The sequence below is a fragment of the Halichoerus grypus genome, chromosome 13 (assembly GCF_964656455.1).
Source record: "Halichoerus grypus chromosome 13, mHalGry1.hap1.1, whole genome shotgun sequence".
NCBI lineage: Eukaryota > Metazoa > Chordata > Mammalia > Carnivora > Phocidae > Halichoerus > Halichoerus grypus.
In genome coordinates this window covers 79,091,679-79,311,523 of record NC_135724.1, presented here as the reverse complement: position 1 = coordinate 79,311,523, position 219,845 = coordinate 79,091,679, and the positions used below count along the sequence as shown (strand labels likewise).

Below are 219,845 nucleotides of genomic sequence, written 5' to 3'. Positions count from 1 at the left end.
GTGTGTCCCTGGAAAAACATATTATTGGATCTTCTCTCCCCTTCCTCCCCCCACCTTACCCAAAGCTGAGTCTCAATTTTGCTTGGTGAGTTTAACCCATTTATATCTGTTGTAATTGTTTCATATTTGGACCTACTTCTGCCATTTTATATTTTCCTCTCTCCATTTTATTTTGTTTTCATTTTTCTCCCTTTCTGCCTTTGATTGCATACACTGAATTTTCTTATTTTTTAAAAATGCATGCATTCCAGTTTTATTCTTCTGCTGGTTGAGGTAACTTAGACCAGTAGTTATGTTTAATTTTTCCTATCAATTTATTTAACTTATATCTACATCCTTTCCTAAGACAGGTAAAGAACGTGAGCATTTTCTCATTGTCTGGTCTCTCCTTTCTCTTCTATCCCCCCCGCCCCCCCAACATTCACTTCTGGTGTTTTGGTTCAGGGTTGTTTGAGACTTTTCCTCCCCTTTCCTCCCTCCCAGTCCCTGTGAACGACCAAGGTGTTTTCTCTTATTTCCATGCATCTCCACATTCTCCTGGACTTATTTATATTCTTACTGAAGGACTTTATCCAAGATTGATTCACTGAGGTCCTTCGTATAGAAACTGTTCTGAGAGCTCAGAATATCTTTGTCTTCTTCTGGTGTCACGCTTTAAAAGTCTGGCCCTATTTTTTTCTTTCTGTTATAAATTATCTGCTCTTTATCTCTAGAAGGCCTTCCATTGTTTTTCTTTTTATCTTTGAAGTTCTTAAGTTAAACCATAAAGTGCTTGGAGGTGGGAGGCAGGGCTTGAATACACGATCCTGAGATCAAGACCTGAGCTGAGATCAAGAGTCTGGATGCTTCACTGAGCCACCCGGGCACCCCTTGGAGGTGGGATTTTTATCATTTGGTTTGTATAGCTCTCAATGAGCCTTTGTTTTGATCTGTCTTTAATTTTGCAACATTCTTGGGTGTAACATCATGACTGAGCTAACTATGTACTCTACCATCCCTAGGGGCTTGGGGTATGATGTTGCAGATTATCAGATGTTAAGATATTTAACATGACTATTAGGACTATTACAGCTGGTGTCTGTTTTGGAATCCTAAGTTTTAGTCACCACCGCTAGTCATGTAGCATGAAGGTGCCTATGTGAGCATCTTCTAAGGACTCTGGGTTCCAAGACCTGAGTGGCTTTCCCTGGGCACCTCTCACCTCTCTGCCCTGCACTGAGGGCCCCTGAAAGACTCTGTTCCCAAGGGGACGGTCTGTGGGATGCTGAGGAATGACGGTTGACTGTCTGATGCAGGACTGTCAGTCACAAGCCCCCCCACCCCCTTACCTCCTAACTGCATCTGGCTGTCCCTGGAGGCTGCCACGGTGGGGAGATGACACGTTGGAGGGGCCCAGCTCTGCTCAGCCTTTCTCAGTGGAGGCATCAGGACCCCTCGACCTCTGGCTGCCTTGATCTGCTTGGCTAAGGCCTCATGCTCTCACAGGCCACAGAGTGACTGCAGGCAAGGGAAGCAGTAGGGACCCTGAAAACCTTCCCTCCCCGTGCCATACTCTCTGCCATACCCCATTCCCTTCGGGCTCTGTGGATGCTGTTGTGATTACGGTTTGCATATTAAAGGGGTTTTATATGAAATACGTTTGGTCTAAAAATAAGCACTTCATCTAAAAAAAAAAAATCTGGGGGTGCCTGGGTGGCTCAGTGGGTTGGTTAAGCATGTGCCTTAGGCTCAGGTCATGATTCCAGGGTCCTGGCATGGAGCCCCGCTTGGGTTCCCTGCTCAGTGGGGAGTCTGCTTCTCCCTCTCCTTTTGCCCCTCCCCTCCCCACTCTCGTGCTCTCTCTCTCTCTCTCTCAAATAAAATAAAATAAATCTATGCAACCCTTGCAGAGGGTCTGCTCTTGACCTCTCTGGGCTTTATCTATGCATATCTTTCTCCTGCTCTTTCTCTATTGTATCCTTTGCTTAAGAAACCTTAGCTATGAGGTAACTTGATATCGGGTCCGCCGAGTCCTTCTGGTGAATCACCAGAGTCGAGGATGGTCGCAGGACCCGTGACACATCTGCTGGGGCCCTTGTCTCCCCCCGGCTCTGGGCTGCTGTGGTTCTCTCCATCTGGTGTCAACCACCCTCGCTCCCGGGAATTTTCTTGCGATCTTCATTCACATGAGTTCCTTAATGCTGTATGCTTTCCTTTAACCTCGGTAGTGTTCAGAGTTTGGCTGAAGAGGGGCCAGCAGCCTACCCCAGTTCACCGTCTTGCGAGAAACCAGAGTCATCCGTTATTTTTTTAAAAATTGTTTATTGCTGATGTCGTTTTCGTTCTTTTATTTCTGTGTGTTTATCTGGTTATATTGAAGAGCTTTCTTGTCAGTTCTTTCAATAGATTGCTTACTCAGAAAAGCTCAGTCATCACTGCCAATGATCCTTTCTATACGATCTCCCTCATTTCTTTTTCTTTCTTTTTTTTTTTAAGATTTTATTTATTTATTTGTCAGAGAGAGAGAGTGAGAGAGCACACAAGCCGGGGGAGCGGCAGGCAGAGGGAGAAGCGGGCTCCTCACAGAGTAAGGAACCCGATGCGGGGCTCGATCCCAGGACCCTGGGATCATGACCTGAGCTGAAGGCAGACGCTTAACTGACTGAGCCACCCAGGCGCCCCCTCATTTCTTTTTCTTGTCATGTTGCATTGACACTGCATGGCCACCCCTGCTTCACTGCTTTGCTGTTAGGTATGACATCTCTTTGTTGTACATTTCTGGGGTATAACCTTTAGTGAGTGAAGAAAATTTCCATCTGTTTCTAGTTTATGAATAGGTTTTTCTTTTTAATGAAGAATGGGCTGCAAATTTTTTAAATGTGTTTTGAGGGGCATCTGGGGGCTCAGTTGGTTAAGCATCCAACTCTTGATTTTGGCTCCGGTTGTGATCTCAGGGTAGTGAGATTGAGCCCCAAGTCAGGCTCCTCGCTCAGTGGGGAGTCTGCTGGAGATTCTCTTTCTCTCCCTCTGCCCCACCCCACCGTGTGCATGCTCACTCTCTCTCTCTTTTTTTTTTTTTTTTTTTAAAGATTTTATTTATTTATTTGAGAGAGAGAGAATGAGAGAGAACACATGAGAGGGGGGAGGGTCAGAGGGAGAAGCAGACTCCCCGCCGAGCAGGGAGCCCGATGCGGGACTCGATCCAGGGACTCCAGGATCGTGACCTGAGCCGAAGGCAGTCGCTTAACCAACTGAGCCACCCAGGCGCCCTCACTCTCTCTCTCTTAAATAAATAAATCTTAAAAAAAAAAAGATACACCAAAAAAATAAATTTAAAAATGCGTTTTGAGTTTTGAAGGTGATGGTTTTTTTTCTAATCTACAAATGTGTGGAATTACATTAATACTTTTTCTCCTGTTTAGTATGAGTGTTATGGGATGAAATTTAATTGGTCATGGTTTATTATTTTAATTAATGCAAGCTTTAGTTTCTTAATATTAGCATTTTTGCATACGTATTATAAGTTAGTTAATATAAGTTAATATATATGTTATCTATTATAAGTAAGATTGATCTATAAAACTTTTTATTTTTTATTCTGCTCTGATGTCAGGGTTATGCCAAACTTGAAGAAGACTTAGGTTGTTTCCAACTTTTTATGTGCTCTGGAATCGTTTAATTAGCAATAAAAGTTTTCTTAGAACTCACAGTAAAACCATCTGGGCCCAATACCTTATTTTTCTATTTCAAAAAGAAGAGGTATAGCTAGGAGATTCCACAGTTTTCAGTGTACAGCTTTGTGAGTTTTCCTGCATGACTCTGCTCAAATAACCACCAGCCAGGGAAGGATCTAGAACATTCCCAGCACCCCAAAGTTTCCCTTGCGCCTCCTGATCAATGAGTGGCTCCCAAGGTAAACGGTAGTCTAATTTCTATCACCATAGATTAGTTTTGCATACATTTCAACTTCATATAATGCAGTGATACAGCATGAACTCTTTTGATGTCTAGCTCTTTCACTCAACATTATATCTGTGAGATTCATCCATGATAATTACGGTCAATAGTTCATTTTTAAAAAAACAGCTTTATATTCACTGTATGAATATGTGCCTTGATTTATTTACCCGTTCATTCTACTATTTGGTTGTTGGGTGGTTTCCAGTTTTTGTCTATTACAAATCAAGCTGATATGAACATTCTCGCCTGTGCCTTTGGGACATGAGCCCTCAGTTCTGTTGGATGTAAATGCAGGGGTGGAATTGTGCTGGTCATAGGATTTGTGTTTAGTGGCTACTGCCCACAATGAGGGGGAGTTCTAGTTGTTCCATACCCCCATTGGCACCTGTTATGAGATGCCTTTTTAAGGGCAGGGGACAGATTCTTTTTTCTTAGTTTTAAGACTTTATTTTTTCAGAGCAATTTTAGGTTCACAGCAAAATGGGGAGGAAGGTACAGAGATTTCCCATATACCCCTGCCCCCATACATGGAAAGCCTCCTCCGTTATCAACCCCCACCCCCAGAGCAGTACATTTGTTATAATCAATGAATCTACATTGACCTGTCCTTATTATTCAGAGTCCGGAGTTTACATTAGAGTTCACTCTTGGTTGTACATTTTGTGGGTTTGGATAAATGTGTAATGATAGGTATCCACCGTCATAGTATTATACAGAGTATTCACTCAAGACAGATGTTCAACTGCTTTTTAAATTTGTTTTAGACTTACTGGTCCATTCTGGTTTTTGTCTGCATTCTCTAGGATTAATTGTGTTAATTCATGTTTTCTTAGATAACAGACCATTTATGGGGGTGCCTGGGTGGCTCAGTCGGTTGAGCGTCTGCCTTTGGCTCAGGTTATGATCCCAGCTTCCTGGGATCAAGCCCTGCATCGGGCTCCTTGCTTTGCGGGAAGCCTCCTTCTCCCTCTCCCACTCCCCCTGCTTGTGTTCCTTCTCTCGCTGTGTCTCTCTCTGTCAAATAAATTTAAAAAAAAAGAAGAAGAAGAAGAAGAAGTGACACCACGATGGGATTAAATATGCAAGTTTTTTTTTTTGTTTGTTTGTTTTCCCCAAGGAAATACCTGTGTGAGAAAAAATGAGGGAGCCAGCCCAGGCTGGGAGAGCCACGAGACTGAGGTGTAATTACACCAAGTGGAGGAGAGCCGAAGAGAAGATTGGGTGGAAGCATCCTAGATTGCTGTGCATCTTAAGGAAGTTTCTGCAAAGCTGTCAGGGAATCCTGAAGCTAAAATTGACTGCCACAGGAGTCCTGGGTCCTCTGCCTCAGTATCCCTGTTGTTCTGTGTCCTGGACAGCAAAAACTGGAGGGTGGAGTTCAAAACTTAGCAGCTGGGGTTGTTGGTCATCTATGCTCCCTGATGTCGGAGGTCTGTGAGGCACATTTTCAGTTCTGCTTCTCTACATAGGTGTGGGGAGCAACGATTCTGTGGTTTCTGTGGGCCTTTCTTCCTCTGGGGAAATTCAGAAGGAGGAAGTCAGTGAGGTGAACTACAGCTCCCTTTGCTGCAGTTGACTTTGAGTTTGCAAATTATACTCATCCTCATTCTCCTCCACTGTCCATTCTACGTTCACCTTACCCCCAGCAATCACCTTGGCCTGTGTTGGTGGTTCTGCCTGGTGGAGTAGCCCAGACCTTCATCTCTGAACGGTCTGAGCACTCACTGGTAGTCAGACCCTTCTCAGCCTGGGGTTGCTGCACAGATCTGTTCATGGTTGGAATGGGGCAAGAGAATACCAGGAGGCGTCCAGGAGCATCACCTGGATTCCATACACATTGTTTCCTGTCCTCCTTGTGTGAAAACAGCCTCCTGCTGATCGGTGACCTCTGCCAGCACGGTGATCCTCTTTTTCTCCTGCTGTCTCCTGCAGACCTCCACCTGCCCAGCAGCGGCTGGAACTTGCAGTGCAACAGGATTCTCGCCGGTCACCCCTTTGGTGACCACGGCTTCCAACCCTGCAGAGCCCAGAGTTGTGGGATGGGAAGCACAAATTGGCAAGTGGGGCAACTCCTGCTCCCACACTTTGTTTCGAGAGCCATGTATCCTTCCTGTGCGGACTCAGACCTAGATACAAGTCTCTGATTTAATAAAAACACAGTGTCCTGATGGGTAGCACCTATCCTTTGAGAATGTTTCCTAAGCTGGCGTTTCAGCTGTGCTTTTAGGCCACTGGAGCTTTCTGTGAGTCTGCTTCTGGAATGTGACACCTTCCAGGGGCTCCCAGGATCGTGGTGGGCGCACTCCTGCACCTCCTTCCTGGCTGTGTGTCGTGCTCGCTGTGTGGGACTGCGGGCCTGGGCATCAGGCAAGCCGTACAGCCCTGGGTCCTGGTGCTGGCTGCAACTCTGTAGCCATCTGTCCCCATGAGATGAACCACTGGCCCTTCCAGGATGGAAAGAGATCAGTGTTGACTGGCTACCACGCGGTCTTCTCAAGGAATAATGCCATAATGCGAGCTCAATATTGGTCTCTGGCGCTGACCAGCTGACTTTCTGAGGCAGGAGCAGCTAGATCAGTCTTGTAAGTGGGAGTCCATGCTGTTGGGGGCGTATGTGGTCTCTGCCACCGTGGCCTTTACATTCATGTATCTATTGTGCCTGTTTTAGGGTGGCTGGTGGTGAACACTGGCTAATGTCGACTCACTGAGTCAGCTTGTCTGCTTGGTTGTTTAGTGCCTCTTCCTTGGTGGGTAGCTGGGGTGTTTGTGTGTGTATGTCTGAGTTTCAGAGGTTTCCATTTGGCTTCCCTATTATGACAGTCCTTCCTCCACACCCAGGGACCTAATATGGGCATCACTTCAATGGCCAAGTTAACCAATGCCAATTACAGGGCCAGGGACTGGAGCAATGACCTTTTGATGAATCTGCAGACCCACTGCACCGACTGGGAGGTAGACTTTAGCTAGGACTCTATCTGGGATCTGACCCTGTGAGCCCCCACTCTAAGGAGGGGGGACTGTGATGAAACATTGGGCCTCCGGACATCAGTGTCAACTCAGATCCTGTGTCCAGTGGTCCTTGAAATATCTGGTGAGTCCCTTTCCTCCCAGTGTATGGTCACCCAAGTAAATGACCATACTTCCTTTGGGGATGACTGAGGGGAATGCTCATGGATTGATTATATGCTTGCCATGATGTTACAGGATCTGTGGTGGATGGCTTGGGTGTCCTTCCTTCTAAGGACCTGGGTCCTTTTTCAGTCAGTGGGTCCCAGACTGGTCTCTTTGAAGAGATTACATGTGTGACTCAGGTCCCTGGAGTCACCTCAGCAGAAGCCAGAAATAGAGATGTGATTATGTAGGAAAGATCTGTGGATGCGTCCCTTGTTCACTGGTGTGAATCCTTGTGATATATGTGGGTGACCCGCAAAGTTCTTGGGAAGTTTGTACCACTGCAGTTAGGATCCAAGATCAGTTATGAATTAATCAAAAGGGAGTTGATCATGGGTGGGCCGTACCTAATCAGGTGAGCTTTAAAACAGAAACTTAAAGTTCATGGATGCTTTCTTGCTTGCTTTGAGGAAGCATGCAGACACATTGTGAGAGCAGGGCCTGCGTGAGGGCAGTATGTCTGGAACTGCTTGGCCCCTAGGAGCTGAGGGGAGCCCCAGTCGTCACCAGCAAGAAAGCAGGGACCTCAGTCGTATAACTGCCAGGAACTGAATTCTGCCAACAAGCATATGAGTTTGGGAGAGAGCCCTGAGTCTCAGATGAGATGCAGGCCTGGATTCCATCTTGATCGCAGCTCTGTGAGGCCCTGAGCAGAGGATCCAGCTCAGCTGTGCCCAGACTCCAGAACTGTGAGAACTGAGGGATAATAGATGGGCACTTTGTTTTGTTTTGTTTTTAGAGGTGGGTGGGGGGAGAGGCAGAGGGTGATGGAGAGAGAAACTTTTTTTTTTTTTTTAAGATTTATGTGTGAATGGGGGGAGGGGCAGAGGAAGAGAATCTTCAAGCAAACTCCCTCCCTCCTTGCCGAACGTGGAGCCTGATGCAGAACTTGATCTCATGACCCATGAGATCACCACCTGAGCTGAAACCAAGAGTTGGACGCTCAACCAACTACTGCTCTACCCAGGTGCTCCAGGAGAGAGAATCTTAAGCAGGCTCCTTGCTGGGCATGGAGACGGATATGGGGCTCGATTTTACGATCCTGAGATTTTGACCTGAGCTGAAATCAAGAGTCAGACACTTAACCGACTGAACCACCCAGGCACCCCTAAATGGGCACGTTGAACGCCACTGAGTCTGGGGTAGTTTTGTTCACCGCAGTAGAAAATGAGTCTCTCAGCTCCCTTAGCAGGGCCAGCATATCCACCATTGGGTTAGGCTAGGGTTTAACCCCATTTAGTGGCTTGGCAGCCAGGAGGGGTGAGGGCAGCTCCTGAGAGGGCACCTGTCGCCTTGTTGGCGAGAGGCTTCTGTAGCATCGGTCAGCTCAGCGGCAGTGCTGGCCTCCTGTGAGGGGCAGAACCTCTGCAAGCCCAGAGAGTCTGGGCTGCAGGGGGTAGAATCCTCATCGCTGGGGCCCCCATCCCGATGTCTCCAGGTTTTCCCCACCACGCTCCTCACCTTGGCAGAGCAGACCTGCTGTGGCTGAGCATTCGGTCTCTGGAGCTCTGACTCAGGCAGTCAGGTCTTTCACTTGTCACTCAACCTTGTCATTCAACCGTGAATGCCCTTCTGCTGCAGGTGGTAAGAGCCTCTTTAGAAAGAACCGTAAGTGCGGAGGTGTTAGCAAACGCTGGGGTGGTAATCACTGCAATATGTAAATGTATCAAATCAATGCGTTGTATACCTTAAACCGACACAGTGTCCTATGAGAAAAGAGAAAGAGCCTCTTTATACACTATTCTGGATCAAGGCCCTCTGGTGCTCATACTTGGCCATTAACTGTTAACAGCTTGCAGTTTCTCACTGTCTTCTACAGGGCATCCATACAATCAATAATAATAATATTAATAGCCAACTCTGCTGTTTTTGTAGACACTGTCCCCCACACTTGTGCTCTTGATATTTTTGAAACGCCTGCATCATCACATCTGCCGCAGCAACCCCTTCTCCCCAACCACGACATGCCTCGGGTCACCGCGGGCGAGATCTTTAGCAGTTGAGCCATCACTTGGGACAGGATCTGTCCGTGCCCCCTACCAGCCAGGACTGCGTCCTCTTCCCTTGCTGCTGCTGTTGACACAGCTCCAAATCCCCTGTCTTACTGCCTGTTTTCTTAGACCACTCCTAGTTTCACTTGTGTTTGGCTGAGTCCCCAGAGAGGCAGACGCCACCGTGGGACAAAACACATGAGAATTTATTAAGAGGAATGCCTCTGTGATGGAATATGCAGGGGGTGAGGGGGGCGGGAGTCGGAGAAGGCTGGGTGAGCCCCCTTCTCCCCGCATCGGACACCCCCTGGGTGGGCCATCGGGCCCCCTTCTCCCCGCATCAGACACCCCCTGGGTGAGCCATCAGACCCCCTTCTCCCCGCATCGGACACCCCCTGGGTGAGCCATCAGGCCCCCTTCTCCCCCCATCGGGGAGAAGTTTGGGTGGAAGCATCCTAGACTTTTGTGCAGTGTCAAGAAAGTTCAGCACAGCCTTCAGGGCATCTTCCAGGCAAACGGAGCCTTTGGAGGAGTCCCCTGTCTCTGAGGAATGGGTCTGCCTTAGAATCCCTGTGGCACTCAGTCACTGACCGGGAGCAACCTGTGGGAGGTGGCCTTGGTGCAAACGCCGGCTCAGATTTTAAAGAAGAGCTGCTGAGGCCCTCGGTCAGTTGTGTTCCCTGTACTTAGGGGTCTGACAGGTGCATTTTCATGGCCCCTCAACCTCCCCCTGCCGTTAATCTGAACCCACTACCCACAGTATCATTCTGGAACATTCCTTGACACTTAATTGTGTTAGATTCCTTGTTTCTTGGATCCTGGGTCTTTTTTGTTTTATTATCTAGTTTTGGTAGGCTATTTCCTCCAGTAGCTTCCTGAGAAAAGATGAATGGGAGGCAATTTTTTAAAGACCTGGCATATCTTAAATATTTTTTAAAGACTTTTATTTATTCACTAGAGAGAGCAAGAGAGCGAGCACATGAGTGGGGGGAGGAGCAGAGGGAGAGGGATAAGCAGATTCCCTGCCGAGCGGAGAGCTGGCCACGGAACTCGATCCCAGGACCCCGAGACCATGACCTGAGCCAAAGTCAGAGGCTTAACAGACTGAGCCACCCAGGTGCCCCACATATCTTAAATATTTTTATTCTGTCCTTTATTAAACCCTTGGTAGTTAGGCAGGGTTTAGAATTCTAGTTTGGAATTACGGTTCTTCAGAATGTTGAAGGCATTGTCTTTCAGCTTCCAGTGTTACCATTTAGAAGTCCAGAGCTGTTCTGTTCTTGAATCTGTGTAGGCGACCTGTGTTTTCTAAGAGTCTATAGCATCCTCTCCTTGTCTCCAGTGTTCTGAGATTTTAAGGCAATGTGCCTTGATGTGGGTCATTTTTCATCTAGTTAGCTGAGTGCTTGGCTGAGTGCTTGAATCTCAATCTGGAGATTCATGTTCTGAGCTTATTGGAAATATTATATTCTTCGATCATTTTATTCTCTCTTTTTTGTTTTCTTTCTGAAATTCCCATGAATCTGATGTTGGGAATCTCTTTTTGATTGGATCTCTAATTTTCTTTTATCCTTCTTTGTCTCTCTGCCCTATTTTTTTGGGGGGGGGTCTTCCATTTCATCTTTCCACTCTTATTTGTTTGACACATATGTATTGAGCACCTGGAGACACAGCAGTGAATGAGACAAAGCCCTTGCTGGGTTTTGTTTCTTTTCATATTCACTTCTGTGCAGTAGTCTGAGAAAGTGGTGTCTCTACTTTTCAGATTATGAGGTTGTATGAGGATTGCAATTTTCATCAATATTCCGTAAGAACTAAAAGGGTTATGATTTCTATGACAATAAATAGGTATTAATAAGATCTAATAAATGTTAATAATTTGATTCAGATTTGTTTTACTAGTGTTTATTATAGCACTTAGTACATTTGAGATCCTGTGCAAGCCATTGGAGGAAATAGGAAAAAAACAGAAATTCCTTTTCTTACAGTCCTTCTAGGATAATGGTGGTGGAAGGTAGGGGCGAGCAGACAATCAAAGAATAGCCTAGGGCGCCTGGGTGGCTCAGTTGGTTAAGCAACTGCCTTCGGCTCAGGTCATGATCCTGGAGTCCCGGGATCGAGTCCCGCATCGGGCTCCCTGCTCGGCAGGGAGTCTGCTTCTCCCTCTGACCCTCCTCCCTCTCATGCTCTCTGTCTCTCATTCTCTCTCTCTCAAATAAATAAATAAAATCTTTAAAAAAAAAAAAAAAAAAAAAAAGAATAGCCTAAATGGGATAAATACAACACAAGAAAGGAACAGAGTTCTAGGAGAGCATAACATAGAGGAATCCAAGCTAGAATGGTAGGTCACAGAAGGCTTCCCTGATAAGGTGACAGGTGCACTGAGATCTGAAGGATGAGCTGGCATTAATGAGACAGAGAGCCTGGAGTTGAACACCCAGGTCTAGGGAATGGCTTGTGCAAATGCCCTGTGGTGGGAGAGGAGCATGGTGTGAAAGGAGCCTAGAGAGGCAGGGAGGACCATGTGGCCCTGGCCCTATGGGTCACATTACAGATTTCTGCCTTACCTTGAGAGCAATAGGAAGTCCTTGGCCCACTTGACTCAGAGGGGTGGTATGAGAATATTTCCATTTCGGAAAGATCACTCTGGCTGTGGTGTACAAAGCAGGTGATGCGAGACAGAAGGGGAGGTTGGTCAGAGTGAGTTAGAAGGCTCCTGTAATAATCTAGGGGCAAGACGGGAGTATCTTGGACCAGGGTGGAGACAGAGGAGATGGAGAGAAATGGATGGGTCCCAGGGACATTTAGGAAGGTAAACGGACAGGAGGCAGTGAAGGATTGACTGGTCATGGGGGCAGAGGAACTTGTCCAGCTGGATGGATGGTGGTGTCTTTCATGCAGAAAAGGGGCACCACTGTTAGCAGCGATGTTGGGGAGAGCACGAGATCTGTCTCAGACATGATGAGCCTTTCTATACACATTCTTCAGTGACATTTTTATTTCTTTTTTTTTTTTTTAAGATTTTTTTTTTTAATTAATTTATTTGACAGAGAGATAGTGAGAGAGGGAACACAAGCAGGGGGAGTGGGAGAGGGAGAAGCAGGCCTCCTGCGGAGCAGGGAGCCCGATGTGGGGCTCGATCCCAGGACCCTGGGATCATGACCTGAGCCGAGGGCAGACGCTTAACGACTGAGCCACCCAGGCGCCCCATATTTCTATCAATTTCTTGTGTTGCATTTTTGCTTATATAGTTTGATATGTTTGGCAGTAAAAGTTCCTAACAGTGTCAGATTTTAAGATTTTTATTTTTGGGATGCCTGGGTGGCTCAGTCATTAAGCGTCTGCTTTTGGCTCAGGTCAGGATCCCAGGGTCCTGGGATCGAGCCCCACGTCAGGCTCCCTGCTCGGCGGGAGGCCTGCTTCTCCCTCTCCCACTCCCCCTGCTTGTGTTCCCTCTCTCACTGTGTCTCTCTGTCAAATAAATGAATAAAATCTTTAAAAAAATAAAATCTTAATTTTTAAATTTTTTATTGAAATAATAACTGAAAACATTGTCATGAAGCACTCAAAATTGTGGACAGTCCCTATTTATGGCCCCCCTTTGTTTCCCCCCTCTAAAAGGAACTTTGGCTCACAACTTGGGTTGGATAATGAAATACTCAGTGTGGATGAGGATCCTCACCATTATGAAATGTGTGCTTAATATTTTTTACCCAAATTCAGCATTGCTGGATCTGAATATCACGTCCTTTCTTCTCATGTGTATTTGCTTGGTTCATCTTTGTTTACATTTTGACTTTGGAACTTTTGAGTCATTTCTCAGTGGGTGGATTTATCTTTTTGGTCTGATAGGAATTTTTTCTTCTAACGAGTGACTTTATCCCATTTACGTTAGTACCAGATTCTTGATTTAGCTTTTACCTTTTTCACATTACCGCCTTTTTTATGCTTCCTTGTTGTTTTCTTTGCTTTTCATCTTTTGCTGCAATGTCTTTCCCTGAGTAATTTGGAAAATTGACATTTTTCGTTTTCCTAGTTGCTATCTTTAGCTTTAAATAATATATTTAGGTCTGTATTTCCAGTTTCTCATCTTCAGAAATGGGTCAGGATATTGACTTCTCCCAGGAAGAAGAAATAACCATGCATTTCTGCTTTCTTCTCTGCCCTTCACCTCACACATTTGTGGGTGCATCCCTGGGTTTTTGTCCCCGTGGATTATTACTGCATCATGTATCATTTGCTTGAAGAATGATGACAAGTGACAACCATTTTATGATCTTAATTCCCTTCTGTGGGAAAGAGGAAGAGGTGGGTCTGTCTTGCTCTTTTTCACCACGGGGAGTGGGACTGGACTGAGGTTTCTTCGCCCCAAGAGGAGGGTGTTTGTGATGGGGACGGCGTGTGCAGCCTAGTCCAGCCAAGAGCCTGGCCTGTGGCCTGAGTCTGTGGTTAATGGCAGGACTTTCCTGGGGACATGAACACCACCCTAGTGTACACTCGGTGACCCGCTGTTTCTTTCCTGCCTCCAGGCCATGCGCTGACAATTCCCGCTGCCTGGCAAAATTTTCTTTCAGTGAAGTATTTTTTTATTCCTTAATATAGGCACAAGTTTAAAAACCCAAACTCCTTCCCATCCCACTTCCCCACAGAGCAGCGGCTGTTACCCATCCTTATAACTTCTCAGGGACATCTGTGTGGATGATGAGATCCGTCCACTTGGCCTTCGTGTGAGCAGGCCCACGCTGTTCGGCATCTTGCTTTTTCCAGTTAACGACGTACCTTGAAGATCACCAGATCTTAGTACTTGAAGGTCTGCCTTGTGCTTTTTAATAGCTTCATGGTATTCGCTTTAAATCTCCTTTTTTGAGGATATTTTTGCCAGATCGTCTATTAGCCACAGGGATTACTGTGCAGAACATCGCTGGCTCATAGTAAACACTGTACGTGTTAGTTTTGATGATTGTTCTTCTTATTCTCAGAACAAACCTTGGTGGCAGACACTGGAATTTCTGGTGGATGCAATGCAGACCTTCTCCTCCTATTGTGTATGTTTTGTAACCTCTTTTTCATGTCTGTCTCTGTGTGCTGCCTTCTGGGTAATTTCCTCAGCCCTCTTTGGGTTTAGTAATTCAGTCTCCATAGTTCAGCCCATCCACTAAATTCTGTTGTTTTAGAATTTAGAAGCTTATTTTGGGGCGCCTGGGTGGCTCAGCTCTAAGTGTCTGACTCTTGATTTCGGTTCAGGTCATGATCTCAGGCTCTGCACTCAGTGTGGAATCTCCTTGAGAGTCTCTCTCTCCCTCTGCCCGTCCCCCCACCTGCATGCATGCAGTCTCTCTAAATAAGAATAAAATCTTTAGAAGCTTATTTTCATATCCCAAAGATTTTAAGGATAATTATTAGGACAAGCATATGCAGGATAAAAAAATGTGATGTCAGTTATACAGTTGATTAAAGCAGTGCTTGGAGGAATCATGAGCAAAGTTCATAACTGACACCCCAAAAGAGGGATTTCTGAATTGGCTTTTTTTCCTCACACTTCTATTTTCTGCTGATTTCTTTCAATTTAAGTATGATGTTTGTTTTATTTTTTTAGGTGCCTTTTATCCAACTGAGGAAGTTCCTTTCTATTGCTAGTTTCCTGAAAGTTTTTATGATGAATGGATATTGGATTTTGTTACATGCTTTTTCTGCATCTGTTTTTTTTTTTTTTTCTTTTTTAGTCTGTTGATATGAATGACATTGATTGATCTTTGAATCTTAAGCCAAACTTGCATTCATGGAATAAACCTGTCTTGGTCACTATATATTATCCTTTTTATATATTGTTGGATTCAATTTGCTAAAATTTTGTTGAGAATTTTTATCTCTGGGTTCATGAGGGATACTGGTCTGGAGTTTTCTTGCACTGTCTTTCTGGTTTAGATATCTAGGATAATGCTGCCCCCATAGAGGAAGTGTTTCCTTCTCTTCAATTTTCTGGAAGAATTTTGGAGAATTAGTAATATTTCTTTCTGAAATGTTTGGTAAAACTCACTATTGAAGACATCAGGACTGGAGTTTTGTTTGTGGAAAGGTTTTGAACTATAAATTCAATTTAGTAGATTCAGGGCTATTCATGTTATCTGTTACTTCTTCATTGAGTTCTGGTAGTTTGTCATCTTTCAAGAAATTTTTCCATTTCAATTAAATTCTCAAATTTATTGGCATAAAGTTCATAATATTTTATTAATATCCTTTTCATAGCTATAGACTCTGTGGGGATGTTCCCACTCTTATTCCGGATGTTGGTAATTTGTGACCTCCCCCCCATCGGTTTGGTTAAATGTTTATGAATTTTATTGATCTTCTCAAAGTATCAACTTTTGGCTTAATGGATTTTTCTCTATTACTTTTCTGTATTTTCTGATATTTCTCCTTTTATTATTTCCTCTTGTGCTTACTTTAGGTTTAATTTGGTTTTCCCATTCTAGTTTATTAAGGTAGAAGCTTAGGTAATGTATTGGAGACTTTTCTTCATTTCAAATATGAACATTTAATGCCATAAATTCCCTCTAAGCACTGCTTTGGCAGTATCCCACAAGTTTGACATGTAGTGTTTTCATTTTCTTTCCATTCTAAATGTTTTTTTTTCCCCTAAATTTTCCTGTGATTGCCCCCATCATAATAACCTCTTTTGATCCATGGGTTATTTAGAAGTAAGCTATTTAAGTTTCCAAATATTTGAGAATTTTTTAGATCTTTGTTAATGATTTTTAACTTAATTTTGTTGTGGTAGAGGACAGCGTTTGCATTATTTCACTCCTTTTTCGTTTATTAACTTATGGCTCAGAATATGGTCTATCTTGGTAAATGTTCTTTCTGCACTTGAGAGGAATATATATTCTATTGTTGGATGTAGTGTTCTATAAATGTTAATTAGGTCACAATGGTTGATTGTGTTGTTTAAATCTTCTATGTTCTCATTCTCTTTTTGTCTTAAAGATTTTATTTATTTGAGAGAGAGCGCGTGAAAGAGAACGAGCAGGGGGAGGGACAGAGGGAGAAGCAGACTCCCCGTTGAGCAGGGAGCCCTGACACGGGGCTTGATCCCAGGAACCCGGGATCATGACCTGAGCTGAAGGCAGACGCTTAACTGACTGAGCCACCCAGGCGCCCCCTCACTCATTTTCTATTTACTTGTTCTGTGAATTAGAGGGTTATTGAAATCTTAACTACAGTTGCAGATTCGACTACTTTTATTTCTATCAATTTTTGCTTCATGTATTTTGAAATTGTATTATTAGCTACATAAACAATTAGAAATATGTGCTTCTGATAACCACCTTATTATTATGGAATGATTTACGTTATTCTTGGTAAGTCTCCTTGTTCTGAAAACTATTTTGATATTAATATAGCTACTCCAGTTTTCTTATGATCTGTGTTAGCATGATATATATTTTCCATTCTTTTACTTTTTTTCAAGTTTTTATTTAAATTCTAGTTAGTTAACAAGCAGTGTAATATTGGTTTCAGGAGTAGAATTTAGTGATTCATCACTAACATGTAACACCCAGTGCTCATCATTAAAAGTGCCCTCTTTAATAACCATCACCCATTTAGCTCATCCCTCCACCCATCTCCCCTCCATCAGCCCTCAGTTTGTTCTCTGTAGTTAAGAGTCTCTTAGGGTTTGCCTCCCCCCTCCTCTCTTTTTCCCCCTTCCCCTATGTTCATCTCTTTTGCCATAGAGTGTAGAAAACAATCAACAAAACTAAAAGGCAGCCTGTGGAGTGGGAGAAGATATTTGCAAATGGCATGTCCAATAAAAGGTTACTATCCAAAATCCATAAAGAACTTACAAACTCAAAACCCAAAAAAACAAATAATCCAGTTAAGAAATGGGCAGAAGACACGAATAGACATTTTTCCTAAGAAGACATCCAGATGGCCAACAGAAACATGAAAAGATGCTCAACATCACTGATCATCAGGGAAATACAAATCAAAACTACAATGAGATGCCACCTCACACCTGTCAGGATGGCTAAAATTAACAACACAAAAAACAACAGCTATTGGCGAGGATGTGGAGAAAGGGGGACGCTTTTGCACTGTTGGTGGGAATGCAAACTGGTGCAGCAACTCTGCAAAATAGTATGGAGAGTCCTCAAAAAGTTAAAAATAGAGCTACCCTATGATCCAGCAATTGCCCTATCAGGTATTTACCCAAAGGATACAAAAATACTCATTTGAAGGGATAAATACATCCTGATGTTTGTACCAGCATTATCAACAATAGCCGAATTAAGGAAAGAGCTGATATGTCCATCGAGTGATGAATGCATAAAGATGTCTCATCTCTTTTTTGTTTCCTCGTTTATTTTAGATTATTTTTATGGTTCTATTTTATCTCATTCATTGGCTTATTTTCTTATTTTAGTGTTATTCTAAGATTTACAGTATACCTTCTTATCTCAGTTTATGTTCAAATATTATACTACCTAACATATAAGAATGTTAAAATAGTATATTTCCATTTCCCTTCCAACTTTTGTGTGGTTGCTGTCATATGTTTTACTTTTATATGTTATGAACCCCACAACATATCTTACTTCTTTTGCTCCAAACAGTCCATTATCTTTTTTTTTTTTTTTTAAGATTTATTTATTTATTTATTTGACAGAAAGAGAGATAGCGAGAGCAGGAACACAAGCAGGGGGAATGAGAGAAGGAGAAGCAGGCTTCTTGCCGAGCAGGGAGCCCAATGTGGGACTCGATCCCAGGACCCTGGGATCATGACCTGAGCAGAAGGCAGACGCTTAACGACTGAGCCACCCAGGTGCCCCAGTCCATTATCTTTTAATGAGACTGAAAATATGAGTCTTTTATATTTATCCACATATTTTCTGTTTCTAGTGCTCATCATTCTTTGGTGTAGATACAGTTTCCATCTGGTATTATTGTGCTGCCTGAAGAAATTCCTTTAACATTTCCTGCATTACTGGTCTGATAATGATGAATTCCTTTTGCTTTTGTATGCCTGAACTGAAAAAGTCTTTATTTTACTTTCAATTTAAAAAATGTTTTATTTGTATATGTAAAATGTACATAATATTTATCATAATTAGGGGCACCTAGGTGGCTCAGTTGGTTAAGCATCAGACTTTGGCTCAGGTCATGATCTCAGGGTCCTGGGATCGAGCCCCAGGTCTGGCTGCCTGCTCAGCAGGGAGTCTGCTTCTCCCTCTCCCTTCGTTCCCCTCCCCCCTGCTTGTGCTCTCTGTCAAATAATAAAATCTTTTTTAAAAATCTATCATAATAGGGTGCCTGGGTGGCTCAGTTGGTTAAGCGACTGCCTTCGGCTCAGGTCATGATCCTGGAGTCCCGGGATCGAGTCCCGCATCGGGCTCCCTGCTCAGCGGGGAGTCTGCTTCTCCCTCTGACCCTCTTCCCTCTCATGCTCTCTGTCTCTCATTCTCTCTCTCGGAAATAAATTTAAAAAAAATCTTAAAAATCTATCATAATTATTCATAAGTGTACAATTAGGTGGTATTAAATACATTCACAGTGTTGTATAACCATCACCACTAGCTATACCCAAAACTTTTTCATCACCTCCAACAAAAACTCTGTAGTCATTAAACAATAACTCTTCCTCTCCTTTCTCCAGCCTCTGATTAACCTCTATTCCGTCTCAGTGAGTCTGCCTATTTTAGGTACCTCATATAAAAGGATTCATACACCATTTCTCCTTTTGTGTCTGGCTTACTTCTTTTAGCATAATGTTTTCAAGTTCTATCCATAGATGTTATAGCATATATTAAAATTTCATTCCCTTTTCTAGCTAAATAATATTCCATTGTATGTATATACCACATTTTAGTTACCCGCATTTTAGTTTGATGGACACTTGGGTTGCTTTCACCTTTTGACTATTGTGAATAATGCTACTATGAACATGGATGTACAAATATCTGAGTCCAGGCCTTCAGTTCTTTTGGATTTATACCTAGGAGTGGTGTTGCTGGATCATATGGCAATTCTCTGTTAAACCTTCTGAGAAACTTCCAAACTGTTCTTTGGAAAAGTGGCTTTACCATTTTACACTCCCATCAGCGATGCACAAGCGCTCCATCCCATTTTCTCCACATCCTCACCAGCGCTTGTTTTCTCTCTCTCTCTATGTGTCTGTGTGATTTAATAAATAGCCATCCTAATGAGGGGATGTGAAGTGGTATCTCATTATAGTTTTGACGTGTGGTTTCTCTAATGACTAGTGAGATTGAGTATCATTTCATGTGTTTATTGGCTATTTGTACATCTTTGGAGAAATGTCAGTTCAAATCCTCTACTAAGGTTTTAGATTGGCTTGTCATTGAGTGGAAGAATTCTTCATATATTCTGGATATTAACCTCTTATCAGATACATGATTTGAAAATATTTTCTCCCATTCAGTAGGTTGTCTTCAATTTTTTGATAGTATCCTTTGATGCAGTCTTAATTTTGATGACATCTATCTTTTTTCATTCTATTTTTGCCTGATTTTGGTGTCATATCCATGAATTTGCTGCCAAGTCCAATGTCATGAAGATTTTCTTCAGTGTTTTCTTCTAAGAGTTTTATAGTTTCAGTTCTTAAGTTTAGGACTTTGATCCATTTTCAGCTAATTTTATAAATGGTGTAAGGCAAGGGTCCAGTTTCATTCTTTTGCATGTGGATATTTAAGTTTTCCCAGCATGATTTGTTGAAGACTGTCCTTTCCCCATTGAATGGTCTTGGTACCCTTGTTGAAAAACAATGTACTATATGTGTGAAGTTTTATTCTTGGACTCTCTATACTATTCCATTGGTCTATGTGTCTGTCCTGATGCCATTGTCATGCTGTTATAACTATTGTAGCTTTGTAGTAAATTTTCAAAGTTGGTTAGTGTGACTCCTCCAACTTTCTTTTTTTCAAGATTGTTTTGGTTATTTGGGCCTCCTTGCAATTCCATACGAATTTGATGATTGGCTTTTCCATTTCTGCAAAGACTACTGAAATTTTGATAGGGACTGCATTGAATCTGTAGATTGCTTTGGGTAGTGTTAACATTTAACAATATTAAGTATTCTTTTTTTTTTTTTTTAAGAGTGTGAGCAGGGGTGGGGGGAAGGGCAGAGAGAGAGAGAATCTTAAGCAGGCTTCATGCTCAGCGCAGAGCCTGACATGGGGATCGATCTCACAACCCTGAGATCATGACTGGAGCCCAAATCAAGAGCCACCCAGGTGCCCAAACAATATTAAGTATTGTTATCCATGAACACGGGATGTCTATTTATTTCTGTTTTTAATTTCTCTCAGCAATATTTTATAGTTTCAGTATACATCTTTCATCTCTTTGGTTAAATAACTATTTTATTCTTTTTAATGCTATTGTAAATGGAATGGCTTTCCTAATTTCCTTTGCAGATTGTTCATTGCTGGTGTATAGCAATACAACTGATTTTTAGGTGCTGACCTTATACCCTGCAACTTTGCTGTAATAGCTTTCTTGTGGATTGTTTGACATTTTCTTTATATAGGATCATGTCATCTGTGACTAGAGATAGTTTTATCTGTTCCTTTCTAATTTGGATACCTTTTATTTCTTGTCTCATAGGTCTGGCTAGAACTTCCAGTACAAAGTTGAATAACAGCATTGAAAGTGGGCATCCTTGTCTCACTCCTCATCCTAAAGCTTTCAAGCTTTGATCATTGCATATGAGGTTAACTGTGGGATTTTCATAAGTACCATTTATCATGTTGAGAAATTTTCTCCCTATTTCTAGTTTTCTGAGAGTTTTTATCATGAAAGGGTGTCGGATTGTCAAATGCCTTTTCTGCACTAATGGAGATGATCATGTGGGGGTTTTCCCCCCTTTCATTCTGGTAATGTGATGTATTACATTTATTTTCTTATGTTGAACCACTCTTGCATTCCTGGTATGAGTCCCATTTGGTCATGGTGAATAAGCCTTTTAATGTGCTGTTGGGTTTGATCTGTTAATATTTTGTTGAGAATTTTTGCATCTATATTCATAAGGAATATCGGTCTGCAAATTTCTTTTCTTGTGATGTCTTTAACTGGCTTTGGTATCAGAGTGATGCTGGCCTCATAGAATGAGATAGGAAGTGTTCCCTTCTTTTCAATTTCTGGAAAAATTTGAGGATTGGTGTTAATTCTTTGTTTAGTAGAATTCACTGGGGAAGCCAACTGGTCCAGACCTTTTGTTTGTTGGGAGCTTTATCATTACTTATTTAATCTCCTTACTTGTTAGAGTTCTGTTGAGATTTTCTATTTCTTGAGCCAGTTTTAAGTAATATGTGTATTTTAAGGAATTTGTCCATTTTTTTCCAGACTATATAGTTTGTTGGCATAGAGTTCTTCATAGTATTCACTTGTAATCCTTTTTATTTCTGTAAGGTCATTATTGAATGTCTTTACTTTTGTTTTCAATTTAATTATTTGTCTCTCTGTCAGTCTAAGGTTTTGTCACTTTTGCTCATCTTTTCAAAGAACCAACTTTTGGTTTTATTGATTTTCTGTTTTTCCATTTTCTACTTTGTCTCCTCTCTAATTTTTATTATTTTATTCATTAAGCTACCTTTGTGTTTAGCTTGCTCTTCTTTTTCTAGTTCCTTAAGGTGTAAGTTATTATTGATTTGAGATCGTTCTTCATTTTTTTTTAAGTAAGCTCCAGGCCCAGCATGGAGCCCAACATAGGGCTCAAACTCGTAACCTTGAGATCAAGACCTGAGCTGAGATCGAGTCGGATGCTTAACCGACTGAGCTACCCAGGCACCTCAAGATCTTTCTTCATTTTTAATGTAGGTAATTACAGTGATAAATTTCCCTTGAGTACTGCTTTTGTTGCTTCCCATAAGTTCTGTGTGTGTTTCATCTTCATTTTTGAAAGACATTCTCTTAAAATTGTGAGAAAATTTGGATTTCCTTGGAATTCTGGTTGGGGACTTATTTTCTTTCGTACTTTAAAGATGTTGCTCCCCTGTCTCCTGGCTTGAATTGTTTCTAATGAGAACTTTGCTGTCATTCTCACCTTTGTTCTGTATTTCCCTCCCCACCCCCTTGACCCCCACATGGCTACTTATATTTTTAAAAAATATTTATTTTAGAGAGCATGCTGGAGCAAGGGGGAGGAGCAGAGGGAGAGGGGGAGACAGAGAATCTCAAGCAGACTGCACTGAGTGTGTATCCCGACATGGGGCCCAATCTCATGACCCTGAGATCATGACCTGAGCATAAATCAAGAGTCGGACACTTAACTGACTGAGCTACCCAGGTGCCCCTACTTATAATTATTTTATTTATTTTCAGCAATTTGATTATGAACACGTTGGTATGGTTTTCTTCATGTTTATTTTACTTGGGGTTAATTGAACTTCTTGGATTTTGGGGTTTATAATTAAAAAAAAAACACCTGAGAATAACTTGGCCATTATTTATTTATTTATTTATTTTTTGAAGATTTTATTTATTTGACAGAGAGAGACACAGCAAGAGAGGGAACACAAGCAGGGGGAGTGGGAGAGGGAGAAGCAGGCTTCCCACCGAGCAGGGAGCCTGATGCGGGGCTCGATCCCAGGACCCTGGGATCATGACCTGAGCTGAAGGCAGACGCTTAACGACTGAGCCACCCAGGCGCCCCTGGCCATTATTTATTTTTACCATCTTTTTCTGTTTTCCATCTTTCTCCTGACAGTCTAACTACACACATGTTAAGCTACTTAATGTTGTCTTATAATTCACTGATGCTGTTTGTCCCCAGTCTTTTTTCCCGTTTTTTTTGTTGATAGTTTCTATTGCTGTATTCAAGGTCACTAATTTTTTCTTCTGCAGTGTCCAGTGTGCTGTTCATCACAACCAGTGTATTTTGTATCTCAGACACCGTAGTTTTCATTTTTGTAATTTTGGCTTAGGTCTTCTTTATATCTTCTGCTTTTTCTCTCAACCTGTTCATGGTTTCCTTTACTTTTTTGGATATATAGAATATAACCACTTTTTAAACATTCTTATCTACTAATTCTATCATCTAAATAATTCTTGGGTCTGTTCCTATTGATGGATTTTTCTCTCCTTTATGGGTCATATTTTCCTGCTCCTTCACATGCCTGGTAATTTTTATTGGATTCCGGACACTGTGTATTTTACACTGTTTGATGTTTTGTATCATTTGTATTCCTTTAAATATTCTTGAGCTTTGTCCTGTGACAGTTACTTGGAAATAGTTGGGATCTTTTCAAGGATTACTTTTATGCTTTATTAGATGGATCCAGAATGTCCTTTCATCTATGGCTAATTTGCCCCTACTATTGAGGCAAACCTTTCTAAGAACTCTAATTGATGCGTCATGTGTTAGGTCTTTTTATTCTGGTGTTGAGAGTATGAAATATTCCTGGCTATGTGTGAGCTCTGTGGATTGTTCTGCCTGCTCCTTTCTGCCAGTTCTTTCTTTGGCCTTGATAGTTTCTCATACATATGTACTAAAGTCAAAGGTGAACATTAGCAGATCTTCAGTGATCTCTTTCTCTCTGAAATTCTATTCTTTTACTCTATCCCACAATTCTAGGCATTCCAAGGGAATTCTGGGTTCCGTTTTGATATGTTCTCTCTGATCCATGGTTTGGAAACGCTCTACACATTGTAACTTGGGGCAGTTGTGGGGCTTACTTCATTAGTTTTCCTTCTCTCAAAGATCACTGTCCTGTGCTGCCTGTTGTCTGTCTGAGACCTGTTGCTTCATATATTTTGTATGGTTGTTTAAGGTGGGAGGGTTAATCTTCTTTTTATTGCTTTTGTCAGACATGGGTTATCAGTCCATTAATATTTTTTTAGTCCATTAATATTTAATGTAATTATTGATATGGTTGGATTTAGGTTGGTTGTTTTGCTATTTGTTTCCAATTTGTCCATCTGTATTTTGTTTCTTTCCCTGATTTATTTTAATCAAATAGTTTTTAGTATTCCATTTTAATTCCTCTTATTGACTTTTTTAGTTATACCTTTTGCATTTTATTATTTTTTAAGTATTTGCTTTAGGGATTACAATATACATGCTTAACTTTTCACAACCTACCTAGAGTTATTAATATTTTACCAGTTCTCAAAGATATAAAAATATTGCAACCATAGAGGTCCATTTACCCATCACCTGTATTTTATGTAGTAGTTGTTACAGGTATTAGATCTTCATATATCAGAAACCCCACTATACAATGTTGATTTTTCCACTCAGTTATAGGTATATTAATGAAATTTAGAGAAAAGTCTTCTATATTTAATCCATTGACAATTGTATTAGTTATCTATTGCTGCATAGCAAGTTACCTCATATCTTTAAACAATAATAAACACTTATTCCACAGGTTCTGTGAGGCAGGAATCAGAATTGGCTTAGCTGGGTGATTCTGGCTTGTAGTTTCTTATGAGATTACAGTCAAAATATTGACCAGGGCTGCAGTCATTTGAAGGGGTGCCTCAAGCTGGAAGATCTGCTTCTAAGTTCTTACATCACAGCATATTGATACCTGTTACTTGCCATATGGGCCTCTCCATAAAGCTGCTTGAGTGCTCTCATGACATGGCATCTGACTTCTCCCCTTGTGAATGTTCTGAGAAAGATGGAAGTGAAAGGTTTTTTTTTGTTTTGTGTTTTTATAAATTGAGATATAATTCTCATACTGTAAAATTCACACTTTTTAGAAAAAAAGATTTTATTTATTTGTCAGAGAGAGAGAACACAAGCAGGGGGAATGGCAGGCAGAGGGAGAAGCAGGCTGCCCGCTGAGCAAGGAGCCTGTTGCAGAACTTGATCCCAGGACCCTGGGATCATGACCCGAGCCGAAGGCAGACACTTAACTGACTGAGGCACCCAGGCATCCCTAAAATTCACACTTTTAAAGTGAATAGTTCAGTGGATTTCTAGTATATTCGTAAAGCTATGGAATTACCACTGTGGTTTAATTCCAGAATATTTTCATCACCCTAAAAGGAAACCCTGCACCTGTTAACTGTTATTCCCATTTCACTCTTCCCCTGGCAACCAGTAATCTCCTTTCTGTCCCTATGGATTTGCCTATTTTTGACATTTGATATAAATGAAACAATATTTTATGTGACCTTTTGTATCTGGTTTCTTCTATTTAGCGTAGTGTTTTCAAGGCTTATCCATGTTGTATTCTGTGTCAGCACTTCATTCCTTTTTATTACTAAATAACATTCCATTGTATGGATACTCATTTTGTTTATCCATTTGTCAATTGAACATTAGGGTCATCTCCCTTTTTTGGCTATTATGAATAGTGCTACTGTGAACATTTGTGTACAAGTTTTTGTGTGGCTATGTATTTTTTAAATTCTCTTGTGTATATATCCGCTAGTGGAATTGCTAGATCATATGGTAACTCCATGTTTTACTTTTTGTGGAGCTGCCAAACTGTTCTCCAAAACAGCTGCACCATTTTATAGTCCCACTAGCAATGTATGAGAGTTCCAGTTCTCCACATCCTTGCTAACTGTTGTTATTGTCTGTTTTTATTTTTTTTTATTGTCTTCCTAGTGGATGTGAAGTGGTATCTCATGACTGATTTGTATTTCCCTGATGATTAATGGTGTTGAGCACCTTTTCATGAACTTATTGGCCATTTATATATCTTCTTTGGAGAAATGTCTATTCAAATCTTTTGCCCACATAAGTATTTGGATTTTTCTTTTTTATGGTTGAGTTGTTCTCCAGATTGTAAGGGTTGTTTAAATGTTCTGGATACTAAACTTTTATCTGTGATTTACAATAATTTCTCCAATTCCTTGGGCTGTCTTTTTACAATATTGGTTGTGTCTTTAAAGCACGAATGTTGGGGCGCCTGGGTGGCTCAGTCGTTAAGCATCTGCCTTCGGCTCAGGTCATGATCTCAGGGTCCTGGAATCGAGCCCCGCATCGGCTCCCTGCTCCGCGGGAAGCCTGCTTCTCCCTCACCCACTCCCCCTGCTTGTGTTCCCTCTCTCGCTGTGTTCTGTCAAATAAATAAATCTTAAAAAAAAACACAAATGTTCTGGGGTACCTGGGTGGCTCAGTTGTTAAGCGTCTACCTTCGGCTCAGGTCATGATCCCAGGGTCCTGGGGTCGAGCCCCGCACTGGGCTCCCTGCTCTGTGGGAAGCCTGCTTCTCCCTCTCCCACTCCCCCTGCTTGTGTTTCCTCTCTCACTGTGTCTCTCTGTCAAATAAATAAAATCTTAAAAAAAAAAAAAAAGCACAAATGTTTTAAATATTGATGAAGTCCAATTACCTATATTTTCCTTGATTGTGTGTGTTTTAGGTGTTATTTCTCAAAAATTCATGCTTTATCCAAGGTCTTGAAGATTTATGTCTATGTTAGTGTCTTTAATGACCTCACTTTGGAAATCTTACACTATCGCTTCATATTCTGGTGGTCAAACAGACCAGTCCTGATGATGGGGGAGGGGACTATATAGGGGACATTAATAGCAGAGAGAAAGGATCACTGGAGACCATTGTGAAATTACTAGACTGGCTGACTTAATTCCTGTAAATCTGAATTCCCATCTGGTCTCATTTCCCTTGACCTGAAGAACTTCTTTTAGTAATTCCTGTAATGCAGGTCTGCTGCTGCTGACTCCTCCTTTTATCTGAAAATGTCAATATTTCACGTGCATTTTCAAAAATATTTCCTCTTGGGGGTGCCTGGGTGGCTCAGTCGGTTAAGCGACTGCCTTCAGCTCAGGTCATGATCCCAGGGTCCTGGGATCGAGCCCCGCATTGGGTTCCCTGCTCAGCAGGGAGCCTGCTTCTCCCTCTCCCACTCCCCCTCCTTGTGTTCCCTCTCTCGCTGTCTCTCTGTCAATTAAAGAAATAAATAAAATCTTAAAAAAAAAAAAGAATATTTCCTCTTGGTAATAGAATTCTGGGTTGACATGTTTTATTTTCATACGTTTAAAGAGATTATCCCATTGTCTTCTAGTCACTGTGACTTATGATGAGAAGCTTGCAGTATTTCATATAATTGAAATGTGTTTTTTTAATGTAATGTGTCATTTTTGTTCAAGATTTTCTATTTTTAGTTTCCAGCAACTTGACAATGAAGTCCTTGGGTGCAGCTTTCTTTGTTTTGTTTTGTTTTTGTTTTTTTGTCACATTGCTGTCTTATTTTTTTATTTTAATTAAATTTTTCTATTAACATATAATGTATTATTTGTTTCAGGGGTACAGGTCTATGATTCATCAGTCTTACACAATTCACAGAGCTCACCATAGTACATACCCTCCCCAGTGTCCATCAACCAGCCACCCCATCCCTCCCACCCCCCTCCACTCCAGCAACCCTCAGTTTGTTCTGTATGATTAAGAGTCTCTAATGGTTAGTCTCCTTCTCTGGTTTCATCTTGTTTCATTTTTCCCTCCCTTCCCCTATGATCCTGTCTTGTTTCTCAAATTCCTCATATCAGTGAGATCATATGATACTTGTCTTTCTCTGACTGACTTATTTCACTTAGCATAATACCCTCTAGTTCCATCCACGTCGTTGCCAATGGCAAGATTTCATTGTTGTTGTTGTTGTTGTTTTTTTTGATGGCTGCATAATATCCATTGTATATATATACCACATCTTCTTTATCCATTCATCTGTCGATGGACATCTAGGCTCTTTCCATAGTTTGGCTATTGTGGACATTGCTGCTATAAACATCGGGGTGCGTGTGCCCCTTCAGGTCACTACATTTGTATCCTTGGGGTAAATACCCAGTAGTGCAACTGCTGGGTCGTAGGGTAGCTCTATTTTCAACTTTTTGAGGAAACTCCATACTGTTTTCCAGAGTGGTGCACCAGCTTGCATTCCCACCAACAGTGTTAGGAGGGATCCTTACCAACATCTGTTGTCTCCTGAGTGGTTAATTTTAGCCATTCTGACTGGTGTGAGATAATATCTCATTGTGGTTTTGATTTGTATTTCCCTGATGCCAAGTGATGTTGAGCACTTTTTCATGTGTCTGTTGGTCATTTGGATGTCTTCTTTGGAGAAATGTCTACTCATGTCTTCTGCCCATTTCTTGACTGGATTATTTGTTCTTTGGGTGTTGAGTTTGGTAAGTTCTTTATAGATTTTGGATACTAGGCCTTTATCCGATATGTCATTTGCAAATATCTTCTCCCATTCTGTCAGTTGTCTTTTGGTTTTGTTGACTGTTTCCTTTGCTGTGCAAAAGCTTTTTATCTTGATTAAGTCCCAAAAGTTCATTTTTGCCCTTGCTTCCCTTGCCTTTGGCAATGTTTCTAGGAAGAAGTTGCTGCAGATGAGGTCAAAGAGGTTGCTGCCTGTGTTCTTCTCTAGGATTTTGATGGATTCCTGTCTCACATTTAGGTCTTTCATCCATTTTGAGTCTATTTGTGTGTGTGGTGTAAGGAAATGGTCCAGTTTCATTCTTCTGCATGTGGCTGTCCAATTTCCCCAACACCGTTTGTTGAAGAGACTGTCTTTTTTCCATTGAACATTCTTTCCTGCTTTGTCGAAGATTAGTTGACCAGAGTTGAGGGTCCATTTCTGCTGGGCTCTCTATTCTGTTCTATTGATCTATGTGTCTATTTTTGTGCCAGTACCATACTGTCTTGATGATTATAGCTTTGTAATAGAGCCTGAAGTCCGGAATTGTGATGCCACCAGCTTTGGTGTTCTTTTTCCAACATTCTTCTGGCTATTCAGGGTCTCTTCTGGTTCCATACAAATTTTAGGATTATTTGTTCCATTTCTTTGAAAAAAGTGGATGGTATTTTGATAGGGATTGCCTTAAATATGTAGATTGCTCTGGGCAGCATAGATATTTTCACAATATTTGTTCTTCCAATCCATGAGCATGGAACCTTTTCCCATTTCTTTGTGTCTTCCTCAATTTCTTTCATGAGTATTTAGTTTAGTTTTCTAGTACAGATTCTTTGCTTCCTTGGTTAGATTTATTCCTAGGTATCTTATGGTTTTGGGTGCAATTGTAAATGGGATCGACTTCTTAATTTCTCTTTCCTCTGTCTCATTGTTGGTGTATAGAAATGTAACTGAATTCTGTGCATTGATTTTATATCCTGGCACTTTACTGAATTCTTGTATGAGTTCTAGCAATTTTGGTGTGGAGTCTTTTGGGTTTTCCACATAGAGTATCATGTCATCTGCAAAGAGTGAGAGTTTGACTACTTCTTTGCCAATTCAGATGCCTTTTCTTTTTGTTGTCTGCTGAGGCTAGGACTTCTAGTACTATGTTGAATAGCAGTGGTGAGAGTGGACATCCCTGCCGTGTTTCCTGACCTTAGGGGAAAAGCTCTCAGTTTTTCCCCATTGAGAATGATATTCACTGTGCATTTTTCATAGATGGCTTTTATGATATTGAGGTATTTACCCTCTGTCCCTACACTGCAAAGAGTTTTAATCAAGAAAGGATGCTGTACTTTGTTAAATGCTTTTTCTGCATCTATTAAGAGGCTCATATGGTTCTTGTTCTTTCTTTTATTTATGTGGTGTATCACATTGATTTGTGGATGTTGAACCAACCTTGCAGCCCAGGAATAAATCCCACTTGGTTGTGGTGAATAATACTTTTAATGTACTATTGGATCCTATTGGTTAGTATTTTGGTGAGAATTTTTGCATCCATGTTCATCAGGAATATTGGTCTGTAATTCTCCTTTTTGGTGGGGGTTCTTATCTGGTTTTGGGATCAAGGTAATGCTGGCCTCATAGAGTTTGGAAGTTTTCCGTCCATTTCTATTTTTTGGAACAGCTTCAGAGGAATAGAGGTGTTTTTCCTCTCTGTTCTTTAGATTGGACGTCTATTGCTTTTTCAGAGTTAAGAAACTGGATCAGTCCAGGCCAAATTTGTTTATTCCTATTCATTTACTATAGTTGCTTTCACACTGCAGTGGCAGAAATGAGTAGTTGTAATGGACTTTTGGCCCTCAAAGCCACTAGTACTATGATCCTTTGCAGAAAATGTTTCCCAGCCCCTGCTTTTTTTCAAGCGTAATGATCCTTTAACATGTCACCTTCAATGTGCTGTTAATCCCACTTATTGAATTTACTTCAGGTATTATATTCTTCAGTTTTAGAATTTTATTTGGTTCATTACTTTTGCTCTGCTGACAATTCCTACGTGTGTATTCATTATAAGCTTATTTTCCCTTATATTCTTTGGCATCATTATAATAGTTGATTTAAAAATCTTGGATGTCAATTTTAACATCTGGGTCATCTCCAAGTCAGTTTCCATTAATTACCTTTTCTCTTTGGTATGGACCACATTTTCCTGTTTTTCATTATGTGTAATAATTTTGAATTATATCCTAGATATTGTGAATAATACATTTTAGAGATTCTGCTGAAGAATATTTTTGAAACAGGCACTTAACTTGGCTGAATTCAGACTTTAAAACTTTGATTACCCTGTGGTGGGCAGCAGTTGATATTTCTTTTTAGTTGTTTTAGCTGGCTGCTTGGAGTCTGCTAAGTGTGTATTCAGAGATTAAAGATTTAGGCAGAGTTTATACACAGAACATGGGGTGCTCTCTCTCTCATTTCTGGGATTTTTAATCTCCTTTCTGGATTTTTAAGGTGCTGGGGTCATTCTAAACTGTTTCCTTTGGTTATTGAAGCTGAGATTGCAGGTTTCAATCCAAGTTTTAACTACCCCATATGGCGGCAACTGGGGCCTGTCCTCAGGCAAAAAGCCATAAAAATGGGAACTCACTCAGTGACATTTCCTTCCAACTGTCAACTCCTGTCCAGTTTCTCTCGAGTTTGGTTGCTCTTCACTGCCTTAAGGTAGTTGTTTTCTTCATTTTGTTGAGAATTTATAGTTGTCATTTGTGGGAGGGTTGGATGAATAGAAGCTCTTCCACCATTAGCAGAAGTAGAACCTTCTTCACTGCTTTGTAAAAGACACTTTATATTTTAAAGTTATTTTTAGCAGGAGGATTGGTTTGAATTATAGCCCATCATTGCTGGAGATCAGAACAGCAACTGACAGTTGTTTTCATTTATTTTTATGGTTTGTTGTTTTGTTTTAAAGACAGCAATGGGGGATTCATAATTTTAACATTAAAATCTGGTTGCTTCAGATTCCTCAAAGAGATTTTTTTGTTTGGTCCTGGCCCCTCCTTCCTAGGGACTCCTGTGTACAAGACCATACTCTTATTAGTCAGTAGTAGTCCACACTGCCACAACATTCCTGGGAGGAAGGTCTCTGCATATGCCTCTGGACAGCAGCTGAGTCAGAATGGCCCAGGCAGCCCAAACTCCAACTCTTCCCTGCCTAATAGGGTTGGTGGTCCCTCACCTCCAGCAGGAGGCTGTTTGCACAGTCCTCTGGTTTATAGACACCCCTCTCCCCCTTTTGTTTAAGCCACACAAGTCACATCTACAACACCTGGGTGTGATTACCTTCTGATAAGCTGGGCAAGGAGGCAGGAAGATCTGAGGCAAACTGACCTTAAAACTTATTTTTCTGGTATATAAAATGAATAAAAAAAAATCTGCCTTGCCTGTATCATAAGGTAAAAATATGAGGTGATTACTATTTTGGCCCACAAACATGGACTATGCCCTGGATTTGGGAAGACCAGGGCAGAGGTGGTTGCAATAATCATCACTTGCTTTGGGCAGTGGTTAGATTTAAAATGTTTTGGGACTAGTCGGCCAGTCAGCCATCACAGAGTGTCTAATGACTCAGCTGTATTTTCGGAGGGTGGGGACTATCTGTAATTCTGAGTTGGAGAGGAAGTACAGGGGTTAAGGTCACAGGCCAGTGTTTACAGCTACCAGTTGGTGATCTTGGAGGCCTGGTGAGTTCCTCTGTAAAACTGGTGACAGTAATGGCCCTCACCTCAGGGGACTCTTGTGAGGTGGTCCTGATGACTGGTGTGTGGCCATCATTTGCCAAGGCTCTCCCCATCAAAATTCCCCGTGTTGGATTTAACTATGCGTCCTAGCCCTCTGAGCTCTCTCTGGATCATGGTTGTGTTTTCTCCTTGCTTCAGGTCCTCCTCCAATTTGCTAAGCCTGGCAGTCATGTCCTCAGCCACACTGTCAAGGGAAATATTGGGTGGGGTTGGAGACAAAGGCCAGGGCTGCTCCTCTCAGTTACTGCTGGGCCATTCCTTTTCTTATTTGGAGCAGGGTCGTTTAACAAGTTATTAATCTACTTCGTCAATGATACCTCAGCCCTGACTTCCCCATCTTGTCCCTGAGAATAATTTTCCAAATGCTTTGCTGAATCTACTCTTTTTATTTTTTTTTTAAGATTTTATTTATTTATTTGAGAGAGAGAGAGCGCATGAGAGGGGGGAGGGTCAGAGGGAGAAGCAGACTCCCTGCTGAGCAGGGAGCCCGATGCGGTACTCGATCCCGGGACTCCAGGATCATGACCTGAGCCGAAGGCAGTCGCCCAACCAACTGAGCCACCCAGGCGCCCTCTACTCTTTCTTTTTAAAGATTTTATTTATTTGACAGAGATACAGCAAGAGAGGGAACACAAGCAGGGGGAGTGGGAGAGGGAGAAGCAGGCTCCCCGCTGAGCAGGGAGCCCGATGCGGGGCTCGATCCCAAGACCCCAGGATCATGACCTGAGCCAAAGGCAGACGCTCAACGACGGAGCCACCTGGGTGCCCCCGCTCTTACTTTCTACTGACTCCTGTCCCTCTTCTATCTCGTGGACTGACTTCAGCCAAGTGGCTCAGAATGACACTGCTCTTTATTTTACAACAGACTGGGAAAGTTTGGCCCACTGAATCTTTTGTTCCAAGGCTGTTCAAGAAAAGCCTACAGATTTGGGAGCTAATACAAGCCCACAATGACTGATGGAGTGGTTAACTTTTCCCTCAAAACAAGTAGCAGGACTCTAAAGTACACGAAGTAAAAGAGGGCATAGGTAGCGTTTATTACGGAAAAAAAAAATACAAAAACAAAAACATCACCATTGGTCTGTTTGCAGAATCCGGTTAGAGGTTGATAGCCTTGGCCTTAGGCGGCCAAAATGTTAAGGACCTATTAGGCAGAACCTATCCCAACTGAGTTACTAGAATAAGTAAGTGGCCTCTTGTAAGTGCCTCCGTGTTCTGTGCTGAGGACACATCACGTTTCTGTTGGGAGCATTCTGCTCAGTCCAGGCTGCAAAAAATTAAGGCCTAAACTGACGTCATAGAGAATGGCTCAAGGAGGCCACTCCTTAAACTTAACCAGGGCCAGGCTCACCGCTGGGTCCTGCCCGGACATCCCAGAACGTGCAGATGTGGAAAACTGCTACACGTACTCACCCATCATCCCTGCTTTGTACCAAGTCCTTCAGTGCACACAGGAAAATGTCAAGACCCTGGACTGGCCTAGTTTTATGGTAAAGATCCTATTATCTACACAGAATCCACTCTGTTTTTGAAAACCCAGACTAGGATTCAAGTGCCAGCCCTCCCTTCACCCCTCAACAGTAGAAAGAGAACCAGTTTCCTCAGTGATGAACTGGAAGCATTTACAGAAGCTGTGGTCATTTCGATAATCAAAGCATGTCTACCTGTTTAAATCTGGTAATTTTAATTGCATTCTAACTCCACGAAGACTGGTAGATTGTGTGGAGTACATCAAAACTCAACAGACCAGAGAAGTGCCTAGTATTCATTTGGTTCTTTAAATAAGGCACCTTTATTCCCAAGGCTCAGAGGGGCTTTATCACTAACCGCAGGCCACATGTGGCTTTGTGAGGCTGACTGCTGACATGGGAGTCATTTTCCTACCTCTCACTATTGAGATCATCTTGGTATTGAAAGCCTTGGGGAATGTACATTTCTATCTTTAAGACGTCCCAGTTCTTTAGCTGCTCTACTAACTAAACCAGAACTCTTCTCCTCCTGTCTTTCCTTCCTCTGTTTTGGCAGTTGTTCAGGTCAAAAGCTGTGGCGTCACCTTTCAGTCCCCATCCTCTGCATGCAGGGTGGCAGCAGGTTCTTCCCAGCCCCTAGTCCCAGCCACCTAGCAGGGGGGCCTGCTGGCGGAACAGCTTCTTGAAGACCATGGTGACAGCCGGACCGGATGGCAGCAGGGAGACCCACTAGGTGACATCCAGTGGCACAGGCCCTGATTTGCACCTGTGGCTGTTGAAAGGAGCGGGGCAGCGGAGTGGGGGAAAGGTGTTTCTCCATTCCCCAGCCTTCTGGGTATGCCTGGGGCTCTGGCCAAACCTGCCAACAGCCTTGGGGAGGGTGACACTCTTTCTACCACTGTCAAGCTAGCAAAACCATGACTTATCCATACGATGCTTTGTCATCTCAGAGGCCAGGGGTGCTCCTTCCCACATGAGCAAGTCCTTAGCCTCTTTTGAAATTAGGTGTCTGCCCTCCCCAGGAAGCCTGTTAAAGCTGGGCCCAGCTGCCCCAGGATGTGCTACTATAAATCTGCAGAAACACCCCAAACAAACAAGCTACACCACCAATTGGAAGAGTGAGGAAATCCACGGTCTTCAGTGGAAAAGTTTCAACCACACAGGCTAAAAGTTAGGTGCAAGTGCTACGCATCTCAGAAAGTCCAGGCAGGCTGAGTGAACGGTCTCAGTAGAAGGTGGCTCGGTAACTTGCCTAGAGCAAGCGTGTTTGGCAAGGCAGAGGAACTGGCACGCAGAATCCCGAGGCCGGAATGCTGGCACACAGCCACCTTGCTGCCCCCTCTCCATCTCTTTGTCCTCTGGACACCCACTTCCTGTCTTTCATTCCTCACAAGGCAAAAGCCCACTGCTTGGCAGATCTCCCACGTCCCGGTCTCAAGCCTTGTTTCCTCTCCTAACTGGTTCCTGTTCCTCTGTCTTCTTGGGATCTAGTTCGAATCCCAGGACTCTGGGGGGGCTGGAGGAAGCTCATGGATTCCTCTATTTCAGGACCTCTCAGGAACACTGTTCACTTGCAAACCAGTGGCAAGTTACACAGTTCCTACTTGACAGGGGCTAGACTTCTTGGAACTTAAATGACTAGGCAGCATCCAAATCAGAGGAGCCATAAACTAAGCCTGAGTCGGCCGCATGAATTTTTAATAAATACCTAAGAGCTCTATAGCACACAAAAGTGATCACTACGAGAAAACACTGCATAAAGTGAGGATTTCCACAACTGAACTGCTGGCTCTTAGTAAGATTTCTAAACCATGCTACATAGAGATAATGTGCTCAGTGCTTCTTTCAGCTGTAGTTTATACATTTGGTCAGGAGCACCAGGCTTCTCGTGCACCATGGTGCAGGAAAAAGGAGCATTTATAGCCCTGCTTTCCACTTTGTTAGTCGGGTGGATCCAGTCCTACGAACGAGCATTCCCAGCTGTGCCTTTGCTATTTACAGGAAAAGCCCAGAGTCATGGACCAAAAGCTCTAAATTCCACTTGTCAAAGGTGGAATAAAATCACTTATGTCAAGGGGTTTTAAAAGGAGCCGGGAGGCCGTTAAGGAGCTGGGCCTTACGCACGTCCTTACTGGATGGAACCATAATTTTTGAACTGGGCTAAACTACAGATCCTCCCAAGGACTCTGCACGGATCTGCAACTTCCTACAGTAACAGACTTCTGCTTTGGGAGACAGCCTTAGCAACCAATTATGTTCAGCCAAGATTAGTCTTCTACCGCCACCAATGAGAATACTTTGTAAATATAGATGCTCTTAAAAAAAAAAAAAAAAAAACCCTGGTTTTTGCTTCCTAGTGGGACACTATTTGGATTGCTACCCAAATCTGTGTACCCCAAATTGCAACTCTTTGATTCCAAATAAGTAGTTGTGCTTAATTATTGCCTCCTGACAATTTCAGGTTGACACTCTCTCTCGAACTCAATGCTGTGTTGCTGAGTGACCTCGTGTATGGGCACCACGTTCCCCACACGTCCAGCGTGGTAAAGCACCCCTGCAATGGGCCACTAGAGTAGGGATCAGCTGTTTGGTTTTGTTCCCTGGAGCACCCAGTGCCTGACACAGCTTAAGATGAAACAACTCTGAAACTACCACCAATGGATGGGAAAGGGCTTTGAATTCCAAGGGAAATGAGGAGGAGGAAACAAATTATGGCTGACACCGCTGCAAGGAGGAATAGCCCAAGTACTGTTCTGGGAGAGGCTCCATACACATGAGGAGTTAAGAGTCCGAACCTGAAGAAGTGTTCATTCAGTCTTACAAACAGAAAGCAGTCTATAAATTGCACAGGAATAGAAATAATTTCTGGGTAAAAAACCTCTTACCTGGCTTATCCGTCCCAGAGGAGGGAAGAGGCCTGAGTTCTACGGCCAGATCTGCACGACTTATCATAGACACTCCCGGGCAAGGCTGCCACCTGTGTTAAAAGCCATTGTTCTTGAAGTGATTTCATTGTTGGAAATTGCCAAGGCAGTGTGAGTGAAGGGAGGAGGCTGTCCAGGCCAGTATGCACTGGAAGACCAGAAGTAGGATGGGCTGCTTTCCTTCTGAGCCTCTACTGTCTGCCCTGCTTCTATGGAGAAGGAGAATTGCAGGTGACATTCTTGATGAGTGTGCTTCATGTATATACAAAACGGCTACATTCCAAGGCTCTGACGTAAATGTTGGCCTTTACCAAACACAAATGTCTACATACAACACTGGGTCTGGTTAGCGGTAACGTTGAGAGCTGCTATGCAGGCACGAAAGATTCTATTTTTGACACTTTATTGACAAAACAGAACTCCCTTCCCTCCACCCTCACAGAGAACTAGTCTTTTGTTTCTCTTACCGGTAACATAACTTACCTGTTTAACCAAGGCTTGTGCTGGCATGCTGCAAAGGTAATTCAGATAGTAGCCTACCCCCTCCCAAACCCTCCAGTTCTGGTTTGAACTGTCCCTACACAAGGAATTGTGTTGCTATCTTATTCAGAAAAGCAGAAGCTGTAATAACAGTAATGGAACATACTAGGCTTTGGATATACTTTGTTGTCCTATCCTCATTAGCTCAAATTAGAATAAAGTTACTATGAGAGTTCCAGCATTCAGTCTCTTTAGAGGAGGAAGCGCCCCGGACCAGTGAGGAAGGAAGGCAGTCTGTGCTAGAACTTTGTCAACATTCCTTGCCTAATGCAAAGACTTCTTAGAAGACTGCAGAACTCAGAACATCTGAGAAACCAGAAAAAAAGATAAGATGAGGACATAAATCTGTATCAGGCAGGGGAAGGGAGAAGACTGTAAGGAAAGACCGAAATTGTGTGCTGTAAATGCAGCACCCCCCACACCCCCACTACTTCCAGAACCAGGGGAAACTCCAACGTGTCCTCTGTGGTTAATTTAAAACAAAAGGAGTATTTGTGGTTCCTCTGCCAAAGTTTTAAGGGCTTTGAGGACTAGCAGCTAGGGAGCCAAATTACATCCAGGAGACTCATGAGGGTATTTTCCCTCCTAAACCTGCACGGGAGCAAGGATGACAAAAAATTATCTTCCTTCTGTCTGGAATTTAGTTTTTTTATGAAAAGATTAGAAAAATCAAAATGACCAACTGCCACGATAATACCTCTAACCATTATTGGCACTTACCCTTAATTGGAGTCATTCTGGAAGAGTTCCCCAGCCCCTGCCCCTTTTAATTAGCCATTAGCATCCTGCAGGGCTAAGGACGAAGTACAGCTGATAGGCAGCGAGCAAACGAGTGTACCTTTGGTCTTCACCAAATCCAGAGGCTGTTTTGAGTTCTGTGGACAATGGAAGCTTCAGTTCTTTGACATCTCTAGGACTGAAATGAACCAGAGCCACAGGTGACCTTGTCTGGAGACAGACAGGGTCTTCCCATCCGTCTTCTGGAACAGGCAGAGCAGGTAGGAGGTGACAGGAGCTCTGTGTGGTACCAACAACCAAAAGTGAAGATGAGGTGACAAAGGCTAGAAAGGAGTCATTTATTAAAAAAAACAAAACCAACAAAACAACAAAAAACAAAAACAGCCCTCAGCAGAATTTGAAGACACAACAGAGGAACGCACCGTCCTGATCGCTTTATGACCCCATGACCACGCGACACGCACCGCCTATGAGCTCTGTCCACGGGGAAGCACAGCACACCGGTTCATTGCACAGGTCAAAGCAGAGGCAGGTCACCTGCTGAAGGGAGAGAGCGGGACATGTGGGCCCTTCTCCCACCTCTGCTGTCAAGTAGCCAGGCTTCTCTCAGCCTCTACAATGGGCCATTTTTTATCAGGCCGGGGCTGCTGAGACAAAAGCAAGCTGACATGATCACACTAGTTACTACCAGAACGCTGGCTCTCCAGCAAAGACCACAGCACATGGTCAAATGCTAAGGGGACAGAGCAGCTTGCCGTGCCTGGAATGTAGGGCCCAGCTCAGGGGGGCATCTGACATTTGTCCCCAATACCCAGTTGTCACCACAGGTAAACCAAGACTATAATCACAACAGCAAGGACAGGATCATGTTGCTTTTTCCTTTTTTTTTCTTCAAGGAGTGAGGGCATGGAGAATACAGCACACCAATGAAACAAAAGGCCAAAAAAAAAAAAAATACAAAAACAATAGAAAATAGAAAAATGTATTTACAAGTAGTACATTACTATGATCAGAAAGCACAAAGACACCTGCTGCTATATTACATGCATTGGTTCAAGAAGAAACTACTAAAAACCCTGCAAGGGAGAAGCCTGTAAAAACAAAACAAAAAAAAGGGCCAAAAAGTTTGAACTTTTCATCCCTAATTGGCTACACTGATCAAAACCAAACGCGAGCCCCCAAAAGTCCATGAGTATATCAGTACGAATACTATACTGGTTTTTAACTGCACGTTCAGTTGTGGAGGGGAGAGACAGCAGCATATCCATATACAAGGAAGCCGGAGTAAACTGCTCTACATGCTAAAAATTACAGCAAGTCCCTGTCTGCTACACAGCATGATCTTAGCAGGTTTTAATTCTTGTTTATTCATATATATTGATGTGTGCGTGTGTGTATGTATAAAAACCGTGCCCTTGTTCACTGCCAACACAACATCTGGGTGGACATGAACTCATTACAACAAATTCTTGTGTATGTTGTAAGAAGTCACTCAATGTCTGTGGATTTAATAAGTCACTTCACACCACAGAAAATATTTAATAAATCCAGAAAAAGGAAAGAATATAACGACAGAAGCTCTTCTGTCTCAGTTCTCTGAAACGGAGTCCCCCATAGGAAACTGGTCCCAAAGTTCTTGAGGGTTCACTGAAGAAACTTCGGTTTGCTAATATTTTTCATCCTTTTAGTGTTCAAAAGGTATAGAACGACTCCTCGCCGTGGTCAGTTTTAAACAGTCATATCTCCATCCCCCACAGGTAACAGTCTGGTGCAGGTTCATAAAAACGGGGGAGGAAGGAGCGCTGGGGAGGGCCTGTCACTTTAGGAGGGGATCCGCCTCTACAACGGCAGGAAGAGAAGAACCAAGCAGGGCTCCAGCACCTCGCTCCTGCAAACAAGCTCCCTGCAAATGCAAAATCCAGTCACACGTCAGTTCCTTATACAGGTACATCTCCAAGTACCAGGCCAGCTCTAAGAGGAAACAAAACCACGCGTTGACAGAAAAGGACTCAGATGGTCATTCTGGTCACTCTCTGGGATCCATCATACTTCCAGGAATCGGGAGCTGCTGGACTTGGAGTGGAATGGCTCAGACCACATTCGCCGAAGGTCACCCTGGGGAAGAAGGAACTTTACTAAGTTACGGATTTAAACATGAGCCACACACATCTATGAGTCCTTTCTGATTCTTGATCTCAGATCAGACGGCTTCTGTGGAGAATCAAAGAACATTCAAATTTTACTCACTGAAAAGTAACCCACCATTCCTTGAAGAACACACTAGAAGAGCTCTTAGGCCCCTCCAGCAAGAAGGGTGTGAGTTCTATCATTTATGACATGCTGAAGCCAAGTTAGTTTACCTCTCTGCTTCCTCCTCTATAAAACGGGGATAATACAAATCTTGTAAATCAGGTAATGCTCCAAGTCTAGCTGTAATCATACATTTCTTAAATATCTCCAATTTTTTTAAGATTTTATTATCTGACAGAGCACAAGCAGGGGGAGTGGCAGGCAGAGGGAGAAGGAGGCTCCCCGAAGAGCAGGGGGAACCCGATGTGGGACTCGATTCCAGGACCCTGGGATCATGACCTGAGCCGAAGGCAGTCGCTTAATCAACTGAGCCACCCAGGTGCCCAATATCTCCAAATTTTAATGCTGAGTATTAAAAAAGCTATTAGGTGACAATATGGTGCTGCTTTTAAGGGAAGTCTCTGTAGCTGGGCTCTAGGGATTTCAGTTAGTTCACCCATAACTGGGAGGCGTAGTAGTCTAACTCCCTAGCATTTTCTGCCAGTGGCTGCAACAGGTTGGAAGAAGTTGCTAATACCAGGTGAGCAAAGACCCACTGACCCACCATCAAGGTCAAGAGCTCCGGGGGCAGACCCACCTCCGCCAAGGAGAATACATACCCAAGTCCAGGGTCAATGCCAAATTACTGCTTTCACAGGTTTCTAACTGCTTCTCTCACCTTTAAATAGGCCATTGTGAGGAGTGGCAATAAGGTGAATGGCACCAAATAGAGAAGGGCGGGCTGGGCCGCTCGGTGAATGCGGGACGCCACGGTTGCAGTGAGCAGACCTATGAAGGGAGACACATTCGTGAGCAACACCAAGGTTTCAGCCCTCAGAGAGGACAGCCTGCTATCTGGCTGCTGCCTGCCAGGGTCTTGATCGGACAGCTCTCCTGTGACGCATGCCGTCCAGTGGGATGCCCAGTGAGAGGCCCAGCTTGTGATCTCTGCCCAGCGTGGAGCAGCACAGCTTTGAAAGTCTTACAATTCCAAGGACCGGTGAGCGGCCTAAGCCACCCTCGATGCTTAGGTTCCTCGTCCAAGCCCTCACTCTTCCGAGTGTGCCTGGTCCTCCTGTCTCATGTGGTAGGTAATGCCGGACTCAGAGGCAAACGAACTGGGGTCAAGTTCCGACTATGCTGCTTCTGCAAGCGGTGTCACCTGGGTCGGGGTGCTTCACCCCTCTGAGCCTCAGCCTCCTCTACTCTGCAACGGGGCTAACGCCACTCGCGCCACGGGTCTCTGAGCCTGAGTGCTGAAATGCACCACCATGCTGTAGCCACTGGAGATGCAGACAGGTTCCCGCTCCTCCTACAGTCCCATTACGTGGGCCTCTCCCTGTCTGTGTAGAAGTGAGCTGGCTAGAGAAAGACTGGCCCAGGGAGAGTCTGAGGTTAGAGGTGACAGACATGTTAGATCACTGTTAGAACACCCTCCCACAACGTTCTTCAGACATGCTGTTGGACAGGGAACTGGGCTGGCCAGTACACACAGCACCTGTCGTTCACGGGCCACTGTTGTTCTTTCTCTGTGGCTGTCTGCAACAGCAAACAGAGTTACTGCTCTCCTTCCATCTAGTGTCTGCAGCTGGAAGACCTGATTTAACTCCAGGGCTTGGAGGACAATCACAGAGGACATCACACATAGGCTCTCCGGCTCTCTCTTACCTACAAAGTATCCAATGAGGGTGCAGTGAAAGTAGGAGACCTTCTGCATGCGTCCGGAGATATTGGCGGGTCCTGAGGCACCGCAGGAATCACCGTTGGCTTGTTTTTTGTAGTTGTCATAACGAAGGACAAAGCACAACAGGAGTCCAGGCATCACGATGTCCCCAATGCCCAACATAGAGAAATGACTGCCAGTGGAGCTGGAATGTAGTGTCATAGGTCAGGGATGCCACCCTCAACAATCCCATTTCTCCTCCTCCTCTGCAGAGTCGTCTGTCAGCTTTTTAAGAAGTTGGACTTATCTGAATGGGAGATGGAAATCTCTAGAGGTGAAACAACACTAGTTTTTAAGAGTTTAGAGATTATAAGCCACAAGAGTACTGGCAACAGACGTATTCAACCAGGCCCCTCACTGATTCAGGACAGCACCCCTAAAGTGACTGCTAAAGTCATCTGTTTAAGTACTGCCACCTCCAGAAATGTCAGGCAATTCAGTATTTGTCACACATTCGCTGCTGTGACTTTAAACAAGCACCTGACTACTATCAGACACGGATATTAAAGTAACACCATTTTTTCCAAGATTGTATCATCAGCAATTGTGTAATTTTAGCATTAGGACATGTTTTTACAAATGTTTTAGAAGTAAAAAAGATCCAGATTCTCCTGTTAATTTCCTCCAGCCAACTCTAAAATATGGTAACAGTAGTAACATACCACTGTTTGATAACATTAATCAATAATAAAAAGCAGCACCTGTATCATTTAATGATAAATCTTTCCAAGTCAAATCAGTATTCTCCTCTTCATTTGTAAAGTGGAGAGGATGACTCACAACCCTCTTCCAGTCTAGGATAAGAATGTTGATGACAAAGGCTAATCAAGGTTCGAACACAGAGGCACAGGGAGACAGTGTGTTCACTGTCACAACATGAGGCCCGACATGCCGGTCCTACCTTGGGAAGACCAGTTTTCCAGGCAGGGACAGGCGAGGAACATCGCGCCCAACATTGGGCCCCAGGTGGAGCTTCCGGGATAGAACGTCAAGGGGATTGTCAGCCGGTTGCGTGGCCACCTTCACCATGACATTGCTATTGAAGATGTAGGCAGAGAAAAACACCTGCCAAATGCCGAATGGAGAGACGTCTTTAACAGAGGAAGCTGGAAACAACCTGATTTCAGCATCAGCCCTCCTTGTTCTTAAGAGCAAAGTCTCAGAATACTGCAACATAAAGCTTTTTTGGCTGCAAGCTTGGAGGAGAAAGAAAATCTTTGCTCCCAGGGCAGAGAATCTGGTCTGCCTGCTCTCTCCCTCACCCCGAGAGACACACATGTACTATCTGTTTAACACGTCTCAACAAACAAAGGCGCGGACAGATGCCTGCTCACCTTTAACGTGTACAGTTCAGGACTAGAGGGGGTGATCGTAGGCAGGAGGTACTCCAGCCAGCCAGCATTTGGATACTTACAGTTAAGAACTTTCAGGAATGAGTGCTCCAATTAAACACAAGAGAGAGTGGTGGCTTCAGGGAAACAGCCACTTACCCAAAAGACATCGTAGATTAGAAGCCCTGAGAGAAGCAGGCAGGACACCTTGAGGCTGGGCAGGCGGACAAAGGCGATCATGGCGACACAGAGACCCATGGCCAGGGCTGGGGAGGAGACCACAGACATTGGTCAGTGTGGACCAATGGGCTCATCCTCTTTCCACAAGCTATTCTGCTTACAAACCTAACAGTTTATAAGTCCCCTCAAAAATCAAGCAGCTCAGTTTAAGCCCCAGTTTAAGACATTTATACCCTACTTGCGCAAAGTGCCCACTTTAGACAATTTTGACCTGCTGGTCTTTGGGAACATCCCTTTTTTCATGTTCTTGGATAGTGCTCAACTATATAAGACCCAGATTCTGTTTTAAATGATAAAGCTCTCGGCCAAGCCCAGTTTGGGACTTCTTAGCTCTGTTTCTTGCCTCCCCCATCCCTGAGAATCCTTCCTCCTTGCTCCTGACTTTACATGGTCTGCCCACACCTGAGATCACATCCCCTTTTATTTACTATCCTGGCCTTATTTTTTTTTTCCTCGCACCTCTGAAAATCTGACATATGCGCTATATATGTGTATTTAAATTCTCTCTCCTCTCAACTAAAATGCCAGGTGCTTAAGGGCATGGTTCCCTGCTGCATCCCACGAGACTAGAACAGGTCAGGCAGATGGTCTCTCCCTGCCTTCAGCTCTCCTCCACTCTTCTGAAACACAGGTCTGATTAGACCACATAGCTGCTTCTACACTTCCCGTGGGTTCCCACAGTGGGATGAAGGTCAAACAACTTGGCTGGGCACTGACAGGGATGTAAGGGAGGGTGCTCTCTACTGTGCAAGTCCCCTGCCCTCAGCATGCAGTGGTGTGGCCCTGTTCTCTGGCCACCTAAATATGATCACACCTCTCAACACCACTATGTTCCTTCCTGTTCTCCACAAAAGGCCCTCTTCAGGGAAGTCTTTCCTGATCTAATCAGATTAAGTACCACCCCCCCCCCCCATGATGCCACAGAACTTGAATCTCTCTCAACTTGTTCATCCATTCTCTAACAGTGTGATTAATTTATATAAAAGTGAATTTATTCCCTAAACTTGGTGCTCCTGGTAGACAGAAACCATGGCTTATTCTTTCTGCCCCAGCACTTGACAGAGTAGACATTCAATAAATATTTGCTGAATGAAAAAATTATGTTCTACTTTAAATTTCAAATTATTCTAAGGAAAGTAAGCAAGTAAGGCCATATTACAGATGGATATCATTTTAATAGAATTGGTAGTAAATTGTCAATACATGTAGCTAAGTGGGCAAATACAGCAGTTTGGTGGACCCTGGACACATCAATTCAAGTAATATTTGGTGAGTTCCTACTGTGGGAATGGTGTTGCACAAACAAAAGAGGAGAAAAACCATTCCCATCCCTGCAAGACAGCACTAAAACTGGGAAGAAGAACAAACGATCTCAATTCCCCCTCTGTCATTATTGTTATCAAGTGGTCACTAATCTCCATGGTGTGCACATTATATGTTTTGGAGAGATGTGGTCAAACATAATTTCTGATTTTACAATAATCTAGGATGTGCTCATTTTACTAGGGTCTCCTTTTTTATAAATTTACAAAAACAACCAAGGCCCCTGATATAATCAACCCATACCCATTTTTCAATAATGAGATTTTCCATTATAATGATCTTCGGAAACAAAGAGGGCTGTGCAGTGAATCAATACACAGGACACTGGCGGGGATAAGCTCAGCTGGCCTTGAAGAACAACAGTGGTCAGTGGAGGGTGGGAAGCCCCGGGGGCAGACACAGGGGTGATGGTGGTAGGGGAGCAAGAAGTGATCTGTTCAGGAACTTAGAAGTGCGTATGTGGAGTGCAAAGTGCATCAAGGGAACAAAGGAAGAAATGAAGGCCTGAGATGGACAGACAAGGGACAGGCATATGGCCAGTGAAGGTCAGTGGACTGATGATACCTGAAAGAGGGGTATGGTTAAATGTATATGCCTCTGTGACACACGCAGGTGACTGGTCCATTCCAGAACTTTTCAATTGATCACACAGTTACTTAATCCTAAACTGGCAGGAGCCTTTCCAGCCATATGGTCTAAGCATCCACTTGTTGCTTTGCCACTCCTCTTATGCGAATCCTACCCCACGTGAGAGGAAACCACCCATGGACAAGACAGAACTGCTCAGTAACAGGATTTTCCATGACTCCAGACAATGCCATTTGATCTCTCATCTTCCAAACTAGAAACTCTGGGTCTGTTTTCAGTTTATCACAGTCTTTCATCATGTACACTCACGCTGCAGCCATTCTGGTGCCACCCTTTGTGGTCACAGTACACATGCCTCCCTACACCTCTAGTTTGCCTCCCTACACCTCTAGTTTGCCTCCCTACACCTCTAGTTTGGCGTGTGTCCCTTCCCACTCTGGCTCTCTCCCGCTTACTCTTCACTGCCACTGGAAACAGTCACTGCGCATTTCCTGCATATGGGACTAGGTTCCCTACTCTGTGACGGATCCAGTCTAATCACAAGTCCCACGGCCTTGGGCACAATTCACAGGACAGTGAGGCTTCAGAATCTGTTTTCCTTTGCTCCCATTCCTCAGCTACTCTTTCGTCTCCAGCTAAGCTGAGTGATACCCTCTTGCAGTCATGCCAACCAAGCAGCCCCACTGTGCTGTGAGTCCCACATGTGAAGAGGCAGAATGCATCTCCTGACTCTTTCAGACAGTAAGTATCCCTCCTACCCCCAAATGAATATTACCACAATCTGTCACATCCCTGAAACACAAGTATTCATCTAGTTTGCCTCTCTTTTTCTTCATGCTTTCATTTAAATAGCCCCTCAAAGTCTTACCTCCTCCTTAGGACTTTTCCAAGCCAAAATGAAGAGAAGCCGTCACTTTCCCTCATTCCATGCTGCTTGAGAAATTCAAGACTCTCCCAAATAGCTTTACTAACAATCTTAACTTTTGGTTAAATGTAAATTAACCAAAAGTGTTAAGAGAAGTAAATTATTAATCTTAGCCAGCTATCTAAAATTACTTTCAACGTATTATTGACAGAATCTGTGTGTCACTTTGCCTTCCATGACCAGTAGGGCCAGGGACAAAGACAATGACACTGAACTGAGCGAAAATGTTCTTGAAAAGGAACATGTAACCTATAGGATCTTAAGCAGTGCTTGGCACTGAAGGATCTGTAGACCTTTATCTTAGCCCTATGGGGACTAAATGCCAGAGTCTAGCATTTTAAAACAAGAAAACAATTACTAGATTTTTGGCACTGCACGTTTTCTAACCATAGATTAATAGCAAGTGTATTAAATGAGGGGCTGGACTAGACATCTGTTCAAGACTTCTAGTCCCTGAACTGGTTAGTGGATGTATACTGTGGACCTGGTTTAATGATCTTTGAACAGTAAATGTGTGTGCACAAGATTCATCAACTTTTAGCTAATGTACCACACCACCCATTGGTCACATTCTTTCAAGGCTTCCCAAATTTGAAAGGTTAATTTGCCAGATGAAGGTGAAAGTAGATTAAAAAAAACTCTAGGTTTATAGTTCAAGAACATGCTGAAGTCTCTTCTTACTATTAATGTTTTTTAGTATATAAGCTTGAAAATATACTTCATGCCTTGCCCTAAAACAACCACATTTATCACACTGTTTTCACTCTAAATTAACTTCAAAGAACAGGCTTTCATTAAGAAACATTCATTTAAAAAATTCTACTACCAAATTATCACTGCTTACGATGATTTTGATTCTGCAGAGAAGTCTACAAAGATAATTTCCATGTCAGAGAAGAACAAGTTTCAAAACATTAAAGACCATGGCTAGAAAGCTACATTTTCTTAACAGCAGAAAACAAGTCACACACACATCAAACACTAGAGTCTGAGAATTTAAAAAAGCTCAAAGGTTTCCCTTTTTGGGGGGCGGGGAAGGGGGAGAACTCTATTCTTGGTCACAAGGGCAGTTTAACCAGTGCAAACCAGTAGGGAGAAGAGACTCCTAGACAAGTAAATTTTGGGGACCAGCAATACTGACAGAAGGTGATATAAATGTCTACACGTTGGGGCTAAGTGGGGTTTGGGGAACCTCACTGACATAGAATTTTAGCTATCAGGTGAATTTCAGGATGGAAATGTATTTCTCATAGTGATCACTGGGAAAAGAAAGTTGTCTTGTAAGGGCAGCTCTCATTGACTCTACAGTCTAGAGGAAATCCTGTAGTGCAACGGACTCTGCAGTCTATCTTATCTCATTCTTCTGTTAGTGAATCTGGTAAGCCTGGCCCTGGCCCTGCCTGCAGAAGTACAATGAGCAAACTTCTGCTGACTTGTTCTAAAGTATGTGTCTCAGATGGCTGTGTCAATCAGTGTATTTTGAAAAGAATGTCACCTTCCAATGCCAACCTTTTCTTTTTTAGTTACATACTACGAGAAAATAGGTATTTTTCTGTTCTACGCAATGCTTGGGAAGAGTAGAGATGAGAGTATAAACAACACATCATTTGCTGCTTCGAAAAGTTACCTAATCTTTTTGGGTCAGCAGCTTGGTAAACTTAAAACGCGTAGCAAAACCTATAAATAGTATCCTGTGTGTCTGGACACATGAATAAAGAGTTCCCTGAAAGCAGAGCCACCGAAAGTAAGTGGGGTTATAAAGAACCTCAGAGGGGGCTGAGAGACTTCAAGTTTAATACCATCTGTCATCATCTGGACTTTGAGTCTGCCAGCTTTGGGACTAATCCGTCTGGTTAGGTGACGACTGTCTTATATTACTCTAGTCAAAAAAGTGGCACCTGAAGCTTTTGTCGTCTCATTTAACATAATATTTGTATAGGGAGATCATTTATGTGTAATATATATGGGAGTGGACTCTTCCATTTAAGGACATCAGCATAAACACTTTCTTTTAAGAGTATATAGCTAACAGTCCTCCAGTCATTTTAAACGGACTGAAATAATCTGGTTTAGATATTAACCAACCAGCATTTCTAAATAGTTTTTGTTCAGAAGTAGTAGAGGAGAAATATCTGTGCTGCTTGTTTCCTCATCAGGAAGCACTGGTTTAGGTGAGGTTAAAGGATATAATCATAAAAGCAGCTATGAGGCTGATTTGGACTAATATTTACTATCCCTACTCCAATCATTATCATGACTAAGACTCCTTAATTTTCTATAACACAGATTTAAAAAGAGATTAGGCTCTATTAAAGTCTTTCAAAATGATCTATATGCTTTTAGGTTAAGTCATTCTGAAGAAATCAAGAGTCAATCTCAGGAAAACTCAAATGTACACACCTGGTATTTATCAGTAATGCCTAGTATATAAAAATAGGCCTTCACTCTTCTACTGTAAGCTGGGCAAGCAACTTGTATGACTTTAGATGTAACTTCTTTTTCTCAAACTTATTCTTTTTTTTTTTAAAGATTTTTTTTTTTTTATTTGAGAGAGAGAGAATGAGAGAGAGCAAGCACATGAGAGGGGGAGGGTCAGAGGGAGAAGCAGACTCCCTGCCGAGCAGGGAGCCCGATGCGGGACTCGATCCAGGGACTCCAGGATCATGACCTGAGCCGAAGGCAGTCGCTTAACCAACTGAGCCACCCAGGCGCCCTCTCAAACTTATTCTTTATCAACCTCCACAAGCACTGAAGTATCAAACAGCAATCCGTAGGAATACTGAAAGCACTGATACTCGATTTGGGAAAATGAATAGTGCTGGTAACCACTTAAAAACACTGCATACTTCAGGATGCTTATACACATTCCAAAGCAAATGGTCACAGAAATGTTTTTTACAAGGCAATTTAAGAAGCTAAAACAAGTGACCAAACCTGTCAGAAATCAGCATATGTGAATACCGCACGGTCAGGCATTGGTGATTTTGACTCTGTCTTCCATTCCAACTCATTAAAGGTCTCTATATAAATCTAAGAGGTAATTTGATCCGCAACCTCAAGGAACTACTTTTGAGTTTCAATAGGTTGGTATATGGTAGGCACTCAAAAAAAGCAACGAACAACAACTATGACAATAAATATATACAAATTATGTGTTTATAAAATTATAAATATATAACCACTGGCAACCACTCACCTGTTCTCCATCGCTGTAATTCTTATTATTTTTTTAAAAGTATTTTTTGCTGAAGAAGTTTATCAGATACTTGTATGGTTTACAATTTGAAAAGTCCTTTCTCCGTAATTATCACCTTGGGTTAAAATAACGTGCCATTTTAATATAGCTTTACAGAGCTCTCAACCCACTTGAAAGCCTGTTCCCTCATAATATTCCATTTCACCATTTAACTTGGCACACATAAATTTCAAATCCCTGAACTAGTCAAAGTAAATTACGAGGGAAAAAAAAAAAATCCCTTGAAACAAAAGGATAAGTTTTTAGTTTCCTCAAGGTTTAAAATTACTTCCTTATCAAGGTTATATTACTGATCTGGATTGCACACACACATGTGCACACAATTTAAAATCCTTTTTGTCAAATTCTATCTGATTTGACCATGAGCAGAACATTGTGACACAAATGTTTGCTACTCCTGAATTGAGACACGGACAGGGAGCATCCTCTGGGTGGCTCTGTGCTTAGATGACACTGAGTGACAGTTCTACCATAGCTGAGTCATCCTCAGAGCTGCGAGGACACAGTGCCTTAGTAAACAGGAGCCTCCAAAGAGCCCTGTTTCCAAAGTCTTGATTAGCCTTGTGTTCACTTGGAATGGGTAATAGGAATAAGTGCAATCTATACCCATCATCTGATTTTCAAATTCCTCCCTTAAATATTCCTTAGATAATATTACAAATTGTATAAAATTGTCTTTTGTATTTTAACTTCCTTCTCTTCTGAAACACCAGAAGAAAGGAAAAAGTGAACAGACCTTGTAGGGCAGAGCAGTTAGACAAAGCTTCTTGAGATCAGGAAAGTGAACTGTGAAAGTGAAAGTAAGGACTGAATGAAAAAGGAGGTGGAGAGGCTTATGTGGTCTTTAAGAAAAGTTTTAAAATGTCTTAAGGGAGAGAAAAGAATAATGGGGGATTTTTGGAAATGTCCCTCCAAGATACTCTGATGAGAAGTACGAAATATACACAAGAGTTCTGTGACTGGGTAAGGGACTTCTCTGAACCTGTTTCCTCTTCTGTCAAGTGGGAACAACAGACGTATCTACTTCAAAGACTTTTCAGGATTAAATGAGATAATCCATGTAAACATCCAGGAAAGTGCCCAATGCATAGCACTCAATATATGTTAGCTCCTCCTGCCATTCTTAGTTCATCCTTATCATCATCATCAACAAGGAGAGATTCTCATGCGCTACAGGCAGGAGTGTAAACTGCTACCACCTTTCTGAAAGGCAGTACAGTAATAGAGAAAAAAAATTTTTTTTAATACAAAAATCCTCTGATCTAGGAATTTCATATCTAGGAACTCATCCACAGAAATAATCATATTAACTAATCTGACATGTGTATCCAGAGGTGGAACAAGAATGTTTACCTCAGGGTTATTTATAACAGAAGATTAAAAGCAATCTAAGGGTCCAGCGATAGTTAAGTAACATAAAATGGAATACTCTGGAATTATTAAGAAGGATATGCTATACCTTTATGTAATGATATAGACATGTATTTATATCATTACATAAAAAGTCTATCGTATATAACACATATATATTTATATATATTGCAGTATTATTCCATTTATGTAAGAAAGTATAGTCTCCACAAAAAAGTGTACATGAATGTTCATAGCAGCATTATTCATAATAGCCAAAAAAAGCGGAAACAACTGATGAATGGATAAATAAAAGTGGCATAGCTATGCAACTGAGTAGTACTGGCCAGAGAAAGAAATGAAGTACCGATTCAGGTTATAGCATGAGTGAACCTTGAAAACATCATGCTAAGTGAAAGAAGGCAGACATACAGGTCATATAATGTATGATTTTATGTGCAATGTTCAGGAGAGGCAGATCCATAGAGAGAGAAAGTAGGTTAGTGGATGCCTGGGGCTCCGGTGGGGGAATGCGGAGTGACTGCTGGGTATGGGGTTTTGGAGGGTGGGTGATAAAAATGCTCCAAAATTGACTGTAGCGATGGTTGCACAACTCTGAATATTTAAAAACCACTGAGGGGTGCCTGGGTGGCTCAGTCGGTTAAGCGGCTGCCTTCGGCTCAGGTCATGATCCTGGGGTCCTGGGATCGAGCCCCATGTCCGGCTCCCTGCTCCGTGGGAAGCCTGCTTCTCCCTCTCCCACTCCCCCAGCTTGTGTTCCCTCTCTTGCTGTGTCTCTGTCAAATAAATAAATAAAATCTTTAAAAAAAAAAAATAAATAAAAAAATAAAAACCACTGAATTGTACACTTATACACTTGTACATTATTCCTCAAAAAGCAGTTATTCAAAAATATCTTTAAAAAGTATCTTAAGAATGTGCATAAAAATAAAAAACTCAGCAATATGTAACACTGCCTAAGGACACCTAATATTCACAGTAATCAGAGGAAATATTACTAAAACACAGAAAGCAAAGGAAGGGAGGACAAATTTAACTGTATAAACTACATTAAAACTTCAACCTTTCACATGTTACTCACCATCCATGAGAAGCCAATGGCCAGTGAGAACCCAAATAAGGACGAGCATGACAGACAGAGAGAATGATAGTAATTCAGCAGCAGTGAAACGCCCACAGCAACCAAAGGAAATCCTGGAAAACACACATCATTTATTGGACTAATAGGCAATACATTATATTTCAATAACCAAACTCTACCTTGGTCCTTCATGATCAGAGCTCATAATGGCCAGATGAGAATAGCAGGCAATACCCACACACCCGGAATTTGAAAATACCCAAACCTCCTTGGAGTAAGCTACAGAAACTCAGAGGAATTAATTATACTTCTGCACCCATCTGATATTATACTTTTTATCCCAAATTATCAGCATGGATGTTTAGAAGTTAAAGTGACAACACCAATCTTTGGAGAATTAAGTACATTATAGGGGAAGTTCTGTTCTTACGAGGAAAACAAAATGAGGAAGTATTGACCTTCAATTCACTGGGCAATGATGAATACACATTTATAAAAAAAACGGGCAATAACTGTATTTCGTTATCACTAATTCCTGGGAAAATCAGCTGCCCCAAGTGCCTGGTTTCCTAAGTGCATACAGCATCTCTGTTAGCACAGCATTTTGTTTCCATGGAGCAATGGCCTTAGGAGTTAAGGTGTGAAAGGTGTGAACCTAAGAGGCTAGTATATATTCTAGGTCACCAAAGATGAAAGGCAAAGAATGTCTGAGTCAACCACTATTTTCACATCCCATTAACTCCCTAGGTAAAGGACAAAAGCATTGCTTCAAAGTAAAACTGCTCATCTTTCAGTAATCTAAGCAGGAAGCATATTTCAACAACTCAGACTTCCTAAGATTTGTTTACATTTCCTCTGCTATGAAAAGGTGCAAAAGGAAGTACCATCTCCCAGTCTTAAAGATCAAACATCTCCCCCCTTCCCAGTCTTCTGGCATTTGTGTGTTCTGGTCAATACCAGAAATTTAGACTCCTAACAATGCTATCAAGTATAAGATAAAAACACATATAAATTAATAATTTAGAGGAAAATCCCAAGTCCTTACTTATTCTGAGGTGAACAGGGTCTTGTTAAATACTGGCACATCGGGAGGAGGAGGAAAGCAAAAGCTATTGTTGCAAGAACTAAAGAAAGAAAACATATGGTTAAGTTTTGTTGTTTATTTTCAACAACCATAAGAAAAATGGCATGACTTATGGAGACACTGATTGCCCAGAAAACTTTTCTCAACAAGTAGATACAATTAATTAACTAGAGACAAAAAAATGTCTTCTGTTAGCACTGTACAGATAGTCTTGAGAAGAAAGAAGTACCTGATTTGAAGTAGGGGAAGCAGAAACATCTAGGGTTTCTCATTCTCTTCTATCTTTATACGAAAAGAGAAACAGTGGGCCAGGGGATGATCTGACATGTCCAGCATTTTGCTGATGTTTTATACACTTCCATCACCTCTTGGCTTAAAAACTGATCAGGGGGCTGACAGTCAAATTACTTTGATTAGTTATCAACTGTGTCTGTCTACAGAAACATCAGTGGGGGCTGCAAATGACCACTCTGCCACACTGGATCTTCTGATAACCTCCCAGACAAGGAGCCACAGTCAGACTGCTTCTACTCTGGTGTCATAAAGCCCGCACATTTTCAAACCCTTGGTCTTTTGTTCAGGCTGTGCTGGCAGTCCCAAACTGATGCTATGTGTATCCCGTGGTTCAAGGAGAAGTGTGGGGAGAAAAAAACAGACTTAAGAAAAATTTGCATGGCATGGTATATAAATCTTAAGTTTTGAATGATGATTAAGAAGAGGTGAAAAAAATTCCTTTTAGGTTAATGTTTAAGAATAGAGAAGAAACTCATTTACCTGCTGTACATATTGTAAAAACTACTTGAACTGAGTCAAAGAAGAAGAACATTACTAGGAGAGAGACAGATGCTCCAATTGGAAGGAACAGGGCCTGGGTAGAGTCAATAGTTTGGATACCTGAAAGAGAAAAAAGAACATATTAACGACTTAAGTAACAGGCGCTATGCCCATGTACTCCAGAGACTTTAACACTTCTAGGGGTTAGTATGTAAGATATAGATTATCTAGGTCCTCTGATTCTTTCCTTCCCACTGAGATTATGAACTCCTTGCTCTCCTCATGGTGCCTTCATTAGCTACCTCCTGGTGCTAACAATGGTTGACAGGGTGCCAAAAAAAAAAAAAAAAAACCACCCCAAAACAAACAAAAACAAAAAACGAAGAACATATACAGGTAGTAAAAATTCAGATTAGTTGGGACACCTGGGTGGCTCAGTCAGTTAAGCGTCTGCCTTCGGCTCAGGTCATGGTCCCAGGGTCCTGGGATTAAACCCTGCCTCAGGCTCTTGCTCAGTGGGAAGCCTGCTTCTCCCTCTCCCTCCCTCCCACCTGCTGCTCCCCCAGCTTGAGCTCTCTCTCTCTCTCAAATAAATAAATAAAATCTTAAAAAAAATTCAGATTAGTCAACTTGAGTACATTTGTAGTCTCATTTGCAGGTCTGGTAAAAGAGGTGGTTTAAATCCACTGACTAAAATCATTTCTCATCATCTACGGATTTACTCATGTTCACTCTTCCCCACTGTTGCTGAGGATCAACTCTGGGTGGAGTCGGGGAGTGGAGGGAATATGACATCTGAAAACCGAAAATCAGAAGAATTATTTTAAGGAATAGGAGATAAATGGGAGAAAACAATTACTTGGGATACAGTAGGATTTAGCACATTGGTTTTCAGTTCTTGGGTTTCCAATTAGAATCACCTGGAGAGCTGTAACAATTACAATGCCCAGGCCCAACCCCAGATTAATGAAACTGAAATCTCTGGGGGTTAGCAGGCCCAGCTAAAAACCCCCACAAAATTTTATTTTGCATACAGAGTTGAGAAGCATTAATAAAATATTTGGTAGAGAAGAGAAACATGGCAAAATCTGATAACCACTGAATTAAAAGAAAAAATTACTAATCTTGTGTGTGATCTACTTCCAAATTAACCCTGCTGAGATATAAAGTTCTTGAGAGGAATCAAAGAAAAAATATTCATATGAGCTATTATAACGAAATATCAGAAGTCTCTCTTCATTAAATTAAGGCTATGAATAAGATATAAGGTGACCAGAATGAATATAACTAGGCACAAAGGGTTGCAATCATCAACCAATGCTTAAAAACTGCTCTTTGGTATTGAAATTTTACCTGTCCCAAGAAAGCTATTTAGGTATTTTAGTTAAATAAAATATTAAATATTTCTACAAAACAAAATTACTTCTTACTGGCTAGGTGGATGAGTCAAATAATTCACCTATGAATAGGACATTTCTTTTTTTTCTAAAAATATTTTATTTATTTGACAGAGAGAGACAGCAAGAGCGGGAACACAAGGGAGAGAGAGAAGCAGGCTTCCCGTGGAGCAGGGAGCCCGATGCAGGGCTTGATCCCACGACCCTGGGATCATGACCTGAGCCGAACGCTTAGCAACTGAGCCACCCAGACGCCCCAAGGGAGGAGTGATCTATGTGTCAAGACAGAGATGCTCTTAGGAAGATGGCTGACCAGAACTGCAGTCAAACTTCTTCACTTGGCCCCTGGATCATTTGTGTATGGGGGGTGGGGGGGTATCTTACTTAAAGTGAAGTGTCTTATGGACATTTATGAGACAAAACTCCATGAAATCTCTAACTGAATTTCACCTAATTGTTTTATTTGAGTGCTCTACACCAGGTCAAAGAACTACTAGAGGAAACTATAGATTTCAGGTGCCTTTCACAACAGAAAATAATGGTTTCTCAAATGACTAATTGTTATATGAGGAGAAACAAATCTTAAAAAAAAATTATAAATTTTAAAATACACATCCACACCCCCGTCTTTTGTAAAACGAAACATCATATAGTCTACAGATTAATTATATTGGTTTAAAATATGAACCGAAAATTTAAACGGCTGGCTAGAACAAAGACTTTAGTGAGTCAGGTGTATGAGAAGTATTTGTTTAAAAAATCTAAATTTTAGAAGTTCAGTCTGCAATTAAAATGCAAAACCGAATACAAAGAGCCTTTCTAGAATATTAGATAGAATGCACAGATTTTTGTTTTTTAAAAGTACAGATTTAAACCAAGAGGTATGAGACACTGCTTCCATTAGTTTTATAGAAGAATGCCCAAGGGAGTTTACCAAACAGCAATGTCACAGGGGAAGTGAAGTTCCTTTAGTGGCTGACAATATGCTCCCTAAAAAAATGTACATAATTTTAATACTGTACTTCCTAAAGGTCTGGAGATAATGGTGCTGTAGGGGATGGAGCTAATTAATTAGAAATTTCAGCCAAATTTCAGTGACTTCAAAACAAAACAGAGCAAAGCAAAACAGTTGGCATTACCTTTAAAGCCAAAATTAACATAAGAAATAGGCATGGTTTTCTCTTCAAGGCGGACCCTAGAGACAAGGTACTTTAGGACAATAGCAAGAAGCTGCCAAGAGATGGAGGGCAGTCGCAAAAAAAAAAAAAGAAAAAGAAACAGGCATGGTGATGGAAAAAATTATGTACAGAGAAATTATTTTTAGCATTTAGTGAACAAGGCTACAGGCTAAATATAGGGTCATGAAATAGATACTGAACAATATACACCAGCATTATTATTGATAATCACTAAGAAAGTTACCGATTTTGCACCTCCATGAAAGAAGCATGCTGAAATTTTCACTATTTACTGAGCACCTATTACACAGTACGTAACATGAGGGCTTCAAAACTCTGTACAATCTTCACAGTTCAGATAAATTACATGGGAAGCCTGGTAAAGGACTTCAAGATGTCAGATATTGGGGGTAAGGGTGGGAGTTGTCCTTTTTTTAACCCACTTAATACTGATTAAATGAAGGACTGGTGTGCCAGGAGGAAAAATCTCTTTATAGAATTTTTTGGGGCAGATATAGGGATGAGACAGGATTTAGAGCCAGGTTCACGAAAATCAGAGAAGACCTAGAGGGCACTCCCTCTTCCCCACTTTCTTTCTAACCCTTTTTATTGTAAAACACAACAAGCGTACAGCAAAGTACATAAAACAAAAATGTAGAGTTCAGTCAATCAGTTAATACCACCCAGGTCAGGAAACAACCCTGCCAAGCCCAGAAGTCTTTCTTCTGCCCCTCCCAGTCCCTATTCTTTTCCCCAAAGGGAACTACTATCCTAGCTTTTATGATACTTTCTTCTTTTCTCTGTTTTATATGTTTTCTACTCAAGTGCACATCCTAATACTAATACTAATATTTATTTTGCCTATTTTTTGAGCTTATTTCATACACTGAATTACAGTAGCACATATTTTTGTGTGTTTGGCTTCTTTTAAAGCCCAACATTGTGAGCAGCATCCATGCTGTTTAGGTAACTGTCACTCATTTTTTGTCTTTTTCACAAATTCCTTGATTCTTATTTATTTTGGGAGTAGGCAACTGCAACCTTTATTTCTATTTTTTAAATTCTGCAACCTTTAAAAACAATTTCTACCTATTTACACTTTCTCCTTCAATCAGTTCAGAACACTCTTGCCAAAATCTGAACACTAAACTCATACCTTCCTTTCTTGAGAACTTCCCCGTAATTCTTCTACATTGTTATCATTCAGGACTTCAATCTCATTAGCACCTACACAGTCTCTTGTGTTTCTCTGTTCATCTTTCTGGCTGTTATTATTTCTTTGATTTTGATAAATGTACCCCATTTTCCATGCTGTCCCTTCAATCTGGAATGGTGTCATGCTCCATGATCAAGTATTGGCCTTCCTTGCCGCAACAGCCATTTCTTTCATTGTGTTTTTCCTGATTATGTGGTAGTGGACTGTATTCTCTCCTAATCTGTGTCTATCCCTTCTGGTATCCATAGCCCAGATGAGGCACCGAGGAAATACATTTGTGAGGATAATTTAGCACAACAAAGGAGGTAGATTTAAGAAAACGACAATTTAAACAAACATCTACTACTCTTCAGAAGTCAGTGGTGAGAAATGAAACTGATGTCACCATGTAACTTCCTTCCACTGTATGGACTGACCTAATCATTTATTTGAGGATAAAATTGTACTTAGACACACAGTGTCCACTTCTCTTAGGTTTCTGTGATTCAATGTACAATGGATTTATAATCTGGTTTAAATACATCATTTGCATATATACTACAGGACTTGTAAAGGAGTTTCAGTTGTATAAAGTGATTTGGCCTAAAATGTTGATAGAAGATAAATGCTATATAATCATTTAACCTTAAAGTCAGGTATTGACACTGGGTTTTACCTGGTTCCTCGTAAGTTACAGGTATGGTATTTTACCTCATACAAGGATCTGTGTCATAAGTTTAAGAAAAGACTCATATTTAAATGATTCTATTTGTAATGCCCACTTTACACTCCTGGGGACAACGAACACATTTAACTGGGTGAAAACTAGGCAAGTATAATTTGGCGGGAAGGGTAGTAATTAGAGAAACTGAGTGATCTCTTTTCAATTTAACTTCTAAAATTCTCCATCAGTATTCTAACTTTACATTGGATCCTCAGTATCTCCTCCCCATTAGGGTGGTAACTTGAGGCTGTCCTGTAAGTCATGCTCATTCTCTCTGTGTCTGTTATCATATGCTCTTCCCAACCCAGACTGACTTCTCCAGCAATCCAAGTTCACGGTTTCAAATTTCAGGTCAAACTCACCTTCTCTGGGATGGGAGTCCCTTATTAAATTGACCTATGGTGGCTCACCCTGACTTGCCTTTCTTTTTACTCTCTGTGTACATGGATGTCAAATGAGTTCATCTCAAGTGCTTACTCTGATCTAGTGACATTAGATGCTTGTTCAGAAGTACTCTGAGGCTATGGTAAGGGTCTGTGAGAGAAAGTTCTTATTTCAGGGACGGGAAGTGGTATTTACTATCTCTGTCTTAGTACTTTATTAATGCCTTACAAAGTGTTTTGGCCACACTGCCTAGTGATAGGTTGGGTACCAGCTCTTGTGCTTTTTCAGCTTTCAAAATATCTAACAGAATATCCAAAAAATATATATCTAATAAATTGCATGGTAGGAACCCATTATCAAGCTCTTGATTATCAAATCAAGTCTCCTTATTTATAATTCAATTCCCCTTATAATAAGCATCACCATTTTCTATAACTCTACTGAGGCACAATATAAATATGGCAAAATTTACCCATCTTAAGTGTCTAATACTTGCCAGGCAACTACAAATCCACTCTCTGTCTCTCCATATTTGCCTTTTTGGAAATTTCATGTAAGTGGACTCACACAATATGTAGTCTTTCCTGTCTGGCTTCTTAACATAATGTTTTGAGGTTCATACATGTTGTAGCAATGTACATGTATCAGTACTTCATTCTCTTTAATGCTGAATAGTATTCCATTGTATGGATAGGCCATATTTTGTTTATCCATCAACTAGTTTATTGATCTCTGAGTTGTGTTTCTACTTTTTGGCCATTATAAACAATGCTGCAAAACATTTGCCATCTAGCACACTTCTATTTCTTATAAAGCAAGCATTCCTTTTTTTTTTTTTTTGAGCTAGGTTTATTTTTTTTATTAACATATAATGTATTATTTGTTTCAGGGGTACAGGTCTGTGATTCATCAGTCTTATACAATTCACAGCGCTCACCATAGCATATACCCTCCCCAATGTCCATCACCCAGCCACTCCATCCCTCCCACCCCCTCCACTCCAGCAACCCTCAGTTTGTTTCCTGAGATTAAGAGTCTCTTATGGTTTGTCTCCCTCTCTGGTTTTGTCTTGTTTCATTTTTCCCTCCCTTCCCCTATGATCCTCTGTCTTGTTTCTCAAATTCCTCATATCAGTGAGATAATATGATACTTGTCTTTCTCAGATTAACTTATTTCATAAAGCAAGCATTCTTATAAAATCTTTAATATCAGAAGAGGTTGTCACAATACTTAGTTTTACAAGTACTTCAAGTAACTATCTTCAAAGAGTCCCTGAATGAATTTGTGATCAACACTTACAAAATTATCGACCTCACCAAAGGATTTAAATGAAATCATAAGCAGGCAGATACCTATCTATCCTACTTATTTTTAAGAAAATAATCTTAGCAGCAAGCTTTTAGGCATGAGTTAAAAGCAGTACACAAGAAATCAATGGTTTAGATTCAGAACGTAAGAATTTTTACAAATTATGCCAATACAGATTAGATTTTATTATTATAACCAAACATAAATCCTTAAACCCAGTAAATTAACTGGGGTTATAGAAAGAATCTAATTAAGACCACTACATGCATTAAAGTTAATTGACATAAAATTCCTTACTATTATTGGTGCTGTTGCCATTGAAAGACCCAGAAGAACTGCTATTGTCTTTCTCCTTATCTTGATTTTCAAAGTCCATATTAAGGGACCTGTGGAAAAAATTACATAAGTTTTAATTTTGAAAGAAAGTAGGTCCAAAAAGTCAGTAATGAGACTATATTTTAATATGCTAAGGCATTAGGAACGATAGGAGAGGCTCTTTTGAACAACTCTGCAAAACAGTTCTTGTAGCCACATTTTGAAAAACAATCTACATTCCTTCTAATATGTCAGTTCAAGAGTTCTCCTGACTGCAGATAAAAGCATTCCATTGTGGCTGAATCTTCCAGCAATATCTCTGTGCACATCCTTAATTACTTCCTTATGATAAATATCTAGAAAGAGAAAAGTCAGGTCAAAGGGCAAGCACAATTTTGAGACTTTAACGTACTACACAACTGCTTCCAAGAAGGTTGTACCAATTTGCTCTCTGATAGCAGTGTATGAGAACATTTTTTTTCTCTACACCTTGTCAGCTTTCATTTAACAACAACATATACTTGAGTTTTTGCTCTATATAGGACTGTTCTACATAATGGAGGGACAAAAAATAGTGCATAAAACGGGCTTTCATGGATTGTACATTCCAAGAGGGAGGACACTGACAATAAACAAGAAAAGTAAGTTAGATGTATATTAATGGTACCAGCTAATGAGAAAATGCAGGAAATGAAAAGACTAAGTTTGAAATTTTAAATACGGTGGGTTGGGAAGGCCTCATTGGTGTGATTTCTAAGTCAAGACCTGAAGGAAGTAGTCACTGTCCATCTGGGGAACTAACAATGCAATCTCTGTTCTAATTTTGCATTCTTTAACTACTGAACAATTTTGTGTATGTGAGTTCACTCATTTCTTTCTTTTTTGGTAAACTAACTGTTCAAGTCCTTAGCTCATCTTCAACTATATTAAACTGTTTGTGTCCTAAAGCACTTCCTGCAATGATGGAAACATTCTGTATCTACACTGGGTAGACATAGCCACATGAGCACTTAATATGTGGGAGTGCAATGAGGAACTGAATTCTACTTATAATTTAAAAATATGGGAGCTAAAACTATAAAATTCTTAGATGAAACATAGGGATAAATCTTCATGATCTTGGATTTGGCAGTGGATTCTTATACATGATGCCAAAGACACAGCCAAAAATTGGTAAATTGGACTTCATCAACATAAAAATCTTGTGCTTCAAAGGACACAATCAAAAAAGTCCCAACCCATAGGATGGGAGAAAATATCTGCTATTATGTCTGATAAGGGCCTTGTATTCAGAACATGTAAGAACTCCTACAATTCAATAAAAAGACAACCCAATTAAACAATAAGCAAAGAATCTGAATAAATACTTCTCCAAAGAAGATATGCAAATAAAAAAGATATGCAAATGAAAAGATATGCAAATGGATGCCAATAAACATACAAAAAGATTTTTCACATCATTAATGTCAGGGAAATACAAATCCAAACAGAATGAGCTAGCACTTCACACCTACGAGGAGGGCTATAACCAGAAAATCAGATAATAACCAAGTGTCAAGCAAGGACATTGCTGGTGAGAATGTAAACTGATGCAGACACTCTGGAAAACAGTCTGACATTTTCAATTTCTTTAATAAATATAGGGCTATTCAGGTTATTGATTTCTTCTTGAGTGAGCTTTAGCAAATTGTGTCTTTCAAAGAATTGGTCCATTTCATCTAAGTCATCAAATTTACTGGCATAAAGTTGTTGACAGTGGTCCCTTATTATCGTTTTAATACCTGGAGGCTCTAGTTATACCACCTCTCTCATTCCTACTGTTTTTTTTTTTTTTTTAAGTTTTTATTTATTTACTAGAGAGAGAGAGAGCATAGGCGAGCGAGAGTGAGCGAGAGTACAAGAAGGGAGAGCTGCAGGCAGAGGGAGAAGCAGGCTCCCTGCTGAGCAAGGAGCCCGCTGCGGGACTCGATCCCAGGACCCTGGGATCATGACCTGAGCTGAAGGCAGTCACTTAACCGACTGAGCCACCCAGGCGTCCCCCTGATACTGTTTTTATGGCTTCTCTTTTTCCTGATTAGTCTGGCCAGAGGTTACCACTTTTATTGGTCTTTAAAAATCAGCTTTTGGTTTCACGAATTTCTCTCTACCCCTAGAGAAAATACTTCACTTATTTTGGCTTTGATCTTTATTCTTACCTTTTGCCTATTTACTAAATTGAGTTTAATTTGCTCTCCTCCCGCCTAGTTTAAGATTAAAGTTTAGATCATTGATACCTTTTTCTTCTATTCTAACCTAGGCATTTAGAGGTGTAATTCCTCCCCTAAGTATTGCTTTTGCAGCATCCCATAAATTTAGCGTGTTTTCACTTTCTCTTAATTCAATGTATTTTCCATTTTTCTGCTTCTTTTTTGATGCATGGAAGTGTTATTTTTGTTTCCAAATATCTGGGAATTTTCTAGACCTCTTTCTATTACTGATTTCTAATTTGATTCAATTGTGATCTGTTAGGGACTAACTGTTTGTGTCAACTCCCCTCCACCACCCCCCAAAAAAGTTCATTTGTTGAAGCCCTAACTCTCAATATGATGGTTATTTGGTGACTGGGTCTTTGGGATGTAATTCTGCTGTGATCATGAGGGCGGGGTCCTCATGATGGAATTAGTATCCTTCTAAGAAGAGATACCAGAGAGCTTGCTCTCTCTCTCTCCTGAGTGTGCACACACCAAGGAAAAACCATGTGAGCATGCATCGAGAAGGTGGCTGTCTGCAGGCCAGGAAGAGTGCTCACCAAAACCCAACCATGCTGGCACCCTGACCTTGGATTTCCAGCCTCCTGGGACTATGAAAAAATAAATTTCTGTTGTTTAAAGCCATCCAGTCTGTGGTATTTTGTTATGGCAGGCCCAGTTAACTAACAGAGATCAGAGATTATACTTTTGATGCCTTGTATCCACTTATTGAGACTTGTTTTATGTCCCAAAATATGTTCTATCTTGGTAAATGTTCCCTGTGCACTTGAGAATAATGCATATTCTCCTGTCAGATGAGTGTTCTACAAATATCAGGTCAAGTTGGTTCAGAATACTGTTCAAGCCACTATATCTTTACTGATTTTCTGACAACTTGTTTTATCAAGTACTAAGAGAGAGGTCCTGAAATCTTCAGCTATATCTGTGAATTTGTTTTATTTCTCCTTGAAGTCTGTTATCAGTTTTTGCTTCATGTATTTTGAAGATTTTATGTGATGCATAAACATTTAGGATTATTATGTCTTGTTAATTGATCACTTTATCATTATGAAATAACCTCGTCTGTAGTAATATTCCTTGCTCTGAAAGCTGCTTTGTCTGATATTAATATAATTAACTCCAGCTTTCTTTTGATGAATATAAGGTATATCTTTTCCCAGTCTTTTACTTTAAATCTTTTTCTAGCTTCATTATCTGTAATGTACTTTTTGTAAGCTGCATATAATTGGATCTTGCTTTTTAATTCAATCTGACAACTGTTGTCTTTTGATTGCTGTGCTTAGGCCAATTTCATTTAACATGATTATTGTGATTAGGTTTGAGACTATCACGTTGCTGTCTGTCCTATCTTTTTTTTTGTTGTTCCCCTTTACCTGACTTCTTTTGTATTAATAGTTTTTTTTTTTTTTTAAAGATTTATTTATTTAGAGAGAGCACGATCAGGGAGGGGCAGAGGGAGAGGGAGAGAAATCCTCAAGCAGACTCCCTGCTGAGCATGGAGCTGGATGTGGGGCTCAATCCCAGGACCCTGAGGATCATGAACTGAGCCAAAATCAAGAGTCAGCCACTTAACCGACTGAGCCACACAGGTGCCCTAGGATTAACAGAGTATTTAAATGATTATCTTTTATCTCTTTTGTTGTCTTATTATCTGTAACTCTTGTTCTTTTATTTTAGTGGTCACTGAGCATTTATATTAAACATCTTTAACCAATACAGTGTACCTTCAAGTTATATTATAGTACTTCATGTATAGTATAAAAACCTGACAACAGGGGCGCCTGGGTGGCTCAGTTGGTTAAGCGCTGCCTTCGGCTCAGGTCATGATCCTGGAGTCCCGGGATCGAGTCCCGCATCGGGCTCCCTGCTTGGCAGGGAGTCTGCTTCTCCCTCTGACTCTCCCCCCTCTCATGCTCTCTATCTCATTCTCTCTCAAATGAATAAATAAAATCTTAAAAAAAAAAAACAAACAAACCTGACAACAGTGTACATTTATTACTCTGAACCTTTGTACTATTACCATGCATTTTACTTTTACATGTTATGCTATAAACTGTACAATATACTATTATTTTTGTTTATACAATTATATTCTAAAAAGTTTTAAATAATAAGAAAATAGTCTTTTTATATTTATTAATATTGTTACAATTCCTGGTGATCTTTATTCCTTTGTGTAGATCCAGATTTCCAGTGGTTACCATTTTTAATCTGCTTGAAGTATTTCCTTTCACATTTCTATCTTTCTTTCTTTCTTTCATTCAAGATTTTACCTTTTATTTGACAGAGAGACACAGCGAGAGAGGGAACACAAGCAGGGGGAGTGGGAGAGGGAGAAGCAGACTCCCCGCTAAGCAGGAAGCCGATGCAGGGCTCGATCCCTGGACCCTGGGATCATGATCTGAGCCAAAGGCAGACGCTTAACGACTGAGCCACCCAGGCGCCCCTCCTTTCACATTTCTTATAGGGCAAAGTGGTTTTGTGTATCTGAAAACATCTTTATTTTGCCTTCATTTTTGAAAGATTTTTTGCCAAAAGAATTTGTCAACACAGAATTTTATGTTGATAGCTTTTCCTTTCTGCACTTTAAAGCTGTTGTTCCACTGTCTTCTCACATTATTTTCAATGAGAAATATGGTGTTTATCCTTATCTTTGTTCCTCTCGATGTAACATGTTCTTCTGCCCACCCCCACCCCCACCGACCCCTGGCTCCTTTTTGGATTTTCTCTTCTTTGACTGCTTTTGAGTGACTTGATTATGATGTGCCTTGGAGTAGTCTTCTTTATGTTTTTTGTGCTATGGGTTTATTAAGTTTCTTAGATCTGTGGGTTATAGTTTTCTTCAAGTTTGGAAAAATTTTGGCCATTAATTCTTCAAGGTTTTTTCTTTCCTTCCCTTTCTTCTCTCTTGCAGGGACTCTGCCCATATATGAACCCACTGGGGTTGTTCTTTGATGTTTATAGGTCAAAGACACACTCTTTCCATTAAGAACATTTTTTCCCTCTTTTCTGTATTTCATTTTGGATATTTTCTGTCACTGTGCCTTCAAGTTCACTAATCCTTTCTTCTGTAATGTCTAATGGTTGTTAATCCCATGCAGTGTACTTTTTTCAGGTTTTAAAACTTTTTTATTTATATATTTAAAAAATTGTGCATTCCAATAATTAAAATCATCTGAACAAAAAAAAAAATGACACTCTGATTAAACAGCATTTTACAGACTGCAGGACACCTTAGAACAGCTTGGATTTTCTCTAGATTTCACTGTTGTCCCACCCAGCTTCTTCCTTCAGCAGTATGCAGGTTCTTTTCCTTTCCTGGCAGCCAGCCAGGCAGATGGGAGAGGTATGTGACCTTTGTTGTCAGTAGTCCTAGATTCTCTGATGTGAAAATGGGCAGCAGTCATTTAAACTTGATCCAAACTCTCTGTATCTTATAAAGTTAAACAGCTAGAAGCAGTAAAATAAGTACGTAATGCTTGTGGAATGTACAGTGCATATCAGCAGTACATGCCTCACATTACGATTTGCCTGCTTGCTTCTTCTGTTGTTTCTTTTGAGGGTAATTCTTCTCTTGCATTTCTATCTTCTTCAATTTTGACTTATTGAATTTCTCAATCTCAGCCATATCGGGTTTGTGAGACATGGTTACAGGGACGCAGAGTGAGGTGCATGAGCAAGCAGTGTCTTGTCTGAGCAGTGGCTGCCACTGAGTGCCCATTCAGTGTATTTTTGATCTCAGATGTTGTTTTCACCTCCAGAGGCTTAATTTTGGGTATTTTAGAATATCTTCCATATATCTACCTAACTTTTTGTAGAGATGAATATAATACCAGTTTTGATGTACTTCTCTGCTAATTCCAACGTATGTGTCAGTTCTGGGTTGGTTTTGATCGATTATTTGCCTCATCATTGGTCATGTTTTCCTTCTTCTTTGCTGCTGCCTGGTCATCTCTGCTTGTATGCCAGACATTGTGAGTTTTACTTCGTCTCAGTATTTTTATATTCCCACAAATCGTCTTGAGCTTTGTTCTGGGATGCTGTTAGTTACTTAGACGTGGTATGTGTTCAGGTATTGCTTTTACAATTTATTAGGCAGTGCTCAATTTAGGGTAATTACTCTCTACTAACTGAGGCAAGACCTTTCTAGAGAGTACTCTACCCAATGCCACGTGAATCATAAGGTTTTCCAATCTGGCTGATGGGAGTATGTACTCTGCTTCTAATTCTTTCACATTATTTTTTCCTTAGCTTTAGGTAATTTCCTCATATGCATGCACTGATCAATATTCTGATGAATGCTCAAGGGGTGCACCTGCAGATCTCTGGGGTTTTCTGTCTTTCATACTCTGTCCTATTACCTCTGGCTGCCTCAGGCTTCCTGGACTCTCAGGTCTGTCTCCTTGAGGCAGGGGATGTTTCTCCCTGCACCATGACCTAGAAATTGTCTTTAATGTTTTCCCTTTTTTCTTTTTTAAAGATTTTATCTATTTGACAGAGAGAGAGAGAGCAGGAACACAAGCAGGGGGAGTGGGAGAGGGAGAAGCAGGCTTCCCGGCGAGCAGGGAGCCTGATGCGGAGCTCGATCCCAGGACCCTGGGATCATGACCTGAGCTGAAGGCAGACGCTTAACGACTGAGCCACCCAGGCGCCCTGTTTTCCCTTTTTCTGAATTTTATTTTTGAATAGTAAAAATTGTACACATTTATGGTATACAACATGATGTTTTGATATATGAATACACTGTGAAATGATTACCACAATAAAACTAATTAGCATATCCACTGCCTCCCATAATTACCTCGTTTTCTCATGGTCAGACACCTGAGATCTACTCTCTAAGCAAATTTTAAGTATAGAAATACATTAACTATAGTCACCACAATGTACATTAGGTTGCCAGAACTTATTTCATCTTATACCTGAAAGTTTGTACCCTTTGATCAATCTCTCCTCTTTCTCCTAACCCTCCAGTATCTGGTACTACTATTCTACTCTCTATTGCTATCAATTCAACTTTTTTGGGGGCATGGGGGCAGAGAGGACTATCTTAAGAAAGCTAGAAAAACAGTTTACCATCTCTCAGGATTACTGTCCTCTGTTGTCTGATGAACAGTATTCCTGACAATCATTATTTCAGGCGGGATGGTAAATCCAGTTCCTGTTACTTCATCTTGGCTGGAAGTAGAAGTGCTTCTAGGTAGTTCTTTCAAATATTCAGGTCCCAAACTGAGCAGATTTTGAAGTGAAGGAGAGGTCTCCTTTCATTTCTTATTCATACTGTTTATAAGTCCTTGGGGGTACTGGAACATTGTTGAGTTTTATCCCTCTCTTCAGGAGAGGTCAGAATTCTCCCTGGAAGGGAATCTTAACCAAACTATGAGGCTCAGGTCCTACTGATAATGCTCTTCACTTCATAGCTTCCTACCCTTAGGACTCCAAATCTGCTAGATCCAAGAAATTTGACCCTCTACTATAATAGCTTGACTCTGCCATTTGGCTTCATGTTCTCTCAACCACTGTCTAAAACTCCCTTACCTGTTACTGGTGCTGGAGAAGCCTGCAACTGGTTATGTCTTCAGTTAGAATTGGCGACCTGCCCAGAAAAGCCCATGGAATATTAACTGACTGGTCCTCTATAAACTTGGCTAATTAGCTGATTAACAAACTGTTGCACTGGAAGGGCAGCCCTAACAGTTGACAGATTTTCCAGTAAGACCAAAGGATGGATATTTATACAGATGTGGTAGACACCCTTTAAAACATGGATAACACTACTCTTCTGAATATGGTCAGGGCCCTGATGTGTTGGCCTTCCTGGGAGTTTATAATTAAAAAAAAAAAAAAAAAGCCCTGTATTTTAGAACATTCATCTTATATCTAATATTGGGGACTTCTATCTCTCCAGCAATCAGAGGAAGACACTTTAACAGAGATTAGAAAGTATACTAGCTGTTCCCACCTCAGTCAGCCCTAGTCATTGCTATAGTGACTGGCTCCTGGGACAAACTCTACCCTGTCAACTTTGATTAGTTCCACAACAAACTAGATACAATGTTTTGCAAATATTTCTCCTGCTAAAACACCTGTCCTAGTTTTCAGCACATGGTTTCATTTCTATGGTTTTTAAACTTTAATTCATGTTTCTCATGGGAGAGCTAATCATCTGTGGAGAGTTAAACTCTAAAACTGGTGATGTAATTCATGAGGACCTATCTGGAGCCATGGGAATATGAAGACCATCTTCCCTGTGGGCATGCTTTGGAGAAGACCTGTATTAATTTAAATCACGTTTTTCAAGTTCACTTATGAATGGAACAACAACAACAACAACAACAAAACAACATTTGTTATGCCTACTCTGCTTCTCAGAATCTTGGGAGACAGCGTGGTACATTTACAGAAATTGTTAACCCACATCTCAACCACTGGGGCTGGCTATTACACATTCTTAGCTTTTCCTATGCTTTCTGCTGGCCATTATAATGATGTCTGGACTGGAAAGTTCCAGTCATCTCTGGTTTGACCCTAGGCACAGTTGTTACAGAGCCTTTGTCCTAACATTGGGTAAATGAGACTGGTTGCTGAGAGTACTGTCGGATAGGCTTAGGGGTGATACCTAACTACACTTCAATTTGTTATTAACTAAGGACTATTTAAGACTATTCTGGCTTTTTTAAGGCAAGGAAGGATTTCCCTTCTTTTCAAATACCAGTAGACTGTGATTAACTTAAAACCAGTTTTAGCTGTAACGTTTTCTTAGAACCTAGTTTGATAAGAACTGTTGCAGGGACAGGAAATCTTTAGATAAGCTAATGAGGTACCAAGGTGGGGGTGGGGGTAAGCAAGCATGTTATATGATTTGAAGCTGACTCTGAATTTCTTATTGCCACAAATAAGCTTAGCTAAAATCAAGCACTGCCTGATCATCAGACCATGGGTCACTACTCCACAAAACAGAAATCTGGTTAAATGAGGTTGTGGGGCCCCCATATTGGCTCAAACAGGAAATTTATGTATTGTAGCTTTACAAAACAAGATCAATGGACAACCTAGGTTTAGCAGATTCCAGGCCACTGTGACAGGGGTCCAGTAACAGTTACCCATACTGCACAAGTGACAGCCAACTTAAGCTGTTTAAATAGTCTTTGCTGCCTCCTGAGCAGAATTATGGGCCTTTATCCCGCCTTACTTGGTAATCTTTATTAACTCTACAGATATGAAATTGCTTGGCTAGACCGAGAAGAGTTTATTCCATCTTCATAAAAGACTATCTTTAACTCCCCACCTCCCCATCCCATCACAATCTCATTGTTATTACTATACAATAACACATTAATTCATCATAGTGTTATCACTAGAATCCAGCCAAATTGTATCTTGGCTATTTGCTTAACAGCAAGTCTGAGTTAAATCTATGTTTAAACACTCACAGAAAGACCTGAGCTGTGGCTATTTCATCACAACCACCTACCATTGCAGAAAGAGCCATCTAAATTACAGCATATTACTTGCTATTTTTAGTTGCCTTCTCATCACCTATGACTGAAGAGAAAATAGTTATGGGTCAAGCTATAGGAGGCATACAAATTTCTAATTATTGATGCTAGCAAAGAACCTACATGAAGAATCTACTACTAAGAATCCAGGTAAAAGAGATGGTCTTCTGACTACGCAACTGAAAACTTCCTAAGGGTTAAAATAATGATAATAGTTAACCTTTATTGGGCTTTTCCTGTCAGGCATTATGCTAGCTGCTTTACAGGAAAGATTTCTTTTGTTTCACAGAATAACTATAATTAGTAATGTTGACTGTATTTGGAGAAAGAGCATTTAAAGAGGTAATTAAATTAAAATGGGGGTGGAGAGGGTGGGCCCTAATCCAATTTGACTGATATCTTTATAAGAGGAGGAGATTAGGACAGAGAGAGACAGTCACCCCAGGCACATGCATACATGTGAGAGAAGACCACGTGAAGAGCACCATCTACATGTGAAGACAGCAACCTATACTCTGGTTTCTCTTCAGATCGTATAAGCTGTTTCAGAATGAAACCAACTCTGGCTGACACCCTGATCTTGGACTTCTGGCCTCCTGAAATACGTGTTTTTAAAGTTAGCTAGTCTGTGTTACTCTGTTATGGCAGTTGGAGCAAACTAATATGAAGATGCTCTATTATTATCCCTACACGGTAAAGAAACGAAGGGTCTCACTATACGCCCTGCCCTGACTATAGTATCAACCCTTCCAAAACAAATGAACTTCTATTTTTTTTTTGAAAAAATATAATGATTACTAAAAAACTCAAACAGTAGAAAAAGGTACAAAATAACAGACTCCCCAAATCCCTATCTCCAGAGATCTATGCATTTGGTATACAATTGCCTTTTTTTAAAAATGAGGATTAATATACTATTATTTCACAAATTAATTTTTCATTGGCTAGTATTCCAAGGATGTGTTTTTACATCAATACATACTACTTTTTCCTCATTAAAAAAACAAAACAAAACAAAAAACCTACACAGTATTTCTCCTTGAGTTAACTTGACCTGATATCATTTTTGGATGAACTGCATATATCCTGCCTTATTACAGAGAAATATTAAGACAAGCAACCTTTTATAAACAGATGATATGGTTTTATTTCGAACTGGGAAGGGTTCAACTGACAACTGAGCCTGCCAGCTAATTAGTGTCAGAAAGAACAACTGATCAATGTTCTTCAAATTTAAATTAGTGAATAAGTGAAAATCCTAAGTGTGCCTTTTTGGGGTCACTTTGATGTACATTTCACAAGTAATATATCACAGACACTACTACATGAGGAAGTGTTTTAATGTTCTCTGAGTGCTTCAGTAAGATTTTATTTTGGCTGAGGTAGAAATCTGGTTGTATTTGCTCTAAATCTTTTCAAACTAAAACTAATTCAGCTGCAAGGAACAGAACTTTAGGAAATCAACTACTCATGTCTTTATGTACTGGACTGGATTATAAAGGATTTTCTGAAGAAAGTCCTAGGGCTGTGGGAATTTCCACTGCTTGCCCAGAACAAGGGGAAATACAGGCTTATCATAGGCTTTTTTAGATTCCTTAGTTCTGATGAAAATACAAATGTGCTCTGAGCACTGTTAAGACAAAGAGGTCTGTATTCAGCTGGCAACCGAGTACATGTCTGGACTGCTGCCAACATTTATCAAGAGATCAATATTCAGAAATAATCACTTGAAGAACGAACAACCCATTCATTTCTCCAGATATTCTAAAATATAATGTTAGACCAGAGTAAGCTAGCAATCTGGACAACTTTCTGCTGCTGGCTGTGTGCCTCTAATTTTGACAAAATTACTTTTGCTGAAATGTATTTTCATGAAATGACCTTCAATAGCTGATTTTGAAGGGTACTGTAATTCATTCAACAAACATTTGAATGCTTATTATGAAACGCTATGAAACTCAAAGTTGTAACCTCTTTTTGAGGATCTTCAGGATAAAGGTCTGTCTGATCTTAAGACCAACAACAGTTGTAATTCACCTGAACAACTAGGTTCTTTTTATTCAAGGGCACTAAAAAGGTTTTCTTTTTTTCTTCTGAAAGTTGGCTGCTAGAAAGCTTACTGTGCTATTTGTGGACCACCAGTAGTAATAAAGGTATTGGCCAATATGGTTTGCATTTTTAGAATTATTTTTGGCTCTCTGTCTCCACCCATACTTTTTCTTTTCTTTGGCCCCATTTTGATTTACCTTATCTCATCACAAGTTGGCAAACCCTAGCAAATGGTCTGAAATCCTTTTGAACAGGGCAGAGCAAAAATAAACAACTGCAGGAAGCAAAATGGAGCTGAGAACATATTTACTGAGTTATACTTGTTCATTCATTTGGATTCTGATAACGGAGGACACTGAGTACTGGAGAAGAAAGGCAAATTGGAATTTTTTATCTTAATATTTTAAGAATACCATGTTTTCTGATCATTCTAATATTAGAAGAGGTGCAATGAAGAGGGGAATTCACTTGGTCAAGGTAAACACTACATGGTTGAATTGGATTTAAGCTAAATGTGTGTTCCTAGAAAATTCAGTGTTTTGGTTTTTTTTTAATAAATGGAACATTTTAAAAAGAGTTGATGGAATTAAATATATCAAGGAACTTGTCCACATACATTACAATGTCCATAACCATTCCCTAATAAATTCAGATTTCTGTATATAATGTTTTCTGAAGGTAGGACAGGTTAAGAGGTGGCTACAAGAGCAGTTCAAAAGATAACATGTCACATGCCGCACCACTGTGTGATCAACACACGTCATGACACTGTGGACCATGATGGAATTTGTTTCTATTAACCTGGTCTGACTTTACAACGATACACATTTAGTGTGAAAGGCAACACAATCATAGAAAGTGCATTTCTTATATTCTCTGCAGTCTCATTAACTTGATGACATTGTCTTCCTACAGTAGGTTTGGGTATAAGCAAATAAATTGAGTTTGCCATTAAATAAAGCATAGGTAAGTGCTTGTCTTAAAAAGGTAGTAGTTACCCTCCAGTTACAGAAGTTGCGTTCTTCCTTCATATAGCAACTTTATATAGGGATTATAGATAAACATAAATAATTATCTATTTAGAGAGATAGGATATAAAGTATATCTTCCTTTTGATTTTCTCTTAGATCTATTCAAACCTGTTATTTTTTTGTCTATGATTCCTGACAGGACAGAACTCAAGTATAAAGTGCTGTGGTTAGAAGTTTGTTCTCTCTCTGTCTCACTCACTGTTAATGCTCTTCTATAGTTTGTCAAACTTTTTGGGGACATGATGATTAAATGAGTGATTATGCTATTTTTTTCTGAGCAACTGGAAAGACTGAGAAGAGACAGGTGTCAGTTTAAGTAATATAGGAAATCTAGCAAAGCTCAGCCAAGGGATGGCAAACATAAGGGTTCCTAAATTGAGGATTTGCTTTGGCTTTTAGAATCTAGTTTTACACAGTATAGTTTTTCCTTCTGTACTTACAAACGTGAAAGCCTGGTGAGAAATAACCCGTACAATTAAAAAATCTTTTATCCTGTATTTTATGATATTCCCCCATGTCTTCACAGCTTTGAATAAAATGTGATAATTTCAATGAGTAAATAATATATTCTTGTGGTCTCAGAGGAGATATGAACATATATGGTTGGGTGGTGGGGGAGGGGGAAAAATAGAAACAGTTCTATTCAAATTCAGGAACATTTTTTGTGCATGTCCTATATGGAGGGTAGCATGAAAAGTGTATCATGGAAGCTAATGGAGAAAATTTCAGTAGTAGCTGGTGGTAAACCATCAAGGACAGCTCAAGAATAAAGACTGGAGCGGTGCCTGGGTGGCTCGGTTGGTTAATTGTCTGCCTTCGGCCTCGCACTGGGCTCCCTGCTTTGCGGGAGTCTGCTTCTTCTCTGCCCCTCCCCACTGCTCATGCTTGTGCACTCTCTCTCTCTAGCATGCTCTCAAATAAATAAAATCTTAAAAAAAAAAAAATAAGACTGGAGGGGAATTTTTTTCTTTTTAGCAAAAGAGAAAAACTCTTGAGAACTTCAGGAGAGTTTCAAATAGATTTGTAAAGGGTAAACAACCTATCAATGAATGGGCCCTGAAAATGCTACCAGCAATTAAGAACGACTTAGAAAGTCAGGAAAGAATCTGCACAAAGTCCGTCATGCAGGCCACCTGAACAGGCTCGGGCGTTGGGCCCCCATCCTAAGCCTAGTGAAGTAATCTTTCCCAGGTGATTTTCATGCACAGTAAGGCCTAAAGACCACTGCTGAAGAAAAAAAATTCACCCAGAAGAGGTTTATTTATTATTATTTTTTAAGATTTTATTTATTTATTTGACAGAGCAGGAGAGCACAAGCAGGAGAGAGAGGCAGAGGGAGAGGGAGAAGCAGGCTCTCCACTGAGCAGGGAGCCCGATGCGGAACTCGATCCCAGGGCCCTGGGATCATGACCTGAGCCGAAGGCAGTCACTTTACCAACTGAGCCACCCAGGCATCCCCAAAAAGAGGTTTATAAGAAAGCTTCTCATTCCTTCTGACTTTACTACCAGATCAATTTATTTGGTTCAGATTTGAGATTTTGTTATTGTTCTCAATAGCCAGCAGTAATAAAATACTTAGATCCCAGCTCCATCACTTATTACACTTGACTACTTAACATTTCTGGGCCCAGTTTCCTCACTTGTAAAATGGGAGTAACAATATCTATCTTGTTGAATTAATACAAGGATGAAATGATTTGACTTTATGTAAAGCCACTTAGCACCGTCACATAAATGCTCAGTAAAATATTAGCTGTTTTCTTCATCTTCATCACATTTTTTAATTCGGTCAATGTCACGGTAAAAAGATTATAATAACCAACAAAAATCACACATCTCCACCCAACCCCTCACAGTAAGTAACAGAAGTCAATTCACAACCATTAAAAAGCATCTCAACTGTAGAAAACCCAAATGGTAGGAGTCAGACAGCATATAGACTGGGAAGTATCATTCAGAACCCACAGGGTCTCAATGAAGAACTCTCTGTAAATATTTTCATCAAGGAATCTATGTCCAAATAAGTCACAGGCCAGTTCTTCATCCAGCTATCTCACGTTTATTTGAAAGCAAGAATTAAGGAAATTACTTTGCTACTAGTTTTACCTCACTGACTACTTCAAATTTCACTTCTGTTATCACAAAGACATATTTTTGAGAAGAGGCATACATAAAGCCCCTACATAATCCTAAGTCCTAAAAAGAATCTGTCAGGTTGAACTACATAAAACTGCCAATATTTGACAAGTTTTGACCTACCAAAGCAGTAACTGCAGTATTGCTTGTTCACTAAATACTCAAAAAGAAAAAGATGTGAAACTTTGTTTCTACTACTAAAATATACTTACAATTCCCTCTGGAAAGCTTAAAGAGAGACAGCATTACAAGTCAGAATAAATGACACTACTATCATTATAAATCATAGTAATACTCATAATTAATGAAATAACAATTTTCCAGACAGGGGTCTACAGAGGTTAAGTTTCTTGCCCCAAATTAAACAGTGGGAAGAGAAACAGAATCAACATCAGTCTCTTGACTAAGCTTTGTAATATCATGTTTCCATGAAAAGTCTGCTTCTTTTATTGAGCTTTCCATCTCAGAAATGGCATCATTACTGGATCCAGTTGTTTAGACCATAAACCTTGGAGTCTTCCTTGACTCCTCTCTCTCACACATACTATCCATTCTATCAGCAATCTTGTCCTAAATCCACTGACATTTCACTCCACCACTATTAGCCAAGGTAAGGCCATCATCATTTCTTGCCTGTACTAGGCCAACACTCTCCCAGTTTCCCTTATTTCACTTTTCCCTCTTACCCAACAAGCTATTTCTCATACAGAACCCAGAACAATATTTCTAAAACACAAACCAGATTATGTCACTTCCTGCTCTCAACCTTCTGTTGTAGGTTGATTTTTCCAACTGCACATGGAACATTCTTCAGGACAGATCATATGTTAGGCCATAAAACAAGTCTCAAATTTAAAAGGACTGAAATAATAAAAAGTATGTCTCTGACCACAACGGAATTGAATTAGGCTCTTAAAATTCCTTTCAACAGAGAGAATTTTGAAATATCCCCAAATAGTAGGAAAGTAAGCAACACACTTATAAAGAACCCATGAGTCAAAGAAAAAAAATCACCAAGGAAGTTAGAAAATATCTTGAATTGAATGAAATGAAATACAACATAACAAAATTTATGGGATGAAGTTAAAGCAATGCTTAGAGAGAAATTTGCAGCCTCAATTGCCTATGTTAAAAAAGAAGAAAGGTTTCAGATCAATAACTTCAGCTTCCACCTTAAGGAACTATGAAAAGAAGCACAAACTGGGGCGCCTGGGTGGCTCAGCCGTTAAGCGTCTGCCTTCGGCTCAGGTCATGATCCCGGAGTCCCGGGATCGAGTCCTACATCGGGCTGCTTGGCAGGAAGCCTGCTTCTCCCTCTCCCACTCCCCCTGCTTGTGTTCCTGCTCTCGCTATCTCTCTCTGTCAAATAAATAAAATCTTAAAAAAGAAGCACAAACTAAACCCAAAGCAAGCAGATGGAAGGAATAATAAAAATTAGAGTGGAGATCAATGAAATCAGAAAATAGAAAAAAAAATAAAGAAAAATTAATGAAACCAAAAGTTGTTTCTTTGAAAAGATCAACAAAATCGAAAAGCCTTTAGCTAGACTGACCAAGGGGGGGGGGGGGAAGACCAAAGATACAAATGACTACAAGAAAAAATTAAAGAAGGAACATCACTCACTACCGATCAATAAAAATTACATGAATTATATATGAACAATATGAACAAACTGATGCCAACAAATGAGATCATTTAGAAAAGATACACAAATCCTAGAAAGACACAAATTACCAAAACTGACTCAAGAAGAAATAGAAAATCCAAGTAGACTTAGAAGAAGAGATAAAATTGGTAATTAAAAATCTTCCCACGTGCAACCGTAAGAGAGTTGGAATGGTTGTACTAACATCAGACAATATAAGAGTTTCATGACAAAAATTGTTGCTAAAGAGTGACATTTTATCTCGATCTATTAGGAAAATAAAAAAATTGTAAACAGAAAGTGAAAAGACAAACCCACGAGCTAAGAGAAACTCTTTGCAAGCATTTATCTGATAAAGGACTTGTACCCATAATATATAAAGAATTCTCAGAACAACAATAAGAAGGTATACAATTTTAAAATGGGCAAAAGATATGAATAGACACTCTTCACTAAAGAAGACACACATATGGTAAATAAGCACATGAAAAGATGCTCAATACCTCATTAGTCACTAAGGAAATGCAAATCAAAACCACAGTGAGATACCACTTCGTATCCACCAAAACAGAACACAGTATCTATAATCAAAAGATAATAACAGAAATTGGAACCCTCATACATTGCCAGTAGGAATGTAAAATGATGCAGCTGCTTTGAAAAACAGTGGCAGTTTCTCAAAATGTTAAAAATAGAGTTGCAAAATAGATCCCAGCAATTCCAGTCCTGGTATCTACTCAAGAGAAATGAAAACTTATGTCCCAACACAAACTTGTACATGAATGTTCACAGCAGCCCAAATGTGGAAACAACCTAACTGTCTATCAACTAGATACATGGATAAACAATATATTGGGCAATAAAAAGGAATGAAGTACCAACACATGCTATAACATGAATAAACTTTAAGAACATTATGCTAAGTGAAAGAAGGCCGTCACAAAAGGCCATGTATTGGATGATTCTACTTAAATGGAAATTTCCAGAATAGGCAGATCTATATAGAGACAGAAAATAGATTAGTGGTTGCCTAGAGCAAGGGAGAAGGCAAAGGGGGAATGACTGCCAATGGATACAAGGTTTCCTTTGGGATGATAAAATTGTTCTAAAATTGGTGATAGTTGCACAATTTTGTAAATATACTAAAACCACTGAATTGTGCACTTTACATAGGAGAATTTTATCTATGTATATCTCAACAAAGCTGTTTAAAAAAAAACCCTACTAATAAAAAAAAAAAAAAAAGAAAGAAAGAAAAAGGAATAAAGTATTGAACCAAGTAGGAAAAAAACAAAACCAAAAAAAGCCTCCCACAATGGAAAGCCTGGTTTTAGACAGATAAACTCTAACAAATATTTAAAGAAGAAATAATACAATTCTAACACAGTCTTTTCAGAAAATGAAAGAGGAGGAAACACTTCCCAACTCATTCAATGAGGCCAATATTATCCAGGTACCAAAGTCATAAGACGACTGGTAACAAGAAAAGTACAGACCAATATCCCTCATGAATACAGACACAAAAATCTTTAACAAAATATGAGCAACATTTAGAAGAGTTATGTATCATGAGGTGAGATTTACCCCAGGAATACAAAGTTGGTTCAACATTAAAAAATTAATATACCTAGGGGCGCCTGGGTGGTTCAGTTAGTTAAGCGTCTGCCTTTGGCTCAGGTCATGATCCCAGAGTGCTGGGATTGAGTCCCACATCGAGCTCCCTGCTCAGTGGGGAGTCTGCTTCTCCCTCTGCCCCTCCCCTTGCTTGTGCTCTCTCTCTCTCAAAAATAAATAAAATCTTTAAAAAAATAAAAAAATAATAATATACCATATTAATAGAACAATGGATAAAAGCCACATGACTAGCTCAATAAATGCATGAAAATATATGACAAAATCCATTCATGATAAAAACTCTCCACAAACTAGAAACAGGAGGAAATTTCCTCACTGATAAAGGGCATTTATGAAAAACCTACAGCTAACACTGTACTTAATGGTAAACAATTAAATGTTTTCCCCTTAAGATTAGGAACAAAGCAAAGAAGGATGTGTGTTCTTTTCACTTTCTATTCAACACTGTACCGGAGGTTCTATCCTATACAATAAAGGGGAGGGGGAAGGAGGAGGAGGAAAAATTAAAGGCATTCAGATTTGAAAAGAAGAAACAAAATTGTCTTTATTTGCAGACATTATCCTGTGTGTAGAAAAACCTATGGAGTCTGTATAAAAAAAACGATTAGCACAATAAATGAGTTCATCAAAGCCACAGGATACCAGATCAATGTACAAAAATCAATGGCAAGTTCTACATACTTAGCAACGAAAAATCCAAAATGAAACCAAGAAAAAAATTCCATCAAAAATTACATCCAAAAAGAACGAAATACTTAGGAATATCAAAAAGAATGACATACTTAACAAAAGAAGTGCAAGCCTTGTACACTGAAAATTACAAAGAATTACTAAGAAAAAGTAAAGATCTAATAAGTAAATGGAGAAACATTCCAGGTCCCTGAACGAGAATATTAGGAGAGCCATTCTTCCCCAAATGATCTGTAGATCCACAATACCTACAAAATTCCAGCAGAATTTTTTTTTTTTGTAGAAAATGACCAGCTAAATCTAAATTTATGTGGAAATGCAAAAGATCCCAGAGTAGCTAAAATTCTGAAAAAGTACTAAGTTGTAAGACTTGCACGACTGGATTTCAACAGTTATTATAAAAGCTACGGCAATCAAGACACTGTGGTACTGTCCTAGGAGAGACATACAGACCAAAGAACAGAAATCAGCATCCAGTGATAAACCCTTACATTTATGGTCAACTGTGTTTTCACAGTGGCGCCGAGGCAATTCAATGGGGTAATGGATAGACTTTTCAATAAATGGTGTGGGGACAACTGGACAGCCATGTTCATAAGATGAATTTACATTTTACTTCATGCCACACAGAAAAACTAACTCACAATGAATTATGGACTTAAATGAAAGCAATAAAACTAGAAAAATTTTTAAAGAAAACATGAGAAACTCTTTGTGCCCATGAATTAGGAAACAATTTTTCACCAAAAACATGATACAAAAAGTTGGTAAGGTGGACTTTATCAAAATTTAAGACGCTTACACTATGAAAGACAGTATTAAGAAGATATAAAGGCAGAGACTGGGAGAAGACATTTGTAAATCCTATGACTAGACTTGTATCTAGAATATTTAAAGAAATGTTACAATTCAGTATAACAAAAGCAACCCAATTTAAAAATGGCCAAAGATCTGAATAGACATTTCACCAAAGAAGAAAAACATATGGCCAATAAGCACATGAAAAGATGGCTCAACATCTTTTCAACATTCTAATCTGCGTTATTAGGGAAATGCAATCAAAGCCAAAATGAGGTATCATTTCACATCCTAGTACTAAAATGGCTGTAATAAAAGAACAATAATGTGTGCTTAAAAAAAGCTCCAACCTGCTATGGTTTGAACTGTATAATTAAAAACGGTTAAAAATAGTAAATTTTATATTTTATCACAATAAAAAAATTTTTTACAGTCCTAATACTTAAAAAAAGATAGTAGTGAACAAAGTAGGAAAAAACAAAAATGATCTTCCCACAAAGAAAAGCCCAGCTTTAGATGGTATCACTGGTGAGTTCTATCATATACATAAAAAAGAAATAACACAATTTTGAATAATCCTTTCCAGGAAACAGAAGAAAACACTTCCAGACTTATTCAGTGAGGTCAATTTAAATGCCTTAAAGTATAAAAGACATAATGTACTGGACCAGAAGTATTAAGAACTGGGTTCCAATCCAGAGTTTGTTAGCAAACAGTTGTGTAATCTTTGTCAAGTTACTTCATCTTTTTGGGCTTCAGTTCCTCCATCTGTAATATAAGAGAGCTGACTAGAGAAATCCTTTCCATCTGTATAATTCTACATTTATTACATAAAATTTTGTTTAAAATTTGCCTAGTCATATAATTGATATAACCTTTCTGGAAAACAATATGGCCATATGTATGTAGTAAGAGCCAATTCACACTCTCTGACAAAGTTTTTCAACTTCTAGATAATTGTCTTAAGGAAATAATTTAACCAGCCAAAGAACACATAAAAAGATGGTCACTTTAGGGGCGCCTGGGTGGCTCAGTCGTTAAGCATCTGCCTTCGGCTCAGGTCATGATCCCAGGGTCCTGGGATCGAGCCCCGCATCGGGCTCCCTGCTCAATGGGAAGCCTGCTTCTCCCTCTCCCACTCCCCCTGCTTGTGTTCCTTCTCTCGCTTTGTCTCTGTCAACTAAATAAATAAATTCTTTAAAAAAAAAAAAGAAGATGGTCACTTTAACAATCCACATGTCCAATAATAGTGGAGTAAGACAGTAACACAAAGATATATCAAATTACTAAAAATTAGTATGAAGATTATGGAAAACATTTTTTGTTAGGTAAAAATGATCAGAATATAAATGATTTACATATGAAAATGTACACGGTATATAAATTATACACCAAACAAAAAGTCATTTCTACTAATGAAAGTAGTATCAGAATTTTGAGTCTAAAAGATTGTTTTTAATTACAAAGTAGTTTTTGAAATGTTGATACACTATATATTCAAAGAGAAAAAAATCAAAAACTTGTCCAAAGTATAGATATAAAATATCAAGATTATGTTGATAAGGTTCTAAATTGCTCTAGTTTGATTAATGCTTCCTAAGAGTGGTTATGAACCTAGGGCTCTCAGTAGAAATCTCAATGATTAAAACTTTCATCAGCTGATACCGGAATTATCAATAGTATTTTACCTATTCTACCCAGCGTTGAGATAAAGCCTAGAGGTCTGATTTTATCAAATACTCATTCAAGTACAGCTATAAAACTGGGCAGTTCAAAATCCTTACACCTGATTACTTCATTTATCACTGCCAACCCCTTTCAAGTTCTCTATTTAAAATTTCTCAGGCAGCCTTCATTTGTAAATATATAATCCACAAAACATCTGAGTTGTACAACCACTAAAGTTCCTCTCTCTCAAATAAGGAGGGAAAAGAAGAAGCAACTAGCTTCTGGATTTTCCTTTGTATTCCATTCCTAGGGCTGCCTGGTAGGACAGGGATTTCAAGAGGATCCAGTCTCAGCATTGCCAAGTTCAGTAGAGAGAATACTCGGTGAATGATCTTGGGCACAATCCTAGTAATAGTAGGTTGAACTGTATGAAATCATTTCTGTAGGTCAAAAGAGTAGACCATCGGTAACTGCATATGGCTCAACCAATGTCAATGCCTCTATATTAAGGAAAACTTTCTGTCCCCTTTCAAACTCTGTAGAATCACTGTCAAAGATTCTCTCCTTGATCTTTTCAATGAATACACTTATGTGAGTCATTATTTCCAGAACCAGAATTAAAGCAATTTTAAATTTTAATTTTTAAGCATTTTTTACACGTTTGCATTAAAATCAAGTATTTTAACAGCAGCCAACCAAAGAATAAGTATCAGAATTATTCCACTCTAACTCAATTCTTGTTAGTCATGTTTCTCTTCACAGAGCAGTAAGTTTTCACACTTTCAGAGCAATGCTTCTTCCACCTCCAACTGAAATCCATACATATTGAGAGAAACTCACCTGAAACTACCATAGACTATAAGTAGAATGGAAATCAGAAATGTAGACACTTGACTGGAATCCACCAGGGAATAGGCCCTAGAGAAATAAGAGGGGAAAAAAATTAGATCACATGCCACAAGTCCTCATGGAGTTTACAGTCTGGTGGAGTTTCATTATTATTTTTAAGTTAAAAAAAAAAAGTGTAAATTAGCACGAACAAAACAGCATAATTAAAATGAGATCTGCTTGTTTAATATAAAGAATACATGTGTAGGTTCACAGCTATTATTAGTTAACACACTCAGGATGTTAAATGATATCAATGTAAAAATCCCACCTCTCTATACCACATATGCCTACAACATCCACTCCCAATTTAAGAAGTACCAAAATATCTACCATCACTGTGCCAAAGGTAAAAGTCTCAGTGATTAAACTGTTATCAGTTTACATTTGAACTGTCAATAGTATTTTACTGCTTTTCCTCAGTGATGAGGTGAAACCTGTATCTCTCTCCTGAATTCCATTTCCATTTTTATAATTGCCCACTGGTTCTCCCCACCTGGGTGTCCTACAGGAGTTTTTCCAAGACAACAAGGTCCAAAATTAAAGTCAGTATTCTTCCCTTCATATCTGATCCTCTCAAGGAATGGAATCACGATTCCCTCAGTTCAAAGCCAGAAGTCGGCTGCATCCTTGACACCCCCTTCTCTTACTTCACACATGTAACAACAGTCAGCAAGTCCTGCAACTGCCACATCCCCAACTACCCCACTTCTCTGAATCCTACTGGCAATTCTTTAGCTCCCTTCTATAGCTTGACCAACAGAAATCTTGTGTGTAAGTCTGTCTCCAGGAGTTAACCCTTCATACTAATCATTCTTGTTAGGGATTTTCCTAAAACAAACTTCTCTTCATTTTTTCATTCAGCAAATATTTAATGATGCCTCTGTGCCAGGCACTCTGCTAGCAACTGAGGATACAATAACAAACAAGACTGTCTTGGACCCTCACTGAATGTTCTAAAGGAATAAAAAAAGTAAACTCCATTCTTTCCAAAGGAATGAAAACAAAAAGTTAACACAAGCAAGTGAATATAATCATGGAAAATGTCATAAAGGGGAGAGAGACAAGTACAAGGTCCTCTGAGAATACATAATAGGTGGATCCTATGGAAGAACTGGGCAGAGATGGGGGGCTTTCCTTAGGGGAATAGATGAATGAGTGAGATACAAGACACAATAATGGACTTGGTGATTGTTTACGGGAGCTAAGAAAGCATTCCCAGCTCTCTGCTGAGCAGCTGGTGGATGGCTGTATCATTAAGCATAAAAGGCAACATATGGAAGCAGATTCCTTGTATGTTGGGTTTTGGACTGTTGAGGAGATAGGTGGATATGTTTGTCTAGAGCCCAGAAGCAGCTCTAAGCCAAAGATATATATTGGGAGCTCATCACCTTCAACATGGTAATTGAAACCATAGGTGTGCGTGAGACTGCCGAGCAGTAATGAGAAGAGGACCTGGGAGGAAAGCCTGAGAAACTTCTAAAATATAAAGGCCAGGAAGAAGGAGAAGCTGCAAAACACACAGACACACCCCCCAAAATGAAAGAGAAAGAGGAAGAAAACCCAGAAAACCCAGGATAGCAGGGTGTGATGAAAGTGTTTCATACAGGCAGCAGGATCAGATGGGTGCCTGAATTTAAACCCTTGCTCTACCACTTACCAGTAGTTACTCAACCTAAGTTCAGCTCCTTCACCTATAAAATGTGAATAATGGCACCTACCTTAAATAGATATTAAACAATCAAATGAGGGGTGACTGGGTGGCTCAGTTGGTTAAACGTCTGCCTTCGGCTCAGGTCATGATCCCAGGGTCCTGGGATCGAGCCTCACATCGGGCTCCCTGCTCCACGGGGAGCATGCTTCTCCTTCTCCCTCTGCCCCTCCCCCTGCTTGAGCTCACTCTCTGTCAAATAAATAAAATCTTTTAAAAAAAAATCAAATGAGACAATTGCTATAATGAGCTGAATACAGTAAGTACTCAATTAATAATCATTCATTGTTAGTATTAGGAGGGAGAGGTCACCTGTGCTGAAGTCTGCAGAGATAGCAAGTAAGATAAAAACCGGTGTCCACTGGATTTATTTACCATGTAAGTCACCGGTGACCGTAGCAAGAACACTTTAAGGTGTGGTAGTGACAGGGGTCAGGTTGGAACTGGCTGAGAATCAGAATTAGGCAAATGGATACTGACATCTTTTTCAAAGGCACGAGGAAGGGAACAGCAGTGGGAGGGGAATGTAAGGAGAAGAAAAAAAATTGTTTTAAAGATTTACTTATTGGGGCGCCTGGGTGGCTCAGTCGTTAAGTATCTGCCTTCGGCTCAGGTCATGATCCCAGGGTCCTGGGATCGAGTCCCACATCGGGCTCTCTGCTCAGCGGGAAGCCTGCTTCTCCCTCTCCCACTCCCCTTGCTTGTGTTCCCTCTCTCGCTGTGTCTCTCTCTGTCAAATAAATAAATAAAATCTTTAAAAAAAATAAAATAAAATAAAATAAAGATTTACTTATTTGAGAGAGAGAGAGAGAGAAAGACTGCATGCACGTGCAGGGGGTGGGAGGGGCAGAGGGAAAGAGAGTCTTAAGCAGACTCTGTGCTGAGCGTGGAGCCCCATTTGGGGCTCGATCCCACGACACCCTGAGACCACAACCTGAGCAAAACCAAGAGTTTTGCCTTAACCGACTGAGCCACCAAGGCTCCCTGGGTCTGAATTTTTTTTTTTTTTTAAGACAGGAGATATTCAACCTTTTGTGTATGCTGAGTGGAAATTATCCCAGTGAGGAGGGAAAGACTAGTGAATACAGAGGAGAAGTTTCCTTTATCTTTCTAAAAAATAGGACACAGTGAAATTTCATGGTAAGATACTGTGATCTGTAGTGTCATTTTTTTGATCTTCAGTTTTTAGAGGCACATACTGAAGTAACTCTGGGTGAAATGACAGGATTTAAGGTTTGCTTTAAAATGTCCCAGGGGGAAAAAAAAAAGGCAGGGGATAGATTTTTTTAAAGGCAAAATTATTTTTAATTATTGAAGCTAGAATGATAGGTAGATGGGAATTCATTATAAAGCTGACCCTTGAACAACCCAGGGGTCAGGGATGCTGACCCACCTTCACAGTCGAAAATCCATGTACAACTTTTGACTCCCCAGATACTTAACTATTAACTACTGTTGACCAAAAGCCTTACCAATAACATCAACAGTCGACTAATATAATATGTATTTTGTATGTTATAGTACATATTGTACTCTTATAATAAAGCTAGAGAAAAGAAAATGTTAAGAAAATCATAAGGAAAGTACATTTACAGCCCTGTAGTGTATTTACCGAAAAAAAAAAAAAAAAGAATCCATGTATAAGTGGACCTATGCAGTTCAAACCTGTTATTCAAGAGTCAATTACACTCTTCTACTTTTGTGTATTTTGAAAACTTCCACAATAAAAAGTTAAAAAAGAAAAAAAAACCTTTTTCACAGTTAACGTGAAAATTGGTAAGACAGTTAAAAGTGTGAGAGGCAGATGAATACAGGAACGTCTGTTCTGGGTCATGAGTTCTGAACCACAGCATCCCACTGAACCACCCCTTCCTAAAATTTCACTCAGCAGAGGGAATGGAGATGCAGGAGACAGGACAGCCACCCTAGCCTCTCTGCTAGCCTGTGTTCAGCAATGCAGCTGTTGGCGGACCAACGTGTCCTCTTTTAGACAGACAACCAGACGACATAGACAGGGCTTACCCACCACAAGACTACATTTCGTATATTAGGAAAACTTATTCAATTTCTCTTTATTTTAGAATTATGTTTCTTGCTTCAACATAATCACTTTTGTACATATCTCTTCTTAAAATTCTGAAAACAAATGACATCTGTTTAGAAGGAACATTTTCTTAAAATTAAAAACAATTTTTTGGAAAACATCATATAATCATATGGTACAAAAATCAAAACTATGTGTATCAAAAGGTGCACACCAGGAAGTCTCACTCCCATCTAGTTTCCCCAAGTCCTCTTTAGATAACCACTTTTATTAGTTTCTTGTAGAGCCTTTTAGAATATATAATATACACATATTATTTCTCACCATTTCTCATACAAAAGGTAGGACTCTGTACTCCCCCTACCCTCCTTTTACAATATAGCCTAGAGATCTTCCTATATATCAATATGTGCAAATTTTCTCTTCTTTTTTATTTTCTTTAAGCTGTATAGTATTCTATTGTGTGGATACACTGAAAAACACAGGGTGGTTTTTTTTTTTTAAACAAATCCCTTTTAGATGGACACAGTGGTTGTTTCCAAAAATTCTCTTAACTGCACTTCTACAAAAAAAGCCGTGTAAGTTACACCTGCAATGCACACATGAAATGACAAGTCTGTGTAGAACAGAGGTCTTAAAAGTGAGACTGCGGATCACAGAGGAAATAGACATGCAATTTGATAGATATTGCCAAACTGCCCTCCAGAGAGGTTGTATCATTTTGCATTCTCACCAGCAACTATTAGGGTTCCTCTTTCCAAAGCCTTGCCAACAGTGAGTGTCATCTAATTTTGGAATTTTTACCAATTTGACACATGAAAATTGGTATCTCAATATGGCTTCCATTTGCATTAATTTTCTGATGTAATTAAAAATTTTTAAATTGATTAAAAGTGAGCTTAAGCAGCTTTTCACATGATTAAAGGCTAGTAGGCATTTTTTAAAAAATTTAAATTTTTTTCCAGATTCCAGGGTTATAAAAAACAGGCAGACTTTTTTTTTTTCTTTTTTCTTTTTAAAGATTTTACTTATTTATGAGACACAGCGAGAGAGGGAACACAAGCAGTGGGGAGTGGGAGAGGGAGAAGCAGGTTTCCCGCCGAGCAGAGAGCCCGATGTGGGGCTCGATCCCAGAGGACCTGAGATCATGACCAGAGCCGAAGGCAGACACTTAATGACGGAACCACCCAGGTGCCCCCCCCCCTTTTTTTTTAAAGGATCTTTTCTTTTGCTGGTGTTTTACTTGGATTGGATGCCCTGGCTTTTTTGTACCCTTTGTATTCTGAAGCCTATTGTCATTACCTAAAAGGTAGATTAGAGTCTAAACTTCCCAAACTCAGTATCTTAAGATCTCATACTATTGTTTATTCCTTTTGCTGCATCTCTCAAATCAGTGGAGACTCTCCAGAGACTCATCACTTAAGACTTCTAGATGTCTGGGGCTGAACTGTTACTAAACCAGCTCTTTGTCTTCCACAGATCCTCTGGGCTGTGCTCTTGTCTCTGTGGCTGCCCATCTTGTAGTCACTGACCTTCTTCAGTCTTTTTCAAGGCAAGGGTTTGACCATGTGCAAAATGCCTTCTAAAGAGGCTGACCAGGGCTACCAGCCAATAAACATGTTACCCACTGCAGAACTAAATGCATAGTTTCAGAAAATGGCTTCTTTTAAACAGTTTTATTTTTCCAATCTATACAAGAAAATTTGGTGAAAGCTGACTCCTGATATATCCATGGTATTTTATAATTTATAACATTTAAAAAAGTTATTACATTGCAACTGTACCAAGTATCACATAATTAGAAGTTATGGCTTATTTGAAATGTCATATATTTTCAACTCAAACTACCATTACTGAAGTTTTACAAAAAGCTTTTTAACACAAAGAATTTATTATACAGAATATGGTTTAAAATTAATTTTAGCCAATTTGCATTTTAAAAACAGTACTGATTTTCTTTTAAAAAATTACAAAAATGGGGCGCCTGGATGGCTCAGTCAGTTGAGCGTGCGACTCTTGATTTCAGCTCAGTCATGACCTCAGGGTTATGAGATTGAGCCCCACGCTGGGCTCCGTGCTGAGCTCGGAGTCTGCTTGTCCCTCTCCCTCTGCTCCACCCCCCTGCTCACGTGTGCACTCTATTTCTCTCAAAAATATTTTTTAAAAATTACAAAAATAATTCATGTTTATTGTAACAATCCAAATAACAGGTAAGAAGCAAAAGTACAACTGCCTCCTCCCTCCCCCTTCTCTGCACTCCCACTCCCTAGGAGTAGACACTGTTTACAATTTGGTGTGTGCATCCTTCTATATAAATTGCAGAATGTATACACAGCCATAAAAACAGACACACACATATTCTATAACTTACTCTTTTTGAAAACTCAACTACATACCAGGAGCTATTCTTTTCTATTGCCTTACCTTATTGGCCTTTGGGTATAAAATTAAGACATAGAAAACCTGACAATATAGAAAGCATTCTTCTTTTTCTTTTCTTTGAGAGAAATCTTCTAGGTTCAATGAATACAACTTTTAACCACATACACACTATCTAAAAATTCTTATTTCTGAGGTATTAACAACGGCAGGATCTCTCAATGCTTCACACTTTTTCATCTCACTTTACTTTCTAAAATTAGGAGGGTAGACTATTGTTTCTAACCTCAACAGAAACAAATGGATGCCTGTGCCTGTGTTGCTCTTTTTCGTCAATTTAAGATTTAGTGAAGACAGGAACACTTCTATTGCCCTTTTTTCAAAGGCAAACTATGGAATCCCACAGGTAAAGATAACATCCATATCCTGACACTGAACAGTCAAATCTCCTGTGAAAAACATGAGGAAGCACTGCATCTTGTGCTCTGGCAGATGCGCTCTAACAACTCCTGTCAGGCCTAGAGGCTATCAAAAACATTGATATTATACATAATATTACATTTCAAACGTGTATAGAAATCATTTTTGGAAAATAACATCTGCTTACAAAATGTAAACATGCTAGCACATTTTGTCACAGACACTGAACACGTTAGAACATTCTGCTATCCTAAACAACTTGACGATGAAGTTTTTCTTTTTTCACATTTACCAGAAAACCTTCTGCCACTTACATTCTCTAAGTTTAGGGACTTAGTCGCACAGATGCATTATGTTTTATGAGTCACTTATGTTTACTTCACTAGAGGTTGCCCGTATCAAGTTTAAGTAGCAATATGTACACTTTACTATTAAGTCTTTAAAAATCCCTGAGGACAGAAGGAACTATTTAGCTGATGATAAGCCTAGGATGTAGTTAGAAACACAAGTTCTCCCCCTCACACCAGCTGTCTTAGCCAACAGTCTGCTGGGTCATGTTGTATCTTAATCAATACAAATAGATAATTACAAAAATAGCAAAAGTAAAGATCGAATGGAACATACACTCAAATATCGAACTGCACTGTCCAATATATATATAGCAGCCACTAGCACTAAAACGGCCATTAGCCACTAGCCACATGTGGTTTAAATTTAATTAAAAATTTGGTTCACTGGTTATACTAGTTGAATTTCAAGTGTCCAACAGCTGGTGGCTACTGTATTGAATGGCCAGATAAAGAATATTTCCATCAAAGCAGAAAGTTCTCGTGACTGCACTGACATATACTTGTATAGGAAGATGCCCATATTTTATTTAAAAACTGGGCTTCTGGGGTTTTCTTGGTGGTAAGAGTAACATCCGACATTTTACTGAGTGCTTAATTCTCACAACCATTCTGTGAGGTTAGGTCCTACATGTCCACAACCCCTTAGCCAAAACAATACCTTGTGAACAGATGTGTTGCAGAATTCCAAATTTTTTGGATCTTACACAGAAAACACCCTCACTGGGGTCTAGTGCAGTACCCCATAAACAAATATTAATGTTTCTGTAGTGAAACATGAATAACCACACTAAATAAGATAAAGATTAGAAACCGCTTCGTATCGGCTTAGGTCAGGTTTTGCTTCCAAAAGAATTACAAAAAAACTCTGGGTTTTCAGAATTTGGGGTTTGGGAACTGTGGACCTGTGTGATTATCACCATTTTGAGGTGAGGAGCCAGGTGCAGTTCTGAACATAGGCAGCCTTACTCCAGAGCCTCCCAAATTGACTCGATCATCTGATGACAAACCTGGGAGTCAGGAAGCTCCAGTTTCTTTCTATCTTTAATTATACTATAACTAGCCATGTGATCTTCCCTGGGCAAGGCTTTACATCTTTCTGGTCTCTATAAAATCCTCTTTTGGCCTAGATAAACTTGAAGGCCCAGCTAATTTTTATTTTCAAGATTCTAGGTTTTTATATATTTTTCCTCCAAAATTTTAAGTATTACCAAAAATATTTCTATGTTGGCTGATCACTGGCATGTTATAGGTAAATTAGCACTGTTTTCAGACCACTGAAAACTGATTATTTGCTTTTTTTTTCTGAGTTGACACCCAATGTTACATTAGTTTCAGGTGTACAACATAGTGATTCGCCAAGTTTACACATTATGCTATGTTCACCACAAGCTACAACTGTTACATACAACTATTATAATATCGTTGCTTATATTCCTTATGCTGTGCCTTTTATTCCTGTAACTTATTAATTCCATAATTGGTTGGTTTAATCAACCCAGGGAAAATCCTTCTCTTGAGTCACTTTTTTAAAAAATTGGCCAGCCCTAGGGTCTAACCCACAGCTCTTTTGTTCCTCACTGCTGATAACGATGGGAGAAGAGGGCCTCATCCATACCACTCTCTCCTCTTCTCTTGGTCCACAAAAAGAAGTGAGGAAAGAATCATCAGCACTTCCGAAGTATGCAGAGATCCTAGAACTCTACTACAGAATTGGGGTCTGGGCTTTGGGGGTACAACCAGAGTAGGGGAGGCAGGAAGGGAAAGGTATTCCAAGGAAAAAGGGGAGGTAGTCTGCCAATTCTAGGAAATCAAAGCCCTGCAATCTTCTTTATTTCACAACCTCCTCCCATCGCCTACTTCAAACTCCCAAAGCCATCAGCAGAAATGTTCCATCTCTCAAGACCTCCTAGGGAGGTGTTTTTTCCAGAGACTTGATGCACATTAAAGACAGGAATACACTCTACACCCCGAAACAAAGGAATTCCTACTGAAATTTAAAAAGAAACTAAATACCTGTATTTTAGACATGCCAAAATCAGGTTAGCCAAATGTACTTAAGACAGAGGTGGGAGACTTTGCCAAGTGATGTATTAGTACAGGTTAGCTATTGAGGTATTTTATATGGTCACTATGAAAACCCCTAATTCTTTCACTACATTCCCCCAAGCCTTAACAGACAAAGACAAAAAGCTACCAGAAAGTTCTCTCATATACAGTAAAGATTATATTCTACACCCTAAGATTTTTAGAACCATGCTGGATTTTATTTAGTAATTACTCTACAGTCAAACATCTATTTCTAGCTGCTTTACCAGCAAGTGCTTATAACACATATCCTGCTAAAAAATCATGCCAAACTGAGACACAGAGAGTACTGTTCTATAATGTGTTCTATGTGTCAGCTTTCCAGCTATACAATGAAAGCATTCTTATCCATCCAACAAACCAAGCAACTAATATTCCAACCCGGCACAGACAGTGCCCTAAACTAGCACTTTGCAAACTTTTTCATCTTGTAACTATTTACACTCTTGAAACGAAGATCCCTTAGTGTTTTTGTTCCTGTGGGTAATAACAATTAGAAATTAAAACTGAGAAAAATTAAAAACATTTACTAACTCATTTAAATATAACACAACCATTACATATGAGCATAATTTTTTAAAAGATTTATTTATTTACTTTAGAGAGAGAGAAAGAGAGCAAGGGGGAGGGGCAGAGGGGGAGAGAGTCTCAAGCAGACTCTGCCTTGGGTTGGCGTTGAGCTCAGAACCCAACACGGGGCTTTATCTCACGACACAGAGATCATGACCTGAGCCAAAACCAAGACTTAGACGCTTAACCAACTGCACCACCCAAGTACCCTGAGCATAAATTATTTAAAAGAAAAAGAACTATTTTCTAAAACAAAAAAGAATTTAGTGAGACAAGGGGCATTCTCTTACATTTCCTCATACCTGTTTAATGTCTGGCTTAAAAGGAAGACAGCCAGACTCTTCATACCTGCTTCTGCATTCAGTCTGTTGCCATACACTGCTTTAGTTGAATGCTACAGAGAAGGAAATCTGGCCTTACATAGATGGGTAGTTGGAAAAGGGAGAGGTATTGTAATAACATTTTTAGATAAATGAGGATACTCTTCTTTGATACTACACTGAACTTCAGCAAGTGGTAATTTCTTAAAGGTTAGTTTCAAAGTGAAATCTGAAACCGTTATCAGTGAATTTTTGTTATTATGTTAAAATCCAATGGATTATATATTATGTTAAAATCCAACGGATTATGCTGTACTTTGAATGGATCTTCTACCCATGGATGAGTTTTATAATATCACATATTGGTCATCTGGAAAACACTGATTCATTGAGCTATGTAGCTTTTCCACATGTTGTCACATTTCGTTATACAGTATCTGAAAAACCACATTTGTTAATATCATTCCTGAGGCTAATGATAACAGATACAAATTTTCCAAAATTCTAATTTTCACTAAAAAGTTCAAATTTCATCACTGGCGAAAGTACTGTGTGTGTGTGTGTGTGTGTGTGTGTGTTTTAAGTGACAGGCCCACTTTATTCATTTTGGAGAAACTGTCAAACATCAAACGGTAGTAACTCTAGTTTGTCCACTAGTCATTCTTTAAGTAAAAACAGTGTTCCAAGAAAAAAGCAGCCAGTTCAGCGAGCATCTGACATGACTGACTGCACAAGTGTTTTTTCAAGAAAACCAATGGTACTTTAGTAACAGCAGAAGTGCTTAATGAGAACTTTCCATTTCATTATTAAAAAATGTGTTCTCAAGGGCTGAGATTTCATAAAAGTAATTTTCACTGCTTCACCCTAAGTGAAACTGCCTTTTTTTCTTTTTTTAACAGTGTGTGCATGGTGGTGAAGAATATAGTGATTCCTAGTATAGTTTGATGACACTACCTTGATTCCTGTTATAGCCCAGCAGTGGTTTTAACCATCACCACTTTTCACCATAAGAAAAAAAAGAAAAACTCAAAATGAAAAAGACAAATAACTTTAATGGCATTATGAAGTTTGACCCTATAGCTCCCCTAAAAGGGTCTGAGGAACCCTGAGGGATTCAAGGACCACACTTTGAGAATTGCTGCCTTATACATTTATCCACAAGCCCTGGCTATACAAATGGCTAGCATTTTCTCATATGCAATTCTAAAATCACAAAACTTCTTGTTGAAGTAGTGAACAATTTTTTGGCTATGCAAGATTTTTGGCTTTAAATATGATATGTAAAATGACTTATATACAAGGCCTTAGAAATGCAACAATCTTTCCCTTTAAGGTAGAGTATGTTGAAAGAGGATTTAATTTGTATTTTTTTAAGGTTTTATTTATTTGTGTGTGTGTGTGTGAGAGAGAGAGAGAGAGCACACACACGAGTGAGGAGAGGCAGAAGAAGAATCTGAAGTAGACTCCGCACTGAGTGGGGAGCCCGATGCAGGGCTCAATCTCACAACGGCGAGATCATGACCTGAGCCGAAACCAAGAGTCAGAAGCTTAACCAACTGAGCCACCCAGGCGCCCCTTAATTTGCATCTTTATCTAAAATATTTGTCTAACATTATAATGTCCACAATCCCCTTCCACATTTTTCCATATTATAAGAAAAAAAAAATATGTATCCTAAGCTTAATAATGGAATAGGTAATCTTATTAAAATTTTAATAAATTAAATCTTTATGTGCAAGATACAAAGTAAGACACTTAAGATGGTTACAATCTACTAAGAAATACACAGCATACAAGGTGACAGAATGTAATGTTTTAATAGAGAAATAAAGTGTTATGGGAGGTGCTATGGGTTGCCACCTACCAGGAGTGGTCCAACTATGGCCTACTGCTAGTCAGGAAACACAGTCCAGCTCACTGATCCAGGTATTGTTTATTGCTGCTCTAGTGCTTCACTGGCAGAGCTGTAAAGTTGTGACAGTCTCCACATGGCTCACAAAGCCCAAAATATTTACTATCTAGTCCTATATGGAAACAGTTTGCTAACCCTTGTATACTGTTGTTACTGTGCAAGGCCACCTGGCTAAGAGGGCCCGCAAATGTTAAAATACAACCTACCTCTTCCTCCTAGAGGATGCAGCCTGACATTGGGCACAAAGTTTGATGAGCAGAACCTTGTGTCCTAGTGGGTGGACGCAACTACCTGGTGGGAGGGTCATCTTTTCCTTTCACAAAGGTGACTGTTTATGAGCCTGAGCCCACTCGGCCAGGGAGGCACTACTTCCTGCTTTGCACAAAGAGCTGTGTGTATGTAGTCTAGCAAGAGTCATGAACATCTGAGTCACACCATGAAGATGGGTAGATTTCCAATATCAAAATATTTCTGGATCAGAAATGAAGAATTTTCATTCTTTCATATCCCTTCATTAGCACGAAACACTTTATGGGAAGAACATATATGAGATGTACCATATGTTAATATTTTAAATTTTACCCAGCCAGTACAGTAAAAAATTATTTCCATCAGAAATGCAAAATCTGTGGACTGAGCAAATTCCTATGAAAGAACGGTATTAGTCTCTAAGGCAGTAAAGATGATTTGAAGTCATTTTGTTTTCAGATGGATTTTACTGCGTAGGACAGGTTAAGAAAGGGTTTACAGTGCTCCAGTGAAACAGAAAGACCACCCCATACTGAAGGATTCCATGGCAATATGCTTCCATTCTTTCCTGTGAACTACTCTTTTAGACAAGTCCTCATATTGCAATTTCAAAAGCATGTGCATTTTTTTGTGATTTGAGCATACACTCAGCAACATAATTGTGACCTCTGTGTTAATACACCAGCAGCCAGAAATAGACCTGTATTAGCTGTAACAGATATATTTTTAAGGCAAGGGAAAAACCTAGGCAATTGGTTTTCTCAAAGTAGACAGGTACAAGCTGGAATAAAGTGGTTTGTGTATTTTCATTTGACCAAGGAACTCACATTTTCAGAAAAGAAACTTATAACACAGCTTTTCAAAGACATTTTGTATCATTATTCTAATCTCAAGATTGCCTTAGAACTTGAACTAAATAAACTTCTTTACAAATTTACAAAAATTTGTGTTAACATGCTGGCCAAGATTAGTATTTCATAAAGGAACTGTTCCTGGATGTCTAAATACTCTCTCATGATATATGCCCATAGAACTAGTTAAGGCCTATGTATATACCCAAAACAACTGAAAGCAGGGACTCAACAGATAACTTGTATACATGTTCATAGCAACATTATTCACAACAGCCTAAAGATGGAAGTGCAGCCTTAAAAAGGCAGGCAATTCTGAAAATACGGCAAGCGAAATAAGCCAGACACAAAAGGACAAATAGTGTTTGATTCCATTTTATGAGGAGCCTAGAAGAGGTAAATTCGTAGAGAGAGGAAGTAGAGTAGAGGCTGCCAGGACTGGGAGTTATTGTTTAATGGGTACAGAGTTCTGTGTGAGATGATGAAAAAGCTCTGGAAATGGATAGTGATAATGGCTGCACAACAACCTAAGTCAATGGACTTAGTGCAACTGATCTGTATACTTACAAATGGTTAAACTGGTAACTTTTGTGTTGATTTTATCACAATAATTCTTTTTAAAAAAACAAGAAGGGGATTATTTTTTAACATTGCTCTTAAAAACATGCAGCAAACTGATTTTCACTTCATGAGTCTCATTACAAGATTATTCTCTGACATTTAATGCTGATAATATAATAACTTTACATATTATTCTGTAAACAAAGTCTTTTTTTTTTTTTTAAAGATTTTATTTATTTGACAGAGAGAGACATAGCGAGAGAGGGAACACAAGCAGGGGGAGTAGGAGAGGGAGAAGCAGGCTTCCCGCGGTACAGGGAGCCCGATGCGGGGCTCGATCCCAGGACCCTGGGATCATGACCTGAGCCGAAGGCAGACGCTTAACGACTGAGCCACCCAGGCGCCCCTCTGTAAACAAAGTCTTGAAAGCATGCACACAATTCCAAAATCTGGACTTTAAGAAGAAATTTGCAATGCTACAGGGGTGCCTGGTGCCTTAGTCAGTTAAGCATCTGTCTCTTGATTTTGGCTCAGGTCATGATCTCAGGGTCTTGAGATCAAGCCCTGCTTCAGGCTCCACGCTCAGCGGGGAGTCTGCTTGAGATTCTCCCTCTCCCTCCTCGTGCGCTCACGTGCTCTCTAAAATAAATAAATAAATCTTAAAAAAAAAGTGGATGCTACAGGTTGACACTTAGTCATTTCCTGGTACCTAACCTCTCCTAGTGACAAATCTATTTCCATAGAAAAGCAAAAAGACGCCTTACAATTTAAGTCACAGTGCCTCCATTACTTCTGTCAAGATAAACCAGAGTTAAAAGAAAATGTCCCAGAACAAGGGGAATTTCTAAGACCGTCTAAATTTTAGTAAGAAATCTCCAATGCCCCATGAAGTTACTTCTACCTTCATAGACTATGGTCACCACAAATTCAACACATCTAAAACCAAACAAATCTCCCATCACCTTGCAAAATCTAACATCTGTTATTCGCTCCAACAGTAATAACTGCTTCTGTCACTGTCCCATCCTATCTAATGCATCACTGCATGCATGACTATTGAAATTAGTACTCTGATAAGTGCTGGCACGCCAAGATAAAGACCCAGCCCCCTATCACCCAACAAGAATTGTCTGATAAGGAGAGAAGTAAAGAGGCTATCAAGTTAAGTGGACAGGTGTAGAGGCTCAGCTTGGGGGCCTATGTGAGAGTTTGGTCTGCTGGGAGATTACAAATAGTCCAGTAGTTCAGCTGGGCTAGAGAAGACTAAGAGAAGCAAGAGATGTGAGGGAGCAAGCATGGATGGGTAAAACAGAGCGAGAGAATGAGCAAGAGCTAGAATGTACTGCCACAAGAGAATCTGTTGGCGTTTACAATGGCTAGGGGAGGGGGAGAGGGTGGTGATGTAGTGAAAAGAAAAACGACCAGAAAGGTTAAACAGGCCAGGTCCAACTTTCTAGGGATTCAGGCTGGATTACCATCTCTGCTAGTGTCTTCTTGACACAATCTGGCTTCTGCCCTCAGTACTCCATGCAACATGCTCTTCCTCTCCCCAAGATCAGCAACAATCTTATTTCATCTATTAAACTTCAGTCAGTATCTTACTTGACATGCTCCCTCTGGCCCCTTGCAAGATCTGACAACAGTGACTGCCTCCTTTTCCTGAAACAATTTTGTTCCAGCTTCCACAGTTTTCTTCTGGATTTCTTCCTATCCCTCTGGCTCCTAAACTTCTTAGTCTCCTTTTCCTCTGCCCATCAGGGTTCTGTCATCAGTTCTCTTCATTTCTTATTCCACACATTGTCTTTGGGTGACACTGTCCACTGTCATGTGTTCAGTTACCATCTCTACAGGCTGATGACTCCCTCCTCTAAGCAATAACAATCTTCTATTAAGTAGTGCATCAAGCAGATGAAGTAACTGAAACATAGGGAGGTTAATCAACCTTTTTCTTTTTATTACAGTCATTGTGTTTTGTATAATTCACTCCACTATGAAGAAATTTTAAAAGGATAGCATGGAAAACTATTACAGGAAGAAGCAGGCTAAAGAACAAGTTATCACATAATCCCACTTTTATTAAAAATGGGACTATTTCACATTTTTGTATTATGTGAATTTTTAAAATAACACGAACATTTTTAAAAAACTGTGTTTAGGATCTTAGAAGACATGTTAAGAAAAAGAAGTGCTTGTGATTTCTGATTTGGCTATATTTTTCATTTATTTTTAACCAAATGCTAAAAGCTTGTTAAGCTAAAAGCTCTAAGCTAAAAGCTCTACAGTTAAATGTAACATCCCATCTATAGAATTTATTTTTAAAAAGCCAAATTTAAAGATAAAAGTTTTCTTAAACTTTAAAAGCACCAACATTACAATTACATACATATTTTAAGATTTATTTAGTCATACAATCACATCAATTGAGATCCTGATTCAGCACTAAATGCTACTTGCAGGTAAATGTTATTTTTCTGGTTACTGACCCCTCTTTTGACGCAGGAAATGGCAACAAACTCTCACACTCTAATTCATTTGAAAAGGCAGCTTAAAAAAATTTTAAGCAGCTACTATAAGATTTTTTTAAAGATTTATTCACTTGAGAGAGAGAGAGAGAACAACTGGGGGGAAGAGGGAGAGGGAGAAGGAGACTCCCCACTGAGCAGGGAATCCTCCCACCCCCCAATTCAAGGCTCGATCCCAGGACCTGGAGATCATGACCTGAGGACCTGAGCCCAAGGCAGACGCTTAACCATCTGAGCTACCCCGGCGCTCGTATAACAGAATTTTTTCAAAAAGATTTTATTTATTTATTGAGTGAGTGAGTGAGCGAGAGCCCACGAGTGGGTGGAGGGGCAGAGGAAGAGAGAATCTAAAGCAGCCTCCCTGCTGAGTGCCAACATGGAGCCCAGCATGGAGCTCAATCCCATGACCCGGAGACCACGACCTAAGCCGAAACCAAGATTAAGACACTCAACCCACTGAGCCACCCAGGCGCCCCTGTAACAGATTATTAAGAACGCTTTTAGAAAGTTTATTTGCAGATGGGGCTGAACAAACATTAAAGAGTAGACAGACCCCTCAGTCACTTTCCCATAGTATGTCCTCCCTTATATAACACTATCTTAAATCTACTGGACAGTCATTATATTTAGTAACACAAATGGAACATCTTTATTACTAAAGTCTTAAACTCTGGGAAGAGGATATAGGTACAGAAGGAGAATAATATCAATAGGAGCAAGTCTCTCTTGTCTCACAGAAGAGTGGAATTCCAGAGAGACTAACTGAAAGATTAGCTTCTATTTAAGTGAGCAGGTTACATATGGTATACTAGGATTCTGGGTTTGTCATTAGGATTTTATCTGCTGGAGTTTTAACCTCACCTAGAAATATACTTTTGCCAATGGAATAAAATCATAAAAATGATACAATAATATTTTGGAAAATCAATCAGGTAGAAATATTCAATGTAGAAGGAAGGGGTAGAAGAGATGAGACTGGAATGAAGGAGACCAACTAAAACTCTTATAAGAATCCAGGCCTTAAGTGAGAAAGCCCAGATTAATAAGAAGTGGAAACAGAAGAGGTAATACAGTTACAAACTATATTTTGAAAGAAATACCAGCGAGATCCGGTGACAACACTGGGCAAAGGGAATGAAGGAGAGACAAGAGTGAAAATTTCTACAGGATGACAACAGTGATCCGGCCACTTAGCCTGACAGTGGGGACACCTGACTGGACACCAAAATCCAGGTCCGGGTACCTCACACTGGTAGTAGAGGCAGCTGGAAGTCACAAACCAAGACAGAAGAATCCTCTAGACATAGACCGTCTCCTTCTGGTCCGATGCTTCCCTCCCTAATCAGCAAGCCCCGGCAGCCTGCAATACCCAGACACTCCACCTTCCTAATAAGGAACTAAGATACTCTGCTATCTTTTGACTTCAAAAGCCCTAATCCATTTCCTCTCCTTCAAATCTCATCTCCTAGAGCCTAGACTCTGCTGGACTGGGTTCACTCTCTGACAGCAAAACATTTTCACCCAGCATTTAATCTTTGGTTTCAATTATCCTGAACAGTGGCACAATGGAAATTAGGAATTACTACAGAGAGAGTTTAGAGCTGAGGGGAAAAAAAGGTCATTTGGGGCTACAACAAAGAAGAGTTAAATGCTGAGCATATGTACTGAGCAAACTGGGGCAGTGAGACAGATGCTAAGGAATTTGCCCCAAGTTATACAGAAAGTGTCAGAAACAGTATGTGAACACAGTATGGCTCCAAAGGTCCACACTTCTAACCACTACCCCATATTCTCTCTCAAAAAAGCAGAAGAGCGTGAGGGTTGAGAATAGGCCATTTGGTTTAAGAGAGATTATAGGTGATTTTCTAGAGCAGTTTCCACTGAATGGCAGATAGAAAGTGGAAGTGGTTAAGTCCCATCACTGCTGGAGGAAGTCTAGGACTAAACACTGGAATGCAACTGAATGGTAAATATGAAAGATAAGCAGGGTGACTTTGTTTACTGACATACTTTCAAAGATGGGAGACCTATGCCACTTGGAATAAAAGGAAAATGGAAATTCTTAGAGAAAGAGAGATTGAAAGAGAGATTAAGGGTAACCAGAGGAGAGAAATGATTATGTGGGCAAGATTCCAGAGAAAACAGGAAAGTAGGGGTTAGCTTTAGAGAGGAGGAAAAAACAAAAACAAAAAAACAAAAAAAAACAAAAAACCACCTTCTCTACCAAGACCAGAAAGGTCAGATAAGCAATAATGGGCTGAAGTACAGATGCGGTTTTATGGTACTCATGCCAGAAGGTCTCATTCTTCTCCGTAAAGTAGGATGCAAGGGTTAGTTATTCAGTATGAAGTGAAGAAGGTACAACAAGTTCAAAGAAAAGAGCAGGTTTGGAAGTACCGTAACCAGAAATTTCCTTAAATTCAAAGCTTGGTTTCATAAGATAAATTAATCATGTACTTTTATAAGATTCATGTTAGAAACTCTTCATATTGAATTAATATATGAAAAGGGACTGTTGAATTCCCTTGAAAGAATAATGAGTATCTAAGCACTGTAGAAACCAGCCAGGTAAAGAGGCCAAAGAAAGACATCAAGCGTTGGGTGAGGTGAACTGTGTGGAAGATTTCCCAGAAGACTGGTTGAAAAAAGGAGGTATTTTAAGCAGAAGAAATGACATATAAAATGGTAAGAAGATGGAAATGCACAAATTGACTTGAGGAGGATAAATACCTAATAAAAATATGAGAACTGGGTCAATGAAACATGTGGAGTGGACAGAAGTGCCTTGTGAGATAGTACAGATAAGACAACAGGCTCTGTAGTCAGATGTCCTAACTCTGGTCTTTTGCCAACTATGACTTTGGGCAAGTTACTTCACCTCTCTACTCTTCAATATTGTTACTTGTAAAATGAGGGTGATAATAATACCATCACTCTCACAGTTATCTGGTAGATGGAGTGTTAATGTAAGTTTACTGTTCATGGGAATCACATAATCTTCAGCTAAGGGATGATGAAAAGAGAGAAGCTGGGAAATTTATTTTAATAATTCTATAGAGGGTAAGAGCTAATATTTACTAAAGATTTGGCTCATTCTGAATAATTTTGTTATTTAATCCTCCTTACCATCATAGGAAATAACTTTTATTATCCCTAATTTACATATAAGGAAACTAAGGAGGTAAATATGGAGGTAAAATATCTTGCTTAGGTTACAAAGTATTAAGTGATAGAGTCCAGATTCAAATCCAGACAGTCTGGGTCCAGAAACTAGATCTAAAGTACTCTGTTTACTCTGAATAGCTGCCATTTTGGATTTCCCAAGTAAAGGCTTCCTTCTATTAGTGAAAATAATCAAGGACTGACTGCAGATACAATTATTTGTCATTTTCCAGCAGACAAATAAAGATCAGTTCCAGGGCCTAATTTTTTTCCAGAGAGACCCAAAGCTATGCTGAGTGACTACAGTGACTTAGGGCTGCTTGCAGCAGGGAGGTGGGGGAAGAAATGTTAACCCTGTTGAGGTTAAACTCTTTTTACCTGATTTTACCTGAATTAGATATTACTCCAGAGTATGAAGAAAAGACATACCTATCCTTAATGTACCAGGTGCCAGGACTGGCCATAGATGAAGGTCCACAATAGGAAAACATCAGTAATTTGTGTGACAACTAAATTGGAGGTAATTCAGTAATTTGCCTCCAAATCAGTAGTAAAGTATAAGGTTTCCAAATAATATATTTAAAAGTAAAAGCTTACAGGATTCTGAATGTTTTAACATTACCTTTTATTCCATTCCAATATATTTTATAAGGAATCTAAGACCAGAGGTGCTGAGACTGACTTCAGAACCTGAATGTTCTATTTACAGCATGTTAAAAATGGCCAACATTCATCAACTCAATGTAAAAGGCAATTCATTGTGCAACATTCATGTAACAAGTCTTCCAAAACCAATAAAAAAAGCTTTGTTGCTGCTTTCCCAATATTATAAACACATGTTTATGCTAAGGTCATACTTGAATTCCAAGTTCCCCGTAGCCCCACCCCACCCTTATTTGGACAGGAGCCCAACTTCCACTCCTGAGCTTGCAGAGCATAGACCCTTGCAGAAAGAGAAATGCAGTTGTCTACTTCACCACTGCCTTGATCATACCGAGAATTTAGTGATTCAGAAGAAACAGAAATGGTAAGCCAAAACCTTAATAAAACTGGTCACAGGTGAGCTAATGTCTTACAACAAATATAAGGGTGATAACAGGAAAAGATCTGGCAAACTTCAGTATCACTAAACAACAACAACAAACCTCTTAAATAGTGTTTCCCAGATTCTATGGGACAAAAGTTTCTTAGGCAATTGAATTGATTTGCATGACTAATACTGGTCGGTAGTGGACAAGGAGGTTTGTTAAATGCTGAGCTATACAAAATAAACTTAACTGCTGTGGGTTGTTTTTTTTTTTTTAAAGTAGAGACCTTTCTGACGCTCATCATATATTTTCCCACAGAACTTATACTTCTCCCCTTTTCTCCTTAAGAGCAGCTTTTATATTCTATAACACACTTTTGGAGAAACTGCTCTAAAAGGAGTCTTTTTGCCTACACAAAGCCAGGTAAAAACTTGGTCTCTAACTCTTCATTCAGAAACTAAACACAAATAATAACCACAATCATAATAGCAAATAATATTTCTTAAGCATTTATCATGTGCCAAATATCATCCTTCGGTACTTTAATTTCATTATTTAATTCTCATTACCACCCTATGAGCCAGGTAACTTTCATTATCCCTAATTTAAGATGATGAAACTGCTGACCAGAAAGGTGTTCAAAACTTGTTTGAGGCGCCTGGGTGGCTCAATTGGTTAAGCGTCCAACTCTTGGTTTCAGCTCAGATCATGATCTGAGGGTTATGAGATCCAGCCCCATGTTGGGCTCCCTGCTCAGCGGGGAGTCTGCTTGAGGTTCCTCTCCCCTGCCCTTCCCCCAACTCATGTGCTCGCTAAAATAAATAAATAAATCTTAAAAAAGAAAAAAAAAGAACTTGTTCAATGGTACAAAATTAGTACAGGACAGAGTCTGGATTCAAATCCAGACTATTTGAGCCCAGAGCTCTAAAGTATTCTGTGCTAAATAACTCCAAAAAGCAGACACTTTGTTGTCTAGAGAGGACTCTTCTGTCCTTAGCAGTAACAAGAATATTTAGTTCCCTGTTTTTTTCAGAGCTACATGCAAAGAATCGGTGACTAAGGTCTTTAGCTGGAATTAATCCACTTTTACTACTCTAAAAAGATTCAGATCAATTAACTACTGTCTAGGACTCCAGGGAGCAGGGCGGGGCAGGAGACACAATAAAAATATACTACTAGAGACAGAAATAAGAATGAGAAACCATAGATGATTTAATTTAAGAATTTTCAGATTAATCTTTTTTTTTTTTTTTTAAGATTTTATTTATTTATTTAATTGACAGAGAGAGAGACAGCGAGAGAGGGAACACAAGCAGGGGGAGTGGGAGAGGGAGAAGCAGGCTTCCCGCGGAGCAGGGAGCCCGATGCGGGGCTCGATCCCAGGACCCTGGGATCATGACCTGAGCCGAAGGCAGTCGCTTAACCGACTGAGCCACCCAGGCACCCCAAGAATTTTCAGATTAATCTTGAGCAAAAGTGAGATATTCATAAGACAAATGTCAATATTTAAAAGTCACACTTCTAAGAAAAGACTATTTTTAGTTGGTAGCTATAATGGGTATGGGACTCTATTCTATAACTGGAGATTTCTGCCACTTATGAGGATATTTTCAGAGGAAACTGTTGACTAAGAGTCACATTCTTGTTTAGAGTTTAAATTATGGTGTTTTAAAAGGTTGGGTTATATAGATTTTCCAAACTTTCCGTTTTCCTCTGCATACATATGACACAAACTCTCAAACAAATGTTATCTAGCTTCCCATAAATAATAAACATGAGAAAAAACTTTAAAAGGGGAGTAGTAATTCTTTAAAAAGTATCCAAGCAACCAAACCAGGCCCTATCTGAAAGTCCTGTGAGACCAAGAAATTACATTGCTGTCATATAATAGTAACAATTACAACAGCTAATATTTTGGGGGTCTTACTATGTGTTAGACATTGTATGAGCTGTTAATATCCAACTCACTTTACCTTTACAACATCCCTTTGAGGAAGGCACTATTATTATCAGCTCTAGAGATGAAGGGATGGAGGTGCAGAGCAATGAACTACTTTGCCCAAGAAGGGAGCACAGCTAGCAAGCCGACTCAGGCAATCTGGCTCCAGATCCACAGGTCGTGCTCTAAACCACTGCACAATCTTCCTCCTCAACTTTGCTTATTCCTCAACCACAGTACAGGTCATTAAGTTGTGTATGATGGATCAAAACACACCTTCTAGGGGAACCTGGGTTGCTCAGTCGTTAAGCATCTGCCTTCGGCTCAGGTCATGATCCCAGGGTCCTGGGATCGAGCCCCGCACCAGGCTCCCTGCTCAGCGGGGAGTCTGCTTCTCCCTCTCTCCCCTCCCCCCACTTGTGTTCCCTCTCTCACTGTGTCTCTGTCAAATAAATAAATAAATCTTTAAAAAAAAAAAACAAACCACACCTTCTAAGTGCTAACAGTAAACAAAGCACACGTGGACCATTTTCCAGGATAAGCTACATGCTAGGCCATAAAAACAATTTAAAAGAACTGAAATCATATTCTCAAACTACAATGGGATTAAATTAGAAATTACCCACAGAAAATCTGTGAAATCCCCAAATATCCGGAAATTAAACAACACACTCCTAAATAATACATAGGTCAAAATAAGAGATCACATGGGATATTAGAAAATATCTTGAACTGAATGAAGATGAAAACAAAACATACTAAACTATGTGAAATGCAGCTAAAGCAGCCCATAGAGAGAAATCTACAGCATTAAATTATTATACAGGAAAAGAAAAAAAGGTTTAAAAATCAATGGTCTAAGCTTCTACCTTAGGAAACTAGAAAAAAAAAAAGAGCAAATTAAACTCAAAGCAAGTAGAAGGGAAGAAATAGTACAGAGCAGAAATCAATGAAACTGGAAACCAGAAAATTTCTATAGAGATCAATAAGCTAATTCCAAATTTTTATGGAGGCAAAGGAATTAGAATAGCCAAAACAATTTTGGGGGGAAAAAGTTGGAAGATTAACATGAACTGATTTCAAGACTTACTATAAAACTACAGTATTCACACTGTGATAACTGATGAAGAATATATACACTGTTCTATGGAACAGAATAGAGATTCCAGAAATCCAAAAAGTTATGATCAATTGATTTTTGACATAGATGCCAAGTGGAAACGAATAGCCTTTTTCAACAGTGTTTGAACAACTGTACATTCAAATGCAAACCGACAAAAACCTCATACTGGATACAAAAATTAACTCAAAATGAGCCATAAACTTAAATGTAAAATTGAAATCCACAAAGCTTCTAGAAGAAGAGAGAGGAGAAAAACCTTTGTGACACTGGGTTAGGAAAGGTTTCTTAAGACACAAACACACTTATCATAAAAGAAAAATTGGTAAATCGGACTTTATCAAAATAAAAATTTCTGGGGGTGCCTGGGTGGCTCAGGTCGTGATCCGAGATTCTGGGATTGAGCCCCCCAGGGGCTCCCTGCTCAGCAGGGAGCCTGCTTCTCCCTTTCCCTCTGCCATTCCCCCTGCTTGTTCTCTCTCTCAAATAAATATATAAAATCTTTATAAAAAATAAAATAAAAACTTCTGCTCTTCGGAAGACACTGTGGAAAAATAAAAAAACTATGAAATGGGAGAAAATTCTGCAAAATATGTAACAGATAAAGAACTGCTAGCCAAATATATAAATGACTCTCCCAACTCAGTAAGAAAACAGATAACCTGGTATAAAAAATAAGCAAAAGATCTGAACAGATACTTCACCAAGAGATACAGATGGCAAATAAATACATAAAGAGATGCTCAACCACCATTAGTCCTGAAAATTAAAATTTATCAAGATACAACTATGTACCTATCAGAATGGTTCAAATTAAAAAACGAAAAGTGGGGGCGCCTGGGTGGCTCAGTCATTAAAGTGTCTGCCTTCGGCTCAGGTCATGATCCCGGGGGTCCTGGGATCGAGCCCCGCATCTGGCTCCCTGCTCAGTGGGAAGCCTGCTTCTCCCTCTCCCACTCCCCTGCTTGTGTTCCCCCTCTCGCTGTCTCTGTCAAATGAATAAATAAAATCTTAAAAATAAATAAATAAAGGGGCGCCTGGGTGGCTCAGTCGTTAAGCGTCTGTCTTCGGCTCAGGTCATGATCCCAGGGTCCTGAGATCGAGCCCCACATCGGGCTCCCTGCTCAGCAGGAAGCCTGCTTCTCCCTTTCCCACTCCCCCTGCTTGTGTTCCTGCTCTCGCTTTGTCTCTGTCAAATAAATAAATAAAATCTTTAAAAAAAAAAAATTTTTTTTTTAAATAATAAATAAATAAATAAAAACAAAAAGTGATTGTAACAAGTGCTGATGAGGAAGTTGATTGAGCTACTACTGGAAACTGCAAACAATGCCAGTGGGGATACAAAATGGTAGTCATTTTAGCAACAGTTTGGCAGCTTCATATAAAGTGAAACAAGTTACCCTATGACTCAAGAGAAATGAAAATATATATCCACACAAAATCTTCAATGTGAATGAATGTTTACAGCAGCTTTACCCAGAATTGCCAAAACCTGGAAACAATCTAAATGTCCATCAACTAGGGAAGAGATAAATTATGAAACTTTTACACAGCAGAGTACTACTCAGCAATAAAAAGACATAAACTACTAATAGATGCATGTGGATGAATCTCATTATGCTAAGTAAAGGAAGCCAGAGTCAAAAGACTGCAAGACCCCATCTTGTTTATAAGACATTCCAGAAAATGTAAAACTAAAAAGAAAGGAAAGAGACCTGTTGCTAGGGACCAGGGATCAGATGAGGGGACTAATTAGAGAATGATTACAAAAGAGCATGAGGGAACTTTTTGGGGCAATGGAAATGTTCTCTCTTTCTCTTTCCCTCCTCCCTCCCTCTTTTCTTTCTTTCTGTAAAAGGCATTTATTTGAGCAATTAGAAATTCAGGAGGCATAGACTGAGGTAGAAATCTAACTCGTGTTCCCTCTATTTCTTTATTATGGTGGTCGGTATAAGACTGTGCGTGTTGTCAAAATTCATAAACTCTATGCTTTAAAAAAGTGATTTTTACTGTTTGTAAATTATACCTTAAGAAATCTGACTTTTTAAAAAGTGGAGGGAAAAGCGGATGACTGGCTGATATATTGAGAACAGATTATAGTGGGTTAAGGTAGAAGCAGAGAAAATAGACTACTATAGTAATCCAGGCGAACAACAAGAGATGGTGGCTGGCACTAAGTTAAAGTCATGGTAGTGGTGAGAAGTGATCTGATTCTAGTTATATTTTGAAGATAAAGTCTATAGGATTTCCTCACAGATTGAAAATGGAGCATGAAGAGAAACAGGAGCCAAGGATGACTACCATGGTTTGGCCTGAGCAACTGGAAACATGAAGCCACCATCAACTGACATTGGAAGGCTACAAGGGGAACATGGGTGGGGGCGGGGGGATGGATTCTAAGCTCCAGTCTGCTATCAAAAACAGATAATGTCGTTATTTATCTCATGGTTTTGCATGTATGTTTCTTGTAAATGTCACTGTATTCCTCCATTTCAGCCAGAAGTCCTACCATGTAGACTCTGTTGTGACCCTAGAAGGAAGCCCAGTCATCATATATTCTGCTCATAGTAGCTTGATGGTTCTACCAGCAATCATTTCCAAGTTAAGCACACTCTTCTTTCAAGAAAGGCAAAAATGTGTCCACTGTCCATGGCTCCTATTTAATCAGGCCTCACTCCTACCTCTCTAACAGAAATTCTTCCACGTCACTATTTCTATACTTCAATTATTATGCCGTTTGCCCCACTGTTTATGCAAGGGAGAGGCTGAATACTTTGGGGATTCATGTCAGAATCACCTGTATCTCTGATACAGCATTCCCTTCCTATTATGGAGTTCTCCATTTCCACTAGTAAGCAGTATGCTTAAAACACAAAAACAAAACAAAAACTGCTTCTCGTTTCTCCCATCTCTTCAAGCAGTCAGTTCCTCTGAAGTTCTGTAGCTCCTGATCCTTTTGCAGAGGCTCCCTATTCTCTCCTTTACACTGACTAGCATTTTATTTTATTTTTTTTAAGATTTATTTATTTGGGGGAGGGAGGCAGGGAGAGGGAGAAGGAGAGAGAATCTCAAGCAAACTCCCTGCTGAGCGCACAGCCCTACGTGGGGCTCAATCTCACGATCCTGAGACCATGACCTGAGCAAAATCAAGAGTCGGACGCTTAACCCGACTGAGCCACCCAGGTGCCCCTCACTGACTATCATTTTAATCTGAGAGGTGGGAAGAAAAAATCTGGTAACAAAACAAAAAAGCCACCATGGATTCCCACTGAAAGCTTTTTTCTCTGAAGGGAGAGCCAGTCCTGTTTCCTATTGCAGTACTGTCACCTAGAAACCAAAATTCTCAGCTGACATAACATTTTAGGGCTAATCTAATTCCTAGGAAACTACTCCTCACAGTTCAAAACATAAAAACCAGCAGCAGCACTTGCCTTTACACTATCACCAATCTAAAATCTCAAATTGTAAATTCCTAATAGTAATTACAGCTGCTTGGTTTTACTGACAATTTAATATGCGTGGGGTGCTGTGCTAGGTGCTTTAAATAAATTAGCCCATTTAATACTCAAAATAATCCTGTGACAAAGTTATCATTATCATTACTCCTATTTTATTCATGTAAAGTTAGCATTCAAGGTCACATTTATAAAAACAGGAGATATTATGTCAACCTTAGAAATAAGCAAGCACCAAGTACCTAAAATTTGGTTTGAATGGAGGCGCCTGGGTGGCTCAGTCATTAAGTGTCTGCCTTCGGCTCAGGTCATGATCCCGGGGTCCTGGGATCGAGCCCCACATCAGGCTCCCTGCTCTGCGGGAAGCCTGCTTCTCCCTCTCCCACTCCCCCTGCTTGTGTTCCTGCTCTCACTGTCCAATAAATAAAAATAAAAAAAAAATCTTAAAAAAAATTAAAAATTATAAAATAAATAAATAAAATATGGTGTGAATGACCAATATTTTGGCAGTATACTAAGGAGTATGACATTTAATTAATCCCCAAAGGATTAGAGAAAATGTTTTTTTCCTTATACTGTTAGTTTCTGGCTCTGACATAAAAAAAAAGGAGGAGGAAGAAGAAAAATACAGGTGTGCCTGCTCTTAAAGAAAACAGGTTATTTGAAAACATCACATTTATGGAAATGAAAATGAAAATTCTTTTTATTTTACTTGGAAATCCTCATAACCAAGGGGGAACTCTAGGTTGCCCTTACAGCAATTCAGAGCTCACTATACTATACAGGCACCTTGTTTTACACTGTAGTTTAGTATCAGAGATCTAAAGTGCCCAGGAAGACTTTTAAAATAGTGTATTAGACAGATGTTTTACTGAGCCCTTCCGAAGTATGAGGGATTACTTTAGGTACCACCATCAGCACTAAGGGAATATGGTGATAACTCACGACTCCTGACCTCAAGATTACAATCTAAGTGGGGAGACAAAAATGCACATAAATAACTCTAAATAAGCCACAGATAATTAAATTTCAATAAAAGGAAAAGACAGCTACAGGAGACAAAAAAGAGACTACTTCCAACTACAGATGTCAAATTAGCCTCTTCTGAAAAGGTAATATTTGAAATGTTCTTGAAGGATAAGTAGGATCTGGATATGTGGAATCCAGCAGGGAGAAGAACATTCAGAAGCAAAGGGTACAACAAGAATGATGGCATGATGACAAGGAAGTGTGGATGGCAAGGAAGTGTGGGTGGTGTTAAGTACTCGGAGTTCACATGGAGCATGGGGCCCTAAGAGGAAACAGAAGAAAACAAGGTTGGCCAAATAGGTTAAGTTGGGCTGTGATAGGCCTTAAAAAAGGGAGAGACCAGGAGAGAGCACAGAGGAAGAGCGATTAGAATACTCTAGGAGAATACCTGAATCAAGGCTGATACCAGAAACATTTTAAGAGGTAGGACAGTGTCTGGCAGCTGACTTGGTATGGTGAAACAAGAGAGAAATAGGAATGAGGCTGGGTAAATGAGAGGATGGTAATACAGTGATAAAAATCTGCAGCAAAGGAGAACAGATGCATGTGAGTAGGGACAGGGGGAAAGGAGTGCTGTTTTTTATATACTGAGCTTCAAGTGAGAGAGGAACATTCCAGTGGTGAGATCCACTTGTATTTTACATAACTGCAGTGGGCTGCAAATGTGGGGCTAGCGCTCAGGATTGAGATTTCACCTTAACATATATATTTCCATATATATATATTTATTTCCATGTATACATATGGAAACTGCTGGTAAATTTGCATAGTGCTGATCTTTGAAGACTCAGAATAAACATGTGTCAAGGATTAGACACTTTCACTTACATTCTCCTTTAATCCTAATAAAATAGATAGGCATTTATCTCACATGATTACTTATCACCATTTCCTGAAATGATAGTATTTGGCCTATAAATGTTTCCTAGCTAATAACTTCACAGTTAGAACTAGTTTTATGTTAACCACAATCTGGAATGCAGAAACAAATCTATCTCCCACAGATAGAGTTTCAAAAGTCTTCATTTCATAACAGGCAACCAAGCTAGTATGAGAATCATTCAGTTCATTTTTACTCCTCGTAGCTCCCTGATCTCGAGCCCAATCATGTATGCTAAGCAGTCTGAAGCCAACTGTGCCATGGTTAACAGGGGGCAACAGGGTGGTGAGAGGGCTCAGTGGTCCATGAAGGCTGCATGGTTGTCTCCCAACAGGGGTTGAGGTGGGCGGCGGGTAGTGACAGGGATTTTGCCCTCTGAAGTACCCTTTGAGAGACTGCTGGGCAGACAGACAGATGGACCATGAACAGCTTCCATGTGAACACCTAACATTCAGGAGGTGGGAACCAAAGAGGACCACGGATGTCACCAAAGAAGAAGTTAGTAATGTCTACTAAAACAAAGGAAGACCTTTCCTCCTCACTGTCTAGGTAATAACTACCTTCCGTAATTTTAAATTCACTCTCCTTTTCTATCAGACTGAACAGGAATCAGTTGTGCATTCTCACCCCTGCTATCTGAGAAGCACTAAATGAAAGTCTTGAACTACTCTAGTTTAACCAAAAATAAAAACCTTTTGTTTCCCTTTCTGTGTTTCATTAACGAATGCAATTCTTTGTTTCATTAATGAATATTAAAACAAGTGTCCATAACTGTGTACACACAGTGGGTAAAACATGCCAAAAATATGCAGCAATAAATCTTTCAGGACATCACATGGAGTCTGATACATCTTATAAGAAAGCATAAACTGGGATGCCTGGGTAGCTCAGCTGAGCTGAGCGGCTGACTCTTGGTTTCAGCTGTAGCAGGATCGGGCCCAGCATCAGGCTCTGTGCTCAGTGCAGAGTCAGCTTGGGATTTTCTCTCTCCCTCTCCCTCCCTCCCCCTGTTCATTCATGCGCACATGCTCTCTCTCTCTCTAGATAAATAAAATCTTTTAAAAAAAAAGAAAGGATAAATCACTAACTAATCATTAAAGCAGACATTTCAGAATTACTATACTTTACAATACTGGAAGAGAGCCAGTCCACATTTGTTTCACAGGGGTGAAAATGAAAACTAAGGTTCAGGCAGCTTAACTTGTTGCCGGTCATGATCTCTACTTGTTTTGAACTTCTATGTTATCACCATGGTATTATATATCAGCTATTTGTGTGCATCTTATTTGCCCTGTTCTAACTTTCCTTTAATGATATCTAACAAAGTGTCCCAACATAGAGTGTATAGTAAATGTCTGTGAAGTCAGTTATCACTCAAAAGGAAGTCAGGAAGGAAACTCTCAACCAAATAACACACTGTTCTACAACTCAGAGTCGAAAAATTCATTTCTATATTTGAAACCACAACCATACATCCTCATGATTCACTAAAGGCTCTCTAAGCACGTGGCCCTCACTGGGCAACAGCTCTTTAGTTATCTGTCATTCTAGAAATTCTACAAACACTTATTCCTTATAGTGTAATAGATAAACAATGATTCTTCCAATGAAGTCCAGGACCTAACCCTTGACCCGCTCTACTGCCAGTCTCACAGCAAAACGAATGCTCTCACAGTAACATTTCACAGTCCAAAAAAACCTTGAGAAAATGCTCTTCTGGTTCCAAATTCTTAGCTGAAATGAGTGTCTCCTTCTACAACTTTATTCCGTATTAAAAGATTTTTTCTATTAACTCAAAATATCTTAAAAAAAAAAAAAAAGCCTTTAGGCCTTACCTAAAAGGTTTAATAAAAAGAAGAAAATCTGTATGGTCTCTCAAAGTTAGCATTATAGAAATTTGGAAGTATGTATACAAGCCCCTGCTATTTTAAGATCACAAGAAAACAGCTAGCCTGGGAAAATAAAAGAGAGGTGAACCATTCCTAACATTTAACAGCCACATCAAGCAACCACTTGTTCTGTAAATTCCACAGGCCCCTTGGGAATCCTTAGATTTGGTCGATAACTTGAACTCTGGCAACTTGCCTTGCAAAGGAACTGTTCTATTTGAAACAGGCATTAACAGCAGAAAACTACGAATCTTATACTCTTTGTACTTTTTATGGAATTCAAACTAATTTTGTTTCAAAATGACAGACTGTCTGCAAAGCTGGCCACCAACAATCCCTGCACACACCTGGTGCTCCTCCCACCAAGAGGCGGCATCTACTTCCCCTCCCCTTGAACCTGGGCTGTCCTTGTAATTGCTCCAACCAACTGGCTTTTTATAGAAGTGAGGTTGTGCCAGTTCTGGACTTAGGTTGGGAGAGACCTTGCAGCTTCCAATTTTTGGTTTCTTAGAGCCCTGAGCTCACATGTAAGGAAGTCCCGGCTCTACTGCTAGAAATAAGGGGCCATGTGGAAAGAGGGCCCATAGGAGAGGAGGCTACATGAGAGAGGCCATGAGAAGGAGCGCTTAGACACCCAAACTGAAAGCCACTATCAAGACTGCAGGCATGTGACCGAGACCATCTTGGATTCTCCAGTGCTAGTAGAGTCCAGCAGATACCATGTGGAGCAAAGACAAACCATCCCTGCTCCAAAGGCAAATCCACAGAATCATGAGCAAATATTTCTGAAAAGATAAAATTTAGAAATGGCAGAGAGTGGTTACCAGGGGTTAGCGATGGGAGTGAGAGGGGCGTGTCAGCACTGAGAGGGAGGTGGGTATGGTTACAAAAGAGCACTATGAAGGGTACTTTCAATGTTAGTCCTGTTCAGTACCTTGACTCTGGTGGTGGATGTACAAACATACACAAGTGTTAAAATTGTTCAGACCTAACATACACACACACACATGCAAGTAAAACTGGTGAAATCTGAATAAGATCAGTGGATTGGATCAATGCCAGTATCCTGGCAGTGATACTACACTACAGTTTTGCAAAACTTACCACTGGGAGAAAATGGGCAAAGGATACGAGGGATTTCTCTGCATTATTTTTTTTATAACTGCATGTGAATCCATAATTATCTCAATAAAAATGTCAATTAAAAATATTTGCTTAAGTAGCCTATTACATAGCAATAGATAATTAACACAGAGTAGTATTATTTTAATGTAACTTATTAGCTTAGTTTTATAAGAAAACAGTAACTGGGTATATAACTGATGCTAACAAGTACTATTAGTAGTATGGTGCATTATTTTTGCCTAATTTCATTTGCATCTGACCGAACACTTCTCAGTTGCATGCAATAATTATTCCTTCCACAGCTAGTTAGAAATGGGAGGAAACAAAACCAGACATAAAAGAGGTTAACACTGTCACAGGCACCCTTTTCCCATATTTTAACATCTCTGAAATTGGAGTACTATTTTACAACTGACAGCATTTTTTTCCTTAGTGGTACAAAAATAATAGTTCATTTTAAAGATTTTATTTATTTGAGAGAGAACACGCGTGAGAGAGTGAGCACAAGTGGGGGTTGGGGCAGAGGGAGAAAGAGAAGCAGACTCCCCTACTGAGAAGAGAACAGACAACTAGGGGCTCGATCCCAGGACCCTTGTATCTTGACCTGAGCCAAAGGTAGATGCCTAGCCGACTGAGCCACCCAGGTGCCCCAATAATGATCCATTTTAAATCCACAGTCTCAGATTAGCTGAAACACATTACATTAAAATCTGAGCTCTTTTTAAGTCCAAATATATATTTAACTACATTTCAAAACACAAAAGAATTTTGTTTTCTACAGTTCTTTCCCATATGAGCCACTATTATCTTGATTTTTTATCACATATAGTTAAATCTAATCCTAATAAATACAGCCTACAACAGTGTTTTCCAAAAAGTACGCCCATGAAATCTTAGTTTTGAAAATATCCTTTTCTTGTTAAAGAGTTCCATATACAAGTGAGTAGGGAAAACACCATCCTACCCATTAAAACCTAGATTCCTCAAAGTCTACAAAATCACTTTTCTACCAGCACTGGAAACTTTCAAAACAGCAAAAACAAACCTACAATTCTTTCTATGGTGCATACAATGTTCCTGAAATGTTCCTTAGATGACTTGGATGTTTCTAAATGGAATTTTAGATGCCTCACCTTTTCACTAATTCCATATTCTAGCTGTTATGAGATCCCTGCCACAGCTGATGTATAAATTGACTAATTAGTAGTTTGCTAAATTCTAGAGCAAGAATGGGAATAAGAGTTGGTTAATAATTTAAGACTGACCACGAACAAGGATTTCAGCCCTTTTTACAATTAACATAAGAGGCCGGTACTAAGAATCACTAAGCAAGGGGCGCCTGGGCGGCTCAGTCGTTGAGTGTCTGCCTTTGGCTCAGGTCATGGTCCCAGGGTCCTGGGATCGAGCCCCGCTCCGTGGGAAGCCTGCTTCTCCCTCTCCCACTCCCCCTGCTTGTGTTCCCTCTCTCGCTGTCTCTCTGTCAAATAAATAAATAAAATCTTTAAAAAAAAAAAAAAAGAGTCACTAAGCAATTTAGCAAATGTCTTCAGACACTGAGATGAGGAGTTGAACATAGTGCCAACCGGGGTTGCTTTCTCAGAGGTAGCAGTAAATAAAATATCATTAATTTTAGTTTGAACATTTATGGTTTTAATCAGATTAAAATGTACCCAATTATACTCTTACATAATCCTAATTTACTCACTCTAAGAAGTCTGCTTTTGTCAGGCAGTTTCATGCACCTTTATTTCTAGGATAATACCTATAGCTAAGCAGATTATCATTCCCAATACTTTACTCAATCCCTGGTTAGAATTATACACCCATGTTCCCTGCTGTGTGACTTTACAATGCCTCCCACTGTAGGCGCAGTGTTATTTCCTGGCCCCATTAATTTTGGGCTTGGCCATATAATTTACTTTGGCTAATAAAACTGGGAGGAAGTAGGGGCACCTCGGTGGCTCAGTTGTTAAGCGTCTGCCTTCGGCTCAGGTCATGATCTCAGGGTCCTGGGATCAAGCCCCGCATCAGGCTCCCTGCTCCGCGGGAAGCCTGCTTCTCCCTCTCCCACTCCCCCTGCTTGTGTTCCCTCTCTCACTGTGTCTCTGTCAAATAAATAAAATCTTAAAAAAAAAAAAACAAACTGGAAGTATCAGTGTGCCAATTCCCAGATACAGCCTTAAGAGACACTGCATGTTTCTACTCACCTTTTTTCTTCTACTCCTGTGATCCTATATGACAAGAACATGTAGCTACGTACCCAGATAGCCACTGCCTCTCAGCCCAGGCCCCAGAACAAAAAATTATGAAATAGACCTGAGCCTGGCCTAGATGAGCAAAGCCTATATCAGAGGAACTGTACCAACTCAAAAACCCATATGAATAAAACTAATGTTGTTGGTTGTAATTCACTGAGGTTTTGGGGTTATGCAGCAGCCAAAAAAAGAAAGAAAGAAAGAAAAAAGCTATACAAGGAAATTTACTAAACTGAGTAAAATTTATATGATACACAGAATGCTTATCTGCATTCTTCTCACTGATGCCCAGAAGTGAATATTTAAGCCACCCTATTTACTGCCTTGCCCTGTTACTTATTAGAATGAGCTAGGGGCGCCTGGGTGGCTCAGATGGTTAAGCATCTGCTTTCGGCTCAGGTCATGATCTCCAGGTCCTGGGACTGAGCCCCATAATGGGCTCCCAGCTCAGCGGGGAGTCTGCTTCTCCCTCTGCCTCTCCCCCCTGCTGGTGCTCTGTCTCTGTATCTCTCTCAAATGAATAAATTTTTAAAAATCTTTTAAAAAATAGAATGAGCTGGAAGAGTCATATAGGGATGCTGCTTCAGATAAAATTCAAGTTGCACTGGTCACTAAAAACCCAACCCCTGTATTAAGCAAGACTATCACTGAGCAAAAATAAAACATTCTTCACCATGACAGGTGTCTCTTTAGTATTAAAACTCAGACACAGTGATTTATGAATACAGCCCACACTTACCATTTAAAAGAGAGGAATCATTTTTGTTTAACACAGCTATAAAATACTTTACCAAAACAAATACTCAGGAATAAAAAGGCTCAGACATCAAGGATCTGCAGGAAAGGCTAGAAAAAGAAAAGGGTTGTTGGTCTCTTGAGGAAAGATGGGCTTCCTGAATTCAGTAGGTTATCAGGTACAGGCTCAAGTGCAGTTAGATATGAATTTATTTTTTCCTTATCAGCTCTACAGATAGAGAGGTGTGACTGTGCAATGGACCCTTGCTGGATACATCTCAAGCATACATCCTTCTTTTCCTAACAGAACCCTAACTTGGAATGTACTCATTCCCAGCTCTAGCTTATCCCAAATCCTGACCAAAGAAGAGCACACAACCCAAGGCAGATCAATCAGGGACATAATATTCAACAGGGACTTCTGTTAAAGCCATCAGAGAATTCTATCTTAGAGTGGAAGGACAAGTCTTGCCTGAAGCCAGTACTACCTGGACTTTTCAGTCACTGCACTACAGAAGCCTCATAATTACTTATGCCAAACATTCAACTGATAAAAATTTTAGAGTAATCAGGGAGCAAATGTGAAATTAGAATTAGACATATTACCAAAGTGCATAGCCATCATTCCAAGAAAGGCAGACTCAAAAAACCCAATGAACTTTCCTCAACTCATCTTAAATGTAGGAGTCTTTATCTTTAAATAACCAAAGGTGGAAAATAGCATAATAATATGCCTAGCTCTGTGGCTAAATTATTTTTCAATATGTAAGTACATCTAACACATTCCATTCACTGGACTAGTCAACAACGATTGTTATTTAAGAAACAATTGTTATTTAAATAACAATTGTTATTTAAGAAACAATAAGATAGACTGTAAAATGGAGCAATTCCATTCTTTGGTACATACTCAAGAGAACTGAGAACACATGTTCACACACACAAACATATACATAGATGCTCCTATATCAGCATTATTCATAGTAACTCAAAAGTGGAAACAATTCAGTGTTCACCACTGAGGAATGGATAAACAAACTGTGGTATAATCCAAGCAAAGGACTCTTTGGGGCCATAAAAAGAAATGAAGCACTGATACATGCTACAACATGGATGAACCTTGAAAACATCATGTTAAGTGAGAAAAGTCAGACACACAGGCCACATATTGTAGGAGTCGACTTATGACACATCAGAAGAGGTGAATCAATAAAAAGCAGGTTAGTGGCTGCTTAGGGTTGGGGTGGGGGGATAAGGGAATGGAGAGTGACAGCCAGTACACATGGATCTCTCATGGGGGGAATGAAAATGAGATGATGATGGCTGCACAACTAAAAACGGAATTGGATAGGAAAGGATGGATTTTACAGTATGTGAATTATATCTCAATAAAACTGGTATTAAAAAAAGAAACAATAAAAGCTGTGAACTGTTCAAATCTTTATTATTCATTGATTTTCTTTGCTATGCACTTTTAAGTGAAAAGAACAGACTACTTATATGCTGGGGTGTCTCCTTCCTCCAACTCAGTTTTTCATTATTACAGATTCCTGAGACCTTCATCTTGTAAAAGGATGAGAAATAAAAAGCCAAGTTATATACTTTCCTTAAAAGAGTAAAAAGAGACACCGCCTCAGCTTGCTCATTCATGTGAATTAGGTTAAATTACTTGACTGTATAAGTCAGAAGTTCTGGAATATGAAACAAAATGTGTTAATTGGGCAAGTCCCAGTCTCTGCTTTATACAATTAGCCCAATGTTACAAAACAAGTACCCCTTGTTGTCCAAATCTATTCTGAGTCTGAAAAGTGAAAGGTCAGACAGGGAGTGATAACCGAATTGTCCTTTAGTCTGAGAGTCTCAGTATTTCACTACCCAGCAATACAACTTCTTTCTTCAAAGCAAAATAAGCATCAACATAATATACCTTTCTGCTTTCACCGGGTGCCTGGGTGGTTCAGTTGGTTAAGTGGCTGCCTTTGGCTCAGGTCATGATCTCAGGGTCCTGAGATTGAGCCCCACATCAGGCTCCCTGCTCACTGGGAGTCTGCTTCTCCCTCTCCCCTGCTGCTCCCCCTGCTTGTGCTCTCTCGCTCGTGCTCTCTCTCAAATAAATAAAATCTTAAAAAAAAAAAAAAAAATATATATATATATATACACACACACACACACACACACACCTTATACATACACCTTTCTGCTTTCACTACTAATCAATAGCCTGAATCACAGAACTATTGGTTTGTACATTTAAATGTGCACCAGTACTATTAGGCATTTAAGACACAATATGACTTAATAACTATTTTATGTACTAAGCTTCTATCATGCCCCAATACTATCTTACCATATGAAATAGTAAACCTAAGGATCTGCAGGCTCAATTAATTCTGATCACCAACAGACTGTCTATGTCTCTTCTACTGGACTATCACAGTACAGATAGAAAATAAAGCACAGCTACCAACTGTGAGGACAAAAAGAAGAGAAGGGCTCAATTTTTGAAATGATGGGTCAGACTCACAGATAGGAAGCTGACACATTTTAGGTAGAGTATGAAGAGTGAAAGCAGTCATAAAAATCCCAATGGTCTAGCTGACAGATACAAGTAATAATGCCAACAGGCACTACAAAGTTATAGACATGTACAAACAAATATCAGAAACTCTTGTTCCTTAAGCTAAGATAGCAGCAGAACATTAAAATACACACCAAGAAGCTACAGATGGTGGGGGAAGGGAGAGAGGAACGTTGCCAATAGTTTATAAAATGTTCCTATAAAAATGTTCCTGAACAAATTATTTTTCAAAAATAGTGAAAGGGGAAAATATAGTGCTGAAGAGAGAGTTCTAACAAATATTCAGTTAATGGGGAAAAAACACCAAGAAGGTTTTTGTTTTTTGTTTTTTAACACAGAAAGACCTGCTGACCAGTGATTTGGAAGCTGGAGGAGGCCCCCCCCCCCCACACCAATCAACTCTGCGCTATTTCTAACTCGAAATATTTTGAATTACATCCTCAAACTAGTAAGTAAGGTTCTCAACACAGCCTATGCCGCATTCAGTAGCATTCACACAGTGATGGATTACAGTTCTACTAATACATGTCTGGGTCCACAGGGGAGATATATATATAAATTACATAGTGACATTTCTGTAGATTTGCATTAGGAAAAAAGTATGTCTGTTATCCCAGTTCTCTCTTACAAAACATCATTACCTGCTCTACCTATTCTTGACATAATCCTTCGTAATCTAAGAGTTGTCAATTACTGTCTCCTTCCTTGCTTCTATTCTCTCCTTGACCATTCATTCATATCAACTCCACTGAGAATGTTCTCATTAAGATCATGAATGGCTCTCAAAGCCAACATCCCTGTAGTTCTTATTTAATTTGACCTCTCAGGAGTGTTTGGCAGTTCCTATCCCTCCTTCTTGAAACTTTCAACTTTCGGTTTCTCTGATGCTACAATCCACTGGTTTCCCCCCACCTCAGTGGTTGTTCCTCCTCAGTCACTTTTGCTGGCTTTCTCCTGGGGTCCCAGGGTACTAGCTCTCCTCTTCTTCTCAATCTCTACAATTTCCTCCGTGATCTTCTAAGTCCAATGGTTTGAAATACCTGCTCTCTACTGCTTAATACCTCTCAGTTTGTCCCTCTCCCTGGAACTCCAGAGTCATTTATTCAGTTGTTAACTTAAGAGCTCCGGTTGGCTATCTAATAATAGGTATCTTAAACTAAAATGGACAAGGGGCGGGGCGCCTGGGTGGCTCAGTCATTAAGCGTCTGCCTTCGGCTCAGGTCATAATCCCGGGGTCCTGGGATCGAGCCCCGCATCGGGCTCCCTGCTCCACGGGAAGCCTGCTTCTCCCTCTCCCGCTCCCCCTGCTTGTGTTCCCTCTCTCGCTGTGTCTCTCTCTGTCAAATAAATAAAATCTTTAAAAAAAAAAAATGGACAAGGGGTGCCTGGGTGGCTCAGTCGGTTAAGCAACTGACTTCCATTCAGGTCATGAATTCAGGGTAGTGGGATCCCGCCGCATTCAGCGGGGAGTCTGCTTGTCCCTTTCCCTCTGCCCCTCCCCCCACTCATGCTTTCTCTGTTTCTCTCTCAAATGAATAGAATCTTTTTTTTTTTAAGATTTTATTTATTTATTTATTTGACAGAGAGAGACACAGCGAGAGACAGAACACAAGCGGGGGGTGGGAGAGCGAGAAGCAGGCTTCCCACAGAGCAGGGAGCCCGATGCGGGGCTCGATCCCAGGACCCTGGGATCATGACCTGAGCTGAAGGCAGGCACTTAACAACTGAGCCACCCAGGCGCCCCCAAATGAATAAAATCTTTAAAAATAAAACAAAACAAAACAAACAAAAAACCTTAAAATGGACAAAACAGAAACTCTTGGCTTTTCTCAAAAAGCTTCTCTTCCCCAGTTTTTACCACATCAGTAAAGGCACCACACACCCGGGTACTCAAGTTAAAATCTACAACACAAGTAAATCAATCATACCCCCAAAACATATCCCCACATCCTTCCACCTCTATCTCCATTATAAGCATTCTGATTCAACTCAACACCATCTCTATCCTGAACCACTGCAACAGTCTCTTAACTGGTCTTACTTACTTCCATTCTCCTTTCCCCAACACACACAACCAATTCATGTCTAAACAGCATTGTCGTGCCTGTGTTTAAAATCCTCCAATGGCATCCACCACGGGATAAAATCCAAGCTCCTGGATGTGGCTCCTAACTGACCACAATCTTATTCTTTTTCCTGAATCACCCCACCCCAGTGCCCCACACCCCATGCCTTACCAATACAAACACTATGATTCAGCCTCACTGACCACCTTTCTGGTTTTGAATAAGCAACTCATTTCTACTTTAGGACTAATCCTTCTGCTTAGAATATGTTTCCTCTGATCTTTGCATAGCTGGCTCTTGCTATTCATTCAGATTTTTTTTTTTTTTTTTTTTTTTTTTTATTTGAGAGAGAGAGAATGAGAGAGAGCAAGCACATGAGAGGGGGAGGGTCAGAGGGAGAAGCAGACTCCCTGCCGAGCAGGGAGCCCGATGCGGGACTCGATCCAGGGACTCCAGGATCATGACCTGAGCCGAAGGCAGTCGCTTAACCAACTGAGCCACCCAGGCGCCCTGGCTCTTGCTATTCAGACATCAGCTTAAATGTCACCTTCTCAGACAGCTATTTTCTGCCTACCCAATTTCAGTCATCCCAATCACTACATCATTCTATACTAATTCTCTACTTAGAATTCATTATTGGTATTTTCCTTGTTTACTGCTCCCTACCTAGAAGGTAAGCTGCACTAGAGCAGGGGCTTGATACCTTGTTCTACTAAACCGCTAGCACCTAGAACAGTGCCTGACATAACTAGAGCACAGTAAATATTTCAAATGACTGAAAAGTAGGGACACTCTGAGAGGACTGACAAAATAATTTTCTCATTTCACAAATTCATTTCAAACACATACATGGTATGGCACATTTGTTCAGCATGTCACTTGATTTTATTGAAGATATACGTTGAGCTCTTCAAATAGATTTTTTTTTTTTAAAGATTTTATTTATTTGACAGAGAGAGACACAGCAAGAGAGGGAATACAAGCAGGGGGAGTGGGAGAGGGAGAAGCAGGCTTCCCACGGAGCAGGGAGCCCGATGCGGGACTCGATCCCAGGACCCTGGGATCATGACCTGAGCCGAAGGCAGACGCTTAACGACTGAGCCACCCAGGCGCCCCTAAATAGATTTTTAATTGTACTGAAGGCAACGAAATGTTACTCTTTTAAACTGATGAAACAACCCACAGTCTCTGGTTTACTTACATAGTTGCTATTTCAATTTAAAATAGTTGTTTTAGAATTTTAAAGCCTGAACATGTTTTATTCTATAAAGGCTCTGGAGAGTAAAACAGTGAGCCAGGGATGTTTTTTGCTTATTTAGTATATGTTACTTAAGACTAAAAAGAGAAACAACTCTTAAAATTGGGAGTTTTTAAAACTTGGCATCGAGTTAAGTAAAAATTGGGAGTTTTTAAAACTTGGCATCGAGTTAAGTAAAATGTCTTAAGACTACAATCACAAAGTTTTCAAGAAAAATAACCTTTTTTTTAAGAGAAAGCTGGCAAAACGGGATAGAAGTAGTAGAGTTTTGAGCAATTATTTGAGCCATTTATAAAGTTTCTAAGCCAGTTCTACAGTAGCTCTTGGAATGGATTCCATACTTTTGTTTGCCAGAGGGCAGGAATAGAAAGCCCAAGGGAGTACCCAGGGGTGAAGTCTGGAGGCTTCCTTCAGGCCCTTGTCTGGGTGTTTATATTGTGACAGCAGACTCTGTGGTTAAGCTTGTACAGTAATTAAGCAGTGTGTTTAAAACTTAAATCTCAATGGACTTTTCTAAGATTTCCCCTTGGGCTCAGGAAGAAGTTAAACAGGATTCTGACTTAAAAACACAAATAAATGAAGTTTTATGTTACTCAACGCCTGCACCAATAGCCTCAAACTTCACTATGCACAGAACCAAACAGATGGAAAAAGGAGAAAAGGAGACTCAACAAACAAAATAAACCAAAAGAAAAGAAGATGTAACATTGACTTCAATGCTAACTAGAGAGAAAGGAAAAAAAGAGAGAGAAAGACAAATTTAGTTAGCCTCTCAAGGGAAGCTGAAAATATCCATTAGGTTTATTTTTTAAGGTAGCCATGTGAACTGGCTTTTAATCTAATAAAAAAAAATAGTGCTGATATTCATAATTCATGTTCCATAGCAGAGCACCTGTCTTCCTGTTCTCCTGTAACTACAGACCATAATCACCTTGGGTGTGTGCCCTTGCTTTTAAATTGCCACAGTAAACACGAACTGTGCTCGTTTTAACTGCTGAGATAAAGGGGATAAGCTCTGGTTTGGTAGAGAGTGATTTTTTAAAATTTTTATTTTATTTATTTATTTCAGAGAGAGAAAGAAAGAGAGAGGAGGACAGGGAGAGGGAGAGGCAGAAGCAGACTCCTTGCTGAGGAGAGAGTCCGACGCGGGGCTTGATCCCAGGACTCTGGGATCATGACCTGAGCCAAAGGCAGACACTTAACCAACGGAGCCACCCAGGCACCCTGTGAGTGATTTTTATAGACTGCTGAATGTCTGGTGACAGAAAGGAAAAGGCATTATGCATGCCCCCCATCCCAAAAACAGGAAAAAAAAAAAAAACCCACAAAAAAACTCAAAACTAGTCTTGTCCATGAACACTGGAGTGGGATGAGAAGGTGTTACATGTGTCCAAGAGTAGCTTCAGACCTAGACTATTTACCACTTCTTGATGAACAGAGCAGCCAGAATCTGCTAAAAGAACATTACTAGCAAGGCCTTGATAGAGAAACTCAAGGCTGCTCTACTTGGCACTGTAAACAAAGTTGTACTTGCAATGTCTAACCTCATTTTCTCCAAAGGCTATTTTCTAATATACTAGGATCAGGATATAAATCTCAAGGAAGGGGTCTGAGAAAACAGGCCAAACCACAGCCATTAGATCCTAAAGCCCTGGAATGAAGCTGAGGACTACAAGGATGTGTGTGGGTCTATAATTATTCTCATACTCACAGAACTAAGCCCTCAAATTAAAATCCTTCAACATGGGAAGACCCAAGGCAGGTGGCACACCAGCACTGCTATTTCTTGTCCAGTCTGAATGACTGAGAACATTGGCACCATTAAGAGAATGGCAAGAGTTTACTTTAACTAATTTACTTGTCCCCCTACCCACCAAGTAAGCTACCTTAACAAATATTAGAATTGCTATATTACTTTAATCATCCAACGTATTTTACATGGACTTGTAGAATTAATCTATATATTTAAGATTAAAGGAAGACAAATTTATAGTTTTCATAACTACTTTCTGATTGTTTCATTTCCAAAGTCACACAAACCCAGAAGAGATTAGAAAGGGAAAGGCTAGATTTCTTACAGGTGCTTTAAATTACTGTTCTTTTAACATATCTCATTACATCTAACGTATAAGGAAATAGTAAAGAAAGTAAGCAAACAGTAAGGAAAAAATTCTAAACAAATTGGTGCAGAAACTACTCTTTATCACCTCTAGATGATAAATAACACCGATAACCAAAAAATGAGCAAGCTATAGATGATTTGTATGACATCCTATTTTTTTTAAAACCACCTTTTGGGGCCCAGGGCATAATACAAATTGATTACTGTGTGAACGTTTTTACGTCAATAAAGTAAAACTAAAGCTAAACTTAACATATATACCTCTCATACTCTCTTCCCTCTAACAAAGTTACCAGGGATGGGATCAGCAACTCTAAAAAGCTTTACGGTATATCAAACCATCTAAATCAGTCTTCTAAGGTAAAAAATAATTTCATGTAATTAGTACCAACTTCTACAAAGACAGTTTCCTGAGCTATTGTTTAGGTAGCTACTAATGGATTAGTGAGCCATCACAGAGGCAGCTGAAATGATTGATCTGTTTACACTAGCAACTGCTTAAAAGATCTGGGGCAGTTTGCACCTGGGTGGCCTAGTCAGTTAAATGTCCAAGTCTTGATTTCGGCTCAGGTCATGATCTCAGGGTAGTGGGATCAAGCCCTGCGTTGGGCTCCCCGCTCAGCTGGGAGTCTGCTTGAGTTTCCCTCTCCCTATGCCCCTCCCCTTTGTGTGCATGCTCTCTATCTAAAATAAATAAATAGATCTTAAAAAAAAAAAAAAAGATTTGGGGCAGTTAAATTACCAATATATAGCAAATACAAGTAAAATTATGAATTTTACTTAAAAAATCCAAATTGCTCAAAAACCAGAGCCTAACATATTCTGTATGATTTTTCCATATGGCACTGAGACTATGTCCAAGAAAATGTCTGGCTTGTACTAGGCTTTCTAGTTAAGCTGTGAAATAGCTTGACTAGCGAATAATACATATGTTCTATACCTTTTGGGACTAGGAAAATCCTAGTTAGTTCAGACTCCTGAAAACAACTCTGGGTTATAGGCTCTAAATTTTCTCACACATACCGTGCCCCTAAAGTTTTCATGTCCTCAAGACTTACCACTTCTTTATGACAGCTGCTACTTTATAAATCAGTAAGTCTAGGGTGAAAAAATTTTACCTGAAAACCAAAGATTGAAAAGATGTTGACAAAAACTCAGTAAAAATAACCATTCTTAACAGTGTAACAGATACATACAAGCAGATACTGGTCAGATGCTTCCCTCAGCTCAATCACTGGGCCATGGAAAACCCCAACTTTGCACTTCAGAGAGGCTCTGAAATACTACCCTCCGGTGTGTAAACTTAAATTACATTAGGCTTGGAGAAACTGTTCTAAAGTAACTTGCTGCACCAAACTCATCATGATGGATGATCGGTAAAGGTCAGATCCAGGACCTGCCAAGGAAGCTCAGTTCCTGGAACCCCTTCCACTGCATTAAGTCTTCTGGAAACACTCTTATTTTAGATGTTCCAGAGGTTTAGGAATCCTCCCCACTATCCCTATCAAATCTAATTTCTTAGTCTCTAGAGCCATCTGAGTGTTAAGGCCAAAGGAAATCTCAACATGTACACACCGTGAAGTTTATGCCACAGTGTAGAGAAGTCTAAAAAGCCAAGTGCTGCTATTCCAGACTTCATGTTATGAAAAAAAAATGAGTCTTCTGACACTGGTCTAATGGTTTCTTTCTTTTTTAAAAGATTTTATTTATTTGACAGAGAGAGACACAGCGAGAGAGGGAACACAAGCAGGTGGAGTGGGAGAGGGAGAAGCAGGCTTCCCGCCAAGCAGGGAGCCCGATGCGGGACTCGATCCCAGGACCCTGGGATCATGACCCAAGCCGAAGGAAACGCTTTACGACAGAGCCACCCAGGCGCCCCTGGTCTAATGGTTTCTTAAGGAAACTGTCCCCTGTTCAATTTAAGTTAACACCCTGTATTCATTTTCTGTTGTTCCTGTAACAAATTACCACGAACTTAGTGACTTAAAACAACCCAAATTTATTCTTTTATCATTCTGGAGGTCATAAATCTGCAGTGAGTCTTACGGGACTAAAAATTAAGGTGTTGGCAGGGCTGGTTCCTTCTGGAGGCTCTGAGGGGAAAATTAGCTTCCTTGCCTTTTTCAGCTTCTAGAGGCCCTCCTGTACTGTGGCTCATGTCCCCTTAATCACATCACCCCCACCTCTTGCTTCCATCATCAACTCTCCTACTACTCACTTGGATCTCCTGCCTCCTCCTTTTAAGGACGCACCTGGAGAATCCAGGATAATTTCCCCCTCTCAAGATCCTTAATTACATCTGCAAAGTCTCTTTTACCATATTTACAGTAACAGGAATTAGAATGTGGACATCTTTGAGGGGCCATTACTGAGCCTAGCCCCAACCTGTCTAGAGATTTTAAATTCTATAAAGCATACTTAACCTAGAGTATCTCATTTAAACCTTATGAGGTGTTATCATTCCTATTTTATGAATACTAAGGCAGGTCTAGAAAAGTCAACTTCTCAGCCACAGTCATATAATTAGCCAAAGAACCAGGACTCAAAACCAGAGTATATGGCGCTGAAGACCATACACATCACCACATACTGCCTTCTCCTTGACTCTGCTGTTTACAATTCCCTGGCCTTCTTCCTCGTTTTCTTGTACAACTTTTTACCGTACCTGAAGTCCTAACTGCAATTTATCAAAAAAATTTAACCCACACCAGATGTTCCCACACTTCTTCAAGTCACTGTTCCCTTATAACCTTGGTCATTTTCTCATGTTGTCCACTGGGCCAAAAGAAATGCCAAATAGTTCCATTAGCTCCAAGCACACTAAGTATTTATGTCCTAACAACTTAGCACCTTTTGGGTACTCCACAACTTCTCAACTTCTGATTTCTTAAGAGTCAGATTGGACACTGCCTCCCTTATTTCCTGCTTCACATTGATTTTCATAATACAGAACTTGCTTGGTTACAGCAATGGTCAAAATCCCAGCTTCACAAAAATATGACATCCTATCGAAAAGAATGCAGTGATTTAATGTTGAATTGTGAACTACCTTACACTAGCAATTTGTGTGATGTCTGACAGATGTCGTTGTGTTTCCTGGAAAATTAAAAATATCCTGTGATGCCCACGTGGGTTTGGTGGGGCACCCCACAGTGTCCAGGTAAACTATTTGGACCTATGGGCATATGCTATTTGGTATTAAAAGTGATAGCTGTATCTCTGGATAATGGTCTAAGACACACAATATAGGGAACTCCTAGTCTGTTACCATACATATTGGCATGTCAATTTGACATTTTTTCTTTTTTTTAAGATTTTATTTATTTGAGAGAGAGTGTGCATGAGTGGGGTGAGGGGCAGAGGGAGAAGCAGACTCCCTGCTGAGCAGGGAGCCCAATGCCAGGATCAATCCCAGGACCGTGAGATCATGACCTGAGCCAAAGGCAGACGCCTAACCGACTGAGCCACCCAGGCACCCCAATTTGACATTTTTTATTAAAAATACATTCTTTATCACCACCATATCTGCTCATCACATTCTCCTGAGAGAATAGGTGAACAGCTCAAGGGAAATATCTGTATATAGTAAGGATTTTTATTTATAATTCTCCAGGAGTATGTTGCATCTAAAAACAGAGAACCTCTGTGTTAGACAAATAAAATACACTGACATTTTCATCTGCCCAAAGGAATTGTACTTACTCATTAAGACATCACAAGAATACCTGATACCAAACATCAAAAAAAATTTTCATGAACTTTAAAAATATACACAATATTAGCAAAGTAAAAAACTGTTAACATAAACTGTCTTATTTCCTGATTCTTTGGTATCCTTTTAAGACTAATGTTAGGAAGGAAGATATGCAGATCAAAGCACATGGAGAGAAAGTTTCAGAGCTTGACCCAAATGATGCAAATTCATGGATCTTCTAGATCAGAGTTCTCAATCCTGAGGGTGCATTAAAATCACCTGGTAGATTTGTTAAAACACAGACTACTGGGCCTCACTCCCCCAGTTTCTGGTTCAGTAGACCTGGGGCAGAGCCAAGAATCTACATCTCTAAAAAGTTCCCTGGTGATGCAGATGCTGCTAGTACAAGGACCATACTTTAAAAGAAACACGGTTTTATTTTTTTATTTTTTTTAAAGATTTTATTTATTTATTTGAGAGAGAGAATGAGAGAGCGAGAGCACATGAGAGGGGGGAGGGTCAGAGGGAGAAGCAGACTCCTGCTTCTCCCTGCTGAGCAGGGAGCCCCATGCGGGACTCGATCCTGGGACTCCAGGATCATGACCTGAGCCACCCAGGCACCCTAAAAGAAACACTGTTTTAGATAAAATTCAGATATTTATGGCACCGGAAAAGCTACTAATTATGAAAGCTGGTGAGGAAACAAAACTACATTTGAAACTGCAAAATAACAACAAAAACCCACCACAAACAACAAAAAACACTCAGAAAAAAATAAAACACAGTGACAGTCAGTACTTTCCCAAACAAGAAAATTGAGCCTGAGCAAATTGAGCTCCTCATGGTCTGTCCAAGTTATCAATTTACCCTTCACTGACTGCTCTGCTCAATGAGACAATACATACATGCAGCAGCCAGCTGGGAGGTGGGCAGAGGAAACTAAAGCTCAGAAAAGCCAAGTGTTCACCATCAAGCATGAGAATAATTTTCCACATCCAGTGGGAGGTTATTAAATTTGTAAACATGGCCCATCCATCCCTCAACTGCTTCAGAATGAAGAAACAAGTAAGTTTTGGTGGTGTCTGTCAAATTACACTCGAGTAGATGTAAGTAAATCTAGTCCTGCTGACATAAAATGGAGAAGTATGCAAGCAGGCAGCAGGTTTTTTTGGTTTTGTTTTTTTAATCAGGGGGAGATGTGCTGTGGTCACCTCTCTTACAACATCTACATCTAAAATCAATAAAACAGTAAATGATGGACAAGAGTAAGAGGTGTTATCAAATCCTTAATTAACTAAATGTCAAATTGCATTAGTATGTTTTATTAAGGCAAGAAAGCATCCTAATAATACTAAACAAACAAAAATGGCTATTAACTGGGTCAATCTAAAATTAGTCAGCCAGGGCGCCTGGGTGGCTCAGTCGTTAAGCATCTGCCTTCGGCTCAGGTCATGATCCCAGGGTCCTGGGATCGAGTCCCACATCGGGCTCCCTGCTCAGCAGGAAGCCTGCTTCTCCCTCTCCCACTCCCCTGCTTGTGTTCCTGCTCTCGCTATCTCTCTGTCAAATAAATAAATAAAATCTTTAAAAATAAATAAATAAATAAAATAAAATTAGTCAGCCTGTGGGCGCCTGAGTGGCTCAATTGGTTAAGTGTCTGCCTTTGGCTCAGGTCATGATTTCAGGGTCCTGGGATCGAGCCCCACGTCTGGCTCCCTGCTAAGCAGGGAGTCTGTTCTCCCTCTTCCTCTGCCCCTCCTCCCACTCCTGCTCTCTCTCTCAAATAAATAAATAAAATCTTTAAAAATAAATAAATAAAATAAAATTAGCCTGGGGGCACCTCAGTGGCTCAGTGGCTCAGCTGGTTAAGCATCCTACTCTTGATTTCAGCTCAGGTCATGATCTCAGGGTTGTGAGATCAAGCCCTGCATCGGGCTCTGCACTGGGCTTGGACGTGGCTTAAGATTCTCTTTCCCTCTGCCCCTCCCCTCCTCTAAAAACAAAAACAAAAACAAAACAAAACAAAAAAAAAACCACAATAAAATAAGTAGGCCTGAATGCCCCAAAGCCTAAGTATCATTAAATTACAGAACTTTGCAAAGTTTATCAATAATGAAAAACTAAATTTCCTGTTATTCCTATTCCTTTCATTTATTTTTTTAAAAGATTTTATTTATTTGAGAGAGCGAACGAGCACAAGTTGGGGGAAGGCAGGGGAATTCTACCAAACATTTAAGGAATTAATACCTATTCTTCTGAAGCTATTTCAAAAACTAGAAATGGAAGGAAAACTTTGAAACTCTTTCAGTGAGGACAGCATTACCTTGATCCCAAAACCAGACAAAGACCCCACCAAAAAGGAGAATCACAGACCAATATCCCTGATGAACATGGATGCAAAAACTCTCACCAAGATACTAGCCAATAGGATCAAATAGTACATTAAAAGGATTATTCACCACGACCAAGTGGGATTTATTCCTGGGCTGCAAGGGTGGTTCAACATTCTCAAATCAATCAATATGATAAACCACATTAAAGAACAAGAACCATATGATACTCTCAACTGATGCAGAAAAAGCATTTGACAAAATACAGCATCCTTTCCTGATTAAAACTCTTCACAGTGGGGGTGCCTGCGTGGGTCAGTTGTTAAGCGTCTGCATTCAGCTCAGGTCATGATCCCAGAGTCCTGGGATCGAGCCCCGCATCTGGCTCCCTGCTCGGCGGGAAGCCTGTTTCTCCCTCTCCCACTCCCCCTGCTTGTGTTCCCTCTCTCGCTGTGTCTCTGTCAAATAAATAAATAAAATCTTAAAAAAAAAAAACAACTCTTCACAGCGTAGGGATAGAGGGAACATACCTCAGTATCATAAAACCCATATATGAAAAGCCCACAGAGAATATAGCTCTCAACGGGGAAAAACTGCAAGCTTTTCACCTAAAGTCAGGAACACAACAGGGATGTCCACTCTCACCACTGTTGTTCAACATAGTACTAGCCTCAGCAAACAGACAACAAAAAGAAATAAAAGGCATCCGAACTGGCAAAGAAGAAGTCAAACTCTCAATCAGCTGCATTTCTATACACTAACAATGACACAGAGGAAAGAGAAATTGAGGAGTCGATCCCATTTACAAGCACACCAAAACCCATAAGTTCCTAGGAATAAACCTAACCAAAGAGGTAAAGGATCTGTACTCCAAAAACTACAGAACACTTATGAAAGAAATTGAGGAAGACACAAAGAAATGGAAAAACATTCCACGCTCATAGACTGGAAGAACAAATATTGTTAATATGTCTTTGCTACTTAGAGCAATCTACACATTTAATGCAATCCCCATCAAAATACCATCAACGTTTTTCAGAGAGCTGGAACAAATAATCCTAAAATTTGTATGGAACTAGAAAAGACCCTGAATAGCCAAAGGGATGTGGAAAAAGAAAACCAAAGCTGGTGGCATCACAATCCCGGACTTCAAGCTCTATTTACAAAGCTATAATCATCAAGACAGTATGGTACTGGCACAAAAACAGACACACAGATCAATGGAAAAGAATAGAGAACCCAGAAATGGACCCACAACTCTATGGTCAACTAATCTTTGACAAAGCAGGAAAGACTATTCAATGGAAAAAAGACAGTCTCTTCAACAAATGGTGTTGGGAAAACTGGACAGCCACATGTAGAAGAATGAAACTGGACCATTTTCCTACACCATGCACAAAAATAAACTCAAAATAGATGGAAGACCTAAATGTGAGATAGGAATCCATAAAAATCCTAGAGGCAACAACCTCTTTGACCTCAGCTGCAGCAACTTTTTCCTAGACACCTCTTCAAAGGCAAGGGAAACAAAAACAAATATGAACTACTGGGACTTCATCAAGATAAAAAGCTTTTGCAGAGCAAAGGAAATAGTCAATAAAACCAAAAGACAACCGACAAAATGGGAGAAGATAATTGCAAATGACATATCAGATAAAGGACCAATATCCAAAATCTATAAAGAACTTAACAAACTCAACACCCAAAAACCAAATAATCCAGTCAAGAAATGGGCAGGAGACATGAACAGACATTTCTGCAAAGACATACAAATGGCCAACAGACACATGAAAAAATGTTCAACATCACTCGGCATCAGGGAAATACAAATCAAAACCACAATGAGATACTACCTCACACCAGTCAGAATAGCTAAAATTAACAAGTCAGGAAACAACAAATGTTGGTGAGGACCTGGAGAAAGGGGAACCCTCCTACACTGTTGGTGGGAATGCAAGCTGGTATAGCCACTCTGGAAAACAGTACAGAGGCTCCTCAGAAAGTTAAAAATAGAGCTACCCTACAACCCAGCAATTGCACTACTAGTTATTTACCCAAAGGATACAAACAGTGATCTGAAGGGGTACCTGCACCCCAATGTTTACAGAAGCAATGTCCACAACAGCCAAACTATGGAAGGAGCCCAGATGTCCATCGACAGATGAATGGATAAAGATGTGGTGTATATATACAATGGAGTATTACCCAGCCATCAAAAACAAAAACAAAACAAAACAAAACCTTACCATTTGCAACAACATGGACAGAACTAGTGGGTATTATGCTAAGTGAAATAAGTCAATCAGAGAAAGACAATTATCACATGATTTCACTCATGTGGAATTTAAAAAACAAAACAGAGGATCACAGGGGAAGGGAGGGAAAAATAGAATAAGACGAAATCAGAGAGGGGGACAAACCATAAGAGACTCTTAGCCACAGGAAACAAACTGAGGGTTGCTGGAGGGGAGGGGAGTAGGGTTAACTGGGTGATGGGCATTAAGGAAGGCAAGGCAAGTGATGTAATGAGCACTGCGTATTACATGCAACTGATGAATCCCTGAACTCCACCTCTGAAAACTAATAACACACTATATGTTAATTAATTGAATTTAAATAAAATTAAATTCTAAAAAAAGTGGGGGGAAGAGCAGAGGGAGAGGGAGAAGCAGGCTCCCTGCTGAGCAGGGAGCATGACACAGGGCTGGATCCCAGGACCCCGGGGATCACAACCTAAGCCAAAGGCAGACGCTTAACTGAATGAGCCACCTAGGTGCCCCCCTATTCCTTTTAATTTTTAATTTTTTTATTATGTTCAATTAGCCAACACATAATACATTAGTTTTTGATGTAACGTTCCACAATTCATTAGTTGCGTGTAACACCCAGTGCCCATCTCCACACGTACCCTCCTTAATACCCATCACCCTGCTACCCCATTCCCCACCCCCCTCCCTTCTGTAACCCTCAATTTGTTTTCCGGAGTCCAGAGTCTTTCATGGCTTGTCTCCCTCTCTGATTTCTTCCCATCAGTTTTCCCTCCCTTCCCCTGTGGTCCTCCGCACTATTCCTTATGTTCCATGTATGAGTAAAACCATATAATTGTCTTTCTCTGCTTGACTTATTTCACTTAGCATTAACACCCTCCAGTTCCATCCATGTTGATGCGAATGGTGGGTATTCATCCTTTCTGATGGCTGAGTAATATTCCATGGTATATATGAACCACATCTTTATTCATTTATCTGCTGAAGGGCATCTCGGCTCCTTCCACAGTTTGGCTATTGTGGACATTGCTGCTATGAACATTGGGGTGCATGTGCCCCTTCTTTTCACTCCCTCAATTCCTTTTAAATAACAGCCACTGTCAAGTGTTTCCAAAGCAAAGCATGTGTCTTTGGTACAATCTGGCTCACCAAGAGAAACAGTACAAAAATGAGAACATTCTTATATTTATATATTCTTGTATTTATGATATTTATGTTATTTATGTGGACCTAACACCAAGTCAGGATTTTCAGTACATGCATGTAACTGGTGAGGACACTCCACAAGGGGAGGGAAAGAAAGAAAGGAAGGAGAAAGCTCGTCTGACCCTATCTCTAGTATGGAGAAAAGAGGATAGGGAAATCAGCATCCTTCCAAGCCACCATTTCTTCTCTTTATATGGAATGATCACAAGACGCCAGAAAGGCCAAGAATGACTAGGGAAGAAAAGACGACTATCAATAATCATATCCTTTTTCTGTCACCCTGATAAGCAATAGAATAAAAAATAACAGGTGATGTAAAGCAATAGAACAGTGCAACCCACCTCCACAGTCACAGTTCTAATAATTTGTGAAGTAGACTCCCCGGTATAAGAGCTTCTGTGTAGCACAATAAATGAACAGAAATAACACAATATCATTTTTCAACTACTCAATTAGAAATTGACAAATGTATATAAACCAGTTTTTGTCAAGTAAATCACAGCTCTCTGCTACTTAGCATTTTGACTCCAAAGCTTAAGTTACTGGTCTCAAGTAAAACAACACTCGCTTCAGAAATGTGTGAGGTCCTCTTTCAGGCAGAAAAATCTTACTTTTTCATAAACAGGGGAAATTTGTCACCCTGCAAAGGGAGTGGAGATGTACCTGTAGCCCAAGAGCCACACCAGGGTGGAATTGCTGTCAGATTCTGCACCTATTCATCATGCAGATGTCCCCGGAAGGCTGCAGAGAGAACTCCAGCCTTTTTTTAATAAAATTTTTTTTAAGATTTTATTAATTTATTTGTCAGAGAGAGAGAAAGCACAACCAAGGGGAGCAGGAGATAGATGAAGAAGCAGACCCCCTGCTGAGCAAGGAGCCCGATGCGGGACTCGATCCCAGGACTCTGGGATCATGACCTGAGCTGAAGGCAGACACTTAACTGACTGAGCCACCCAGGTGTCCCGAGAATTCCAGTCTTAAGAGTGAATGTAATTCCAGAAGGCCCAGAGGATAAATCACCTTAATGGAAGCCAGCGCTGTTCAACAGAACTTTCTGTGATGACGAAACATTCTGTATCTGCACCGTCCAATAAGTGAAATGTGGTGAGTGCCACTGAAAAACTGAATCTATAATTTCATTTAATTTTAATGAATTTAAATTTAAACAGCCACATATGGCTAGAGGCTACTTTATTGGACAGCACAGATCTAAGCAAATTCTGGAGATTCCAGTTCCCTTGACAGTAATCTGGCTTAGGCTTATGATACAATTCTGGCCAATGAGATAGGAGGAAAAGGTCTTCCCTGATCTAAAACAAAACAAAGCAAAAAGCCAAACACCACACACACACACACACAAACACACACACAGGGGAGAAAAGGTTCTTTTTTTGCCTCTAGATGTGGTCTCAAGGAAGTGATGTGTAGGAAATGTTGCAGCCATCTTGCAAACAGTAGAGCAGCAAGCTTACAGATGAGGCAGATACACTGAAGAGAATAGAGCAGAAGAATGGAAAGAATATGGGCCCCTGATACTATCACTGAGCTGCCCAACCACTATTATGGAGATAATATTTTCATCTGTTTACTCAGATATTTTAGATATTTTCATTTATTCAGATATTTCCTAAGCACTGACTAGAGATATTGCAATGAGCACAACAGATAAAAATTCCTGACAGTATGGATTCAACAAGTTCTAATGATGTCAGTCAAGTCAGGATTATTGTTAATTATAGCTGAAGATATAGTAATTCATAAAAGAATGTAAAAGTGGATGAAGTAAACTGTCTTCCTTGGAGAGCAGTGAAACAAACCTATGTATTTTAAATGATCAGACGTTGATGTCAATTCCAAATTTGTACCTCAAAACAATTATATCCTAAATAATGGGGCATAAACACTTTGCTAAAAATCATTTTGTTAGCATGTATTAAGGCCAGACTATGAAGAAACATAAATAAATATGGTTAACAGTAAACTAACCACCTGTACACTACCATGCAGTGACTAATTTAAGGTTGCCATTATTAAGGTATTGGTACAAACAGAACATTTTTCTAGCTTAATTTCTCTTCCATGTATCTCCCTCTCTACCGCTTTATATGAATTACAAAATACATATTACTTGTTACCTAATTGTTCTCAAACCAAAGAATAGTCCAGTTGAATTTTGCTAATCATATAAACAGATTAAATCATGTTTCCAAAGTGAAATAATTTAAACCTGTTTGGTACTCCTAATGAATCAAGATAGTTTATTACACCAGAGCTTTTTCCGACTATATTGTGTTAAACTACATGCACATCCGAAATAAAAAGCAAAAACAAAATACTATCATTCTCAATTTTTGCCACTTTTCTGCTCAAAAAAATATTTAAAAAAAATATTTAATTACAGGACAGGATTCTAGAGTGATGGCAGCAGCAAGGGCATAGTTGTGTTTGACTCCTCCTGAATTCTCCCATAAAAACAAACTGAACAATCTGATTAGCAAAACTGAAAATCTGCATTTATAACAAAACTAAGAAATAAGGTCTGTTATGAAACCCAATATATAAGCAGGTAGGGGCCAACTACTGACTGCTAAAGACCCATGTGCAATTGCCATTCATGTGAGAAGCAGCAGAGGGAAGCAACAGGATATCTGAGGAACGTGAAATCAGGAGAACCCCAAAAGAGATGACAGACACTGTACGGAAAGTGCAGCCTGCCAATCGAGAACAGCAGTTGAAAATGAAAGGAGTTTTACACATTCCAACCTGTGGGTGAGTTTCAAGGAGACTGTGGAGGTCTGAAGCGGATGGAGTACTCTGGCCCTACAAACTCAAAGCTAGCCCATCTAAAGCTCACTTTCAGGGCAAAGCCTTGTACTGTGGAGAAACTACTGGGAACAGAATCCAAGTTAAGCATAAAAGAGACAAGAGAGGGAAAGGAAGAATGCGGCCCAGATAAACAACTGGGAGGAGTAAGGGCCAGAAGTGTGACAGTACAAGCTTCCCTCTGCTCCCCCCAGCAGAAAATTCAGAAGAGGGAGCTAGAACCATGAAGCTAGAAAAGTTTTCATGACTCTCTATTTTTTCTAATAGTTCAGGAAATTAATTTCACTTACAAATGAGCAAGGGAAAGCACTGGGGTTATTATCTCAAAGTCACTACAAGAAAAAAAAGGGGAGGGAGGCAGATATCATCCTTAAAGACAATGAAAGCATACTAGAAAAACATGCCTTTACAAGAGATGAAAATTGTAACACAATATTTCAAAATCAGCTTTAAAAGTTTAAGAAAATTGGGGCACCTGGGTGGCTCAGCCGTTAAGCGTCCGCCTTCGGCTCAGGTCATGATCCCAGGGTCCTGGGCCCCCGCATCGGGCTCCCTGCTCAGTGGGAAGCCTGCTTCTCCCTCCCACACTCCCCCTGCTTGTGTTCCCTCTCTCGCTGTGTCTCTCTCTGTCAAATAAATAAATAAAATCTTTAAAAAAAAATAAAAAATAAAAAAAATAAAAAAAAATAAAAATAAATAAATAAAAATTTAAGAAAATGACATAATAATGACATAATGGCCAAAAAAACAAAAGCAAAGCAATGGAACATAAAAAAATACTAAACCATAATTTAAGAAAAATTTTATGAAATAAAAAACTGAAACTATCTATCGAATCTATCAAGCCCTAATGACCAATTCTAAGACACTCTAGTAAAATGACTAGATTTTGAAAACAGCAAAAATTCTGGCATCCAGGCAAAAAGACCAAATCACTTGTAAAAACTATCAGAATATCTTAGTCTTTGACAGCAATACAATATGGCAGAAGACAACAGAGAATACCAAATGTGAGCCGAGAATTTATAGGCAGCCAAACTAGTAGGAGTGAAACTGCAGGGTCATACAGTATACTGTTTAACTTTTTATGAACCAATTTCTTTTTATAATCTATTAGTGTTTACTTAGTCACTCTATTTAGGGTCCTTAAAATAAATAGTTATGCTTTCATTTTTTATTTTGTCTCATCATGTTTCTAGGAGGCACAGTAAGAATAATTTCTAATAGGGAGATTTTATCTATAAAGAAAACTTATAGTGTGCTTATTATAAGCAAAATATAAAAATAAGTGCTAACATCTCTTCCTAAATAAGGTAAAGATTACTGAATCTAAATGTTTTCAAACAATAACTGAAGTTAAAATTGTGATTATATATATATACACACACACCCACCCCATATATAGTAGTGTGTCTGTGTATATACAGTTTATTTTGACCCCCCAAAAAAGTACCTGAAACAAAAATCCTATAGAAACCACCAATTTGGGACGCCTGGGAGGCTCAGTCAGTTAAGCGTCTGCCTTCAGCTCAGGTCATGATCCCAGGGTCTTGGGATCGAGTCCCGCATCAAGCTCCTTGCTCTGCGGTGAGTCTGCTTCTCCCTCTCCCTCTGCCTCCCGCCCTGCCTGCTTGTGCTCCTTTGTCAGATGAATGAATAAAATCTTAAAAAAAAAAAGTCTACTCAGTCACTAAACAGGGTCTTCAAGTTGGTAAAGAACACATAAAATTATCCAGGAAAGACTTGGCTCACCCGTGGAAGACACATCACTTTCCGGATATATCTTCAGCATACTTTGGCATATATGCCAAATAAGTTACACAAATATTTTTATAATTATTAAACAAATTAAATAAATTATATAAATACAAAAGTTTTTAAATAATTGACTACTAGAACAGGGCTATTCTTTTTTTTTTTTTAAGATTTTATTATTTGTCAGAGAGAGAGAGCACAAGCAGGGGGAAGAGGGGGGAGAGGGAGAAGCAGGCTCCCCACTAAGCATGGAGCTTGATGTGGGGCTCGATCCCAGGACCCTGGGATCATGACCTGAGCCGAAGGCAGACACTCAACGGACTGAGCCACCCAGGTGTCCCTAGAACAGGGCTATTTAAAATGTGATTCAGCACTGGTGTTGGTTCACAAACTATTGGTAACTGACCCACTTCAAGTAAAGTACAAAAACAGAATAAATGATTTTGAAACCTTTACAGCAATTTGGTAATTTTATGTCTGTTGCCTCTAATAATGAAATTTGGGGGCATGCATTTTATAAGCTTTTACTACTTTTTTTTCTGGTAATTTATTTTAGTGTATTTTACCAAAAAATCTGCTCATGACAAACTGGGAGCACGGAGGGATGAGAAACTGGCACTTCACCAGAAATAGTGTGAGAAGCAGAAGCCAACAAATGTTTTCTTAAAAGGGCTAGATAGTAAATACTTTAGACTGCAAACCATAGGGTCTCTGCTCCGACTATTAACCTCTGCCATTACAGCATGAAAGCAGCCATAGATGATATGTAAACAAAGGGGCATGGCTGTGTTACAATAAAACTTTATTTACACATACGGTTGATGGGTCAGATTTGGCCTTCAGGCCATATTCACTGATTCCTGTACTATATAACATTCAAGAAAAATAGAATAAGGAAGGAGACAAAGCATAAAATTCTCCAAAAGGACAAAACCTTGGAAAGGGTTTTGCCAATGATAGGAAGGGGAAAATAAGAATTTTGGAATCCAATCCTGAAGAGATTGTTATCAATGTAATCTAGACTTCATTTAGCTATGCCAGCAGCCAAATTTTTAGTTAACCAGGCTGTGATGGATCCCTGCTTTAATACAGTAAACTAGAGAGTCTTGTGGTGATACTACCTAATTTTCATTTATATGCATCAGAGCAAAGGACTGAATCCTGGTTTATCTGGCAGGGGAGGACACAGTCTCCTTTCACACAATCAAATCTCTAGTAGCTTAAAAAAAAAAAAAATCACATCCTTAAAATCATAACATATAATAAACAATCCAATTTCCCAATAGGTTAGTCCTGTCCCTTATTATTTGTGTTATGAAATAGTTCCTGTACCTAATAGGTACAAAGCTCTGCTGGTGGTATCCATTATTGAGGGTGTAAAAATAGGTTTGCCTTTCAAAAAGTTATATTCTAATGATTAAAATAAGATACATCTATAAATAACCAAACTGCAAGGTAAAAATGACATTACTTTTCCTACTAGACCCTAAGTTACTTGACAGCAGGATCCATGCCTAATTCTTCTTTGTATCTCTTCTACCAAGCACATGTAAAAAAGTCAACTATTTGCTGAATAAGATATAAAGGGGGCCAGGGGGTGATTAGTATCTGCCTTTCACAGATGATGAAACCAAGGGAACAAAAAATTTCATAACTGGTTAAAAGTGGATTCAAGACCACACTCCAGATTTCCTAATCCCTATTATTCAGGCTTTCTTACCAGACCAAGTTTTCCTCGATATATATAAAGAACAAAATCCCATCAGCATTCAGACTTCCAACCAACCATCTGAAATAAAACCATAAAACTTTAAAGATATCTATAGTATCTCTTGAGAACAATCTCTCAAATTGAGGGCCAATAACTATATTACAAGAGCAATAAGGATAACAGATGTGGTAGGGAAGGAGGAAAGAGAAGAAAGAACCTTTCAAATTATGATCTGGATCCCTGATACCTAAGAGCTTTGAGATACGAAAAAGAAGATAAGAAAGCTTATAAGAGAGGGGCAAAAGAGAACTGTCAAAGGATTAAGAATATGGCTTTGGGTGGTGGTTCTCGACATTTTCATGTTTTCCACATGGTTTCAATTCTAGAATTTTGGGCAACACACTTGAAGTGATTAAGACTTTAAAACAATAAACAAGTCAACAATAATTACAATACTGTACTGTAAAATAATACCCACACTGTCTACAGAAGCTGTTCGCAAACTTTTTTATTTCAGGACTCCCACTGGGGACCCAAAGGCTTTTGTTTATGTACATTATATCTACTGATATATCATATTAGAATTAGAACTGAGAACATTAAAAATACTTATTTTAAAACAGTAAACCCATTACATATGCAAATAAATCAATTTTTAACGAAATACAAGTTTTCTTTTAAAAAAAGAATAGCGGCACTGTTTTACATTTTTGCAAATATCTTTAACGTCTGGTTTAACAGAAGTCAGTTGCATCCTCATATCTACTTCAGCATTTAATCTGTTGCAATACTTTGCTTTGGTTGAAATATATGAAGAAAATATAGCCTCACACAAATCTGTAGTTTAAAAAGGGAGTTTGTAAATAGCCTTTCAGAAAGTTGTGGATATTATTCTTCAATACTGCAACAAAACTCAAGAAATGGTAGTTTCTTAAAGGTTATATACAATATGGAATCTGAAACCACATCAATGTTACATTAAAATCCACTGGTCTACCCTGCACTTTGGATTTTATTCAGCAAATGTTATTTCACTGAGTTATATAGCTCTTCAAAACATTGATACATTTCCTTATTCAATATCAAAAATTTGTATTTCTTAACATTACCACTGATCTCTTCAGAGAAGCCTTTAAACACTGGGAAGCTCAAATTTTACCACTGGCAACAAATACTATCAGTTCTTTCATTTTTTTTTTTTTAGGTTTTTTTTATTTTAGAGAGAGCGCGCGCGCATGCATGCATGCAAGTGTGGCGGAGGGGCAGAGGGAGAATCTGAAGGAGACTCTCACTCAGTGCAGAGCCCAACATGGAGCAGGATCTCAAGACTCTGAGATCATGATCTGAGCCAAAATCAGGAGTCGGACACTTAACCAACTGAGCCACCAGGCACCCCCCTCAGTTCTTTCATTTTTTTCCCCAAGTTTCAAATATTTATTAATTCGTATAAACACCAACACAATACACCAACATGATTTCATGCATTTATTTCCTAGATAAGTGGAAAATTGTGCAGATGGCTTCTGGAAGACCTTCATTCAAAGCAGCATTATAGTGAAACATTTCATTTAGAAGTCTGAACCTCCTTTCTTCAGTTTGCTATAATCTACATTCACTGAGTAGAACTTGTATTGATCACTGACATCCAGTTTGTTCCAGGGTTCTGGGTTATTCTTCCTATCCCACTGACAGAAGAGGGGGATCAAGCTCAGATGCCTGTGGATCTGCCATAACATGGCTGCAGCAAAGGCCTCGGGTCTAGAAGGAGAAAAGATCAAATATGCAAGGTCTGGCACTAAGTAGTCCCTACGAGAAGGATGAATGGACATCCAAAGTCACGCAGAACCTCCTACTTCTCAGTTCTTTCATTTTTGAGAAAATGTCTGCTAATTACCCAAATCAGAATAACTGTAATTTTTCTTTCAATTAATCTTTCAAGTAAAAATGGGTGGCTCAGTTCGTTAGGCAGCTGACTCGATTTTGGCTCATGTCATGAACTCAGGGTTGTGGGATTGGCCACATCAGCTCCGCACTCAGCCAGAATCTGTCCCTCTTCCTCCCTGTCTGCCCCTCCCCCACGCATGTGCACGCTCTCCTTCTCTCTCTTCTCTCAAGTAAATAGATAGATGGATAGATAGATAAAAAGTGTTCTTTGAAGAAATCTACTAGGTCAGCATGCAACTCTACTCCTCCAAGTGCTTTTCCTTAAAACAACCACGGTACTTAAATATGCAGAAGTGCCATCTATGTACTCCCCATTACATTATATAAACTAATCAAAGGACGTGTACTCTTTTACTCTATTTTTTACTTCAACAAGGGCATTCTTTAATGAAACAGACTTTTTTTTTTTTAAACTGTAGAGTATATGGCAGTGAAGAGTACAATGGCTACTAGACAATCTGGTGTCAATGCGCTGTTTCGTGCTTACGCACCAACACTTTATCTACCAATGCAGCTGTACCAGCGGTACAAATTGTTAGCACACAGAAAAAGTCACAATTTCTCAGTAATGTTATGAAAATAGTTTGACCTTGAGGACCCCATGAAAGGGTTTCAGGGTTTCCAGGAGTATAAGGACCACATGTTGAAAACTGCTAATCTACAGAATCATTAATAGTTATCTAACTGATCCCTTTGTGGTCCTTCAGGATTGGTTACTATTTTCTGCTCTGACTCTCTCACATATTTAGGAGACAACACTCTGCTGGGCTTTCAACCTTATGTCTCTAACCTCATACACATAGTGAATTGTACACTACTCTATGATGTACTGCACAACCAGCTTAGCTTAGCATTTGATTTGCAACAGCCAGTATAGTGTGGTTAAGAGCACTGGCTTTAAGTTTGTTTGCCTGGGTTCCAATCCTGAATCCACCACTTACTAGCTAAAGACCTTATACAAATTATTTATCCTTATTTGCAAAATGAGAATAATAGTACCTATACCTCCAAGAGTTGTGAGGATTCAACCCATTCAGTGTTTGGCATGGGGCCTGACACAAAGGAAGTACTTGCAAGATATTAGCAATCTTTGAAATATCACTATAACTAGAATAGATGTATCCTAAATTGTAGCAAAGAAATTTTGTATAGCAGTCAAAATTAGGAAGCACGCCCAGGAATGAGCCCAGGCTCTATAGCTTCCCAAGCTATCCTGAAGAATCACCTAGGGTGCCTACAAATCTAGATTCCTGGGCTCTACATAGACTTAGTAGATCAGAAACTTCAAGGAAGAAGCCTAGGAATCCTGTGAGGGTAGGAAACATACCTCTAGAGGAAACACTATAATTGAGGAATTTAGATCATGTCTATCATCACATAATTTATACATTTTATTCTCTGAAAAGCGTGAAGTTCATTACAAATGTCACTATTAAAAGGCTGATACGTAGGGCACCTGGATGACTCAGTCGGTTGAGCGTCAGACTCGTGATTTCAGCTCAGGTCAGGATCTCAAGGTCATGGGATTGAACCCCACATGGGGCTCTGAGCTCAGTGCGGAGTCTGCTTCAGATTTTTTTCTCCCTCTCCACTTCCTCTCCCTTTGCCCCTCCCCGCTCACAGACACTCCCCCAGCTAAAATAAATAGATAGCTAATAAATAAAATCTTTTTTAAATAAATAAAAGGTTAATATATAAAGTCAGTTTCTGAATAAACTGAAATGGTAAGGCATAATCGATCTTGAAAAAGGCATGTTTGAAAAGAGGAAAGATTTAAAAGGGAGAAATAACTCATTTCTTCCATTCTAAGATGCCATCCACTGTGAAATCACGGCAACACATTTCTCAAAACAACTACATACCACTTTCCTCTTCAAAATCTGATCAAAATTTGAACTGAAACTTTCTTCAAAATTTAACAAGTTTAACAATTTTTCTGAACTTCTGGCCATCAGCAGTCGTGTGTCATATCAGGTTAACATGTCACTTTTAAAAACTGCAATTCTGTTCTCTTTGACATCTTTAGAACACATAATCTTGAGGCGAATAGAGGAATATCTGGGAATCCTCTAAATTTTGTATGTGGTTATACTGTTTCATTTTTTCTTAACTAGATAGCAAGAAGCTGAGCAATTTCTGTTAAAAATTAGGATTTTTAGGGGTGCCTGCATGGCTCAGATGGTTAATAAGTGTCTGCCTTCGGCTCAGGTCATGATCCCAGGGTCCTGGGATCGAGCCCCGCATCAGGCTCCCTGCTTGGCGGAGAGCCTGCTTCTCCCTCTCCCTCTACTGTTCCCTCTGCTTGTGCTCTCTCGCTCTGTCAAATAAATAAAATCTTTAAAAAAAAAATTAGGATTTTTAAGGATGTTAGCACTTGGGTTATAATCCACCACAAGTCATGAATCAGTCACACTCAACTCCCTTATCTTTCAAACTCTGAGATGTGTTCCAATGAGTTAGCAACTTCTGTCTCTTTTAATTGTATCATCTGTCCTGGTACAGGCTGTTTCCTGCACATAAAATAATCTTTGTATCATATTCCTTTTGAAGAAATATGAAACAAATTCTATATATAAATTTAACTTAAAATTCAGCCATGTGTAATGTTGTCAGTGCAAATAACTGAGGTGGCAAGTGAGCGAAAAGACACCTCTACACATGGCTAAATTGATATATAAGCAGGCAATGACATTTGCAATACAAAGTCATCCACCAATAAATCGCAAATTTCACTTGCCATTAAGGACTGCAAAGGCACATCAAAAATGTTTAGAAGTGTTAAAAAGGTTCATCCTACAGTTGGTCTTACAGTATCAGATAGTTTATATATAAGAAATTATAGTGATAAATGTAAAGGATCAGATTTTATGAAAAGTCACATCACAAGGAGTTAAAACCCAAATTCAATAACAGACTGTTCAAAAAGGATACACTAAAGGGTAGAGTTTAGTATTGAACTAAAATAAAAAGCATCTTGGAGTACACCTGAAACTACTATGTTGTATGTCAGTTATACCGTAATAAATAAAATTTAAAACAGACAAAAAGAGGCTTGAAGTAAAAATTATATATAGAATTTAGAACAAAAACAGTAACTGAGAAAAATAAGGTCAATATATAAAAGCAAGACAAGATATACAACATTGTTTCTCAAAGTACCAATGGTATTGCACATTCATGAAATAGTGGTATCTTCCAAAGAATACTGATAAAAGAATATTTTCACACATATCTGAAATGTACTATTAGTGATAACTTTTCACAGAAATACTACAGCAATCTTAAAGACTGTGTATGTGCCACACGGACTAGGCAGCTCAGTCCTCTCTGCTATTCAATCAATTCAGCGGCTCCAAGCTTACCAGACTCAAAACCTCCTATTTATTTTTTTTAAAGATTTTATTGGAGAGCGAGAGAGAGATTGAGAGAATGAGTGGGGGGAGGGACAGAGGGAGAAACAGACTCCCTGCAGAGCAGGGAGCCTGATGTGGGACTCGATCTCAGGACCCTGCGATCACGACCTGAGCCTAAGGCAGATGCTTAACCAACTGAGCCACCCAGGCATCCCTTAAAACGTCCTATTTATAATAAACTTTTTAACAGTTCCTTTATTAAACCATGAAATTATATTGATAACTTACCTAGCCACAAAACTTTAAAAAATCAATACAATGCCATAACTATAATATGAAGGAGAAAAAAAAGGAAACTGATTCATAATAAAACACTAATATGTAAAAATTTGGGCATCACTACACCAGAAGATATGATCTAGTAAGATGTTTGCACCCATACCATGAATGACCACGAACTTGACACCTACAAATGCTGACTGAGTCGGGTGTGTGAAATGGTGACCAAAATACTGTTATGCATTTTTCCAAAATGGTAAACAACTCTTGGTAAAGCTCTATATGAAAGGACATTACTCACTCCTTGATGTACATACCAGTTGCATTCATTGACTGCAGTATATATTAACATCATGGAAAAATGCCTTGTGTGTATATGTAGAATATTTTAGACTGAGGCCATCACAGGAGCTTCCAACCTCCTATGAGACAGAACAGTTATTCACTGTACAGCATTGTCCTGCACAATGTAAGACATCTAACAAACTTAGCCCCTGCTCAATAAATGCCTACAACAACCTCTAGTGTGGTGACAACCAAAAATGCCCCTCGCCCCAAATGGCACTACTCTAGCTGAGAACTACTGAGCTAAGTTACTAGGCTAGGATATTTAAAAATCACTGGCATGCTACTATTTACTTCTTAAATTAGCATTTTTGCTACTACATAGTATTATTTTGCAGCTACAATTCACTTTAATGGATCAACATAAAAGTAGTTATAAAAATAGAAACAAATACTACATCTAAGCATATCACAAATATATGTAATCAAACATGATTCAAATACCAGAATGGAAATATACATCTTCTGGAACAAAAAGAATTTCAAATATAGTGATTTCAAATAGACAGCTGAGAATCCAAAAATAGGAATGTTTAAAAACTGGATTTTACTGGATCAGCAATCTACTCACTACCAGGAACTGTTCCTGAATGTCTCAATACTCTCTCAGGCATGTGTCCATAAAACTTAGTAAGACCTAGGTATATACCCAAAACAACTGAAAGCAGGGATTCCAACAGATATCTGTAAAGCCATGTTCACTGCAGTATTCACAACAGCCAAACGCAGAAATAACCCATACCTATCAACAGACAAATGGATATGCAAAATGTGATATATCCATACAGTAAAATGTTCAGCCTCAAAAAGGAAGAAAATTCTGACACATGCTACAACATGGATGAATCTTGAAGACATCATGCTAAGTAAAATAAGCCAGTCACAAACGGAGAAATATTATGGAGAAATGTTATATGATTCCATTTAATCTAAGAGTAGTCAGAAAGTAAAACAGTGGTTGCCAAGGCCTGGGAGAGGGTGCAATGCAGAGTTAAGTGTGTTCAATGGGTACTGAGTATGAGTCTGAGAAAATGAAAAAGTTCTGGAGATGAACGATGTGGTGATGGTTGTACAACAATGTAAATGTACTTAATGCCACAAACTGTACACTTACAAATGGTTAAAACGGTATTTTTATTTATATTATATATGTTACATATATATTTAATATATATTTTATTATACATTTATATATTTGTATATTTAAACCAATTTTAAAAATTAAATGGGGGAGGGGGGAGCTGGAAAATTAGAAAGTAGAATTGACATAGAATTTGTTGGCCAGGGGTGCCTGGGTGGCTCAGTCGGTTAAGCATCTGCCTTCAGCTCAGGTCATGATCCCAGGGTCCTGGGATCGAGCCTAGCATCTGGCTCCCTGCTCCACGGGAGACCTGCTTCTCCCTCTCCCACTCCCAGCTCCCCCTGCTTGTGTTCCCTCTCTCGCTGTGTCTCTGTCAAATAAATAAATAAAATCTTTAAAAAAAAAAGAATTTGTTGGCCAATGAGGGGCACCTGGGTGGCTCAATTAAGCATCTGCCTTCGGCTCAGGTTGTAATCCCAGGGACCTGGAATCGAGCCCCACTGTTGGGCTTCCTGTTCATTGGGGAGCCTGCTTCTTTCTCCCTCTCCCTCTGATCCTCCCCCTGTTCATGCTCTCTCTCTCAAATGAATAAAATCTTTAAAAAAAAAAATTTGTTGGCCAATGAAACGGATAAATCATTGGAAGTATTAATACAATTTAAACAGAAAGACTTCCAATTCTGAACATGAAGTTGTAACTACTGGAATTGCCTTACTCTTGGTAAACAACTAGAAAACCTGACAAAATACATGAAATGGCAGTTTTTAGACATTGGGCAAACAGCAGCACAAGACTGTGATCCTCGAGAGAAAGGAAACAAAGAAAGTAAATTCCATGATTGACCAAACTTTACTGCCTGAAGATAATTTCCAGGCTTTACTGCAGGGACAGAAATTTGAAACAGGATTCAGGTGTCTGTATTGAGGGGACAACAGAGTTGGGGGAAGCTGAGAATTTGCAGCCAGAATTTGAGGAATGAAGTGCTGAAAAGCAAGGAGCTGCATGCATGTAGGAATCTGATGATCTATAAAGGGGTTCCTTTTGATCCCAGAAACCTTCTCCTTAAGAGCAGGGAACAAACTACCAAAAAGCAAACAGCCCAACAATTCCCAGAGCTCACACAAGGCTGGGAATCGTTTGTGCTCCTATTAGTCAAAATGGAGAAACCTCAGCATCACTAGAAGGATCACACTTCAATAGTGGGGCTACAGTCTAAGAAGAAAGACTGCTGTGACCAGCTATATAAGCCTTAAAAGCTTCGGAAGGATCAAACTGACCTAAAAATTACTTAACTATGTGACAACAAAGTCTGACATCTTTAAAGGAATATAGTGAAATTCAGCATCCAGAAATGTAAAATGTAAAATTCACAATGTTCAGCCATACAAAGGAAAGAGGAAAAAGATGATCCACATCCAGAAAAGTTAATCAACTGAAACAGAACCATAAATGGAATTAAAGACAAATGGACATTATCGAATTAAAAGACAAAGATGTTACAACAGATATTATAAATCTGATTCATGTAAATGTGATGTGGAAAGAAGAGATAGATTAAAAAAAAAAAAAGTGGGACGCCTGGGTGGCTCAATTGGTTAAGCATGCGTCTTCGGCTCAGGTCATGATCCCAGGGTCCTGGGATCGAGTCCCACATGGGGTTCCCTGCTCAGTGGGGAGTCTGCTTCTCCCTCTGCCTATGCCTGCTGCTCCCCCTGCTTGTGTTTGCTCTCTCTCTCTGGCAAATAAATAAATAAAATCTTAAAAAAAAAAAAAAAAGACCCAATAGAACTTGTAGAGTTTTAAAATGAAAAATATGGGGCGCCTGGGTGGCTCAGTCGGTTAAGCGACTGCCTTCGGCTCAGGTCATGATCCCAGGGTCCTGGGATCGAGTCCCGCATCGGGCTCCCTGCTCTGCGGGGAGCCTGCTTCTCCCTCTCCCACTCCCCCTGCTTGTGTTCCCTCTCTCGCTGTGTCTCTCTCTGTCAAATAAATAAGTAAAATCTTTAAATAAAATAAAATAAAATGAAAAATATGGGGCACCTGGGTGTCTCGGTTGGGCGGCCGGCTGAATCAGGGTCACGAGATCAAGTCCTGAGTCAGGCTCCATGCTCAGCAGAGTCTGCTTAAGATTCTCTCTCTCCGGGGCACCTGGGTGGCTCAGTCGGTTAAGCCTCTGCCTTCGGCTCAGGTCATGATCCCAGGGTCCTGGGGTCAAGTCCCACATCGGGCTCCTTGCTCAGCAAGAAGCCTGCTTCTCCCTCTGCCTGCCTCTGTCTCTCTCTCTCTCTCTGATAAATAAATAAAATCTTAAAAAAAAAAATATTAAAAAAAAAGAAAAAAAAAAAGATTCTCTCTCTCCTTCTGCCCCCCCACCACTCGTGTGTGTGTGTGTGTGTGTGTGTGTGCACATGCATGTGCATGTGCGTGAGCGCTCTCTCAAAAAAAATAACTTTAAAATAAATATATAAAATAAAAAATACACTGAATGGGAAAAGAGATGAGACACTGCAGAAGAAAATATTAGTGAAGTGGAAGACACAGCAAATAGAAACTATCCATGGAGACAAAGATTGGGGGGGGCGGAGAACAGAGCCTCAGTAACCTGTTGGACACTATCAAGTGGTCAAACACAGATAACTAGGGTCTGGAAAAACTGAAGGGAGAGCAGAAAAACAAACAAACAAACAAAAACCTTGAAGAAGTAATGGCTGAAAATTTGATACATTTGATGAAAACTGTAAGAGATCCAAGAAACCCAAGTCCCACACAGAAAAAACAAAGGAAAAAAACACCAAAGCACATCAAACTGCTTTTTAAAAGGAAAAAAATGATAAAAAGAAAAACTTTTGGAGCATCCAGGGGAAAAGGCCACACTATTCAAGTAAGAGCACAGATGAAAATGAAAGCAGATTTCTCATTAGAAATCACACAGGACAGAAAAAAATGTAAAATCCTAAAGTGCTGAAGAAAAAAACTTTGTCAACATAAAATTCTATACCCAGTGAAGTGTTTTTAAACACAAAGACAAAATAAAGGCTTTTTTAGATCAATAAAACCTGAGATGATTCATCAGGAGCACACCCTTGCTGTAACAAATGTTAAAGGAAATTCTTTGCATAAAAGAATAATATCAGATGTAAATTTGGATCTACAAAAAGGAATAGTGAAACAAATGGTAAATACGTGGGTACATATAAAGGACATGTTTAAAACAAAATAACACTGTGGTGTTTACAACATACAAAAAATTAAAATGTCTGATAACAGAGGCACACAGATATGGGAGAGCGTTAATAGACTGCATTTTCCAAATCTCAACCCATATGCTCTGCTTCCAATGTGACACTGATATTCCTCCAGTAAGATGGGGGGAGTATAAGTGTGTGTGTTGGGGGTGGTGGCATCTATGTTCCCTCTCCTTGAATCTGGGCAAATCTTTGTAACTACCTCCACCTAGAGAATACAGCAGGAGAAACACTGCATGACTCAAGATCAAGGCTAGATCATAAAAGACAAAATAATTTCTACTTGTCTGGTTGTTAGGATATTTGCCTTTGGAACCCAACTACCAGACTGTAAGAAAATTTAGGCCACATAAAGAGGTCATGTGTATGAGTTCTAGCCAACAGACTAAGCTAAGGTCTCAGCCAGCCTCAACCACTTAACATGTGAGTGAGCAAAATCTTCAGATAATCCCAGTCCCCAGCTTTGAGCTCCTTCTGCAGAGGCCACAACATCATTGGACCGTCCCTACTATGCCCCATTCAAATGCCTCAAGATTAGAATAGGTTTGTAAAATTAACAGTGTATAGTTTTTAGGCATTAAAGTTACTGGTAGCTTCTTATGCCATGAAAGTAACTGGGACAGGAAAAATTAAAAGTACACCGTTGTAAATCTGATAAGTTATAGGTGAAGTGGTATAATGTTATTTCAACATAGTAAGAAATTAAAGATGTATGCTATAAGCCCTATACCACTAAAAATATAAAAAACATAAACCAAGTAAACCAAGAAAGAAGATAAAATAGAATCATAAAAATTCTCAACAAATGTTAAAAAAAAAAAAAAAAAAAGAAGAAAAATAGGAAAGGAGAAAGAACATATGGAACAAATAGAAAACAAATAGCAAGAAGGAAAATATGGGGATGCCTGGCTGGCTCAGTCAGTAGAGCGTGCGACTCCTGATCTTGGGGTCTTCAGTTCAAGCACCATGCTGGGCATGGAGCTTACTTTAAAAAAAAAAAAAAAAAAAAGGAAAATATGTTTAATACAAGCATATAATTACAGAAAATATAAAGAGTCTGCTTCAATTAAAAGGCAAATGTTGTCAAATTGCATAAAAAAGCAAGCCCCAACCATATGCTATTTGTAAGAAACACTGTTTAAATATAAAAACACAGATAGATTAAAAGGATGGAAAAATACAAATAAAGCCAGACACTAAGTTGAAGTGGTATAAATATCAACAAAGTAGATTTTGGAACAATGAATATCAGGAGGGATATTAATAATGATAGAGGGATTAATTCATCAATAGGACATAACAATCCTAAATATGTATATACCTAGTAACAAAGCTTTGACAGTCATACAACTGAAAGGAGAAATATACAAAGCAAATAAAGTTGGGAACTTTCTACACACCTTTCTCAGTAATTGACAGAATTTTAAAAATCAGCAAGGATTTGAACACTATAAACAAACCTGACCTAATAGATATTTATATAATATTTCACCCAATAACAGCAAAATACACATTGTTTTCAAGTGTACCTGAATCATTCACCAACATGAACCATATTCTGGACCACTTAAGAAAAACAAAACAAAACACTACTCGGGAACGAGGGAGGGAAAAAAAAAACACTTGAACCACTTGAATTTAAAAGGATTAAAATAATACAGAGCATGTTCTCTATAAGAGAATCAAACTAGAAAGATGCATTTCTTTTTCTTTTCTTTTTTTTTTTGGATGCACTTCTAAATATATAAGCCACGGGTCAAGTAGATTATAAATTAGAAAATACTTTGAATGGAATGAAAATGAAACATCAAAATTTAAGGGACACAGCTAAAGAAGTTCTTAGGGGTAAATTTATAGCTTTAAATGGTTATACTGGAATAGAAGAAAGGTTTCAAGTCAATGATCTAAGCTTTCCTCTTGAGGAACTACAAAAACAAAAGCAAAAGGCAAAGAAAGAAGGGAAGAATAATAAAACATCAATATAACAGAAAGGAAAATACTATAGAACAAGCAATAGAAAGCAAAGTGATTCTTTGAAAAGATAAATAAAATTAATAAACCTCTAGCTAGACTGATCAGGAAAAAGGGACAAGCCACAAATTACCAATATCAGGAATGAAAGAAGGTATATTACAACAGATGTTACATAAATAAAAAAGACATGTTAGAGAAAATAAGAAAGAATATTATCAGAACAAGAAAGTATTATGCCAACAAATTACACAACCTAGAAGAAATAAGACAAACTACCAGTTGCAACATGAACTGTGAATACTTGAGTATTCATAGCAGTTTTATTTATAATAGCCCCAAAACAAGAAACAGTACCCATCAACTGGTGATATATCTATACAAAGGACTATTGTCCAGCAATAAAAAGAACAAACTTCTGATACATCCAACACAGGTGATCTCAAAAACATTTTTCTAAGTGAAAGAAGCCAGAATTGACTGTATGCTATATGACTCCAGTTACAGAAATTCCAAAAAAAAGCAAATAATGACAAACAGCAAATCAGTGGTTGCTAAAGGCCTAAAAATGAGAGAGAAGCTTAAAGGATTATTTGGAGTGCTGGGAAAAAATATATCTTGACTGTGCTGGTGATCCCACAATAGCATGTATTTGTCAGAAACTCACTGAATTATACACGTAAAGTGGGTGAAGTTTACTGTAGGCAATTATACCTCAGAAAGAAATTTTAAGAATTAAATGGAATAAGAAAAATCTCAAAGTTAGAAATAAGAAAGGAATCACAAAGGGCAAAATAAAAGTGAACAGAATTATTAGAGGATGCCATGCATATTCATATGCTAATAAATTTTAAAATTTAAGTTCAAAAGGTGATATGCTATTAAAATATTAGATGCCAAAACTGATACAAAAAGACATGAGTAAATAAACCTGCAACAGAAGACACTGACCAAGATAACAAATTACCCAACCACTCCTTTTTTACCCCGATGAGAGCACTAAAATCCCAAACCCACCTTTACACAGAAATTTTGAAATTTCTTACAAAAATGTGGTATACTGCCCTTAAGGTACTGCGGAGGAAACATTACTCGAGTCTTAAAACTGATAAAATTAGGTGGCGCCTGGGTGGCTCAGTCGTTGAACGTCTGCCTTCGGTTCAGGTCATGATCCCAGGGTCCTGGGATTGAGGCCCACATCGGGCTCCCTGCTCCGCAGGAAGCCTGCTTCTCCGTCTCCCACTCCCCCTGCTTGTGTTCCCTCTCTCGCTGTGTCTCTCTCTGTCAAATATATAAATAAAACAAAATCTTTAAAAAAAAAAAAGGATTGCTTTAAAAAAAACAAACCTGATAAAATTAAAACAGAAAACTACAGGACAATCTTATTTATGAATAATAATGTGAGAAATCTGAAATAAAATTCAAGCAATTAAAGCATTAAAGATTTTAAAAACTACTAAATAGGCTTTGTTCCATGAATGCAAGCATTGTTTTTTTAATAAGTAAAACTATTGATATCATACAAAAGATTTAAGCAAAATGTCATAACAATAGACTCTACATATTTTATAAAACTCAACCAATCCCATTCCTTTTTATAAAAAGCAATAAAAAACTTGTTTTTTAATGTGATTAAAACAATCCACTCCACAAATTTGATGGTTAAACATTAGTGGTCTTCCACTTAAAAGACAAAGAGGCGCCTTATTCAGTTACTTATAATAGCATATATTACATATTCTTTACTCCAAAGTAATTTTTTTTTACTCCAGAGTAATTTTTTAAGGGCCAAATAAAACAAGAGAATTACGAAAATGACTGAAATATGTATATCACTACTTCAATCTGTATAAAATTTAAGCAAAGAATCATCAGAATAATTTGTCTAGTATAGTTGTTGGGTATTAAGCAAGTCCACAAAAATCAATGTAATTCTAGGGGCGCCTGGGTGGCTCAGTCGTTAAGCGTCTGCCTTCGGCTCAGGTCATGATCCCAGGGTCCTGGGATCGAGTCCCACATCGGGCTCCCTGCTTCTCCCTCCTCCACTCCCCCAGCTTGTGTTCCCTCTCTTGCTGTGTCTCTCTCTGTCAAATAAATAAATAAAATCTTAAAAAAAAAAAATCAATGTAATTCTAGACACCAGTAGTAACCAGCTAGAAAAAGAATGGGGAAATACCTCCATTAAAACAGCAACAAAAAGTATAAAATACTTGGTAACTGGTGCAGTAAATGTATAAAAAAAACTAAACTTTAATGGGAGAAAACTTGGTTATAGAAAATTAATATACCATAACATCATGAAGAAGACAATTCTGTCCAAGTTAAAAAATGTAATGTACTTCCAATTAAAATATAACAAGGTATGTTGGACAACTTGACAACTTGGAAAAACAAACTGGGGGAAAAATCAAAGAACATTCTGTTAAATCATGAAAATAGGATTAGCCCTATGAAATACTAAAGCAATGTCTAAGCAAGGGATTGGGTCTCAAACTGAAAAATGACTTTCTCTTGCAAAATAAATGCAAATAGACTGCTGATTCATTCATTTGCTGACCATCACTGACACTAGTTTCTGTTCAATGTTTAAATGGCACATTCATAATAGAGACAATCTTTCATTTCCTAAATCATAGCTTATGTTATCTGTGGTACAGCTAAAATGAACAATTCATGACCAAGATAGAATCCTTAACTGAAATGAAAGCTCACGTGTAAGAGGTACTGCAGGCCAAATATTTTTTCTTCAATATTTCTAAATGAATGTCTTACATTCTTCTTGTATTACAATTTTACCATATCATACACGCTGAAATAAAGCTATAACTTTTTGGGGCGCCTGGGTGGCTCAGTTGGTTAAGCGACTGCCTTCGGCTCAGGTCATGATCCTGGAGTCCCGGGATCGAGTCCCGCATCGGGCTCCCTGCTCGGCAGGGAGTCTGCTTCTCCCTCTGACCCTCCCCCCTCTCATGTGCTCTCTCTCATTCTCTCTCTCTCAAATAAATAAATAAAATCTTTAAAAAAAAAAAAAAAAGCTATAACTTTTTACTTGTCATGTGGACAACGGAAGTTGCAGTCACATGCAATTCGCCTCTGGAAAAGCAGCTAGCTGTCCATCTGAGTTACCTTGCAGATATTAGGATATAAGCTGACCCTCACTCTCCAAAATACTACATGCCTGGTCTGTGTTAGGTAATTCTATAGAGGCTGTTTCTCTTCTTCACCAAGTTAGGATTTAATTTCCTGTCCTTAGCCTTTGACGAGATTTGATACAAGAAAGAAAACACAACCGTGAGAGCAGCACTTCCCAAAATAGTGTTAAGGGAGAACTGTTCTAGGTATTAAGATGCCAAGCAAACTCTTCCCCTGAGCAAGTGTCTTTTAATATTTAAAACAAAATTAAACACGTTTCTTTTTTACCACTTATCTTGTCAGACCTCATAATATGCTAGTTCAGACTATGAATTTCCCAGAGAAGGATTTAATATGCAGCCTTACTCAAGCTTACTTGGTTAAAGGTTCCCTTTATTCTCAGAGAACCATTAATGGCAAATAGCCTAGGCTTTGGAGTTAAAAATTATCTGTGTTCAAATCCTAGATCTGCCATTCATTAACTATATAATCTTGGGTGAGTAATCAGTTTTTCAATTATAAAATTGTGGTGGGGGAGCAATACCTATACTTCCGAGGACTGATTTAAAGATAAATTACATACACACAGAGTGTTAAGAATATATAAACCTGATAAACTTTCAACAAAATTGCAATTTGTCTTCCTGAGAGCAAAAATTAATGATCTTATTCCCATATACTCCCTCTCTCTTTCTCCCTTCCTTGCTTTTGTCTTTTCCTTTCAGCTTTCATTCCTGGGTTTAACATTCCTATTTGACTTTCTTTTAATTTAACCGTTAGTTAAGGAAGCCATTCCCAGAAGCTCTCTTACATACTGACTTACACTGTTCAACTAAATACTGGATAGAACAAAAAAGAAACAGGTTAGTGGGGTTGAAATACATTACTAAGTGAAAAAAGCAAGACATAGCATCATGGTGTGTAGAGCACACTATCACTTCATTAAAAAGGGATTAAACAAAATAATGAAACTGAATGCTTATCATATACAAAAATCATATGTCATCAAAGTCCTAAGCATAAGAGCCAACACAATAAAACTCAAAGAAGAAAACACAGAAGAAAAGCTTCATGACCTTGGATTTGGCCATGATTTCCTGGATATGACACCAAAAGCACAGGCAACAGAAGAAAAAATAAATTGGGACTTCATCAAAATTAAAAACTTTTGTGCACCAGAGGAAACTATTAACAAAATGAAAACGCAACCTATGCAATGGAAAAAAATATAACTGATAAGGGATTGATATCCAGAATATATAAAGAACTCCTACAACTCAACATCAAAATCAAACAACCTGAATAAAAAATGGGCAAAGGACTTAAAGAAACATTTCTTCAAATACATACAAAGAGCCAATAAACACATGAAAAGATGTTCCACATCATTCATCATTAGGAAAATGGAAATCAAAACCACAATGATACCACTCCACACCCATTAGGATGGCAATTAAAAAAAAAAACAACACAGAAAATGACAAGTGTTGGAGAGGATGTGGAGAAACTGGAACCCTATGCACTGCTGGTGTGAATGTAAAATAGTGCCGCTACCATGGAAAACAATACGAGAGTTTCTCAAAAAAATTAAAGAGTTACTACATGATCTGCAATCCCACTTCCAAGTATATATATATTCAAAAGATTTGAGAGCAGGAACTTGAACAGATATTTGTACAACCATGTTCATACCAGCATTATTCAATAATACAACAGCCAACTGATGGATGAGTAGATAAAAAGAATGTGGTATATACACAGAATTGAGTGTTATTTAGCCTCAAAAAGGAAGGAAATTCTGACTCATGCTACAACCTGGATGAAACTTGAAGACATTATGCTAAGTGAAACAAGCTAGTCACAAAAGGAGAAATAGTATATGATTACATTTATATGAGATATTTACAGTAGTCAAATTCACTGAGACAGAAGGAGAATGGTGGCTGCCAGGGAAAGGGAGGAGGATAGAATGAATTAGTGTAACGGGTATAGAGCTTCCATTTTGTAAGATGAAAAAGTTCTGGAGATGGATGGTGGTCACTGTTGCACAACAATGTGAATGTACTTATTAATGCTGCTGAACTGTACACTTAAAAATGGTTCAAATGGGAAATTTTATATTTTGTGTATTTAACCACAATAAAAAAAGAGGATTACATAGGATTATACTTATACATGTGCGTTCATGCATACATTTCTAGAAGAATGGAGAGAAAGCTGGTTATAAATTTTCCTGGAGAGGGAGACTGGAGAACCAGGAATGAATAAGACTTAATAAAAAGGGGGGCGCCTGGGTGGCTCAGTCGTTGGGCGTCTGCCTTCGGCTCAGGTCGTGATCCCAGGGTCCTGGGATCGAGCCCCGCATTAGGCTCCCTGCTCAGTGGGAAGCCTGCTTCTCCCTCTCCCACTCCCCTGCTTGTGTTCCCTCTCTCACTGCGTCTCTCTCTGTCAAATAAATAAATTTTAAAAAAATCTTAAAAAAAAAAAAAAAGACTTAATAAAAAGGGGTTGAAATAGTGGTCTACTATACACACACTAAAAACTAATCTACAATATATTTAATGGTATGAAAAGATGTTCAAGGAATTTTAAATAGAAAAAAGGCAGATAACAAAATACTATTTGCCATTTAATAACAAAATACTATTTACCATCTAACATTACTTAAACACACAAACACACCAAAAAGAGTCTCAGAGGTGACATCAGAGATCAATAAGAAAAGAAGGGACCATTCAATAGAACTGTAGAAACTGGATTCCTATTACCCTCTACTAATAGGATACAATATAATTAATCATCCTACAATGCTATTATCCTATGTTTAAATAAGACAATTATAGATGCCTTAATTTAGTCTTACCTAAATCCATCTTAATTTAGACTAAATTCTAAATTTAATCTAGATTTTAGATTAAAAACTTGTACAAGAAAGGCAAAGTGTTAACACTAACCCACTCCTATTTAGAAGAAAACACAGGAGAATACCTTTAAGACCTTGGGCCAGAAAAGGATTTATGACACAAAAGCACTCACCTAAGAGAGACGGATAGATTCTAGCTGTAGGTATAAACCCTAGGAAAACTCTTAAACATGAACCCCAGGGAATATATACTATATATATAAACATGAACACACCACAGAACTCTTTGAAACAGCTCCAACCTAGAAACCTAAATATCCATCAAAAGGAAAATATATAAATTATGGTGTAATTCACAGGGTAGAACATTACACATTCGTGAAAATGAGTGCAGTAAGTGGGACACATCTTGAAAACAATATTGATTGAAAGAAAGCAAATTATAAGACCACATTTTATCTTTATCACACTCAACTGTAAAAAAAATTAAAGTAAAAATAAGTATTATGTTGTACAGTAAAACATTAAAACATAGTAAATGTAAAACCAGTTTTTTAAAAGCAAGGGAATGCTAAATACAAAACTCATGACAGCAGTAAGAGGAGGAGGACAGGTAGGAGGAGGGATCAAGGAGTGCACAGAAGCTTCAAGAGAATACTGGTAATCCTGGGGCGCCTGGGTGGCTCAGTCATTAAGCATCTGCCTTCGGTTCGGGTCATGATCCCAAGGTCCTGGGATCAAGCCCTGCATCGGGCTCCCTGCTCTGCGGGAAGCCTGCTTCTCCATCTCCCACTCCCCCTGCTTGTGTTCCCTCTCTCGCTGTGTCTCTGTCAAATAAATAAATAAAATCTTTTAAAAAAAGAGAATACTGGTAATCGTAATCCTGTAGTTCTTTAGGTGGTTGGTGAGGTTCATGAGTGTTTATTATGTCTCATAACTTATATACACAGAATATATATTCTTCTGCAGATATTAAATATGACATAAGAAGGAAAATACAGTATGAACCTATTCCTATTTTTGTATAAAAAATGACCTATAATTCCTCTAATACCCAGAAGAGTTGCATGAAATGTTGCCATGAATTTTCTAGGTAAGTTAAATTTTAGGTAACGATTATTTTTTTATTACTTGAGATTTCTGATTTTTTATGAACTTGTGTGTAATTAAACAATAGTCACAAGCATATGCATTTTTTAAAAGACCTGCAAAAGGGACACCTGGGTGGCTCAGTCAGTTAAGCGTCCCGGGATCAAGTCCCGCATCAGGCTCCGTGCTCAGTGGGGAGCCTGCTTCTCCCTCTGTCTGCCGCTTCCCTGCTTGTGCTCTCTCATTCTCTGACAAATGAACTCAAAAAAAAAAAAAAAAAAAAAAAAAAAAGACCTGAAAAATATGCAACAAACTTAATGAGGGATTGGCAGAGGAATAAGTGGTTTTCTTCTTTTTCTGTTCATCTGCATTTTCCAAAACTGCACCAATAATATATGTATTAGAGTTCTAAAATCTCTTATCTGATACTCTTGCAGCCAAAGATGTTTCAGAATCCCAATTTTTTTTTCTTTTTTTTTTTTTTTTTGCTTTTAGAAGGGCAACACAGAACATGTATTAGGATTATGTAACATACCCTAACATCAGGCAGTACCCCATAATCAAACACAAATATTTCTGCAACAAAGTGAAGAGTCACACTAAGAGGGATAAATAGATAATATAAAGAACTTCATGTCTGGTCTTGGGTTTTTTTTGCCACCAGAAGAGGTCTAAATTAGGTTTTATCACCAAAAGAGTGGAATTATTTAGTGCACAGGACCAGAGACGTAAGGCTTCCAATTCTGTCCCCACTGGGCCAACTTGGAGCTTAGTCACTGCAGGCTGTGCACTCACTCAGTTGAGAACAAGTAAAATAGCTGTTAAATGAATATTTCATAATAGCAATAAATCAAAGCATTTCAAATTCTAAACTAAAAACCTTTTTTTCCTCTTAATAAAGCTAAAGTTTTCAAGCACATTTAAAAAATGAAGCTAATGAACAAGTATCAAACTAAAATATTTGGAAATTATCAAAATCATAATGTATATCAAAAATGTGACATAGCCACCCAGTAAACTGTTGACCAAAAAGAGAGTACCACTCATGGTATTCTTTAATTCCACAATTGTGCATTGAGGACCTACAACTCATAAGGACTTCAAATTCAAATTCAAATCCGTAAACCCAACAAATGGGCCCTGGGTCCACACTATCACAAATACCAAGAGTTCAAAAATGAATGCAATAGGATATATCAGGTCAATTAGGAAGTGAGCCTTGTTCTCTTGGTCAGAATACCATTCATAGACTACAATCCAAAAGCAAGTGAATTCCATTTAGAATAACTGCATGTCAATGCTGAGAAAAACCAGAACCATGGCTTATAGAACATTTGTTAGAACATTAAGACATCCAATAGTCAGCAATACTTTTAATGTAATGGTCAAGTATGGTGAAACTATTTGTGTCTAATGATGCAGGTGCTCTTAAAGTGTTTTTTTAATCCACTGTCACTGGGGCAGTGATCAGCTATCTCCTTATCCCTAACTCACCTTTGTGGCAATGACCTAGAACTGATCATAGACATCAGGGGGTCACCACTCAACTGCCTGCAGGGGCTAGGTAAATCATATAAACTAGTGATGTAGAGATTCAGGGTACAGGAACAGAAAGTGGTGGGCACTGAGGCAAACTAGAAAAGCTAGGGGTGAAGGCACTCAAGTATTAAGACACTGGACCAAATTCAGTCCCTTTAATAATCAAATAATTGACAGACACACCGTCTATACAATGAATGGCCCATTATGAAATCTCCTCTTGAAGTTGTTTTAATTACATTTGCTAGCACTGGACCCAGCAAATGCCAGCAGTCTGTAACAACAGTGTAAACTCATGGAACAGAGAATCCTGTTTATTCTGCCTTAGTTACTATAGTGAAGCCCCAGCAGGCATAAAGTCAGTCATTAATTACAGAGATCAAATCTACAGCCTTATTTTGTCTAACCAAGTGAGCTATGTGGTCAAACAGTACAAGTGGTAGATAACTGATAAAGAACAGGCCAAAGGAAACTGAATATCTAAGAACAACTAGAATAAGGACCAAATAGTAGTTGTTCTTTTATTTACTAAGAACTATAGAACATGGTGCATCCTTAATGATGACACCAATTTTTTTCTTCCTCCTCCTAACTAATCTCTACTCACAGCCAAAAATCTGAGCTGTAAGGAGCTTGTCTCTGTAACTCTCTGAAGACCCTCTTCCATGTTTAAAAAAAGAAAGAAAAAAGGCAGTAACAATATAAAACTGAAGAACCAGAAATACAGGCTGATCAAGCACTCATCTGTTTTTCCTAAAGATACAGATCATTATACTTGTGAGGAGAAATTCAGATCATAAGCTCTCAGACCTCCTTGATGGTGTTGCTCAATATGGCAGCTGCTAGCCACATGTAGCTATTTTTTTTTTTAAAGATTTTATTTATTTATTTGACAGAGAGAGACACAGCGAGAGAGGGAACAGAAGCAGGGGGCGTAGGAGAGGGAGAAGCAGGCTTCCTGCTGAGCAGGGAGCCCGATGTGGGGCTCGATCCCAGGACCCTGGGAGCATGACCTGAGCCGAAGGCAGAAGCTTAACGACTGAGCCACCCAGGCACCCCCACATGTAGCTATTTTTTATTTACTTGGCTAGTCTGAACTGAGAAGACTTTGTACGAAAAAATGTAAAATATCTTAATAATTTTTGTATTGATTACATATAATCAATGGTATAAATATTTTTGATGCATTCGGTTAAATAAACTATATTATTAAAATTAATTTTGTGTGTTTCTTTTTACTTTTTAATGTGGCTACTAGAATACTAATAATTACATAGGTGCTTCATGTTATATTTCTATTGGACAGTGCTAACCCCAAAAAGGCCATATTTTACAACTAACTCCTCTAGTGATCTTCCTGGCAAAGAATAGATATGGAGAACCTCCCCCCCCAAAAAAAAACCAACAACTTCAGTCATTAAACCAGTCATAGTCCCAAGACGACTGCCGATGCAGCAGGCTGCCAGAGTAATCTGGGCACTCACTTAACCAAAAATAAAGAACTCATATAACAATCATCTGAGGTTCACTTCTTCCTAAATGATTCTAGCGTGCAAAATATGAAGTAGCTGAAGAAAAATCTGTGAGACAAAAGATTATTTTTTTTCCGTAATGCTAGATATTTTAGGTAACTAAAACTGAGGTGTGACTTTGGTACTACACTGTTAAGTACAAACAGATTTAACATTTTATTTTTTATTTACTTATTTTACAAACAGATTTAATTTTTAAACCACTGCTTTTACCCTCTATAAACCCTTCAATATAAACACTACACAAGTAAAAACCACTTCACACTCATTAGACTGGGTATAATAAAAAACATGAACAATGACAAGTATTGGTGAGGAGGTGGAGAAATTAGAACCCTCACACATTGCAGATGGGAATGTAAAATGGTACAGCTGTTTTGGACAACAATTTGGCAGTTCCTCAAAATGTTAAACACAGAGAAACCCTATGAGCCAGCAATTCCACTCCTATTTACCCAAGAGAACTGTAAACATACATATATCTACACAAACGCTTTTACATGAATGCTCATAGCAACATTATTCATAATAGCCAAAAAAAAGAAAAAAAGAAGAAAGAAAAAGAAAGAAAGAAAGAAAACAACCATCACCTGAGAACGGATAAGTAGAATGTGGTATATCTGCACAATGGAATAAATTTGGCAATGGAAAGGAATGAAGCACTAATACATGCCACATGGATGAACCTTGAAGACAGTATACTGAGTGAAAGAAGTCAAAAGACCACATATTGTATTATTCCATTTATATGAAATAGGCAAATCCATAGAAACCAAAAGTACATTAGTGGCTGCCAGGGGCTGGAGAGAAGGGGGGAAAGGGAGTAAATTACTAATGGGTACAGAGTTTCATTTGAGATGAAAAAAAAAAGTTCTAAAATCGTGGCAATGGCTGCATTAACTAGATTGTACACTTTGAGTGAGTGAATTGTATGGTACATGACTTATATCTCAGAAAAGCTTTGCGCGCCTGGGTGGCTCAGTCAGTTAAGCAGCTGCCTTCGGCTCAGGTCATGATCCCAGTGTCCTGGGATCGAGTCCTGCATCGGGCTCCCTGTTCAGCATGGAGTCTGCTTCTCCCTCTGCCCCTCACCCCGCTCGTGCTCACTTGCTCTAACTTTCTCTCTCTCTCAAATAAATAAAATCTTTAAAAAAAAAAAAAAAAGTTTTAAAAATAGAAAACATTAACAAAAAATTAAAATAAAATAAAAAACATTAGAGTGAAAACCTGAATGCTACAGAAAAGGACCTATATGAAATCTGACTATATGATATACTTCATTTTAGAATAGAATGAAAATGTGACAACTAGGGACAACTAGGGACACCTGGGTGGCTCAGTTGGTTAAGCATCTGCCTTTGGCTCAGGTCATGATCCCAGGGTCCTGGGATCAAGTCCCACATCAGGCTGCCTGCTCAATGGGGAGCCTCTTCTCCCTCTGCCTGCTGCTTCCCCTGCTTGTGCTCTCTCTCTCTCTCTCCCTCTCTTTCTCGCTCTGACAAATAAATAAAATCTTTTTTTAAAAAAAATGTGACAACGAGTCATATGAAAGCAAAGAGGGAACTTCACCTGTGGTTGACTGCATTACCGGACCTAATTCCTCACTCCTCCCGGAATCTACTCCTTAGCCCTGTGATTCTGTAGCTACTCCCACAAATGGGCAAGGTTTAGTTTTGTGGCTCCTTGTCTTTGGTTTCCACCATATGACTTGCTTTGGTTGAAAGAATGAACCAGAAATATCAGTGTGCCAGTTCTGAGTGTGAGCCTCAAGAGTCTTGTAGGTTTCCACTTGCCCTCCTATACTTCTGCCACTGTCATGAGAAGAACTTCCCCTGGGTGCTGCTGCCCATTCAGTCTAGGTCCCAAAATATACACACATGAAGCAGAGCCACCCAGCTGACATACAGATCTGAAGCAAGAAGCAAAGTTGCCCAGCCAACCTGCAGATTGCTAGTTTAAGCCACTAAATGTGGGGATAATTTGTTATGCAGTATTAAGATGGCAACAGCTAACCAATACAACAACTAATACTCCCACTGTATTTTGAAGAGGTTCCATAAATTAAAGTGATGATCAAGGTAGATCTCGCCTAATATCCTGAACAATTACACTTTCAATTATTTAGCATAAAAGAGTGAGCTATAGGCCTCAAATGGTATTTGATGCTTGTCCCTTTGAGCTCTTAAACTAAGAGTGGAGAGCAACATACTTTTCCATCTTACTAATTTTACTTTTTTAAGGGTTATTTTATTTATTTTTAAAGATTTTTTTTTTTAATAAAGATTTTGATTATTTATTTGACAGAGAGAGACACAGCAAGAGAGGGAACACAAGCAGGGAGAGTGGGAGAGGGAGAAGCAGGCTCCCCCCAGCGAGCAGGGAACCCGATGTGGGGCTCAATCCCAGGACCCCGGGATCATGACCTGAGCGGAAGGCAGACACTTAATGACGGAGCCACCCAGGCACCTCTTTAAGGGTTATTTTAAAAAATCAAATACAGAATATTTATTTATTTAAAAAAATTGGGGGGGGCACCTGGGTGGCTCAGTCAGTGAAGCGTCTGCCTTTGGCTCAGGTCATGATCCCAGGGTCCTGAGATCGATCAAGCCCCACACTGGGCTCTCCTCTCAGCGGAGAGTCTGCTTCTCCCTCTCCCTCTGCTGCTCCCCCCTGCTTGTGCTCCCTCTCTCCATCAGATAAATAAAATCTTTAAAAAATTCTTTAAAAATTAAAAAAAAATTTTTTTGAGAGAGAGAGAGGGTGGGGAAGAGGGGCAGAGGGAGAGGGAGAGAGAGAATCTTAAGCAGGCTCCATGCCCAGTGCAGAGCCGGCACAGAGCTCAATCTCACGACCCTGAGATCATTACCTGAGCCAAAATCAAGAGTCAGATGCTTAACCGACTGAGCCACCCAGGCACCCTGGAATAATACTTATTTAAATAAACTATGTGTCAAACCCCTGAGAATTAAAAAAACAAACAAAATGTAGTCATGTCCTCAATACTTCACAAGGAAACAAGGAAACAAAGAACAATTGAAAGAGGTAAGTACAGGGTACTAAGGGAACACAAAGAAGGGTCATCCAGGAACAATGAAGAGAGAAATTTTTTCTTTAATTTTATATGTATAAAATCAACAGGACTTACTGACTTGTTTGATGAGGATTAAGAATGTCTCCAAGGTCTCCAGCTGTGACACCCAAGCCAGGAGCTCTCGATGAGCTACGGGACAGGCTAAGACTGCCTCATCACCACATGTTGACTCATTATCAACTTGGTTAAGTCTACACTGAAGCACAAAGCTAGATTTGCAGAGCTGTATGGGGCCATTTGCACCTCTGCCACATGATGACTCTCGTTGAATTTCCTATTCTAGTAGCTGGCTATCTTTTCCATTTGGTCTCATTATTTGAGCTTCCTGATGCTTGAGTCTCTAACCTTCACCTTGTTTCTATGTCCAATTACATCTGCTATTCACTGTTCTTTCCTACTTCTACTTGTTATTCCCTTTTGTTCTAAGTTGGTTGATAACCTTTGGCGTTAGTTCTTAGACCCTTTGCTATCCACAAATAACAGACCCTTAGGTCTGTAGGTTATTTTCACCATTGCACAGCATGCAAAGGTACAAAACAAAAACAACTTCTAATCCCCCAAACTTCTGGTTTATGTCTATTCAGATGACCAGGTTATTTAATTCTGACCTAAGACTGAGGCGCTGCTGTATCTACACAATTTAAAATATGCACACACCAGGCCAAGAGATTTTTTTAAATTGCCCTTTCTGAATTATAATTATTAAACAAGAGAAAAGAAATGAGTTAAAAGAGAAAACAGACTTAGAAATACGGGAAAAAATGAAGGCAAAATAAGTTTCTATTTTTAAAAAAAATTTTAGCTCCTTAAACAAAAGCTTATATACAAGGAATGTGAATTTCTGAAATAGCAAGAGATAGAAAATGTTAAATTGCTCACAAGCTACTTTCCATATAGCTTATTGCTCCTCATACTTCAAAGGAAGTTTCCTGCAAAATATTTCACTTGAGCATGTGATTGAAACTTTCCCCTAATTACCCCCCGCAAAAGGCAGAGATTTTCCCCTTTAAAAAAATAATATATATCACAAAGTGCCTGTTTGGGAGATAAAGTATAAATAAATTGGCAGCAGTTGGTCTGTGGTCAGGCTGAAGAAGAGATAAATGAAGATGACGACTTTAAAGAGCCTGTGGTCCTCTGTAAATGTCTCCCTTAGGTGTTCGGTTCAGGGGCTGAGCCACTTTCCCTTCTCAAGGTGCTATATGGATATTAGCAAGTTAGGCCAATCTGGCCACAACCCTTGACCCAACTTCACAGTAACAATTTTACCTTTGTATTTTCTTCCAAGAGTTGTGAGATATTAGGTTAAGTATTCTCTCTTCTATGTGCCCTGTCATTGTATTTTTAAGGTGACATTCTATTCTAAAATCCAGCACCTGGCAAATTTCACCTCTAAAATAGTCAATCTTAAAAAAAAAAGGAAAATCTCAGCTTCTACTATGTGTAGGTCCTTACACCGTGAAATTATTTATTCTGATCCTATCCTTACAGAATTCATGAAGGTGGGAAGATAGCCACATCAATATACTCAATACAAGGTCAGAAAAATCATAAAAGTGCTACCACATGACAGGATCAGATAAAGAACTACAGACATCAGAAGAATATTTCTCCTGGGCCAATCAGAAGGTTCTGTAACAAGAGGACAGCATTTCAGCTGTACCTTGAAGATGTGTAGGACTTACATATTTAGAGACTTGGGAGAAAGGCTAACCAGGTATAAGGAGTCAGCTTAAATAAAAGGGGAAACAGTGAGTAACCCAGTTTGGCAGAAATAACAAGCATTTTAAAGAAAATATAGGGAAGTAGGGTTACAAGGCAAGATTGTTTCAAAAGTCAGACCACAGAGGTTGATTTTATACTGATACAATTAAAAAAAAACAAAACAGAAAACAAGACCTTCAAAAGCAATACAATCTGAATTAGTGGCAATGTAAAGACCAAGCGAAGCAAAGACTAAATATATACACATCAAGTGTTCATTCCCCATTAAGTTCCCTTCAAAATTCCTAACTGAAATCCATGATTAAAATAAACAAATAGGGGCGCCTGGGTGGCTCAGTTGGTTAAGCGACTGCCTTCGGCTCAGGTCGTGATCCTGGAGTCCCGGGATCGAGTCCCGCATCGGGCTCCCTGCTCGGCAGGGGGTCTGCTTCTCCCTCTGCCCCTCCCCCCTCTCATGTGCTCTCTCTCTCTCATTCTCTCTGTCTCAAATAAATAAATAAAATCTTTAAAAATAAAATAAAATAAAATAAAATAAACAAATAAAAATCTCTAAACTTAAACTACAGTAAAAAAAAAAAAAAAAAGTATTTCCAAGATCAATTTCTCCTTCTCTCTAGCTTCAAATACACAATTCTCCCCCTTATCAAAGAAAATTAAAATAAAACCAGAAGACTATGGCCCTGTCTATATCAAGCATCCTACTTTCTTTCCTTATCTCTTTCTCATCTTATCTTGCAAACAAATGGCCAGTACCCAAAGGATGCCTTTATTTCTTCATTACCCTGACCTAATTTGCCTTTCACCCTCACTACTCTGATCTTTATTAGTGCACTTTCACTAATGACTTCCTTTGCAAATTCAACAGTCTGTTTTTTGCTTCATTCTCTTTGAACCCTGTTGCCTTTTACACTCTTGCCCCCCTCCAAAATTCTCTGTGCCTTTTCTTTCATCGCCGTTGAGCTTTGCTAATTATCCTACTTCTGATGGAGCTTCCATTGACTCCTCTTCTTCCTCCCATTTCTCAGTTGTGAGTTTCCCAAGCCTCAACTTCCAGGCCTCCATTCTGCCCTCAGAGCTACTCTCTCCGTCTTGGTTAACTGACCCCATCTCACATCTTTAACTCTCACTGGCCTCACAGTGGTCCCAGGTGGCATTTCTGTAGCAAGACTAGACTTGAGGGCGCCTGGGTGGCTCAGTTGGTTAAGCGACTGCCTTCGGCTCAGGTCATGATCCTGGAGTCCCTGGATCGAGTCCCGCATCGGGCTCCCTGCTCGGCAGGGAGTCTGCTTCTCCCTCTGACCCTCCCCCCTCTCATGTACTCGCTCTCTCTCATTCTCTCTCTCTCAAATAAATAAAATCTTTAAAAAAAAAAAAAAAGACTAGACTTGAGTCCCTATGAAAGTTATGTTTGAAAATATTTTTAAGGTATCAGACCTTAATACTTTTAAGGTACTGGTGCCCGCACTAATCAATGCAGAGGTAAGAGAATTCAATCTCTAAAACTAACTTTTTTTTTAAAAGACTTTATTTGAGAGAGAGCGAGAGCACACACAGAGGGAGAGAGAGGAAGGAGCGGACTCCCTGCTGAGCAGAGAGCCAAATACCGGGCTCAATCCCAGGACCCCGAGACCATGACCTGAGCCAAAGGCAGACACTTAATCAACTGAGCCACCCCAGGTGCCCCTAAAACTAACTTTTACCTGTAACAGTATTTTTTTTTTTTTAAGATTTTCTTTATTTATTTGACAGAGAGAGAGAGACAGTGAGAGAGGGAACACAGGCAGGGGGAGTGGGAGAGAGAGACAGAGAGAGAAGCAGGCTTCCTGCTGAGCAGAGAGCCCAATGTGGGGCTCGATCCCAGGACCCTGAGATCATGACCTGAGCCGAAGGCAGATGCTTAACGACTGAGCCACCCAGGCGCCCCCAACAGTATTTTTGCAAGCATTCTTGAGAAATGAATGTAAATTTCGGGGAGTTTGTAAGTCAGCAGCGCATACAGTAGTCGAAGATTTAAAAGTTAAGGCTGTCAGGCAAAGCCCGAAGATTTACAAGTTTGGAAAGTAAAGCTAGACAACTCGGGCAAAAAATTAAGACAAGGAAACAAAGTCAAGCACTGTACTTAAGTCAAAATATCTGTATAACCAAATTGAAGAAAACAATTAAAACTTCGCTGCCCATGTCCTATTTAGGTCAATAGTGAAGCCAAAGTCTGAGGCCCTCCTATGAGGGGAAGTGGGTGTGCCTGGCAGAGGTGGTGTGGAGTAAGGAAACAGATAAGAAACTGCTAACAACCCCTCCTTGGGCATTTTAGGGTATGAGTATCCTGTGCATTCCAAAGAAAACAAGGAAAAGAGGAGGATTATCCATACCACTGTTCTCATCCCTCATTTGAAGGAAACTGCCTTCTAAAGATCAAAATAGAACTTTTATGGAAAAACTTATTATAAGTTTTATTCAATTCACGATTTTTCTTCTTTATTTTTGGACTATGAAATGTGACTAAAAGAAGATGGCCTTAGGGGCGCCTGGGTGGCTCAGTCGTTAAGCGTCTGCCTTCGGCTCAGGTCATGATCTCAGGGTCCTGGGATCGAGCCCCGCATCAGGCTCCCTGCTCAGCGGGAAGCCTGCTTCTCCCTCTCCCACTCCCCCTGCTTGTGTTCCCTCTCTCGCTGTGTCTCTCTCTGTCAAATAAATAAAGTCTTAAAAAAAAAAAAAAAAAGATACTCAAAAAAAATAAAAGAAGATGGCCTTATAGTACATTTCAAAGGCAACAATATTAATGACAATTTGCAAACTATTCTTTCTTTTTATTTTATTTTATTTTTTTAAAGATTTTATTTATTTATTCATGAGAGACAGAGAGAGAGAGAGAGAGAGGCAGAGGCAGAGGGAGAAGCAGGCTTCCCACAGAGCAGGGAGCCCGATGCGGGACTCGATCCCAGGACCCTGGGATCATGACCTGAGCCGAAGGCAGACGCTTAACCGACTGAGCCACCCAGGCATCCCTATTCTTTCTTTTTATATGACATTATTTGGATATCTCAAAAGAATTCTCACTAGAATGGACATCTCAAAGTTTAAATGCTGGTTATATTATGAAACGAGAAAAATCATTTCTGTAGTGAGGAACTCTGTATCTGGAACCTGTCTGGATCTAACAATGTAGAGCACAAATACCTTGCCTTTATATTTCACTTAGCAATTTACAAGGCATTTGCACATATGTTATCTCACTGAACACTTGCAACAACTCTTTGGAGTAGGACAGGCATAACCACTGTACAGAACATGATACTGCGACTAAGACAATACTAGAGCACAGTTCATCAGAGATGGAAATCACCCTCAAACAAAAACTTTCCCAATTCAAAGAAACCAGAACAGAATTAGATCCTATTTTGGAATTTCAATTTCAAACAAAAATTTAATCAGTGGCATTGGCAGAATCGAACACTTTTTGAGCAATCACTTATATTCAATACAATTCACGAACATGTAAAAACCAAGTAGAGCACATCTCTACTTTAGCACACTTTGATTTTTTATCCCTTAGTGGTTCTTCAACTATAAACACCAGAACTCCGAAATAGAGATTATCAACTCTTCTTACCAAGTTAGGGTAAAACCTAAAAACCAAGAAATGGGATTTTCTATTAGGTCTCTAACTTTAAAAATATTTTCAAACCTAACTTATCACAGGCACTCAATCTAGTCTAATCATAGCTAATGAATGGGTCTGTTTTAAGTTGTGGCTCTAGTGAGACCTATTAATAAAATCTGGGAGGTAAGAATTCATTGTGAGGATCATGAGGACTAACTGTAGATTTTCCCTATAAAACTGAATTTGGTCACCTGGAGCCCCTCTAGACACCTAAGAGGTTAAAATTACAGAAGAGGAGCACTCTACCTCTAATCTTTTAAGTGAGGATTGGAAAATATTACAGAAACTTGTTGCAAAGTTGTAAAAATGTGGTTTATACATACAACAAATAAAACCAATATTTTCCTTTAACTCCCAAGAAGCAACCATTAAACTCCAGAAAATATATTCTAGAATTTAATAAATCAAGTCATACTTATGGCTCTATTGCCAGGGACAGCAATCACATAAAGTTCAGATGCCAAATGTAACCAACAGCACTTGGCTAGACACCCTCCTCTTAGGACATCCCCTGATTTTCCATGAGATAGTTTGATGAAACGCGAGAATGATAAAAATAAGTTATTAACGTTTAAGTAAAATACAATTATACAGAACTCCATAACACCTCAATTCATGGCATTTGTCATCTCTAAAATAAATGGTCACGTAGAAATCTGTTATAAGAAATGCAGGGACATTAGCATTTTAATTCATAATACCACTTGGCAAATTATAGGCTGATATGGTTACACACTCTCCAGCTTCCCTCTCCCCCATCCCCAGGCTTCATAAGAAACACTAAGGAAAATTATTTCAGTACATATTCCTGGTCTTAGTTTTGGTTAATTTCAGTCTGAATCATGCATCACCAAACCATTATTATAGCACATTAACTATAAGCAAAACATGTTTTAAAAGTGAGCAAATCTAACATCTATAATGCTAGACACACATTTTCAACTAAATAGTTTCTCTCTGAAAAACTTGCGAAAGATGCAAAGACCACAAGATACAAAGAAACAGGTATGATCACAACAGATACAATGACACACAACAGTAATTGCATAGAAGGGACTTCCATAAAGTTCTGGAGATCTGTGTTATTTCTCATTCTCAGGTGTAGCACTATTTGCAAATACCTAGCAGGATAAAGCCCATTATCATCACAGTATATTACCTCAATATAATGCAATCCTTAGATATCTTAAGATACATAGCCCAGGGGGAAGCGTTCTCATTCATTTGTTCAGTAAGTATTTACCAGCTACCCATTACATGCCAGGCACTGGAGAGAGTACCAAAATAGAAAGATTCTTACCCGTGTAACTTTTAGTTTGTTTATTGTCTGTCAACCCTCAGAGACACACACAAGATGAGGCTGTGAAGAGCCTACTGAGGAACCTGGATTTTATTGCAAGTGTGACCACTGAAGAGTTTTAAGCAGAGGACAGGCACATCTGAGTTAGTCAGAAGTCTACTCAGGAGAACAGCCACCATGTGGAGAATGAGAGGGGGACCCAGTGAGGAGGTAACAGGGAACTCAAGCAAAAGATGGGCTGGCTTACATTAGTGATTGTGGAAATGGAAGTAGAGAGATTCAGCGACAGAATCTTCATGTTAAACAGTCTTGACTTTGAGCCCTTTTACCATTTACATGTTATTTGGCAAGTTACTTCAATTCTTTGAACCTGTTTCCTTACTTATCAATGCTTTAAAGCCCTAGCACCCAGAAAACACACAATAAAGTACTATGATACTACTTTGGTAACAAAATTCATCCCGATGAAGTTCACATGTATTTATTTCCTTTTCCCTCTACACCAACATTAACCCTAACATAAGTCATTTTTACCACCAAGATTCAAATACTGCATTGACTCCATCAAGAGAGAAGTTCCCAAAAAAATAAAAGAGACAAGTCCTGTTTCCCACAGAACTTATGCTAAAACAACTGCTCATAAATATCTATCAAGCAAGGTGTTTTTCTCAAATTAATAAAAAATCTAGTTTGCACCTTCTATTTGTGTTTTCACAGGCGTTCTTTTACTTCCTCGGTATACAAGCAAAAAGTATACAAGCTGAATCTTGTGGTTACATCATGATAAAGATTGTGGTGTTACTACCAATTCTTTTAATTTCATCTGTCAATAGCTTTTATTTAAAACTTTATTAAGGATGGGATTACTCATTCTTACAGCACTGTGACATCAGGAAACTAAATTACCAAAGGCTCTCTTTTATAAGCATAAGGATTATAATAAACACTCACCTATCTGTAGCTTTCCCTTACACTTAAAATATTCTTTCAACAAAGGATGAACCACGCTGAAAATCTATCATATTCAATCAGCATGTTCTAAGTAGAAGCTATGGGCAAGACAATATGCTAAGTATATGGGAGGACAAAGGGTAGTCTAACAGTGTCCTTACCCTCAAGGAGTTTACAATCTAATGAAGAAGCTAGGTATTCACACATGTAAAGGAAGGAAAGATGCAGACGACTACAAGTATCAACAACAAAGAGATCACTTTCAGTTGGGGTGATCAGAAAATGCTTCTCAGCTACGTGGAATTTCAAGTGAACCCTTGGGTAATGGGATTGTGACAGAATTTGCTAGAAAGAAAGTGTGATGAGGAAAACAACTTTCGAGGACAAGAACTTTGTTTTTCAGAGTTGCTGCCTAGCCATTTTACAGTATGATATCTGTAATCACACCCAGAGTCTGGACATTTAGATAAGGATTTGAGTTTAGGATGCCCACCACAAGTCCCTGCTTTGCTTTTCCCCGGGCACCTTTAAAAATAACCATTAGAGGTAAGCCCTCCAAATTACTGACCTCCACACCAATCACCTTGTAAGTAATAGGTGTTTGCTATCCTACTCTGTATCTCCTGTTCATGACCTGGGACAGAAGACTGCCCTCTCCCTGGCTCACTGGGCCCCATGGTTTCAGTTACCAGGGTCAACCACAGTCTGGTCTGGAAGCAGATGATTCTCCTCCTCATGTACGGTCATAAGGTTACAATAGTAGCCTAATGCTACACACAATGCCTAGGTCATTCATCTCACTTCAGCTAGTCACATAAGCATTTTATCATCTCATATCATCACAAGAAGGGTGAACACAGTACAATAAGATACTTTGAGAGAGACCACATTCACATAACTTTTATTACAGTATATTGTTATAATTGTTTTATTTGTTGTTAATCTCTTACGAGGCCTAATTTCTAATTTAAACTTTCTCACAGGCATGTATGTATAGAAAAAAACATAGTGTATATATAGGGTTCAGTACTACCCTCAATCTCAGGCATCCACTGGGATCCTGGCATGTAAACCCCACAGATAACGGGGGACTACTGTACTTCCACTGTATGGGTGTATTGAAACTGCACCTTCAACTGAAGTGACCCCTTGGGATTTCACTTCCCCAAAGTGGGAGCTCAGATGCTGAGAAAGCTACCTGCCAACCACCTGGGTGGCTTGTGCCCCCTCATTCATCAGGTCATAACCTACATATTCTTAATTCAGTACACCCACTCTGGCTTCCCAACACAGAAAGCAAGCACAAGAAACCAGAAAACAGCATGAACAGCATGTGTAGAAGTTTTTTTTAATTAACTTTTTATTATGAAAAATGTAAACATGTCAAAGTATACAGAATAAAATAAACCTCCTTATATCACTAAGCTTCAACAATTACCACCTCATGGCCAATCTTGCTTTAGAATTTACATATCTTATTATATGAAAATCCTGGGGCACCTGGCTGGCTCAGTCGGTGGAGCTTGTGACTCTTGATCTCAGGGTTGTGGGTTCGAGCCCCATGTTGGGTGTAGAGATTCTTAAAAATAAAATCTTTAAAAAAAAAAGAGAGAAACAAAAGAAAATCCTAAGGAACCTATTTTCATTCTTCTGACATCTACTTTCTATATTCTTCACTGACTCGATCCTCAGACAATACCTCAGACTGCCACAACAGTCCCCACGAGGTTGATTTTCCTAAAGGCAACATACAAATGAAGTACAAGTCCGTTAAAAAAAAACAAAAAAAAAAACTCCTATTTACACAAACCAAAGGAACTGTGACAAAGATATTGAAAAATGAGAGATAATCCAAAGCTCAGTTCACATGTACTTCTGGAATACCTTTTTCCACGCTTATATTACAAGGAGAATGAAAACAATGATGGGAGAATTTGTGTCAAACAAAATAAAGCATCACAGGTGAAGTATCTTGGACAAATCACTTGGCCTCCTGAGCCTAAGTTTCCTCCTCCATAAAACAGAGAATGATCACCTACCTCAGGGACTGGTGAAAATTATACCTATACTTTACATGGATAATTACCTATGGTAACTATCAGAACCTAGAAAGCTGCCTGGTTTCCCAATCCTCTCTCCTCATACACCTCCCTCTCTCAAGATGATGCAAAAACTTTCTCCATCTCAAAACTTGCTAAAGGTGAGAGGCTAATAAGCATTCTGATTTCAAGGAGCTTCTCTAGCAAAAGGAGCTGAGATTGAAGTATTTCAGTAGGATAAATATTATAAACTACCAAACTTCACAAAATAGTCCCACCTTAACTAATAGAGCCGTCCAACATCACATACAGAGTGTGGCCAAACTAACTAGTAAAACCCTCTCATTTTCCCCACTTCTTGGCCAGTGTCTACTCCTTCAACCATCCACAGTCTCTATATGGCACAGTAAAAGCAGAAGGGCAGCCAACAGGACTCTCAGCTGGGCCAGTTAGTGTTAAGAGCTCAAGATGAGTTAGTTAAGTTAGTTATGGATATGTGCATAAGAAAGCTCAAACTGTAATCTTGTGTTCCATATTACCTGCTAAGAAGAGGCAGCTCACTGTTGCTCAAAACTATCCAATTGGTTAACGCTTTTAAAAATACATTTGCAGTCACAACTGTTCACCAATGTTTTAATTCTTCTTTTAGTGTTACTTTTTTTCAGACTCATTTATCTTCTTTTTGAGCACTGAAGTTCCCTTTTGAATTATGATCTTCCATCACCAATCCTCTTTCCGTATGTGAAGACACAATGAGTTCCTAACTTACCTATCATAACCTCAACCACCACAAAGCATCCACTCCATTAAAGCCCTTTACCTAAAACCATTCTTTATTTTCACATACTACCCATTTCTTTGCTGTTCCCCTAACTCACATATCACCCATTTCTTTGCTATTTCCCTAACTATAATGTAATAAAAAGTAACACTTTACAGTTTGCCATGTGCTTTGTAAAGTTATTCATTTAATCTTTGCAACCTATGAAAAAGGCAATTCCCCTATTTAATAGGTAAGGGAAAAGGAATGGAGAACTTACTATCTTGCCCAGTTATAAACTCAGTGGTGAACAGGACTTCCAAACAAAGCCTTCCAACTCCAAAAGCCATGCTCGTCCCACTCAATTATTCTCTTTTCTAACAAGGGAAAGCAGTACAATTCTGTCCCAAACCACGTTTGCTTCAAAGAGTAAACCATCTTCAATCTCTCTAGATTGCAACCAGATTTCCCATCCCACACCCACCATCCCATTTCTTCCTTCCTCACCCGCGGGTTATTATTTCCTCCCCACTATCCAATTTCTACTCTTCAAGGAAACTATCATCATTCCTTCAACCCCTCCTGCAAATATTCCACCTCCACATGCTAAAGAGAAGCCTCTCACCCCGCTCTCCCCAAACACTGCACTTCCTTCTCAGGATAAGTAAGTTCTCACTCCATGAACTACATAGCACACTTCTCAGCCCTTAACAAGCTATTTAATAACTTTGGAAGTCCCATAAAAATGGACATAACTTGCAGATCTTACATTTCCATACCTGATCCAGGGCAGCAGGCCACTTTAAATTCTGAAGAAGAGTACCAACCCTCACAAAGATTCTGCTCATGCCCCACTGCCACCAACGACTTCCTTTCCAGAACGTGGTTATTCAAACAGGATCCCCTTCCAACCTCTTCACAAGGGTCTCCTCTCCATGGTTCCCAAGACGCTCCCTCCTTCCGCTGTTTTCCTGCGGTCACACCCGGGCCTCTGCCCACCCCACCAACTCTCCCTTCACTCGCCAGCCAGGTGCTAAGCAGCAGCTCCAGTTAGACGGCTCCTCCTCTCACACAACTTCCAAGTTCAGCCTCTTATCACCTGTTTTTCCCACCAGCTTCCTCGCAGCTCAGTGGCCCACCCTTGCCCCGGCCCGCCTCTGCCCACCCTTCCAACCCTCCTGCCCAGGAACCACCCCCGCAAGTCAGTCCCGGGGTGCCCACGAAATTCAACTTCCCATCCGTGGGCTTCCCACCTTTGGGGTCATGCTCCCCTTCTCCATCACCTGCTCCGCCCATGACCAGATGACATCCGCCGCGGCCGCCGCAGCCGCCGCCTCCATCCCCCGTCTTGGACTCCCGGTCCCCGGCCACTGACCGCCTTCCACGAGCGCCAGCCGCCCCCTCTGGTGGGGACGAGGGGGGCGTGCACCCCCAACTCCCACCCCCCCACCAACGCGCACCTGTTCCTCCTCCTCTTCCCCCTCCCCCCCCCGGCCGCGCCGGCGCCCCGACCCCCACCTGCGCCGCGCCCCGGCCTCCCAAGCTCCGCACTCACCACGAGTAGGTCTGCTCCGCCATGGCGCTGACTCTCGTGGGCTCCGCTGCAGGCTCTGGCCGGGCCCGGCGGCGGCGGCGGGGGAACGAACGGGCGGCGGGCTCGCTCGGGCCGGGAGCGGAAGGCGCGGCCGCGGCCCGGCGCTCGCTCGCTGGCTCGCACGGCGGGAGGGCCGGGAAGGCGGCTGGCGGGGAGAGGCCGGGCTCCGAGGCTGCCCCGCTCCCTGGGCCCCGGGGCGGGGCGGGCTCCGCTCTCGGCCTCCCTCACCGGCGGCGGCGGCGGCGGCTCCGCTGCGGCTCTAAACCCAACATGGCGGCGGCGGCGGCGGCGCTGAGAACAAGGGGGCCCCGGGGCGGGCGAGCGGCGAGAGGGCCCCGCGCTCACTGCGCGCTGGGCCGCGGGAGCGCCGCGTTCGAGCGGCGGCGGCGGCGGCGGCCGAGGGACATGGCCGGCGGGCGGAGGCGGCGGCAGCGGCGGCTGAGGGGGGCGCTAAGCGGTGAGGCGAGGCGGCTCGGCTCACACCCGCTGAGGGGAGGAGAGGAGGGGGCGGGGGCCAGCCTTGGACCCGCGCGGGTCACGTGCCCAAAACACGCTCACGTGACGCGCGCGCCCCGCCCCTCGCGCCGGGCCCTTGCGCGAGACGTCTGTTCGCTGGTTCGAGGCGACTGTTGCTCACCCAGCTTCTGGCGGTTGATCCGCCTCCCGTCGCTTGGTTCCGCCTCCCGTCGCTTGGTGCCGCCTCCTCCTCACGCGCAGCGGTCGCCTCAGGCCCCCTCCCCTTCCCCTTTAAGGGGCTGCAGCCGCCAGCCAATCAGGAGCCCCGATGCGCGTCCGTTGGCTGCCACTGAGCTGTCAGCCGTCAATCAACAGTGTGCGGGCCGAGGGTCCCCCAAGTGTCAGTCAACCTGTCAGTCCGCAGTCGGAGCGCTGCATCCCTTGGTTCGTTTGTTCGTTGGTTCATTCATTCGTATAGCAAATGTTCCATGCAGCCAACCTTTATTGCGCCAGGCTCTGTGCCAGGTCCTCAGGGTGACAACTCGAATACCCCATACTTGCCTTCATTTAATCAATCAACAGATATTTATTGGGAACCAACCATGTATCAGTTGATTCTGCTGGATCTCTGCCCTTCAAGAGCTTACATTCTAGAGGAAGAGACATAGTCCAGGCCGACATATAGGTGAAGATAATTCCAGATGCTAAGTTTCATGAAGACGGTAACTCCAGGTAATGGGACAGAGTGTGTATGGATGGAGGTTACCTTTAGATAAGTTGGTCAAGGAAGACCTAGCTGAGGAGATGACATTTGAGTTGACACCTGAAGGATGAGAAGGAGCTGGTCATGCAGGAGCAAAAAGCTCAGGGAACTGCCCATCGGCATGCCTGGAGGCAGGCACAAAGTAAACATAATAGAGCTAGATCAGAGACCAACAGAGTGAATCTGGGGCATAGGAGGAGAGAGGAGAGAGATGTATTGAGCTATCTGGGCATTGAGGGATGCTTCTCCAGGAGTGGCTTACTAGGAGAAAAGGCATCCTATGAAGAGAGAATGGTGTGAGGCAAGGCCCAAAGATGTGAAGGCTTGGAGTGAACTTGGATCCAGGAGTGGGATAGATGATTTGTGTTGGGGAGTATTGAAAGAAGGGACTGATAAGGTGATAAGGTGCACTGAAGCCAGGTTCTGAAGGGCCGAGCTAAGCCTCCTTGCTGGTTACTGTGTTCATGAATGAAAATGATCAGTGGAGCTCCAGGTTTGAGAAGCATGCTTGGGCAACAGACACACTAGCCCCCAGGGCCCCAGTCTCCACCAGGAGCAAAGCTCTCACACCTGAAACCAGCATATTCAGGCTCCTCTGCAGCTTGCCCAATTTCAGGCCGTGATCTAGCTCTGCTCCAGTTTCCCAGGGCCTGCCTAGGCTTACAGGGAACACCACACCCTGAATCTATCTCCAAATGGATCAGTTGGCCATTGCCCATGCATCTGCTGCTTGCCTGTTCCCCAAGGGGAACCCATTAATGAGAAAGCCAAGTACACTTTTCCTTCAGGAGCAATCTCTCCTTCTTCCTCCTTCCTCCACTGCCAGGTGCCAGGACAAGTCAGGTTCAACATGTTTCCTGAAGCTCCACTAGAGAGGCCTGGGAAAGGGCCTGCTGATAAGATCAAAGTCCCAAAGAGGGTTTGAGGCAGGGCCCTAAGAAAAAGCAGACCACCAGGTGTCCTTCCTCTGACCATTGACAGAAGACACCAGCCTGCAAATATCTGCCCAGCCATAAATTGCACTGGATGTAGGGATATCATGGGGAGATAAGAAGGCAGAGAGCCTAAATTCTTGCTGTTCATTTAGCTCTTACAGCTTTGCCAGGTGTTTTTACAGAACGCCAATATCCCCTTGAATGTGACACACAGTCATTCTGAGTCTCAAAGGAGCATGAGTGAGGCTCCAGGCCCCTCGGGAAAGGCCAGAAGCCATTGGTACAAGTGGCTTTGAGAGGTGCAGAAGCTTCTTGTCTGGAAAGCTAAGAACAAAACAGACCAGACATGTCACTAATCAGACAAAAAGAGACACAGAACCTTTGAGCAATTCACTTGGCTTTTAGTTCCCAGTGAGTCATTAACGGCAAAGCCAAGTGAAAAGTTGGTATCAGGTGGATGGGACACGAGGTGCCAAGGAAAGAAAGTCGAGGGCTTCCCAGAAGCAATGGGACCACTCTTTGCACTGAGAAAAATATGGTGGAAGAAAGGAGGGAGAGAAAGAAAGGAGAGAGAAGAGGTTGGGGTGAAGGTATGGGGTCAGAAATGAGAAGAAAGTTTTCTTCTCTCCATCTAAACCAGAGGCCCTCAAGATGTCTCTTCGGTAAACATGTGAATGCAGATTGTATAAGAAACCAAAGCATGTGACGGGGCTAGGAGCATGTCCAGGCCACAGAGACCCTGTGTATGTGGTCCTAGGAAGACGGAGCGTGAGCCCAGAGATTAGCGGCTTGAGATCTCAGGCCAAGGTTGCCAAGATGTAGAAGGCACGTCCAGGTCCTGGGCAGGATCTCTGCAGGCTTGAAGGCCAGACTGAAATAAATCTGAAGCCTGTGGCTTGGCTAGAGTCTGCTCAGCCTGGGGAACCTGGGGAGTGACTCTCAGTCCCCCTGCCAGCAGGGCTCAGCTCCAAGCTGGAGCCGTCCCAGGTGTATCTCTGCACCTCTGGGCCTCAGCTGGGTAGTCAGGTGTCCTTGGCAGGAGATAGATGAAGGCATTGGCTTCCCCCACAAGGGATGCCTGGCTTCTTCCCCACCCACACCCCCACCCCCCGAAGGTGAGAGGGTTTTATGCAATGTTTGTTGAAAGAAGCAATGGAAGTTCCTCTAATTATCACCACGGTAATTATAGGATTGCTTCTTCTACCAAATGTGTTCAAGAGAGACTTGGTGAGTCTCCCCAAGACGCGTCATCTGCCTTAGGCACAGACTCCTGGGAGCAGGCTTTTCGGGTCTGGCTGGGCTGAGTAGGCGCTACTGAGAGGGTCGAAGGCTTGGGTCTGACTGGTCACTGCCTGCTTCTCCAGCCCATTTTCACCTCTATCCTCTACTCCCCACCCAACACACACACACTTGTGTGCACACGTACACACACACTCTCTATTTACATTCCACAGTGACCAGCTTGCAGCTTCCCAATGGGCTCCCATCTTTTTTGTTCCCAGATCTCTGACCAAGCCCAGAAGGCATTTCCATTTCTTCTTAACTGCTTCTCCTCATTTTGAGGGTTGGCTTCTATGTCACCTCCTCTGGCAGGGAAGTCTAACCTGACCAAACCTGGGCCAGGTTCGATACTCTTCCCCGGGACTCCCCCAGATCCCTGAATGTACATGTATGTAATGTGCGTGTAACACTTAGCACGGTGAACTGTCCATGTCACTGCTTGTTTACTTGTCATTCTCTCCCTCTGGATTGGGACTGCCTTGGGGGAAGGAGCTGTGGCGTGTTGCCAGTTACACCGTCAGTTCCCAGCGTACAACTCAGCTCAGAGCAGAAGCTCAAACACTGTGGAATGAATGCCTGCGTGAGCAAGAGGGAAAACCAGGTTTCGAACCAGGACAACTGGTTTCGCCTGATATTCCCATGATTCTCTCCATGATCTCATCCATATTCGGCATCCCCTCCTGTCCCCTGAAACCCACTTCCTGGCTGAGAAAGAGAATCCTTCAAGGCAGATAAATCTCTGTTAGAGATGTTATGGGAAGACAGAAGATCAGAAGTATAGGTTTAGGTCTATGGTGAACTTAAAAGGCATCGGCTCACCTACATTGTTTGGCCATGGGTCTTTAAAAAAAAAAAAAATCTTAATTTTTTTAGAGCAGTTTTAGGTTTATAGAAAAATTGATGAGAAAGTACCAAGGATTCCCACATACTCCCTCCCCCCTCAACATACAGTTTCCCTCATTATTTATATCTTGTATTAGTGTGGTACATTTGTTACAACTGATGGGCCAATAATGGTATGTCATTATTAACTAAAATCCATAATTAACATTAGGTTTCACTTTTTAAAGATCTTTTTAAAAAATAATCTCTACACCCAACATGGGACTCAAACTCACAACCCTGTGATCAAGAGTTGCATGCTCTCCTGACTGAGTCAGCCAGGCGCCCCTAGGTTTCCCTTTTTGTGTTGTACAATTCTGTGGGTTGTTGGGTTTTTTTAAGATCTTATTTATTGTCAGAGAGAGAGAACGAGCACAAGCAGGGGGAGCGGCAGGCAGAGGGAGAAGCAGGTTCCTGGCTGAGCAAGGAGCCAGATGTGGGACTTGAGCATCTCAAGTCTCAAGTCTCCTGGGATCATGACCCCAGCTGAAGGCAGACACCCAACTGACTGAGCCACCCAGGCATCCCGCAATTCTGTGGGTTTTGACAAAAATATAATGATATGTATCCATTACAGTGTCATACAGAATAGTTTCCCTGCCCTGAAAATCCCCTGTGCTTCACTTACTCATCCGTCCCTCCTTCCAAACCCCTGGTAACTTTTTACGGTCCCTTTGAGTTTACCTTTTCCAGAATGTCCTTTAGTTGGAATCATACAGCCTTTTTAGATTGGCTTTTTTCACTTAACAATATGCTTTTAAGGTTCCTCCATGTCTTTTTGTGGCTTCAAAGTTCTTTTTTATCACTGACTAATATTCCATTGTATGAATGTACCAGTGCTTCTTTATCCACTCACCTATTGAAGGACATCTTGGATGCTTCCAGGTTTTGGCAAGTGTGAATAAAACATCTGTAAATATTCATGTGCATGTTTTTGTGTGGACATATGTTTTCAACTTATTTCAGAATATCGTGAGTTTTTTAGAGGTGTGTTATTTAATTTCCAAATATTTGGGGCTTTCCCAGATATCTTCTTTCCCACAGATTCTGCTGTGGTCAAAGAATATATTCCATAAGATTTTAATCTTCTGAAATGTGTTAAAACTTGTTTATGGCCCAGGATATGGCTTATTTTGATGAATATTCTATGTGCACTTGAAAAGAGTTTGTAGCGGCACCTGGGTGGGTCAGTCGTTAAGCGTCTGCCTTCAGCTCAGGTCATGATCCCAGGGTCCTGGAATCGAGCCCCGCATTGGGATCCCTGCTCTGCAAGCCTGCTTTTCCCTCTCCCTCTGCTGCTCCCCCTGCTGTGCTCTCTCTCTCTCTGTCAAATAAATAAGAATCAAATCTTTTAAATGAAAAAGAATTTAAAAAAAGAGAAAAGAGTTTGTATTCTATTATTTGAGGTATAATATTCTGTAAATTTCAATTAAGTCAAGGTAGCTGATAATGTTGTTCAGATCTTCTATGTCCTTACTCGTTTTTTTGTCTAGTAATTGATTTTTTTGTATCAATTATTGAGAGGTATTAAAATCTCTGATTAAGGGGTGCCTGGGTGGCTCAGTCAGTTAAGCGTTTAACTCTTGGTTTCAGCTCAGGTTATGATCTCAGGGTTGTGAGATCAAGCCCAGCATCTGGCTCCATGCTCAGCTTCGAGTCTGCTTGAGACTCCCTCTCCCTCTGCCCCTCCCACTCATGCTCTCTCTCTCAAATAAATAAATCTTTAAAAAATAAATAAATAAAATAAAATCTCTAATTATAATTGTGAGTTTGTTTACTTCTCCCTTTAATCCTATCCATTTCTGCTTTGTGTATCTGAAGCTCTGCAATTAGGTTAATACACACTTAAAGTTGTCATATCTTCCTGATGAAGTGCCTCTTCTATCATTGTGAAATATCTCTGTTACAGTCTTTGCTTTGAAGTCTACTTTATCTCATATTAATATAGTCATTGAAGCTTTTTTTTTTTGAAAGATTTTATTTATTTATTTGACAGAGAGAGACACAGCGTGAGAGAGAACATAAGCAGGGGAAGTGGGAGAGGCAGAAGCAGGCTCCCCAGTGAGCAGGGATCCCGATGCGGGGCTCGATCCCAGGACCCTGGGATCATGACCTGAGCCGAAGGCAGACGCCTAATGACTGAGCCACCCAGGTGCCCCCATTGAAGCTTTCTTATGATTTGTGTTTTTATTTTGTATCTTTTTCCATTCTTTTACTTTCAACCTATGTGTAGTTTTGTGTTTAAAGAATATATCTTGGGGGCACCTGGGTGGCTCAGTTGGTTAAGCGGCTGCCATCGGCTTAGGTCGTGATTCCAGGGTGCTGGGATCGAGCCCCGTGTTGGGCTCCCTGCTCAGTGGGGAACCTGCTTCTCCCTCTCCCTCTGCCCCCCACTCATGCTTGCTCTTTCTCTCTCTCTAGTGCTCTGTCTCTCACTCAAATAAATAAAATCTTTAAAAAAAAACAAACAAACTGGGACGCCTGGGTGGCTCAGTCAGTTAAGCATCTACCTTTGGCTCAGGTCATGATCCCAGGGTCCTGGGGTCGAGTCCCACATCAGGCTCCTTGCTCAGCAGGGTGCCTGCTTCTCCCTCTGGCTGCCGCTCTCTCTCTCTGACAAATAAATAAATAAAATATTTTAAAAATAATGAAAATTAAAATTAAAAAATAAAAATAAAATAAAGAATATGTCTTGTAGATAGCATATACATGGATCTTGCTTCTCTGCTCTGTCTGGCAATTTGTATTTTTAGTCCATTTACATTTGATGTAATCATTGATGTAGTTAGGTTTAATTCTACCATTTTGCTATTTGCTTTCTGCTATTCCATCCTTTTGTTGTTGTTGTTGTCCCTCTTCTCCTTCCCTTCCTTCTTTTGGTTTAATTGAATAATTTTTTGTATTCATTTTAAATCCTCTATTGGCCTTTTCAACTACACCTTCTGTGAATTGTATTTGTGGAAGTTACTCTAGTGATTATAGCATGAATCTTTAACTTATCACAATCTTCTTAAAATTAATATTGTTAGTACTTCACATACAATATAGGAACTTCACGACAATAAAGTTCCACTGTTCCCTATTCTCAGCCTGTGTGCTGGTGTTATTCTATTAATTACATCATATTATAAACCCCACAATATAACATAATTTTAGCTTTCAAACAGTGATGTCTCTTAAAGAAATCAAAAGAAGAAATGAAAAAAAAAGTAGTTTTTTAAATTTACTCACATATTTACCATTTCAAGTGCTTTTCATTCCTTCCTATAGATCTGAGTGTTCATCTGGTGTCATCTCCCTTCAGCCAGATAAACTTCCTCTGGCATCTCTTATTATACAGATTTGCTGGCAGTTTTTGTTTGTCTGAAAATGTGTAATTTTGCCTTCAGGTTTGAAGCATATCTTCACTGGATATAGAAATCTGGTTCAAGGGTTGCCTGGGTGGCTCAGTCAGGTAAGCAGCTGACTCTTGATTTCAGCTCACGTCATGATCTCAGGGTTCTGGGATCAAGCCCTGCCTGGCCTCCACACTCAGTGGGGAGTCTGCTCGAGGATTCTCTCTCCTCGAGAGAGAGAGAGAGAGAGAGAGAGAGAGAGAACCAACCTCTGCCCCTCCCCCCACTGATGCACACTCTCTCTCTAAAATAAATAAACCTTTAAAAAATAAACACAATCTCCTGGTGATTAGTGTGCACATTAAAATTCAAGAGGCAAAATCCTAGAGTCTATTTTGCTGGTCAATGGGGATTCAGTGCTGAGGCAAACAGACACCTCACAATAGATGAAGTACAATAAAGAATGTGCAGCATTGGGTCGCCTGGGTAGCTTGGTCCATTGAGTGTCCAATTCTTGATTTTGGTCAGGTCATGATCTCAGGGTCGTGAGATCGAGCCCTGTGTGGGCTCTGCGCTCGATGCAGAGTCTGCTTGAGATTCTCTCTCTCTTCCTCTCCCTCTATCCCTCTCCCCACTTGTGCTCTCTCTCTGTCAAATAAATAAATAAAATCTTAAAAAAAAAAAAAAGAAATCTGGTTCAAGAGGGGACTTGCTTTGTTTTGTTTTGTTTTCCAGCGCTTTAAAGTTGTTGACCTATTAGGTTCCAGGCTCCCTTATTTGCAATGAGAAATCAGCTGTCATCTGTATCACAGATCCCATGTTTATGATGTGTCATTTTTTCCTAGCTGTTTTCAAGATTTTTCTCATTCCCTTAGGATTTTGGTGATTTGACTGTGCTGTGCTGGGCATGGTTTTCTTTGTATTTATCTTGCTTGGGCTTCACTGAGCTTTTTGAACCTGTAAATTTTTCTTTGATTAAATTTTGAGAAATCATCAGCAAATATTTCTTCAAATATTCTTATGCTCCATTCTCCCTCTTTTTTCTAAAAATTGAATTATGTATGGTTAATAAATCTTTTAATGTTGTCCCACAGGCTCATGAAACTCTGTTTAATTTTTTTCAGTTTTCTTTTTCTCTCTGGTCTTCAGAATGAGTAATTTCTATTGATCTTCAAATTCACTCTTGTGTCATCTTCATACTGCTATTGAACCTATCAAGTCAATTTTTCACATCAGTTATTATACATTTTAGTTCTCAAATTTCCATTTGTTCTTTTCTATAGTTTCAATTTCTCTGCTGAGGATCTTCATCTGTTTCTTCACTGTAACTATATTTTCCTTTAAGGCCTTGAAAATATTTATGAATTGCTTTCAAATCCTCGATCTTAAGTCCAACATCTGGATTGTCACTTTTCTCTTTGAGAATGAGTTTTGAGTATAAGTCATTTTTCTGTTTCTTCATATGTCTACTACAACTTACTTGGTTTTTGTGTGCTGGACATTGTCAGTGATCCACTGTAGAGACCCTGGATTCTGTTATGTTCCTGTCAAGAGTGTTTAACTTTGTTTTAGCAGGCAACTAACTTGGCTGGACTCAAAACTCCCAATTGTGCATCCATGTAGAGGGCGGCCCCTGAAATTCTCACTCAGTTCTTTCAGCTTCCAGCTGCTGATTTCACTGAGATCCCTGGGGCCTCCTGTGTATGTGTGTAGTCCAGTGGACAGCCAAGGTTTTGGAGAGAGTTTATATACAGAGTTTGGGACTCATCTCCTCTACAGCTCATGTCTTTCTGGGATTCTCCCCACACACCTTAATTTTCCAACAATTAGCATGGCATTCTGTACTCTTGACACCTCAAACCAGTAAGACCACAGCTCTCTACACATCCTTACCTCCCACACAAATTAGAGAGTGCCTCAGGCAAGAGGCCACAACAATACAAATTTCAACCTGTAACTTTTATCTTTCAAGTGTTGACTCCCCTCACATTTCTGCCTGCTGTTGGATGCTCTACAGTGCCTTCAAATGACTGGAGGTTTTTGGTAGATATTTCGTTCAGATTTTATGAGGGAGGGTTATTCTGACCAACCCAATCTGCTATTACCACCCCCCTCCCTTTATTCCTCAGAGTACCACCTCAAGGTCAGTATAATCTGCCCTATTTTTTTAAAAGATTTTATTATTTATTTATTTGCAAGAGAGAGAGAGCACAAGCAGGGGGAGTGGCAGGCAGAGGGAGAAGCAGGCTCCTCGCTGAGCAAGAAGCCCGATGCAGGACTCGATCATGGGACCCTGGGATCATGACCTGAGCTGAAGGCAGACGCTTAAAGAGTAAGCCACCCAGGCATCCCTAATCTGCCCTATTTTTAAGCTAAGGAAACCAAGGCTTTGAAAAGCGAAGCATTTTGCCCAAGGTCACATAGCTAGTTCATGGCACAGCCAGGATTTGAGTCAAATCAGATGACATAACCCAATCCTTGCTCCAGTTCACAACCCTTCCTATACATCTTTAAGGTGGTTTGGATCCCAGCCTAGAGCCCACTGGAAAATATTCAAGAATGGGAAGAGGTGAGATCCCTGAAAACCCCTATTCAGGCTAGGGCAGTAGTTTTTAACCCACAGGGTCAGAATCATTTGAGAAACTATGAAAAATAGAGATGCTAGGCCCCATCTACTGGAGAGGTATCTCTAGCAGTAGAGACTTGAAGTCTACATTTTGTACTGCTTCTTAATAATTCTAATGCCCAGTCAGGGTTAAAAAACCCATCTGGTAAAGGCAAAGTACCTGCCACCAGTATTCTTCTGTCTCCCGTAGCTCAGGATTCTTATTTTTCCATCATGCTTCACCTAAGTAGTGACCCTGGTGCCAAGGCTAAGGCGGCAGGCTCTGGAGTCTCTCCACTTAGAGTCACATCCTGGCTCTGTCACTTGTCAGCTGTGTGGCCCTGGGCAGAGAGGGCCCCACCTCTCCTAGCCTCCTGCTTTCTTTTATCTTAAATGCAGATCACAATAGCACCAACTTTGGGGCGCCTGAGTGGCTCAGTCAGTTAAGCGGCTGCCATCAGTTCAGGTCGTGATCCCAGGGTGCTGGGATCGAGCCCTGCATTGGGCTCCCCATTCAGTGGGGAGTCGGCTTCTGTCCCTCCCCCATGCTCATTCTCTCTCTCTTTCTCTCTCTAATAAATAAATAAATAAATAAATAAATAAATAAATAAAATCTTTAAAAAAAAAACCCAGCACCAACTTCACAGGGCTGTTGTAAGTACTACGTGAAATAATTCAGCTGAAACATTTTGCAGAGTGCCTGACACCCAGTAAGCACTCAATCAATAGTAGCTATTATTATGAACACATCCTCCCTTAGCTTTTCTGCTTGCCATAAACTCTGTTCTATCTCTTACCTAAACCCAGCTTCTAGAGTTAAACTATCCTCTGTCTTCTAAGGTATTTTAAAATCCCCCTCTCCCAAAAGTTAGCACAACCTCTGTCCTCGCAGCTGATCCAACCCCTCCCCCCCAGCCCCTCTGCCCTCGAGCAGGAAGCGTTTTAAACTGAACTCAGAACTTGAAGAACTTCTTAGAAGTGACTAAAATGCCCTCAGCATCAGGCTGTGCCCTTTCTTGCCCGTGAGTTGGACCTTATAGGCCACACCTTCAGTGAAGCCCTGGATGACAACTTTGAATACCAGAATAGGGTGTTAAAATCGCAAAACCAGACTTAAATTGCTGAAACTAACCACCTCTGCTCCTGAGAGTCAGGCCTGAGTCACTGTCCTAAGGGGAATCCAGGCCTGACCAAGAAGATCTGAGGAAGGCAAGCTTCTAACACCCTATTTCTAGGTACTGGCTGAGCAGCTGGGGGCTATGAGAGAGGGCTCACCCATCAATCTTGAAGCTTGCCCCATCCAGCAGACTTCGCTATAGGACTCCTCCCCAGAGAAACATTTCCTGTGTGGCACATGACACACCCCAAGGTGACTAGTGCCAGACACACTCTTGGGGCTCTTTTGCTGGCCAGAGCATTCATTCAACCTCCAACACATGTCAGGTATGTAGGTTTCAGGGAACACTGAGGACCAGAGGGGTTCCCAGGGCTGGTTACTAGGAAGGAAGGGAGGAGGACCACCCCCATTTACTGGGGACCCTCTACATGCCAGATGCTGCACATTTTTTTTTAAAGATTTTATTTATTTATTTATTTGAGAGAGAGAGAGCAGGGGGAGGGGCAGGGGGGGCAGAGGGAGAGAGAAAATCTCAAGCAGATTCCATGCTTCTGAGCGCAGAGTCTGACACGGGACCGATCCCACGACCCTGAGATCATGACCTGAGCTGAAATCAAGAGTTGGACCCTGGGCGCCCAGGTGGCTCAGATGGTTAGGCATCTGCCTTTGGCTCAGGTCATGATCCCGGGGTCCTGGGATCGAGTCCTGCATCAGGCTCCCTGCTCCTTGGGGAGCCTGCTTCTCTCTCTGCCTCTGCCTCTCTCTGTGTGTGTCTCTCATGAGTAAATAAATAAAATCTTAAAAAAAAAAAAAGAGTCGGACCCTTAACCGACTGAGCCACCCAGGCACCCCGATACTGTACATTATTGTACTTCGTCTACTGTAAGGTGTGTTTTCCTCAGCACGGAATCCCCAATGCCCAGCAGAACAGACATTAGGTAAATATTTAATCATGATAATAGTAAAATAGATACCATTTATTGAGTGGTATTATGTGCTAGGTACTATACAAAGTGCTTTATATCTCTTAACTCATACAGTATTTGCTGGATGAAAAATATGACAACAACCCTATGAGCCTCGACTCTTTGTTCCGATTTTACCTAAGAGGAAGCTGAAATGCAGAGAAGGTAAAAGGGTGGTGGGAGGGCAGGCAGGTAAGAAACGGACAGTGGCGAGGCCAGGCTTGGAACCCAGGGAAATGTGGCCTCCCAGGAAGCGGAAGGGAGGGTCTGGGTTGAGTGAATGAGATCAGGGTGCAAAGGGAAAAACCAAGTGGATTTTGAAGGAGACAACTCTGAGGAAGAAGGAGCAAAGACTAGCGATCGTTGGCAGGGGCTGCTGCCCACTGGCCACCCCTTAGAGCAAGTATTTCAGATACAGCAACACAGCCCCAAGCCAGTCCCCTAAGAAATGCTGACATCATGTCCTCAAGGACCACACCCTTTTCCCACAGGAAGAGGTGTGGGGGAGGGGTGTAGGACTGTTGCCCCAGTAATCGACAGCCCCTATTTCTATGAATGTCTCTGGTCAGATCCTCTTCCAGAGTCCTAGAGCCAGGGCAGTGTGTGTGGCCGGGGGTGGGGGGGTGGGGGGGAGTGTTGCAGGCAGCTCCCCAGCTCCACCCCAGATGAGTCAGAGGTGACGCCCCCGCCCTGGACTCTGGGCACACCGGGGCAGGGACTAGCATGTCGCAAACCCCCCCAGTCGTTCAGAGGACACCCACACACTTGGCCTCATTCTTAGGTGAGACCCCCTAGGGTTGGCTTGCTGAGGGGGCTGCAGAGCTGGCCTGCCCTCCTGGGCAAGCATTCAGTGGACCTGACTTCTGAGGTGGGACAGGGGCCCCAACAGGGCCTGGGAGTGGCAGCCAAGAAAAGGAAAGAGCTGTGACCTTTCTGCCCCTGGCTTACCCCATGGTGACACAAATGACCACATCTGCCCTGGTCACTCGGTCCCACCCCCCACCACCACCCACTCCAGGACATCGCATTTCTGTCTTCACAGCGCACATCACCGCGGACTTGACTTTGACCCGCACGATGCACTTGCTTGTTATCTCCCAGCTGCCTGGAGGCTCCCGCCCACTGCTCCTCCCTGAGCACCTAGAATGGAGCCGGGCACGGAGCAGGTGCTGAATAGCTGTGGGTGAGCCGGGGCTAGGACAGGGCTTCGGTCACAGCCACGCCTCCACCTACAGTCTCGGTGCTCCAATCACCGCCCCCAATCCCCCCACCGGAGCCGGGCCAGCCGGAAGTCCCCACTTGCACGTGGGTCCCCTTCACCAAGTATTCCAGCGATGCTCTGGGTGATGCTCTGGGTTCTGCTCCGGGCTGTGGCTCCCTCCGAGGTCCAGAACAGGAGGAGCTGCTTCAGATGTGGCCGGAGCTGCTGCCCGCCGGCCGGAGGCCCCTCTGCCTGCCGTCTGTGGGGCTCAGGCACTCCCCTACGGCTGACCTCCTTTCAGGGCCTGCCTACCTGCTCACCCCTCTCTCCGGCCAGCCCCCTGCCGTGTCTCCCGTTGAGCTCCTTCGGAGAGGGGGATCCCTTGGCAGAACTGTCCTTGTCTTCGCCCCACAGCCTTCTCATCCCAGAGCAAACAAGGGCTGTGTGGATATGAAGAAGGGCAAACAGAGCCGCAGACTGCTCCTCGAACAGCTGTTCCCGCCAATCTCACAGCCTTGCCCTCTGTCAGGCCCCCTCTGCCTGGTGTCTTCCTCCGGAGATATTCTCGCTCAAGCGCCTTTCCTCCTGCCAACGCTGCTGGGCTGGTCTGACCTTCTCTGAATCCCAGGTGCAGACACCTGGACAGGGTGTCAGTTCTTTTCCATGAAGCCCATGGATCCCATGCAGATCAGGGAGGTGGGTGGAGGGGGGACCCCGCCATATTCCAGGAGGTGTCATGCCCACCCCCTCCCACCTAATGTTCCATAGCTACTCAGGAACCAGTCTATTTCTAGCTCACGGGGCCCCTCTGGAGGGTACCGTGGCCAAATGCTCTGCCCTGGCTCAGCCTAAACACCCCTACCCAGGAACCCAGCAGTCAAGAAGCTGGGGGAAGATACAACACGTTTCTTAAGCACCCACAATGAGCCAAGCAGCCTGCTGGGCCGTTTCTTTTTTTTTTTTTTTAAAGATTTTATTTATTTGACAGAGAAAGACACAGCGAGAGAGGGAACACAAGCAGAGGGAGAGGGAGAAGCAGGCTTCCTGCTGAGCAGGGAGCCTGATGCGGGGCTCGATCCCCCAGGACCCTGGGATCATGACCTGAGCTGAAGGCAGATGCTTAACGACTGAGCCACCCAGGCGCCCCCTGCTGGGCCCTTTCAAAGGTAAGATCTCAGAATCCACTAACTCTTCCATAAACTTTTAGTGAACACCTACTCTGTGACATGCTTTATCAACCTCATCTTTTTTACATTGTTTTTTTTTTTTTTTAAGATTTGTATTTATTTGTTTGACAGAAAGAGACACAGTGAGAGAGGGTATACAAGCAGGGGGAGTGGGAGAGGGAGAAGCAGGCCCCCCACCGAGCAAGGAGCCCGATGCGGGGCTCGATCCCAGGACCACGGAATCATGACCTGAGCCAAAGGCAGATGCCCAACAACTGAGCCACCCAGGCACTCCCTTTTTTACATTGTTGTACACGATTTCCATTTTGGAGTTGAGGAGACTGAGGGTCCGAGAGGTGAAGGGACCTTTCTAGGGTTACACAGCTAGTAAAGGACTCCAGAGTCCGTGCTCATCTCATCCTGCCATGTCCTATCCCCAGCTGTGGCCTTAAGAGGCACACTCAAGGAAAACAAGGCATGAATCACAACATTCTACTCACCTAAACAAGGGGTGCAAATTCAAGTATCTCCTGGACCCAAAGAGATCATTTAAACCAGGGAAGCAGTCCAGGCATAAGACGACAGGGAGGGGTGGAGACTGGGTAACTGGAGCAGGTCACGCCCCATCAAAAGGCAGTAGGTGCTACTCATCTCCAACAAAATGTTACCACATGGGGCTGTGGGTCATTGTGGCCGGATCTGATTTTTCAAGAAAATCTGGAAATCTGAGACTTTTATATGAAATTTACAAACAAAGCATTTCTGCTCACTGGCTGTATCAGGATGACAATTTGGCCCTCTGAACTAGAAGATGCTCCACACTTGGAAAGGATCCCATGTCTACAGACCAGCTGTTTTGAGTTTTGTACTGTTTGGGTCCTCCAGATATCCCTCTGTCTGGGAGGGAAGACATAAGATATATACATCCAAAAGGCATGCCACACTTGAAGAAAGACACACAGTTTAACCAACTGAGCCACCCAGGCGCCCCCAAAGACACACAGTTTAAAGAAGAAAAAAAAAGACACACGGTTATAACACAGGACCACTTGAAGGTCTGAGCTCATCAGTTGCCAACAACAGAACCCAATTCTAGGTAACTTAGGCAGATAGGAATTCATTGGAAGGATGTCTGGAAGCTTAAAGAATCGGTGAGAGAAATAGAAGCAGAAAATTGGCAGAAGCCCAAGGGAGGTAGATGGCTGGGACCACACCTAATAGCCCACAACCACCACTGACCCCTGGAGTCAGATGAAGTCCAGATCATCTCTTCTTGTAGGCAGCCCTCAGCCTGTGGTCCCAGAGGTTCCAGCCAAATGATCCAGCTTGGTGAGAATGAATATTTGATACTTTCGTTCCATACAAAATCTGATATTTGATCCAGAAGCTGGAGTCCCCACCGCCAAACACAGGTATGAGGTTCAGCTGCTGGGAAGCCACACACACAAACGCCGTCCGATTCATGGTCTAAGCTGGAAGGGGTCTTGAAGAGCCTCTTGTCTTTCATTTTCAGAATGGAGAAACTTGCCAATGACTTGCTTAAAGCCACACATAGAGGGGCACCTGGGTGGCTCAGTCGTTTAAGCGTCTGCCTTCGGCTCAGGTTGTGATCCTGGGATCCCGGGATCGAGCCCCTTGTTGGGCTCCCTGCTCAGTGGGGAGTCTGCTTCTCCCTCTCCCTCTGTCTGCAGCTCCCCCTGCTTCTGCTTACTCACTCTCTCTCTCAAATAAATAAATAAAATCTTAAAAAAAACCCACCACAACAAAACAAAAAACATAGCATCAGGAGTGATCACATTCTAGCTCATAAATTAGGGAGTGGGTTCACAGATAATGTTCATTTTGTGATTAAGTTTTATGACACATTTCCAGGTTTTGCTCAAAAGTTAGCTCCTCAATGAAGCTTTTATAGTTGCACTATTCAAAATTATATCCACTCTGTCCTCCCTTGCCTCTTTCCTGCTTTATATTTCTTCCATCTGAGAGATGAAAAGTGTCAGGTTTTTTTATTTGTGTCTTGTCTCTCTCTCTCTCTAAGGTACAAAAGCAGCACCTGGGTCTGTTTTAGTCCCCACTATACCCCCAGCATCCACAACAGGGCCTGGTACTCAGGAGGCCCTCCATAAATGTTTTTGGAATGAATATGTTATATGGTATATATATTATATAATAAAATGGCTTTGGAAATTTAAAAACCATCCTTAACAATTACTGGGCATTGCTATGTGCCAAGTCCTGGGTTGAACGCGTTATGTGCCGTAAGATCTCACTGAATCCTCATTGTACAGAGGAAGACACTGAGGCTCAGGGAGCATGTCATTTGCCCAAGGTCAGAGCTAGGACGTGGCAGGAGCAGAATTTGAACTTCGCGGAGATGAGAGGCTGGAATGATTTGGGAGGTGAACTGGGGACAGGGCTGGGCTCAGGAAGCAGAGGCACAGAGGTGAGGTGATGGAGGGAAAATGCTCTTCTAAGGCAGGGCCGTGCTGTTTAAGAGCTGGGCTTGGCCAGGTGGGGTTGGGTTTTTACCTGGGGACTCTGAAGTCACGCGGACAGGGCGGTTGGTGGACTCTGACATTGTCAGGGTAGCACAGAGCTTGTGACCATGCACTCCGATTACAATGCGCTGAGACACGCTGGGAAGGCAGCTCAGAGCCTTATAGACTCACCTCCCCAGTCCATCCAGGGGCCCAGGAGGGCAAGCTAATTGCAGGACAGGCAGCCCAGAAGCCATGGAGTGGAGGCTTCACAATCTGAGACTTTCTGAATCCATCCTCAGAGCAGCTGGCGGGGGGGGGGGGTGGGGGGGGGCGTGGTGGGGAGCTGGCTACTCCCTGCGAAGGGCTCCAAGGCTTCTGCTGCTTCCCTCCCAGGATTACGTTTGAGGGGAGCGGGGGACTCCTACAGAGCCTCTCTCTGCCTCACTCTGTCCCCTGAAGTGACCCATCTTCAAAATACATCCTAGGGCCGTCTGGGTGGCTCCATTGGTTAAGCATCTGCCTTCAGCTCAGGGCATGATCCTGGGGTCCTGGGATCAAGCCCTGCTTTGGGCTCCCTGGTCCCCGGGGAGTCTGCTTCTCCCTCTGCCTCTGCCGCTCCCCCTGCTTGTGCTCTCTCTCTCTCTCTCTCACTCTCAAATAAATAAATACAATCTTAAAAAAAATACATCCCAGATTTATCCATTTTCCTCCACTGGGTCCAAGTCACCCTTCTCCCTCTCCTTCTCCTCCTCCCTCTTCCCCTCCCCTTTCTTCTCTTGGTTGAGATATAGTTCATATATATATATATATATATATATATATATATATATATATATATGTATATATATTAGCCAAGTCTCTCTAGAGAAACAAAACCAATAGGGGATGGGGAGAGGTATCAGTATAGATACACATAAGAGGAGATTTATGGGGTGCCCGGCTGGCTCAGTCCCAAGAGCATGTGGCTCTTGATCTCAGGGTCATGAGTTCGAGCCCCACATTGGGTGTAGAGATTACTTAAATAAATAAATGTTTAAAAAAAAAAAAAAGAACGGGGCGCCTGGGTGGCTCAGTCAGTTAAGCGTCTGCCTTCGGCTCAGGTCATGGTCCCAGGGTCCTGGGATCGAGCCCCGCATCGGGCTCCCTGCTCAGCGGGGAGCCTGCTTCTCTCTCTCCCACTCCCCCTGCTTGTGTTCTCTCTTTCTCTCTGTTAAATAAATAAAATCTCTAAAAAATAAATAATTAATTAATTAATATTTAAAGAGGAGGAGCTTTATTATAGGAATTGACTAACATGGTTATGGAGGCTGAGAAGCACCACGATCTGCTATCTGCAGGAAAGTCTGTGGTATAATTCAATCTGAGTCTGAAGGCCTGAGAACCAGGGGTGTTGACGGTATGGTTCCGACCTGAGTCCAAAAGGCCCAGACCCGGGAGCACCGATGTGTGAGGGCAGGAGGAGATAGATACCCTCGCTCAACCAGAGATAGCAAATTCGCCCTTCCTTTACCTTTTTGTTCTATTCAGGCCCTCAACCGATTGGATGTTCCCCACCCACACTGGGGAAGGCCACTTGCTTTATTCCGCTCACCAATTTAAATACTAATCTCTTCCAGAAACACCCTCACAGACATACCCAGAAATAATGTTTCACCTGCTATCTGGGCATCCCTTAGCCCAGTCCAGTTGACATGACACATAAGATCAACCACCACAATGTACTAAAAATTCACCTTTTTGGGCGCCTGGGTGGCTCAGTTGGTTAAGCGACTGCCTTCGGCTCAGGTCATGATCCTGGAGTCCCGGGATCGAGTCCCACATCGGGCTCCCTGCTCAGCGGGGGGTCTGCTTCTCCCTCTGACCCTCGTCCCTCTCGTGCTCTCTGTCTCTCATTCTCTCTCTCAAATAAATAAATAAAATCTTAAAAAAAAAAAATAAATTAAAAAAAATAAAAATTCACCTTTTTAGGGGCACGTGGGTGGCTTAGTCAGTTAAGCATCTGCCTCGGGCTCAGGTCATGATCTTAGGGTCCTGGGATGGAGCCCCACATCGGGCTCCCTGCTCCCCAGGGAGTCTGCTTCTCCATCTCCCTTTGCTGCTCCCCCTGCTTGTGCTCTCTCTCTCTCTGTCAAATAAATGGATAAAATCTTAAAAAAAAAAAATCACCTTTTTAAAGTGTAAAATTCAGTGGATTTCCGTAGTCACCAACTTGTGCCATATCACCACAATCTAATTTTCAAATTATTTTCATCATTCCAAAAAGAACCCTTCATCTGTTAGCAGTCACCCCCCCCCCCCGCCCCACCATTCCCTTACCCCCAGCCCTGGTTAACCTCTCATCTAAATTCTGCCTCCAGGATTTGCCTATTCTGGATATTTCATATAAATGGAGTTATGCAATACATGGTCTTTTCATGTCTGGCTTCTCTCAGTATAATGTTTTCAAGGTTCATTTATGTCTTATAGCAGCATGTATCAGTACTTCATTGTTTTCTTTTTTTTTAAGATTTTATTTATTTATTTGAGAGAGACCGAGCATGAGAAGGGGGAGGGGCAGAGGCAGAGGGAGAAGCAGGCTTCCCGCTGAGCAGGGAGCCCGATGCGGGGCTTGATCCCAGGACCCTGGGATCATGACCTGAGCCGAAGGCAGACGCTTAACTGACTGAGCCACCCAGGCGCCCCAGTACTTCATCGTTTTCAATGGTCAAATACCCCATGGTATGGTTAGACCACATTTTCTTTATCCATTCACCAGTGGATGGACATTTGTGTTATTTCCAGTTTGGGGCCATTATGAACAATGCTACAATAAATATTTGTATAGTTTTTGTGTGGACACCATTATATTTTTCAATTAATTAATTTATATATTTATTAGAGAGTGAGGGGTGGGGCAGAAGGTGAGGGAGAGAGAGAATGTTAAGCAGGCTCTAGGCTCAGTGCAGAGCCTCATCGTAGAACCCTGAGATCATGACCTGAACTGAAATCAAGAGTCGAACGTTTAACTGACTGAGCCCCCAGGTGCCTGCAGACACCATTACTTCTTGCCTAACCTCTAACCACTAAACTCCTCACTAGAGTCCACGCTTCTGCCCTCGGCCCCCAAGGGTCTGTTCTCACTGCAGCCAGATGGGCCCTTTGAAAATGGAAATCGGGTCGTGTCATTCCTTTGCTCTAAACTTCCAGTGGCCCCCCCTTACCCTGAGGATAAAGTTGAAGACCCAGCACCCTCTCTACCCTGCCTCCAGCCCCACGGCCACCCTGGTCAACTGCAGTTGTATGCACTTCCTCATTCACTGGCCGTGTCTCAGTTCCTCAAATGAGCTATGCTCCTTCCCAACTCCAAGCCTCTGTAAGTGCTGGCCCTTTGCTGGGAGCCTTCTTCCCTCTCCTTCCTCCCTCTGGTCCGCAAACTCCTCACCATCCCCAGGTCTCCAGGGAAAATCATTCATATTTGCAGGGAAGCCTTCTGTAACCTTCCCACTAGCGGGTGGGGCCATGGGGTTTAGAAGGGCAAGGCTAGGGGGTTTGTCTAAAAGCTGCATTTTGGTAGCTGTAGAAGACGCTCTTAAGGGGTCCCTGGGTGGCTCAGTCATTAAGCGTCTGCCTTCGGCTCGGGTCATAATCCCAGGGTCCTGGGATTGAGCCCCGTGTCGGGCTCCCTGCTCTGTGGGAAGCCTGCTTTTCCCTCGCCCACTCCCCCTGCTTGTATTCCCTCTCTCACTGTCTCTCTCTCTCCCTCTCAAATAAATAAAATCTTAAAAAAAAAAAGAAGAAGAAGAAGAAGAAGACGCTCTTGGTACTCTGTCTGGATCCTATTTCCCAGCATCCACTGTCCAGCCCCCAGGAGTGTTGCTGCTTTTTTCCAGAGAATTGCCTTCATCTAAGGGGTCCTGCCTCACCTAGGAGGTTCTGATACCTCCAAGTGCTCCCCTACCCAGGAGCCTGCAGGCAATGGCTAATAGAAAGACACAGAAGACTGGTCCTCTTGCCTCAGTGTGGAACGAATCTATGGTGCAATTTAGACTCCAGAGCACCTTGCTCTCTGCCCCAGCTATGGATAGATCCCAGGCCGAGGCTAGACTTTACCATGTCCCTCCCCTGCCCTAGCCTGCTTTGCTCACTCCTTCACTGGATCTCAGTGCACCTGAGTCAGACTCAGCCTAAGATCATCACATTTCCCATGAGATTGAAAAATTATCCGTGTCAATATCAGATATATCCCCTCCCTGCTTCTGCTGATGGAAATGATGGGGAAGAAGGCGATGCCCTTCCCCAAGTCCCCTTTGACACTGACCCTGTGACTGGGCACCCCATCTGTACTCCCCAAGCATCGTGCACTTTCCTTTGTGCCCTTACATCCTTCACTGGTTTGTTGACTGTCAATTGTCTCTTCCTAACTTGATCTGAAGTTCTCCAAGGGCACAAACCACATCTGTCTCAGTTTCTACCTTATCCTCATTATCCACCAGACACCCTGGGAGAGTCTGACAAATATTTGGTAAAGGGTGTTTCCTGCTGCAGCGTTTATGATACCAAGCAATGGGAAACAACCCAAATGTTCATGAAAGGGAAATACCTATTCGTCAGTGTCCGTACCAGAAACCCTAGTCGGCTGGGCTTGCTTACCTAGCAGGCTTCTTCCTCGCTCGATTTCATAGATTCATATGCAGCCAGCAGCTCTGGACCCGGCTGGCTTGCTTCCTTTCTTGCTTTCAAAAATTTTATTTATTTATTTGACAGAAAGAGCAAGAGAGCACAAGCAGGGGGAGCAGCAGAGGGAGAGGGAGAAGCAGGCTTCCCACTGAGTAGGGAGCCCAACATGGGGCTCGATCCCAGGACCCTGGGATCATGACCTGAGCCGAAGGCAGATGCTTAACCGACTGAGCCACCCAGGCGCCCCTGGACCCAGCTTTCTTGATGCGTTAATTGAGGTCACAGAAGTCAGAGAAATCTCAAGATGCCTTCCAATCATCTGCCACCTACTTGGGAGCCAGCAGAGGGCAGAAGAAAGGGCGTGGGAGTAATTTGGCTACCAAATTTGGCTTTCCTATATATATATAGACACTATGATTTAGAAATTCTATCACTAAGAATTTATCCTAGCGGCGCCTGGGTGGCTCAGTCATTAAGCATCTGCCTTCGGCTCAGGTCATGATCCCAGGGTCCTGGGATTGAGCCCCGCATCGGGCTCCCTGCTCAGCGGGAAGCCTGCTTCTCCCTCTCCCACTCCCCCCTGCTTGTGTTCCCTCTCTCGCTGTGTCTCTCTCTGTCAAATAAATAAATCTTTTTAAAAAAAATTTATCCTAAAGGAACAATCAAGGATTACACATAAAGGTTTAGCTAGAAGGATTACTTATGAGAGTGGGTGGGGGGGGGGAACGGCAACACCCCTCACTAGTGGAGAACTGATAAGTGAATTAGGCTGCCTTCACACAAAACGCCACGTGCATTCTTTATGCAGGTTCCAAGAAGCTGTTCGAAAAGCGAAAGCAACTAGCAAACGAGAGAGATGTCAAGGGTCAGGCCGAGCTTGATTCCAATTCTTGCCGTACTCTTTATGAGGAGGGTGACCTGAGTTTTACTTCATTAGCTTCCCTGGACCTCTGTTTCCTCACCCACACAGTGAGCGTACTATCAGACACCTTGTAGGAGTCAGGAGAGGCTCACCGCTGAAACAAGCACATAAGCTCCCTGGTGTCACCCCACAAAGGTTTATTTCTCTCTTGTGCTAAGTCTGATGTAGATGCGCCTGGGTAGGTAGACAGGCTTATGCCAACCCACAGACTCAGGGAGCCGGTTCCTTTCCATCATAAGGCTCCACCATCTTAAACTCCTTTGTTCCCTTCCTGGTGGACAGGAGAGAGAGCGCGAAAGACTGGATGGGATGCTTCACGGCCAGGCGTGGTGGAGGGTACGTTGTCCCTTCTGCCCACAGCCACAGGCAGCGCAGACACATGGCCCCCCCCAGATGCAAGGGCGCATGGGGATGTGGTCTGGTCAGTGCCGGGGAAGGGGAAATGGGTTCCATGAACGCTTGGCTTTGTTTCTGATCCACGCCTCATGGGGGCTCCTCTGAATGAAGTGGCACATAGGTACTCAAATATGCCAGGGTTTTCTCATTCCCTTTCCTTTATGATTGATTCTAGGTGTGACTGCCCTGACTTCCAAAATCTATGTCTTCCTGAAAAGTTTTGCGTAAATTGAGGCAAGAAGTTTATCCTTGGGGGCGGGGTAAACTGGGGGGTAGGGTGTCCATTTAAAGGAGCCCTAGAGAAGAGGTGATCCCACCCACCACTCCACCCTCATCCCACTCAGATTACTCTCCAAAAAAAATGAGTCCCACAATGTTTCTTTTTCTCCTAAAGCCTTCGGTGGCTCCCCATTGTTTTAAGGGCCGAGTCTAAGCCCCCTCCCCGCCTCATGGGGTCTGGCCCCAGCTCATCTCTCCAGCCTCTGCACCTTTTGTGGCTTTCTTCATCCTGTCCCCACTTCTTTCATTTCTGGAATGTGCCTTGCTCCACACCACTTTCCATGCCACAAAGAAGCCCACCCAGCACTTCCTCAGGAAAGTCCCTCTCTCCAACTCCCCAGTCTAGACAAGGTGCCATTGCTGTACCTTCACGTAACTCTCTCTGCTTTTCCTCCAAGGTGATGAGCTAATTTTGTAATTTAATACTGGTCTCTCCACCGGACTGTAAGCTCAGGAGGGTAGGAGTAGCATTCATTTATATAAACTGTACGTACCTAGTCCTTTATTCCCCTCATCTGTAAAATGGGGATGATAACTGCTAAGGACTGGATGTCGCCCCTCCCCGCCCCCCACTGAAATTCACAAATTCACACGTTGAAGACCTAATCCCCAATGAATGGTATTTACAGACAGAGCCTTTACAGAAGTAAAGAACCTTAAATGAGGTCATAAGGGTGGGGCTCTGATCCAATAGGATTAGTGTCCTTATAGAAGAGACACTAGAGGGGCGCCTGGGTGGCTCAGTCGTTAAGCGTCTGCCTTAGGCTCAGGTCATGATCCCAGGGTCCTGGGATTGAGCCCCGCATTGGGCTCCCTGCTCCACGGGAAGCCTGCTTCTCCCTCTCCCACTCCCCCTGCTTGTGTTCCCTCTCTCGCTGTCTCTCTGTCAAATAAATAAACAAGATAAAATTTAAAAAAAGACACCAGAGAGCTCAGTCTCTCTCCCACAAAGAGGACACATGAACACGTGGTAAGAAAGTAGCCACCTGGGACTCCTGGGCGGCTCAGCCTGTTAAGCATCTGACTTTGACTCAGGTCATGATCCCAGGGTCCTGGGATTGAGCCCTGCATCAGGCTCCCTGCTCAGTGGGGAGCCTGCTTCTCCCTCTCCTTCTCTCTATTTTTGTCTCTCTCTCTCAAATAATAAATAAATAAAATCTAAAAAAAAAAGTAGCCACCTGCAAGCCTAGAAAAGAGTCCTCAGAAAGAAATCTACCTCGGGGCGCCTGGCTGGCTCAGGTAGTAGAGCGTGCGACTCTTGATCTTGGGGTTGTGAGTTTGAGTCCCACATTGGGTGTAGAGATTACTTAAACATAAAATCTTAAAAAAAAAAAATGAGGGATGAAAATGAGGGATGCCTGGGTGGCTCAGTTGGTTGAGCATCTGCCTTCGGCTCAGGTCATGGTCCTAGGGTCCTGGGATCCAGTCCCTTGTCGTTGGCGGGGGAGGAGGGGAGGGGGGTCATCCTTGTTCAGCAGGGAGCCTGCTTCTCCCTCTGCCTGCCGCTCCCCTTGCTTGTGCTCTCTCTGACAAATAAATAAAATCTTAAAAAAAAAAAAAAATGAAACCTACCCTGCTGGCACCTTGATCTTGGACTTCCAGCCCCCAGAACTGTGAGAAATAACATTTCTGTTGCTTAAGCCACTCAGTTATGGCAGCTCAGACGGACCAAGATGGAACAGAACCCACCTCAATTGTTGTTTTCTCAGGACTAATTGTTAATGCCTGTAAAGCCCTGAAAACTGTGCCTGGCATCTAGTTAGTCCTATTAACTGTTAAGCTGGTCACATACCAGATGTAAGTATTTGTGGAATGAATAAACAAACCCATTTTGCTAGTTTAAGTTCTTATGCAATGGTTTCCTTGAAATGAACTTAACTGCATTCTTATCCCACGATATTCAGACACAGATGAACTCCTTAAAAAGAGAATTTATAAACAAAAATACGGAGTTGTAAGAGGCTGTTTGCATCCCCAACTCTTTTTTTTCCTAGAATGCCCACCAGAGGGCCTCCTGACGTCTTTCTCCTTCCAAATCAGGGTAGGCCCTAGGAAGTGACCGCAGCAGGGAAAGAAGAGAAAGCTGAGTTTTCTCCTAGGGCTTACTCCACGGGGGTAAAGAAAGCTAATACAATCGTACGTATAGCCAGGTGGGGAAAAAAACCCAGGCGGGGTTGAAAAGAAGCAAGGTGGAGTCTTGGTTTCACTGGCCCCGGGCTAGTCTTGGGGACACCTCTGAACCTCAGTCTCCTCTTTTAGAAAACCGAGATAATCATATCTAGCACACAGAATTGTAGGGACGACCAAATAAAAGCCTTTTTGTAAAAATGTTAGCTGTTGCTATGGAATCACTAAGTTGCAAGTACTTCTTTAACACACAGTTATCCAGTCAAGGTAGATAGTGCAGTGGTCCCCACGCCCCACGCCTGGAGACTTGCCCAATGCAGTCAACCAATGTCTGTTGTTCAGCGCTCATAATCTGAATGCATTCAGACCAGACATAAATTCTTTTTGCCATAGTCTCCGCCATCACCTATCGTAGACGCGTGTCTTACTCTGCTTGTTTTATTTTACTGACCTGGCCCCTAAAGGCCTCTTTTGAGTTTGTGACGTCTGGTCTAAACAGAAAGTTCTGTGCCCCCGATGTTTATAGCAGCAATGTCCACAATAGCCAAACTGTGGAAAGAGCCAAGATGTCCATCAACAGATGAATGGATAAAGAAGATGTGGTGTATATATACAATGGAATATTATGCAGCCATCAAAAGGAATGAGATCTTGCCATTTGCAACGACGTGGATGGAACTGGAGGGTATTATGCTGAGCGAAATAAGTCAAACAGGGAAAGACATGTATCATATGACCTCACTGATATGAGGAATTCTTAATCTCAGGAAACAAACTGAGGGTTGCTGGAGTGGGGGGTGGGGTGGGAGGGATGGGGTGACTGGGTGATGGACACTGGGGAGGGTATGTGCTCTGGTAAGCGCTGTGAATTGTGCAAGACTGTTGAATCTCAGATCTGTACCTCTGAAACAAATAATGCAATATATGTTAAGAAAGAAAAAAAGAAGAAGAAGAATGTAGCAGGAGGGGAAGAATGAAGGGGGGGAAATCGGAGGGGGAGAAGAACCATGAGAGACAATGGACTCTGAAAAACAAACTGAGGGTTCTAGAGGGGAGGGGGGTGGGAGGATGGGTTAGCCTGGGGATGGGTATTGAGGAGGGCACGTTCTGCATGGAGCACTGGGTGTTATGCACAAACAATGAATCATGGAACACTACATCTAAAACTAATGATGTAATGTATGGGGATTAACATAACAATAAAAAAAATTAAAAAAAAAAAAAAAAGAAAGTTCTGTGCCTGTCAGATGATATCTGGAATGCAGCATTATTAATCCCAATCACTGCTAGTTATTGAGGTGGGCCCCAAGCTGTATGTGTAATATATGTGAGCCAAATATAGCCAGAGCTTCTGGTTGCCTAGTCTCTGCATGGTGACTGACTTGGCAGAAAAAAGGTAATTGGAAGTAACTCAAATCTTTTCCCAATCCCTTGAAAAAATGCAAAGGGGTGAGTAGACTTTGAAAAAGAGCTTTGTTACGGTGTAATTGACTTACAATAAATTGCACATGTTTCAGGTGTGTAATTTGCCAAGTGTTGGCAAGAAGTATACACCTGCGAAACCATCACCACAATCATGATAATGAATACACCTAGAACCCTTGAAAGTTTCCTTGTGCACTTTGTAATCCCCCCTCCTCCCTGTCCTGCCCTCTCTCCATTAAAATAGAACTCAAGTGGGACGCCTGGGTGGCTCAGTCAGTTAGGCAGCTGCCTTCGGCTCAGGTCATGATCCCGGGGTCCTGGGATCAAGTCCCACGTCGGGCTCTCTGCTCTTCGGGAAGCCTGCTTCTCCCTGTACCCCTCCCCCTGCTTGTGTTCCCTCTCTTGCTGTGTCTCTCTCTGTCAAATAAATAAAATATTAAAAAAATAAAATAAAATAGAACTCAGGTAATATAAATATAGGACTAGCACTTTTTAATAACTTACCTTTGGTTTTGGTTTTGTTTTAATAAACATTGTCATCTACTTGTAGGAAAGTTAATTCGGAGAATTCACAGTCATACGGCTGGTCCCTGACACAGCTGGTCTCAGCTCTCGGTTTCAAGAATAATTTTGTAATGATATAAAATCATTGGGGATGGTCATGACTCCAGCCCCTATGGTACTACATATTCCTCATTATCCACAGCGGACCTCAGTGCCCACTGAGGACGTTCTTTCCCTCCCTGCCCTCCTGCCACCTCACCTATCTTCCTCCAAAATCACCCTCATGCCTGTACGTTGAGGGTGGTTTATGAAGACCTTTACTTAAGGCAGTGGTTCTCCAATTTGAGGCATCAGAATCCCCTGCAAGGCTTAGGAAATGCTGGCTCCCTGGGTCTGCTGTTGGATCTGCATTTCTAACAGGTTCTCAGGGGAGGCTGATGGGGCTGGTCCTGGGACTGCACTTCTGAGAATCACCACCAGACTAAATCAATTGTGGTAATTCCTTCTCCTTTTTGCCCTTGGTTGATTCAGAGCTAGCTAGACTAATGGGTGTAAGCAGCTCCTCCCTCTGCTTCTTCCCCGAGGAGGCCAAGATGCCTCAGCACCTTGCCACCACAAAGTGGAGGCAGCCACTTTGTGACCATGAGGAGAGTTGCGACTCAGTGAAGCTGATGCTATGGACTGCTGAGAAGGAAGATGGAGAGAATCTGGGCTCCTAATGATGCCACAGAGTTGTTCTTAGCTGCCCTGGGGAAGGCTGTGGGTGGAGAAGATTTCTGGGGAGAAGATGGGAGAATTTTAATCAAGGCTAAAAAATCACCCCTTCTTTATAGCTTTCACTTTGTTTCCCTTGTTTCAAGAACTACACTTTTGATCAGTCTTGACCTTTTCTTTTTTTCCATTCCCCCACTTGTTCCCAAAATCTATAAAGGGCAAAGTGAGGGTAGCCTGGGGACCCCCCCACCAAACTTGCAACTGGTGTCTTAGGTGAGGGTGGTCTTGTGGAAGGTCATGTTCCTCTTCTTGAGTTTTGCTGACTCATTGCACAAGTGTCTGGCCATCCCCCTAAAATAACACCCCCATTTCCTTGCAGGTTGGGAGTGGGATATGAATTTCCACCACAGATGCTAGGGAACAGCGCTTTACTGATCTGAAATCCAATTATTCCCGACCCAAGTTTCTGCGTGTTCAGGGAGGGTGGAATTCATGCTCAGTCGTAACCCGGCTTCCTATTTTTAGTCTTGTACAAAGGTCGTGGGACTCCTCTACAGGCAAACATGTTTGAGAGGGGCCTTCTGGCCTTTCGTCTACACTGGTTACCCTGATATGCCCTCGGTCCAAGCCTGTGGAACCCCCCAAGGCTGGCAAGACCACTATTTCTGTGCTGAGCTTTAGTGCAGGCGTCTTGGTTCAGACTGGTTCCTCCATACCCAGGACCCAGCCTCTGCCAGTTTTGCCCACATCACTGATCCTCAGGAACCCCAAACCATGTCTCCAGTCTTGGGATAGTTTCCATTTCTCAGAGGATGGGCGCTGCTGCAACGTCTACCTCTCCAAGCTCCTTCCTCCACCAACCCTCCCAGAGGGTCCAGTGTCAGCTCCTTTCTACGGGCCTTTAAAGGAACAGTCCTGGCCTCTCTTCTCCGGGGGTGGGCGTGACCCTGGAGTTGTGCAAAATGGCAGCCCTGTGATGTCCCCTTCCTCTCTGCACCGCCTACTTCCGTCTCCTCCCTTTGCACCACTCCTGCCCTCCCTTCCTCCTGCCACTCCAGCCATCACCCATCTCTGTAAAAATGTCAGAGTCCCCACCGAAGCCCCTTTTTATAAATTGCTAAGTACACAGTTCCCGGAGTGTGCTGACTATCAAAAGCCTTTCTTCTCCGGGGTTTCTGCTGACTCGCGGAGGGGAACAGAGGGACTTTGGTCTCACCATTTGTTGACTCCTCTGGGGGCAGGAGCGGGGAGGATGGGGTTGGCTGGAACAGTGGGGGTTTCCATGCCAGACAGGGGCTGGTCTCGTCTCAGTGCATGTAAAATCAAACGTATCTCTAACCACCAAGATTAATTTCCTTCTGAAAACATTCCCCCCTATCTGCATGGAAAATTAATATTTCTCCAAGTCACAGTGTTTTGATTGAATTTCGTGAGAACCAGTAACCCTGACCTTATTATGCCAAGGGAACATTACCCCTCCCTGCTTGGGGTCACATTACAAAGACTTCTCACATGAGCAGCTCACAGTGAAGGGGCCAAAGTGCCCAAATGACTCCTCTTTGTGTGTGTGTGTGTGTGTGTGTGTGTGTGTGTGTGTGTGTCCCTGGCTAGAGAAGGGGCAGAGGTCAATCTTGTTTGCCCACAGCCACACGTATTAAGCGCTTGGCACTGTGTCTGGGATATAGTAAGTGGTGAATGACTGCAGGTGCTATTATCATTTGCAGCTAGTTACACATCTAATAGACATTCTTCCCATTTTTCCTTAGTAACAGAATCCTGATCTTGTCTAGAATAAAGATATTTCCCTGCTTCTCTTGCAACTGGGGGTGGCCACGTGACTGCATTTTGTTCCATGAACTGTAGGTAGAAATACCATATCAGCCTCTAGGAGTCTGGGGAGCCTGGATCAGTTAAGCATCCCACTCTTGATTTCGGCTCAGGTCCTGGTCTCAGAGTCCTGGGATCGAGCCCCGCAATGGGGCGTCTGCTCATCTCCTCTTACTCACGCTTTCTTGCTCTCAAGTAAACAAACAAACAAATCTTTTTTTTTAAAGATTTTATTTATGTGACACAGAGAGAGAGGGAACACAAGCAGGGGGAGTGGGAGAGGGAGAAGCAGGCTTCCCGCAGAGCAGGGAGCCCGATGTGCGGCTCGATCCCAGGAACCCTGGGACCATGACCTGAGCCGAAGGCAGATGCTTAATGACTGAGCCACCCAGGTGCCCTAACAAATAAATCTTGAAAAAAAAAAAGACTTGGGGCGCCTGGGTGGCTCAGTCGGTGAAGCATCTGCCTTAGCTCGGATCATGATCCCAGGGTCCTGGGATCGAGCCCCACATCGGGCTCCCTGCTCCACGAGAAGCCTGCTTCTCCCTCTCCCGCTCCCCCTGCTTGTGTTCCTTCTCTCGCTTTGTCTCTCTCTGTCAAATAAAATTTTAAAAGAAAAAGACTCTAGGAGTCTCAGCTTTTAATTCAGTTCTGACACTAACTACCCAGGCTTAGTGCAGACCCCATAGGTTAAGGGCTTAGTCCCTGAAGATGGCCCCCATCTCAGATGCCAGTCACAGGTACTAGGCTCCCAGGGTACCCACACTTCTGTCTGACTTGGCTTCACATCAAAAGCTCCCATGCATGACCCCGTCCTCAGTTTCAATAATCTGTTATAACAGCTCACAGGGGGCGCCTGGGTGGCTCAGTCATTAAGTGTCTGCCTTCAGCTCAGGTCAGGATCCCAGGGTCCTGGGATCGAGCCCCACATCGGGCTCCCTGCTCCGCGGGAAACCTGCTTCTCCCTCTCCCACTCTCCCTGCTTGTGTTGCCTCTCTCGCTGTGTCTCTCTGTGTCAAATAAATAAATAAATAAAATCTTAAAAAAAAAAAAAAAACAGCTCACAGGATTCAGGGACACACTTTACTCACTATTATTGGTTTACTAGAAAGGATATGATAAAGGATGCAAATGACCAGCCAGAGGAAGAGGTACCTAGGGCGGGATTCGAAAGGGTCCCCAGCACAGGAGCTTCTGCCCCCATGGAATTGGGGGGCACCACCCTCCCAGCACAAGGATATGTTCACCAACCTGCAAGCTCTCCCAACTGTCTCATTTAAGATTTTAACGGAGGTTTCGTGATGTAGGTATGGTTGATCAAATGACTGGCCATTGATGATTAACTCGGTCGGCAGCCCCTCCCCCCTCCTTAGAGGTCAGGGGTGGGTGGGAGGGGCTGAAATTTCTAATCCTCTAATCGGGTCCTCGTCTCTCGGGTGGTGAGCCCCCACAGTGCCCCCGCCCACCAGCCGTCAGTCATCTCATTAACATACAAAAAGACAATTTTATCCCTCGGAAGGTCTTAAATCTAGAACGGGGGACTGAGGTCAAATAGCGTAACAAAAGATGTTCCTATCACCCCTGTCACTCGGTTTTACAAGGGTTTAGGGGCTCTGTGCCAAGATCCAGGGACGAAGTCCAAATATATATTTCTTAGCTCATCAGTAACACGGTAACCTCCATTATGTGGTCTGGCCTGCCCTGCAGTGGCGATCTTCGGTCTGCACCCTGCCCGGTGCCCCGGGAGTCTCTCTGTCTCGGGTGTTTGCCTTGAGCAAGTGGAGAGACCAGCAGGAGACTGGAGGGCAGGTCAGGAGCCGGGTGGAGGTGGAGGGATTTACTCCCTCCCACCTCCTGGCTTGGAGTCACGTGGCTCTGGCCCCTCGGGGCAGCCCTTTCCAAAGCACTGGAGGCCAGTTCCCACCTCTCACCTGTCTGGGCTCCAGTCCCCACCCCGGATACTCCAGCCCTTGGGTTTTCCTACATCTGCTCCCACTTTGGGAAAGAGCCCCTTCACGGAAAGCCTCCCCACATCATCTCATTTGAGAGTCCTGGCTGTATCCTGCCAGGACCAAGGAGAAGTCCTCATCCCACTCTGTCCTCCCGTCTTTGGGTTTCCCTCCCCCAGAAACAACCCGTGTTCCCAGGCTCCTTTGTATCTGTCCATCCAGAAACACGATCACATGGTTCTTGTTGGTCGATCTGTTTTGGATTGTCAATTACCCGTGAATCTCGAGGCCCGCGGAGGCATGTGTATGGACGTGACTCCAATGCCGGGCCCCGAGGACCCCCGCCGGGTTCCCCCGGATTTCCCTCTCGTCCTTTCCTATCCCCGCAAGGGCCCTGTTTGCAGGGGGGTGGACTCCGGACGCCATGGCTTTCTGGAATGGTTGATGTCCTAGACTGAGGCTGTGACCGACTGATTGACATTTGTCCATCAGCGCGACGGCTCCTTGGGCTCCAACTCCAGTTCTGCCGCTCCCTCGCTGGGAGACCTTGGGCGAGGTGCTTCACCTCTCTTTGCCTGTTTCCTCACCTGTGAAATGGGGAGAATAACACCACCTACCTCATAGGGTTATTGCGAGGGTCCAAGGAGCCAATGGAGTAAAGCGCTTAACATGAGGCTTGGCGCATAGTATGTGTTCCAAACATCTGCTATTTCTGTTAGGCTGAAAACTGACAGTTCATCAATGCCTGCTAGCTCTGCAGCCTCAACAGCGGCTTCCCTCACTGGATTATCACAGCCACCCTGTGAGGACGGCATTACCCTGCTTTGCAGATGAGGAAACTGAGGCTCAAAGTGCTTCTTGGGACTCGTTTAGTCACGGAGCTAGTACACAGCAGAGGTGGCAAGTCTGGTCTGTGGGCAGCACGGCTAAGCTCTGGGGCTGACGCGGGAGGTCCTGCCTAATGCATTTGTTTGTTCACTTCGATTCCCGGTCCTCGTCTTCCAGGAAGTCTCCCTGGGCTCGGGCTTTTGCTTCTAAACACACGGAGGGCAGAAGCCACATCGGAGACCCCCTAAGGAGCTGTGTGAGGCGGAGTTTCTGCAACTTGCTTGATCCTGAGAAAATCGCCTAGGGTCTTGTTCAAAGAAGAGCTTCTCCGTCCGTGTCGGCCAGAGTCTGATTCAGCGACAACGAGGGCGGGGCCTTGGACTCGGAAAGCTTTTCACCCGGCGCCCGGGAGTTCTTAGGGGAAGGCGGAGGTAGAAATTTATGCTGCGTGTAAGTAGAGCGCCCTCTGCTGTCCCTGAAGAGGATGACCTCAAGGCGGAGGAAGGCACTCCGGGTGCAGGTCCCTCTCTTCCACCGGTGTTTGTTCTACCCTTGAGGGTCACTATGTGCCCATATCAGAACTGGGCAGGGGTAAGGGCAGTAAAAAGAGGGCAGGGTTCTCCTGCTCTCACGGAGTTTACAATCTGATTGCACTGATAAGACACCTTCAGAAAAATCATAAGACACAGGTTCAGCAAGTGTGGATTGGGCTCCATCCCACAAGTATCTCCTGGGCGTGAGCTGTGTGTATAGACTCCAAGAGTGTAGGATCAGCATTTATGAACTCTGTGTGCCCAGGAATAGACACGCCGTGGGTTTTGCCACCAGGTGGGGGTCCAGAGAGGAACCCCTGAGATGGAAAACAGAACTGTGGGTGCCAGGATAGCCTGGGGAGCCTGGCTCTCGGGGGCGGGGGCAGGGAGGAGTCACCACTCAAATAACAATAACTTTATATTAGGGCACCCGGCTGGCTCAGTCGGTAGAGCATGTGGCTCTTGATCCGGGGTGTCATGAGTTCGAGCCCCATGTTGGGCGTAGAGATTACTTTAAAAAAAAACTTAATTTTTTGACATAAAAATTAAGTATTCATGTTAAACTATTCAAATCATATAGAAAAGAGTAAGTACAAAAGTAAAAATTACCTAAAATCCCACTATTTAGAGATAACTGCAATATATCTTTGGAGACCATCTTTCCATACGGCTCACCTGTGGTTTATCCTAACCCACCTACACACACCAAATCATTTCATTATACATGCAGTGTCTTTCAGAGACTCATTTTTTCTTTTTAAAATTTTTTTAAAGATTTTATTTATTGGGGCGCCTGGGTGGCTCAGTTGGTTAAGCATCTGCCTTTGGCTCAGGTCATGATCCCGGGGTGCTGGGATCCAGCCCTGCATGGGGCTTCTTGCTCAGCAGGGAGTCTGCTTCTCCCTCTGACTCTCCCCACACCCCCACCCTGTGCTCCCTCTCGCTCTCTCTCAAATAAATAAATATTTAATAATTTTATTTATTTGAGAGACAGCACGAGTGCTTGATCCCAGCACCCCGGAATCATGACCTGAGCCAAAGGCAGATGCTTCACCGACTGAGCCAGCCAGGCATCCCTCTTTTTCTTTTTCTTTCTTCTTTCTTTCTTTCTTTCTAAGAGTTTTACTGAAATATATTTCATATACCATATAACTCACCCCTTTAAAGTATCAGTTTAATGGTTTTAAGATACTGCAACAAAATTGTGCATCTATCACTATAATCTAATCCCCACCCCCAGTTTTGTAGACCTATGATTGACATAAAACATTGTATTCATTTAAGACATACAACATAATGATTTGGTATATGTATATATAGCAAAATGATCACCACAATAATTTTAGCTAACATCCATCACCTCACATAGTTACAATGTTTTTTTTCTTTTTGAGGTTTCTTTTCTTTCTTTCCCCAACCCTGCTGTTGTTTTTGTTTGTACATACCTTCCCACCCCAGGTAACTGATGTTGACAGCTTAGAGCACATCCTTCCACATCTTTCTCAAACACTTTGTATACAGAGAACAATACTCAGTTCTTTGCCCTTTGATGCAAAGAGCTTGCATATTTGGGCCTCACTCGGGATCTACAAAATCAAACCCTCTGAGTGTGGAGCCACGAATCTGTATTTCTAACCCTCAGTCTGGGGCTTCCTGATGCTGCTGGTCCTGCTCCAGGGAGGTAGGGAAGGCTGGCTCGTGAAGGCTCCTGCGGCTGTTGGCAATAGAAGGGGTCAGAAGGAGACCCAGGAGGACCTTCAGGACAGCTTAACAGGTGGAGGTGTCCAGGTAGAAAAGAGAACTTGTGCCAAAGCATAGATGTGAGAGAGTTCCAGGTGTGCTCTGGACATGGCTGATAGCAGGGCTGGGGAGAGGGTGGAGTTTGAGGTATCGATGGCCTTGAATGCCAGAATCAGGGCTTATGAGTCAAATGGGGTGGGTGGCAGGGACTCTTACGGGAAGAACTTTTGAAAAAGAAGAGAACTCAGCCTGGCAAGGGGAGTGGGGCACTCACGTTAATAACCACGTAACGACCATCATTCAATATTGGGGGGTGCTTACAGTATGCCAGGCACAGTGCTTCCTGTGTGTTACCTCATTAATCCCCCTAACAACTCACCGGGCAGATAGTATTTTCAGGCCCATTCCAGCGAAGAGGAAACTGAGGCACAGAGATGTTAAGCGAGTTGCCCAAGGTCACACAGCTGGTAAGCGGCAGAGCCAGGCTCAAACTCAGGCAGTCATGGCCAAAGTCTGTGCTCTTGACCATTGTTTTTTTGTTCCTTGGCACCTTAGTCTCTTAATCTGCAAAACCAGCTAGAAAGTGACAAGGCCGATAGGCAGAATTACCCAGAACCACCACCACCACCAAAGTAATAGTAACAAGTATTTAGTGAGAGCAAACTGCCTCGAAGAAAGAGGTAGCATGGAATAGTGGTCAGGGTTTGGATTCTGCCATCAGAGGGATTTGGGTTCAAATCCTAGCTTTGCTATGCACCAGCTGGACAGGTTATATATCCTCTTAGAGCCTCAGTTTTCTCAGCTGTAAAATGGGATAAAAGTACCTACTTCGGGGTGGCTCCATTGGTTATGTCTCTGCCTTCGGCTCAGGTCATGATCCCAGGGTCCTGGGATCAAGCCCAAGCCCCGCGTCGGGCTCTCTGCTCAGTGGGGAGTCTGCTTCTCCCTCTCTCCCTACCTCTCCCCCTGCTTGTGCTCTCTCTCTCTCAAATGAATAAAATCTTAAAAAGAAAAAAGTACCTACCCCATGGGGCTGTTGAGGAGTTAAATGAGAAAACAGATGAACAACGCATATACCAGCCACTGTTTGATAAGGGTGAAGAGTAGTGGGGCTGGGAAGAAGAATGATCAGAGTTTGAATACAAGTGGGCCCTGAGTTGGGATTGGGAGTGGTAGTTGAATTCCAAGAGAGCTTTGAGACTGGCTGAAAGGGCACCCTTCATGTGCTGCCTCCTATGGCCAATGGGGAAGCCTTATGCCTTACCTGAACTCTGCCTTTGCAAATCGTTGCAGACCGTGGGCAGGTGCCCCAGGGTAACCGCACACTATTTTACAGGATTTTTGAGAGGTCCACAGCGACACCTGCCGGACACCGTGCAAAACTGCTAGCTCAAGGTAGTTTGCAGTTTGAATGTTGGAGCTTCATTCCTTCAGAGGATGTGGTAACTCGGTAAAGCCGGGTTTATGGCAGTTCCAATAAAAAGCAAGTATCATACGAAAATTATCGTGGAACAGGAAATGAGGGTGGTAATGCCCAGTCTAATTTCAAGGGTTGAGTTGTGTAGAGTCCTGTTCAACAAGCTCTCATTCCGTTAGTAGGTACTTAGGATTATTCAAGAAGGAACTAAAATAATATTTTTTCTTTCAATTTATGTGTATTTTTCAAATGGCCTCTAAGTTGTTAGGACATAAATATTTAAGAGTTGTTTTGGCCTAAATACTTACTAAACCTAACTGTTAGGTTTTACTGGGGGGATGTTGTTTGTTGCGCAGGTGGGGGTAGAAGGTGCCCTGAAAAAATTTCGGAGACACTGGGTGCCTTGAACCAAGAAAGTTTGGGGTCTCTGCATCATGCTCTTTACAAAAAGTTGTCTTAAGCAACCCTACCTCTGTTTTATAGATGAGTCAAGAAAGGCTAACTCACGTGCCTGAGGCCCCCCAGGGGTGGGGCTGGGGGTGGTATGTGGGGACAGTGACATTCAAACTAGGTCTCTGATTCTCTGGAAGGCAAACAGCTTCTCAATTTAGATTTGTCTCCTGATTGTGGGAAAGGGCAGCCTTTTTGGTTTGCGGAGAAGCAGGGTCATGTTCCTGACGAGTCCCTTCTTATTCATCCCAGGGAGCCCCCTACTCAGGGGCCCCAGGACCGCAGCCTCTGTGCGTGTGGGAGCAGAAACTCTCCGGAGGCTCTGCCACTACCCGCCCCCCCTCCCCAAGCAAATCCACCTTCAGTCTGGAGGCCCAGGCTCAGCCACGAGGCTTCGGGAGGACTCCGCAGCTAGAATTCAAACGCCGGGGGCGGGGGGAAGGATCCAGGCCCCGCCCCTGTCCCGCCCTCCGGTTCCCTTTTCTAACTGAAAAGTCACCACGGGGCCGCTGTAGGCAGCAGGCAGCCTCCTGCAGGGGATAGATAGCAGGTAGAGCAACGAGACCAGGAAGGGACAGCCCCCAGCATCCTCCCTGTCCTTCAGCCTGGACTTGAGAATCCTGCCCCCAGCAGTGAGCTGCCTGCTCCCCAGGGCAACTTGCATTGGAGGAAAAGCACTGGGGGAGAGGTGGGGTCCCACCTTCCCAAGGGGCAACTGCCAGCTTCATCCTGCAGAGGCAGACTATTGGCTCTGGGGGACTCTGACAAGTCATTTAACCCCTCTGAGCCTCTGTTTTCCCCCCTCTGCAGATGGGAATAGCAGTACCTGCTAGGTGGAGTTGTTCTGAGAATTTAATACATTATAAAGCTTATACTTCATGCACAGCTAAGTATAACATGGTCTGTTTGCAGTGAAATTTAGCTGTCTGTTCATTTTCAACAAATAATTACTGAGCACCTACTATGTATGTACGAGGCAATATTCTAAGCACTGGGAAGACAGCAGTGAACAAGCCGAGGAAAAAGCCCTGCCCTCAGGGGGCTTACATTGTAGCAGAGGGAGACAGACCATAAATAACACACGTAACACATAAGTGAATTACAGACAAGGAGCCACCTATGTAACTTACAATTTTCCAGGAGTACTGTTACAAAAGTAAAAAGAAACAGGTGAGATCAATTTTTCTAATTTTTAATTTAGAAAATTTTAAATTGTGTTCTAAAAACATGTTAACTCTCTCCCAATACATCCAAAATATTATCATTTCACCCAGAGGCATTAATGCACATTTCAAGTACTCCGTAGCCACGTATTGTGGACCGTGTTAGAAGGTGAAGGGAAGGGGCACCTGGGTGGCTCAGTCAGTTACCGATTCTTGGTTTTGGCTCAGGTTATGATCTCCAGGTCGTGGGATCAAACCCTGCGTAGGGCTCCGCGCTCAGCAGGGAGTCTGCTTAAGATTCTCTCCCTGTGCAGCCCCCCTAAAATAAATAAATCAATCTAAAAAAAAAGAAAGGTGATTGGAACAATAAAGACATAATTCAGGGAAAGGGGGACAGGAGCCCCAGGTAAGGGGGGCGGACAACAGACAGGGAAAACGCATTTGCTCTGACAGAGAGCCCGGTTACCGCAGTTAAGCAGTTCTCCTTGCTCTGTGCTGGCCTGGCCTGGCTCCTCCGGGAGGGTTTTATGGCCAAGGGCACGTTTTCCTCTCCTCCGCTGCCAAGCATGACCCTTCTGCAGAGCCCTGAGATGCAGGCCTCCCAGAAATGCCGCAGCCCTGGGGGGCAGCCCCTCACCACCACCTTGCTCACTCCGGGAAATGGCGATCACTCCGTCTTCTGGGAGCTGAGGGCCAGCCCAGGGGACAAACTTCAGGAATCTGACTGGAACCGGGAAGAGGTGTGGCGGGGGGGTATGGGAGGTGGGGGTGTGAGGGAGGAGTTCTTGCCCAGGGCTGGGATTAGAGGGGAGGTGAGTGAGGGTTGCAGCTGTCTTTATTTAAAATTGTGATATTTTACGAAATCTTGCCATTTGCAATGGTGTGGATGGAACTAGAAGGTATTATGCTAAGCCAAATAAGTCAATCAGAGAAAGACAATTATCATATGATCTCGCTGATATGTGGAATTTGAGAAACAAGGCAGAGGATCACAGGGGAAGAGAGGAAAAAATGAAACAAGACAAAACCAGAGAGGGAGACAAACCATAAGAGACTCTTAATCTCAGGAAACAAACTGAGGGTTGCTGGAGGGGAGGGGGATGGGGGGATAGGGTGGCTGGGTGATGGACATTGGGGAGGGTATGTGTTGTGGTGAGGACTGTGTATTGTGTAAGACTGATGAATTACAGACTGTACCCCTGAAACAAATAACACATTATATGTTAATTTAAAAAAAAAAAGTCAATTGCTCCTAAAATTACTGGGACTGTATACATATATCGGATTATCACATTGTACACTTTAAATATATTACAATTTTATCTGTCAATTATACCTCAATAAAGCCAAAGTTATGTTAAAAAAATAAAATAAAATTGTGGTATTTTAGGGGTGCCTGGCTGACTCAATTGGTGGAGCATGGGACTCTTGATCTCAGGGTGTCGGGAGTTCAAGCCCCATGTTAGGTGTAGAGCTTACTTAAAAAAAAAAATAGGGGCGCCTGGGTGGCTCAGTCCTTAAGCGTCTGCAAAATAGGGGCACCTGGGTGTTTCAGTCGTTAAGCCTCTGCAAAATAGGGGCGCCTGGGTGTCCCAGTCGTTAAGCATCTGCCTTTGGCTCAGGTCATGATCCCAGAGTCCTGGGATCGAGCCCCGCATCGGGCTCCCTGCTTCTCCCTCTCCCACTCCCCCTGCTTGTGTTCCTGCTCTTGCTGTCTCTGTCACATAAATAAATAAAATCTTTAAAAATAAATAAAATTGTAGTATTTTGTTCATCACAGATATTTTTGCCTGAACTTAAAAAAAAAACATATTGACTCTTGTATCATAAAATTCACCCTTTTAAAAGTGCTCAATTCAACGGTTTTTCGTATTTTCAGAGTTGTGTGACATCACCCAGTCAATTTTAGAATGTTTTCATCATCTTGAAAGAAATCCCTATACCCAATGAGGCAGTCCCTCCCCCCCAACCACTGATCTACTTTCTGTCTGGATTTGCCTCTTCTGGACATTTCCTATAAATGGAATCATGTGTAGCCTTTTGTGACTGGGCTTCTTGCACTTTGCACAATACCTTCAAGAGTCACTTATGCTGTAGCAAGTGTCTGCATTTCCTTCTTTTATGGCCAAATAACATACCACTGCATGGATACACTACATTTTACTTATCCACTTGTCCATCGATGGATATTTATGTTTTCTCCCCTTTTGGTTATTGTGAATAATGCTGCTATGAACATTCATGTGCGGGCTTTTGTGTGGACATGTTTTTAATTCTTTTGGGGTTTGCATTTTGGTTTTTAATATATTGTATAAAAATACAGTTTTTCTCGATTACTGAGTTTTTTGATGCCCCCTTAAAATTTATACGTGAGTCAAGTGCCTGCCTGGCCACACCTTGTTCCCACCTTAAAGTCTGGTCCCTTGCTAGCTGTGTCGCTTTGGGCAAGTTGTTTAACCTCTCAGAGCTTCTGGATTTCTGGTCTGTAAAATGGGAATAAATGTACCTGTACATTTTACAGACCGGCAATCAGTAGACTCAAGTCAATGTGTGCTTTCCCCCCACCTCAGAGCCCCCCTGGGGCGTGCCCTTACTTCCCAAGCCCAGGGCTGAAAGCCTTCGCTCATGGGGACTCGGGACTTTGTAGAGGACCAGGTCAGGGGCTGGGAGGCTCCAGCCTGGGAGCAGGGTCGCCCCATAGCTCGCGTGGGCCCCGTCCCCCTTCCCAACAGCCAGGCTAAAAGCTACCTACAGCTCAGGGAACTCTGGACTCAGAAGGGCTAATCAGGAGCTGAGGGTGGGCCTCCCTGGGCTCCTTGGATGCTGGGGACAGGGGAGGGGTCCTTACTGCAGCAAGGTCTCCACCACGGCTTTCTGGTGGGCCGCCTCCTCGGGGCTGAGGTTCTCCAGCTCTTGCACTTTGCACAATACCTTCAAGAGTCACTTATGCTGTAGCAAGTGAAAAAAAAAAAAAAATAGGGGCGCCTGGGTGGCTCAGTCCTTAAGCGTCTGCAAAATAGGGGCACCTGGGTGTTTCAGTCGGTGTTGGGTCACACACCCAAAATGGATGTGACCTAGCCCTGACCTTGAGGAGAGCTGGCCCACCTGCCTAGAACCCCTTCCTGCTTCAGTTCCCAAGGGAAACCTGCTCTTTTCGCTCTCCTGTCTCAGCCTGAGCCCCCTACAAAGTCCTCAGGGGCGGGACCCAAAGCTGTTCACCAAAAGGCCTCCGTGGCCCCCCAGCCCCTTCCATTCTGGCTGCCCTCTCCCCTCCCCTGCCTCCCCCACCCTCCCCTCTGCCCACTCCCATTGAAGGCCTTGGCTCCCCCGTCCCTCTGCACTGCCATGAGGCCTGCACTTTGCAGGGCT

The 219,845-nt window shown here is 41.3% G+C and overlaps 2 protein-coding genes across 3 annotated transcripts; both read right to left on the bottom strand.

Moving 5' to 3' along the window:
* Positions 1-38,015: 38,015 nt before the first annotated feature.
* Positions 38,016-178,878, bottom strand: SPPL3 (signal peptide peptidase like 3). Of its 2 annotated transcripts, none has more exons than XM_036119693.2 (11): positions 178,322-178,878; positions 82,418-82,495; positions 60,160-60,248; positions 53,677-53,796; positions 52,864-52,942; positions 51,819-51,931; positions 43,194-43,300; positions 42,605-42,768; positions 41,649-41,848; positions 40,660-40,769; positions 38,016-39,806 (listed from the first exon to the last, which is right to left on the bottom strand). In XM_036119693.2, the coding sequence occupies exons 1-11, from the start codon at positions 178,342-178,344 to the stop codon at positions 39,735-39,737; spliced, it is 1,155 nt and encodes a 384-aa protein (XP_035975586.1). In that variant the 5' UTR covers positions 178,345-178,878; the 3' UTR covers positions 38,016-39,734. The 2 variants fall into 2 exon arrangements, with proteins under 2 accessions (XP_035975586.1, XP_077917018.1); XM_078060892.1 differs by lacking the exon at positions 178,322-178,878 and adding an exon at positions 178,020-178,120.
* On the bottom strand, positions 65,161-67,117 carry LOC118552935 (thymosin beta-4-like). The gene has a single exon (XM_036119694.2). It carries the CDS (start codon positions 66,145-66,147, stop codon positions 65,947-65,949), a length of 201 nt encoding a protein of 66 aa, XP_035975587.1. The 5' UTR covers positions 66,148-67,117; the 3' UTR covers positions 65,161-65,946.
* Positions 178,879-219,845: the final 40,967 nt, after the last annotated feature.

Coding starts and splice junctions, on each gene's coding strand:
- LOC118552935 (XM_036119694.2), bottom strand. CDS start 66,147: ATGGGCACTCAGTGGCAGCCACTGCTCAGACAAGACACTGCTTGCTCA.
- SPPL3 (XM_036119693.2), bottom strand. CDS start 178,344: ATGGCGGAGCAGACCTACTCGTG. Junction 51,932..52,863: donor CCCTGTTCACCTCAGAATAA/GTAAGGACTTGG, acceptor TGTGTTTTCCAG/GATTTCCTTTGGTTGCTGTG. Junction 41,849..42,604: donor GGAAAACTGGTCTTCCCAAG/GTAGGACCGGCA, acceptor ACTACATTCCAG/CTCCACTGGCAGTCATTTCT.